The 225,932-nt window shown below is 37.3% G+C and overlaps 34 protein-coding genes and 3 non-coding genes across 58 annotated transcripts in view; 19 read left to right on the top strand and 18 right to left on the bottom strand.

Annotated features, from left to right (window-relative positions):
- The window catches only part of LOC113758941 (protein PTST, chloroplastic-like), a 12,504-nt gene extending 10,448 nt beyond the window's left edge, over positions 1 to 2,056 (bottom strand). Inside the window, exons 1-5 of the mRNA XM_027301615.1 lie at positions 1,731 to 2,056; positions 1,474 to 1,592; positions 1,174 to 1,209; positions 859 to 932; positions 647 to 687 (exon numbers count right to left, since the gene is read on the bottom strand). Of these exons, the coding sequence (XP_027157416.1) occupies positions 647 to 687; positions 859 to 932; positions 1,174 to 1,209; positions 1,474 to 1,592; positions 1,731 to 1,858 (398 nt within the window). The 5' untranslated portion in view covers positions 1,859 to 2,056. The remainder of the gene's footprint in view (positions 1 to 646; positions 688 to 858; positions 933 to 1,173; positions 1,210 to 1,473; positions 1,593 to 1,730) is intronic.
- A 1,505-nt stretch (positions 2,057 to 3,561) lies between these two features.
- Positions 3,562 to 6,165, bottom strand: LOC113762467 (mitogen-activated protein kinase homolog NTF6-like). 3 transcript variants are annotated; one of them, XM_027305928.1, is made up of 6 exons: positions 5,893 to 6,165; positions 5,631 to 5,760; positions 5,292 to 5,429; positions 4,567 to 4,899; positions 4,214 to 4,409; positions 3,562 to 4,116 (listed from the first exon to the last, which is right to left on the bottom strand). In XM_027305928.1, the coding sequence occupies exons 1-6, from the start codon at positions 6,063 to 6,065 to the stop codon at positions 3,941 to 3,943; spliced, it is 1,146 nt and encodes a 381-aa protein (XP_027161729.1). In that variant the 5' UTR covers positions 6,066 to 6,165; the 3' UTR covers positions 3,562 to 3,940. The 3 variants fall into 3 exon arrangements, with proteins under 3 accessions (XP_027161729.1, XP_027161728.1, XP_027161730.1); XM_027305927.1 differs by having other exon boundaries at positions 3,562 to 4,140; positions 4,226 to 4,409; XM_027305929.1 differs by having other exon boundaries at positions 4,226 to 4,409.
- An 18,236-nt stretch (positions 6,166 to 24,401) lies between these two features.
- Positions 24,402 to 25,733, bottom strand: LOC113761356. Its single transcript, XM_027304312.1, has 2 exons — positions 25,015 to 25,733; positions 24,402 to 24,806 (listed from the first exon to the last, which is right to left on the bottom strand). Exons 1-2 carry the CDS (start codon positions 25,358 to 25,360, stop codon positions 24,628 to 24,630), a joined length of 525 nt encoding a protein of 174 aa, XP_027160113.1. The 5' UTR covers positions 25,361 to 25,733; the 3' UTR covers positions 24,402 to 24,627.
- A 2,207-nt stretch (positions 25,734 to 27,940) lies between these two features.
- LOC113761354 (protein PTST, chloroplastic) lies at positions 27,941 to 32,612 on the bottom strand. Of its 5 annotated transcripts, none has more exons than XM_027304310.1 (10): positions 32,383 to 32,612; positions 32,211 to 32,240; positions 32,026 to 32,091; positions 31,573 to 31,792; positions 30,923 to 31,012; positions 30,764 to 30,832; positions 30,354 to 30,459; positions 29,772 to 29,860; positions 28,467 to 28,579; positions 27,941 to 28,388 (listed from the first exon to the last, which is right to left on the bottom strand). In XM_027304310.1, exons 3-10 carry the CDS (start codon positions 32,073 to 32,075, stop codon positions 28,286 to 28,288), a joined length of 840 nt encoding a protein of 279 aa, XP_027160111.1. In that variant the 5' UTR covers positions 32,076 to 32,091; positions 32,211 to 32,240; positions 32,383 to 32,612; the 3' UTR covers positions 27,941 to 28,285. The 5 variants fall into 5 exon arrangements, with proteins under 5 accessions (XP_027160111.1, XP_027160108.1, XP_027160110.1 ...); XM_027304307.1 differs by having other exon boundaries at positions 32,211 to 32,332; positions 32,421 to 32,612; XM_027304309.1 differs by having other exon boundaries at positions 32,211 to 32,301; positions 32,421 to 32,612.
- A 4,946-nt stretch (positions 32,613 to 37,558) lies between these two features.
- Positions 37,559 to 39,687, top strand: LOC113762276 (protein C2-DOMAIN ABA-RELATED 2-like). The gene is made up of 3 exons (XM_027305657.1): positions 37,559 to 37,859; positions 38,642 to 38,737; positions 39,218 to 39,687. The coding sequence occupies exons 1-3, from the start codon at positions 37,749 to 37,751 to the stop codon at positions 39,506 to 39,508; spliced, it is 498 nt and encodes a 165-aa protein (XP_027161458.1). The 5' UTR covers positions 37,559 to 37,748; the 3' UTR covers positions 39,509 to 39,687.
- An 8,476-nt stretch (positions 39,688 to 48,163) lies between these two features.
- Positions 48,164 to 51,455, top strand: LOC113763040 (transcription factor MYB113-like). The gene is made up of 3 exons (XM_027306724.1): positions 48,164 to 48,329; positions 48,537 to 48,666; positions 50,574 to 51,455. The coding sequence occupies exons 1-3, from the start codon at positions 48,212 to 48,214 to the stop codon at positions 51,157 to 51,159; spliced, it is 834 nt and encodes a 277-aa protein (XP_027162525.1). The 5' UTR covers positions 48,164 to 48,211; the 3' UTR covers positions 51,160 to 51,455.
- A 1,860-nt stretch (positions 51,456 to 53,315) lies between these two features.
- Positions 53,316 to 56,707, top strand: LOC113762678 (GDP-L-galactose phosphorylase 1-like). The gene is made up of 5 exons (XM_027306234.1): positions 53,316 to 53,924; positions 54,426 to 54,853; positions 54,934 to 55,119; positions 55,210 to 55,470; positions 56,130 to 56,707. Exons 1-5 carry the CDS (start codon positions 53,771 to 53,773, stop codon positions 56,457 to 56,459), a joined length of 1,359 nt encoding a protein of 452 aa, XP_027162035.1. The 5' UTR covers positions 53,316 to 53,770; the 3' UTR covers positions 56,460 to 56,707.
- A 2,494-nt stretch (positions 56,708 to 59,201) lies between these two features.
- On the bottom strand, positions 59,202 to 60,474 carry LOC113761613 (probable calcium-binding protein CML18). Its single transcript, XM_027304682.1, has one exon. It carries the CDS (start codon positions 60,314 to 60,316, stop codon positions 59,828 to 59,830), a length of 489 nt encoding a protein of 162 aa, XP_027160483.1. The 5' UTR covers positions 60,317 to 60,474; the 3' UTR covers positions 59,202 to 59,827.
- A 2,037-nt stretch (positions 60,475 to 62,511) lies between these two features.
- On the bottom strand, positions 62,512 to 63,877 carry LOC113763482 (proteasome subunit beta type-5-B-like). 2 transcript variants are annotated; one of them, XM_027307310.1, is made up of 4 exons: positions 63,756 to 63,877; positions 63,351 to 63,660; positions 63,034 to 63,134; positions 62,512 to 62,945 (listed from the first exon to the last, which is right to left on the bottom strand). In XM_027307310.1, exons 2-4 carry the CDS (start codon positions 63,413 to 63,415, stop codon positions 62,860 to 62,862), a joined length of 252 nt encoding a protein of 83 aa, XP_027163111.1. In that variant the 5' UTR covers positions 63,416 to 63,660; positions 63,756 to 63,877; the 3' UTR covers positions 62,512 to 62,859. The 2 variants fall into 2 exon arrangements, with proteins under 2 accessions (XP_027163111.1, XP_027163110.1); XM_027307309.1 differs by having other exon boundaries at positions 63,351 to 63,877.
- A 3,005-nt stretch (positions 63,878 to 66,882) lies between these two features.
- On the top strand, positions 66,883 to 71,088 carry LOC113761379 (probable fructokinase-6, chloroplastic). Of its 2 annotated transcripts, none has more exons than XM_027304340.1 (7): positions 66,883 to 67,420; positions 67,987 to 68,213; positions 68,380 to 68,592; positions 68,983 to 69,180; positions 69,313 to 69,450; positions 69,985 to 70,101; positions 70,607 to 71,088. In XM_027304340.1, exons 1-7 carry the CDS (start codon positions 67,252 to 67,254, stop codon positions 70,739 to 70,741), a joined length of 1,197 nt encoding a protein of 398 aa, XP_027160141.1. In that variant the 5' UTR covers positions 66,883 to 67,251; the 3' UTR covers positions 70,742 to 71,088. The 2 variants fall into 2 exon arrangements, with proteins under 2 accessions (XP_027160141.1, XP_027160142.1); XM_027304341.1 differs by having other exon boundaries at positions 66,884 to 67,420; positions 68,002 to 68,213.
- A 1,581-nt stretch (positions 71,089 to 72,669) lies between these two features.
- LOC113753962 (polcalcin Bet v 4) lies at positions 72,670 to 73,022 on the top strand. The gene has a single exon (XM_027298245.1). It carries the CDS (start codon positions 72,731 to 72,733, stop codon positions 72,983 to 72,985), a length of 255 nt encoding a protein of 84 aa, XP_027154046.1. The 5' UTR covers positions 72,670 to 72,730; the 3' UTR covers positions 72,986 to 73,022.
- Positions 73,023 to 74,310: 1,288 nt separating this feature from the next.
- On the bottom strand, positions 74,311 to 77,744 carry LOC113762809 (probable serine/threonine-protein kinase PBL23). Its single transcript, XM_027306411.1, has 6 exons — positions 76,743 to 77,744; positions 76,379 to 76,636; positions 76,122 to 76,294; positions 75,867 to 75,946; positions 75,626 to 75,773; positions 74,311 to 74,944 (listed from the first exon to the last, which is right to left on the bottom strand). The coding sequence occupies exons 1-6, from the start codon at positions 77,314 to 77,316 to the stop codon at positions 74,600 to 74,602; spliced, it is 1,578 nt and encodes a 525-aa protein (XP_027162212.1). The 5' UTR covers positions 77,317 to 77,744; the 3' UTR covers positions 74,311 to 74,599.
- Positions 77,745 to 85,516: 7,772 nt separating this feature from the next.
- Positions 85,517 to 85,598, top strand: TRNAS-AGA. Its single transcript has one exon. It is a non-coding gene; the product is annotated as a tRNA-Ser (tRNA).
- A 68-nt stretch (positions 85,599 to 85,666) lies between these two features.
- TRNAN-GUU lies at positions 85,667 to 85,740 on the bottom strand. Its single transcript has one exon. It is a non-coding gene; the product is annotated as a tRNA-Asn (tRNA).
- Positions 85,741 to 87,481: 1,741 nt separating this feature from the next.
- Positions 87,482 to 87,555, bottom strand: TRNAN-GUU. The gene has a single exon. It is a non-coding gene; the product is annotated as a tRNA-Asn (tRNA).
- Positions 87,556 to 87,896: 341 nt separating this feature from the next.
- Positions 87,897 to 89,384, bottom strand: LOC113760059. Its single transcript, XM_027302632.1, has 2 exons — positions 89,096 to 89,384; positions 87,897 to 88,141 (listed from the first exon to the last, which is right to left on the bottom strand). The coding sequence occupies exons 1-2, from the start codon at positions 89,280 to 89,282 to the stop codon at positions 87,960 to 87,962; spliced, it is 369 nt and encodes a 122-aa protein (XP_027158433.1). The 5' UTR covers positions 89,283 to 89,384; the 3' UTR covers positions 87,897 to 87,959.
- Positions 89,385 to 92,991: 3,607 nt separating this feature from the next.
- LOC113761859 (double-stranded RNA-binding protein 3-like) lies at positions 92,992 to 98,381 on the top strand. The gene is made up of 6 exons (XM_027305018.1): positions 92,992 to 93,390; positions 94,357 to 94,619; positions 96,244 to 96,454; positions 96,540 to 96,951; positions 97,908 to 97,989; positions 98,077 to 98,381. Exons 1-5 carry the CDS (start codon positions 93,261 to 93,263, stop codon positions 97,963 to 97,965), a joined length of 1,074 nt encoding a protein of 357 aa, XP_027160819.1. The 5' UTR covers positions 92,992 to 93,260; the 3' UTR covers positions 97,966 to 97,989; positions 98,077 to 98,381.
- Positions 98,382 to 100,313: 1,932 nt separating this feature from the next.
- Positions 100,314 to 101,880, top strand: LOC113758915 (putative transcription factor bHLH086). Its single transcript, XM_027301591.1, has 5 exons — positions 100,314 to 100,952; positions 101,083 to 101,190; positions 101,283 to 101,348; positions 101,489 to 101,554; positions 101,679 to 101,880. The coding sequence occupies exons 1-5, from the start codon at positions 100,314 to 100,316 to the stop codon at positions 101,802 to 101,804; spliced, it is 1,005 nt and encodes a 334-aa protein (XP_027157392.1). The 3' UTR covers positions 101,805 to 101,880.
- A 2,615-nt stretch (positions 101,881 to 104,495) lies between these two features.
- On the top strand, positions 104,496 to 109,760 carry LOC113764065 (proteasome subunit beta type-1-like). 4 transcript variants are annotated; one of them, XR_003467453.1, is made up of 8 exons: positions 104,496 to 106,148; positions 106,843 to 107,034; positions 107,636 to 107,770; positions 107,839 to 107,934; positions 108,166 to 108,294; positions 108,384 to 108,526; positions 108,611 to 108,672; positions 109,322 to 109,760. XR_003467453.1 is itself a non-coding variant. In XM_027308108.1 (6 exons), the coding sequence occupies exons 3-6, from the start codon at positions 107,700 to 107,702 to the stop codon at positions 109,394 to 109,396; spliced, it is 333 nt and encodes a 110-aa protein (XP_027163909.1). In that variant the 5' UTR covers positions 104,496 to 106,148; positions 106,843 to 107,034; positions 107,636 to 107,699; the 3' UTR covers positions 109,397 to 109,760. The 4 variants fall into 4 exon arrangements, 1 of the variants encoding a protein (XP_027163909.1); XR_003467452.1 differs by having other exon boundaries at positions 107,833 to 107,934; XR_003467451.1 differs by having other exon boundaries at positions 107,636 to 107,934.
- Positions 109,761 to 110,018: 258 nt separating this feature from the next.
- On the top strand, positions 110,019 to 110,660 carry LOC113758906 (probable long-chain-alcohol O-fatty-acyltransferase 4). The gene has a single exon (XM_027301584.1). The coding sequence runs from the start codon at positions 110,019 to 110,021 to the stop codon at positions 110,658 to 110,660; it is 642 nt and encodes a 213-aa protein (XP_027157385.1).
- Positions 110,661 to 116,562: 5,902 nt separating this feature from the next.
- On the top strand, positions 116,563 to 119,833 carry LOC113761550 (U-box domain-containing protein 4). Its single transcript, XM_027304597.1, has 2 exons — positions 116,563 to 117,063; positions 118,733 to 119,833. The coding sequence occupies exons 1-2, from the start codon at positions 116,723 to 116,725 to the stop codon at positions 119,580 to 119,582; spliced, it is 1,191 nt and encodes a 396-aa protein (XP_027160398.1). The 5' UTR covers positions 116,563 to 116,722; the 3' UTR covers positions 119,583 to 119,833.
- Positions 119,834 to 122,911: 3,078 nt separating this feature from the next.
- On the top strand, positions 122,912 to 124,495 carry LOC113758899 (probable aquaporin NIP-type). The gene is made up of 5 exons (XM_027301578.1): positions 122,912 to 123,046; positions 123,160 to 123,381; positions 123,492 to 123,689; positions 124,098 to 124,159; positions 124,267 to 124,495. The coding sequence occupies exons 1-5, from the start codon at positions 122,912 to 122,914 to the stop codon at positions 124,493 to 124,495; spliced, it is 846 nt and encodes a 281-aa protein (XP_027157379.1).
- A 2,537-nt stretch (positions 124,496 to 127,032) lies between these two features.
- LOC113761064 (protease Do-like 7) lies at positions 127,033 to 140,433 on the top strand. Its single transcript, XM_027303882.1, has 24 exons — positions 127,033 to 127,590; positions 127,694 to 127,764; positions 128,145 to 128,279; positions 129,269 to 129,327; positions 130,274 to 130,310; positions 131,236 to 131,361; positions 131,698 to 131,787; positions 133,039 to 133,104; positions 133,195 to 133,251; positions 133,340 to 133,405; positions 133,856 to 133,963; positions 134,429 to 134,509; positions 135,058 to 135,107; positions 135,321 to 135,486; positions 135,798 to 136,313; positions 137,014 to 137,196; positions 137,270 to 137,375; positions 137,944 to 138,114; positions 138,240 to 138,319; positions 138,395 to 138,622; positions 138,709 to 138,924; positions 139,057 to 139,214; positions 139,710 to 139,821; positions 139,968 to 140,433. The coding sequence occupies exons 1-24, from the start codon at positions 127,314 to 127,316 to the stop codon at positions 140,163 to 140,165; spliced, it is 3,357 nt and encodes a 1,118-aa protein (XP_027159683.1). The 5' UTR covers positions 127,033 to 127,313; the 3' UTR covers positions 140,166 to 140,433.
- Positions 140,434 to 142,963: 2,530 nt separating this feature from the next.
- On the bottom strand, positions 142,964 to 143,712 carry LOC113758886 (leucine-rich repeat extensin-like protein 3). The gene is made up of 2 exons (XM_027301570.1): positions 143,329 to 143,712; positions 142,964 to 143,223 (listed from the first exon to the last, which is right to left on the bottom strand). The coding sequence occupies exons 1-2, from the start codon at positions 143,710 to 143,712 to the stop codon at positions 143,146 to 143,148; spliced, it is 462 nt and encodes a 153-aa protein (XP_027157371.1). The 3' UTR covers positions 142,964 to 143,145.
- A 2,720-nt stretch (positions 143,713 to 146,432) lies between these two features.
- Positions 146,433 to 147,276, bottom strand: LOC113761634 (leucine-rich repeat extensin-like protein 3). Its single transcript, XM_027304705.1, has 2 exons — positions 146,861 to 147,276; positions 146,433 to 146,830 (listed from the first exon to the last, which is right to left on the bottom strand). Exons 1-2 carry the CDS (start codon positions 147,047 to 147,049, stop codon positions 146,555 to 146,557), a joined length of 465 nt encoding a protein of 154 aa, XP_027160506.1. The 5' UTR covers positions 147,050 to 147,276; the 3' UTR covers positions 146,433 to 146,554.
- Positions 147,277 to 149,328: 2,052 nt separating this feature from the next.
- Positions 149,329 to 150,080, top strand: LOC113763566. The gene has a single exon (XM_027307402.1). The coding sequence runs from the start codon at positions 149,585 to 149,587 to the stop codon at positions 149,816 to 149,818; it is 234 nt and encodes a 77-aa protein (XP_027163203.1). The 5' UTR covers positions 149,329 to 149,584; the 3' UTR covers positions 149,819 to 150,080.
- A 3,687-nt stretch (positions 150,081 to 153,767) lies between these two features.
- LOC113763176 (uncharacterized protein At1g66480-like) lies at positions 153,768 to 154,622 on the bottom strand. Its single transcript, XM_027306915.1, has one exon. It carries the CDS (start codon positions 154,567 to 154,569, stop codon positions 154,087 to 154,089), a length of 483 nt encoding a protein of 160 aa, XP_027162716.1. The 5' UTR covers positions 154,570 to 154,622; the 3' UTR covers positions 153,768 to 154,086.
- Positions 154,623 to 164,368: 9,746 nt separating this feature from the next.
- On the top strand, positions 164,369 to 170,325 carry LOC113761548 (pyridoxal kinase). 2 transcript variants are annotated; one of them, XM_027304592.1, is made up of 13 exons: positions 164,369 to 164,579; positions 164,677 to 164,779; positions 165,367 to 165,460; positions 165,602 to 165,706; positions 166,042 to 166,125; positions 166,367 to 166,440; positions 166,910 to 166,974; positions 167,084 to 167,147; positions 168,198 to 168,263; positions 168,563 to 168,619; positions 169,264 to 169,308; positions 169,397 to 169,450; positions 169,672 to 170,323. In XM_027304592.1, the coding sequence occupies exons 1-13, from the start codon at positions 164,515 to 164,517 to the stop codon at positions 169,810 to 169,812; spliced, it is 1,017 nt and encodes a 338-aa protein (XP_027160393.1). In that variant the 5' UTR covers positions 164,369 to 164,514; the 3' UTR covers positions 169,813 to 170,323. The 2 variants fall into 2 exon arrangements, with proteins under 2 accessions (XP_027160393.1, XP_027160395.1); XM_027304594.1 differs by lacking the exon at positions 168,198 to 168,263 and having other exon boundaries at positions 169,672 to 170,325.
- Positions 170,326 to 171,796: 1,471 nt separating this feature from the next.
- LOC113761996 (protein AAR2 homolog) lies at positions 171,797 to 177,396 on the top strand. Of its 4 annotated transcripts, none has more exons than XR_003467170.1 (14): positions 171,802 to 172,137; positions 172,258 to 172,340; positions 172,470 to 172,527; positions 172,719 to 172,778; positions 173,043 to 173,172; positions 173,887 to 174,110; positions 174,209 to 174,301; positions 174,402 to 174,473; positions 174,871 to 174,903; positions 175,208 to 175,348; positions 175,920 to 175,976; positions 176,781 to 176,876; positions 176,993 to 177,131; positions 177,256 to 177,396. XR_003467170.1 is itself a non-coding variant. In XM_027305223.1 (13 exons), exons 1-13 carry the CDS (start codon positions 172,042 to 172,044, stop codon positions 177,050 to 177,052), a joined length of 1,203 nt encoding a protein of 400 aa, XP_027161024.1. In that variant the 5' UTR covers positions 171,803 to 172,041; the 3' UTR covers positions 177,053 to 177,396. The 4 variants fall into 4 exon arrangements, 2 of the variants coding, with proteins under 2 accessions (XP_027161025.1, XP_027161024.1); XR_003467169.1 differs by having other exon boundaries at positions 177,252 to 177,396; XM_027305223.1 differs by having other exon boundaries at positions 171,803 to 172,137; positions 176,993 to 177,396.
- Positions 177,397 to 178,132: 736 nt separating this feature from the next.
- On the top strand, positions 178,133 to 179,604 carry LOC113762920 (nucleolin). Of its 3 annotated transcripts, XM_027306559.1 has the most exons (3): positions 178,133 to 178,251; positions 178,361 to 178,444; positions 178,581 to 179,604. In XM_027306559.1, the coding sequence occupies exons 2-3, from the start codon at positions 178,423 to 178,425 to the stop codon at positions 179,375 to 179,377; spliced, it is 819 nt and encodes a 272-aa protein (XP_027162360.1). In that variant the 5' UTR covers positions 178,133 to 178,251; positions 178,361 to 178,422; the 3' UTR covers positions 179,378 to 179,604. The 3 variants fall into 3 exon arrangements, with proteins under 3 accessions (XP_027162360.1, XP_027162359.1, XP_027162357.1); XM_027306558.1 differs by having other exon boundaries at positions 178,133 to 178,444; positions 178,584 to 179,604; XM_027306556.1 differs by having other exon boundaries at positions 178,133 to 178,444.
- A 7,633-nt stretch (positions 179,605 to 187,237) lies between these two features.
- Positions 187,238 to 189,194, bottom strand: LOC113763702 (heavy metal-associated isoprenylated plant protein 21). Its single transcript, XM_027307601.1, has 3 exons — positions 189,015 to 189,194; positions 188,772 to 188,847; positions 187,238 to 187,774 (listed from the first exon to the last, which is right to left on the bottom strand). Exons 1-3 carry the CDS (start codon positions 189,087 to 189,089, stop codon positions 187,482 to 187,484), a joined length of 444 nt encoding a protein of 147 aa, XP_027163402.1. The 5' UTR covers positions 189,090 to 189,194; the 3' UTR covers positions 187,238 to 187,481.
- A 1,371-nt stretch (positions 189,195 to 190,565) lies between these two features.
- Positions 190,566 to 196,436, bottom strand: LOC113760375 (methionyl-tRNA formyltransferase). 2 transcript variants are annotated; one of them, XM_027302926.1, is made up of 12 exons: positions 196,142 to 196,436; positions 195,984 to 196,046; positions 195,168 to 195,302; positions 193,883 to 193,985; positions 193,089 to 193,159; positions 192,901 to 193,005; positions 192,645 to 192,678; positions 192,271 to 192,371; positions 191,652 to 191,711; positions 191,390 to 191,593; positions 191,205 to 191,319; positions 190,566 to 190,995 (listed from the first exon to the last, which is right to left on the bottom strand). In XM_027302926.1, exons 1-11 carry the CDS (start codon positions 196,280 to 196,282, stop codon positions 191,230 to 191,232), a joined length of 1,107 nt encoding a protein of 368 aa, XP_027158727.1. In that variant the 5' UTR covers positions 196,283 to 196,436; the 3' UTR covers positions 190,566 to 190,995; positions 191,205 to 191,229. The 2 variants fall into 2 exon arrangements, with proteins under 2 accessions (XP_027158727.1, XP_027158726.1); XM_027302925.1 differs by having other exon boundaries at positions 190,566 to 191,319; positions 196,142 to 196,435.
- A 1,583-nt stretch (positions 196,437 to 198,019) lies between these two features.
- On the bottom strand, positions 198,020 to 203,382 carry LOC113763984 (protein MAIN-LIKE 1-like). Of its 3 annotated transcripts, XM_027307995.1 has the most exons (9): positions 203,135 to 203,382; positions 202,150 to 202,282; positions 201,317 to 201,450; positions 201,169 to 201,226; positions 200,946 to 201,080; positions 200,261 to 200,863; positions 200,033 to 200,176; positions 199,794 to 199,922; positions 198,020 to 199,020 (listed from the first exon to the last, which is right to left on the bottom strand). In XM_027307995.1, exons 3-9 carry the CDS (start codon positions 201,424 to 201,426, stop codon positions 198,406 to 198,408), a joined length of 1,794 nt encoding a protein of 597 aa, XP_027163796.1. In that variant the 5' UTR covers positions 201,427 to 201,450; positions 202,150 to 202,282; positions 203,135 to 203,382; the 3' UTR covers positions 198,020 to 198,405. The 3 variants fall into 3 exon arrangements, with proteins under 3 accessions (XP_027163796.1, XP_027163795.1, XP_027163797.1); XM_027307994.1 differs by lacking the exon at positions 202,150 to 202,282; XM_027307996.1 differs by lacking the exon at positions 202,150 to 202,282 and having other exon boundaries at positions 198,941 to 199,679.
- Positions 203,383 to 207,565: 4,183 nt separating this feature from the next.
- LOC113754145 (E3 ubiquitin-protein ligase SINA-like 10) lies at positions 207,566 to 211,013 on the bottom strand. The gene is made up of 2 exons (XM_027298500.1): positions 210,510 to 211,013; positions 207,566 to 208,413 (listed from the first exon to the last, which is right to left on the bottom strand). The coding sequence occupies exons 1-2, from the start codon at positions 210,948 to 210,950 to the stop codon at positions 207,706 to 207,708; spliced, it is 1,149 nt and encodes a 382-aa protein (XP_027154301.1). The 5' UTR covers positions 210,951 to 211,013; the 3' UTR covers positions 207,566 to 207,705.
- Positions 211,014 to 211,827: 814 nt separating this feature from the next.
- LOC113760401 (ATP-dependent Clp protease proteolytic subunit 3, chloroplastic) lies at positions 211,828 to 215,692 on the top strand. Its single transcript, XM_027302959.1, is given in 6 exon segments — positions 211,828 to 212,330; positions 212,671 to 212,785; positions 213,916 to 214,091; positions 214,833 to 214,928; positions 215,036 to 215,224; positions 215,226 to 215,692. Coding segments are annotated over 6 exon segments (1,038 nt in total). The 5' UTR covers positions 211,828 to 211,970; the 3' UTR covers positions 215,328 to 215,692.
- A 130-nt stretch (positions 215,693 to 215,822) lies between these two features.
- On the bottom strand, positions 215,823 to 219,933 carry LOC113760402 (ELL-associated factor 2-like). 2 transcript variants are annotated; one of them, XM_027302960.1, is made up of 4 exons: positions 219,592 to 219,933; positions 219,128 to 219,510; positions 218,133 to 218,175; positions 215,823 to 216,715 (listed from the first exon to the last, which is right to left on the bottom strand). In XM_027302960.1, the coding sequence occupies exons 1-4, from the start codon at positions 219,710 to 219,712 to the stop codon at positions 216,264 to 216,266; spliced, it is 999 nt and encodes a 332-aa protein (XP_027158761.1). In that variant the 5' UTR covers positions 219,713 to 219,933; the 3' UTR covers positions 215,823 to 216,263. The 2 variants fall into 2 exon arrangements, with proteins under 2 accessions (XP_027158761.1, XP_027158762.1); XM_027302961.1 differs by having other exon boundaries at positions 215,823 to 216,709.
- Positions 219,934 to 220,668: 735 nt separating this feature from the next.
- Positions 220,669 to 222,001, top strand: LOC113761105. Its single transcript, XM_027303947.1, has 2 exons — positions 220,669 to 221,057; positions 221,556 to 222,001. The coding sequence occupies exons 1-2, from the start codon at positions 220,769 to 220,771 to the stop codon at positions 221,708 to 221,710; spliced, it is 444 nt and encodes a 147-aa protein (XP_027159748.1). The 5' UTR covers positions 220,669 to 220,768; the 3' UTR covers positions 221,711 to 222,001.
- Positions 222,002 to 225,932: the final 3,931 nt, after the last annotated feature.

The raw sequence follows: 225,932 nt of genomic DNA, 5'->3' as shown, positions 1-225,932 counted from the left end.
AAAAAATAGTTGGGGTAATGTAACTGTTTTAAGAAACAAGTTGGACATACTCTAACCATACATGAAGGAATAAGCCCAGGCCTCTTCCAGATTTAAACAAATCAACCTACATCAATTTGTTAGGAGAAAGCTTCATGTTTTATACAATTAAATGCATCCTGACATTTTAAACTTCTGTAAACAAATGTATTGGGCTTGCAAGCGAAATAATTAAAACACTGCATTTGAAATAGTATTGAGTAAAAGCAGTTACAGCAGCAAAACAAAAGCTAATCAAGCTAAGTTGTTTTTTTGGCTTCGTTTCCTTTCAGGGTAGCATATCTTTCAAATGATTTAACACAACAATATTATTTTAAATGCATACATCTGAACAATAGGCAGCAAATGCAACCACAATATGGACATATTATTTTAAATGCATACGCCTTCATGTGCTAATAGAGTAATCAACGAAATCATTTATCCACAAAAGTTAGTTGACATTAACAGGCCCAATTGTTAACACATATACCACATAGCACAAGTATCATACGAATATCAGAATTCTGATACAACTCCTTCCTCTGCTAAAAAATCACACATATTCACCTATGCTATCAAATGAATTTCCGGTGACATGGATAGCTGTTTAGTTGTAAACAAGCACCTTTTAACAAGTTCTCTGAATGGAGTATGGCCCTGTATAACCTGCAGCATGATTCAGTTGAAAAATTGTTATGACCAAAAGGCCTCTTTGACAGCAGGATGCAAACAATACGTGTAGAACTGAAAAAAATTCTAAGCTCCTGATACTGATATATACCTCAAGATAGACTAAGTTCTACATTCTAAAAGCCACGAGCCAACTAATAACAGTACCTGCAAGGGCAAAATATCAACACCCAACTGTTTGCTTAACTCCTTGGCTCTTTCAGATTCAGGAACTCCACCTCCTATTACAATGCTGAAACAATAAATCTTCAGCAGCACAATTATCCATTTCATTAGCCAACGTAATGTATAACATACTGAGCCAAAGTAGTCCAATGTAAAGGTGAGGAAATAATAAACCAATCACCAAAATCTCTAATTACGGAATATAATTGTTACTTTAACTAGCCAATAAGCATCTCATTGCTTCACGAAGACTTTATGCAAGAAGAAATTAATAATATGAGACATGCATAAACATACCATTTGTCAGAAAAACATAAGGAACCTTCAAAGCACCTGGACACAAAGCACATTTAAAAAAAAAAAGCAAATGAGATGAAGGATTTTTTTTAATATACATAATTGTTAACACAATGAAATGCCGAAGGACAATAGATTGCAGATAGCCATTGAAATATCATTCTAGGCTATGTAAAAAAGTTCGTGTGAAATGGTAAAATAAAATGAAAGGTAATCAAGAGAAAAATATGCTCTATGAAACCGAACTCGAAGCAATTTAAAAAAAAAAAAAAGTCGATGTAGTGTTCTCTAACTCTCAACTGATTGAGCAGGAATTTGCAGAGTGGTAGTAGAGACGCCTGAGAGCTTGAGGAGAGCCGCCGGTGGAAGTTTCGCCCCGGAGAAGGACGCCGTCAATGTCGAAGGCAATGCCAAACGATCTGCACAATAACAAGAATAACAACAATAACAATAATAAACAGAAAAAAATCAGCGTGGAAATTCTATTAGCATAATATTTACACAGAAATGCGAGGAGCTATGCATAGAGCAATAAGAGTGGAGGAGATTGAAAATACGGTGGTTGTGTGGGAGCGTGAAGCCAGCGAGAAAAGAGTTTGGGAAGTGCCGAAGCTTTTGTGCCACCATTCAGTTCACTCTTCAGTGAAGAATTGTTCCTTAGGATTTGGAGAAGCAGCCTCATCATCTGCTTCTTCTATTCACATTCAATGAATCAGAAGAAAATAGAAAGATTCATGAGCAGACTCTCGCTAGGTTTTCTTTTCTTCTTCTTCTAATTTCTATTATTAGTAGTATATAAATTTTTGGTGTTCATCCCGTCGAGTGTTCAATTCAGGTCCGTCCTCCGGGAAAGGGGAAGCGCATACCTGTTCCGAGGACTAAAACCGGCTGGTGCAAATGTTTTAACGGAAGGAAAATTGGTAGATTTTGTATTTAATAAAAATTAAATATTTGAGTCGTAGAAATATTTGAGAGTATTAATTTTTGTTAAATATAAAACCAATCAGTTTCCCTTTCGTAAAACTATTAATGTAACACTTTTTTCAATTTTAGTTACAAATATTTATGTATTTAACATAAATTAAATGATTCAGAATAAAATGCCCATAAAGAGTCAATACTTTACTTAACTAATGGATGAAAGTCATAAAGAATTAATATTTTATGGGCCATTTATTTTTTAAAAATATTTAATTTATATTAAATAGATAACCTACCAATTTCCTTTTTGTAAGAATATTACTATAACACTTTTTGAATTTTACTTACAAACATTGATATATTTATCATAAATTAAATGTTTGAAAGTAAAATATCCATAAAGAGTTGGTACTTTAAATGGGTAATGCGTATTTGCCCATAAACTACGCCCCCTTAAAGTTTATTAATTATTAATTGATTTGTAGTACTTTGTCATTCATTGGACATATAGTACAAAAGGCAAATCTAGTACAAAATTCTAATTTCACTCCCTTAAACAATATTTTAATCGTTTTGGACTAAATTTGCAAAAATTAGTAAGTTCAGGGAGGTTAGTGCAATTTTTCAAACCACAGGGGAGGTCAGTGCAAGTGTCAGAAATTTCAAGGGAGGTTTCTGCAATTATCCCATTTCTTAAAGAAGATGAAAAATGGCCTTGTTTGATAATCAAGTTTTTTGCCATCGGGGTGCAACTCACCTGGTCGTGTCGTTTGTTTTTATAGCATCGACCACGGTTCGACTCTCCCTGAATTAACGCCTTGGGCATCCTAAGGGGTGGGTTCTGTTCAGCCGTAGGGGATTAGTTTGGGTGATTCCAAGATATCCCTGTGTCGACAAAAAAAAAAAAAAAAAAAAGGTAATCAAGTTTTTGGCCAAGTTTATCTGCTATAAGTTTTTTAATAATTTTAGTTACAATAGTTTCAAAAAAAATTTCAAAATTTTTAACGATACACTTTAAAATATTCAAAAATTTACACACTTTAAAAAAAATTTTACAACTTTTACAGTAAACTACAATAAAAGTTTAGACAAATATCCAAAACATTCACTTGCAAAACAGGGATGTATCACTAAGAATTTGACTGTTCAACCATCTCAACTATAATATATTCAGTTGGGGATATAAGCATCTAAATTCATACTATAAAATTGCACCTTGATTTTGTCTTTGCTATCATAGTGGCATGACGAATTGGCCAAGGATTAGTTTATAATGCCAAGACTCACTCCCCACTAGATTTGACCTGCGGTGCTTTGTTATCATCTGGAAATTTCTGCTTCTCATTGCTTGTTTCTCCTTGCCTTCTTCATACATAGTAGATGATATTCGAAATCCACTTAATTGTTGTTCTATATTTTTGCCATTAAGGTGAGGGCGAGGGGAGTTAACACAACTTGAAACAGGTATTGGCACTTCTTAATTATTCTACAGCAGTATTTTGTGTTCCAACAAAAATGGATGGTTTACGGGGAGAACTCTTGGGTACAAGCGTAAGAGCATTGGTTCCCCAATGACAGACATCACCACCATTTGCTTTGTACATATACAAACAGCGCAGATTACAACACAAGTAAAAGTTAAAAGGCAAAAGATTTCACATCACAACCGGCTTCATACATACATACAAGGTATTGAGTATTCAGTTTGAACTCTGTATAACTCTTGATTTATGTAAACTGCCTTTCAATCCACTGCATATTGCCTAACCTGCCAACCAAAACTCGCAAATCCATGAAAATTTTGTGAAGGAAGCCAACAGACCAATGCCTAAACGGCTTCTGTCTTCTAGGACTCCGTTTTATCCGGGTTGAACTTTGCAGACTCCGTCCAGATGAGCTCGCTTATCTCTTCCTCACTCAATGACGTCTGTTCAAAGTCGAAGATGAAAGGGGATGGACATGTAGGCTCCTCATTTATCTCATGTAGACTTGATAGAAACGGATGATTCAATGCTCCCTCAACTTCATCAAACAGAAACAGTAATGCTAAGAGAAGTACCAATAGCTAGTTTACTTAGTCGTAATAATATGTGAAAGCATCGTAACAATCGTCAAGTACCAGGAGGTGTACCAGTTATGCGTTTAGATGGATCAAATACCAGCATTCTCTCTGCAAGATCAATAGCAACAGGGGACACGTCTGGAAATTTGTGGGAGAAAGGTTTCTTTGGAAAGATGGGAAGCTTCTTCACATACTTCCTCGCATTCTCACTCCGCAGGAATCCAAGATCTTCATCATCTGGGGACCCCAATAGCTGCCCTTCCCACCAACGCATTAGTACAAAGATTAAGCAAAATTACAAGTCACTTTGTTAGCAATTCCAGAGTCATGTAAAAATCATACTAAATTAAACACCATAATAGGAACCCTAGTTTAAGGTCCCAAAAAATTGAAGAATGAAGAAAATGTACCTCCACTATAAGCCCCAGTTGCTGAGCGTAGTCTCTACCTGGAAAGATAGGTTCCCTTTTAAAAATCTCCAGCAAAATGCAGCCAACTGACCAAATATCAATTGCCGTAGTATATTCTGAACAATTCAACAGTAGCTCAGGAGCGCGATACCACCGAGTTACAACGTACTCGGTCATATAGTCCGTTTCTGTGGTGGTTCTTGCAAGGCCAAAGTCACAAATTTTGAGGTCACAATTGGCATTCAGAAGCAAATTACTGGGTTTTAGATCTCGATGCAGAACATTGGCAGAGTGTATGTACTTCAGTCCCCTTAATAACTGATATAGAAAATACTGCCAAAATCAAGACAAAGATAGTTTAAGATTCAGCATTCACCAAAACCACAGTAAAAGGGGAGCATCGGACACATGAAGGCCAACTACTGCAGAAATTGTTTTTCAAGTACAAGGAGCAATAACGCAAAGATGACAACCATCAGAGGGATAAATAATACAAACACGGCCTGAACTATGTCATTTATATACCAGAAGGAATTCCATCATATATCAGAACGAATATCATCGCATACCAGTACCTCAGAAAGTCAATATCATGGTGGGAATCCTAGTAAAGAACAAGGAGGACCGCGTAAGAGAGGTAGATAAAAACGAAATCTTCCTTATAGCCACTTAGTCGCATGACAGAATCAAATAAACACAAATAATTACAATGTGACCAAACTCACTTGGCAGTGATCCTCTGTGAGTGCTTGGGGAGAACATATTATCTGATGCAGATCAGTATCCATTAACTCATAAACAATGTAAACCTCATTGAACTTTTCCTTCTCCGGAGGCCTTATTATATCCTTAATCTTGATAATCTGCAGAAAGAAGAATCAGCTAAAACAACTTATAGGTTCCTCCTATAGCCAGACAATAGATCAAAGAATTATCAACGAGAAGGAAGCTTAATGCCATAAATAACCCATTGATACCAAATCAAACAAGATAAATTGAATCAAAATGACCACTGATTATTTATATCACTTCAAATAAGCAAAGAAATCCAGTTTGAAAAGTACATTTTCATGATCCATATGGGTAAGAAGCTTGATCTCGCGAAGGGTCCGTTTGGCATCAATCCTATTATCAAATGCATTCCCAATTTTCTTGATTGCGACTTCTTCCTTTGTCTCAGAATTAGTTGCGCAACTGCAATCACAACACAAAAATCGGGAGTTTCAGGGACAAGATAATACCATTGATTGTCAATTTTCTCAAATCCCCATTTGCCAGATGATAGAATTTTGACGCATCAGCAGCGAAGAGGGAAAAGGAAATTACCAAACGATGCCATAAGCGCCACGGCCAACGGGTTGAATAGGGGGAATGTACTTGGAGGTGACCTCAAAGAGGTTTCCCAGCACACTGTACTGGACATATTTTCCGCCGTGAGTTGGGATGCCTTTTAACTGTACGATGGTTTTGTTGTTTTCGTTTTCCTTGTCATTTTCCATTCCCTTTTTCGATTTGATTCTGGGAATTGGATTCGGAGGAAATACTAGTGGTTGTAACTTGTTTGTTGCAAGTTCTAAGCTGTAACGCTCGCTCCTCTGAGCTTTCTTTTCGTGAACACTGAACACTGAACTAAGTCTAAGTGGGCAGAGCTAAGCTAATTAAAAAGTAAAAAGAAAAAAGAAAGAGAGTGGGAAAGCGAGGGAGGGAAAAGAGCGTGCTTTCGAGGGATTTGAGTCGGGAAAAGGGGGCCGTGGGGGCCATTTTCACATTGTCTGGCCTTAGCAATTGCCAATTAGCATCTTTTCAACCTTTCGGGCTTGTCCGGTTCTGCACTTTGAAATTCGAACAGGTTTTCCTTCTTTCTTTTTTCTATTACATCCATGGCCTCTTTTTCTTTTTCTTTTCTTTTTTTTGATAATGACATCTGTGGTCTCTTAGGGCCCTAAAAAAACTGGGGACCCTTTTGGTGTCATCCATTCGAACATTAATTCATTTTTGAAAGTGCTTTTTGACTCCCAGGTTATAATAAAAATTGAGAAATGAAAATGAAAGGAATGATTCTCTAGACGGATTATAGAATTTTTCAAGGAGCTAATTCATATTGAGCTTATTCGAGATTCGTTTGTCAACTAATGAAAAGAATATCATGTTCATTTTTCAGCTTAATTTGTAGTCGGACTCAATAATAAGAGACAAACTTGCAACTTACATATAAGAAAGATCAGATTTCCTAGAGCAGTACAGCTCGACTATACGAAAGACTTGAACCATTTGAGCTTGGCTGAAATCATATAACCAGGAATAATCAAATCTAACTCAAGAATAACCTTTGAACTTGTTTAAAATATTACTAGTAATTGAGCTTGGCTGAAACTACAAATGGTTGTAGATATGGTTCCAAGTTGTTGACCAATTTGGCTTCAACCGGAGCTTTGTGCCTGCATCAAACATGAGTTTTAGTTTGCAAAGTGACATTTTCACTGTGAGTATAAATTTATACTCTCTTCGTCCCATATATTTAATCATGTTTGAGCATATATGCTTTTTATGCATGGTACAATCTATCAAATAGTTTTTGCTTTTGTTCGATTTTTACCCTTAATCATGTGCTGGTAAAAAAAAAAAAAAAAAAGTTGACAGCAATCCCATCATATTTGTCTTTATGTATCATTAATGAAGGATATAAGAAAAATTTCAGAGTATAATAAAGTAATTAGAAATGTCAAACATGACAAACACTTTTGGACAGTCAAAAAGGGAAAGTATAAGGTCTTGTTTGGATTGCTTGTTTCCGTCGGAAAATATTATCGTTTTCCGTGATCACATTTCCCTATTACCTTTTTCCCTCACATATATCAAATCGCTACAGTAATTTTTTCATGAAAAATGATGGAAAATGCAATCCAAACACAACCTTAACACTTCCAATGTGACAAAGGGAGTGGAAAATTTGTAAACATTTTTCTTGTAAGTTTACCATTTTGAGTAGTTGTTGAATGGTTGTTAAAAATGGAGTTCATTTGTTTGAATACTAGAAGGAAACCAACAGAATTAGTAATAACTCTTGACAAGGGGGGCTTGAATTTATAGTTGTTTCTTTTTTATGAATTCTTCAAAGTTCAGAATGAATTCTTCAAAGTTCAGAAGAGGAGGAGGCGGCGGGGGTTTGGGAGACGGAGTTCGTAGTGTGCAGCAGATGGCAAGAAGGCGTTTGCCGACGAAGCGCTCTTGTCTGAAAACCGTGTTATGTGGTTCCTCACGACTCTGGCACGCTTCTAGATGCGCCAAGCCATCATCTTCCAATATTCAAGATGGGATTTTTCGCTTTTATTGAAGCAGTAAAATTTCTTTCTGCTGGGTTAGAGAGACGGGCGTCAATAGAATTCACATCACAGGCAAGTTTAAGCCAGGTACAACTAGACTCGAATAATGCAATAGCAAGTCAATGCAGAAAAATAAAATTAGAAAAACATAATTGAAGGATCGAGGAAATTCTAGAAGCCTAATCAAAGCTGCCAGTGTGCAGAATTTGGTTATGCATCGTTTGGCCGTGGCGCTTATGGCATCGTTTGGTAATTTCCTTTTCCCTCTTCGCTGCTGATGCGTCAAAATTCTATCATCTGGCAAATGGGGATTTGAGAAAATTGACAATCAATGGTATTATCTTGTGCAGAATTGTTTTGGAATGGGACCCCTCCCCCATCCCCCGCCCCGCTGCCTACAAACTCCCCCCTCTCCCGCCCCATCCCCCGTCCCCCGCCCCGTCCCGCTTCCCCGCAGGGCTAATTAAATTAAGGCAGTGGAAATCTAACGTAGTACAAGTAATTCTTTACTACTATCATAAGGAGTACCAAGCACTCTACCACCTTAGGCAACACTTAATTATTCATTTTTTTTTTTTGTAAAAAAAATAAAATAAAATCTGAAGAGTACTTGAATTCCGAATTTTCGGATCCCAAACCAAAACTATAAAAGCGATTGATGGCACAAAATCGCAAATAACAAAACGGCTTTAGGCCTTGAATTCTGAAGAGTACTCTGGAATTCTGAGAATTCACTGATTAATGTTTGAAAGATACAGCAGGGTAGGCATTCTGATACAACGGCTTTAGGCCTTGAAAGCAGGAAAAGGATATTCTTAGTGTTGATTAGGAGTACAGCTTATACAATAATCCCAGAGAAGGCAATGAACGAACATGACCTTTACAGACGTACCATCAGCTTTAGCTTTTTACAGACACAGATAGTACTAGCACATGATCAGAATATCCAGTTGAAAAAGAAAGAACCAATAAATAATTATTATTATTGCTACTCCTCGCAGCATGGGACCTGGGTGAAGCTGAGTTGAGGAACGAGTACCAATTGGCGGCCAGCCAAAAAAGACTCGAGCTAATTACCAAGGGATCATTCATCAGACTCGGAATCTGAGTTGAACCCAGAAGGAGTTTCATGTGGGGTGGTCGAAACTGAGTCGAGGGAGTCTAGATTCTTGTTACTTCTCGGCTGTTTAGCCAAAGACACAATATCAGCAGCTGATCTTGCAATTGACTTGAATATCTTCACCTTGATTAACCCCCTTCTTAGAGGAGGATTTTGGTGCGACATGTTCTTCAATTGGGACAACGTAAGCTGCATTCTTGACGGCAGTGATCAGGAATCCAATCGGTCCTAATATTTTTGGTGAAAACAGGGGAAAGAGCAGAGTTCCGTTTGTTTCTTTCTGTTCTCGAGACGACGTCTCAATGATACTAGAGCGGTTACAAAATGATTCTATTGCTCTAGCGTGGTTTGTGAGTGCCTAGGGGAGTTGAAAAAGATGAGTATATATAGGAGATTCTGGGGGCAGTTTGGGAATGTACTTATAGATCCTTTGTTTTGTTTTAGGGATAATTTCAGAAACTTCCCCTGAGGTTTCCAATAATTTCACTAGTCTCCCCTAAAGTTTACAAAATTGTACAAACCTCTCCTGAGTTTAAGATTTTGATAACAAAATTAGTCCAATTAGAAAAAATAACATTAAAAAAAGTAAAATGAAACTTTTATTACATAAATTCCCTTTATACATGTATATAAATTGTATTAGTAAAAGACTAAAAATAATTAAAAATTAAAAACAATTAATACACACATTTCATCATTCAAAAAATTCACATTTTATAAATTATAAAATACAAATAAACAATAAAAGTACACTAATGATCACAAGATTCAAAACAGACTAGTCATCTCTTTTGACATGATGTTTTGTTATTATTTTTGTGATTTTGAACAGAAAAACAAAATTTGAATTTTGTACTTCTTTTTACTCCATTCTATGTAATTTTGTAAATTTCAAGGGAGGCCAGTAAAATTATTAAAAACTTTAGGGGAGGTTTCTGAAATCATCCCTTTATTTTATTTGATTTGTTCTTAAATTATTTTTGTTGTACCAAGTCAAGGTTCCTGCTGCAGTTCTAGATCACAGCTGCTTTTTCTTGTCTGGCAAGATTGAGGAGTACTGGCACTACTGTGGAGCATCTAGTATTGAATCGGTCAGTGATGGTGGTGTGGCTGTTGGACCGTCAATGTGTCCCAGTCCTGTTGGTCTGAGCACGTGCTCCTCTTCTTTTGCTTAATCATGTTGGTTTTCAGGTTTTGTTACGTATCTTTCTCATAGTTCTTTTCTTCAAATCTTTGGCTTTTTCTTTCAAAATACCTTCTTCTTAATCTATTTATTATGAATTAATTTGATATACATAAAAAATATAAATATATATATAAGTTTCAATTCCAATTTAATTTGAAATTAAGTGATAGGCATCCGTGTTTATTACTGTATGTACTATTTATGTACACAAAATTAATCATTTATTTATATATTATTATAATAATAGAGCAAATAATAAATACAATCATTAAATGATCATTTTGGTGAAATAAAAATATTTAGTGCTTGAATTAGGGAATCCTATATAGTTTAGTGACAATTTGTGACATTTACTATTAACAGGACAGCCAACTAGACGCATAAATAAAACAACCAAGAAATACATATTTGAGCGTTTCACTACAATAATAAATCGACATATATTTTCTTCAATTACGGAAGAGATTAAAATTTACCATGGAAAGAAAATTCAGAAAAATTGACAACTAATTCCTCGTACTTAATTAACGTCTCCGTCAGCTCGACTGGAGTTCGGGCACTACAATAAATACTTGGCAAACGTTTTTATCTTGATTCATGAACCAATCAATTAGGGGAGTTGATACATGTGCGGAATGAGTCATTCGAACCTTGATCGAAGGCCAATTCAATTGGTGTGGCAATGATCAAATGACTTTTTTTGGCCCCTATTTCAGTGAGTTTTACACTTTTACCCACCACCGTAGAACACAAACCTCCCCCTCTGGCTCTGGAGATTAGCCACCACCGCGCTCCCTCCCTGAAACTGCAGAGGTGGCTCAAAGCTCATTGCCCGCCGAAGCTCAAGAGCCCAAGAAAAGGGATATCCTCAGAACATGTTTGGAATATTGGAGCAGAGAAATTTCACGGGTCAAAGAATATGAAAAAGTTTTGATTAGAGTGATCCAAAAGTCCAAATCTGCAATAATATATGCAGAAAACTTTGTAGATGTTACAAAATTCTATTTACATCGTCATAACTTACACCAGCATCAAAATTGAAGTACCAGAAAATGAGACGGTTTCAGCCATCAAATTGGCCTCATTATTTACAAACACAACTATGATATTAGGCAGTATTACAAACCGACGAGAACAAAAATTGGTCAAATCTCAGCTCCGGGGCGCGAAAGAGAAACAAAAAAGGAAAGAGCTTATTCCTACGCAGCCGGACCTAAAAAACCCCAGACTGAAGGCTTGCCGAAGCCGAGGGAACAACATTCGGAAACCTCTGACACCTCCAAAAAAAACCTGTACATACAACATTAGAACCCAGCTAGTTCCGCAGCAGAGATCATGGATCAGAATCAGCATCCGAATTGAACCCACTTGGGGTTGCATGCGGGGTAGTCGAAGTTGAGCTGAGGGAACCCGCATTCTTCCTTTTGGACCCATTGGCCTTGGTCACAATTCCTGCAATAGACTTGAATATCTTCATCTTAATCTGCCCTCTCCTGGGAGGAAGGGTTTGATTGGTTTTCTTTGTGCTTTGGGAGGTTTGGGACTCCATTTTTTCAGAATTGGATCAAGAAACAGAGAGGGTTCTTGCGGAGCTCAGAACAGAGAGGAGAGAGTAGTGTATTTGGGAGAAGTTGGTGAAGCCACTAAGCAGGAATAGTCAGTGAGAGAGATGAAATAAATACTATGGGATTTGAGAGTTTACGGGAAAAAAAAAAAAAAAAGAAGGGATTTTGTAACGTAGCTTGGGCCTTGGAGGGATTAATTTGCAATTACCAATACTTGCTTGGCAAGTTTGGCTTGGGCTCAGTGTGAACATGATATATTGGTAATAATTAATGAAACTCAATCCAAAATATTTTGGAAAATTTCTCCAGAAGTTTAGGCCACTCAAGACTGACATCAGATTATGTGTACATGAATACATAATCATGGACGTCATCGTCCTTTGTCGCTTTTTGCAGCTTCTTGATTTCTTTCTCTTTTTTTTTTCTAGTACCCTTCGTTGAGAAGATTTTGATTTCCTTTCTTCTCGTCTTCCCTTGGTCACAGACTCACATTGAACATGGAATTTGTGGGGCTACTAAAGGCAAAAACAGGTGTGAAATGAATTTGTGTGGTGGGCTGAAATCTACAATTTAGCAAAAGGTAGAAAATTTTGCTTTATGGGTAATTTATAGATTTAGTTATAATTGGTAAATTGTTACTTAGGTTGCTTTTGGATTGTCATTTTCTGAAGTTTCTATAGAAAAATATACTACAACAACGATTTAACGTATATAAAATAAAAAAGGTGATTGAAAAATATGATCACGAAAAAGTGATTGATGGTTATTTTGGTGGACTAATATATATTCTCTGCTTGATGGTTGTTTTGAGTTTTCGTTTAGTATTTGATTTACCAAATATGTATTGCAGATTTTACGATGCTTATTGTTGACATGTAAGATTTGTTTGAGGCTACAAACTTCAAATGAAGCTATCCTTGCAAATTACACTAATTGATACTACAAGTATTTCCTCTCCAACCCTACCAGCAAGCCCTATTGGTGAAGGGTCACGCCGTCAAAGAAAATTCGGACTTGTTTTCTTCTCACCTTCGTTGGTCATAATATGGACCACCAAGTAGGGAGTAGTATGTGGGGAAAACAAATATGAAAAGAATGAATTCTATCTGTTAGGAAACAAAAGCTAAATAATTCTGGCAAGTGAATGTTAGATTCAGTGCCCACTGAATTTTAACAACCTCCATATATTCTTCTTCTTCTGCTTCTTCTTCTTCTTTTTTCTAATTTTGGCAACTGAGGAGGGTATTTCCAGCTCGGCTAGAGCTGTTCCGACTGCTTCGGCCTCCCACCATCGAGCCTTGACTTCGGCCCAGTTATTGCTTCGGCCAAGGCCTTCACTTAGAAAGCCGAGGTCAAGTATAATGACCTGGCAACCGGAGTCGACCCCTGACACGTCTGACACGTCTGACACTTCTGTTAAAGCTGCTCTGACATGCGCCGCCTGACACAACTGTTCCGGCGCACCTTTCCGCAGAGTCCATTATGTCACCTCGATACACTGGCCCTGCCAGATCTCTAGGGACCTGTGCAAGCAGTCCCTCTCTCCTATCTGACTCCTATAAATACTCAACACCTCCACTGAAGAAGAGGAGGACAAAAATTCTGGTAAAGGCATATTAGTCTTCTCTACTCATTACTCTTTTATTCCCGAACTAACTTAAGCTTCGGAGTTACACCGGGGACTCTAGTCCCTCCTACAATCTAAGCAGGTGACCTCGTCTGAGATAACCACCCAGGATAAGAGGCCTTCTCCAGCTCGGGTGACCCACTCCAGCGGGACAAAAATGACCTCTTCAATTGGCGCCGTCTGTGGGAAGCGCGAGAATACCAAAATATGAAGCCTACGCGTTCTAAGAGCAGGAAGGCTCTCACCATTGGTGCTGAGCAAAGCAATGCAGCCCAACCGGAAGATATTTCAGAAGGACAGGAGCCCCCAAGGACTCAGCCCGCAAACGAAGAGGCCATAACACGTATGGCCGAGTTTGTAACCGAGAACCCCAACATCTTTGAGGAGTTGGGGAGATATTTAAAGAGGCAAGGCAAGCAGAAGGCTGAGTCCTCTAAAAGAAAATCGGATGGGTCTCCCGAAGGTTCATCTGACGAAGAATCTGATGGAAGGCGCCTAAGCCGAAGTGCCTCAAAGCGGGCATTTTCTAAGGCCACTTCTAAGGTAGCTTCCATGACCAAGGCATTTTCCCGGGGACTCCTAGGGCGACGACCTGAGGAGGAACCTCGGCCCCTGGGAATACCCGGGGTGAATTATATGAGGGCCCCGCCCTTCACTGATGACATTAACGAGGAAAGGCTTCCTCCAAACTTCAAGCTTCCCTCTATTACCATCTTATGACGGCCGAGGTGATCCCAAGGATCACATCCACGCCTTCATCTCGGCTTTCCGTTTATACTGCATCCCTGACCCAGTCATATGCCGAGCTTTTCCAGTGTTCCTCCAGGGCACTGCTCGAAAATGGTTCTGGGGATTAGAACCTAGGAGCATCTCCACCCTGGGGAACTGGTGGAAAGATTCCTCCATCGATTCATCTCCTCCCGACCTACGACCAGGACCTCGGCTTACCTGCTGAATATGCAGCAGAACCCGGGGGAGTCACTTCGGTCGTACGTCCAAAGGTTCCATGAGGAAAGCGTACAAATACCTAACTCCAATGAGCAAGTCACTATTGCTGCATTCACTCATGGGCTTGTATCTGGAGTGTTCAACAAGGGGATCCACAAGAAGTATCCCCGCACACTCCACGAACTGTGGTTGAAGGTCGAGAAGGGCATACAGGCCGAGGACCTCAATCGCATGAAGAAAGAAGTCCAAGCTGCTCGCCAGAGGGCCGACCCCCGAAAAGGGAAGGAGCTTCGCTGAGGTGAAGCTGGGACCGGAAGCGGCTTCCAGAGTCCCGGCCGAGATCGTCGTAGTGTGTTCGACAGGATCTCTAAGGGGAAGTCGCTCATCCCAGAGTCCGAACTGACTCCCCTTAACACCTCCCGATCCCGCGTGCTGTCTGTAATGGAACAAAACAACCTCGGAAAGGCCCCTCCCAAGATGTGGGGCAGCAAAGACAAGAGGAACTCGAATCTCTACTGTCTGTATCACCGGGACATCGGACATGAAACAGAGGACTGCAACGATCTCAAAAAGGAGATTGAGAACCTCATCCGACAAGGCCACCTCAAGCAGTTCATCCGCCGAAGTGGAGGTCATTCGCGTGATGAGAATCGACGTGATAAGCGGGGTGACCAACGCCGTGATGAGAGGCGGACGTCAAGAAGCAGTTGCCGACCTCCCGAGGATCCTAGGGAGCCGAAAAGGCCACCCGGAGACGGATCCTCAGGTCAAAGATTGGGATATGGGCCAAATATTGTTGGAGTCATTAACACCATTGCCGGCGGTCCGACGGGAGGAGATAGCCAGAACTCCCGGAAGAGGACCTACAGACAAGCCAACCCGGATCAGGCCGAGCTAAATTCTCGCCTGTCCGAGGTGATCACTTACGGGCCCAGTGACCCCGTCCCAGCTGCCTCCAGCAATCATGAAGCCTTGGTGATCGAAGTTCTCACCAACAACTATATTGTGAAAAAGGTCTACATTGATCCGGGGAGTTCGGTGGATGTCATGTATCTCCGTACCTTCGAGAGCCTCAAGCTGGCCAGAGAGTGCATGACCCCGGTAAGAACTACTCTTGTGGGCTTCGGGGGACACATTGTGCACCCCGAAGGGATGGTGGCTCTGACGGTAATTGTGGGACATCACCCCCGCTGCAGAACCATCCCCGTCAACTTCGTAGTGGTTAAGGCTGATTCGCCATACAACCTACTCCTAGGTCGACCTACACTTAATGCCCTACGGGCCGTGTACTCCACTTACCATTTAAGCTTCAAATTTCCCACTCCTGCTGGGGTGGCCGAGGTCAGCAGCGACGTCTGCGCTGCCCGAGAGTGTTATCTCGCCACCTTACAAGCAGCCTCTCCATCAATCTCCGGAGCAAGGCCCGAGAAGAGGTCAAATTTCCTCTCGATAGATAGCATTGATCCTCAGCGAGCTGAGAAGATCCCAAGGCTGGAGACGGGGGATGAGGTGGAAGAACTCCCTCTGGACCCCACCAAGCCTGATCAGACAGTTCGCGTTGGTACCCGACTGCCCGATCCTGTTAAAAGAGGCATGGTAGACCTCCTCAGAAAGTACCGGGACGTCTTCGCGTGGGCCGCGGAGGAGGTTCAAGGAGTTCCGCATCACCTCATGATACATGAGCTGAATGTTGACCCCCAAGTCCGCCCGGTCAAACAAAAACGAAGGCACCTCGGCCCTGAGCGTAGCCGAGCTGTGGGCGAAGAAGTGGATAAGCTCCTCCCTGCAAAGATCATCCGGGAGGTCCAATATCCGACCTGGTTGTCCAACCCGGTCATGGTGATGAAGGACACCGGGGCCTGGAGAATGTGCGTCGACTTCACCGACCTTAACAAGGCTTGCCCCAAGGATTGCTACCCATTGCCTAAGGTCGACACCTTGGTGGACTCAGCAATGGGATATGAAGTCCTCTGCTTTTTTGACGCTTTTAAAGGGTACCACCAGATCGGGATGAGCTCAGGGGATCAGGAAAAGACCGCCTTCTATACTGACAAAGGCACATATTGTTACACCACCATGCCTTTCGGACTAAAGAACGCCGGGGCCACGTATCAACGCTTGGTTAACCAAGTCTTTAAATCCCAAATCGGCCGGACTGTCGAGGCCTACGTAGATTATGTCCTCTTGAAGAGCCAGACAACCTCCACATTCCTTGCCGACCTGAAAGAAGTCCTGGAAGTCCTTCGGGAGACACGAATGATGCTGAACCCCAAGAAATGTGTTCTCGGGGTCACTTCGGGAAAGTTCCTGGGCAACCTCGTCTCTAGGCGGGGTATTGAAGCAAATCCGGACAAGGTGAAGGCCATCCAAGAAATGTCCCCACCAAGGTGCGTCCGTGACGTCCAGAGACTGACAGGGCGGCTGGCCGCCCTGAACCGGTTCTTATCGCAGTCAGCCTCCAAGGCACTACCATTCTTCAAAGTCCTCAAGAAAGCTGACAAATTCACCTGGACGGAAGAGTGCCAACAGGCGTTTGAGCAACTAAAGGACTACCTCAACCACCTCCCAACACTCACTTCACCTCGCCCGGGGGACAGGTTATTCTTGTACCTATCTGCTGCAGCCGAAGCTGTCAGTGCCGTGCTCATCAGAGAGGAGGGTGTCCAAACACCTGTTTATTACGTCAGTCGAGTCCTCCGAGGTCCGGAGACCAGGTACACTCAGGCGGAGAAGCTCGTGCTGGCCTTAATCCATGCCGCACGTAGGCTCAAGCCCTACTTCTTGGCTCACCACGTCTGCCTGAGGACAGACCAACCACTTCAACAGGTCCTATCGCGACCGGAGGCCTCTGGACGCCTCACCAAGTGGGCCATTGAGTTGGGAGAATACGACTTATCTTATGAGCCCCGCATGGCAATCAAAGCCCAGGCTCTCGCAGACTTTCTTGCCGAGCTCACCTTTGAGGAAGTAAATGAGGCCACCCATGCTACTACCCAGGCTGTCACTTCGTCCATCACCGAGCCCCAACGTTAGACCTTGCATGTGGACGGCTCATCCAATAGTGAGGGTAGTGGAGCCGGCTTGCTCCTCGAAGATCCCCAAGGAGAAACTTGCTCATATGCCCTGAGATTTGACTTCGCTGCTTCCAACAATGAAGCCGAATACGAAGCAGTCATCGCCGGCCTGCAGTTAGCTCGTCAGCTCGGGGCCGCGCATATCATGGTCTATAGCGACTCTCAACTCGTCATGTGCCAAATACTAGGCGAATACGAGGCCCGGGAAGATGTGATGCATCGATACCTCTCCAAGGTCCTCCAGCTAGTCGCACACTTCGAGTCTTTCGAAATCCAGAGGATACCGCGGTCACAAAATAGGAGAGCTGATGCTCTCTCCCGGCTCGCTTCTACCTCTTTTTCTGACCTGAACAAGACGGTCCTCGTAGAAGTCTTAGCCGAACCGGGGTACCAAGGAGAAGAGGTGTACCCCATCTACCCTGGGGATACCTGGATGGGACCATTAGTCCGATTCCTTAACCGAGGTGAACTCCCGGACGACCGAGTTGAGTCACGGAAACTCCAACGTAAAGCAGCTCGGTACGCCCTTCGACAAGGCTTCCTATACAAGAGGTCCTACCTCGGCCCATGGCTACGATGTATCACCCCGGAAGAAGGCGACCGAATTCTTCAGGACATTCATGAGGGACTCTGTGGTTCCCACGTCGGCTTCCGGATGCTCGTGAAAAAGACCTTGCTGCTCGGGTACTTCTGGCCCACCATGAGGGTAGATGCCCAGGTCATGGTTCTTTGCTACCCTTTTTGTCAGCATCATGCCCCTGAGCACCACCAACCAACCAATCTTATGATTCCCATCACCTCGCCATGGCTCTTCGAGCAATGGGGAACCGACATAATCGGCCCATTTCCAAGGGCTCCAGGTGGTTATGCCTATGTGGTGGTGGCTGTGGACTACTTCACCAAATGGGTCGAAGCGGAGCCATTGAGAAGCATCACTGGAACGGCTGTTCAAAAATTTTTCTGGAAAAACGTGGTCTGTCGCTTCGGACTACCTCGAGTTGTGATCTCGGATAATGGAAAGCAGTTCGCTGATAATCCCTTCAAAGCGTGGTGCGAGAACTTGGGAATTAAGCAACATTTCACTTCGGTTGGACACCCTCAAGCAAATGGCCAAGCTGAAAACTTCAACCGAACTCTTCTCCATGGTCTCAAGACCAGACTTCACCGGGCTGGATCGTCATGGATGGAAGAGCTCCCCAGCGTACTGTGGTCCTACCGAACTACGCCGAGGTCAGCAACTCAAGAAACTCCATTCTCTCTAACTTATGGATCCGAGGCTGTCGTTCCAGCCGAGTTCATCACCCCCAGCCCGCGAATGGCCGCGTACGTTGCCGAAGTTAACGAGGAAGAGCGGCGAGTTGACCTCGACCTCGCCGAAGAGAAGCGTGATATTTGCTATTTACAAAAATATCCTAGCTGGCTATTACAATGCTCGGGTCAAACGTTTAAGATTCAATCCGGGAGACCTTGTGCTCCGGAAGAACTCGGTTAGCCGAGCTGAGCCTCAGGGAAAACTCAACCCAAAGTGGGAAGGACCCTACCGTGTCGTTGAGTCCAGCCAAAATGGATATTGTAAATTAGCTTACCGGGATGGTTCGCGGGTGCCCCGAACCTGGCATGCTGAGAATCTTAAGTTGTATTACCCTTAAGGGGTACGTACTCTTAAATCTTCCTTTGAGTTATTTCTTACTTATTCTCATTTTATCGTAAGTGACAAATAAGGGGACAAAGCAGTAGTGACAAAAGGAGAAAAGAAAATTGAACTCAATTAAAAAGAAGGCAAAAATATGTAAGACTAAAAAAGACCAACTTTATTGAAGTTCGAAAAAGCATGAAGCCGAGGTCATGGCTCCCAATTACAAGAGCTAGTGGCCGAGGTTATCTACGACCTCGGCCCATCTATTGCAAAAATAGATGCTTCTAAGCATCTCCTCCTCCGGGGTTCTGGTCCCCCATAGTCTCACCCCCTGCTTCGGTTCCCTGCTGTCCATCTCCTCCGCCGGCCTGGTTCCCCTCACTGCCCTCATCATCTAAATCAAACTCTTGGAGCCATTTGTTGAACTCAGCACGGATCTCGGCTAAGTCTTTCCCCTGTTGGATGCCCTCAGCCATACGGTCGTACAGTTCCTTGGCGTCCTCATTGTAATGTTGAGCATCTTGAAGGGACTCCAACTGTTCAGAAGTAAGGAAGGGCGCTGCCTCTTTAATGGCCGAGGTATAGCCGAACATGAACCTTGGCCTAGTGAGCTCGCCGAGTTCGTGAGTGAATGATTCTGACTTCCGGAAGGCCACCACGGCAGTAACCCCGGCTTGGTCGATCGCCTCCTTGTTTGATTTTTCCTCCTGAACCCTCCTGTTCTTCTCCTCATCAAGGGCAGTCAAGAGGGAGTTATTGGCGACCTCGAACTTCTTCTTCGCCGCTGTGGCCTTGTCCCGTTCCAGCTCGGTGGCCTTTAGCTTCTCTTCCAGATCGGTGATCCTCTTCTGGAACTCGGCTGGTGACTCGTAAGTTTCTATAAAGTCCCCGAAGCGCTGATGCATCTCTGCAAAGAACGCCGTGGTGGAGGCCCAGGAAACCGCGGCGCCCTGCATCAGCTCGGCTGGATTGAGCTTCCTGGTGTAAGTATTGTCCCTTGGCAGAATCGAATTCGCCAGGAGCTCGTGTGCAACTCGGGGGTCCTTGCAGCGGTCATTGACGTTGACATCCCACTCCGGGCAAAATTGTGCCCCGGAGTGCCTTTTGTCCTCCCCAGCTGCAAGAGAGGGCACGTGGTGGAGGTTGAACAACGAGTTCCCCGAGATGGAGTCACCCTGGACCACGGTCGCACCTCGACCTCGGCCCCGAGGTTGAGAGGCCATGGTTACTCCATGGGATGGAACTCCCACCGAGATAGATGAAGCCCTGGACCTCCCCGGCGTGCCCGAGGTGTGCGACCCCCCTTCGCCCCTATGACTCGCTCCTTTATCGGTCAGGCTTTTGCGATGTTGACTGCGCTTGCCGCGTGTGGGTCTTTTCTTGACCGGCCTGGAAGAGGACTCACCAGCGTCCTTGCGCTTTTTTGCTGGCCTCTTCGCCACCTCGACCTCTCCCGAGGTAATCAGGTAGGAAACCTTCACCACTGCAAAGAATGAAATAAAGTCAGTTAGAATTCAAGAAGAATAAACAAAGGAGGGGAATGGAAAATTACAAGGTATTTTTAGCCTAGTAGAAATGAGGATGGTGTGATCCGAGCTGATCAATGCTCGGCTGAGGCCGCCGTCCACAAGCACCACTTCTGGAAAGTCCCAACAGTTAATCTTCAGGCCCGACCCCGTCAACTTTTGGAAGTTGCGTTCTTCCAATTTACCCGGGGAGGTCTCTTTGACCGAAGTGGGAGGTCTCCACCAGAATCCCCTGGGGAAGTCCTCAGCCGGGACGAAGAAGAAGTTATTCTTCCACTCCTTTATTGAGCTCGGGGAGTCATATACCAACTTGGGAACCTTGTTCCCGAAGTAGAGCCACCCCTTCTCGCTCCCACTGTTCTTGAGTGAATAACAGCGGCGGAAGAGGTTGACGTTCGGCTCTATTTCTTGATGTCGGCAGAGTAACTGAAAGCCAACGAGGATACGAATTGCATTTGGGGTGAGCTAAGTAATCCTCACCCCCCAGTACCTGAGGCAGTCCCGAAGGAACCTCGTAGTGGGCACCCTGAACCCGGCCTCCAGCTGTTCTATGTAGATAGCTACCCTACCCTTTGGAGGCAGGGCGGCGGATTGATGTGGGCGCGGCAAGTAAATACTGTACTCTCTCCTCCACGGATACTTACGGATCACCTCGGCTATGGAAGCTTGATCCACCGCACTGGCGAAGGCCGGCATCTGGCCATAGTTTAGCGTGCCCACGTTTGGAGGAGTGGAGGGCTCCTGTACACCTTCATCCCTAGGAACTTCATTCCCGAGGTCATCATTGTACAAGACCTCGGGCTCGACCTCAATCTCTTCGGCCTGTTCATCCGGAGACTCAGCTCGGCGAGATGCCTCCGCACCTTCTCCCCGGGCTCGGTAAGAAGCCTCCGCACCTCCTTCCTCGACGTCGGGTGCAGTTCTCTCCTCGGAAGGGCGGGGCCTCTCTGCCTCGCTGAAGTCAGGCCTCACCGTCTCTTTGTGTGTGCGAGCTGTTCTAGCCATTAATAGAGAAAGAAGAAGTGAACTTACTTAGAAGATGCGAAGTGAAGAAGTTGCTGAGGAAGATGTAGGTTGGAGAGATTGCCGAAGTGAAAAAGCAAATGGACAGAGCTCTGAGGTGATTTCAAATTTTGGTAAAGAATGGAACGGTGAAAAGAAACTCCTATTTATAGGCAACAGGGGGGGAACCGAAGAGACGCGATCTTTGGGATTCCCTGAAGTTTTCTCTCCCCTCATTAATGAAGGTGATGTTCACCTGACAATCGATCGTGTTGATCCGACGTTAAAGCTACCAGCCCCCGTTTCATCTTCCCCCAGTCACATCCACACAGTCGTGACGTGTCCTTGCCATGTTCCGTGTTTCACACGCGCGTCAGCCTCGGGAAGGGATGACTTCGGGTGACTACGACCTCGCCCTTCCCAAGGCTGGGGGGCTTAGTGAGGAGGGTATTTCCAGCTCGGCTAGAGCCGTTCCGACTGCTTCGATCTCCCACCATCGAGCCTTGACTTCGGCCCAGTTATTGCCTCGGCCAAGGCTCTCACTCAGCAAGCCGAGGTCAAGTATAATGACCTGGCAACCGGAGTTGGCCTCTGACACCTCTGACACCTCTGACACTTCTGATAAAGCTGCTCTGACATGCGCCGCCTGACAACTGTTCCGGCGCACCTTTCCGCAGAGTCCATTAAGTCACCTTGATACACTGACCCTGCCGGATCTCTAGGGACCTGTGCAAGCAGTCCCTCTCTCCTATCTGACTCCTATAAATACTCAACGCCTCCACTGAGAAAGGGGACGACCAAAATTCTGGTAAAGGCATATTAGTCTTCTCTATACTTATTACTTTTTTAATTCCGAATTGACTTAAGTTTCGGAGTCACACCGGGGACTCTAGTCCCTCCTACAATTCAAGCAGGTGACCTCATCTGAGTTAACCACCCAGGATAAGAGGCCTTCTCCAGCTCGGGTGACCCACTCCAGCAGGACAAAAACGACCTCTTCAGTAAGTAAGTTGCAATTATAACATAAGATCAACCTAGCACAAAATATGATAGCTTTGGTCTTACGTTTGGTAACGAATATAATTTCACTTCAGCAATAACAACTTCTTTTTTTTTTTCTTTTTTGCCTCTTCTAGTTCATGTGCGTGCCATGGCTTTCCCACTTACTCCCAACACAGGGGTATAGTTGTCCCTTCACTAACAATTCATGGCTATTTAAGCCTTTTCAGCCCCCTTTTTTTTTTTTTCCTCTTGTGACGGTGTTAAGCTTTATAACGTTGGTCAAGTAGTGGGGGATAAAGTGTATACAACAGAAGTTGGGTGTGATAGAATGTGACTACTCTACCCTTTTGGGGCAAAGAGTGATTAACCGTTTCTTTTTAGCCCAAAATGCCAAACGAGAATAGTCCACACGAGTCTAGTTGGCAAGGTTGCAAACGAGTCGAGACGAGTCGAATTTTGACTTTTAAACCGAGTCTTGACTTAATTTTATTGAACTTGAACTCGAACTCGAGATCGACGAGCTGACAATTTAAAACTCGAGCTCAAGATCGAAAAAAATAAAAAATAATTTATTTTATTTTTTAAAAAATAAATAATATAATTTTTTTCTTAATAAATAATAAAATATTAAGGATATATATATAATTTTACTATTAAAATAAAAAATAAAAAAAAATATATACTTTAAATAAAAAAATAAAATATATATACTTCAATTTATATATATATATATATATATATATATATATACGAGCTTAATATTTTGCGCTTGATTTCGACTCGAGCCAGCTCGAGCTCGAGTCGAGCTTGACTCGAGCTGCTCGGTTCGTTTGCAGTCCTAAGTTGGCTCCATAGTCATTGCAAAAGTCTCTAATATAGGTAGCAAATAAATTCATTTAACTGAATTTATCCGTACCCGTGCATAAATAGATGGATATAGGTATCTTAAATTTTTGCATATGGGTATAAATGGATTACCTAATTAACCCATCAAATCCAATTAATTCATTTAAAATTGTCTTCCCTCAAGTCTCCTCTCTTCCCCCACCTTTTTTTTTTCAAATTCTTCATTTTGTCATGATGTTAACTACTTTTGTTTTATTATTATTATTATTATTTGTTATTTTGTCTTATCATTTTATTTTCTCTTAGTTTGTTAACTTACTCATTTTTCAGCATTACCACTTTATGACAAGTTTTAGAATCTTTTCCTACCTCTTCAAAATGAAATTTTAAATTTACACATGAAAAAATTCTAGGGGTTCAAAATTTTTGAATTAAATTTTTATATTAACTATTATAGTATTTAGTTCAAATTTTATATTCTTATTGTTTAATTATTAAATAATATATAATTTTGCGAAATAGAGTATGGATGAAAAAAAATTGGTAATTAAGTTTAATAAGCATTATAAGTAAATATTTAAAACTAATGATGGGAGTTTATAAAAAGTTAAAATAAATGGTTTATAAATGGGTAATTGGGTTACCCAATTCATTTTTTGACTTATCTATTTATACTCATCTAATTAAATGAATATAAATGGGTTGACTCACTTATACTCATTATCTATTTTAACCAACTCAAACCCGCTCAAGTCACCCATTTTGACACCTTTAGTCTCTAGTTTACTCACTACTCGCAAGACTTCGAAATTGTGCGGAGCTAGAGCATCAACATTCAACACATGGTGGCATTTGGATCTCTATCACAAGCTAATTAAAATAGAATGCAGATCTGGTCAGTGATAATCCTCATGAAATTATTCAGATGCGTGTGCAAGACTGCCGGGTTGATGAAACTTCTGACCTCAAGTGATTGGGCCAGCCAAATTCTGTTTGCAAATATTTTATGATGATTTACAAAATCTGCAATTGGAAATAGAACACACATGATCATACGTGTGTATACAACTACACAACCCAACAAGAAAGCGATCATGAAACACAAGCATATACATGGCATTATGAAATGTCAACACACAACCACAGTTCATTGTAACGAGTGTATTTGGGGATGCCCATTTATTTCCAATTCTGAAAGCATGAATATCAGTGCGATAACGTCTTGGAGCTCAGGGACTTGTTAAACCACGCCTTCACCCAACTGCCACTCCTCTTACGAGAAATCATCTCCGACCTTGCCTCTGTCATCTGTGGCCGCCTCTGCTTCTTGCAGAGGACAAAGTTCCTCACTCCCTGCAATCCTATTGACTCTGATAGGATGAGAGCTGCAACAATTGGCACGTGCATTAGTCTGTCTTCGAAGGTTGAGGACTAAGTTCAGTGCCGATTTGCTAAAGCTTGATTAAAATTTTTTTTTTTTTGAAGATACTAGAAAGAGTATGCCAAAATTTAGCAGTATTACAAATAAGGACCAAGGGTCAAAACAAGAATTTGAACATAAAATCTTGAAAACTGGATTGACAAGATCCCTACCGTCCAATCCTGCATTGGCTGGATAGAGAAGGAAACTGTTGACATCAGAACCAAGAACGGGAAGGCGATCCTGGCGGGCATAAAGTTTTAGGGCTGCATCTATCACTTCTGAGACACTGTCATTCTCGTTCACCACAAACCTTACGGGTCCAGCGCTACCAAGGACGTTTATTGTAATCAAGAACTTATTGTTACTATTATTCTTTCCATTCTTCTTCTCGTCATTCTTTTTCTTGGGCTTTGGCAGCAACATCTTGTCAGATATACTTTTCTTCAACACCCTGACATCCATAGGTTTGTGGTTTGTTTCACTCATAAAATCAGGAGATGGTTTGATCTGTCCCATTGGAAATGTGTAAAACCGTCTCGAATAAACAAACTCAAATATGTATCTATTGACCGACCGAGATAAATGAAAGAGGGTTGGATAAGAGCTTCAAGGATCAAGTCCTAGGCAGCGATAATACCAGGCTTCTTTGCTGGACCGGAAGGATGGAAAAAGAAATGGGAAAAGAGGAGAGAAAAAGAGAAGAGAACAGGAAGAGGAAGAGAGCCGCGCTTTGTGTGAATGCGCAGAACATGGGAGAGAGGAAAAGAGGGAGAGCATCAAAACTCTGAGTGTGGTTATGCAAAGCAGAGAACAGGGGAGCAAAAGATGATCAAGAGGAAAATTTACTCCTAAGTTTTGAGAGAGAGAGAAAGGGTTTGTTCTTGTTATGGAGTTGATTCTTCTGCGGTGTTGGAGGGACTGTTAGACTGCAGCGATATATATATTACTAGTAACTTTCAGGTACAGGGGTGACCTTATGCAGTTGGCTTCATGGTTTGTAGCGTCCGGGGCAGTTCTTCATGTTGGTTGCCTCAGCTAACCATTAACTCATTGGACGAAATTAATAATAATACTAATAAAATGTTTTTTTTGGGTTCTACCGATGTCACAGTTCACAAATCGAGTGTTCAAATCATCGTGTCAGCATGTGCAAGTTCCTGTTTGGTAAAAGTCCATGAAGCAAAAGTTGTTTGCCCTCTTGAAACTTTCTAACACATGCTTCTTCCAAAGCAAAGACTCCACCACTCAACCTTCCGAGGTACTATTTGCAGTTTGCCTCGTGTAGAATTTCCTCAGCTAAAACGTAAGCAAACATGCTAATATTAACTTTGTTTGGACAACAATTTATTTGGTCAAATATATTTGCTTACATCATCATTACAATTTTCAATACATCTTTTTACCTTTTCAATTATCTTTTTATCTCACATACATCACATCACAAAAAGTGTTACAGTAAAAATATCTCAAATAATTTACAATCCAAACACTGTTAGACCCGACTATAGCTCACAGGGAACCAACTATTCTATAGAGTAGTTGGTTACCGGATAGAATTTTAAAATTTTTTTCGAGTGTAGATCAAAATATTAAGGTCCTTAACCTCCATTATTATTATTCAAGATTTTCTAAAAATTTCACCGCCGATTGCAGTGCCTATGCACCCCATTTGATCCGGTGACAATTCGATCAAATATGTGAAAAGGAAAAAAAAACTATAGCTCACAGTGGACGTCTCAAAATCTCTGGAATACATGTTAATAGAATACACCCAACCAAAGCGGTTGCCAGTATAGCTATTTACAATAACAATCGGGGGGAAAAAATGGCCTACAGCCAGTAGGGAATAACAGTCGAGAGAAAAGATTGCCTCAATAATGACCAGATGAAGTGGGTAAGAACATATGCTACTTCCCCAGAAATAGTTCACACAAATCAAAGGTTTACGTGCGCAGTATCTTCGGGGGTACATTGATAGAGAACAAAATCTTGAAATGTAAGCTAGGTAAGTTAATACTCACGAGCGTGCGTTTATAAACCACAGAATTCATTGAACCAAAAAAAAAAAGAATCAGATTCGGAGAATTTAATGATTGGTCACCCGGAGGACCCTGTTCCCAACGTAAATGATGAGTCGAATCGAAGTAACAGATCCTCCCTCTGTCGTAAACCAGTCCTTACTTGAGGTGAAACGTGCTGGGTGCAGGTGACAAGCTCCACTGACTTCCCAAGATGGAATTACAAAAATTTCAAAATTCAATTTTCCCAAGACAGCAATTTTTCAAATAAAAATTTACGTTTTCTGTGAATACATTTCTCAATTACCTTTTTATCTCATATATATCAAATCGTTACAGTAATTTTTCTAAAAAAAATCCAAAAGAATGCAATCCAATCAAGTTAACCCAAAAAAAGGGTTTACCACAAGCTTCCAAGGAATTCAAATGGAAGGAACCAACGTATGAGCAAGCCCTCGCACATACGCATCCAAATACTCCTTGGAGCTTGATGGGGCACCAGTTCGGAAGACAATGACAGTGAACTCTTGGCTTCACCAAAAGCGAACGTCAAACAGCCACTCAAATAAACCTAAATGCGCCAATCAACCCTTGAATTCATGAGTTTAAAGAGTATATAATTAACTATATCTGTTCCACATATAATGGTTATCGTCTTAATAAATACAAGAACTGTAGGATCCATAGAATCAGCTGCTCCACTTTTTTCCAACGTCTTTACAAGATTTTTAACTGGGCAGGAGATGATAAGGTCTTATTAACTGTGCAACTAACATTAATCAACTAGAATTCTATATTGCAAGATGTTCTTCCCCATGTAAAATTAGTTACTAGCTTGACACCGTCTTGAGTTGACCAACATAATTACACTTGTTTGTTTGGACGCCAAAGCCAAAAGCCTCTACCTCAAGTTTAGTTAGTTACCCAGGGGAGTTCAGTTAATCTACCTAGAGCAGCTGAAAACATAGGGCAGACATGGAGAAGCGAATAAAAATGCGAAGGCAAATACAGTAATCTCAGGCAGTTAAGGAAAATGGGAATACAGGACTGGACGGTCATTGACCAGAATATTGATATGTATACTACAAATTAAAGAAATAGCGTCGTCTTTATTACTATTCCCAAGATAGGGAAATCACAGTTCTGAAAAACAACTTCAGAGTTATTTTTCTAAAAATGGCCTTCTTCCTATTTTTCTTTTGCCGTTGTTCCTTAGTTTGCCAGTATTATTATTCTTCTTTTCCTGAGCTAAGCCAAAAGGAAACATATGACACCAAGCAAATGGAGTCCAGAGGCATTTTGCATCCGCAGTTTGGTGAAGCAAATAGAGTAAGATTTCTAAGAAGATCATTTGATTACAATTTTCTAGGCAAAAGAGTTTCGCACTTAACACATCTAATACGGCCAAGTCGGCAAATTGAAGCTATTCCACGATTAACAAGTTGTTTTGCATCAACCCTTCACCAATAGTAGGGAATTCTGGCGACAAGTTCCATTCTCCATCAACCAAGAATTTAATTTCATACCTTCATGATATAAGAGATGGATCAGAGGAGGACAACATGGATTAAGATCGAGAATGCAAGCAACATACGAGAGCATACCTTCCAGGTCTCAGCATCAATGTCGTGGAGAATTTCGTGTAAGAACCAGTGTACTCTGGTGATAGGTGCTCACCTTGACTCCATCCATCAAAGGAACCCATTACTTGTACACTCTGACACAAATGAAATGTTAGTGGGTCATTTGATCGTTACATTTTTAAGTAATATCAAATCAAAGCCAAGTGAGGCCTTATACCCGTGAGGAAAATTGTTCAATGACATTACTAAAATTCCCCCCAAAACACTGGAAAAAGGTATTTACAATGGTGTATTAGAGTTCAAACCCATAAATTGATGATGCAGGAGTAGTTTATATCAGCATGTCTAAAGTACCCTAAATGCAGATTCACGAAAATCGACTCAACTTGCAATTTTTGAGTTATTCAGAAAGTCGTAAATCTTCTTTCTCAAGCTAAACCTTAATTAAGGGCGCTTAGTATTGTAGGGCAAATGAATTGAGCGGCTTGTGAGCTACTTGAACTAAACTTGGCTCGATGTTTCTCAAGCTCAAACTCAAGTTTGAGCTCGATGATGCACTGGAGTCAAGCGCACGCATTATTTTATTTTTCTCAAAGGCTAGTCAAGATTTGGTGAGCTTTATATATTATACATCCATATCATATACATACATACATAGAAAACCCATGGTTGTAGATGTGTGTCTGTATCTGGATAACCACTCAATATTTCTGGCTCTGCTTTGGCTTTTTGGATGTTGAGGATTTTGAATTTGAAGTTTTTTAAGGTTTAGATTAAGGAATTGTGTTTTAGGTTGAGGTTTTAAGATTGTTCTTTCAGTTGGGAGTTGAGTTTGGGGGCTAGTTGTGCTTTCAGCAATTATCTCTTCTAATATTCTCAACAAAAGGCAGAACGTTTTCAATAATAGTATTCCTTTAAAGGAACTAACCTAACCATTCCTCTTTCTCAATTTACCGTACAGTTTTTCAATGCAATTTATCTACCGAGAAAAAATTGGAAGGGAAAAGCAAAGAAGACAGAAGTTTTTCAACAAAGTGTTTGTGGCAACATTCAGACAGAATGGTGTTTCATGCAATTGGTTATATAATAGATAAACTGTTTAGTCTTTCTACACAAAAGAGGAAAACATGTAGAAACAAACAATTGCAACTAGCAGGTCCATGAAACCTCTTGATGGTATGAAATTTATGGTAAGTTCTCTCAATGATTAGGTGTGTAGCCAGATTATACAGTCCAAACAGCATAAGAGAAACTAAATAAGCGAAAATCCTTACTGGCAAAAGTCATGATTCAATCAGAGAATAACACGGTTTTTTGCTAACTCACCTCTGCCACTCCATACCAATATAAAGGAACCTCTTTGGATTGAGCAGCATCCACATCCTTTGTCTGTTCCCTCAATTTTTCTTGTACAGCTTTTGCAACAGCGAAAAGATCCATCAGCGCCACCAAAAAGAGAAAAGAAAAAAGTTTTCAAGTACAAATAAGGAAGATTTGCCAAGGCTTTGTCAGACTCACAGAATACTATTGTATTACATAATAGGTGAACCACTCTAACAGGCCAGAAATCAGCTTAATAAACAACTTAAAGCATCTAGACACCATTTTGCTTCCTCCATGCTAAAGCCACATCTTGTACAAATCTCAGTATTGATAGCACAAGTGATTCATGCGCAAAAAGTTTGGGTTCGAGTGAAGGGGCATCATTCAGCCTTCACCCTTGATAAACACAAGTCCTTTTAATACTCAAGATACATCTTGTACTTCAGAAGATCCTGATATTTGTTCCATTTAAGCCTGAGCACAGGCCTGATGACCTCCACCAAATACTACGAGACCAGACGCGAAAAACTAGAAGGCTCCACACAAGAAAGAAAGTATTTAGTTTCAGACAGTATGGGGATATACCTTCTAGCCTTGAAAGGAGGTGAGACTGAATGTACCTCCCACGTATCTTCCTCGAACCTTCTGGAATTTCATAATTAGCAATTTCTTCAGCTAAACTGACCAATGCCTGCAAATCAATAGAGATGTATGGTGAATGCCAATTATGCAGCCAGGAAGACCAGAATCCAATTTCTTGGTTGATATCAAGCTAATTGAGAAAAGTAACTAGCTCCCAAATGGTCATGTTCTAGAGAGGAAATTGGGTTATAAACAGAATACCAGTTGTGAATGTTTTAACGATTATTGGAATATATTACCACTTTGCAACATAGAACTCCAATAAGGTTCCTCCTAGTGTAAGGGAACTACTTGTTAAGAAAATTGGAATTGTCATATGATACACTAGGAGAGCAGTTATACTAGAGGCAAACCTGAATCTCCAGCTCCAGAACAGCAAGTTCACTTTTAAAATTAACCAACGAATCCTCCTTGCTTTGCAACTGCAAGCATTAACGCAACTATGCCTTTACATGATAAAACAATTCGGACTACTCAAAAAAAAAAAAAAAAATGGGGACTACACAACAAACCTGTCGTTTCAGAACTCGATTGTACTGATTAGCATCACTAAGTTTCTTGATGATCTTTGATCTTTCAGAATCAAGAAGCAATGCCTTCAACTGATACAGGAATACATAAACCTTAGCACTGTCAGAAGAAGTTCTAACTTCCAATCAACTGCTTTCGGAGGCATAATTGCATATAAAGTGGCTTGTATGATGCTCAAACATAAATTGAGAAAAAAATTAGCAAGTACCTTTCAAAGAAGAAAATGCCTTGACTTGAGAATGAAGATTACACAACTAACATCATTCAAATGGAAAAATAGAAGGAGAAAAAAAAAGGAAATATCTTGTATAATAACGTCAAAACTTCTTTTACAAGTAGCCGAAAAATAGATAGAATCTAGCCAAATCAATTAGAGATGTAATTCCGACAATAAACAAATGATGAGCCCAGTGGAGTTTAATGCACTATTAAGGAGTTTAAATAATAAACCTTTTATGTATTTTTAAATAATAAAGAGAAATTTTCAGTAACGAATATTAATTTGCATTTACAAGGCCATACTTTACAAGCATGTCTTTCATGGAATAACGGCGAAGCATGTAAGAGAGACTGAAAAGGACAGGTTATATTCACAGGAGGATTTTTAAAATCAATTTAAAATCAAGCTCACCTCCTCACTACTCAAAGGTTTTGAAGAAGCTTCATCAGACAAGTCTTCCACGTCAGTCTCATCATCCTCTGTAAACTCCTGTGACTGCAATGCTGAAAATTCCTCTTCCAAACTAGCTGGCGTACAACGTAATTTCCAGGATATTTTATTTGCTGCGTTTTCCCGAATAGAAGCTTGATTCAGCCTCACCAACTTCTTGAGACCTTTGTTTGAGTTCCATCTAGGCCAAATTACCATGAACTCTATCAATACTCATCTTAAATCTCTGATTTGGCAGGCTCAAATAGGCTAATGCGGTTTAAAATGTGTCCTAAAAGCGAGTAGACCTCATATAAACACCTTCCAACAAAAATTTAAATATGAATGCTTGAGGTAGGTTACAAAAGGTGGTGCCTACGTAGAAGAATTTATAAGCATATTTGTGGTGCTGAGCAAAATATATCTGGCATTCACCTTGCTAAGAATGGTCGCACTCCAGTACTTAATAGTATCTGGCATTCCATACTTCAAGATTTTGAACTGCAAAACAGGAATGATTATGGGTAGTGATCAGAATCAGAGTTCAACGTATTATCTTGGCAGCAGCAGCAGCAAAATGAGTTGTTACGAATTGCAAAAACAACAAGATAACTACTTACTCCACAGTCTCGGCACCTAAAATTGCCCAGCTTCAGAGCAAAATATCCAGAATTAGACTTTACCCAACTCTACACAGCTAATATCGGGTTTCTCAAAAATACACCAAGCCCACATGCATTTTCTTTGTCAGCAACAAAATTTGACATTAAAACAATCAATCACATGACCAACCTGGAACAATCTTGTGCAAGGCGAATAAGAAGTTTTACCGGATAAAGACGTGTTTCAGCTGTGGAGTTAAATATCCGCTCAAATGAAGGCAATCAGAGACGAACTATGAGCAGGGTTCGCCATCAAACTAGCAGTAGAAAAGCCTCCTTGTCGAAAACTAGCAGGACAGATAGAGACCCGTAAATCAGGCCATTTATCAAGAAGAAGATGGAGAGAATTCAAGATTTCAATTTTTGACAAAAAAAAAAAAAAGAATTCAAGATTTCAATCAATGAAAAACCCATAATTAAAATGACTTGCTGGGATACGACACGACAAGCGAGTAGAGCTGGAATCCATAATCAAACCGAAGCCGCACACAGAACTAGGCACAATCATCCCTGTATACGTGGTTGGACAGCTCATTGCCACGTGTTAAAGTAACTGGGCTAGGATTTTTTTTTTTTTTTTGCTTGTAGTTTTCACTTTCTTGGAAGCCCAGCTTCTTTGCGCTGTTGAAAGGAAGCCCAGCTTGACGCAGGCTGATCTTTTAAACAACTTGGCAGTTTCAAGGTGGTGGTGGTGAGTTCGACGAGTCCAACCCAACTGGGTATGTCAATTTGTTTTGTGGCATCATCAGTCGTCCGGCTTCAAATCCTCTCCTTAAACTTTTTAACTAGGCTAGAAATAGTTAATCAATTTTGCCTGACCCATGCATTTAAATAGATACACATTTTGGTGAAATTAATCTTTTCTTTCACGTTGCTGCACTCCCAATAATCGAAGGTTTTGTAAGCATTCCCCAGTATCAATAGTGATGACATGAGTGCCAAATGAACAATTATTTATTAAGTACCAGTTCAAAATATATACAATTGTTTCAAAGAAATTAACAACACAATTAAGTTCGGTCCATGTTTTCTTGTTTCAACGTAACCTGCTGGTTTGCCGAATCAACATGAATTTTTCAACCAAATCTGTTGGACTCTGTCGTGCCAAACTTCCATTAAATTACAAGTTGGACTCTGGGTAGATCAACCATAAGTCAGGACAACCATAAACAGTCTAGTTATATGTCAAATTACTCCAGTGCTCATTCAGACCAATCTTGCCGAGCCCTAATTCAACCAATATAAGGGACATGTACATATGACTGTGTAGCACTAAAAGTCATAAATACTTCCTATAGTTTGTCTTCTTTACTTGAAGTTAAGATGTAGTTGATCAACCATACATAAGTCAGGACACCGTTAAATTCTGTAGGAAACAGTTATGTGGAAAACTCCGGTGCTCATTCAGATCAACCTTGCTGACCCCTAAATTCAACCATGGATCAACTTCCAACTAAAACGTTATTCTCTTTTTTTTTTTTTTTTTCCTTTTCCTTGAGCAACAGGAAAACTTTTATAAGTGTGTTTGTAGCAAAGAAAAATTGCAACATTTTTTATGAACAAATTTTTCAATCGCCTTTTTATCTCACACATGTCAAATTACTACAGTGATTTTTCTAAAAAAAAAAATTCCAGAAAAATACAATCCAAACAATAACTAATGCTAAAGCAAATGTGAAACAAACCAAGCTAACATCGCCTTGCCTTAAGCTCACCACCATCATCTAGTGCTATTTCAGTAAACATCTACCCGGACTGACGTCATTGTCCAATACATGTCAATAATGGGTTCTGTAGTTCTCCTTTTTTAAAAATCAAAATGAGGACCCCAGAAGTATATTTATTCTTGATTGATTGCCTGAAACAAATTCAAAGAATTGAAGATGAAGGGCGGGGACGGAGATTTTCCTGCAAAGTAGGCGGAATGAACGTCTAGAGTTGCTTGCTTCTTAATTCTTCTTTACTCAGTGCTCAATTTCAAAATCAAATAATCACTCCTCCGTCATTCTTGCATTTAAAAAAGGTCCAGCAGAAAGTCGACAAGATCATCCGCTAGTCTGGAACTTTTTGTCAATGGATGACGTCATCGGAAACCAACTTCTGAATGGTCAACTTTTTATTTTATACTCCCTCCCTTTTTTTTTTATAACTGACGTTTAAGATTTTACACACCAATTAAGAAAAGTTTTTCATTGCTTAAATCTATACACTACTTTCCTTTTGTACCCTCATTAATTGTCCAATTCACCCATATTTTCTCTCACTAGAGTACTAAATGGTGCTGTTTTACTAGGACAAAAGCAATGCAATTACTAGGGTTGTTACAAAAAAAGAAGCAATAATTACTAGGAGTAGTAATTAAGAACCCTGTATTGGAAAAGAGAGATAAATGGGTAAAATTGTGAAAAAATAATTAATATTGTATGGGGATAATAAAACGACAGATAAAAGTACACTAGAGCAAATATCTTAAACGTCAGTTATAAAAAAAGGGATGGAGTAGTATATACAAACCTATTCAAGGCTCGTTCCATCAAATATCAACTGAACTGAAAGAGGCCTCTAATTAGTTGTCGTTTTTAAGTGAATTTCTTTAGAGTGCGCGCCTGATATCAGAAGCTAATTAGGTCCCTCAGGATTTTAAAATCAATTTACTAGCAATTGGAATTAGACGGTTGAAGTGTGTACACACATGCTCCTTACAGATTGACGCAGTTTAAAGTTTTAAAACTTCAGAGTCTTTGCTTTGTAGTTTGACTTCCACAATGGTGCATATATCGTTTAGACAGATGGTTATTTTTAGTCGCTTTTTTATAAGTGAATTCATTTGATTATTAATTTTTTTTTTTTTTTAGTAAACTAAATAGTTTCATGGCCGCTACGCGAAACTCTTATACAAACCTTTGATTTAGAGGTGGGTTTTTTCACTCTCTCTTCCATGGCTTTGGAGTCTAGCTTTGTTAATATTGGATCACTTTACGAGATGTAAGCTGGTAATAATAAAATAATGTATCACTAGACAGTGGTTCTTTTTTACACTCCATTATTCAATCTAGTAGGATAGGAGGATTTCATTGGTGGGTGCATTCTTTTTGTTGGTTTCTTTTCTTTTATAAACGTGTAACTCAGCCACCTCTTCGATTCCAGAAAGTTGTCTGACCCTCTGAGGACGTTAAAGAACGTCGTCATAGATAGGCCTGTTATTAACTGTTTTTTTTGTAGTAGTAGTGTATTTTTCCGAATACGACGATTATTCAAAAGTTGCCGTCTGGTGTTTTAGCTTCTCTCCCACTAAATTACTAAAATGACGCACATTTATTTATCCCTTGACTGACTACATAAAGACATTTCTTTACTGGTATTAATTGACTATGCCTTGAGGAGATCCAATCTTCTGTCGAAGCTCGCCAACCCCTTTTTTTTTTTTAACGATAACTATTGTTTAGCTTCTTCTCGTACAGAAACTAACAAAACCATAGCTTATGAGCCCACGTCACGAAACGGCACAGTAGACTGGAAATACGTAGTAATTTAATCACAAATTACTGTATAAAAATATGTTTCGTGTACAACTTCTTTGGGGAAATTCCGGTTGATTTTTGCTATTGGTGCAAATTAATAATTGATGTTCTTTCATTTATGTTACATGATTGGATTTATTATTGACATTATTAGTACAGAGTCTCTCTCTTATTATGATGGAACCCACTAATTGACTCGGTTATCTTTTCAATAATAAAAAAAAAACTGTATTATTATTGGAAAGCATTAAGCTTAAACTCGTTAGATTAACAGTCAACGAGTTGCAAGGTAGCTTTATAGTTAGACAGATATTTGTTTGGTGGAGGAAAACCCATCATCCAAGCCGAAGAGGAAGAATAACTAACTGTGAACAAGAAAAGCCACGTGCCAACAGTAGGCAAGGAATAATAAAGAAAAAATAAATAAATCCAGATCCCGGAAAGATGCCCGAGGCATTATGTGGTGAGGGCAACATAGAATGGAACCTGACTAAGGACTCTCAAGAGTGGGATGAGGGGTCAGCCAACCGTTCTCAAGCCTGGTCAAAGGTTGAAAGGACCGCCCCCTACCAGAACTTATTTGCACCTCGGAGATCGCCGCCGGCCGGTTTTTCTTCTCCCTTCTTTTCTGTTGTCTTTGTCTCTCCAAAATCGATACAGAAACCCAACATAAATTATTTAACAAAAATCATGTGTTTGAGTTATATTGTTGATGTGAGAACCGCATTAGTGAATGATTTTTAAAATCGTTGCTAGAGAGATCTATGATTCTGATTTGTAATATTAATCGGAGCAAAACTCACTCAAACTATTTTCATTATCGATTGGTTTAGCTACATCTGATTTAATCATCCCATGTATAAAATTGGTGCAAGACAAATTGATCTGCAATTTCAGAAATTTCAATTTGCACTCATCTTTAAATTTACCAGGTTTTCAAAGAATTACCCATACAGCGCGATTTAACTCAGTAATATTAACAAGTCAAGAAATATTATTGATGTCATCTCCTAGTAATTCATAAATACATCACATCTTTCCAAGAATAAACACCATACATGTTAATAATAATACTTTTCTTATTATATTTTATAATCATTATTTGTATACTATTCCAGCATTTATAGATCCTTTTTTACCCTTGGCTAGACAAGATCCATATAGATGAAAGTAGAAATTTTCTAACAATGATTAAGATATACTAGAATCACAGTTAACCTATTTTATGGATGTACATATTAATGATGTTTTATTTTAAAAAATACTAATAATTAATTATTACTTTATTTTTCATTTATAAATTTTCTTTACTCAACTTTATAATTTTGCTTGAATTAAATTTTAATGAATGACTAATGGACAGATAGACAGACTCGTGAAAGTAATTTGACCCAAGACAATTTCTCACACAATTTTTCCGAAAAATGGACGTCAAGAGGGGCAACAAATATCATCAATTACTACTCCCAACATTAATCATGCAACAAAAGTCGACGCAAAATTTTCTTTGGATCCTCAATTTTCTACTACCCCACTGTTCAGTGTCCAGTCAACGCTACAGTGCATTGTAGAATTGGCTTCCCCAAGTCCAGCCCATAGTGCGAAGATGTCATGAATGCGAGACTAGGAACGAGTCTAATCCGATGGAGCGCGTGATGCTCATTCCTCATTGAAACAGAGCAATTAATTATTCATTAAATGCCGTTACCAGAATATTCAGACCTTAACAAAAATAAAAAGATCTTGATTTTGTATTGGTCCCTGCGGCCTACTAAAGTTCCTCTCGATAACACATTAGCCCTGCGAATCAATTATCCCATCTCTCTTTTTCTCAGTACTCTCTCTCTCTCTCTCTCCCTTCAATTTCAAGCTGACCCCGATTTTCCCTTGTCTTCCACGATCAATCAAGTCTGATAATCTTTTTCCCCTATTGATTCATTTTAGTAGTAGTTTCCTGGCTTATGCAACGGAAAAGATGGAGAACTTACTGGGACTTTTGAGAATTCATGTCATCCGAGGTGTTAACCTTGCCATAAGAGACGTTAGAAGCAGTGATCCTTATATTATCGTCAGGATGGGCAAACAGGTCAGTAGTATTGACTATTAATCTCTCCGTTACAACTTATATTTCATTGACTTTGCCTTGCTTAACATGCTTTCCAATGTTTCTAGTGTTTTCTAGTCATATCATTCCTAGGATATCTCGAACTCTTCTCCGATTACTTCCTTCAAGTGTGAGATTAGCATTGTATTCGATTTTTAAAATGAAAAAATCCCTGTACTTCTTGAGGTTCAGCTTTTGAAATTTTAGCAATATTTCAACTCCTTAATAAACTCACTCGTAATTGAGAGACGTTCACCGGGGGTGTTGACTTCTGGTTTGTATATGCTTGCCTAACTCTTAGCAATTGGAAAATGGCCCAGAAAGATCGGTTGTTCAAACATCAAATATTGGTGTTAGTTACCTAGCCAGCTAGTTGTACGATTCGTCTCTGTTGTTGGAATTAGAGTTGCCAAAACGCCGAAATCATATCTAAAAGAGAAGGAAAAAGTCGAAATCTTGTAATGGGCTTGTCTGTAGTGTAACGGAGGTGACAAATTAATTGTAAATTCAAGAGGTTGACTGCCATTTTTTGTGTTTTTTTTTTTTTTTGCCCCCGGCGGGGTGGGGGTGGGGGTGTTACAACTACTTCTGGTCCTGCTTGAGCACTGAGGGTGTTTAATTTCTTGACAAAAGGAAGCAGACCAGCTGTATATGAGGACTAAATTTCTGGATATGACTTTCAGTCTATATAATAGATTATTATTTCAACTTACACGTAGTTCGAACTTTCTACTGATTTTTTCTGAACTGTACATGTGAAGCAGAAATTGAAGACGCGTGTGGTGAGGAAAAATGTAAATCCTGAGTGGAATGAAGACCTTACACTATCAATTGCAGATCCAAGCATCCCAATCAAGCTAGTAAGTATCATACTTTTTTATAAGTATGTTATAGTGGTGCTTTTTGAGTAAGGTGCAGTTATGAACTGTAAAGTTTTTTGCCTTTTAGGGAATTGAGAAACATTAGGTTCGTTCGCAATACAAAATGAATTGTATGAGGAGAGTTGTTGCACCACTGATGCTCAAGTAGGAACAAAGTCTTCTGTTTGAAAATAACTTACGTTGGATTAGTGTTTGCAGTCGTCGAAAAGTTTAGTTTCTTGTTGCGAAGGCTGAAAAGTAAAATCTACATTTATGTTCTGTGAAGGATCAAGGCATATTGATCATTGATTGATTCTATCCCCGTATGCATAGCTCCAATTAGATAATTGGGTTCCTGTCATCTAGGTGGTCAAGGTTCAAATTCATGCTGATGCATTATTTGCTTAATTTTCTTACCATGTTGAAGCTAATTCAATGAGCTTAGATACTAAGCCTCGCTCTTAATGGCGTGCGATGCAGCAAGTTTTTGACAAGGATACATTCAGTCTTGATGACAAAATGGGAGATGCAGAGTTTGACATTGGACCGTTCATTGAGGCTGTAAGGATGCGGTTAGAGAACATCCCCAGTGGAACTGTTATCACCAATGTAAAACCAAGTAGGCAAAATTGCCTTGCTGAAGACAGCAGTATTGTTTGGGAAAATGGAAAAGTTAAGCAACATATGTTTCTTAGACTGCGAAATGTTGAGCGGGGTGAAGTGGAGCTTCAGTTGGAGTGGATAGATGTTCCTGGCTCCAGAGGTCTGTAATTGCCTGGCTGTGTCACATCCCGTGGTGTACAGTCAAGAGTTGTGGTGTCGTAAAATGATGCAAAAATAAGGTCCTCATTTTACTCCTGTTGTTCATTCGCTTTTGTAAAATGGAGCCAGAAAATTTTGTGATATATACCTGGTATTTTATGATTTTAATGAAGTATGTGAGAAAGCAATATCATTGAAAGCTTGTATGCGAATTACAACCTATTTATGAATTAATCCATCCGTATTACTAGAAACTTTGCATTCACCACGTACGTGGTGAGGCCTTGTTTGGAAAGCAATTAAATTGTTACATTTTTAGTGAATATATTTTTCAATGACTTTTTTATCTCACATATATCAAATTGTTACAGTAATTTTTCTACAAAAAATCTAGAAAAATGCAATCCAAACATAACCTAAGAAACTGGGAATCAATTGGTTCGAATTTACAAGGCTGTGTTGTGTTGTTGCCTTCACTTGTTTGTTTATTAAATTAACTTTTGTATATATTGGGCTTCTCTTCTTACCTGCATTTCTGCTTTCTAGGGGCTTTAGTTTTGTGCTGGGGCCTCTAATTTTAGTCTAATGGTATGTACCTATATGGGCAGCCGAATAAAAGGATGCTAGTTTCGTTGCTAGTCGGATTAGGGCCCTCTTTGACCAGAAAAAAGATGCTACAAAGCATATGTCATAGTCAGTCGGGTAGCTTAATTTATTTGAAAGTAAAACTGAAGGCGTGCAGTCAGCTCAGGGGAACATATTGATGTCGTGATCAATAGTTCACGTTTTAAGGTCCACCTGCGTTGCGTGGCGCCGGGCATCTGGGGGCTCAGAAAGGACACTTGGCGGAGTTTTATTAGTTCATGCCATCACCATCCCCTCCTCCATCGTCACTTTTACAGACAAGACATCGTACATTTGTTTTATAGGTCGCTTGGACAACGAAATGGTGCTTTTAACTGGTTCTCTGAACTGACCAATTAATATGATGAGATTTTTACAGAATCAATCGCAATATAAATGGCAAACTAGGAGAGGATCACCGCACGATGCGCGGTGGTTAATTGTAGAGTTTGCTCGATGGTTCCTAGTAGCATATAATGAAAGATAAAACAATAAAATAAATAAAATGACATAAAAATGTTACATTAAAATTGGCTCTATGAATGTCAATTTCAATCTTTTTCAAAGGAAATAAGACATAGAACTAAAGTTAACATTGATCCAAAAGTACATTAATAATGTAAATTTCAGTAATGTCTGGAGGAAACAAGACATACATTAAGCATTACATTGATCCAAAAGTACTCTGAAAAATTTTACTATAAAAATTATTTGAAATATTTGATAAATTATATGGATGAAATGTTTTTTGAATTATTGTGTATTACTGTAGCATTATATTTGAAAAACTTGTTTTTGAATGAATATTTGATTATTGATTTTACGGGAAAAGAGATATACAAAGGACAAATCATTGCTGATAATGACAAGAAAATAAGGAGCTGAACAGGGGAAAGAATCCCATAACAATAAACTTAAAAATAAACATACGGAAAAAATATCATGATAGCATCCATGGAAATGCATAATTGAGTTTTCTCTTCATCGTTTTACTTTATTCACCTCTTATTGATTCTAACGATAAGAGTTTTGAGAGAATTATCGGTGGAGAATGGAAGAGGAGCAATTTTGATCGGAAAAGAGAAAAGAAAGGAAGTGGTTCCTCGAGCCACTCGAGTAGACAGGTGAGCTGTCGATTTCTAATGGAAGCAGAAGGACAACAGATGACATAAGCACCAGCAACTCTTTTGTTAGTTTCCAAAATAGTCCTCAAAGAATTATGTTGGAGCAAGAAATAGAACAAACATAGCAGAAGCATTTGAATTTTAGCAAGGGTGCATGAGTCATTTAAAAAATTTATGAGTAAAAATAATTTTTTTCCTAAGGCTAACCTAGAGCTACATGCCCATTTCTTTCCTTTCATTTTTTCCTGCCAAGTCAAAAGAAAAGAAACAGAGGCTCTGGACAAAAAGGGCGAGTGAGAAGACCACCATCACCTCACATGCAAGGGAGGTGGTGTGGGAGGACGTCCAAACAATGTGGGAAATCCACAAGCCACTTTTACTATAAGCACTTAATTGCAAAGAAAGGTAATTAAAGCTAGTTGCTGAGCAACCGCATGCCAAAAAAACCCAAAAAAAATTAACAATTGATTGCAAAAGTTGGTAATCAGATGTGGTTCATTTGGCAACCCAAAAAAAAGTGTTAATAATTGCAAAAAGCTAGTAATTAAATGTGATTTATTAGGCAATAGAAACTGAAATTGTTAATTAATTGCAAAAAATTTGATAATTAAGCGTAATTTGTTAGACAACCCAAAATAAAAGAGGACACTTTTTGATAACATTTGAAAAAAATTGATAATTAAATGTATTTTTTGTGCAACCACAAAAAAGAAGCCAATTTTTTAATAATTGTAAAAAATTGTTAATTAAACATGATTTGTTAGACGACCAAAACATGACATTATTAATTAGTTATTAACAATTAATTGTGAACAACTGATAATTAGATATGATTTGTTGGACAACAAGAAAAAAATTGATAATTACATACGATTTTCTGGGCAACCACAAAAAAGAAGTCAATTTTTTTAATAATTAAAAAATTGTTAATTAAAGATGATTTGTTGGATGACCAAAAACATGATATTATTAATTAGTTATTAACAATTAATTGCAGAGAATTGGTAATTAGAGGTGATTTGGTGGACAACAAAAAAAAAAGAGGCCAAATTTTTGTTAATATGATTTGTTGGGTAAAAAAAATAATAAAAAAGAGGCCAAATTTTAGCACAATCCAATTACCACCTCTCATCCAATCAAAACTCGCCACATCACTGTTTTCTTATGCAATTGGGAGGACTATCACCAATTGACCAATCACAAGGCGACACCTCTTCAACTTGGAATCAATTGGACTACCACCAATTAGCCAATGAAGCAACGCCACCTCAGTAATTGAACTCAATTGGGAAGTCTTGCATTCCCAATAGACTAGATATGTTAAAGAGCAAATACCACCTAATTCCTATTCTAATTATTTTATATCATTATTATTTTATCATCATTCTCCTCAAAAGATTCCAAGCGCAGCTAATGGGCTCATCAAAGTAATCAGAGTGTTACATTTATCGCGATCGATATGCTGAAGAATTGGAACATTTAGAGCGTAAAATTGGATATCCTAGTCAAGTAGTTAAGCGACTACCCCTTTTCTGTTTGGATATCCTAGTCAAGTTTAAATTTTATTGGCTAAAATTTTCTTAATTGATGGGCGGATGATAATGTTTGAAATTTATAATGAACCTACCTCTTATATTTTGTATGCTTCAATCTTTTTAAAACTGCTTCAAATACCTCAGTTGAGGTAGAGATTTTAGTATTCATTTCCCTTTTGCCTTTATACCAAACAGATTGATAGGTGTTAAACCAACAAAATTAAAATTCCTACTCTAAAAACTTAGATTCGAGTATTGCGACCAGTAGGGTCGTTTCCTCAGACAATGAATGATTTATTTCCTTTTAAACAATAATTAAATGGGGGTTTTGAAAAATTAAAATAAAAAATCAATTTAACTAAAAGCAATCAAACGAAAGAAAATTTAAATTAATTCAATAATAAGCAAACTCCACCCAAAGAGAAAACTTTAAAAGTGGTTTATACAACTGTTCATTAATGCAATAATAATCTTATTTATTTGTTAATAAATAGGTTATAATTACCAAACACGCAATAATAATAAGCTTTTCCTTACCGTATGATAGTTAAAGTATATCTGTTAACTATTTCTCTAATCAAAAAACAACTCTAAGTACGCCCGTAAAATTTTATTTCTTGATTGCATTAAAAATTAGAAAAATACACTATTAAGATTTATTAAATACATTATTAGAAAAATACACTATTAGAAAAATGCTATTCTAATCAATAAATACACTATTAAGATTTATTTAAATTAGACCATATGTCTCCTTAATATGAAACCAATCATACTAGTCGTCACTAATTTAAAACAATTAAACAAGTACAAATTTAACTGTCATAACTGGCATTAGATTGTTAGGTTGAATTAAATATCAGGAGTCCATCATAATATTCAAACAACAAAATAACCACGAGAAATTAAACAAAAAAACATAAAAATGTTAACGAATAAAAGAAATTAATAAAAACAATTAGATTTCACAGTTGTAGTTACAACTGAATCAAATTCTTTGTTTTTCCTTGATTAGAAAATAAAATTTAGCTACTCCCCATTGAAAGTAAACCACAAAATTTCATTGATTAATATAACCTCCATGGTCGACAATAGGCAAACAAAAGAAAAAGACAAGTGATGAGACGGCCGCCTCCCGTTTACTTCTCCTGGTGCCGAGACTGTCCGTTAGCCAAAAACTCTCGGACAAAACAAAAGTCATTGCCCTTCCAAAATACTAATGGTCAACTGTGCCCCCCTTCTATTTTGTAGCTTTCTAAGTAAAATATACTTCCTAATTTATCTCAGAAAAAGAAATCCCCAGATTGATAACAGATAATTTAAATCGTTTCCCAATATAATTTGAAAACATGTTTCGTAGGTCTTTAATTTGAACTGAAAAATCGTCACGCGTGTAAATCTCAGTGTTTTCAGACTTGCAAGCTAACTTTAGACGTGAACATACGGAACGGGTTAAAAATGTTTTTTAAATCACTTTGTACTTCTTTTCTTGTCAAATTCTTACAATCAGTATCAATTGCCAAATATGAATAGAATCCGTTCAATAATGCAATATTTGACAAATATTGAGGGAAAATATTCACAAATTTAACCCATTTGTGCATCTGATCAATTTTTCTCACATTTAAGTCATGTTTGTTCTCAAGTATGAAAACAACTAATCAAAATTGAATTGAAACAACGGCTATCGTCCCAAATCACTTATCGTCAAAATATAATTAAACACACGGCAAGTATTAGTGGCTAATTTCTAAGAAATATCTCTTCGATTGACTTTTAAAATCAATGACTCTTTCAATTTTTGATTAACTAATCTAAAAATATAAAATATTCAATCAGTATTCGTCAGCAAGTAGTTCGACTATTAAACAAAATCTCAATATTAAAATTCATAGATCATCAAGTTAACATAATCATTCACACACTTCCACAATTTTCACTATTAGCATACCTTTTTCTTTTCTTTTGTTTTTAAATGCTCCCCACATTTGAGTCTTTTTTTCAAATTTTAAATATTCACCAGTGAGACACGTTTAGATCTTACCATATCATACTTAACATATTAGCACATAAAAATTTAACAATAGTCAAATTTGAGAATCTAACTCTCATTTGTCAAGAATAATCACAAAAATGCACAAGAAGTGGTAAAAATTGAATAAAATTTAAAATATTAAATAAAAATTTTCAACAAAAATGCCTACACTTACACTTTTTTTAATATACTATCCTCCATATCTAAATCTTACTTTGTTCTCAATATAAGAAATAAAGAACAAAATAAAAAAAAGGGACAACGAAACTTTTTTGAACATGGAGGAGGATATCGCACTGCTAAGAATGTGGAGCACAAGTGGGGGTGAAACCAATAGAATAAAAGTAGTCACCAAATTCTTAAATCATTTTAGACGCGGACATACCTAAAACATCACACGGGATCCTCAGTGCCACTTTTCCAGTGACAATTCAGTGCCACTTCTATATTTATGCCAAGTGTCCTATTTATTTAATTTGTCATGTATTGTTTATTTAAATTTCTTCTACCATCACGTGATAAGTGGGATTGACACTGGATTTGGTACCGAGTAGTGGCATAGAGGATCCCAACTGCTAAAACATATGGAGTCTTCTAGTCAAAAATTTTTAACTCGCCAATTTCAGCGTGACTCATAGACGTAAGCATGCCTTATCAATTAGTAGTCTTATGAAATTTTTAAACTTGTCAGCTAGGGCTGTCAACGGGCCGGGTCCGGGCCGGAATTCATTTTTTCGGACCTGGATCCGACCCGTTTACCCGACGGATCTTTTATTCTATGTTCCGGATCCGGATCCGGGTCGGGTCTACCCGAACAAATTTAGCAAAATTTATAATTTTTAATAAAAATGAGAAAAAAATATATTTGTAAACTAATTTCTAACTAATGCAAAGAAAAAATCAAATAAGAAAAGAAATCAAATTGACTTTACTCAAATACATCACCCTAATCAAATTATATTGATAAATATATATTTTTTAAATTATTAATTCATTTATATCCGGATCCGGGTCTAATACGGGTCGGAATACTATATTCCGTATCCGACTCGTTTTTTTGTTTCACAAAACGGATCCGGGAAACGGAATTAAATCCCTACCCATACCCGCAATAATTTCACGGATCCGGGTCTAGACCCGACCCGTTGACAGGCCTATTGTCAGCTACTTAAATTAAAATTTGATGGGCGTTATAAAAACAATGCCAAAATTTGATGGGTGTCAAACCATTAAAAATAAAATTTCTATTCTAAAAACTTAAATTCAAGTAAAGCAGTGAGTAGTGTTATCTTCTCAAGAACTAGATGATTTATTTCTTTTCAAACAAGAATTAAGTAGGAATTTTGAAAAATTAAAATAAAAAATCAATTTAACTAAAAGCAATCAAATGAAAAAAAATTAAATTAATTCAATAATAATCAAACTCTAGCCAAGGAAAAAACTCTGGACGTGGTTCATACAACTGCTCATTAATACAATAATAATATTATTTATTTGTTAATATATAGGTTATAACTACCAACCATGCGATGACAATCACTTTTCCTTATCGCATTGATAGTTAAGGTACACTTATAGAATTTAATTTCTTGATTGTATTAAAAATTAGAAAAATTCTGTTCTAATCAATAAACACACTATTAAGATTTATTTAAATTAGACCATATGTCTCCTTAACATGAAATCAATTGTGCTTGTCACTGCTAATTTAAAACAATTAAATAAGTACGGATTTAACTGTTTTAACTGGCATTAGATTGTTAGATTGAATTAATTATTGAGCGCCCATGATATTCAAATAATAAAACAATCATAAGAAATTAAACCAATAAACATACAAATACTAACAAATAAAAGAAATTAATAAAAATAATTAGATCTCACAGTTGTACCTAAATCAAATTCTTCGTTATTCCTTGACTAGAAAAGAAAATTTAGTTACTGTCCGTTGAGAGCAAACCAAAAAATTTCACTGATTAAGATAACCTCCACATTCAACAATAGGCAAACAAAAGAAGAAAACAAGTGAAGAGACGGCCACCTCCCGTTTTCTTCTCCTAGTGTCGAGACTAGTAGTTAGCCAAAAACTCCTAGACAAAACAAAGTTGTTGCCTTTCTGAAGTAGTAATAGTCAGCCGCGTCTCCCTCCTATTCGGCAGTATACTTCCTAATTTCCCTCGGAAAAGGATATCCCAAATTGACAAAAGATAATTTAAATCGTTTCTCAATTCAATTTGGAAACAAGTTTCGTAGGTCTTCAAATTGAAGTGGAAAACCGCCACGCACATAGATCTCGACTTTTTCAACTTGCAGACTAGCTTTAGACGCGACCACACGAACGGGCTAATACCATCTCTAAACTCCTTTGTTTTTCCTTTCAAATTCATCCCAAAAAGGTATCATATTTGAAAATCTAGCTGAACTTTATGAGAAAAGTTGAAGAGGAAAAAATTTCTATGTTGATTATTTAACGTGAAAGAGTAAATGCCCATATTTATAGGTATTTAGGTACAAGGAATTTAAACAGTGGAATGAATTAGACAATGTAATGAACTAAATACTGCATCACAGGAACTAATAGAGGTATAGTACATCTAGGCAATCCAATGAATTTAGACACTACAATATAGAAGATTAGATAATTGAGATACAAAAAAACTTGGGCAATTCAAAGAATTTAGACACTATTAACTAAGTACTAATCAAGAAGAAAAGTCAATAAATGGAAATCGAGAGAGTTCTAAAACTTGGTGCAAACGTGGGTGAGCACGCAAGGCCTTTACAAATTACAAAACAAACAATTTAGAAGTCCAGCTTTTAAGATGGTACTTGAGCTGCACCGTATCATGCCAATGGTCTAATTCAAGTATAATGTAAGCAACTGACGTTAATATCCCCAAAAGGAATGAACCAAAGCAACAAAATTGCAGAAGTTGAATTGAGTTGGAGTTCTTTGTAGGGTTTTCTTTTACGACAACCAGGAACATGGACATGTCTGAAAACGCAGTTAAGAGGGAGGTGATATTTTCTCACAGCGTAGTTTGATTAAGGGGAATTTGGTTTTCCAAGATACAGATTTTGACGGTTTGTAATTGACTAATTGTTGTTGGACAAATACGTAGTTAATACATGCATGCGGTTGATAAGGACTGCTCCTACGTACATCTATGGAACTTCTATCGGGGAAATTAAATGGTTGTGGATGGCAAATCTGCACGTCAGGAAGCCAAGATATAACGCTTTACCCTTGCCCTGAGTGCGACTGAAGTTACATATATGGTAAAAAGATGGTCCTATAAAAGCAAGAGGGGTGGCGTGGGACAAATGTGAAGCATAGAAAGTTCATCCATTTCAAGTGCTTATTCTAGTGTGGTACGTGTAGCAGTACTATAGTATGCGTAACACTGACGGACTAAGAAAAGGTGCATGGACTGAAGAAGAAGACATCCTTTTAAGAAAGTGCATGGAGAAGTATGGTGAAGGAAAGTGGCATCAAGTTCCACTTCGGGCAGGTAATTCAACACTCCCTACAACCTTGTAGTATTCGAATCTATTTGTTTCCATCTCTGCTGCATTAGAGATACAGAGGCGGATATACACATGCATCCTCAGGGATACAGTAAAACCTATTTACTAGGGCGAAGGAGTAAAGTATGGTGAGAATCGAACTCGTGAAAAAAAGGTTTTAACATCTGAAATTTATCGTTTTGTTTCGACAGGGTTAAATAGGTGCCGCAAAAGTTGCAGACTACGGTGGCTCAACTATCTCAGGCCAGATATAAAGCGAGGAGACTTCGCTTCTGATGAAGTCGATCTTCTCATCAGGCTTCAAAAGCTGTTGGGCAACAGGCCAGTTCTTTTTTCTTTTTCTTTTTTTTTTGGTATTTTAAGCAGTAGTGTTTCACTTTTTTTTCCCCTTTTCTATAATTAGAATAATGAAGTTGAAGGATTCGCTCGTCCCAGAAAGCTATACAAATCTTCAAAAGAATTGCCATACGTACCTAGTATTTTGATATACATGATTTTAAAAAGATTTTATGAAACAAGTAGACTTTGCATGCAAATTTTGGTCAACATGGTACGTTGGTTAGAACAGAAGCACTTTTTTTTTTTGGATAGAGTATTATTTGAAAAAATTATTGTAATATTTTTGTGATGTAAAATATGTAAGATAAAAAATGATTAGAATTATAAAAAGATGAATTCGAAAATATATTTATGATGCAACAAGGTATGTTAGTCAGAACTGAAGCACTATTACTTATTAAATTTTTAAAATGATATATTCTTGACTAGTCAACCTTGAACACTATAAAATTTTGCCACTCAACTCGCAAACGTATATATTTCCGGTCATTTCGTTTGTTTTTACCGTCAAATCTACTACATCTAAAGACTTGTATCAATCAGCAAACATAATTGAGAGGTATTTGACAGTAAAAATGAATAGAATAACCTAATATATATGAGTTTTTTGCTAAAATAATACTCTTTCTAACAAATATTCTCAATATGATTCACTTTCAAACTTTATTCCCATAATGATGTTATTATTGCCACCTTATTATCCTGATTGCCACGTAGGATAACAAGAAAGGAAAGTTTTGATTAGTTTATAGTTTCCAATATGAGTTAAAATTTTTAATTTTTTTTAATCATAGAGACACAATAAGATTGCATAACTTTGATAATTTTCTTATAATTATTTAAAATAAATTCTACCATTATTGACCTTACTATGATTGGTCTCTACATTTTTCTTGAAATGAATCAAACCTATTGCATATATTTTTTCAAAAATTAAATTTGAAAAATTCAAAAATTGCAACAAAAATTGTAAGCAATAACAAGAAAAAGTTACAAAAACTTCAAGGTTATCATATTTGTTTATATTATCCTTCTTACTCTTTGAAAAAAGCTTTTACAAGATGTAATAAAACTGAAATTTTCAAGTTTTCAATTGCAAACTAAAAACTGCTATATTATTTTCTCCTAGACATTTTATCAAACACACGGTGTGAGAAATCATTTGTTATACAATTAATATTAAAATTTTTTTGAACGCCATAACAATGTTTCAAAAATTGCACAATAGAAAAGATAAGAGAATAATCTTTGTTTACCTTGATATTATCAAGGATGATAATGAATTTTTATATACTGTTAATATAAATATTGACTTCTCAAAATTACATTTGACAAGGAAAAGACAATGAAAGGAAAAAATACACGAGAGAGAGAATCAGGAAAGATATTAAATGAAAAAAAGAAATAAAGTGTGCCTCTATCTCTGTCCAGACACATGTGCAACCTATATGGCAAAAAAAAGATTATAAAGGTAATAAATTTTAAAATTAGGTTACTTTGGGTATATTTTTTAGAAGGAGAGTTATTTTGGCAATAAACTCTAATATATATACACGTTTGGGAGTTGAATGGTTAATTTCTAGCCTTAAAATAGTTGAGTAAATAAAACTATACCATTTCAAAAGTACAGTGGATAACTGGTAATGTGCTCTAATTTCTTTGTGTGTTTATTGAGTAACTCTTGTTTAAGGGAAACGACGATCAGTGCTTTTTGATCGTTGCATCCAGTAGTTGTTTTCAAGTATTGATCTTTTAAGTAACTAGGCACCTCAGTTCGCTAATTGCAAGAATGATTGAGGTTAGAAGAATTAATAGCAGCAGTTACCTTTATTACGACTTCGACTTTGCTTTGACTTTTATCGGCCGTATGCTTCTTATAATTTCTATAGATGGTCACTAATTGCCGGTAGACTTCCTGGAAGAACTGCAAATGATGTGAAAAATTACTGGAACACCCATTTAATAAAGAAGATGGCTTTCAGAAGACAACCAGATGAAAAGGGCCAGGCCGGTAACACAAACTACACCACAAAACCTAGGGCAAGCAACATAGTGAAGCCTCGTCCTTGGACCTTCTCCAAAAATGCATCTTGGTTGAGGGGAAAAGCAACAACAACGACGACAACGACAGCATCAAGCAGCACAGAAATTCCTACTATACGGACAACAACGAATGCTCAGGGTCTCAAGGATTCACCTCCGACTTCACACCCAACAATAGAGAAGGATGATGACAACAACATGCAGTGGTGGGACAACTTGTTTCTTGACGAAGAGGGAGGTGAAGGAACCCCGTTGGGATTTGATGCCTCGGGGGAGGACAACGTAACTAGTTTATGGTTCGAAGAATTGTCCCAGATGGTATTTAAGGAGGGTGATATTTGGACGCAGGAAAATCAAAATGGCTCGGGTTACAGCTCTACTGATGCAGACTTGTGGGATTTTCAAATTTCTGATCACCAAACCATGCAATAGATTATTGCAGTACTGATCTTTTGCTGTCGAATGTGTTTTATACCATTTATTGGATGCATGATTACGTAGCTACGAATAATGTTAGATCTAAGGTTTGTATTAGTATATGTACCGATGCCAATGATTCAGTGTTGTGTACTGCTTCCTGCTGGGAACTAGATATCTTTCTCATTTATTTTGACAAAAAAATTAGTGGAAAATTACCAAAATGTGAATGCTTAATTCTCATCATTTGCACTGAATCATTGGTAATTACTCGTGTCCGACTACTAAACTAGAATACGGTGTTCCTGCTTTATAGCAACGATATGAATTTTTTGTAGGCTGAATTTATAAACGGAAAAGAACTATTCGATCCCGCTTCTTCAAGAGGATAAAACAACGAAACAGATACGAGGACACGGGTAAATGTGTAGGAATGTGATAACTCTTTTAATAGGTAATTTAATAGTGAAGGAAGTGTTTGTGAAATTAAATGTTTGGTGGAAGCTTAAAGTCACTTTCTTTTTTCAATAAATAAGAATATTTTATTGTGATTAGATTAGATTAGTAAGAAATTTAAATTCCTCCTATTGATACATGCCAAAAATTGAATTTGAATACATGCCAAAATTTGTTACAAGGATAAAAAATGACGAAAATGACAATTTTATTATTTATTGTCATGACTTTTTGCTTGCTAAATTTTACATTTTTTTTAACACTTTTAGTTAATAAATTAGGGATGTCCAGCAAGGTAGTATCATCTGTCTTTAACCTAAAAGGGACTCTTATTTTATTAGCATGATGAGAGAGGCAAGAGAAATTTTTGAAACTATAATAAGAATGGTAGGTATATATTGCAACGTGATATCAAGGCAAATCTTAGAAAGGCACTAAAAAAGGTTGACCGCTTTCAGGAACCGTTAATTATATATTCATTGGAAGGCGCAAAGAAAATTGACCGCACTCCATATCTGCAACTTCATCCACAGCCAAAAGTGACCTCCTATTATAATTTAGAGTTATTATCGCTCTACCCCTTAAACTATATTAATACTATCAATTTATCCTTTAACATTATCTTTTAGTCACTTCATTCCTATAAGTAATTCAACTCAACATATTAAAAAATTTTGGACAAAAATACCCTTTTATTCTATAGCATTACTACACTGTTATTATTACTTTATTTCTTTAAATTATAGTGATATAATTTATTTAATACCTAACATTATTTTCTTGATATTTTACTTCATCGTTAATCTAACTACTATGGTAAAATATGTTTAAATATATTTACCCTTATATATATATAATTAAAAATAAAAAATTTAGAATGATTATTCTTCTTCTTTTTTCACTTTAAGAGATCCAAAAATATAAAAATTAAAGAATTTTCTCAAATTTCTTTTGTCACACTTATTAATACTATAAAAAGAAAGAGAGATAGGAAAGAAGGAGACAGAAAATTAAATTTTTCAAAGAAAAAAAAAGTCTAACATTGTCGTATTAATTTAAGGTTGTTGGAATTAGAATTGAAATTTGGTGATAAATAGTAAAGTGAAATAATTTTAAAATAATAATAGTATTTAATTCTTCTTATTTGTATTTTCTAAAAAAAGAATTGAACTCTCTCTCTCTCTCTATCTCTCTCTCCTCCTCTCCTTCCCCTTCTGATCTTTTTATTTTTTTAATATTAATAAGATTGCCAAGAAGAAAGAAATTAATACTTTGACTTTTTTTCTTAATACTAAAGAGGAGAAGAGCCACTCTAAGTGTTTTATTATTTTTATTATACAAACAGAAGGGTACTTTCTTCTAAAGTTTTCTAACTTGCTAAATTGGTTTAACGGTGGGATAAATTACCTAAAAAATAACTCTATAGGGTAAATTGATAACGAGAATATAGTTTATGGGGGTAAAATGATAATAAGTTTAAGGGCTAAACTTGTTTTTTTACTTTAATTAACAAACTCTGTTAAGTTTGGCCGTTAGTTTTGAGGTAAAGTGACAAAAGATAACGTTAAGGGGAAATTAATAGTGACACCGGACGTTAAGGTGATACAGTGATAATAACCCTTGCGAGCCGTCGTTGCTTGCATATAAATTCACCACCCAACCAACCAACCAACCAAAATCATAAATTTGCATGTAAATTCAGCTACGGAGAGAAATCGGCGAAACCGGACACGAAACTGATCTTCCTCTCCTTTCTTCTTCCTAACCTCCTAAATCTAACCATTTGCCAACAACGGCAACAACTACTTGTGCTATCTTTTCATTGATTTTGGGTGGTCGTATCGTATTTAGGACGAAGCGTTGTTAATACCAAAACTTTCAGTCACGGCTTTTATCGAACACCTCGGCTACAGTCTTCTTCGCCATCTAAAGCAGCGTCGGATTGAGAATAATAAGAAGTCAACGGTGGAGGGGGACAAGTGCAGGATCCCGTCCCCTCACGGTGGAAGGGGTGCTTTACCTTCTGAAGGCGGTTGCCCCTCTGATCTCCTCTTTCTAGCTGGCGGCGGCGGCGCTGGTTACCACCTTTTCTAATTTTCCTCGTTAACCCAACCCAACATTTTCCCCCCTCCCCGCTTAATTGTCAAATACTGCACTAAAACAAGAAAATATGCTGACCATAAAGAAGGTTCCCACGGTGGTTTCCAACTACCAAGAAGATGGCGATGATAACAACAATGCGGCTGGCATTAGGACCGAAGACGCCACCCAAAGCCAAGCCAGAGGCTGTGCTCGTAATTGTCTTGGCAAATGCTGCTTACCTGGTATATATGCGTTTCTTTATCATTTCATTTTCATTTTTCTACTTACCTTTTTTTAATAATGTCATTTTTCCCTGATTACGGTTTGTGCATGTTGTTTTCAAACGGATGTAATGGATTTGGTTCAATATTCTGTAAAGCCTGTATTACTTTCATACTTTGAAAGTCAAGCCTTTCTTTTGTTTTATTTTATGTCTGTTCTTTTATATTTGGAATCGCATATTCTTTCTTCTTCCCTTTCCTTCTACGACATTTGATTACTTGGCTAGGTGGATTTGACATTTAGCTCTCCAAAGCTTAAAATGGTTATAATCGTGTTATATTTTCCTGTTTTTTACTTTTAAAGTTACCAACAAATATGTTATCTTTACAATTGCATACCATATATTCAAGGTAACTTTGACATTTAGCCACACTTTACCTTTGGGATTAAAGAAAATAAGTGAATTTGGGGCCAAAAGCTCTATTTGATGATATCATACGTCGGTTTTCTTTGTTTTTCAGTTTCCAAGTTACCTTTGTATGCATTCAAGAAAAATGACTATCCTTCAAAGAACAATGCTGTCTTTCCTTCTGATGATGGCGTATCACCAATCTCGTTCTTGAACAACTTGTTGCTGGCCCAATGGGAAGATCGAATGAGGAGAGGGTTATTCCGGTATGATGTGACCTCATGTGAGACAAAGGTTATTCCTGGAAGATATGGTTTTATAGCCCAGCTGAATGAGGGGCGCCACCTGAAGAAACGGCCAACAGAATTTCGTATTGACCAGGTTCTTCAGCCTTTTGATGAGAACAAATTTAACTTTACCAAGGTGGGCCAGGAAGAAGTACTATTCAGATTTGAATCAAATGACGATGACAAGTCCCGTTTCTTTTCCAGCTATGCAGTTGATATTTGTTCGATTTCACCTAGTGTAGTTGCTATTAATGTAAGCACTGGCCTCTTGCATATGATTTGCTGAAATATAATGAGATGTATATCATTGACATTAAACAAATTTTCTTTCAGGTGAGTCCAATTGAATATGGGCATGTACTTCTCATACCTCGGGTGCTTGATTGCTTGCCTCAGAGGATTGACCATGAGAGCTTCTTGCTTGCTCTTTATTTTGCGAAAGAAGCTGCAGATCCTTTCTTAAGAGTTGGTTATAACAGTTTGGGTGCCTTTGCCACCATTAATCATCTTCACTTCCAGGTAAATGGTTGAAACCATTTTCAATGATAGTGATGCTGTAGATAGCTCCAAGGAGGCTTTTTTGGCTGATTAATTCCTAATCTTTAACAGGCATATTATCTGTCCGTGACTTTCCCAATTGAGAAAGCACCAACTCGCAGAATAATGGCCAGGAAGGGATTGCAGGGTGCTGATTTGGTGGTCTCTGAGCTATTGGATTATCCTGTTCGAGGTCTTGTATTTGAGGGTGGATGTGTACTGCGTGACTTATCTGATGCTGTTGCAAGTTCATGCATTTACCTCCAACAGAATAACGTTCCTTTTAATGTTCTAATTGCTGATTGTGGGAGGAAAATCTTTTTGCTCCCTCAGGTAAATTTGTCTACTCTCTAATGATTCGGTTGGCCATTTGACATAAATTGGCTTAATGTATTTGGCAGTTGTCATGGTTTTTATTTTTATGATTTATATTCTGTCTATATCACAGTACAAGGGTGTCTTTTAATAAATGCAGACTGAGTAAGTGAAAAAATTAGTATGCCTGTCCATTGCACTTAGGCCAATGTAAAGCCTTACTTAAACATTAACTTTGGGTATGTTTAAGAGAATTGATTTGGTACCTTACGTTGTAATACATGTGTACATTTGTTTTGAAAGAACTTTAGGCACAACCAAAATTTGTTGCCTTTCCAATTTTACCTCAAATGAAAAGTCTCTATGCCTAGAAGGAGACCCCTCTTGGAACAGTCTTAGGTAATAATTGACTCTGGTTTTTTGATGGGTTTGAAATTTTGTTAAAACTCATTTTGGAAGAATCTTCTCTGCACTTATGAATAGTTCTTGGATATTGTGACACAAAATAGTGATTGTGGCTAGTCTTTGTTCTAATTTGAGTAGTAAATACATGGGAGTTCTGCGGGAGGTGAATCTTCAATAAGTTCTTTGCCTAGAGTTGTTATTATTGTTTGAAATACTAGTCTCTGCTTGGAGCCTAACTTGAGCTTTGTCTTTCCCTGGATGAATATGTACAGTGTTATGCAGAGAAACAAGCACTTGGAGAAGTAAGCCTCGAGGTCCTGGAAACTCAAGTCAATCCTGCTGTTTGGGAAATAAGTGGACATATGGTACTCAAGAGGAGAAAGGATTACGATGATGCCTCAGAGGACTATGCATGGAAACTTCTTTCTGAAGTGTCCCTGTCAGGGGTGAGGTTTGAAAGTGTGAAGGCATGTGTTTCCGAAGCAGCTGGCTTGCAGGTGGAAGTGGATACATACAACATCGACCAGAAAGAATGTATCTATGACTCTGAAGCACCTCAAGTTGCCTCACATATGCAACGAGATTGCCCGGCAATCCATTGAAGGATTAGGCTATTCTTCTGAGAATTTAGGTTTTTTTTAATGTTTATCTCCATTCTTTAGCGTTTATGGGTTGTAGTATGAGATTCAGCAGGTCATTGTGAAGAACAGTTACATATAGTCATAGACAAAAATCTTGTTCCTCTAGAGGATGGATGTTATTATATGATCTGCATATCCCTTGTTTTGATATCTCTACTCTATAGCTTGCTGATTGACGCTCATTCAGGCTTAGAGATTGCCCGAGTTGATACCATGGCTTCCATTAGCTGTTTAGCAGGTTAATGAGATGTATATATATATATATATATATATATATATATATATATTTGTGAATTGTACAGTGCTTCGAGTTTAAGCAGGCTATACTGTACAGGTATATTGTCTAATTACAGCCTTCTAGATTTAGCAGATGAACTCTAGGAAGCAAACATGAATTGAACGAACACTACAAAGTGGCATGTATCCAGAGAGCTCCATCAAACGTCTCGAGTAGTCAGTCCACATCAAACTTTTGTCGGTCAGAGTAAGCCACATTGGGAAGTGGGTGATGAGAAACATTAGAATGCAGGACAGCAGGACCCTGAAGGTTTTACGAGGCTTGCAAATGGTGGATGCCAACAGTGGAGTGGAGATGGTTAAATTTGGTTGGACTTAAAATGTAGCCACTAGAGCTCAAAACCAAAAGCGGATCGCAGAACTAAGAGGAGGAAGGTGTCAACTAGTAGTGCTTTTGCTAAGAGACGAAAGACAACAACTTGACACTTTTGACCGGGAAGAAATGGTCCAGGCCACTTGGTAAGAGTGATGTGAGGACGAGACTCGAAAGCGCAATTGAATCAGCCAACCCAGATTCCTGCATGTTTCTATAGGTTAACCGACATCGTCACCCGCAATTTTGGCACACTTTAGCTAAGACCATGATGAGGAGTAGGGTCGTTACTCCTTCGGCCTTCTTTTGTGTATATCATTATCCTCTTGCGTTGCTGTACAAGTGTGGAGATTTGTTAATAGGGTAAAATTAGACCTAAACTGTGAGAAAAACACACATTCTCAACCATGCACAGATTTTTACCTATCGTTTCGACAAAAAAAAAAAAACCATTCACAGATTTTTACAGCGCAAACACTTGATTAGCAGCTTTTTCAGAAAGCTCAGGTTCACTCACTCGATTATTGATTTGTTACTTGTTAGTATGCGGATAACTTTGCAAACTTTTCATTTGTCTAATCCTAGTTCCACCAAACTGAAATGGTTTGGTAAAATTTGGCTGATAATGGATTTCCATTTAGGTTGTGCGTGCGTTGCCGCATGATGAGGTTTGCAGTTTGCACCATAAAGTCGCGAACGAGAAACTGTTCACGCGACTTCATTTGCACTCTCTTTGAACTTGGATGCGCATTGAGTAGCGTTTCCGGCAGGGCATACTTTCTGTTCTTTACTGCCTCTCGTGGGTCTATTGTTCTAGAAGACTAGGACTCCGCCCTCCTGAAGGATGACAGCAGCCACAGGCTCGCAAAAATCCAATTCCAAGATCGAGAAATGGCACGATTACCATTCAGATTTCTTGAAGGCTAATCTCAGCGATGACCAAGAGGGATCAGAATGCTACCGCAAGAAGTGGAAGGCTGTCTCGGAGTTATTTGGTCACGCTATTGGAACTTGGAAGCTTTCAGTCTTCCTTTGTTGTCATCGTTCAAGTTTGAAAATTCGTGATGGGGAAATTAATCTTTATTTTATCAATATCTCAAAACCACCAAAACAGAAATGATTAGCATGTACTTGAATTTAAGAGCATTGTCAGACTCATTTTCCAAAAAAAAAAAAAGAGCATTGGTAAATTTGATTATATGTTACAATAGTTATCATGCTCAACGCTGACATGATAATCTTGGGTACAATTATATGATATAGATAGAGCACATAATAATATCATTTGAAATAATTCTTGATGGTTAGAAAGATAAAAAACTGTGATTGAAAAATTGCGTTGGTAATTAAAAAGTAATATTTGAAAAAAAATGTTAGGCACTTTTGTTTTACTGGTAGGAGAAATTTAATACCACATGCGATATGCATCACCATCTTGTTTTCCCACCAGGAGCATATTAGTCAATATCCAATTCTCACGCAACATAAACACATCTCGCATCGGGATTTATAGACCCACACACGCAAAGATAAGCCCGGAAAAGAAAAAAAAGAAGATCAACATGCGGATTCTCATCAAGTATAAAGGAAGGCTAGCTAAGAGCATTCCTCACCACGAAACGCAATATCAGGTTCAAGCGTGATCAACTTAAAAAAGGCAACATCATCATGTGATGGGAAGATGAATGCCCAGAAAACTTTTCAATTGATCCAGCACTCACTCCTTAGTTGCAAATAGCACAATATGCATTTCAATTCTGGTTGCAAAGGGGCCAGATATGAATCAGTTCACTTGTAAGTTTGTATGTAACCGGCTGCATACTGCAATCATGAGGACTTTGTAGGCTGAGTAACGAAATGTCGAAGGACTTTGATCCTTCCGCAAGTGAAAAAATCTAATTACAGGCGAGTTTGAATTATAAGAATTGATCTCTTAACCTAATATCGAATAATTCTAAATGCAACTAAAAATCAATTAAGATCATAAACGAAGCACAATTAGCAGCTTAACAAAATTATATATTATTACTGCAGGCAGGATTTGTTTTATGCGAGAGCAACGAGTACACGTAGCTTGAAATCCAAAACAAGTATTGGAGTAATTCACAAGTTGAATTTTCAATTTTAAAATATTTTTCTATCCTCAAATCACAAGTTGAAGATTTATCGATGTTGAAGTTGAAAGCTGCAAGTGAAAAGGAAGAAAAACGCGTGTATGGATTAATACACTCGCACACAACACAACCTCCTCCTCCTCCTCCGTGTGGAGCATGGCATCGATTGGTACTGCTCTACATGAAGTCTTCGTGAAGTGAACCACACACACACTTTTCTTGTGCTCTACACTTTTGGCCTCCACACCACTCGACAATAATTAAATCAACAACAGCACAACTTATCGCAAGCCAACCAAATATTTGCAGTAATTGTCAAAGATGATAATAATTCCACCGCCATTATTGCTGCTTCCACGTTCAAATACTAACTACAAACCATTACTCTACCTATATTGCTTCAGTGGTCAAACAGCAATCAACAGCACCGGCTTTCTCAATTTTCCCTCCCAAAATAACAACAAAAAAGAAAAAAAAAACGAAAACGAAAGCAATATTAAAAGGAGAATCTACGGGAGAGAAGATCAAAGGATAAAAATGATTAGGGCGAAGTGATTTAAGATCCTAAATCTGCAGTTAATCATGAAGATGCTAGTATTAGTTAATCAAGTACTCCCTCCCATCATCTTCTTAAACTCGTCAAAGTTAACGCAGCCGTCGCCGTCCACATCAACGGATCTGATCATCTTACGGCAATCACTGAGCGAGCACTTCTCACCGATACTTTTGAGGACCGAATGCAACTCGTTCGCCGAGATCTTCCCGTTCTTGTCCTTATCGTACAAGTCGAAGGCGTCGCGAAGTTCCTTGTTGTTTGCGGTCTGGTTCACGCCAGCGAAGTACACCTCGAACTCCTTCAAGTCGATGAAACCGTCGCCGTCGGTATCGATCTCCTCCATTATTCGTTTAACTTCGTCAGGCGACGTTTTCGAACCTAGCATGTTCAAAATGTTGCCTAAATCGGACGCCGAGATTTTGCCATCGCCATTAGTGTCGAACTTGTTGAACATCTCCTTAACTTCGTTCATCTGTTCTCTCCCCATGCTTTTTTCGTTTTCCTTGGTGGAACCGCTCAACTTTTCCGGTTCCGCCATTAACGACTTCTTCTCTCTCAAATAAAACAGCAGTAGCAGCTATAAAGCGCAAATAACAGCAGTAGTAGTAGTAGTAACAAGTAAGCCGACACTTTTTCCCTCCCAGGAACAGGTTCCCCGGGGAGCATTTATAGGGAGGGAAAAGGGGTTAACGCGCTAAAAGGACAAAGACGCGTGATTAGCTGCGCTGCGCTGCGCCCTTTTGTTGTGGTTGCCTGTCGTACGACTTTCCTTTGCCACTACTGTCCCTTAAGATGAAAATAGAATTCTAATTTTCGAGCAGAATAAATTTTTTATTGACAAATCAACCAGCAAAATACGTAAATTTACTAGTTTAGGAAAGATATTTCGAAGGAAAAGGAAAACTTTGTCCTGCCTATTTTTAATTGATGCCCATAAAGTTTTTGGGCTTCGATTTTGTGGTTTTCTAAAAACCCTATTTTCTCCACCAAGTTGCGTTGATCAAAAGGGCAGTAAATTAGTAACTAGTAATGCAATGGGGAAGAAATGGATTGACTGGTACGGGAGTCAGGAAAGATAAATAAGATGTTCTGAATTTAACATGTTCCACTTATGCTAAAATAAAAAAAAATAGTAACGCAATAAGTTCAAAGATATATAGAAGCAACAAGTTCCTTTGATTATGGAAGAAATTAACATGCTAAGTAAGTATATGTGCTCAAAGATTGGCTTAATTATTATATGAAACTGAGCTCCTGTAGACATTTTTTTTAAGGCTCTCCTGCATGATTTGATTTCTATCCCCAATATTTTTGCAATTTCAAACATAACTTCATAAGAAATTTAAGAAAGTTTTCAAAAAAAGTAATGTAAGAAAGTTGCAAGCTTGATTCAATTAGTTTAAAAACTAAATTAAGTTAATGGGGTTGTTTCTTTTTTTAATTTATAGTAACTTTAACATCTGCACACAAATTACATTTATTATATTCTTACATTTACAGTCACGCTGGTTGTTTATTCAACCTTTACTATAGGAAAAACAAATGAAGAAAGGAAACGTGGAAGTAAATCACGGAGTTCTTATAGCATGTTTTTGGCTATTCTAAGGGGCAGAAGTGGAAGCAAGGCGGAAAGGCGGAAAGGCGGTGATGTTGTGGCCGTTGATGATTGCGATTGATACCTGTCGTGGCGTGAATACGGTTAATGACCTTTGGGCTTTAGAAAGCAGCACAAATAAAAGAAATATCAGCGAGTCAGGAACATGCCTTCTTGCAGAATGGACTTCACATGGATGCAAATTATTACCATTAGCATTTAATTAGCTAGAGGACATACTCCCAGCTTCGCATGATGACCAGTTTCATATGTCAGATATAGACAGAAAGGTTCGAGAATATTTAATTCCTGTTTGGATCTTCATTATTCTATGATCCTATACCATTAATTATTTTAAATTCAATGATCATTAGCTTCGATTATGTGCCAACTACAATATTTTTGACCCGTCCAATGTTATTATCTGTAATTCCTACCCAATTCCTACACGGAGCTGCGCTACTTTTGCAATAATTTAATGAGCTTATCTGATAAGATCATTTAGATTATATACAATTTTTTAAAGTTCTATACAGAACGGTTAATGGGATTGAATCAGTTCGACCCAAAAAAAACCCGATGAGTCTAACCTTTTATTGAACCGGATTAGGTTTGAATCTAAATATTAGTTCCGAATTAAATGTAAGTCGAATTTGAGCCTTATTAGATTTAAATCCAATATAGGTCCAACCTTTTAATTTGCATGTATATATATAATTATATCTAATAGATTCATATATTTGGTATATATGATTATATATCTAAATATATAATACTAATACTTTATACTTATGAGTTATGTATCAAAATATATTAATATATATGAGAAATATTAAATATAAAAAAATTATGTCAAAAGATTTAAAAGGACAAATCTTACTATGAGCAAATTGAGGATATTTGATCGTGTTTTTTGATTACTATTTTTCATATGCTTTCAACTAATTGGATATATCATTATTGAAAAATTCTTAACTTACGTAAAGTTACTGATTCTAAATTAGCTTTAGAACTTAATAGTCATAATAATTATATTAAAAAATTTAAAAATAATAAATAAATTTGAATTAAACCCGATTTAGATCCACAGTATTTTATAAGTTACATTTATCAATCTAAAACTCGTAACCTGAAACCTAAAAGCGGTGATAACTACTGTATGAATTTGAAGATGACCCGATTCTTCCTTGACTCGGATTTAGGCCTCCGCGAGACAGCTACTCTATCTTTTCTGTCGTTTGGCAAGCTGATACTCTTTTTAACTTATTTGTCGATTTGCCAAAAAGAAGGGTGGTATTTCAAGAGAATAATGATGCGGTCACTACAGCGGGAACCACTCCTGTAACCGAAGTCAATTCGCGAGGAAGAATGTAGTGGCGACTTTGGCTGTTCTTTCGACCGTTTTGTGAATAATTAAATTACATACGTAAATCTTCTTCCCTTTTCAGTATCTGAAGACGTTAAATCCTCATCCATTTCCCGCTCCACTAACGTTTGCTCGACAGGATAATATGTGCGGTGAAGTTCTCCAACATCATCGCCTCGCCAGAAAGCTTCTTCCATTCATTAGGTCCTACACAATAAACCAACGAGAGCAGAAACCCTGTTCTCAAACCAGACCAACTAACAAGCAGAAAAATGGAGCGAAGATACAAACATACCACCGACACCATCACCACCGGCGCCATCTCTGAATGTGGCATGGTAAACGGCGGGTCTGGCCAGCCCAGCTGCTGCTTCAAGAGACATATCAAACCGGTACCTGAAATGTGATCACAGAGAAGCATGCATGAGAATGCAAAGAGGGTACAACAAATTAACAGCAGAGATTGAAGCATTCATCCAAACAGGCACAAAATTCCTTGGAACAAAACACAATAAGACAGTACTGCTCTTTTCACATTGCAATCACTAATGAATGGTCAGCTAATCCAACAATGCTAGAGGAATTAGGATGATTGGAGCAGAACAGACCCACCATCCAAAACACCGTAAGCACATGGTGATCCCGATCCAACTGAAAATATAGTTCCTATTAGCCATCCACCTTCACTGTCCACACAGTATAGGCCTGGACCTTGCAAGGAACGACCAATTACTTACAATAAGACGTAGAATTCAGGATAAAACTATGCAAAGAGTCCTTATGACAGTGCCTTTGTGTACCGTCCAGCGATCATTGTTCCAACAGACGATCCCTTGCCATGGCAGGAATACAACTGGCTAGCAACTTCAATGCCCCGGCGACAGATATCGTTCTCCTATTTGCAGGCTCATGCAGACAGGCACTGAAATTTGCAAGTCTAGTCAATGATCTTCCAACGGCTAGATTGTCCATGACAATACAAGAACGAAAGTCAAACTAGTACAAACCGGGGAGCACCTTAATTCCCAGGTTCCTGTGCCACAACTGGCAGTCAGCATCACCTCCAGCCATAGTGTCAACCATGTATGGATTGATTTCAATGATTTTCCCGACAGATTGTGATGGTCTAAACCAGTATGTCACTGAGATGTATTTCGTGATTCAGTAACCATAAGAGACAGGATAATTAAAATACAACATTAAGAATCATGTCATCGAACGTCTTTGATTTCGGTAAAGTAATCTGATTCTTATCTCAGCCTCTCTTTTGTGGTATAGGCAAGTGGATATGCCAATTAACAAGTTGTAGAAATAAAATGAGCAACTACACAGCTACGGTATGAGTTGACTTGAGAAAAACAACGCGAAGACCAATGCAAGCTGTTCGACAGAAATTGATGCTGCGTAACTATCGTCTGATTTTAGCAGGGTAAACAAGGCAGAAACAGCACGAGTCACGTTAGGCAGAAACAGCTACTTCAAATAGATATATGGTAAACATGCATGTGACCGGATGATAAGAGACCTTCAAGTTGGAGTTTATAACCATGCTAATATGGTCTCAGGACACAAGTTTGGCCCCAAAACATACATACTTCATATTTCCCCGTTTCTTCCTTCGCACCCCATCCCCAACCATTTCTGGGGTGGGATCTCTTTTTCCTTTAGTTAAGCCGCCAACAACAGCCGAAGGAGCCAAATTTCTAGAACATTGAATGTTTACAGAACACTAAGGGTATGTAGTAATTCTATAAGTAACTACTACAAACATTGGGTCAGCCGAGATACTACATGGAGAAACACAGTAAGCATAAAACTCAAGACTACTAACGTATGAAAGTTCACAAAATTCTGGTTTTAAAACAAAAATCAACTGGATGTCATCTCAAACAAGTAGCAATATTAAGTCGCATCTGCATTGAAGACGTACAGTTGCACATTGGCATCAGGTAGACTAATCAATAACTTGTAACGTTAATTCAACGCAACAAATTCATTTACTGCATCTGCATTGATGCCGCTGGCCAACCACCCCTAACCAACACCGGCGGGGGGAGAAAAATTAGAAAAAAAAAATGATCAATGACTGGTGCGTGGCAACTACTGGCTTGGCTCAATGGCCATTAGGGAGGGACTCAAGTCCCTTCTTGGAATGTGGGTGGCGGTTCAAATTCCACCTGCAGCAAAAAAAAATTCAAGGGTGATGCTATAACATCCTCTTGATCTAATCAGATCTACATATCTACTAGTTCCTAACACACATGCCTCCTTAAACTCCTCCTCCTCTGTAAATTAGGATAAAATAGGTTATACAATTATAATTGTTATCATTGCCCGAAAAAAAAAAAAAAAAGACTGGTGCGTGGCTATTTGGAAGCATTATTCAACAATTGCTTAATTCCCATTCATACAATACAGACATAACGGAACAGAGAAAAAAACATAAACCTTTCTCTAATATTTGAAAAGGTAACATTTAATGTGCACAAATCAATCATAATTACGATCATAACTCAGCATGGAAATACTAGTACAAGCATACATAGACAGATATCTACCCATGCTAGCACCTGAACATGAAAGCCAGAGTGGTAGTTCCCTTTGCAGGCTTTACCAGTTGTATTGTTTCCTTTTGAAACCCATTAAATTCCAATGCATTTAACAAGAAAATCTCTAACTTTCAATGAAAATAAAGAGGTAGTAATTCGTCAAACATGAAGTAGAATAAAAGTTCAAACTCACATCGTCAGAGCTAGGAATTTAGGAATTCTGGAGCGGTAGAAAGCCCAGGGAGAAATCCACCAGTATTACCCCGCAACGTAGCAATCTTCATTGTCTTATTGTTACCTTTGACAGGATAAATCGATCAACATAATCTTAAGGCCAATTTTTTCTTCTTTTTTTTTTTTTAAGTGCCTTAGCTTGTATATATATATATTAAATATCCAACTGCTTTGGTTATACGTGAAGGAGCTGGAGAAGATTGGTTCCACGCTATGGACCTGCGGGACGACGATTGGAAGATGACCGGTACCGGAGAAGAAACGGGAGCTGGAGGTTGGGCTTATCAGAAGTTTAGAACCAGGCTTGTATTAGAGGCGTGATAGAATAGACAGTAAAGAGGTGACCTTCAGGCTTCGGCCTATCACCAATGGTGGACCAAACCTGAAGAATTGGACTTGGGCTAACTCTAAGTCTCCTTTGTAAAGATCTCAATCTGGGATCCTACTTTCAGTGTGACCCGCTAGAAGAAATGTCGGTGATGGTTGTTTTTTTTTTTTTAGGATACATTCGTAGTACAGTTTATGATTAATTCTGTTTGAATTGAGTCGAACCCTTACAGGGAAGATGCTGGTTACATATCAAGCTAATTTGGTCTGAAATAGGGGTTAGGGCTTAAATAGGAATCTCACGTTGTAATTAATTAAATTGGATATGGGGACAACATCATGTTATAATTTGAAAATATGTGATATTTTAGCTATTAATCAAATTTTAACTACACCATAAACTTTTTTATATTAACAAAAGAAACAATTTGCTATTGTGAGCTTATTCTCATTTACTATAGATTTTGCAAAAAAATGCTTATAAGAAGCTATTAGAGTAAGGTGATCAGCTAAAGTTACTTTACGGTAGTTTTAGACATTAACAATTTTTTACTACTAAAAAAATCTAAAATTTAGACATAAAACCCAAAATAAGGACTTTCAAATAAAGAAATAGTTTGTTCAAAAAAAATGTTTCATGCTTCACACGATCTACGGCTTAGAGTACATTAAGTTTGCCTTTGACGTATTTGACTTTATACAATTTTTTTTTTTATCTATTATCACCGTCTACCCCCGCTTTCGCTCCTATTCCTAATTTTATTTTAACCTATATAGTTCATTGTCTTACGTTGGTTATTGGGCCCGAGGGAGGAGGAGGGGATGGGTGGTGGGGACCGCCGGGCAGATGGAGGCATTACAGGGCGCAGAAGGACTTAGAGCTGACTGGTTGTCCATTGGAAAAGGCCCCACCATAGCAGCCACTTGGCAATCGGACAGACAACCAAAACCTGTTGCCACTTTCTATGTTAACGGTTAAATTGAATAACAGCTAGTAGACCGTCGTATTAGTCCTAACTCCTTCCAACTTATCATCGTTTCGAACAAAAAAAAAAAAAGTATTGGTACTAACTCCTAACTCCTAAGCGATCTTCGCTTTCTCCGATCTTCCCTCCCTCATTATTCACTCCTCTGTCACTCTTCTTATGTTCAGAAAACTAGCTCCAAATTGCACCTACTCAATCCGACAGCTCCGAGATTCAAAACAATTATCCTATTAGCTAGTATTTAATTTACAACAATTTCACATCGATTAATCCAAAGCCTAAACCACCATATTCCCTCAGGGGCCATCAATTTTAACGCTTACAGTAATTTAATTTGTTGCAGCTCAGCTCAAGTTCTTGAGATCAACTCAAAATTTTGCCTTGCGCCCTCTTTTCTTTTCTCCGTTATTTGAATATATGGCTCTTCATTCTGCTGCTCTATGCTTCAACAACATTTCTTGCAATCCTCAAACTTCTGGGGCCTTTCGGCAGCTCTCTGCTCCCTCATTTTTCCGCCCATTTACTGTTAAGGCTTCAGGTTTTTCTTCACCATCACCGGTTGCCCTTCCGCGATTTAAGCTTCAAGGTATTGCTTTGTTTTCCCCACTGGAATCGATTACTTAATTTGCTATGCAGGATCAACTCAATTAAGTGTTTTTTTTCCTCCTCGATTTTGCTCTCCATATTTTGCAGAACACCTTCACTAGACTTGTGCTTTGATACTATCGTTATGGAAGGCAATCAATAGGGCAAAACTAAGAAAAAGTCACATGAATTATGTGAATCACAGTTCTAGTGTGGTGCCCTGCATGCTGCTACACCTGATTAAATAGGGAGAGATTGATTAATCAATAATAATACCTTACGTAGCTGTTGATAACTTGGATTCAGCATTTAGCCGGTGGTTTAGGTTGGTAGTAGAAACAAGTTGTGTGATGATTAAACCTCTTCTCATTGCCTTTACAATGTCCAATTTTTAAACTAATTGGGACAATATATAGTCATTTACTAGGAACTAGAATCATCTAGTCTTTTAATTAATCAGATCAACCGTTCGAATGCCCTTCTTGGATTGAGTAGTTATTTTTAACTAACTTTGGTTAATGCTATTGAATATAGAATTAGTAGTTCTTATTTTTTGAATCCCCTAAGTTGCAACTCCATTAGGTAAAGCATTGCCAATTGATAATGGAGCACCCGAAAAGGATGAGTCGTCCCTTGTGGTTTGCTTTGGGGAATTGTTAATTGATTTTGTCCCGACTGCAAGTGGTCTCTCATTAGCTGAAGCACCTGCATTCAAAAAGGCTCCTGGTGGTGCACCTGCTAATGTTGCTGTTGGCATTGCTCGCCTTGGTGGTTCATCAGCTTTCATTGGGAAGGTGTGACATCTCTGTACTCTGTTAGTCGTTGTTGATTATCATATACCTTCAAAATTATGAACTTATAATGTTACTACTGACGTATTGAAGGAATCTTCCAAAAAATTTACATGTTCTCATGAAAAATTCTGTTTTTCTGGTCAATGTTTTAATGACCCATCCACAGGTTGGGGAAGATGAATTTGGATACATGCTTGCTGATATTTTGAAGGAGAACAATGTCAATAATGAAGGGATGCGCTTTGATCCTGGTGCTCGAACTGCTTTGGCATTTGTAACCCTAAGAAAGGATGGGGAGCGTGAATTCATGTTTTACCGCAATCCTAGTGCTGATATGCTGCTTCAAGAGACTGAGCTCGATCTTGACTTAATTAGGAAGGTATACATTACTATCTATGTAGAGATGTTGAAGCAAACTAATTATGGCCAAAAAGATGATCTCCACAATACATGATACTGGTGTATGTAGTATCTGACTTATGATTATGACCTAAGGCTTGGTGGTTTGTTGACTTTTAAAAGTAAGTAGCACCAAAAGTTTAGCTAGTCCATCATCTCTATTTTCACGCTTTTGCATCTGTTACTGTATAGTTTCTGCCATGTCATGATTGTAGAGATCCTTTCTTATTTAAGTCTTTTGCAGGCTTGCAGCCCTTTTTGTTGTAGCATTTGCAGTTTCTGGAAAATAGTTACCTCCTACAGCTTTGATTTACCGATATTTATTTTGATAGGTAACTTAAATCATGACATTGCTTGTTATCTATGACAGGCAAAAATATTTCATTATGGTTCTATAAGCTTGATTACAGAACCATGCAGATCAGCGCACCTTGCAGCTGCAAAAGCTGCAAAGGATGCTGGGGCAATTTTGTCTTATGACCCAAATCTAAGGCTACCACTGTGGCCATCTGCAGAAAGTGCAAGAGAAGGGATCTTAAGCATATGGGAGACTGCTGATGTGATTAAGGTATACCTCCTTCTAATTTTATTATCTTCAAGAGTCTGTGTTATCTGTTGGTGTACATGCTGAAACAACAGTCTTTTTGCAATTTCAAAATGTCGATATCTATTTCATTTTTGGGTTGACATTGATCACCAGATAAATGAGAATGAGATTTCATTTCTGACCCAAGGGGAAGATCCATATGATGATTCTGTAGTTCGTAAATTGTATCATCCTGACCTCAAGTTACTCCTTGTCACTGAAGGCTCAGAAGGATGCAGATATTACACTAAGGTAAGCTTGTAAATTTTTCAATCCCTCCCTACTTGTTTCTGTGTTTCCAGCTGCGCATGTAGTAGGTCTGAAAAACATTCTATGCTAGTTTAAAAGAAAAATATTAGGCATTTGTGGAGTATCATTTATTATTCTCAAATTCTTAAAACCGCTAGACTCCAGGAGTTAAAGATCTTAAACTTGCTGAACTTTTTAGATTGTAGTTCAAGATTTGAACCATAAATGTCTATTTCACAGGACAATAAAATCCTTTGTGTTTTCTTTGTATGATGTTTCATAGACCATTATCCTGTGGATGCTTTTATTCTTCCTAAATGTTATCAGGGGCACTTGATGCATAGCTATTACATATTTGAGGATATGGTTTCTTCTTTGAACTACAAATTTAGAAGCTGCTAACACAAAAAGTGCATGTTAAAAAAATGTTCAGAATTTTCTGAATTTCGATGCCAATGTTGGCTTACAAGTCATGATATTGTTTATTGTTAAAGAATAGGTGTAAATCAAACACTTCTTGGTGATTGACTTCTACAGGAGTTCAATGGAAGAGTTAAAGGTTTGAAAGTGGAAGCTGTGGACACAACAGGTGCTGGAGATGCCTTTGTGGCTGGAACTTTATCACAACTAGCAACTGACATATCACTGCTTGAGGTATTATCTTTCAGGAACGGCACTTCTCCTGCTGATAGTCTTAAAATTGTTTTTCTTTACATTGTCTATGATTTTCAGTTTCCATCTTTTCTCGCTTCAACATTTTTCTTGATGACATACCTTAAATGATAATTAAATTGATGTTAAATGTCAACAGTTAAGAAGGCTTGAAAACGTCTTTTTGAAGTGAACAAAGCTGCAATTTTGAGGAAAAAAGTTACAAAATCCCAAGTCTGTTTGGTTTTAGCCTTGTCCCATACATAAGGGGATTTCATCTTTTATAGGGTGGAAATAATGGTTGAGGACCTAAATTCTTTAAGCTGTTTTTGTTGTTTCTCTCATAAATTTCAATTGAAATTAAGCATTTCTAGAGCTCGATGCTTGACCTTGATTTGACAGCAGTTCTGATTCAGATGATCTTGTATCTTTATCTCTTATATATACTTCAATTACCTTATCTCTATCTGCTTTGGAAAGCGATGATAAACTATGAAACCTTTTACAGGATGAGGCCCGACTTAGAGATGCTCTCAGGTTTGCTAATGCATGTGGTGCCTTGACTGTCACAGAGAGAGGTGCAATCCCTGCTTTGCCAAGCAGAGAAGCTGTGCTGGATGTCCTCCTTAAAGCTGTAGTGTAGCTGGTCATTTAATGTTATCTGCAACTGTTTAACCACATTCAGCAGTCTTTGTCTTTTTGTAAGGGCTCATCACCATTTGCTTTCACACACATAATTGTGAACGAGCACATTTGTTGAGTCCAGGTAGGCCAGAATTCTCAAGTATAGATGAACTCTGTTTTTTCTATCTAGTAGTTATGGAAGTGGAGGTTCAGATCAGCTCCAATTTGATAGAAAATTTTGTACAATGTATTGCTGCCAGTTTGGCAGGTTTCGACAATAACAGGGCCTGGTGTATTAGTCTTATTACAAGTCTTGATTGGCAATAAAAGGTTCCATGTTCTTGCTGAATATTATTCTCAGTTGAACTCTTGAGTAGTGTTATATCAGTTACAACATTTGAGAATGGACTGTTATACCTTTGATCTTTTTGAGTCTTGACATTTTACTTGTACTTGGTTCTGATTGACTACACAGGGCTGTGTCATGGGAAGTGAAAAGTGGCATTAGCTTCATTAAAAGATTTCTTCAATTTTAACCAAGAACAGGAAAAGTCAACCCGTTGTTTGACCCCAGCCTGAGATGGACAAAAGATAAAGAGCTTTTATACGCTTTCAGCACAAATCTTCAGAACTTCAAAAATTGTCGAAGACGTAGCCAAGTAGGCATTAGAAGTCCAATAAAACCTCTATAAATTAATAAGGTTAGGACCATACAAATTGGTACTTACAATTCAAAGAAACATTTATTTAATTAACTAAAGTTTTATTTTATTTTACAAAAATATGAATTATTCTATTATTAATAAAAGGAGGCAAAAAGTTTAAGAAATACAAATAATCTTTATCTACTTGATTTGCAAGTATAATTTAACTCTATTAATGTTTTCAATATAATTTAACTGACACGTAATTGATGTCATTTTTTTTGAGGTCAGGTTAAAAAAGATTTAGAAATACAAAATGATGGATGCCTACATTTATTTCATTAAATGCATACAATGAATCAAATTAACAATATTACATATATAAATGATAAAAACGTTTTCTTATAATAAGCAAACACAAAACCTTCTTACATATCTCACTATGGTTTCTGTATCGAAAGTGTTCATAAATCAACTATGACTGATCAAATGCTAAACCACATAAATCCATCAAATACTAAATCATGCTAAATTATTATGCGAGTATAGTAAAGAGCATCACATCACATACACTATAAATAATTCTAATAATGGGTTTCAAAAAAAATAAATAACAATAGGCTCATATTAAGATATGATATGTAATTTTAGCGAATTATTAATTTATGATATGAATGGGATCAAAGGTTATGTAAGGCTTTCAAAAAAATTATTATCTTACTAGTTTAATAAAATTATTAATTTAGCTCATTAGCCCAAATTGGGATTGAGAAAAGTATTATTTAAATGTCTACAATTCAAGTTTACAAAGATTTTTCTGCAAATTTATCGAGTATAAATTTATAGGGATTTTTTTTTTGTAAATGCTGACAATTAATTTTTATTATTATAATTCAACAATATCATTTCTATTATTTAAATGTCTACAATTGAAGTTTATAAAGATTTTTCTGTAAATTTATCGAGTATAAATTTATAGAGATTTTCCGTAAACGTCTACAAATTAAAGTTTATTATTCTAATTCAACAATATCATTTCTGTAGATGACACATCGCATACGAATTGTACTCTTCCGTGTCAAGAAGCAGCAGCAAAACCAAAAAAATTATGTTAATAACAAATTTGAGGCAGCAAATCCCGTCTCCCCGAGAGCTGAAGAAAAATTTTCGGTAAGACCGCTGAAACAGAGCGCTTTTAGTGGTGAAGCCGATTGGAAAGCTTCTTCCCAAACCGATACTAACCCGAAAGACAAGGATGGCCATATCCTTCCCGTACAATATCCACTCTATAAATGTCCGCATTCTGGTATTTTTCTAGATGCCAAACAACTTGTCATTCTAATCTAATCACCCTCGCAACCAAAATGGCTGATGATGCACAGGACCAGGCTGACCGAGAGAAAATTTTCAAGCGTTTTGATGCTAATGGTGATGGACAAATTTCTGCGGCGGAGCTTGGGGATGCCCTGAAGGCTCTGGGCTGTGTCACAGGAGACGAAGTCAAGCGTATGATGGATGAAATTGATACTGATGGCGATGGCTTCATTTCCAAAGAGGAGTTCACAAGTTTCGCGTTGGCCAATAGGGGTTTAATCAAAGATGTTGCCAAGATATTCTAGTCTCCCTTCTTCTTTTTCGTTCTGCCATCTCATGCAGATTTCAGTAAATTTTTTTCTCTTCATAGTTTTCTGACTTGGCTCAATTCGTCCATGTCATAGACTTGGTATTTACAAGTGCATTTCCCAGTAGTTAAGCTGTAACGTGAATTTTGTGTCATCTATATATGTAACTACCTGCTCAATACAAAATTCATAACTATCAGTTTTGCCAAGTTTTTCAGAGCAAGAACTAAAAGAATATGGGGCAGCTTGCGAGCTGCGATCCCAGTTGCATATATTAATTCAAACCACGTGGTTAGCAACTTGGCATAATATATTTTGTGAAATCTGTTTCTTTCCCATGTGGAAGTCTTTCTTAAATGGTAAACCAATTGCTGGGCAGTTGACCATATTTTGGCCTTTGTAACTACCATTCTAATTGTTAATTGTCTCTCCTCTCAACATACCAAAACCTGAAATTGATTGATCAACGTGCTCTGACCATGCAGCTGGAGCTTAGGCGACTATTGCGAAAATGCAGAACTTAAGAGATGGAATTTGAGCGGATTAGGCGAACAAGTTAATATCAGTAAACATTAATTCAGCCTTGTTAGGTGGTATAGAAAACCAAATGTTGTTAAGCTGTTGACATCTCTAAGTATGCCCGCGATGTTGACGGTTCAGAACAATTTATAGATCCAAGGGAAGGACTCGCATTGCTGGTGTCCTACTAAGAGAATGAAAAGTAAAAGGAAATTAGGGCTGTTCTTTTTCTTTTTTTATGCCAAAGAAAGTTTGAGTAGATTCGACTCCTATCATCCCTATGATCAAAGCATGTCCCGGAAATTAGGGCATTTCTTTTTCAAGGGATAATTTCATAAACCTCTCATGAGGTTTGTAATGATTGCAGTCACCGCTCTTGAGGTAAGTAAGAAATTTAATTTAGTTCTTTGCAGAAAAATTAAAGTCATTTTTCAAGGCATCATCATTTTTAAATGTCTGAACCTTTTTAACCTTTGCTAAGTAAGTTGAGAAGAAATTATTTTTAACAAATGCATTCGTACTAATAGGTTATTTATAAATCTAAGCAAGAAGTCCATTTAAATGACCCAAGAATTGAATATAATGTATTAGGTAAGATGATGTTAGAATTTTTGAATAAAATAATATTTGCAAAATACAGTTTTCTTTTATCTTTATGCCTACTTTTCACTTAAGATTGGTAGAGTCGTCAAGCTGTTATAGTCTTTTCATAACACCAAGGGCGGTAAATGTAATTTTTCAAACTTTAAGGGAAGTGACTGCAATTGTTAGAAACCTTAGGGGAGATTTATGAAATTACCCCCTTTTAAAATTGAATGACCTTGTTGCATAGAACAGACCAGGCATGAGCACCTTGCAAAAGCTAGGTCTCCGGTCTCACACAAAAGTTGCAGTCTACGCGTGCAAAGAAACATCATCTATCCCTTTGAAAGCAATATATATACACAGACACACTGACACTCATAGCTCATCAGACGGTGCCATTTCTATACACAATGTTAAGATAACTAATCAGTTCTAGCCTAAAAAGTCTCTTTAAGCAATCCATCAAATCAAATCCTATACTAGATGTTATCACTGCTGCGCTGCATATCACCTGCAGTACAGATGATCATCTTCCTCAAACTCTGAAACTCCAAGCATAGCTAAAGCTAAATGACTCTTCATTTCACTTTTTGTCTGCTGCAATTGAGAGTAACAGTCACCGACAAAATTGTTAGCCGCCGAAGTAGCTTTCTTTCTGTTTAAGCTATTGGACTTTGCTCCTCTTAATATTGCAACAATCTCATCAATGCTGGGCCTGCGGGATTCTTCGCTGTTTACACACGCATTCGCTGCTTGAACCATCTGGGATATCCGATTCGAGTACTTGTGAGTGAACTTGAGTCGTGGATCCAGCAACTTTTCTAGGGGCCCTTGTTGCACTAATGGTTTTGCCTGGAAGAAGGGCGAAAGGGAATCTTCAGTTTTCCATTTCTACTTGAATAAGAAATAGGGGCGAAAAATATCTAAGAAAATAGGAACAACAAAGAGTTGAAACTTATTTGCTTTCTCCCCTCGTCCAAATTCACTGCGTTTGTTGACCTTGCACCTAACATTCCTTGGCATACACGCCCAACAGACATGCTGATCCAATCTTGACAATACCCAATAGTTATTACAGAGGGACCAATTACCTATTTAGCAAGGTTTCACTTAGTTTGAAAGATTAAAATCAAGGCAAACTATTATGATATCATATTATGTTTGTCGCCATGAGCAATCACTGTAGATGTAGATAAGAATATGATTTGGAGTTGTTTTCAAAGAATCTCGTGACCGAAACTGCTAAGATGCAAGAATGCTGTTTATCAGCACAATAAACACATCCATTCGAACCTAGGGAAGAAACGAACAAGACTAGGCATTTGTGATGTAAATCTAACCATTAGCAAGAATACTTGCGATCATATCCCCAGAAAATGATTGATTGACCGAACCAGACATTATGGTGCACCATCAACAATCTACTTAAAAATGTGGTGAAATATGTGCTATCTTCAGTGCATCTATAATTATTAGACAAAGAGAATAGCAGGCTGTGTAGCAGATTAGGTGGTAAATGAATTGATGGCCTACCCATAAAACCAAATTTTCTTCTCCGGGTCCTCTTTTTGCCTCGATAGGTTTCCTGCCGGTGATGAGTTCCAAAAGGACAACCCCAAAGGCATATACATCGGTCTTATCAGAGACCTTGCCGTGCTGAAAATACTCGGGTGCTAAATATCTGTCATTAGTCCGTCCATGAAAAAAGTCAGTCCGAGTCACATATTCCTATTTGTCAACACTTACTTATCAGTTTTTCTGATATAATTCATACCCGAATGTTCCTTTCACAGTCTTGCAGAGGAAGGGCAAGGAGGGTGCAGGAGTCCACGTAGCTAATCCAAAGTCACACAACTGCATACATCACAGTAGAGGATTAGAATAGCACAGCATTATTGAATAGAAATAGTAATAAAACCCATTAGGTCCAACTAAATGGCTAAACAGACAATTTATAAAAAAAAAAAAAAAAGTTACAGTTGGAAGGTGACCAAAGATCAGCAAAATGAAATTTCTTCCTAGTTCCTACCTTTGGTGTCTTCCTGGAAGTAAGAAGGATGTTTGAGGGCTTGATGTCCCTATGAACAATACATCTTTCTGTCCCATTATGTAAATAACTAATTGCCTCTGCAATACCAACAGCAACCCTGTATCTAGCAGACCATGGAAGTGCCGGACCACCCCTCACTCCCCTTTTCTTTTCTGCAAACAAATTTCTCCAAATCAGACAAGAAACTTCACCATAAATTGAGCCCGCGTTTGAGATAAAAGGACAAGAAATCATACCATGTAAATATCGCTCCAAGCTTCCTCCAGACACATATTTGTAGACCAAAAACAGACCCTCCTCAGGATCAATGCAAAAACCCACAAGAGGAACAATGTAAGGGTTGTGGAGAGAACTAGCAATCATCAATTCCCTGCAAAATGCCTTTGAAGATTCCTTGTCTTCCTTATCCAACCGCTTAATTGCCACAGCAGTCCTCAAAAGTCCAACTCTTCCTCTAAAAACACAGCTCAATGCACCTCTACCCAAAACTCTACCTAAACAAAAAACAAACGCAACAAGATCAGTCAAAATCACAAGCACATCAATCAAAACAAAAACTGACAAAAGGCATTCGATTAAAAGTTCACCACTTTTAAGTACCTGTAGAAAAATTGCAAGTTGCATAAACGATTTCGGCATAGCTGAACCTAATCAAATAATGTGCCACAGGAGAAATGCTCCTTTCAAGGGACTCAATTCTCTTCCACTTTAACTCTCTAGACTTGGAATCAATCACCCCATTATCCAAATTCACCATCAAAACAGTAGCAGAAGAAGACTTGTTCATCACATTCATTGATTCAAGCTCAACTTGAGAACAAAAACTGAACCTGAAAGAGGAGTGCACTGACTGAGGCTCAGCACTATTCAACTCTGCCCCACAGCCACCAGACTCTGCAAGCAACCAAGCCTTATTATGCTCCAAACTGTTCCCACCCTTATCTTTCTCCTCCTCATCCTTGCCGGAACCTCGCCGCCGGTGATGTGGAATAAAGCAACCCAAACCAAAATCCCAGATCATCTTATACAATAAAGATTTGATTTTTATCTCATCATCATCATAGTAATCACAATATTTATCATCATCAGGGGCGGCCAAAGTTGAAGTCTTTGATGAAAATGAGTTGCGCAGAGGGACTATAGAGTTAGTGCAATTACTTCTTGAAAACACCATTTTGAGAGCGGATCTCAAAAAGTGCACAAAAACCCAGAAACCAAAAAGTTAGAAAGAATAAAGGTGGAGAGAGATGAGTGACGGACGTAGAAAAAAGTTGAAGCAACTTTGCTTCAAGGGTAGGAGAGAATTAAAACTCAACAAATGCAAAAACAAATTGTCTTGGGCAACTGGATTTACTAATACTATTTAAGCATTAAAAAAAAGGGGGATTCCTTAATTTATCATGTTAGTAACGGGAGATGGTGAGAGATGGTCCCAATAGGCTCAAAAGTTAATGGCATTATACTAAAGAGCAAGAGATGTATGAATGAATGAATGAATTGTCCAACCGAATAATGCAGCTGCTAGTAGGAGCAAAGAGAGAGAGGAGAGATTCTCGGTGTTAATGCTTAACAAGACAAACAGAACCCACGAAAGAGGGGGAGGTACGTTGCATAGCAAATATTAAAACAGGGGAGGCAGAGGAATGAGCACATGAGTAGATGGGACTAACCCACCATGGAGAATGGGATTATATCTAAATCCAAGAATTAATGTTAAGGGTGAACAAATTATTACCTACCTTTTCTAGAGAAAGAGATGCGTATCATTGTCATATTCATAGTAGTCATTATTACTAATCTTGACGGGAAGGGGGAAGTTTGGATTGGGTGTCAATGTGGGTTGAGATAATTGACAATAATTACTTGGAATATGGTAACATCAGATTATTTGATTCAATATCAGACCGAAGATGGCACCTGTAGTTTGGTGACCATCCATTTCAGTACTTATGCATCCCTCAAACGACCGCCATTGACATCCAAAGCTGGGCTCTCTTTGTCACTAGTTTGTTTAAGATGCTTGATTTTATTTTCATTAATTTGGCAAAAGGTCGATTGTGGATTTGGCAGGGATTTGATCCTCTGATCAGAGTGAGATTTGTCATTCTCCTTGGAGACAAATTAAATTGGTACAAATCTTTTACATTTTGCCAAGAGCGCGCATTGTAGAAATTCCAAGTTGGACTTTTGTTAATTGTTAATATAGTGCAGAGGAGTTGTTCGGTAGATGATCAAACTTTGTCCTGCCTAGTTAGAAACTCAAACTCAAATTTGGCTGCGCTCTTCATGTAAATTCTTGACATTGGAACTCTTCTATGGTTAATCTTGTAGGCTGTAGCAGTAGCAAAAACTTCCGTGAAGCATTGTGCCTTTTAATTATCCACTGATCTACATTTCCATTATTTTTTTTCCTTGATCTTTTGTGTAATAATAAATATATTGTTTTAGCAAGATCAACACAATGCTTGGAGAAAAGCTAAAGGGCAACAGATCAGGTACACAAATCTTTGTAATTTGGCTTGGATTAAGTTAAAACAAGGATTTAATGCTAGAGCAAATTCAACCTCAAATCACAGGTTTCCACAGCGAATTAATTTGGTGGGTGGGGGCCCCGGGGAGGAGTAACTGCTAGTTTCACAACTGCTTTTGTTTCCTACATCGGCAGATTTTTGTTGCAAAATTTATTGTTTGGGCAATTGAATTTCAAATTTTCAGCTTCAGTCCAAATATAGCTTTAAATTGATGCATGTCATTTTCTTCCCGTCTCACTCGTGGGGACTCTTGAAAGGATTGGCGTCTTGGACTTCAACGTAAAATTTTTCTAGACGGACTACTAATGGAGCAAAGAGTTAAAATTTCTGTTTTTTTTTTCCGTACTAACCTTTTATTTTTTTTAATTGGCGAGTACAACAGCAGTCAAAATTGAACAATAGAAAATCAAAACAAAATGATGTTTTTATCCCAACAGTTTTTTTTTTTTTTTCCAATGGTAACATTTCAAATTTTGGTGTACCGCAAATCAAGTGTGGAGATTCACGCATTAACAAATTGAAGGGGTCATAAAACGTGCCAAATGAGCCCCTCAAGAGTCAAGACGACCAGGTTTTTGGCATGTAGAGAACATATTATGTCTAGCTTTTGGCTAATGGTTTGGACGTAAATAATCCACGTAACGCCATTTTTGGTATTGTGGGAAGAAGAAGGGAGTTTTACAATTATTTCTTGCAGAGAATACAATCACACGTCTTGAATGCATCAAATCCATCGCAATAAGAAACAAGCTTGTGGTCTATTTGTGCTCTCCCTAATGGTTTTCATGCGTACGGTGCATTGCATTCATGTCGATCAATGCATTAAGCATGATTTTCTTTCGTGACGTTAAATTTCTATACTAGTTCGAATTTTAACTCGAGTACCACTATCAGTGATTGAGTTCGAGTTCAAGTACAACGTCATTCAAATTCAATTCGACTCGATAACACCCCTAAACATTCGTACCATGTCCCGCTAGGCAATTTGAAGGAGGATGAGGATCAAGAAATTAGTTCAATAGATTCTGGAAAAAGGCGAATTTTGTAGGCCTATTGTTGCTATTTGGGCCATGGAAAGAGCTGGCCAGTTTGTTGGTAAGGTTTTTGGTACGGTAGGTTTACTTGAATTTGTCAGGATAATTCGAGGAAAATCGAATCATTCTGAATCTGGTTTTTCCACGTGTAGACAAACAAAAATGGCTGCTACTCAATATTGGGACCTACAAAGATTATGGATGATTAATTATTTGAGTACGGTACGAAATTATGGTTTTGTTTAGAGACACGTATGATTGAACGAGGGGATAATTTTGGAGTATTAAAGTTTCCACCATTAGTTGGCTTGTCGTGTCATGATTAGGTGACTAATGCGTATTAAAGAAGACCATAAATCACGAATAATTGTTTTTAAGTATGTTCCAGAACCATTGAGCTAATTAACTATTACTGCTAAGGTGTTAGCAGCACTCGAGTAAATAATTATTGCAAAAGGCCATCAAAACAAAAAGAACAATTAAAAATCCTTGAAGGCAAATTAGTGAATTTTAAGAATAGGATGAGAGCTCCATTTAGATTTTAATTTGTAAAGAATCAGCACCATTTGCCTTGTTATTAAAAATGTTACTAACAATAATATTATGATGCTCTTAAAGGGGAAAAAAAATTGAAATGAAAGGCAATTAAATATTTGTTGAAATTACTTGCTGCAAACGGAAATGGATCACAGTTTTACTACTAATAAAGATAAGAAAATTTTGAAGTTGAAAACAAGGTCAACATTGACAAATGAAGAAAATAAATCCTCATGCAACGTTGACAAGAGGGAGATATGCATCAGTTGCCAACATGCGCCTACTCTTGGTGTTTAGTTTACTGATTTATCAATCATCGTGGCTTTGATTTATTGAAAAAAAATGAAATGATGAATTAAAAAGGAAAAGAAAAAAGAAATGTCTGGTTTCCCTTTTTTTTTTGGCTGGGGACAATAAAGACGTGTTGATCTTTGTTTCGATTGAGTGCTTGGTCACCTAATGACATAATAGTTGTGCCAATGTCTGAGGGGAGGTGCAAGGCTTCCACGTCACATTTACTTTTTGAAATCTAATTATTATGTTCTCATGCATCTTAATTATACAGTACTGTTTTTATTACTAAATGATAGGGCTCCTTACCCCCGCGCCCCCCCCTCCCCTCTAATTATTAAGATCCTTACAGTCAAACAAAAAATTATTAAGATCCTTTTTGTCCCTTTCATTAGTAGTTGGAAAACAAGTGATGGTACAATGTAAGCTATTCTTTGCAAGCAAAAAACCATTAAAACCTGTTTGGATTGCTAGTTTAGGAATTTCTATAAAATAAAATGTATTGTAACGATTTAATGTATGTAAAATCAAACAATGTGTTGGTGAAAAGATTAAAATTTTTCCTATAAAAAAACAATATTCCAAACAAAACCTTACATTTTGTGAAAGAGGTCGATAACCACATCTCAGAGATAAATTCCAGCTGAACCCCCAAACATCATATATTGAGATAACGCTGAGCTTACATGTAGTAGTAGTTAAACATGAAGGTTTATACAATAACAATCTTATAGTTATGCAATCACATCATAAAGAGAGCATCACACACACAACTACACTTCATATTTCCCGAGAAAAAAAAATAAAGTCACTTTTTTTTCTTTTTTAGGGGTGTCCCGCAGGGAGTGGATCTCGCAGACTATTCCCCACCCTCCACAACAATTTGCTGGCAGCAAGGTTCTAACTAGGGACCAAAGGCTCCATCTTCAACAACCTCAACCACCAGGTGATAACAATCTTATAGTTATAGATTATTGGGCTGATAACGCATCGAAAACATTTTTAGTTTATCTAGGACCATTCGAAGTATTATGGTGCAAAAAAAAAACGAAGGAAGAAAGAAAAAATTAACTTACAAGCCTGAAAATGAGATGGGGAATTTGCAGGCGTGGTTAATGGTTAGTGGTGTGATTCGCGCGAATTGTCAAAAAATGTGCATTTCTTTCATTATCCAATTGCAAATTGTCAATATATTCTTTTTGCTCATGATGCGTGAAGTCATCAAGAATGTGGGCCATGTGACGACCGGTTCGTGAAACATGGGCCATGGCTAATTCAATCTTGGTCCCAAGCTGCTTCATCTTCTCGGAGTCGCCAGTTGATAATACTCCGTCGCCTGTTTCTCCAAAGCTACTTCTGAGTTTTGAATTTTGACAAAAACTACATGTAGCCGTTGCGTTCCACATTTTACTGTTTTGGGACGAATCATAACCATAAAAGAGTAGTGTGCCTTGAGTAATAGACTGAAATATTATTTAGAATACTTAGTGTAACATCTTTTATGACATGATATTTCATGTGTGCGATATAAAAAGATAGTTAAGAATTTAAAATATAGTTGAAAAACTTGTTCAATACTGCATGGTAAAAGCAAAATAATGGGCCTGTTTGGAAGCTTGGTTTTTTACCAAGTTTGTATAATACTAGTTTTTTAACAACTTTTGCTACAGGAATCCCAAAAAACTTATCAAAGTTTTTAACCTACACACTTAAAAAATACACAAAAAAACTTTCTCTTCAACTTTTCTTATTTTTCCTCCCTCACCCAACCCACCACATCCTCCGCCGTCGGCCACCACCTCCACCACCGCTTCCGGCGCCGGTCACTATTCCGGCCTTCCTCTTTTTTTTCTCTCTCTCCCTCACCCCCTCTCCTCCTCTCCCCTCCCCCTTTGACCGATCTGTTGGCGTCCTTCTGAAAATTTTTTCCTTTTTTTTCTCCCTCCCCCCTCCCCTCTTCGCCTTTGCCTCCCCCTTTGACCGATCTGGTCGCGCGACCAGATCGCAAAGGGGGAGAGGGGAAGGGGAGGGGCCCGACCAGATCGCGTCACGAAGGGGGAGAGGGAGGGTGGCGGGGAAAGGGGAGGAGAGGGGAAGGGGACGGGTAGCGGGGAAGGGAGGGCGCGACCAGATCACATCGCGAAGGGGGAGAGGGAGGGTGGCGGGGAAGGGGAGATGGAGAAGAGGGATGGCGGGGAAGTGAGAGGGAGGGGTGGCGGGGGAGGGAGAGGGTAGAGAAAAAAGCAAAAAAAAAAAAAAGGGTAGCTGGGGAAGGAATGGGAAAGGAGAAGAGAGATGGCGGGGGGGAGAGGGAGGGGTGGCTGCCATGGAAGAGAAAAAAAGCTAAAAAAAAAAAAGACAGACTAGAAAGTTGCTGCCATGGAAGTCTCGGGAGAGGGAACAGTGGAGGGAAGGGGGAGGGAGAAGAAGCGGGAAGGGAGGAAGGAAAAGAAAAAAGAAAGAGAGAAAAAAAAAAGAAAAAAGAAAATGAAAGAAAGAAAATGAAAAGGAAAAAAAACTTGTTATCTTACAAAAGTTTTTCTACAACTTCTACAGTGATCTACAGTAAAGTTTTATACAAACATCTAAAAAACTCACCTTCGAAACAGGTTTAAAAAATTTTTTGTTTCCAAACGCACCCACTAGTATACTTGCAATTCTTGATCACCTTTGCCGGAATCTTGATTAATTGTGTCGACTCTTCTCACATTTTATTTGTTATAAACTTGATGAATTCAACTATATATAGACGCTAAATGCACAAATAAGCAAAAATGAAGCAACAATTCAACTTTGTTAAATCTGCATTAACCAAAAAGAAAAAAAGAGATAGATATGATGGTAATATGTTCTGAGCCCTGTCACAATTAAATGTGGCATTGCTTAAAAAATTCAGGCAGGTGCGTAGTGCACCCGTCTGATCCGGTGGTGGTTCAGTCCCTTCCGAGTTATCCCAAAATCTCTTCGGACCCTTCCCTCCCCATAACGTATGAAGTTATATGGAAAAAAAAAAGAAAAAATATTCTGAGCCCAAAATTTATGAACCACTCAGCGCCTGTAGTAATACTCCCCTATTTTTTAAGTGCACGCGCATGAGGCGCATGGCATGACGTAAACTTCTTCTGAAACAAAATACGTCCTGCATCTGCATGATGCCATAGTCAATACGACCACTCACACTGCTAAAGTAAAGAGTATTCTATAAACAAAGGAGGGATTAGAGAGTTTTAGGTGTGTTTGGATTTCAACGTTATTCGTAGACATATTTTTTAAATACTTTTTTATTTTATATATATTAAATTGTTACAGTAATTTTTCTAAAAAAAAGTCAGAAAAATACAATCTAAACAACCATTTAGGCTATTTATTGGTTGGTGAAGCCCTCATAAATGATGATGAAGCTTTCGTAAACGGGTGTGCTTGCTCTACTACACGTTATTTATGTATGCATGGCTGCAAGGTGTTATACTAATTTGTGGTTGCGTTTGTATTTGTTAATCTACCAACGCAATTCTCATTGTATTGTCAAACATGATCTTCCAAAGCTTGATAGTTATTGCACTAAGTCTGCAGATTTTTACGGACAATTTAAAGGTCTAATTCTACTTTGCACCTTCTAACTTGTATCCGTTTCTTATTTCGCACCCTAAATTTCAATTTGAAGCGCATCACACTGTACATCCTAAAACTCTTGGAACTAAGGAACGTATGAGTGATGTGCGAGTGTAGCGATTGCATATGGGTAGACGGATTGATTTAATTTTGCAATTTTTGCACTCGTGTATATGCTCCTTAGTTTGATTTATAGTTTATAATACAATGTGTCTAAAATTAAAAGTTTAGAATGTAAAATATAAATTAAAAAGCGCAAAGTAAAATTAATCATAATCTTCACATAAAAAGCATTCATCCAGACAGACATCATCCAAATTAGTGGCCACGGTACCGTACGTATAGAGAGTGTACACAGTGGACACCTTGACCTCAAAAATTTACCAATCATTTTTGCAGAATAAGTGAGGGTAAAATTAATCAGAATGAAATCTGACAATGCAACCAGATATACAATTTAATTAATTAATTAAATTTTTTTTTGTTGACAAGAGAATTCGCAACCGCTATCCGGGAGCATACAACTAGGTAAACACCGTTCGGTGCAATAGCCCACCAATCACACGAAGGAGTAAGACGCACTAGATAAACCCTGTGTAATGGACGGATGTCCCAGAAGAGGTTCGAAGTTGGGTTGGCAGAGAGACATAACACCAACTCCACCATATCGACCAAATCAAGGGACTAATTAATTAATTTTTTACACTTTGGTAATGAAACAGTAGATGCATATGCAACAGAGGCACAGGAAGTACTTGGGCAACGAGGGAGCACATGCACTCGTACTGGTTGAGATTTCTTGTCCCCATAATCCATGATTTAGACTAGTATTTGTCGTGGACAAAGGCATTCAGGCTTCAGCTAAAAATATTTGGAGACAGCAACTCCAGTTTGCCTTTGCTATTTTAGCAAAAAAAAAAAAAATCTATCTCAAAAGCATGCAAATCTTTAGAGTATGTAATACAGACAAGAAGCATAAAATTAAGGAAACTATTCGTCAATAATTATACTTTTTTTTTTTTGGTCGAAATGATAGGACGTCAATAACCATAGGGTATGGAAGTGATAATTTTGTGTAAATTAATCATGTATGATTGCTTCCGGCTTCCTGGTGCGTGTTTATATAGCACAAGCCGGCAGATCTTGTTGAAACGGGAAAAGGAGTCAACGTGGTTGTGACTTGTGAGGCCGAGGAATAATGGCAATTTGATCTTGAGCGAATTGGGCCACCGGTTCTTTTATGGCCCCTGTTTATTGATATGGGCCACCAGATCTATTCTTGGCAAAGCTCCAAAGGATCCAAGTTGGCTCCATTTTGTGATCTGAGGATATTATGCCTTTTATCACAATCCAGGAAGGATAACAACACGTGGGCGTGCCGGAGTGGTTATCGGGCATGACTAGAAATCATGTGGGCTCTGCCCGCGCAGGTTCGAATCCTGCCGCTCACGTCTCTTTCCTTTTGTAGTTTGTACCCCTGGCTCTCTGAGGGAGGGCAAAAAAATGCAAAGGCAAAGTTCGCTAGAAGGAGGGCTTGAACCTCCGACCTTGTGGTTAACAGCCACACGCTCTAACCAACTGAGCTATTCCAGCTTCTTGTTGAACTTTGGCACTCCAACAAACTGAGGCTGCGTTTGGATTGAGTGTTTTTGCACCTGTTTTTGAAAAACTGTTTTTCACATTCCAAATGCTACAGTAATGTGTATTTCAAAAACAACTTCAAAAACACCCATATCCAAACAATATATCAAAAACAACTCCAAATATATTTCAATTATGTATATTTAATTTGTATATTTTAATAAGTATATTTCAATTTGTATATTTTAATTATGTATTTTAATATGTATATTTCAATTATATTTTAATATATTTTAATATGTATATTTCAATTATGTATATTATATATATATTATATTAATATAAATATATTTATTTCAATTATGTATAATATTATATATATTATATCAATTGAAATAAATATTATATATTTATATAAATACATTTATTTATATATAAATTTATAAATATATTTATTCAATTTTGTTTTATAATATATATTAATATGTATATTTCAATTATGTATATTATACATAAATTATATTAATAATAATGTATATTATATATATTATACATTTCTAATATTATATATTTATAAATACATATTATAAATATTTTATTTTATTTATAATATATTTTTATATATTTATAATATATTTACATAAATATTATATGTTATATAAATTATATATAATATAATGTATAATATATTATACATTTATACATAATATATAAATATTTATGTTTATTTATAATATACATTTATATTATGTATAATATATAATATAATACATTTATACATTTATATTAATATACATAATATTAATTTTACATTTATACATAATATTAATACATGTATACATTTATATTAATTATATTAATACATTTCTACATAATATTAATATATATTTATAATTTATTAATTTATACATTTATATAATATTCATTTATAATTTATACATTTTTAATAATATACACTTATACATTTAAATATACATTTATATTATGTATTATATATATTAATACATTTATACATTTATATTAATATACATAATATTAATTTTACATTTATACATAATATCAATACATATATACATTTATATTAGTTATATAAATACATTTCTACATAATATTAATATATATTTATAATATATTAATTTATACATTTATAATAATATACACTTATAATTTATAATATATTTATAATATTCATTTATACATTTATAATAATATACAGTTATACATTTATAAATATATTTATATTATGTATTATATATAATATAATACATTTATATATTTTTATATGAATATATAAATATATTTATTTATAAATATCTATAAATGTATTATAAATGCATAAATGCATATTTATATAAAAATATAAAATTTATACATTTATAATTTATACATTTATATAATATTCATTTATAATTTATTCATTTATAATAATATACATCTATACATTTGTAAATATAAATGGATTATAAATGCATAAATGTATATTTATATAAAAATATAAAAATTATAATATTCTAAAAATACTCAAAAATATGTTTCCAAAATACCTCTAAAAATAATCTAAAAAAATCTACAGTAAAAGTTTTTCATATAGTTTTTGAAAAACAACCCAAAAACAACTAATCCAAACGGACTTGTTTTTCAGATTCAAAATGCTACAGTGGTGTTTTTGAAAAACAAACCCAAAAACAGCTAATCCAAACGGAGCCTTAGATATTTGAGCTTCTTCCTGGTTCGTTACCTATTATTGGAGTTTCGCTAGAAGGAGGGCTTGAACCTCCGACCTTGTGGTTAACAGCCACACGCTCTAACCAACTGAGCTATTCCAGCTTCTTGTTGGCTCGTAATATATTATTGAACTTTGGCACTTCAATAAACTGAGATATTCCACCTTCTTCATGGTTCGTAATCTATTATTGAGCTTTGGCAAGTTTAATTGTTTTTTCCGAAGTAATCTATAATTTTTTAAAGTTCCAATGCAGAGTCGTCGGCTTGCTGCAAAGATAAGTGAAAAGGTGATCAAGTCCCATAAAATCTATCCATTTTGATGACATTTATAAGGGTTAGTGTTGGACTTCATTACCAGGCCAAAGTTCCACCCTCTATCAGTCAATGTAATTTGCACCAAGTCAGTCAATGTAATAGACAATTAATTAATTAAGCCCGGAAACCAGAAACTTTACCAGAGCACCATCCGATATGACATTTCATTAATCTTCGAACAATGCTGTGTACTAGCACATCATCCCCTTGAAATCTTGGTTATCTTGTAACTGAGCTACAGCTTCTGGATTGCCCTGAAACAGCTGAAATTCCAGAACCAGTACCGTGCCTGCCACATCAAGTTCTATCGAGAGAACCTCTTGCTCTTGATCCTGTAATCGTTTACTCATCAAGAGCCATTCTGCACTGCATCCTGTATGAGTCACAAAGAAGAACACGATTGGCTAAGATTTCAGCTTGTTAAACTTCCTTGGATGTGATGCAAGCCCTTAACCGACATAAAGTTGGGGCAACATGTGTCTTTTCATAATCTCTCATAAACAAGAATTTACAAGCTAGCAATTCTAAACTAGGATGAACGCATTATTGATTCAATCACAAGAAACAGAATATGTAGGAAAAGTTTTCTAAATTAAGCAATAAAGTTTTTGCTCAGAAAGCTCTTTATCAATTTCATGATAGGCAGAGCTAAGATCACAACAACTGAGTATGCTTTTAAATCGGAAATTTAGACAACAATTTTGGTGTCCCATAAAACGTGTTGAAAAGGAACAAGACATGGAGGAGTTATAAACCAGATAGCGCAGAAGGTTAGCTTTTGATGTCTCACAGTTGCAACTAACATCTTCTGAATCTTGAGATGTCTTTGGATGCAAATTCCATTCATTCCTAGAGTCTTTCCAGACGAACAATTAAACAAACTTTTCATACAGATAAGCAGGCACTTGCAGAAGCAAATCTTATGGAGAATATAAACCTTTGGGTGCTCAAACTATACATACTACATCATGCTGGACTTATGATCTGACATCTCTCAGGGCTCAATACTCAAGGATATTAAGGAGATCTTCTGCTTGGCTGCTTATGATAAACTATTTAGTACATTGAGATTGATAAGTTATACAAGTGCATCCACATTTATGCTCTAAACATCATTTGCTGACCGCAGCATCCTATTAAAAACTAAACGATATAGCTAGTCGCATGGTATAGAAAGAGCACAACCATGAATAGAAAGGAGCATATACATTGATAACCAGAAACTACTTCATCAGCCTATACAGTGTAATTCTTTTCTTTGCAAACACTCGCCTAGCATATAGTCAAGGCAAAAGGCGACAATACGATACAATAAACATATACCTACCTAATGTTTTTCCTGTTTTTGACAGGCTCTGCTTTAACTTGGACACTGTCAAAGAATTTAATTTGATCCCCCGTTCAATCATATCCTCAGCATATTTGATTGCTTCTGCAAGTTTATTGCCATCACGAAGACCAGCAACCAACAAATTCCCTGTTTCCTCCAAATCATAGTGGTAATTCTGAATCATAAATGAACAGGATAAAAGACATCAAAGGATATCTTCCCAATCGTTCTTCTACTGGAGTAGAGTAGAGTAGAGCTGGGGAGAGGAGAGTCAGGTGCAAACCTCTTTTATTTTTCAGTTTCCCACTTATTCGTTTTTCCTCAAGAAAATCCCCTCTCTCTCCCCTTTTCAGTTCTGTTTATAGCTATTGGATTTGGAGACCCAGTTCGACAAAAAAAAGTGGTAAGTGCACCCTCTGGCCTAGTCCGACTACTTGTGGCTGTCGGGGACACCGTCACTGACTGAAGATTTATTAAGAAGCCAAAATGGATTTTCCCATCCAGGTGCATCAAAGAAAATATTTTTTCCTTTTTTTTTCCCCCTACGCTTTCCAAACCATTAGAAATTTTTTAGCAATATTTAATTTCATTTATACCATTTCACATAATAAAGTTTTAAGGTCTCATTGTTGATCTTTATTACATTAAAGATTGAATACCAAAAAAGTGGTAATTGCAATGAAGCTATTATGGATTGAAATAGTTGATTGTTACCATGATTTTAATTGATCCAAACTGAGTTAATGGAAATACTTTGTTTCTCTTAGCCTGAAGAATATGTTAGAATCAAAATATGAATGTGATTGAATACTTGCCATTAGCCAATCTAGTTGTTAATAACAACTTCTTTCAATCCAATACGAAAAACAGTTTCGAAATCTAATGATGCATATGACTCTTTGCCAAACAGTTTCTTTAAAAGGATAAAAAAAAATTGAGGACTTCATTGCTAATTTTCTTGATGACGCGAATGTTTTGCACTGAATTTTCGTATTGGTTATGACTTTTGTTGGATATTGTGCCGGCGAAGTCTGATAGGCCAAGCTGAGTGGTTGAAGTGGTACCTGAATGTCACGGGCAACAAGAAAACACTTTTGTAAAAGAATGTATGTTACCTGAAATTTGAAGTTTGAATTCATTAAATTATTCAGTATTAAATTAAATATATTTGAGCGTATATCACATCACATTCAGTGATAAGTGAATAGATTATCACTTATTTTTTGGAGCAAATTTTGTCTGAAAAATTCAGTGACACTTAATTAATTCAATTGTTTAATTTTTTATTATCAAAAGCATCTGAATATATTAATATTTGAATACATTAAATTTAAATGTTAGATTGCATTATCAAATAGGGTCTCAGACTAAAGTGTTAAAGTGGTGAAAATTATCCTTTGTAACGAAACACATGAAAAATGTCAAGACTACCATTGTTTAAAATTAAAATGGTTGAAACGACTAAAATATATAAATATATTATGCATTACGTTATAATCCCTTATAGTTTTATGTTTTATCACATAATTTCCTTATAATTTAGTATTTTACCATATAATTTTCTTTTGATTTTTAAAATATATACATAACCCCCTATGGTTAATAAATAATTTTCAACTTTACAAATTTGGTACTTTTGACATTTTAATTGATTTCGTTAGTTTTAATTGATTCCCTTTTCATCACTTTAACACTTTATCTCAAATTGCGAAGGAATTATGTATAGTTTTTGACATTAGAGGAGGGTTATGTGAAAAATGTGCTAAACTACAAAGTACATAAGGGTAGGCATGTCAAAGGGTAGGGTCTGAGTTGGATTCCTTTGATCCAGATCCAAACCTATTTAATTTAGTTATACCTAGATCCAGATCCTTTTAGGTCTGAAAAAGTAAGTTCATACCCAAACCCTTATGGATTTGGGTATCTAATGGGTATCCATGGGTATTTTCTGAACATACTAAATTAAAAATGTAATTAAAATATATAGAGTTCATAAATAATATAAATACCATCCAATATTTGTTTTCAAATAATAAAATTAACATTCAACAAGTTGAATGCAATATTGTGAACTCAAAAAAAGAGTTATTATTGACTACTTTTATATATTTTCAAAGATTCAATTGCATCCATATCCAATATTTCATTTGTTTGCATTTATCTTTTTTTATTTTCTTGAAAAAGTTTGTACCAATTACAATGACAACTAAAAGATTATTTTTAAAAAAAGAAAAACAACCATAACATATATAAATATTTAGTCTTATTAAAGAAATAAAATTTTGTACATCTTTTCTTATTTAAACCTCAATGTTGGTAAATGTCTCACAATCCAGCACTAAAATAGTGAATGAAATAAAAGTCATTTGACTAAGGACCGATGGCAAATAAATAATAGAATAAGAAAATTTATAAGCACTTACTCATTTTTTTGATTCAATTCAATCATCAATAATCATTAATATTTCAACCATATCTAGAAGCAATTTGGCACGAGTTTCATCAATCACCTAATTATCAATAGTAAATACAAATTTTGATGCCAAAAAATCTTATTGTATTCGATCCAATAGCCATAAAATATTATATTATTTATAAATTTACTAATATATATTATTTAATTAAATATACATGACTCTGGGTAAAATCTGGTATGGATTTGGATTTGAATATGGATTCTAGAAAACCAGACCCTGCCTAAACCCACGACTCTCTCACAGGGTCTGGATTTGGGTAGGGTCTGAATTTGAGAAATTAAATCCAAACCGTATCCAAAAATATTAGGTTTAGGTTGGATATGTGTAAGATCCGACCCATTGACATGCTTACATAAGGGTAAACAAGTTTGAATTCCCCATTTTTTGAATAAATAATTTTTTCATATACAATGATACAGTAATACATAAACAAAACAATTCAAAAAATACAACATTCATACAATATATCAAAAAGAATTCCAAATATACAAAAAAAATCTACACCATCTTTTTCTCTAAAAGATCACCACTACCAACCATCCCCTTATTCCTCCTATTTCCTCTCCCTCCTTCCCTCTATTTCCTCTCATCTCTTATTCCTCCTTCCCCTTTTCTACCACGCCCATCGAGACCAGATAGGAGGAGGAGAGGAGAGGGGCGGGGTGTTGCGTGAAAGGGGAAGGGAGGAGAGGAGGGAAAGAAAAAGGAAGGAGAGGAAAGAGATAAAGGAGGAAGAGAGAGGAGGAAGAGATGGGAGGGGGTGGTGGTGATGGTGGGAGTATTGTTAATTTTTAGAATATACCTTAAAAAATTTTAAACTTTTAAAATACCTCAAAATATATCTCAAAAATACCTCCAAAACATCTATAATAAAAATTTTTCATATACATTGTTATAATAAAATATTTCAAAAACACTCTTAAAAATAGCTAATCCAAATGGAGCTATAATTTACCTTTTCGTTTTGTCCTTTGAGGTAATTAGTAGAACTTGATGAAAGATGCTCCTCCAAGAGTCTGATTATTTCTTTCCAAAAAAAAAAAAAAGAGAGAGAGTCTGACTATTAGTATCTTAATACTAATAGTCAAAACTTGGTATAATCGTTTATATTAATATTAATATATATATATGGGTATAAAAATGTGCAAAGGACATGTACATTTATAGGGTAAGTGCCCTTTAATCATCCTGCGCTTTCCTACTAAGCCACAGGGGGAAATTACATGAGTAAAGAGATATACATAAGACAAGGAAGGTAAATCTGCATATTTCATAGCTTGCTTCAATAATCATAAAACACCTGCCCCAAAATCCATTTCGGCCTTTTCCGCGAGAAAGGAAAATCCAAATAGTCTGCACCACAAATCTTTTTAAGGCGAGACGTGTACTAAAATGGGTTGGCTGTTGGAAAAAATTAAATCGCAAGACGCCTGCAAATTAGATGAGATCAAGACCTCAGTAACAACAATCGATAGCCCCTTGGTTTTTATTTGGCAATTATCGGATGACATCGAGTCCTCAGTAACCACACCCGATAGCCTATTGTTTAATCAGATGACATAGGTAATAAATACTTCAGTTCGACACCCGGTGGCATGGGACTGGGACTCGCAGAGTTGCATCCATAAATTCAAGAATTGAGGAAAGCAGAACCTTGTTGGCTGCTTGTTATCATCTCTGGACCCATGTCTGAACAGCTCCCTCTTCCAGTTGCTGACCCTTCCTCTCAACTTCCTCCCCAACAACCACAACCAATTCTGCTACCACTACCGCCGGCAAACAACACACTTGAGCCCGCAGCTCAGTCGTCCAACAGTAATTTTTTTTTTTTTTTTTTGGTTTTTTAGGTTTTTTTTTTTGTTCATGTGGGATAATGTAGCCTTGTTCTTGAGATGGTTTATTTGGGGCAAACAGAAGTGTAAAATTAAAATGCAACCTGAAAACAGTCAGGGTGCTGGGGAAAAGGGAAGAAAGAAAAAAAGATCTGAACTGTTTCTGACCTTGACTGGTTTTTCTCTGCAAAATGATGATTTGTTGGAGGTTTTGCATTTCGGCTCCTTCATAACGGCAATGATAAACAGCAGTTCCTTTAAAAAAAATTTTTTGTCGGCTATATTAAGTGATAAGTGGGGTTTTTTCTTTATCGTCCACTTGGAGGGAAACCTCAAAATATTGAAGCTTGATGTCCATTAGTGTTTCCTTATGGAAATTTGATTAATTTTGTTCTCTTTGCCAGGTATCGTATGTTGTAATATGTGTACTTATCTTGAAGAGCTATAAGCTTTTTTTGAATCTTTAGAATGCTAGACCATGCTACATGAAGATCTTGGATTTCGAAAATTTGTTGAAATTAACCTTCAGTCAAGGCTTATTAGGAAAGCAAGACAAGCTTACTAGGAAGCATTTGCGGGTGAAGTTAAGATTATCCGAATTTTCCAAATAATTTTTAACTTTTGTTGGAGAGTTGTATGCAATGCTTGCCCCTGATTAATTCAGCGTGCTTTCCTCAATGGTTTAATGCAAAGTATGATATTCTTTAATAATTAATTCATTATTTCCATCAGTTGAGTTTGAGATTGACCTGTTGTGTATCTTGCTGAATTAAGCCTTCTTTTCTGATGCTCGAGATTTAATTTGAATATTTTGGTTATGATAAAACTTGGCTTATGGGTTAATGCCAGACTACCTTCACGATTAAGTATTAAAGCAAAATATAAGTTAATGATGGATCTTATTTGAGCAACTTTATAATGGTGTATTTTTTTATTTTGAATATTGTAGGTGGTGCAGAGCGGCTCATGTATAAAAACCGACTGCAAGAATACACACAAAAGTCTTCCTTACAGCTCCCTGTTTATACAACTATTAACGAAGGAGTTCAACATGCACCAAGGTTTAGAGCTACAGTTTTAGTAGATGGAATGTATTATACATCTCAAGGAAATTATCCAACTCGAAAGAGTGCAGAACAAGAAGCTGCTAAGATTGCTCTTGAAAATATTCAGCAAAAGATGAGGGATGATGGGTGTCCAATCATTCGTGAGGTGTGTTTTAGCATCCCTTGTACATTATTTCTCTATCATTTAGTTTAGGAATATTGATTAAAGCATGATGTCTTAGCCAATGAGTTATTTCCTGCTCATCTTGCATGAACTATCATGCAACTGTTACAAGTATAAAATGATTGATCAATTTCCACTAAAGCTCTAATAGTGACATAAGAGAATTTGATCTAGTCCAGCTGTTGTCTTGTCTATTTTCGTCATAGATACCTTAAAAAAGTGCAACTCTAATCTGTACAAGCTGGCCATTACCACAAGCTGTCAAAAGCATAGGATGCAACATTTCGTAGTCTCACGAGCCTGGGGCCTGGTTTGTTATAAAAGATATATGCCAGCTTCCTAAGGATTAAAGGCCTCTGTTAGCATACGATGTGCTCCATATTTTGTTTCAAGGAAACTTGACATCACCAGTTCTGCGTTGCTTAAGAAGATCTTATTTTAATGTGATTGTTACCGCTCCTCTGCCCAACCATCTTGCTCTATCCATTTATTTTAAACTGTTGGCCTCTTGGGATGGAACAAAAAATATTTTTGCAGTAAATTCAGGACGTTCTACATTTGTTAAGTTAATGATTGAAGCAAATCCTGATTCATTTGATTTTTATGAAGGGTAAACAACAAAGAAGCCCCCTGTGATAAACTTAATATACAGAAAAGCCTCTGGTGATTTCAAAACATACAAAACGACACCTCATGTTTTGAACTAAATTGTAAAGGTGACGGAATCCGTTAAACTTAACATGGACGGACGAAATGACAAAAATACCCTGATATAACTAAGCAAAAGACAGCTCAACAAAATTATTTGTTTCATTTTCTAGAGAGAGAGAATTGGGGGCTAAAAGGTAGAATAGGTATATTTGTTAAAAATTAGGTATAAAATTTTTTTTTTAGGTTCCAATAAGTCATTTCCGTTAATTTTAACGGATTCCATTACCTTTACAATTTGGTTCAAAGCATGAGGTGTTGTTTTGTACATTTTGAAACTACGAGGGGGTTTTTCTGTATATTAGGTTTACCACAAGGGGCTTTTTTGTTATTTACCCTTTTATGAATGATATTGAGCTTACCATTTCAGATATCCTTTTAAATGTGCTTGTGTTAGTTGACTTACCTTGGAAGATGAGCAGATCATGCTTTTTTATAGATTTAATCTGTAGGGGATTTTAGTTTGTCACGTACTGTAGATTATTCATGTACATTGTTTAGTCGAGTAAAATTATTAGCTTTTTTGGGATATTTCATGGTTTTTGAAAATCCTTAGAAGAAAGCAATAATGATGGCATGACTCATATTTATGGTGTAGTAAGAGAATTCTCTTGAATTTATTCATGAGCTGATACACATTTGGTTTCATCATATATTTCTTGCTAAGTCAATGTGTTAATTAGTGCTTGCAGAGTTTTGCCTTGCTTAAATTGCCGAAGCATGTCTCATCTACACGTTTGATCTAATGGTTGTTGTGATGGATGTAACCTGGCCTTCTTTTGTTGGTTGAAAGAATAAACAAATGATGTCCATTATATTTGAATTCTTTTTGTTGTGAATGATCTAGTATATTGCTCATGATGTCAGTTTGATTGCTTTCCCTCTTTCTTTTTTTCAGGATACTACTTTTTGCAAGTCCATCCTGAATGAGTATGCTGTTAAGATGCATCTAGAGAAACCAGCGTATAATACAATTCAACCAGGAGGCTTGATTCCAGTTTTTGTATCTACATTAGTTTTCAATGGTGTTAGTTATACTGGAGATAAAGGTAGAAACAAGAAAGAGGCTGAACAATTGGCAGCACGAGCCATCATTCTTTCAATTTTAGGTACTTCTTTACTTTAGTCTGAAATTATAAATTCTTCTGGTAATGTGTTTCTTATGCACATTGTTTGACTTCTTGGCCTATTCAGACTCTGCAGATTCTGCATCCGCCACAGTGATGTCTGAGATAATCAAATCGAAGTCCAAGCTTTATGCAGCAGTAAACAAAATTAGGGATGCTAACAGCATTCACAGTGCAGTGAACTCTGTAAACACATGGGAGGACCCTGGTGTCCTGTTGAATAAAGGAAAAGTTGCTCAAGTTGGTAAAACTACTGCCAGCTTTCCTAGCTTGGCTGAATCTGCCAAGACACATGCCACACATGTACCGTTTCATCCATTCAAAAAGCCAAAACTTGAAACCAGCACTGAGGTAGTTGCTCCTCCCATTGTATTTGTACCTCCAGTGTTAGGACAGCCTCTGCATTCTTCAACTTCTGGGGTAAAACGGAATCGTAAAAACAAAAAGAAGGCTAAAGTAGGAGTGCAAATTGGTCCTCAGTAAGTAATACTGCCCAGTTAATCCTTCGCACTTTATCTCTTATAACCTTTGTATGTGGCGACACTGTCCTCTAAGAAATATACATTTATGCTTGGCATGTTCTTCTTTTGCATGTAATGAACTAAGTAGCTCCATCTGGTGCTTAAAATTTTTATGTTGCCCGAGACTTCTCTGTTGCTCTACTTAATCTACTTCGTTGACAATCAGAAGTTGCTAAGTGTCAGGTTTAAGTTACTTGTTGATCCTTTATTAGATGGGCATATGTCTACTTTTTGCTCCTGTGGAATGTCTTTCATGAGAGAATATATGTTTCGCCTTGAAGCACTGCAGCCTGCTCACATGCATATGGAAGTCTTTTTGTCCCTTTAAAAGAGGAAATGAAGAAAAATTGTTCAATTCAGCATGCTTTTCTTCTATTCATTTTCTCAGGCATGGCGGAGGGTCATAATATTTTTAGAGATCTTTGATAAATACTTATGCAGCGTAAGATTCAAAAGTTCAAGGCCTGTCAATTCACTTAATAGGTTTATAACTTAATGACTGAATCATTTTTCTGTCGCTGAATGTCAGAGTTCCTTCAACAGCTAGTATGAAGGAAGTATGAAGGAAAAGAAATGAATGGTATTCAATTCTGGACTATTGAAGGCAACCTTATGACTCGAGATATTGAAAAGTTAGAAAATGAAAGTGGCAATAGTTGCTTCGAGTGGCTTGTAATCCAGTATTTTGCGGCGCAATGCCCGCATGGATAACTTACTCTCTTTATGTGTTTGATATTCTTAATATATGTGAAGGTATGATGATCCAAATATCTCATGATTGTCTTATTGCATGGGTAGACCTGTTTCTTCAGTTATGCTCGTGGATCTCTGATGGAGTCAGATCTCTTTTTTTTTGTCTTCAAGTTCATGATAAAGTTTTGTTTGTTTAATCAGCACATTCTTTATGAATACAGGATACCTGTTGCTGTAGGACCTCTGAATCAGATTCCTTCTTGTTCAGTGGCCCAATGAGAGGCTGGCTGTACTTCTATTTAGGTGAGCCAAGATTTAAGGTCTCTCATGGAGTTGGATAATTCATTCATCACGCTCCTCCAATTAACTTTTTCTTGATCTTAACTGCAGGTTTTGTTGATGTATGGCGCCAAAACTAGGCTTTCTCCAGTTCAACATCGCTTGGAAGAGCTTTTTTCCTTTTCTTTACTTCGTAGTGATAGATCTACCTTAGTTCTCTTTCATGTTGGGACATGGAACTGTGTCATGTTAGACAAACATAATCTGTAGATTTGATATGTTAAACTGGTTTGCAGGGAAGTGGGGATATCAGTTATCTCTGTGTGTATAGGTCCTTGCATTAAATGGTATGCTTTTATGGATTTTCTGGTTGTGTTTAAATGGTCCAAATGCCTATACTCTCCTCTTATTGTTCCCCTCTTATTCCCAGTTTAAAAACAGCTCGAAATTTTCCTGTGCTGATTTTTACATCCTGTGTTCGTTTCTTTGTAATTTAACCTTTTTACTGGCCCTTTTATGCGTTCCTGCTGCGATCAGAATCTTAAATAGTTAGCTGAGATCATATCAGAAAGGTATCTGATGAACCTGTCCACACACGCTGCGGCATGCACAAGGATGTCATTATATGTTGAACCCGATTGGCAAAACTTTATCATTTTTCTTATTCTTTGTAGTAATTATTTTTACCTATTTTTGAGAATGTAGTCGAGAAGCGCTCTCCATCTTAAAATGTGAAAAAAAAAGGCCATATTCGGTCATGATCGATGCATGCATGTGGCTTTGACTATTAAGATGTTTTACACAAATTTCGAGTCCCTCCGAAAACAATCCGGCATATGAAAAGATATTTTCTGAAAGTATGAGAATTTCCCATTTCCTCTATGACCATCTTCATGTTTCTCCTGACCAATGTCTAGAAAAAAAAGATGACGTGACCACTTCTAAAATATCCAATGGGAATTCTTGACCTCAGAATTTGAGGTTCTATTAATGCAACAAGTTCTTAGCTGTTGTTAATAATCAATCACTGATGTATATTGTCCTTTGGATAAAAGCGAATGTGGGTGTTGAATGAACATGGGCCTGTGACCTGTGGGATTATGATATCAGTAACTGTTTGCCTGTCGCGTATGGCTTGTGATTGTGAGTACAAGAAAGAAGGAACAACGAACCTCCTTGAGACAAGGAATTACTCTTACTCCCACGCCAGCTTTGATTATTCTAGTTCCCCATGGGAAAACAAACATTACTCATGTGGTTGGCAATCTTCATCGGGTTTGCAGAAGATATAATACTGTACTTCCTTCCTTGCCGACTGTTAACGATGAGTTAAGCTAAGCAATCCAGAACCATTAATGCTCCATCCGGGTGTTCATGATATTGTTCCAATTAGATCAATCGATCTCATCTATTTATCTCCTTACCAGTGTCCAACTGAGGAAAAATTAATTTTCTTCTGAAGGCTTCCACAACTAATCTTAACTATTAGTTGGGCAGTTGTAACCGGCGAATTCTTGATATATGCAAATCAAGAACAACAAAAGTTTAATTCCGCATGGAATGTCAAATGATGGTAGCTTTTGATGTCTGATCAGAAAACTCCAAGAAGCCATACACCTTAGGGGATATACAGATACTACTAATATACTGAAGTGTGTTGTTTATTTGAAGTACAACTGTTACCCTTTGTCAAAAGAGAAGCGTTGGACTGGTGCGATGCCAATCAGGAGGTGGTGCCTAAAATTTAACAAGAAAGTAAGCAATCCATGGCCAGCTTAACACCTATACAGAATGTAACAAGTAATATAAAATGACCAAGATCCACGTGCTTATGGCTCTCTGAAGTGAAGAGGAAAGCAGGAAGGAAAGCCCCCTCAAGAAAATTGGTAAGAGTCCAGGTTCTTGAAGGTGAGATATAGCTAAGTAAGAATGGCGAGGGAATCTTAGACGTGGGATGGCGAAAGATCCGCCGATGGTTTTGCTGATTTGCCCCTTTTATCTTCAGTACACTTTTAATTCTTTCTCCATCTGGCTAGGGAGTCTTCACCTCTGCCAGCTAACAATCCCCATACACTGATTGAATAAAAAATATTGCAAGTTTTATTGCATCTATGTACACTTAATCCAAAGGTTTCTTGCTCCCATGACAATTAATTGGACTTCTTGAGCTTCATTCAACTAGTATCATTTGTTTAGGAATTTCTGCTGATAAAAATATCAGAAAAATCACTGCTATATAATAGAAGTAAGAACAAGTTTGAATTCCCACACCTAGCATCAGTAGTCTTCGCTGAAGCCGAGCTAGCAAGGGTACTAGCTCTTTCTGCTCATTTCATTTCCCTCTACCTATGGAACTTGTCAAAGACCATGCACCTAAAAAGTCTACTTTGTGCTTAATTCGGCCCCATCCACATTATGAAAATGATCAGTTTAGAGAAGTTTCACAGAATGCTTTCCCAGGGCTTTACAAGATTGAAGAGGGCAGCAACTCAGATAAATCCACAGGAATCCCCAGGAACTTTGGTGTGACTAGCCCTTCTTCACTTTCCAGTCCAAGCAGCACGAATTCTGATGGATTAGGATATCAACAAGGCATAAAAACTCTACCTGAGGATGGGAATTCTGTGATCAACTTCAGAGGTGTTTATGGTGACTTCGCAAATGCGGGTGGATCTTTGCTCAGTTTTGATCATTCTCAGAACTCTTTTCCCAGAATAATTACTACCCAAGATGATTACTCAGTTTGGGAAGACAATTTGCACTTCAATTACCAGAACCAGCTGAATAATGCAAGGTGCAGTACCCCGAATCCCCGGCTGTTGGAGAATTCCAACAATAACCAATCCTCCAGCAGCTATGCATCCACAAGTAATGGGGTCCCATTTGGATGGCATAGCACAGAAGTCAATGCAAATGCCAGCAAGAATAATAGCATCCAGGATCTTGGAAGACAAGAGGCTTGCACGAGTGCTAAACGTCCCTATACGGTAGTTTCTCATGATCCCATCTATTTAGTACATCAATTTTTCCTTGAGACTGATCTCAATTATACTATTGGTTAATTAATTACAACTCAAGTTCTAAACTTAATTATACAACTGATGTTATATATTGCAGGAAGAGAGCACACAAGCATTGAAGAAGCAGTGCGCATCTGTTACAAAGACTACGGCCCTCAAATCAAAGTCAACCCCATCAAAGGACCCACAAAGCGTTGCAGCCAAGGTTTGCTTCTTTGTAAAGTAGATCTAAATTTTAATCGATCCAAAGGAAATCTGCTTTTGAGTATAAAGTTGGAAAGAATGTTTGCGTTGCAGAATCGGAGAGAACGTATTAGCGAGAGGCTCAAGATACTACAAGATCTTGTCCCAAATGGCTCCAAGGTAAAAGCTTTTTGCATATTCTCTTGTTTTAAGTAATACCATCCGAATCATTTTCTCAAGTGCATGCGCCAATAGAAACAAAGCCCATGCAGGAGTGAGCTTAGGAACTGTCCTTTGTTGTTTCTTTAATGTTTTTGCAGGTTGATTTAGTAACCATGTTAGAAAAGGCAATCAGTTATGTCAAGTTTCTTCAGTTGCAAGTGAAGGTCAGTTCTGATGATTTGCAATATATCTGTTCAACACGTCCCATATTCCCCCAGCTCTGACAAAACTAGATGGACAATGTATTTTTAATTGACAAAATTATTTTACTGCCATGGTTTTTTCCAGGTTTTGGCTACAGATGAGTTTTGGCCAGCTCAAGGTGCAAAAGCTCCCGACCTTTCTCAAGTAAAAGAAGCCATAGACGCCATCCTTGCATCTCAAAGAGACAGGAACTCGAGCTCATCAAAGTGATATATAGTAGAATCTTCAAATTGATTGAGGAGAAGAAGATGAAGAAGAAAAAGCAACTATAGATTTGAAGAATAACTCGTAAATCAACTGCAAGTTTTTCTCTTCCCTGATTCTGGAAGTAAATCAAATGACGTGGGGAAGAAATAAACATTTGTCTTTTAAACCCATGACCATGAGCTTCTTTTTCTAAATTCATCTTCTTTTCATTAGCTAATTCGCAATATATATCCTGCAACCCAGTCGTAACATATAAAACTGGACTGTAATTTGCGTCCAGTTATATATACCAAGGACTAATGAATCTTCTTCTAGCTTCTTCTTCTTCTTTTTTTTTTTGCGGGGTGTTTTGTTTTTGTGGGGGGGTAAATTCTTTTTTGTAATTTCTTGTTCACAGTAACGGATCCTCAAAATTGTGATTGGATAGTAGTACTGTATCTGAATACTGCATTGCTTTCTTTCCAATTTGGAGATTGTGGATAAATTCTGGTAATTGTTCTACAACATTGACCTGTGAAGGAAGGAAAATAGAAATGCGGGCTTTCCTGAGCATGCCTCCAAATTCAAGCCTCGTACTGTAAAATTCTACTATAAAATTCTTTGGAACAAAAATTTCTTAATTTGTGTTTAGTCCTTTGAAAAAAAAAAAACATTAAAGTAACTTCACTTGAATAGGAAAGGCAGAAAGTTGGATGTGCTGCTAGCTTCATGCAATCGTAGAACCCTCCTCGTTTCTCATTTCGCACACATGGTACCTGCTGGTTCAAATTTGATTTTCATTCGTATATATATGTAATAGAAAAATCAAAATACAAATAAAAAACACGATAACAAGGGTTTATTTTGCTGGATTGAATTTGTTTTTTCTTTTTCCTTTTGGGGAAAAAGAAAACCTCCAAATATGTCCAAGTCAAGTGAGCTATTATTGGTTTTGGTTAATTTGGCTGCTTTTGCAAAAGGGTATTTTCTTCCGGGAATCTCCGGGGTCGCTGGGACTATAGAAATGGGGACCACGGGGCACGTGTGAATTTATTTATTTATTATTTATTGGTAGGACGTGTGAATTTTAATTAATGCTCACATGGCTGATCACATGTCCATGCCAGATAAAGTGGCGATGCATTCCCCAAATTACCACGCAATCAATTATGAGAGATGGAGAAAATTATGTGCTAAATTGTTTTTTTTTTTTTTGACGTCTAAATTATTATTCTTAGGTCTTTCGTTTGCTTTTTCTTCAGATTGATTCAGTTTCCTCTTGTAATCCGTTCCATGCAGGCGAGTTATTAAGAAATAGTTGTAACAACTATATATATGCCATGGATGAGATATGAGATGATGTGTCTCCAGAGCAGCATTCCCGAATTATCTGGATGAGTATTTTATTATTTATTATTCCCATTATTGTATGGCCGATGATTGAGTGAGTGCATGTCTTGTCTACTTGTATCGAGTGACTGCTTCGTACGAAACTACAATCTCTGAATATGTAATTATATTATTCTTGATTCATGTTGTCCGAACTAATTTCAATCCTTTTACGGGAAACAGCACATATTATTTAAATGCAAAATTACTTAACGTGAAGGAAAGGGAAAAATTGATCATATCTTCTTGAAAAAGTATTATATTACTAGTATTATTCAAATGATTGAGCCTAGCAAGCCACTAAAAAAAAAAACAATTACTTCCTATCTTAGTTTGGTATTCTGCAAGGCAAATTGGACTGATTCCACGTTTATTTTAAGTTGGTCACTGGATCAGACGGAGTGGATGGCTTACAAATTTATTAATGTCGGCCGCTATTTTACGGGCTTTTATTCCATTTGGTGTAAATTGGCCCATACAAATATCAGAAGTTGACCCACAAGCCTGACCCACTGGTTAAAGGAACCCAATTTCATCAATTTTCCCGTGCTTCCATTCTTGAAGTAGGATTTTTGAACTTGGTAACTTTTCACGGTTAAAATTTAAAATGCTGAGTGAAATCTCCGTAAGAATAAAACTGGGCAGGTACTTTTTCATCTTGTGTAATTAACAGGGTTTGACTAATATTCGTTATGATGAATTGACTGTATGTATACAACGAATAAATTCTTTGCTATAATAGAATGTCTTCGTCGCTAGTCAATTTGTTATAATCCTAGCAAAAATACACGAGGTTCTAATTGGAAATTCATCAAGAATTTTTTGAAAGAAATGAAGAAAATAAAAGAGAAATTCACTACGTCCAAGCTATTTGTATGAATTAATAAAAGTTTTTTGGAATTCAATATGGACCACACTATTTTTTTTTTTTTTTTTTTGACGTTGCCATTATTGACATTTTCCTTCCTAATACGGTAGATATATGTATATATACACATAGGTTGGCGGCTTTGTTGCAGTATAAAACCAAAGAAACCGTCATTTCTTCCATTGTGAACTAAAATATTTCAATTTCTCTCAAGAGAAGTGGCAGTAAAGACTTTTGGCCAAAACCCACAATAGAAAAAGTGGTTGAGACTCAATAAATCTTTTCTAAATATTAATATTTCATTTTGTTGTGTGTGTTAAAGACAATTGAATAATAGTACCATTTTGGAGAGTGCAATGCTCAATATTTACGACTGTCCTACAGAGAGAGGAGTATGCCTTTTCCCTGTGGTGTGCTAACATTTTGCTTGTTAACATAACACTCTAAGAGCCAAAGGCGTTACTGTTCATTTGCTTTTTCGTCGTCGTCGTCGTCGGTATCACGTGCCAAAAGCGTGTCTTATTCTACATTGGTTTTCACGTGACTTTCGTCGTGTTCACTTGATCCTTTTTTCCCGTTCGTTTAGCGCATCGTGCGATTTCAGATTGTTAGGCCTGTTCTCTAACCCTAGGTCAGACTCAAGCATTGAGCCGCCGCTTCTCATCTTCTTCTCTTCCTTTTCTTCTCTATTCTCTCTGTCCATTCCTCTAGGGTTAGATACACCTCTTCTTCTCAAACTCTCTCCGTTCCGTTTCTCTTCCTCTCTTTCTCTCCCCAGCTCTTACTCGTATTTATTCTGCATTTCTTGACCTGGCTCTTGCATTCTTTATCTGGGCCTCTCAGCAGCCGAGCTTTTCGCACACTTCCGCTACTTTTCAATCCGTCCTCAAATTTCTCTCCATGGCCCATCAATCACTTATTTGCTCCTTGCAGGCAAGAAAACTCATATTGCTTTCTCGATTTTCCAACAACTTCTCCATTCTGCAGCTTTCAAAATCCAATCTGAAATCTGCAATTCACTTCTCGCTACTCTGTCTTCCGAGGGGGGAACCTAAAGGATGCCCGCAAGGTGTTGGATGAAATGCTTCATAGAGGCTTCGCTTTGACTACAGTTGGTTTCGGTGTGTTCGTATGGCGGTTTTGCAGAAATGCTCAAGTGGGACAGATGTTGAAGTTGTTGGATGAGGTTATTCTCCTTCTCTCCTGCTTTGAGTTTTTTTTTTCTTTTCTCTTTTTTTTTTCCTTTTCTTTCACCAACACCGTCTTCTTCATATTGCGACGCCCATTGCTCTCTCTCCCTCAGTGGGTGGTGGTGGAATGGTGGCCGGCGGTGGGCGAATGTTGACCACTAATTATTAACATAACACTCTAAGAGCCAAAGGCGTTACTGTTCATTTGCTTTTTCGTCGTCGTCGTCGTCGGTATCACGTGCCAAAAGCGTGTCTTATTCTACATTGGTTTTCACGTGACTTTCGTCGTGTTCACTTGATCCTTTTTTCCCGTTCGTTTAGCGCATCGTGCGATTTCAGATTGTTAGGCCTGTTCTCTAACCCTAGGTCAGACTCAAGCATTGAGCCGCCGCTTCTCATCTTCTTCTCTTCCTTTTCTTCTCTATTCTCTCTGTCCATTCCTCTAGGGTTAGATACACCTCTTCTTCTCAAACTCTCTCCGTTCCGTTTCTCTTCCTCTCTTTCTCTCCCCAGCTCTTACTCGTATTTATTCTGCATTTCTTGACCTGGCTCTTGCATTCTTTATCTGGGCCTCTCAGCAGCCGAGCTTTTCGCACACTTCCGCTACTTTTCAATCCGTCCTCAAATTTCTCTCCATGGCCCATCAATCACTTATTTGCTCCTTGCAGGCAAGAAAACTCATATTGCTTTCTCGATTTTCCAACAACTTCTCCATTCTGCAGCTTTCAAAATCCAATCTGAAATCTGCAATTCACTTCTCGCTACTCTGTCTTCCGAGGGGGGAACCTAAAGGATGCCCGCAAGGTGTTGGATGAAATGCTTCATAGAGGCTTCGCTTTGACTACAGTTGGTTTCGGTGTGTTCGTATGGCGGTTTTGCAGAAATGCTCAAGTGGGACAGATGTTGAAGTTGTTGGATGAGGTTATTCTCCTTCTCTCCTGCTTTGAGTTTTTTTTTTCTTTTCTCTTTTTTTTTTCCTTTTCTTTCACCAACACCGTCTTCTTCATATTGCGACGCCCATTGCTCTCTCTCCCTCAGTGGGTGGTGGTGGAATGGTGGCCGGCGGTGGGCGAATGTTGACCACTAATTATACGGTGAAAACCTTTAAAGCAGGGCATCCGGTGAAATGTTGAAGATCCGCACAAGTTTAGATTAGTAGTTTGGTTTGGAATCTCATTACTTGATTCAATGCCACCCCTGATTTTGTTTCTCTTAACTTTTGCCGATGCTTTTCCTTTTTCCCTTTGATTTTACTTTTCTTGCTGGCTTGTGAAGGCTACCAAATTTCTCATTTTCTCTTAAATGTGTTTTGGTTGAGGTTTTCAGTGAAACATATAGGTCTAAGTAGAATAGAAATGTTAACGTTATGATTTTCTCATGGCTATAACAGATCCTGAAATCTCTTGCAATGGAAGGTCATTGGTTTTGTTAATGACTGCTTTGATCATTTCAACAATATCTGCTGTAAAATTGAAACAAATCCGCTATTTCCTTTTTATCAGAGCAGGATTCTATAGTTGAATTTCCTACTTTTCTTTTTATTTTTTTATTTTTTAAGAATATAAAGGACTTAAAATGACTGGTTGATTGAGTTTCTCGGTGCTTTGATTTTCAGGAAAGAAAATAGGAAGAAGATGAGAATATTACTAAGAGAATCAATAGGAGGAGCAGTGGTTCTCCTCTTGCACACGAAGAAGCTAGAGTATTGGGATGGTGTAATACTGGTGGCTCCAATGTGTTTGTTTATCCATATTGGCAGCAAAGAAGTTTTCTTGCTGCAGTATCCTTGGAGTTGATATTGATCGTGGTGAGTTTTACCAGTTTAATCTTTGTGCCCCTCTATTGACTTTTGCATGCATTTTTTCTTCTGAATGTGAATGAGAAAGAGTTTACCATAATGCATGAAAGTAGCCTTCCCCGTGTAGTGGCTTATCATGATGTATTTGTCATTTCCTTATTTGATTAAGCTTTTCTTTTTGTAGAATCTTCCGGCAATTTAGTAAGAAATATAATTGCGGTTGTTCTTTTAGTTTTTTTGAGGGAAAGACTTCTGAAATATCTTTTATGTGTTGATCCAAAATGTGTCATTTAATTACTTTAGCTGATGGTGAAGTCTAAATTCCGATTGGGATTTTTCTGGGTTGATTTATGTTATTTTTCTTGCCTCTAAGACTTCTGGCCTATGACTAGATTCTTTTCTCATGGCTATGGGAAAGTCTGCCATTTTACCCATACTTGATTTATGTTATGGGTTGATTTAGAGCAGAATGATTGAGTATCACAATAGAATTCCTAAGGCAGACTGGGATGCAATCTGATTTCTCTATTTAGTCGAACCATTTATCTTTGAAACTTTAATTCTACATTATTATTGATATTAGTTTTGGGGATATCGATCTTGATTTCAGACTATCTAATCCCCTACATCTCCACAACATTCTTGAAGACAAATGATTCAGCAAGTCTCAGCTCATGCTTTTACATGCATCTTATCGTTTTACAAATGAAGCATCATATCTAGCTCTAGCTCTGTGTATCCTCAGGTAAGACCTGTTCTGGCTTGTTTCTTTGATTTGTGAGTCCTTTTATGGTAAGGAATCTACAGTTACAGGTCTGTCTTGATTTTGGGTTGGCAATTCCAAAACTTAGTTCCCATGGGATGATATCTTCAGTAAAAGAACTCTTGGATCTTGCTCCAGCATGGAAGGTAAATATTCTGGGTCTTTCAAGATGTATTTAGAGATCAGATTTTGGTTTTTCCTAGGATTAAAATTTTTTTTTGAAAAGAGGGTTCTGTTTAAATCATTGGAAAATCTGTAGATATGATCACAATATACTGTGCTTCAATGACTCATTATAACCAAAATTTTCCTTCTGCAAGTGAGAGTGAACTATTGTGCTATAACTGATGTTTTAATGCTTTCTTTCTCAAATGTAGATATATCAGCATCAGCACAATAAACAAATGAGCACTCCTGCGATGGCTCAGTTGCTGTTGAACACCTTTTACTACAAGCGCTTCTTTGCTTACTATGCTTTTATGTTCTGGGGGAGCTTGATGGTCAAGGTATGCTTTCATTGATAGATGTATATTTTATTCACTTTAATCATCTCCAATTTTCATCTAGCCCTTTCTGCATTGTTAAACAACACTAGGGAAGGGGTGTGTCTTCACATGTGACGCCGTTGGATTCTATGAAATGGTTGGATATAGTTAACAAGGTTTTGGTTCTACCTTGACGATGCCTTTCTTGGATAACCAGCTAAAGTCTCCTAGCCCTCACTTATTACTTGCCAAGGTCTAGCTTCTCTCTAAATTTTAACAATATAGTTTGGTAATTATTTTGTTTATTCTGACTAAGTTGCAAATCATGCGTTGTCAGTATGTTGTTACGACCTGGTAAAGACATGTTTTACTTCTGCAACAGAAAGAGATATCTACACCGTAAGTTGATTCTGCCTATTCCCTTTCCCATGTTATTCTTAATTGAGAACGTTCAAGAAACCTGAGAACAATTTCTATAAGTTTCCAGTGTAGATCCCATATGTCTGCAAGGCAAAAAGAATGTGAAACTTCTAATTTGATTTAGCCCAATGAAGTTAATTGCAAACTTTGTAAGATGGTTCCTTAACAAGATAAATGATACCTTGTAGTGGGATCTGCTTATTGGTGTTTACTTAATGAATTTTATAAGTAAACCATATCTATTGGATATGTGTAAAAAGCTCATGTTTTGTCATCTAGAAGTATGTATGCACAAAAAAAAAGCCTATTCCCTGCTTGCTCCCTTTTTCTGCCAGATAAAATAGTTTTGGTCTTAAGGTGCATTTGCAGGCTTCACTTAGGCTATGTAGTGGTGTTTGATGTCTCAGTTGTAAGTGACATTGTGTTGAAATTTTCTGTTGCAACATCAACTCTTAGATGGCCTGGTTTACTTGAAAGTTGTTTTTGAATGGTGGTGTAGAGTTCCTTATAAATTGTCAGACTGCTTGATCGAGGCATTTGTGTGGACTATGGTTAACTTGTTTCTTCCCTTTCATGTTGTATAGTCTTGCCTATTATTTTTGTTTTACCATATTTATGGTGCTTGTAGGGTGACAAGCTGGAAATTTTTGTCTTGAATGCTGAGGGAACTCGATGTGAATGTATGGAACTGAGGAAGGATTGACGTGTTGTTGTAGTATGCTGGATCTATGGGTTGCCACAAGTGTGGAATGCTCCTAGCATAATTCGAGAGCTTTAATTTGGATGTTGGCTTGGGCTGTGTTCCATGGTTCTTAGTTATCAACCCTTGGATTTGGATTCTATGAAGATAGACGCGGAGCATGAAGCTGATATTTTGTTACCCATTTCCGAGTTTTATTTTCTTTGTTAAATTTTTATACATCTATGTTTGTCTTTAAACTATGGCATACCGAATACCCACTTTGCTATTCAGTTGCAAAAAGCACATGGCTAATGATAACTTTATAAGCCTTCTTGAATTATGATTATATATGAATTAGACTCCTCTTGACATTTATACATTTAAAGCACTGATACACTATCCAAACTTGTGAAAATCCTATGCTAAAAGTGTACTTTTTTCTGAATAAATTATTATTTTTTATTGTTTGAAAATTGGGCAGGGCATTTTATATTTCCGCGCGAAGCGCGGTTATGCCTCCTAGTAAATGACTAAGCACATACTTGTATAAGAAAATCTGCACTGCGATAACAACATTATCAAATACTGCCGTATTTGCTACCACCAGAGACACAGAGAGAGAGAGAGAGAGTCCGTGAGAGAGATGGGATTGGAAGTTGTAGAAGTAATCAGTGGATGGATGGAAGGAGAAATCAAGAGCTTCATCAAGGTATGGCTCCTAGTCATTGCATCACTAAGCTACTGTTACTCTGTCTCCAGAAATGTCCCAAAGGGACCATCCAGGCTCTTAACAACACTTCCTGTTGTATTTCTCAACCTTCTCCTCCCTCTCAACCTTCACACCTTGCATCTTGGAGTTTCAAGTGCTTTCTTCTTAGCTTGGCTTTGCAACTTCAAGCTCCTCATGTTTGCATTTGGCAAAGGCCCCTTATCAGATTCCTCTTTATCTCTTTCCCATTTTCTTGCCCTTGCTTGCCTCCCCATCAAAGCCCATCATCAAAACAACCCTTCTACCAAAACCACCCAAAAAGGCCTAAAATCACTATGGAATTATGGGATCAAGCTTTTACTCATCCCTTTGTTCCTTAAAGCTTATGATTACGAGGACCGTATTCACCCTAAGCTCACCTTGGTCGTATACACTATCCACATCTACGTTGGTTTGGAAACTTTGCTTGCCATAGTTGGAGGTCTGGCTCGAGCCAGTCTGGGCATAGAACTTGAGCCACAATTCGACGAGCCATACTTGTCCACCTCGCTTCAAGACTTCTGGGGAAGGAGATAGAATATTATGGTGACACGTGTACTCCGTCCATCAGTCTACCTGCCGGCACTTAATATTACACAACGGCTCACGGGCCGAAAATGGGCCCCTCTACCAGCAATTTTGGCCACTTTTATTGCTTCTGCTATGATGCACGAGTTGATTTTCTTTTACATGGGCCGAAGGAGGCCGACTTGGGAGATTTCCTGTTTTTTCCTGCTCCATGGGGTGTGCTTGGTGGTTGAGGTTGCACTGAAAAAGTACCACGGCCTATCGGGCGAAAGAGGGTTGCCGCGGATAATTGCGGCACCGTTGACCGTTGGATTCGTAATGGTTACAGGCTTTTGGCTATTTTTTCCGGAATTCTTACGGTCCAATGCGATGGTTAGAGCAAGTAAAGAGTACGAAGCGATGGGTGCCTTCTTTAGGGATTTTTATAGAGCTTTGTAGTGGCGCAAGTATCATATACACAAAAAGTTCAATAACATGATGAATGCTTGTTGTGATAATAAACCTCAAAAGTTTCAATTATATATTCCTGGGTATGAAATGTGATTCCTGGCTTGTAGGTTGTAGTATAATTAATATTCCTGGTATGATGAGGAACGAGAGAGGCTTAAACTGGAATTTAAAAAAGCAACTGATATATGCAGATGCAGCAGCTAGGGTTGTCTTGTCTGACTCATAATTCATAAAGGTAAAAGTTTGATGTAATTGAGTTACACGTTGGATTAGTTACTGGTCTCGGGCTGTCAAAAGTAGATATTTAGGGTGTGTCGTGTAAGTTGATTGACATGATTTATCCTGAGCCTTACCAAAAAAAAAAAGTAGCTACTGTCAAATCAGGAACATAAAAGTAGCTACAATTATTAAGATTGTGCTTACCTTCAGTCCACGGTTAATAATTTCTCAGCCAGTCACTAACTTGTTTGGACTAGAGTTTTCTGTAGACAAATTTTTAGATTTTTGTAACCACATTTCTCAAACTTTTTTTTTTACTTTACATATATTTAGGGTGTGTTTGGATTGCAATTTTTTTTTTTAAAAAAAATTAATACATTTTTCATGAAGACATTTTTCAATCACCTTTTTATCTCATATATATTAAATCGTTACAGTAATTTTTATACAAAAAGTCCAGAAAAATGCAATCCAAACAAATCGTATACAGTGTATTTTTTTCCCTGAAAGTTCAAAAAATAACAATTCAAATGAGAGCTGACTACGATAAACACAGATCAACTTTCGAAATGCTTTTCAACACAAATTCCAATACACTTTTCAAATTATTTAGTTTTCACAATCGCTTAATTAATTTAAATGGAAGAGCAATTGAAATATGAAGGCTGGGCAAAATCTACAATCCTTGGTGCCTTATTTGGTCCTAGCTGTTGAGTGAAGTGCATTGAGCCCAATATACAGAGCCCAGTTGCTATGAGGCTGCCAATGCTCTACATTTAATTGAACTGATAATGCTGAAATTTTTAAATTTTAGAAATCAGAAGTCTTTCCTACACGGCCTCAATGCAAATTTTATTTATTGTCGAACTTTAATTACAATTCAGGAGTCTCCCATGCATGGCCTCAATACAGAGTTGGCTTTGTATTTGATTTTGCATGGGCTTTGCTGTTTTCTTCATTATTATTTTTTTACTCTGCTCTTGAACCTCTACAGAGTGTGCAAAGACAACCCATATCTATCTAATCTCCAATGACAAAAGCAATCGAGATTTGAATGCTATTGCATGGACCAGGGTGTTACAGAAAATCCCAACAAAAAAGATTAAAAGTTAAATTAAAAAAGAGAGACAGTTAAAAAGTGGTATGTCTATTGAAAGGGAAATTTCCTCCCAAATGGAAGAAAGGTTGGCAAAAAAAATCACTTGAAACTCAAGAAATGAATATTTTGTTCATACATCTTTAATTCCCCAAAAAATATATATATATATATTTTTTTGAGGGCTCTTCTCTTTTTTTTTTTTTCCTTTTCCATTGTCATCATTTACACGTATTCTAATCTATTTTAGAGAGGGATGACCCTCCACAACAGGGTCACGAGAAATTTACATGAACTGAACTACCAACGTACTCATATGGATCTAAGTAAAATTACGTTAAGTGACAACTTTGGGTGAGAAAAAATGTTTGAATCATTGACCTCTCGTTCCACAGAACAAGATATGTGATGGTCAATTATTCTATAGGTATAGACGAAACTTGTACTCTACACCGTGACACGTAGGAAGAAACCAAAATCATACTCCATAGGGCCCGCCTTCTTACAATTACCTTCCACCGTTATTCTTGTTTGCGATTATCTGATCAACATTAATCAGGTGCTAATAATTGTAGCTCCAAATGATAGGTAACCTCGAAATCTTTATGAAGAGGTCCCACTGGCCATGTCTAATTAATCAAGACCCACTTTGCTTTGGCCAAAGCCTAAAGCATGTAAAAACGAAAAGAACAGGGCATTCATTTCAGCATTTATAAATCTGTACCTTGTTAGATTTCTGTCAACCAATAGATCAATTCATGACTTAATTTTTCTCTTCTCTGAAAAGTATGTTTGTGGATTAAGGCTTCAAGCTCATTATTAGATTAGTAAAAATCATCCTCGCACAAGAAGTTAAAGACAGCAAGTACAACCGCACGTGTTACGAACTTTCATAGAGGAGAAAGGCCAACCTAAATATCTCAGCCAACAGGAAAGAAGGCCACGCAACGACAACGTGTTTTGCTACCTGAGTACACAGAGTACCATTTCTAGTCTTCAAATTTACCCTACGAAATTGGCAGATTGCCATTTTTTTCTCTGAACTCATTTCTTAATCATATTTCTACCATATAAATATATCATATCGTTATAGTAATTTTGCTACAAAATTTTCAAAGAAATGGCAATCCAAACAGGCTCAGGTATGAAAATCAAAAGCTAAATAACCAAAATTTTGTGCCCTGAATTTCAAGGAAAATGCCTCAATTGGCCAATTACGCCGGTCCTCAATTAGCCTTAGAAAGCATACGCATGGCGTTTTCCATCGCCGTCATGTTAAATGCCAGCAAAGACTGCGTTCTTCCCAATCAAAAGGAGAAAAAGGAATACAAAAATGGAAAGACTACGTCGACCGACGGCAGCAATGAATGTCGGTCCAGATTCCAGAGTACGTATACGGTATCCTCCTTCAGCATTCATTTTTTTTTTTGTCAGCGACGATACATTTGTATAACCTACTCTATCCTAATCTAGGGGGAGGGGGAGCCTAAGGAGGCTGTTGTAGGGGCTAGTGGGTATACAGACCCAACTAGATCAAGGAAGTGTTATAGCACAACCCTTAGATTTTTTTTCGCTGCTGGTGAGGTTTGAACCCTCACCAACAGCTCAAGGAGGGACTTAAGTCCCTCCCTGGTGGCCACTGAGCCATTGGCCCAGTGGTTCCTTCCTTCAGCATTCAAACTTGACACTTTTTTCTAACATACTTGTTTTGGTACATTTTGAACTTTGAATGCCCTCACCACTCCTCAACATAAATTATGGCCACGGACTAACACTCATGAAAAGATATTTAGAATGTTTACGTAGACAAACATGACCCCGTTGGAGGAGAAGGAATTCACGGTTTATGGCTTCATGCCTAAATGAAAATTTGTACGCTAACGTATAATTTATCCTATTTCAATTCCAGAAAGGAAATAGTGTATTGTTTGGTTTGCACCTTATATACACATATTGATTTGTTGGCATCATCAACACATGTTTTAATCATCTTTTTATCTCACATATATTACATCAAAAAAGTGCTACGGTATTTTTTTAAACAAAAAATTATCCCAAATAATCCCCTATCACTAGAAAATTTAGATTAATCAACATTAAGAAATTTAATTTAAACTATCCTCGTTAAGACAATATTGTCTCATAAAATTGTTCAGAAACAATAAAAAAGGAGATTGATTGAAATAATGACAGAGCAACTTATGAAATGTTTTTTGTTAATGCCGGAGGTTATTTGTTATATCTTAAAATCCAATGAATAGGTTGAACTTTATAATTCGTACAAATTCTAAAAGCTTTGAAGAATAGCGCACGCACAGACACAATACAACGAAGCTCTCTCTCTTTTTTCTTTTTTCATGTTCGTCGGTAAGAGGGTGCTTTCCTTGGGAAATAAAAACTAGTCGTCCGCTTTATGAATGAAAAGTTGGAATACTCGGGATTGTATGGTACAAGCAAACCATAAATTTGTGTATTACGCATTATAATTGGCAAATACTAAAGCCCTCGTCTCATAAGTCAATTCATCACTTAAACTTAATGGATTCAAATCTTAATATGTTCAGATGCGTTTGATAAAAAAAATTAAATATCTAAATTAATTAAGTGATATTGCATTTCTTAGGCAAAACTTATTTTCAAAAATAAGTAATAAACTATTAATTTATCAATGAATATGATATACACTCAAATATATTTGATTTAATATTTAATAATTCAATAATTTAATGAATTCAGACTTTAGATTTCAGTTTTATCAAACGGAGCATAAGTTGAACTTGATTTACTGATTCATTTGTAGAGTATGCAGTATAAAGAACAATAGTCGTGTGAATCTCAAGATTAGTTTTCTTACATCGTTATCGACTATATGTCACTACACCATGTGGCTATAAAATATACTGCATAGAATAGAAGTCCATGTGGCTATAAAATATACTGCATAGAATAGAAGTGGTAATCGATGTAACTATATGATACATAGAGTACGAGTATTTTTCTATCATAATTTGGGTGCAATATATATTTTGTTAGAGCTTTCAAATTGTGCTTTGCATTTGTGCACATGCAATGGGAGAAAATGGATCAACACAAACTAGTATGAGCACATAAGTTGTTGGAGATCATAAGTTAGAGTTGTTAAAGTGGGTAATTCAAACTTATTCGGGCTAGTCATAAATAAATAATGAGTACCGTTGGATCAATTTATGTGTACTCATTTAATAAAATGGGTGAAAATGGATCAATTCATTTATACTCAATTAATAAATGAGTATGGATATACTTAATTACTTACTTATGACCCGCTTGAAATTTTTGTTTGCTTTTTTTTTTTTAATATTATTTAACAAGGAATGACGACATGTTATTGTTATTGAATTAGTTAGAGATTTAAATTTATCCGCTTAACATCCATACGAAATTGAGTTTAGATGTCCAATTGTTTGTGAATGGTGCATAGATGGGTGCTACGAATTAACCTAATATCTACGAATTAAATAAGTTCACACGATTTATCCATCTAAATCCATTCAAATTTTATTACATATCTAAATCTACTTTTGGCTGAACAGCATATTTCAACGGATAAATATAAATGAGTTGGGTTATGATTGACACTTTGATTATAACTACGCCTACGCAACTAACACTTTTGAGTTAGCAAGCAAGAAAAAGTACGGAGTACCACCTGTTTCTTGGGTGATGGTATCTGAGAACACATAAAAGAGAAAGCAAACAAGCAAGAAAAAGTAGGATTATACTGTACTAATTCACCAGGACGCTTCCTGATCCACTTTAATAAAGGCGGGATCAATTTAAAACCGATCCCTGCCCCAAGGCAGAATAGCACACGAGGCCACAACCTTCCTAGCTGCCAATTGAAGCAAGGGCAAAGGCAAGCAGTTGAAACACGAAAATCTCCCTACCCCTGCCATAGGGTACCCCACCTAACGCCGGCCCCCACTCCACAGGCCCTAGCCCTTTTTTATCCCTGCTAGGAGCAAATTTTCTTTTTGTTGGTGACGACACTGCCCCTATAACTGTTGCTTAACGCCACGGCACCCGTCCTCACAATTTCTCTCGGCCTTACGTTTTTTTTTTTTTTTTTGGGTATTTACCAACTAATAACAACGCCCCTCCCATTCATTCATTCATTCCCCCAAGTCCCAGCCCTTCTACCTCAGATTTTTTTCTCTCACCAATCCATTTTATTCTTTCATCCTACTAGCCAGTACTGGCCTTGCGTACAAATAATTATCTCCCAAAGTCCCAAATAACGGGCGAATAAAAAGAACACAGTAGTAAAATGGACTTGCCGAACCACCACGGTGTCGCTGCTACAGCTCCTACCGAAGCAGCAGTAGCAACGACAACCGCCGGCGCAAGTCCCGATACAGATGTGCCTCTTCGCAGTCCGAGCCCATCTAAAGTCAGTGAAATACTCCATCTCATTCAATCCGACGACGTACAACAAAAAGTTGAAGCCGCCAGGGAGATCCGCCGGCTTGCCAAGACTTCCCAGAGGTACCGTCGTCATTTCTCTGACGCCGTTAACCCCCTCGTGCAGATGCTCCTTTATGCTAACTCCGTTGAGGCCAACGAAGCCGCCCTTCTCGCCCTCCTCAACCTCGCCGTCAAAAACGAAACGTGAGCATCTCTGATAACTACGTCCAACTACCTTTTTGCGCTTATACTGCGACTGGTCTACTACTACTGCTACCATTCATCTTAGTTTATATTGGGTGGATGTAATTTTTAATAAGCTGAATTTGTTGGGGGGCTTTCTGAAATTTTTACCTTTTAAGGTTGTTTTACCGTCGCTTTCTAGCTTTTTTCCATGGGATTCAGTAATCTACATAAAGTAAATATTGGTGTGCTACTACCTTTTTTCATCTTCTGTGCTTCTTTTTTGCTTTAATTTTTTTTTCCACTTGGTATTGGATTGGTTGCCCAAAAAAAGGTATGAAGCAGTAGTGATAAAGCTTAACTTGCCTTAGGTAATGATACTCAGCTTTCATGGTCCTCTTTTTTTTTTTTTAACTGGATATTGTGATGTTTTTCTTGCTCTGAAAATTAATGTAAATTCCAAATTAGGGAAACTTAGCTACGATTAGTAGAGACAACTATGATAAATTGCCTCGAATTTGGAAAAGGAAAAAATTGAAAAATTGTTAAAGCATATTCAAGCAAGAAGCTTTCCTAAGGATGACTTGGATCTAATGCTTCAAATATCAGATTGGTTAGGTTTAAAGGTGAGATTGTTCTTTTTGTTCACATGTTACGCTTTCTTTTTTAAATGTTTCCTCCCTCTTTACTTTATTTCCTCTCTGATGATCTCCTTTTTTACCTTTTCTCTTTTTTCTCGTGGCCACTGCCTTGTTTGTGAAGCCTCTGCCTTGCCTTGATTCTCTGCCAGAAAGGGAAACTTTATTGTCTTCATCAGACTGCAAAATAGCGTATTAACTGAAATTTGTCGATAAACTGGATTAGTGCTTCTAATAAAAAATTGATTGCATCTTTTTAAGCTTGGCCTTTGAGAATTTTACCAATTCTATTCCAAAGCAATATGAACAATTTATTTATCTAAGTTTGTCAGTCAAAAGTGAACCTCTTTCTTCGATATTGGGAGGGACTAGTACAGTTTTGTTATTTGATTTTTTTTTTTTTTAAGGATGTTAGCGTAGTGTCGATCGGTGAGCTACACTCTGCTTTTCCTAACTTGATCAGATTATAGTTGGCTTGCATATGCAAAAAGAGTTCATAGCTCTAGGAGCCTATTTTAATTACTAATCAACTGGCAGTCAACTTGATTGTAACGATGCGTCTAGCTGACGCCATTTCAGCTCTGGGTCTAACTCAATATCACGCAAAGTGGTTAATTTGCTTCCTTCGTGTATCTCAGAAAGATGTTACTGCTGTGACCAGAGGAAGAACCTATACTTGTTTGTGACATTGAGTGCATCTGGGAATGCAAAACTTCAACTTACAGAAGTTTTCCCATTCCTTCTACAGGGTTTTTGATGGGCTGCAATGCACAAAGGATATATCGTGCTTCACATTTGCAATTTGATTATTTGAACCTTGTTAGATTTGTAGGAATTTGATAATCAAGGAAATGCTGATCAGCGAATACGTCGTGTAGTCACCAGTTAATTAAATGACCTCGGTTTGCATCTGAATATATTCAGCCGTGCCTGTTGCTTATTTGCTGTCAGTTTAGCCATGTACTGAGGGGTGCCAATTTCAGGGCATATGTGCCTTGTTGGCTCCTTCTCTTTAACAGCATCTAATTGATTTATTTTATATTTCTTGGCAGGAATAAGATAAGTATAATTGATGCTGGTGCTCTTGGGGCCATCGTAGGTTTTCTTCAGTCGGAACATCCATTGCAGGAGCATGCAACTGCAGCCTTGCTAACATTATCTGCTTCATCTGTAAATAAGCCAATTATTAGTGCTGCTGGGACCATCCCTCTCCTCGTGGAAATCCTAAGAGATGGATGCATGCAAATGAAGGTTGATGCTGTTATGGCTCTTTATAATCTCTCGACTCATCCGGGCAATTTAAACCTAATTCTTCAAACAGAACCAGTTCCTTGTATAGTTGATTTGATAAAATCTTCTAAGAAGTCTTCAAAAACAGCTGAAAAATGTACAGCTCTCGTGGAATCTTTGGTAGGCTTTGAAGAGGGCAGAATTGCATTGACATCTGAAGAAGGTGGAGTACTTGCAGTTGTAGAAGTGCTTGAAAGTGGTTCTCTTCAAAGCCGGGAACATGCTGTAGGAACACTTTTGACAATGTGTCAGAGTGATCGGAGTAAGTATAGGGAACCAATTCTACGGGAAGGCGTAATACCTGGTCTTCTTGAGCTTACCATTCAAGGATCACCGAAGTCCCAGTCAAAAGCGCAAATGCTTCTGCGGTTGCTAAGAGACTCTCCTTATCCAAGGTCTGAGCTTCAACCAGACACCCTAGAGAACATAGTTTCCAGCCTAATATCTCAGATAGACGGCGAGGATCAAGCAGGGAAGGCCAAGCAGATGTTAGCCGAGATGGTACAAGTTAGTATGGAGCAGAGTTTAAGACATTTACAGCAGAGGGCCCTGGTATACACTCCAGCTGATTTGCCAGTGGCTAGTTGTGCATCTGAGGTTTCATCTAAGTGAATTTTGATGGGTCAGCTTTTACTTTTTCTTATGATTACAGGTTTCCCATGTAAACTTTTGTGTGATAGGTAAAAATATCATAAAACCATGCCAGTCCTGGCCCATTCTGACGGGTTCCAAGAGACTGGTAAGTGTCAATAAGCTGGAAAGTTTTGAAAGGCTGGTATCGTAGGTATTGTGTGCTACCAGTGTTGTACCATACGACGTGTACTGAAAGCTTGTATGATATGTGAATGATTTCTTTGCACCTATTCTTCAAATGTTCCGGGGCTCCGAAAGTTGCATTTTCTAATTTTCCTGCTGCCAGTCTCATCAAGGTCCATGACAACCAGAAACATTCAATAATGGCTATAGGCAACTCTCGTGGTGCCTAGTCTCCGTACATGCGCTGCGTTAATAGTGTGGCAATAGCCAACGATGCATCGCACCAAACAACAAATTCTGGTAGGCACAAGAATATTAGGTGCAGCAACCTTCTTAGGCAGTAACTAAAGGCTATGCGGTGCGAGCAAAGTCTTTAACATAATAGTAATCTTATCCAAAATATCAAAGGAGGTGAGTCACTAACATGAGATAGAGATTCATTTTTTTTTTGAAAAAAGATGAATTACTTTTTATTCTCCTATGGTTTGATGTTTTATCACATAAACCCTCTATGATTTAAAAATTCATATATAATCTTCTCATGATTTGAGTTAAAATATCACCATTAGTTTTTCCATTAAAACTAACAATCAATGGTAAAAAATCAAAATGAAACTACTAATTGACAAATTCACCATTTCATTACATTTTTTTTTCTTTTTTCCTTCTCTCTCTCTCTCTCTCTCTCTCTCTCTCTCTCTCTCTCTAGGGAAGAGAATGAGATGATTTCCTTATCCAAACAACCGCAAATAACACACACACACACACCCACTACCTAAGGGAAACCCACAGCCCAACCCAAAAGGCATGCTGACTTTCAAGCTACACTGAGGACCTTAAGAGAATGAGATGATTTTGAAAACCTATATTTAGCCTACAAAATCTTAATTTTCTCCAAGTACAAAAGAGATGGGTGGGAAATAAAAAAATAAATAAGAAACAAAAAGGATGGAGGGGAAATATAAAACAAATAAATAAGAAACAAAAATACCCAAATCTTTTTTGACTACAAATATCATTATAGGTTTTTAAACCAAATCTTTAATGGTATTTTCTAATTCTTATTTATCTACTTTTATATTAATTTCTTCTATTTTATGTTTGGAGGAAAAAAAGAAGTAATGAAAAGGTAAATTTGTTAATTTATTATTTTAACTTTGACTTTTTACTTTTGACTATCAATTTTAATTGAAAAAACTAACTGTGACACATTAGTCCAAATCATGAGGGGATTATATATAGATTTTTAAATCATAGACGAGTTATATGATAAAACACTAATTTACACGAACGTAAAAGATAATTTATCCCTTTTTTTAATGAATAAATCTTATATACATTGACAGTGCATACACTATCATTGTTGGATCCATGCCACATGTGTAAAAATTAAATTTTAAATTCAAATTGTGCATAATTGTCATTCATCCAACGCTGACTGTGTATATACTATTAGTGTAAGAAATATTAATTTTTTTTTAATTTAGAGATATGTGTTAGTTATGGAACTTATCCACTTGTACATATTGCCTTCATTAAAATTTTAAACGATTTTTTTCCTTTTTTTGCCTAAATCATCTCAATTTATATCCAAAATGGAAACTCCATCAATCAAAATCAAGTTACCCAGTTCTTCAAAGAGTTGCAAGACTATAAACAGTCTCAAGTATGGCGACCAGTTTTGATAAACTTTAAGGGGAACTAATAATCTCAAAAATGGATGGCGTTGAAAAGCAAAACACAAGGAATCTGAAAAGCGATGAGAACAATTTCAAAATCAATCAGCTCTAATTACCTAATTTCCTAAGTTTGCAGTCAGGTAATCACCTCAACCATTTCATCTTTTATTAGGAGACGGATCAGTCGATTAGTTCACACAATTTGGACACACGTATAGGGCTGTCAACGGGTCGGGTCCGGGCCGGAATTATTATTCCGGACCCGGACCTGAATTACTATACCCGACCCGGATCTGACCCGTTTACCCGACGGGTCTTTTATTCTATGTTCCGGATCCGGATCCGGCGGGTCCCGGATCCGAGTCGGGTCTACCCGAACAAATTTAGCAAAATTTATAATTTCTAATAAAAATGAGAAAAAAATATATTTGTAAACTAATTTCTAACTAATGCAAAGAAAAAACCAAATAAGAAAAGAAATCAAATTGACTTTACTCAAAAACATCACCCTAATCAAATTATATTGATAAATATATATATTTTAAATTATTAATTCATTTATATCCGGATCCGGGTCTAATACGGGTCGGAATACTATATTCCGTATCCGACTCGTTTTTTTGTTTGACAAAACGGATCCGGATCCGGATCCGAGAAATGGAATTAAATTTCTACCCATACCCGCAATAATTTCACGGATCCGGTCCGGATTCGGGTCTAGACCCGACCCGTTGACAGGCCTACACACGTAGCTCAAGAAACTAGTTCATTTACTTAAGAGCCCAGTTTTGGAAACCTAACAATGTAGTTTCACCATTGACATGTATGTAAAGAAGAAGGATGGGTTGGATTCGAATTCTCCCACTTATGCTAGCAAAAAAAACATGTAATGTATACTCCTACTGAGCAAAAGAGATGAGCATTATATTTTTGTAAAAATTGTTATCAGTGTATAATGACATTTATCCGAACATTTATATGTTAGAGCATGGGCTTTTTTCCTTACCTTGTTTTAATTTTTATTTTGAAAAAAGGAAAATAGTGCCTTAATTTGTGGAGGATTTGGTCAAACTACGACTAATCTTATGTAAGACGGAATTGTTATTTGCAATCCCACTTTTTGTTAATCACACCCTTACCATCGTTTTAATTTATATAGTTTTGTATGTAATGAAACAAATAGTGAGAGTGCAAATAGCAAAAAATGGAGTGTAAATAGCACCTCTCTATTTAAAAATAGTAAGTAATATAAGCTGTATAGTACTCAGTTTTTAACGGATATTTGTTGGTTATAATTAGATGCAACTTATCTCCTAAAAACCTTATCCAACTGTACACCTCATCTTGAATAGGATTTTAAACGAAAATCTTTTGCCTAAACATCTATATTTATCCCGCAAAATTCTCAGTTACATAATCCTTCAAAACTGCATGATTTCTTCCGGCCTTTACAACTTGTACTGATCGCGGATTGCAAGGTTATAAACAATACATACAATCCCACGTATGGCTGCCGGTATTGATAGAGTTGAAGAGGAGGAAATCTCAAGAATGGAAGAAGGCGTTGAAAGCAACAAGCGGGAATACGATTATCACAAGGGTTTTTTCTCATCAAAAGATATCATTATCATCCTGCAGAAGGTCAATTATATTTGTTAACGTACCTTATTTTCCTGTGCGTGACATCGTAAAATCAATAATAATATGTTCGCTTCCCCTGCTTACAATTACATGATGGTTTTTGCAATTCTCAGATTGTAGCAGAGGTGGTTGGGACCTACTTTGTAATATTTGCCGGGTGTGGCTCAGTTGTTGTGAATAAAATCTATGGCAATGTCACATTTCCAGGCGTTTGCGTGACGTGGGGACTGATAGTGATGGTCATGGTTTACACCGTGGGTCATGTTTCTGGGGCTCATTTTAATCCTGCTGTCACAGTTGCATTTGCCATCTTTCGTGGGTTTCCCTGGAGAGAGGTTAGACCATTCAATCTTCAAATTTGTGGGATATGATTGAAACCTACTTTTAACGCAACTCCCTCTAAACATTTTTATTTATTTGATCGTGAATAATCCACAATGTTCAGGTGCCTCTGTACATTCTGGCTCAATTGATGGGCTCGACTCTGGCCAGTTGCACATTGGCTTTGATGTTTGATGTGGCTTCCGACGATTATTTTGGTACCGTACCAGCTGGGTCCGATGGACAGTCTCTTGCCATAGAAATTATCATCTCCTTCCTATTAATGTTCGTCATCTCCGGCGTCGCCACGGACAGTAGAGCGGTAATCCTCCCTATATGTATACATACATATATATTCTTCGTGCGCTGAGGCTCGTTTTGCATTAGACATTGATCTCATCTACTGACTCCGTGGCGGAGGACTTGGGGCGCATTCAGAACTTGTAAAAGAGTTGGAAAAGAAAAATTGCTATGTTTTTCGTGAACACATTTTCCAATCACCGTTTTACCTCACGTATATCAAATTGTTACAGTAATTTTTCTACAAAAAATCCAGAAAAATACAATTCAAACATGACCTCAGAATCCAAAATCTCATTCTAAAAAAAAGGGAAAAAAAAAGAAGGCAAGACTTAAGTATGGTTTTGAAAAGCATTTGAAAAAGTTCAATACTCTCAATATGTCCATGCAAACTCCTGAGTGATTTTTCTTGAATTTTTGAAATGTGTAGATAGGAAACCTGGCAGGAATCACAGTGGGAATGACCATCATGCTAAACGTGTTCGTGGCAGGGTATGTAATCTGTACTATTTGGATTTGAACAGTATAAAAATCTTCCTATCTTGACGAAGAAAACTGTTCAACCGACCGAGTTTAACGGGATAATATTTCGAGTGCAGGCCAGTTTCGGGTGCATCGATGAATCCAGCAAGGAGCTTTGGTCCAGCCATAGTTAAGCATGTTTATAAAGGCTTATGGGTTTATATAGTTGGACCAATTATCGGAACCATACTCGGAGCATTTGTCTATAACTTGATCAGGTACACTGACAAGCCGCTCGAAGAGCATTTGAAAGGCGGATCATTTCGCAAGAGTCTTTCCAGAAAATATTTTGATAATTCTAGCTAGGGATGAAGGCTTGTTTGCCCTGGAGGCTTGGACATGTAAATATTTGAAAAGTATTTAGTGTCTGTTGCTTTATGTGCTTCAACTGTTTTGGTTATGATTTGTGGATCTTCTTGTGAAACATTTGTTTATTACTCAATATGAGGTTTTTTACCCAGTATCTTCCAATTTCTGCTTCCCAGTCTACTCACCTTTGTCGTCTCTTAGTTTGGATTGTTATTTTCTACGTATCACAGAATTTTTCTGCAAACAACTTGTCATTTCTTGAGTCATATTTTGTCTTCTTTACCTTTGTCGTCTCTTAGTCGCGAGCATGGGCGACGCGACGGACAGAAAGAGGACATGAGCATTGGGGCTTTAAACGATGAAAGGTCTCAAAACATGCAATCCTATTTCAAGAATGACTACTAAGATTGTCTTTAAAATTAGGTAAATGGACCGGATCTTTGGGATTATTTAGTTTGTTACATTCAAATATGACGAGATACCGAGTTGAGTCGACGGGACATTGGTCAAATGGTTAAGGTTGAAATCTCAAATATTAGTTGGGATTCAAATTTCCAGTTTTTTGGAAAACAAAAAGGACAATAAGTACATTAACAAGTGCCCATATGCAATTGTTAAAAAACTCCTTCATACTTTTAGGTCAAAGAAAGATGCATTATACTCGTATAATTAAAGGAAAATATTATAGTAAACATAAATTTCAATGAGCGACCAAAACATTAAATGGAAGATGGAAGGAAAATCTCAATAAAGGAACAAATTGTAATAGCAAGAAATTTGTTGGTGACTTGTGATACACCTCATCTAAATGTGAGAAATTGAGTCATGAAAACATGCTATGTACCTGTGCATGATTCTGAACAATGTTAAGTTAGGGAGGACAATGTACATGGTTACACACTTCATATATGTTCACAATTTGAGTGACTTATCATCACCAGCAGGATCAAGCAAGGTGATCCAATATGTAGATTGTGTGGAGAGGAAAATGAGACAATAGAACATGCATTGCTTAACTGCGGCTATGTCAAAGAAGTATGGAGGATAGCCCCAATCCAATGGGAAGGAATTATGAACCAGTAGGGATGCTTCAGAAGATGGTGGACCACAGTTGCAGAAGCAAAATCAAGAAGAAAGGGCAATGAACACCTTTCCTTAACTGCCAATATTCTTTGGCAGATCTGGAAAAGTAGAAATGAGAAAGAATTCAATGCAAAACAACCCCTCAATGAGAACAATACAAAAAGCTCAGGAGGAATGGCTGGAATTCAAGGAAGCCACGGTAAAGGCATCAAGAATGAGCACAGAAGAAACAGGAACTCAGGAAACATTCCCACAGCAACATGAAGAGAATGAAGGCACATTGAGATTGAGGCTTGCTACAAAAAAGATGAAAAACAACCCTCAAATAGGAATAGGGGTCACAGTGTCTTTGGACAACCAAGAACCTGTAGGAGGCTAGGCAATGCACGAGAGAAGCATAGGAAACCAGGTCATTGATGAAATAGCAGCTGTCAAACTTCTAATGAGCAAAGCTGCATTGTAGAATTGGAGTGAAATTGAGGTCCAGACGGATAAGAAACAAGCTCTCAATCTCATTCTGCACAGCAAAACTCAGGACATGCGCTTGGCTATCTTGTTGGAGGATATCCATAGTTTGAAGTTTTTGTTTCGCATGTGCTCCTTTTGTTTAGTTAGTAAAGATTATAATCATATTAGTAATAGGGTTAGCGCTTATGCGTTAGGCATCATTCAAGATGAGGAACTTTGGTTTGCTCGATGACATAGTGCACTGATTGTATAGTGCTATTTCGAGTCTTTGTTTGAAACTGTAAAATTTAGTTAATCTATAAAATCACTTATCATTTCAGAAAAAAAAAATCTATGGTCTACAATAATTCGATTTCATTTCTAACCTCCCCTCCCAAAAAAACAAAGAGTATAAATTGACGGCTCTTTATGATTCCAATCCAAACGCTGATGTCATGGTGATGGAGGCGCCAAGTTTAAGAATTAAGATCCAGCTGCAGAAATAACTTATAAGAACTTTTTACATCTTTAATTTTTTGGCTTCACCAATCACTGTAGCGTCGAATAGTTAGCCACTAGAGAAAGCTTTAGGTGCAGGTCAAGTGATTCAATCATTTAACTTATATTTTGTTCAGAATGTCTTAAAAATTTCAATCACAGGTGTAAAGGCACCCATTTGATTCGAGCATGATTTAGTCCCCTTTGAGATTTTCATTGACAACTTTTCATCCACCCCTCCCTTCCCCTTTAATTTAGAATAGGAGCAAACGTAGGATATAATTTATCGGAAAAAAGAATCACCATAGCGTCCTTGCCTTCTTATCGCTGTGGAAATTGGTCACATATTTTGACCAATGGGAGATAAAGGAAATACCCAAGAAAGAAAAAAAAGCAAAATTAACAAAATCTTGTCCAGGGACTTTTCAGTCATTCGACGTGCCTACCTCTATAAAAGCCCCCATAAAAGGACAGTAATCAATCAATCAAACCGATGAGTTATTTATTTCTCTCCCCAGTCATTACTGAATAATCCTGTCGTCACTCAAGTCAGCTCCGATCAGCCAACTCTCGCTTCAGCCTCCCCTCTCCCCGCCGGTGATCGGCTGATTATTCTTTCTTCATTCGCCGGACTCCATTATTGGTTGGAATACGCACTTATTGGGTGATAACTTATGCGTGTAATTTATTGTACCAGGATAATTTGGTTGAATTAGTAGTTAGAATTAATTTGTCCAGACCTGTATGCAGCGTTGAGAGAAGTTAGGGTTTTTATTCTTGGGGAATAATGGGGGATTCAATGGAGAGATTGGGATCGGAGGAAGCGGCAAGTTTGATGAAGGAGGAGCTGTGTATGGAGATCGATCCGCCGTTTAAAGAGAACCTCGCCACTGCAGAGGACTGGCGTAAGGCGCTTAATAAGGTGGTTCCGGCCGTAGTCGTGCTTCGTACTAATGCTTGTCGAGCATTTGATACTGAGTCCGCTGGCGCCAGCTATGCAACCGGCTTCATTGTTGATAAACGCCGCGGCATTATACTCACCAATCGACATGTTGTTAAACCAGGTAATGCTAAGCTTTCTTTCGGCAGCCTGAAGTTATTTATTTATTTATTCAGTGAACTTAATAAAGTTAAACAAATTTAGAAGAACTGTGCTATTGTTTGTAGGGCCTGTGGTAGCAGAAGCAATGTTTGTGAATCGTGAAGAGATACCTGTTCATCCCATATACAGGGACCCGGTGAGTTGTTAATGACTTGTGCCAGCCTTTTATTGTTCAACGGGTGCTTTGGGATATCGCTAAATGCTATAGTTCATACTATCTGCTATATTTGCTTGCCTGTGCCTTATTTAGTTATGGTTGCATCGTCTTTATCAGCTTTATTGTATACTATTTTGATCGTCTTTACTTTTGGTTGTGCTATATATTGTATGCTTTATTTATCCAAGGACATGATTTTCCTGATCCTATTTTGCCGCTAAAATTTAATATGCTTGATGCAAAGTATTTTTGAAAGTTCATTTATTATAAAATCTCATCTCGCGGCTGCTATGACTGCCTGAAATTTATTGACTTACATCCCTTAATGGCTTGTATTGACATTGATCCATCATCTTTAGGTACATGACTTTGGCTTCTTTCAATATGACCCTGGGGCAATTCAATTTCTGAGCTATGAGGAGATCCCTCTTGCACCGGAAGCTGCTTGTGTTGGACTGGAGATAAGGGTTGTTGGGAATGATAGTGGAGAAAAGGTTGGTTAATGAGTTTTGTACTCCGCTCTTTCTATGTACTGATTGGATTTATAGTACTCCAAGACTGACAAAATTGGACCTGAAAATAGATATTAATATTTGTTTGCTTATTTATTTTCCTAGCCAAGTTTCCATAAGTTTTCTAAGTGTATGCCATTTCTAGAATAGGAGGATGAGTATGAATCTAGTCCAGCTTAAGTATCAAAGTAACATGTAAGTGGCACTATTTAATCATGTCACTCTGACGAGTAAAACTGATGTACGAATTACTTCTCCACCAATGTTTAAACTTATACTTATGAGGACTATCACTGCATCACGCTATAATATTAAGCATGAAAATTTGGCAACATAGATTCTTTTCCTTGTGATTTTGAAGAGCTAGGTTGCCATGAACACTTTGTCTTTTTAGGGTACTCAACAACACTCAAGCATGTCTTGAAGAAGGAACACTGATTGTCCTCATCTATGTTATATTTAAGTCAGAAAAAGTTTGATTTCCCATGTCTGCAGCATTTTGCAGCTGGTCAAGGGAAATTAAAAGAAAAACAAAAAGACACGGTCCTTCTTTTTCAGAGATGGTGTATTAAAGCATCAATAAATAGTATTCACTCCCTGCTAATTCTCTGCAAATGCATCTTCCTGCTACTATTGGTAGATGAACTGCTAGTTTGCCACGTTGATTAACAAGACCTATGATTTAGAAACATCAAGGCTGATGGCTTAGATATTAGTGCATTAGCAATTTCAGTTGATTTTTTAGTGTAAACCGTCAATTGTGGAACTCAACACAAACTTGCTATTATGGTTTCCTATCATATTGACTATCTTTCTGCTATCTGTTCATGTAATATGAAAAAATCGTTTCTGGCTTGAAAAATCCATGTCTATCCTATTTCTCTTTCTATTACCCCTTACTTTTGCTTACAGGTGTATAACTGAGTGTGTTCTATTTCCTCCCCCCGCCCCGCCCCGCGGGTGAACTGCAGGTGTCCATTTTAGCTGGTACTCTTGCTCGCTTGGATAGAGATGCTCCTCATTACAAGAAGTATGCGTTCATTTTACTTGTGTTTTCTCTTCAAACATCTTAAATAACATCATAAGCTAGTATCTCCTGTTATGTGTTCCCTGTTTTGATGATTGAATTTGAATGGTTAAGGTCTGCCTTTAATGTAGGAGAATTTCTGAGACACTTTTTTTTTTTTTTTTATTTGGATGATTATTTGAGCTTCTGAACTGGTATAACATGTTTTTCTGTTATAACACTTTTTTTGGTTGCAATCCTTTTTAAGATGCTCTTTCTTTCACTTTGTGGAACCTTCTGTTACACGTCCAAAACTTTTCCTCAGCTGAGTCTTGTTTTCCCATGTCAAACACTCTTCCTCTTTTATAGTAAATAATAAACTTGACACTTACATTATAATTCGGGACTTATGTGGTTTATACTAGGGCGTTTTCTGTTGTAGCATTTTTCCTATTGTTGCACTTCCTAGTCAAGGTAGTGACCTCTAGTGTGGTTGAACGAAAATGCTTCTTTTGTATGCCTTATATATTATTTAATCAAATCACAGGAGTATATCCATTCTTCTTTACAGATTGAAATATGGGGAATAGCTTTGTTACTCGCAAAAATGTTTCAGAATAGTGATTGATCTCTGTCTTTAGATATCTCCAGTGCTATTGCTAGGTTGGAAGTCACGAGCTTAGCTATCCCTATCTATTACAGTTTTTAATCTATTATTATTATAAATTTTTGGGGGGTTTTCCTTTAGCTAACAAGAAAGAAGAATGTTTTTATTGTTGTCAAATTCTCATTTTTTATTCTCTCAGTTGCTGATTAAATTTGTATCTGGTGTATATATCCTTATTTGGTGTAATTCTTATTTTCTTTCTTGACGTGAACTGGTTTGATTTAGGGTGGCTGTCTATAGTACCATAAAGCTAATGTTTTGCATGATTATCTTTTACTAATGATAGCTGTTATTTTGTTGCAGAGATGGCTACAATGACTTCAACACATTCTACATGCAAGTAAGTATAGTCATATTGAATGCAAGCAATCATGCACGAGGAATTATCTGTTCTTAATCTAATTGCATTGGATGCTAAAGATGCTTTCACTTTGAATGGGGCCTTGTCAATGCTTGTCGATTTTGAAATTGCTCTAATACTTGGAGAGATGCAGAAGCATCATATGCTAGAAACTCTGGTGATCAAATTTAGATTTTCTGCTGTAATCTTGTCATACTTTTCAACAAATGCTATTGGTGCTAATTAGTAAGAGCATAAAGGGAGCCAGTTCTATTAAAGAGGTAAGCTTCAGAAAAGATGCAAAATTCATGAATCTTAACTTTGGAATGCATTGAATATCTGATATCAAACAAAGATAGATGAAGCAATGGAACTATGCGGAGAAACATTTATCATCAATGTTCCATCAAAGATGTAGGATATTTGCCAACGTGGGAACTTAAAATGTTGTAATTGAGATGATGTCAGTGATAAACCTAAATTGTTGTAGCAAAATGTGAACTTTGTATATTGTACGTAAGTTGTGGTTTCAAACCACTAGGCTGAAAGTCTATATGGAAACCATGCCCAGTACGTATGATAAAAATTGTTGCCACTTTTCAATATGCTGTCCCGCATTTATATCATGGTTTAGCATATGAGTGAAAGAGCTTGTTCAAAAAAATAATCTTGTTTCTTCATTAGGTAAGTTTTTGGAACTCATCCATGGGATAAGGTTTCCATGTAAAACTTGTCTGTGATTGACTTTATAATGTCATTTAATGATTGACTTTTTTGGTTTGTGCTCAATGAAGTGTATGAAATTTGGTTAATGTCTTGGAATCTTTTTGCCTGAACCCTCTCTCTCTCTCTTTTTCTAACCTTTGGTTTTGTTAACTTGTCAAATGATGGTGTTATATTTTGTGCTTTCTGCTCTTTACCATAGGCTGCTTCAGGGACCAAAGGTGGTTCAAGTGGTTCGCCCGTGATTGATTGGCAAGGCAGAGCAGTTGCCTTAAATGCAGGGAGCAAGTCATCAAGTGCTTCGGCATTTTTCTTTCCGTTAGAACGAGTGAGTACATTCAAAGTCATTCTACTTCTTGGATTGTTTGTTGATGGCTTGTAATCCTAGGTCTAGGGCATCCTCTGTTTTTCTTCCTTAAAGGAGAAACAAATATTCCTCAATTTTGTGTTAGGGACAAACAGAATGTTAGTCCTTTGGTTAATCGACTGGGATACATTTGTACATGTCATGAAATCATCTTAGATCACTATTGCTCGTAAATTCATGTAGCCTCTTTAATCCTTTTGCCTTGTCTCAAAGTCGATGCATATGCATCAAACCTTTTGATGGAATAGTGTGTAGGAATGGTTCACCTGATGACATACTCTTGCTCTTCATGGACAGGTGGTAAGGGCATTGAAATTTTTACAAAAAGGAAGAGATTCATTTTCAGAAAAATGGGAAGCAGTTTCAATTCCTCGTGGTACGCTTCAGGTTTGTTGGTTCTTTTTCTTTAGGCCTTTGATCCCACTAATTTCATGGACAAAAACAAGTATACTTTCACATGTGCTGGATCATGAAACGTCTTTGTTTTTCCTAAATCTGTTTATTGCATTAGGATTGACGTAAAAACATTTCTGTTGACTTTTCGTATTTGAGCATAACTAGCATCTGCATAAATAAAGAAATTTAATATTCTTTTGAAGACTATATTATCTTCAAGGTATATGTTTATTCAGAGATTGTATATCTTTCTCCAAGAAGAGAGATTGTATAACTAGCATAACTAGCATAATAAAGTCAACATTTCTGCTGACTTTTCCTATTTGAGCATAACTAGCATCTGCTTAAATAAAGAAATTTAATATTCTTTTGAAGACTATATTATCTTCAAGGTATATGTTTATTCAGAGATTGTATATCTTTTTCCAAGAAGAGAGGTAATTCAAGTTTAAGTCTTCATGTTCCAATTCTTATATGGCCAATTCTTTTGCCGGAACTTGTGTGACTGACACAGGCATATTTTTTCGTGAATAAGTAAGATGACGGTTGGAACATTCCTTCAAGGAACTCTTGGAACATTCCTTCAAGGAACTCTTGAGATATATTTAGTTGATGGATAAATTTGTTATTGGTCTCATGAAAAGGTACTTGTGTACGGGAGAGATTAAAAAGGATGTTACGTTGCTTTTTACTAATCACTAAGAGTAAAGTAAGCCCAGAAAATTGAAATGGCTTTTCTATCCGCTTGTTTTTATGGTTATGGATATATTGCATCTTCACATGCTAAATGGCAACTACAAATTGTGGCCTGTAGGATGAACTTTTGTTTGTTTTAAGATAGATGTCTCCTTTCCACTGGGTCATGCTAAAAGTAATGCCCTGTACTCTGAATGAAATTCTTTGACGATAACATTCCACTTCCTTTTGCTTAGGATTCTATAGAAAAGATAGTTGGCTAACATTTTCTGCTTTGTCTACACTTATACTGGCTAATATTAACAAACCAAACCACTGTTTTCTACTTCTCTACTTGAAGCTTGGTCTCTTCTTTCAAACTTTGTAACATTTATAATTAGAATAATGGTTTAGTGTTGCACCTATTATCAGGTTGAGCTAGTGGTGCTATGAGTATGTTGAACACTGAGTGTGGTGATTTTCTGTCTCATTGTCTCTCTTCCTATCGGGGAATGTTATGCTGTCTACTTTCTGGGAATGATGTGGGTTAAATTGCTATACTTCTAGGTCACATTTTCACATAAAGGATTTGATGAGACACGTCGACTTGGTCTTCAAAGTGAAACAGAACAGGTATATTTGGAGTGCATTATTGGGTTTTTGCAAACAACTGAACGCAGATCTAGATTAAGCAATGCTTAACTGTTCCTTTTACTGGATTAGCTGGTGCGCAGTGCATCTCCTCCGGGGGAAACTGGAATGCTAGTCCTGGATTCTGTTGTAAGTATATATCTTTCTTCCTTTGGCATTTTAAGATCCTGTGGATCTCTTTGTATATCTACCTTTGAGCATCCGCTGTCTGTTGCAGGTACCAGGCGGTCCAGCTCATAATTTTTTGGAGCCAGGTGATGTACTTGTTCGTATGAATGGGGAGGTACGTGTTCCTCTGATCTCGTGGTTGTTGATGCACTATCTTTAAGTGCTTTGAATCCAGCTGGGCTTGTTAGTCTTTGGTGCTCTAGATTATGTTTCTGGGAAAGCTTAAGATTTATCTCCTAGAAGTGATTAATAGCTTTTTGGTTTTTGCTCTTGATCAAATTCATAGAGAATACGGCTAAAGTTGCAAGATATTTGCTATTGTCTCTATTAGCTTAGGATGATTCTTGCTCGAGCCTTGTGGAAGTAATGAGCTTTGGGAGCTAAAATTGGATATCTTGATACCTGAGTATCTGTAATGGTTGTGTAACCTTGATTGAAAACTTGGACGCATTTTATGGATCTTGGACTTTAGATCTAAAAGCAGTGGCTTAGTGCCTTTTTTGATGAGTGAAGCCTAAGTTGATCATCTATTGAATTATTTGTTGACATTGGAAACATATTGTAGGTAATTACCCAGTTCCTGAGGATGGAGACTTTATTTGACGACAGTGTCAACGAGAAAGTTGAACTTCAAATTGAAAGGGGCGGCAAATCAGTCGTCGTGAACTTGGTGGTAAGTTTTATATTGTTGTCTAATTTCATGGTTTAGATTTTCCTGTCATGATCTCTATATTTTTAGATTGTCGCAGAAACAAATCTTCAGTTGGTGCTCAGTTCACAAATTTGTTCTTGGCTTTACATTTCAATGATCCTGAGAAGTTTAACCTTGATGAAGTTTCTCTGTTGCCTTTGCTTTTGTGCATCTACAATGAGCATGGCAGTGAAAATATTTCATCTTGAATGGTTGGAAGTATTTAGTTCAAACAGATCTGGTTAAATTCCTCAATGTGATGGATTCCAATTTTTTTTTTTTTTGGGTTCTTGGGTTTTATGTTTCGTGCATGGCAGAATAATAATAGGATTAAGTTATTGATTATTACAGTCTTAATATGATTCTGTACTGGCTCTTCTAGGCACTTCTAAAGTGGCTTGCTTGATCCTTTATCTTGTATGTCTCATTGTTATATTAATATCTCAGGTTCAAGATCTTCACTCCATAACCCCAGATTACTTCTTGGAAGTCAGTGGTGCTGTGATACACCCTCTTTCTTATCAACAGGTTTCCTAGATGACCTCTTACAATGCACTCTTAGTCATTAATTATCCTGACAGAAATGTGCTCGGTCTAATTATTTTCATGTATGATGCATGAATACGCAGACATGCTATTCGCAAATTGTAAGATTTGTTAGTGGAGTAAATTTGATACCTGCTGTCAACCTTTTGCTTGCTCCACAAGCTTGTATGAGAAGAGTTTGAGCATCCTGATCACAATTACTCATGACATCTGAAATTAATCTTCTGAACTGTTCTTTAAATACTGGATATGTGAAACCTGAAATTTCCATGTATTTTCCAAATTGTTTAATGGTTTTATTAGTTTCATAATTTATACACAATCGAACTTTTGTATGCGAATGATATCAGAATTTATATGCAAAAGCAAAAAACTTGAGATGTATCAGGCTCCCTTGTAATTCAAAATCCACCAAAGTGACCAATTTATTTCAACCATGTAGTCACCCTGTCTACTTTTTCTGGTTGCTAGGACTTGGTATTCTTCAATACTGTGAATTCATGCCATACAATTTCTTTTTCTTTATGCAGGCTAGAAATTTTCGTTTTCACTGTGGCATTGTCTATGTTGCAGAACCAGGGTATGCAATTTTATTTTTTTGCATATATGGAGCTTGATAACCTGAATTTAAGCAGCTAATATGTAGTCTGTCTAATATTAGCAAATCTGGATTTTAGCAGCTAATACGGAATCTGTCTGATAGTCCGTATGGAGAGTCTAGACATGTCACTTGTGACAATTGAGACAGTAATTTCTCATGGCAAAGAATTACTTTTGCTGTTTTTAATTGCAGATACATGCTCTTCAGAGCTGGAGTTCCAAGACATGCTATCATTAAGAAGTTTGCAGGTGAAGATATATCAAGGCTTGAGGACTTCATTACTATTCTTTCAAAGTTGTCTAGGGGTGCACGAGTGCCACTGGAATATATAACCTATGGGGATCGTCATCGTAGAAAGGTGATAATGGTGGTTTTTGAAGTCTCTTTGGTAGTTAAAATGTTTTAGTGTAACTAATTCTAGGCATATTAAATTTCTCTGGAAAAATAGTTATTCTACAAATCCCGCTATTGCATGGCAAACTGCTTGGCATAGGCATGTCTTCAAACTATATTAAAATGCATTCCTTTTTCGTGTAAGATGTGCATAATTGACGGAATTCCTCTCTCTATTCCATGAAAACAGTTCAATGCATGTGTGCTCCCATCAACCATGTGTAGCTGTCTCTTATCTACTTGATCAGTAACTTAATTACACTTCTTTGTCTGCAGTCTGTCCTTGTCACAATTGACCGCCATGAGTGGTATGCCCCACCTCAGCTATACAAGCGTGATGACAGCTCAGGTCTATGGATAGCAAAGTCAGCTTTGCATTCTGACGCTCCAATTTCATCATCTGTCTCCAATCGTGTGCAAGAAATAGAAAACCATACATTATCTCCAAGCACAGGCGAAATTTGTCCAATGGAGCAGATACATCAGTCTGTAGGACTGGAATCAACTGATGGCATTACCAGCATGGAAACTAGTTATGAACAGGTTGCCGAGGAAAGACATTCTCAGGATGAATCTGATGCTGGGACAAAGAAAAGGAGAGTGGAGGAGGAAAGATCTGCTGATGGAAATGTAATAGTGGATTATTCTTTACATGAGCCTAGAGAGGAAAGGTTGGAGGACTCTGGAAATGTTGATAATGCAGTTTCAAGAGGTTATCGAGGTTCCACTGCTGTAGCAGCTAATGCTTCAGTTGCTGAACGTGTGATAGAGCCCACACTTGTAATGTTTGAGGTAACTTGTCAAAGAATAATATGTGAAAAAAGTGCACAGGTTCTTTAATGATCTTCTGAATAGCTCATGTGGTACATCTGAGTGGTCGCAGCAAATCATAGAGGGAGAAGTTGTCACAAAGGAAGGATGTCTATACTTTTCCAAAAAAAGTGTATCACTTAGAGAAAACCATCCCTTGACATTCTATAAAGCTCAGTTATGCTAGTAACTGCTGCTGCCTGTTTGTGTTTTGCTATTGTATGCAGTTAACAATGGTATGTTGTTAATTTGCTACAAAATGGGAGTCTCCATAAACTTCATGTCTTCCTAATCTTTTAAGTACTGCAATTCCTCTCGTGTACGTGTGTATTGGCTGGGTTTGGTAACACAAATCTCTGTGTTTAGTCATTTCAAAAAGTTAAATGGATCTCCTTTGTTTTAGAATTGGATCATGGTGTGAAGACAACATTGTAACCGTCGGCTAATGTAGGATCCCAGGATATTCTTCTAGGCATTGTGGTTGACTTCTGCTTTTCATTTGATGCAGTTCTTACAATTGCTTGCTGGCACTGTTTCTTTTATTGATCTTGCCCCAGTAATAGAAATGTAGTTGAGTTATTGCAGATTGATAACACTTTACGAGAGAGTTTCAAAAATTGGTTTTTTTTTTTTTTTTAAGTTTTCCTTCTTCAAACCATTATTTTTGGTTATAAAATAACAGGTTCATGTGCCATCCGCCTGTATGATAGATGGAGTCCACTCACAACATTTCTTTGGAACTGGTGTTATTATATATCATTCAGAAACGATGGGATTAGTTGCAGTTGACAAAAATACAGTTGCAGTATCTGTTTCTGATGTGATGCTGTCTTTTGCTGCTTTTCCAATGGAAATACCTGGAGAGGTATATCTCTAATTGGTAGGAAACAGAAAAATGATAGACGTATTCTTATTTAACTGCTTAATGCCCTTTATAGGTGGTTTTTCTCCATCCTGTCCATAATTTTGCTCTTGTTGCGTACGACCCTTCTGCATTGGGAGCTGTTGGTATCTCAATGGTTCGTGCTGCTGAGCTCCATCCAGGTAAACTTTTTCTTTCAGTCCTACTGTGATTATGTCTGTCTTTATCTCTCCACATCCTCCAGGATATGCTGTTATATTTCAAAGATACTTTGATTCTAGGAAGACAAGAACATTTAAGCTACAGATAAAATTCCTGCCTTGTTGTTTTATTCATAGAAGGGGAAATTGGGGATTCTTACATCATTGCTGGGATTTGTTAAGAGTGGTTTAAACAAGGGGAATGTCCCTATATGTACACAAGCAGGAGTTTGGTGATGATTTTGAAGGAGAAACGACATTCCCAACAACGGAAACATTAATCCTTCGTCACCCATAATAAGTTTAAAGAGCTCAAAACCAAGCTTAACTTGTAAATCTTGGATTTAGTGAATCATGTTTTTGGCGGATGTCCTAATTGATCTTTGTATGCCGCTCGGCATCAAAGCAAATATTTAAAATATTTGGAGAATATGACTTGGTAAGTAAAATTGTCATGTCTTTGGAGAACCTGTTTTTTTTGCATGCAAATTGTATTGGAAAGTTAAGACCTGAAAATGAATAACTTTTCTTAATTATAAATTGACTGCAGAACCTGCGCTTCGCCGTGGAGATCCTGTCTATCTCGTGGGTTTGAGTAGAAGCCTACAGGCAACTTCAAGAAAATCCTTTGTCACCAATCCATGTGCTGCTTTAAATATTGGCTCAGCTGATTGTCCACGTTACAGAGCAACCAATATGGAAGTCACTGAACTTGATACTGGTACATGCAATAAGCATTGTATATAGTGCTTTGAGCAACAAAGAGATTTTGATGTGCATTTGTTGCAGTTCTCTTTAGTCTTCATATGGAGCTGCTGTGGCATAATATTTTTGACGTTATTACAGATTTTGGGAGTACATTTTCTGGTGTACTGACTGATGAGCTTGGGAGAGTGCAGGCTGTATGGGGAAGCTTTTCAACTCAGGTTCATACTCTTCAGTTATTCCCTGCTAAGTCTTTGTTATACATATTCTTATCCTTCTTATGTTACTATTTCTAGCTCAAATATGGATGCAATTCATCTGAAGATCATCAATTTGTCCGGGGCCTTTCCATATATACTATCAGTCAGGTCCTTGATAAGATAATATCTGGTGGTGATGGTCCTCGCCTTTTGATAAATGGTGTGAAGAGACCAATGCCACTTGTAAGGATATTGGAAGTTGAACTGTACCCTACTTTACTTTCTAAAGCTCGGAGTTTTGGATTGAGTGATGCTTGGATCCAGGTATGCTGTTCATCTGAGAGGTTTTCCTTGTTTCATGTTATGATCTTTGTTTAGACTTGTGTTGAATTCTGGAACTTTGACTTTAGGCTCTTGTGAAAAAAGATCCTATTAGACGTCAAGTATTGAGGGTTAAAGGGTGCCTAGCTGGGTCAAGGGCTGAAAGTCTATTAGAACAAGGTGACATGGTTTTGGCAATCAATAAAGTACCTGTTACATGCTTTCATGACATTGAAGATGCTTGCCAAGCGCTAGACCAGTGTGATAATAGTGATGGGAGACTTAGCATGACTATATTCCGTCAGGTGGGTGACAGGAGCTAACTTAAGCTCTCTTATGCTTTTGTGGACAAGTTTTCATGATAATCTCCCTTTCCCAATATTTAGGCAACAGAACGATGTATAAATTAACTGAGAGAGTGTTGTAATGTCTTGCAGGGCCATGAGCTTGAACTACTTGTGGGAACAGACATAAGAGATGGGAATGGAACCGCTCGTGTGATAAACTGGTGTGGATGTATAGTCCAAGATCCCCACCCTGCGGTGCGTGCTCTTGGATTTCTTCCTGAAGAAGGCCATGGTGTTTATGTGGCCAGGTGAGGGCTTTAGGGATTAGTTTGAAAGGACTAGGATTAATTGCTGGCTCCGTCATGATGGGATTTTCTTCAGCATTCTTAGAACTTTACTCCATGACAAAGTTGAATGTGCTTTTGATGGACATTATTGTAGAGAACACACTGTAGTTCACAACACAAAGGCACTTTTGTTTGTTTGGAACTTAGGCTGCACTCGTTGGTGTCTAAATCATGAGTGACGTGAATGGGTGTTGTCTAAGCAAATTGTATTTGCTGCTTTCAATAGAGTTTTGTTACGGACCCTTGGCCAAATCTTGTTTAACAACCTTTGTTTGTCAAAGATTGGGACAGCATGTCATGTTGCTTTTTCTTTTTTGAGAATCACCACCACCTAGTAGCAGTGGGCCAAATTCTTGTAAATTATGAAGATCGACTAACAGAAGTAGGGATTGCCATTTATTTTTTTCCAGTTACATTCTAACGTGGAAGGTTACAACGTGTTGATAAAATTTTCAGGTGGTGTCATGGGAGTCCTGTACATCGATATGGTCTGTATGCTCTCCAATGGATTGTCGAGGTCAACGGGAAACGAACTCCTGATTTGGATGCTTTTGTTGACGCAACGAAGGTATGTCTATCTTATATTTCCAACTGTCATGTAACATTTTAGCTCGATTTTACTGTGGTCATCCAATTATTATTACCTTTTGAATCTTTTCTACCTTTGGTTCCTAAAGTAGTAGTTGTAGCCAATCTAATAAACCAATTGAACAGGAGTTGGAACATGGTGAGTTTGTCCGTGTCAGAACAGTACACTTAAATGGGAAGCCTCGAGTACTTACCCTGAAGCAGGATTTACATTACTGGCCTACATGGGAGCTGAGATTTGACCCTGAAACTGCAATTTGGCGAAGAAAGACGATCAAATCTTTAGATTGCTGCACTACTTGCGTTATAACGGTGGACAAATAGGATAACCTTCCAACCAGTGATATGTTGAATAACTCGGTGGTTTACTAGCCATGGAAAGGCAGCTATTATAAAATTACGCTCCTCTTATAGACAGTTAGCTATATTATATTTATACACAGCAGGATTATAAAATTACGCTCCTCTTTGCTTCTTGCAATCGATAGTTAGCTATTAAGAACCTCAGCCGCCAATATGTGCGTGGTTTACACTCTGTTACAGCTTGACTTTGATAAGTTTAGTGAAAAACTATCTTCATTTTTTCCGTGCATGCTTAGTCAAGCCCTTTAATCTTCTCTCCTTGCGTATGGCGGGTGTCTTAAACTTCAGGCATCGAGGACAGGGATACGGTTTATCCAGGTTCTGGATTTCGGCCTTATGAATTTTTTGAATGGCTGAGCTTTTTGACCTTCGGTTGGTCATTTTTTATACTATGTTAATTTAAGCTTTACAATGGCGAGCCTTTGTATCATTCTGTCCTAAACTTAGGAGAAAGATAGAAGCTGCATCATTTGTCTGAGAAGGAAACCTATCAGTCGAAAGAAGCCCTCCTTCCCAAAGGAAAAGAACAACTAAACTGAAATTTTTATTTAAAATAAGAAAAGCAAAAATATCTGTCTATTAGGAAAACAAAATGCCAACCCTTGACATCTTTTGTTTGTCATTTTAGTGGTTAGTTGAAGTTCTCTCATTAAATGGGAGTGGATTGCCACTAGCCCCATATTATTGAATTGCGTTAACCAGAATAGTTGAAATCACGAAAAGGAGGAACAAATGACTTAGGTAGCTACTATGCTTTTTAAATATTTGAGTTTTGTTTACTCAACTTTTAAGAGTACCTCCTAATCTATCAAAAGTTTGTCGGATCTAGTTATGTCCTGTGATTCATGCGATCCTTAGATCTGATAGAATTAATAGTGAAAATGGATAGAATAGTTCACAATTTATACTTTTAATAGTTTAGTGGGTAAATACATTACTCTTAATTCATTTTTAATGTCTTCTAATTCTCCATACAGTTTGACCAATACGGTTGAGACAAGAGTAACCAGTGCTGACCCACTGTAATACCGAATCACAATGCAAAATTCATTTTTAATGGTTTTTTTTTTTTCTAACAAAGACGCAATACAGCAGATTGCAGCGTTTACTTTTGATCCGACTCTCAAACCCCTCTCCTTTCTCATTCCAATCTTGTTTTAGTGACATTTTGAAGATTTTCAAACACCGTGGAAGAATAGGCGGCCGTTGCTTTGCTTGACTTTTCACTATTATACTTGCCCCGTGTCAGCTCAATTCTTGACAATTTGAGTTATTAAGAACCAAGAAGCTTACACCGATTAAGCTATAAATGGCAATTTTTTTTAAAATTTTCGTGAAGAGTCATTTTTGTTGATATTAAAGGGGACAAATCTTTTAAAAATTAGTGCTGATTGCTGAAACCCAAAAAAATGTTGACCAGAAAAGTCTTCCCGAAACATTAAAACTGTTCAGAATAAAATGCTGCCTCTGTCAGTCTATTCTGCCAGAAGACTATTATATGCATAGTTATTAAACCCAACCCGGGAAGGAACCCGGCGAAGGAGGTAGGTCAACGGGTTACTGGTTGAACCGGTGGGTGAGTGGTTGAACCGGTGGGTCACTACATATATTTAAATATTATATTTCATAATTATTTATATAAGATATATGATATAAATTGTAATAAATAATGCCATAACAAAATCTCATTTAATTTAATTTGTTATAAAATAATTAATTCATATAGAATCGTTAATTACAATAAGTGTAAAATTTTATCTGTTAATTATCTAGAATGAAAATGCTGAATCCTCTGTCCAGTCTATTCTGCCCGAAGACTATTATATGATTTGTGAATGTTCTTTCTCCCTTGGCTTTCCTATGAAAGATTAATAAATGTTCTTTCTCCCTTGGCTTTCCTATAAAGATTAATAAACAGAAAGAAAGACTGCTAGGACAAAAATATATCGTAATGTAATGTGCAAATTATTGATCACAAATGATGAGCAGCAAACAGGCAAAGACCCAATTGGCCCAGAGATTTGGCAACAAAAAAATAATAGCTTTGGCCACCTTTCAGTCCGTTGTAGTAATCCAAGTCCAAATTGCACTAATGACCATTGTAGTAATGACTAGTCTTAAATCACAATCATTTGTGATGGCAACCGTTTTGGTTCCATAAATCTGAATGATTTTTGTGATGGCAACGGTTTTGGATTGAAGCATATGGTCCATAGTAGGCTTCCCAAATTGTTGCTTCATTAGTTTACTCGTAATTCTCAATCAATTAACATATTAGCATATCATAGTATCAACTCTCATGGACACAAATGACAGGTAGGTATTGTTAACAAATGCTGGTGTTTTGTGACGCTAATAGGATAATTACATTTCAATACGTCATTAATTTGGTAAGATAATAAGTATCATTAGCCCCACAGAAATTAAACGCACCTAATCACTTTCTGGCTACGTTAGCCGAATATGAAGTGTGACCAGAAAGAGAAGAATATATCTTGTAATTGGGTCATTTACCATAAACTATAAAGTAGTGAAAGGGAAAAAAAAAAAAAAATCAATGATACAAGTAAAAATGGGTGTTGATGTTTGAAAGTTACACAGATAACTATAGAAATACATCCCAATAACACAAGAAATAATGCGACGAAGGAGATGAGATTTCTCTTCTTCTTTTTCTTTAAACAGAAGATATGAACTTTCTGTCATGACTGTGTAGTGCCAGAATTCAACGTTTGCACGTTGCAACCGATGGCTAGAAAAGTTGTCATAAAAGGAGAAAATTAATGATATGGTTCAAATGCCTAATTAATCATCCACATAAATTTCAACCGTTACTATGACTAGTAATATCACATTTTAAACATAATCAATCTTAATCTGCATAGTTAAACTGAATTACATCCAAGAATGATGTTCGAGAGTAGATAATAATTCTACCTATTCATTGACGTCTGTGTAACTTGTGCTGCATTGTTGTCCTGGATATTTGATCTCTGCCGGATTGATGTTGTAGACTCCTCTTTGTGCAAAAAAAAAAAAAATATTAGAGCAAGCTGAACCACCTTTGTTGTCATGCAGGGTTCAGTTAAATCTGTAAATATTGTAAAATGATGCTCAGAATCACCCAGGTCAACGGTGGAAAAGCATTGAGCATAGTTGCTGAAGAAGAGTAATACGGTGGAGGAGGATTGAGATAGTAATACGGGAAATAAGGCAAGATAGGATTAGGTGGGGGAGGAGAATTGTAGTCTATAGAGGGTGAAGGGTTGTACGGCCAGTAGCCACCTGGTGGAGGTGGATAATAGTAGGATGGAGGGTAGTAATTTGACCCCGGAGGAGGAGGCGGTGGAGAAGTCGTTGGCACAGGTGGTGAAGGAGGCGGTGGACAATTTGTAGTAGGAGATGGAGGTGGTGGTGGTGGTGGTGGAGTAAGACAGGAGCAGTCGGAAGCTGGCGGAGGAGGAGAAGCATAGAGTCCTTGACCAGCCACTCTAGACGATGAATTCATGAGTAAAATCAAGAATGTGATCAAAGGGAGAATTGTGCAGAATTTTTTGGCCATGGCCAATGGGTGCATTTTGGAAACAGAGAGGGCTCCTCACTCCGGTAGTAAAACTGGCATAATTGTGTGCATAAAGAAAGTGAGTGATGACTCGGGACAGTGAGGAGTGAGGAATACAAATGTGGAATGAAGTTTTAGAAAGCTGTAAGCTTTTGTCACGACAGTTAGTTGGAATAATTGAGTTACTTAATTGGAGACTTTGGAAGCAACGTCTGGCCGTGGATTCCTTGATTTCTAAGTGTCATCCATGTACATATATATATATATACATATATACACACACATATATATATACACGCACACAGAAGGAGTTCCCAGTCCAAAATTTTAACCTTCTTTTTTTGCGACTGTGTGTGAGAGGAAGTCCCATTGGAAATAAGGAGATCCAGGGAGGGTATACCTGCCCAATTGATGTTGATGTGCTGACTATGGAATAAATTTTATATCCATCTTCTGATAACGGTCATGACATGATCAAACTCTTGGTGATTCTTGGGTTGTAGTTGAAGGGGCTTTGAAGCATTCAAACACTTGGGGCAAATCAGATTTTGGTCTACCATCCCACAAAAAAAGAAAGAAAAAAATTTGATTTTGGCTAATTAGATAGACGAGCTTTAGAATTTGATTTTGGATGGTATCTCATGTAAAATTGATGGGCTCTACAATACTATTATTATTTGATACATTGTGGTATCTTATCTTAGTTTGAACCAAGGTAAAATTTCTCCATAATACTCAAATTTAGTAAAACCTTATTACTTTAGTGAACAAAATATGCTAACTAAAGATACCTCCGTATTACTTTAGTCCAACAAGTCTTGTAAACATCTTTCAACGAATTTTATCAACGTTGCCATAAGCTTTTGATGAAGTCCTAATTCCTACATAAGTACTAATAAGATATTATATACAAGTTAAGATTCAGAGCGAGCAACAGTCATTAATTTAATTCTATCATTTTGATTTTATTCCTTCTTGGATCTCTCATAGACCCGGCCAACCAAGAAACTGATGGTGTGTGTTAGTATTAGTTTCTTTTTTTTTCGTTTCTGCTATGCGGTGAAAGAAGGAAAATAGAATAATCTAAGTCACAATGTTCCACTTATAAACTCGTAAGATGCCTTGGAGCTATTGATTTTTTTTTTCCCCTTTCCCTTATGATCACTACTTTTTCGCTGTCCTTTTATCGGCCTGATGCTGCATTTGTTTATTGTTTTCACTGTCATATTTCTTGATTATGGGGGGGTCAGATGCTGTTTGGAGTGAGAAAGAGCAAGAAAAGTTGATTGATTCCTCGGGATTTTACATTCAGGCTTCTGGACTACTCCCCACATTTCATTTCCACCAGAAGATCACTCCGTCAGTGGCATCTAAAGTTGACAATTGCTTAACTGGGTTTCAAGGGCGCTACCAAAACGAACTAGTATGAACTGATTAAGGCAGCAAACCCACGATTTTCTAGTAGTATTTTTCCTGTGACGTTTCCCAGAAAGGAATTTTGGTGAATTATTTGATTGTTTGACCAACTATGCAACTTCCATGAAGCACACAAGCACAGCTTACTATTAATATACTGATTAGCATTGAAAGGTTCAGAAGTTGCCAGTCTGTCAGAGCAGCCATGGCAGCACTAGTTCCTTCATTGCCCGTATTAAATAAGGAGAGCTTCCCTGCAACCTATGATTGTTGCAATAATTGGTAATGTCAGACCATTTTGGCTGACCTGACCTGTCGCTGATGATGATCGGTGTTCCTACATTCCCGTGGCGTGAATGTGAACCAAATTAATCAAAATTTTAGTTTGTAAAACAATCTTGATTAGTGGGATTCGTTAGTTAATCTTATACGGCCATGTTATAAACAAGTTTGGTGACATTTAAAAAGGAATCAACCCACTCATGAAATCATCAAGGCCTTTAATTGACTTTACATGCATTATTTAATTATCATCAGATTCCCCAATCCCTCCTTTCCGGCCCCATTTTCATAAACCACCTGCATGCGGACTAAATACTTTTAGGAGCCGGATTTTTCACTTTTATAAATCAATAATGTACTATTAGATATGGACTCAGCCTCTGATTCTAGAGCAGCAGCCCATGGCATCTCACCAGATTAAGTTAGGGAAATACTACACTTCATTGGAAACAAAAGATTAAGTAGCAGGTAGGCTGTATGTGCCTGATGAAATCGTACGTGATTGAGATTTTGTAACGTGCACAATCTGTTCAGTAGGGACGTGATTTCTTCTTGAGTTAGTGTGAGACTAGTTTCTGTTAACAAAAGAGTTCGATGGAAATATAGGAACACCGGCCTGTTGTCGTCGGCCGAGGAGACCTTGATCTATTTGGTTAAAGTTGAGACTCAAAAACTTACAAATTATGGGTTCAAATCCCCCGCATTACTCCATGCTTCTAAATTAACACCCCTCCCATGTCATATTTATTTAAATCAGAAAAAAAAAAAGGGAACTCCTGAGCTTCATGGATAAATTGGAACTTTACCAGTCGAGCTAGATCAGATGACTGACAGATTGAGAGTAGTAAACTCCATGGTTAAGTATAATTTATTTAATGCTACCTCGCAGCTGTTCGAATCTTAATTTGGCCTTTTTATCCATCTTGACCACAAGTATGTAGTGTGACTAAGTTTAATGGAGCCGAAAGTATTAAAAAAATAAAATAAAATTGTACAGCATACTTGTGATACAAAAAGTACCTTTGCCACAGTTTTCAGAAGACAGTAAACGATCACATTTAGAAACTTACTAGAAAAAATTCTAGTACTTCTATGCTCCTAGAAAGGCCAATATCTGTAGCAATCCGAAAATTATGGGAAGAAGCAGTCCTAGGATGACACCACAATCACGCGTGGCACGGTTGTAGATCTCCAGATTAAAGGGATCAGTTGGATACAAGCTGTCTTGGGGGTCGCCTATCACGTATGTGAATCTTGGAGAGGGTGGTGTTATTTGTGTTGGTTCTGGAGGGCCTGAAAAGTAGTAGAACCTTGGCGGTGGCGGAACTTGTGGAGGACAATACTGAGTGATCTGTGGCGGCGGAGGTGGCTGCTGCTGAGTGCATGGATTTACACACGGCGGAGGTGGCTGCTGCTGAGTGCATGGATTTACACACGGGCACTCCCCACATTTTATGCTCGTCTCAGGCATGGGTTGCACCGTGGATTCATCGAACTTCTCATGACGAATAGCACTTGTTGGAACCAATGTTAAAAGGAGGATAATGAACTTCATATGATTTAATATTCGATTCCCTTGACACATTGAAAAGACCCCTTTTAATTTTGGAGATGATGATGAAGAGAGGAGAGAAGCTTTAGCTAGTAGTGGAAGCTATATGACACACCAGTACGAAAGAAGCAGAAAGGTGAGAGCTAGGTGTTTGAATATGAAGAAATACTCTAGCTAGCGATCGAGGGGTGATTTCTGCATGTGATGTGGGGGGCTTGCGTTTAAGTGTGCGTTGGCAGCTTTGGTTGCTGCATGGACAAGAGAGGCGGCAATCAAACACCCTTGTTAGAGTAATTATGAGCCTCTTTCTATGGTATGGTATGGTTATGGTAGTAGAATAGAAGGCGTGCATGAAAGCGAATTGCATGTGGCTGCTGTAAATACGTAGGACCTTTCTAGACTTGATCATCTCCTCTTTACGACATGATAAACTAAAGTTGTCCCCCTCAGAATAAGTTCCATTTTCTCAAATGGAATGGAATGGAATGGCATGGAGAATCATTTGCCCTTTCGGGGTACGTAATACAATTCGCATCTAATAATGTGTGGCATATCAGGCTATTGGCTGTGTTTTTGCTCGTCTTAAAACGGAATGTTCAATTCTCAAGGACCACAAAATTTTGCTGTTAAACTTTTAGTATCACAATCGTGGTGCTTCATACATCCTACTAGATCGATGAAAAGTGTGCCGTTGGCATTATTATCACTATTAGCTCAACTTTCTTTCAATTATACGTACTAATTGTTTGAGGAAACTCAAAAACATATGTCTCTTTTTCTCCCTTAATGGATTCGATGATGGCCAATTACAGTTTTGTTGGCATCATCTCACTGTGCTGGAAAGTGGAAAGGGCATCTCACGTATCTTGGCATTTTAGAAATCAATCAGCTACTGCAGGTACGAGCAGGTAAATATGCACGTACTTCCTCTAGCAGCTAGCTGATCAAAGCCTCTAATAAAATGTGTGGTGTGAAGTTTTGGAGGAGGCCAAAAGCAAACCACCTGACCCGTCAAACTCGTGGATCCCATTCCCATAGCTTAGCTATTGGCTGATTTAATGCTCATGAATGAGGTATCGTAATTTATGGAGTTGGGAAGAACTTTCTTGGCTTGGCTTTTACAGATTGGAATGGTTGGATCGATTCCAAAAACGAGTTGTTGAAAACAGAATGAATACTTGTACATGACGCAACGGGGTCGAATCTAATACGCACCCCAAATTGTGCACTTTCATTTGTTCTTTAACAACTGGGAACCTGCTGCATTCCTTTACAGTGTATTGCTTTACAACTTTTACAATAATATTGTTTAGGTTTTATTCAGTTTTTATGTGGAATCTAATGTAATTTTTTTTAGTAACGTACGTATTACTCGCACTCTCTAAACTCACCTATCTCAATTTATCTTTCAACTATCTTCAATGCGAGCTTCTTTCTTCTCAAGTAAACCTTACACAACTAGCACAACTCGATGTTTCTTTGAACTCGATTGAAAGCTTAATTCCACCGAGTATCGGAAACTTGACAAATTTAGTTGCTTTAGATTTGAGCCACAATTCTTTCGAGGGTCTCATCCCTCCAACACGTGGTAAATTAACTAGTTTTTGTTCCTTGACAGCTAATTTCGGAAGAAAATTTAAAGCTTCCTCTTTATTACAGAGTACTCTTTATTCAGCCATTATTATTATTAAAAAAAAGTGTGGAGTAATCTTTGTTTTGAGGGCAGCATGGAGTAATATTAAGACAGAATAATGTAAAAAAAAAAAAAATTAATCTTCGTGTAAGGAGTGGTTACAACTAATTAAATGATGGTAAAATGTAGTAATCAATAGTGTCATTGATCAGCACTTGATGGGAATAGTTATATTCCAGGCTCAACTCCCATCAACTCATTTGCTTTTAAAAGGGGTAAAAGGAAACCGGAAAAGACGCCTTCCTGCCCTCCAAGCTCCACACACATACACACACACACAGGCTTATGCCTTTGGAACAGGGCCAGTCAGGAGAAAGGGCTGGGAGTAAGAAAGGGCCATCTTTGCAGGCTCATGCCTTTAGGGCAGCCTAAAAGCCGGTCTTATTCATTTCTCCCTGCCTGTTGTCTTAGCCCAAATTGAAGCCCAGGTTTAAATTCGTGGAATCACGTTTTCTGTTCCTGGAAACCAGTTTGAGTGAGCTGCATTACTTACCTAACAAACAGTTGAAGTTTACAAGATAAAAGAAGCAATGGCGTCGTGTCAACTTCCCACGGGAAACAAACACGTGTAAACAGACGCACTCAACAAGCCACACGTAGAACCCCTGCTGGCCTGTTCTGTTCCTGTTCCCGATGCCACCGCCAAGGTATTTACCCATGATGTCTCTCTTATTCAAGCCAAGTTGCCAAAATCCTATAAAAATGGTGCAAAATTCGCACGAATTCATGATTCGATTCGCCAGTACCATACGCACTGTCGCAGAGGTCATCCGTTTCTATTACTACTTGGTTTTACTAGTTGGTGCTCTCCAATCCAATCAGTAAATTTCACTATTCACTCCTAAATACTTAAAAAGGTACTCTAGAAAACAGTCATGGCAGTTGGAGCTCCAATTCCAATATGTGTGCAGTGTGGCACGGCCGGCAACCCCTGTAGGTGCAAGGTGGTGGGTCCGACGGTCGGGTTCTTGGCATTTGCGGCCGCTGCGCTGGTGGAGTGGCCTGTCGGTGCTCTGGTTTATTGCTTTCGCCACATGAAGGGCCGCCGCATCATGGCTCATCCGGCCACCGTCGTTTTTCCTTCCGTCTCAAATTCCATCCCTATTTGAGATTTCGCGTCACGACGGTAGTGAGATATACTTAGTACATTGATCTTGTCACATACATGATACATGTGGGTGTTGTTGTTGACTTGTTGTCTTGTTCTGTTCTTATTTTTTTCACTAGTCTATTAGTTTCTTCACCAATGTTGTCTGTCTAACTCTTTCGTTTTCTTTTGTGATTGATCTACTGAGTAGTGTTTGTCTTGTCCTCGTTGCCCTGACCTGATCAATCATTTCTGTGTCGCTATATATATATATAATTGCATGAGGTGTGGTGCTTCTTACTAATATTTTTAATAATACCACCAAGCCAAGCCAACTTGGCTTGGAAGATGCTCCAGTGGATTTCTTGGGGCTTAAAACAAGCAAATATGAGTCGTGGAATTGAAAATGCTGCGGCTGGTGATCAGGATGCATAACCATTAATCCGTAGCTGGTGTATTAATATATCGGAATTTATCCAAAACAAAAGGTCGTCTGATAAGTTGTCCTTTCAGCAGAAATTTGAAGGCATCGAGTTACCAGACTAATATTCTGCATCCTGTCTATTTATCACAAGGAAACCTGCTTCAGCCAGAAAACCGTCGTGTCATTCTGTGTTGGTAAAAGTTTTCGTGTAAACTATTCTACTATGAATTTTCCTTGTTTGACTAGTATTAAAAAAATAAAGTGAAGGGAAAAAAAAGAAAGCAAAATGAGCTTGCCATTTGTTGAAATTTTACCTGAGCCTACATAACCGCATGGTATCATGGAATAATCTCTCAACTCATGCCCTATCTTCCCTTTACCGTCCCACAAATTGACAAACCAAAGTCTGTCTCACAAATTGACAAACAAAAGTCTGTCTCAATCTTTGGCGTGATTGAATTCTGGTCACTTATACCCGCAAGTTTGAACGAGCTTCAACTTTGAAACGGATCTTGATTCATGATCTGATCTAAGACTGCAAATGAGTCGAGTTGAATCGAATTTTATCCTAATCGAGTCGAATCTTGAATTAGTTTTATTAAACTCGAATTTTATCCTAATCGAGTCGAATCTTGAATTAGTTTTATTAAACTCGAACTCGACGAACTGATAATTTAAATCTCAAACTCAAAAAAATAAAAAATAATTATTTTATTTTTAAAAAAATAAATAAAATAATATTTTTTTAAATAAATAATAAAATATTAAAGATATATATATAATTTTGCTATTAAAATAAAAAATAATATATATATACTCGGCTCGCGAGCTAACGAGCTTTATATTTTGAATTCGAGTTGCTCGCTTTATATTTTGAATTCGAGTTTAACTCGAGTTACTCACGAACAGTTCGATTCGTTTACAGCCTTACTCTGACCTTTGGCGATGCGATGAAACGGAGAAAGGAGAATCTGAATGAGGTCCTTGTTGTTTTGGACTTGGAGGATTAATCACTCACATTAAAAATCGTATTATTTATACCCTTTTTTTTTCTTCTCGCACTCCTTAAATGGAACTCATCATTAAACATATTGATCAGATCTCCCCAAAGTTACTCCACCTAAACATCCGAATTGCAGCAATTTTGTGTGGGGTTCGATCACAGAGTGATAGCTAGCCTATGTTGCTAATCTATATATATATATATATATCTTCCCTTGCAATTGCAAGTGCCTCTAGGAGTGATCAGTAAATTGATTTTCCAGACTGTGGCTGTAAATTGTAATGCATATCCTGCAATGACCGGTGCCTAAATGGTAAGCGGGAGTTGACGCTGACTAGAGGTCCACTTTTGGACTCCACTAGAGGTGAGGTGACTCGGTCAATTAATCAATCTTTTTACCCAAAGAGCAATCACTGTTTTATTGAAGGACGAGATTGCCAAATCGCATCTCGTCAACACATAGTCAATCAAACGGGTAAAACACGGTATTATTAATGTTTATTTGACGCTTTAAAACTGTAGGATAATTAAAATCCCAAAATAAATATTCCATAAATAAATACAATAATAATTTAGACAGTTTGTTTGTTGTCGTGTAAAAAATACCTAGCTGTTCTGTAGTACCACTACTTCGTCAGCAGGTCCTCCTCAGTCCTCACCGATAACTACCTCACTTTTCTTGGATTACAATTCAGAGTTATCCTCTCTACACTTTTTTTTTTTTGGTTCGGTTCAAATTTTCAAAAGAAAAATATTACAGTGACATCTCATTTTGGAAGTCATTCAACTTCAAAGTCTACCACGTCATTATACGAGGCTTAGTGGTGTGGTGTCGCCTAGTAGAACCAATAGCTAGTGTTCAGGCCTACTCTCTCCCTTTCTTGATCGATCACCCCTTTCTCAATCTTTCATTCTCTCTTCATTTATTTATATTTTCTACGTCTCGATTGATCATCCTTTGTCAGTCGGTTCTGCTGCAGCCATGGTCAGGACTATGCCCGGAATATTCCCCTTCCATAAACCGGCTTTTTTACCGCCATCAATCACCTTTCTCATCATGCCAATAGCAGTCTTGTCCATACTTTCTGTTGTTGCGCTGTTATGCGGCTCTGAGGCCAGAAAATCACGATGGCGCCGGGGTGAGAAAACGGTCCGATTGGGTGATAATAAGAGGCGAGTTGCGAGGCTCCAAAGCAACCTAAGCAGTAAAGCTCTTCTCTTGGCTAAGATGATTTCTTGGAGGAAAGTTCAGGACGAAGGACAAGAGGATGAAGATGGTGATGACGATGAAGAAGCTGTTTGGAGGAAGACCATCATTAAAGGAGAAAAGTGTCGTCCGTTGGATTTCTCGGGGAAGATTTTGTACGACTCCGATGGGAATTTGATTCCGGATTCTCCTCAGCCATCCAAATGATCACCGTCACCTTTTGTCTTGCCACCGCGCCTTTGATCAATCAATCTAACAATTTTGATTGGAACTTGGATTTGCATGTAGTCTTGTTTCATGAACGGGGGGCTTCGCCTGTCTTCTTTTTTTTCACCTTTTTTTTCCCCTTCTTGGTGGTGGTTGTATTGGCGCAAACATGCGGGTTGTAAAGAGAAATATGTGTTAGAAATAAAATGGCTAGTTGATCTTGGCAACCTTGTAACTCTAATAGTTTCTTCTGCTAAAAAGTAAAAGTTGCGCCTAATCCTTTCTACTGGAGAATAAAAGATTGTCATGACCCATGAGGGACGAAGCCGGGTTAACTGTGCTAAAGAAATTTTCAAAAGTTCGCAGTTGTTATTTGCAGGCTTAGCTGTGTGTAGATTTGATCACTTGCATATGTTGCGTTTATTTATTCCGTGAAACCTATTGGAACTTGGAAGCAACACGTTTCTAGTCTTGGGTCAAGGTTTACTTTTCGGGTTTTAGCCCAAAGGTCGAGCCCAAGTCCCACATCTGTAGTCTTTCGAGTCCAACATCTAGAAGATGTCTGTGAATTAGGCACAATTTGGGACTTGGGAAGGTGGCCTCTTCTCATTTTTTGATTCGGGGGTGGCAATTTTCAGCTCCAGTAATTTTTTTGAAAGAAAAAACAAAAAAAAAAAAAGACAAAGATTGATTAATTGAGAATTGGTTTTGCGCATAGCCAAAGGAAAAAGATTCGGCGAACGTTGACCGATTTTGATTTTCCTTTTCCTGTGAATCTAACTGAAGTTGTTGTGCTTGGACAGAGATGGAGCTTTTCTCTGCTGACTAACAAGGCTCTTACTGCCTACCAATATTTTGTCCTGCCCTGAAATCATTTTTCCGCTGTACCAAAAACGGAAATCACTTTCTGTGCCTTCTTTGACCAATTTCGAGGCCAAAATTCAGTGATTACACAATACATCCGCTTTTCTTTTTTGTATGAATTTGGTCATTTTTCACCTTTTCAGTGGCAGCTACCAAGCAAAAACTAGCTTGGTTCATTCAATGATTAAATCTCAAAATGTCAAAGAGAAAAGAGGAGGGGAAAAACAAAAAAACCGTAGGATATAGGCCTGCAAAATTGTAGGATGTAATATGAAATCTGCCAAGCCGTAATTTGTCAAGACAATAGGTGGTAAATCTTCGAAGACTACAGTCCTTTTGCAATAGGAAGGCTCGAAGGTTTTTATCAAAACTACTATCAAACAAGCTAACATATGTCTGAGCAAAACCAATCAAGAAGTAAACACAAATTTAAAGGATTTGCTTAAAACTTACCCAAAAACAAATGAACAACTTAATCCTTCATGTCTCGTGAATCTCTCTGTACACCAAGGCAACCAAACTTTGGGGTTTCTTCCATTAAACGGGGTAATGGAATTAGGACTACTTATTTCCTGATCAGAAGAATTAATTCTTCATGCAAAGATCCACAATTCTTTCAGCAAGCTCTGTTTCATCTCTGCTTTCTCCTACCAACTTCTCTACTTGGGTTCTGGGCAACCTCATCTTAACCTGAACAGGCCCTGCTGGATTTTGTCTCTGAACCGAAACATCAGAGCCTGATCTTCTTGACAACATCAGGCACTCGAGCCGGTCCTTAGCGCTCATGTGAACAGCAGACCTTGCTCTCCTTGGCGCTCTTTCTTCGGGCAGCTTTGGCAATTCCACAAGAAAATATATCTTCTTGGGCTTCAACTCTTCTTGAGGCTCCAATGGCTTTGCTCTGATCCCATGTCGCTTTACTGCTTCTGATTCCAACAAAACATGACCCGGGTAGTCCTTAACCACATCGAAAGCTAATACAGGTGTTTTCAGTTTGAAGGTTTCACCGGAAATCTTCATTACCTTTGCCTTCTTTCTTCCTCCTGCTCCTGTAATATTGTTGCCCATTTCTCTTAAAATTTATGAACCAATGAATCTCACTAAATAATTATCCCACTCAGAGTTAAGTTCCCTCCGGGGGGTAGTTACATTACATATATGGTGATGATGGATTAAGAAGATGTGAATATGTGCAACTTTATTAAAGATTCCGTCCCACTTAACCGTAATGATTTTGATTATGAAGTGGGAAACAAAAATTCCATTTGGACCAAAGCAAACTACTTGTCTGCTGTCACTTTTGATATGTTTCCCTTATCTAACGAATTAGTGGCCGCCTATACTCGGGAGGCGTGATCAATTCTCCTTTGGAAATTGGATGTAAAGTGCTAAAAATTGGGGGCCTGTGGGGCCTGTCTATCCTTCAAAAAGTATAACCAAAAGGTGCAGTTAACTATAAATAAATTAATGAAGGGAAATGTACGATGAATCCTCTTGTAGGTCGTTGTTTGGGTCATTTCCTCGAGCTTTTTATACTCTTTTTTCGAAACTAATTATCAATCCAGATATTAGAGCATACAAGTAGATATTATTGAATTACTCATCTTTCGATCATGAATGAAATCAAATCAGATCAAAGATGGTTGACAACTTGAGATTTGGTTGTAATATTCTTGGGAAAACTCGAGAATTACATTTCATTCTATTTGGTTGTAGTAAAATTTTTTGGCATTCATCCAGTGCTTGAATTTCCTTCTAAGCCTTTTGCGTTTCGGTTTAAACAAAAGTGGAGATTTTCAAGAAGAAACCTCGATGGACTTGTCCTTAGTTTTCCTATACTTCTATACATCATTCTTGCTAATTTTAACTAAAAAGGCAGATATCGTGGCCAAATTGGATCACGAGAAATTGCTACAAAAACTTCTTAAAAGTATACAAGAGGTGACAGCAGCATTTACCTAATTAGTCCCAATTGGATCCAAATTTCTAGATGGTAATGCAAATGAACGCGTCCACTAGCTCAGAATCGTAAAATGACTTTCAACCACCATACTAATGACTCAGTCCCAATCACACAATTGCAGTCCTGAATGCAATCATCTAGTAAATGCAAAGATAAAGTTATATCCTGCCTGCCTCCCTTCCCATTTTATTTCAACAGCCAAGGGCAACTGCATCGTTTTGCAAGAGAAAAAAAAAAAGACCATATCATGCTGTGACCAAAAGAAGTTCCATTCACAAAGAGAAAAGACCAATACTTTCAGCAGTATCATCCCAAAGAAGTGATTGACGCGAACGAATTGACCAATGCAGCATCTCATTCGAGCAACAGCAACAAGAACATGGAGGCAAATTTTCTACAGAAATTCAGAGGGTGAATTAGCATCTGGTTTCACGCCTTCACCCAAGCCCCCAGGATGCTGCAAATTCTGCAAAACTTGAGGGTGCAAAGTTCCCAAACCACCACCCAATGCATCGCTGGCAGACCCAAGAAACTGGCACATGAGCCTCGCAGTGACTCCTAACATTTGCAATTGATTCTGGCAAGAATCAGCATGCATTTGAATCATCTGCTTCTCGTGTTCAAGCTGCATTCCCACCATCTTCTCCTTCCACTCCATTTTCTCTTCCTCCCACCTCTCCTCCAACCTCATCCTCCTCCGCCTCTCCTCATCAATTTCTCTTTCCAACCTGACCCTTCTTTCCAATTCGCGCCTTTCCCACATCATTTGCCTCTCTTCCAACTCCAATTCCCTCATCTCCATATCTTCATCCCTTTTTAAATTCCTCCTCTCCCACACCAATTCCTTCTCCTTTTTGTTTTGCTCCCGCTCAATCAATTCCTCCTCTCTGGTCCACTCCCTCTCCCTCCTCTTCTCTTCCCTTCTCAACACCACATCCCTCAACTCCACCACCTGAGCACCCACCATCCTAAACCTTTTTCCATCAAAACCCTTCTTCCATTTCCTCCGATGGTCGAAACCCGAATCCTCGATTTCCTTTCTCTCCCCTCTCTCAGCCCCCAATTCGCCATCGCTAATCCCAACCCCCACCACATCTTCCCCAAACTCCCCATCCTCCTCTTCTTCCTCCTCATCCATCTCCTCACTGTCAATCCCAAAATTCAATCCCATTCCACCCTCTTCCTCGAAAAACTCCGCTACGCCTCCAGCAGATGAAGCTTCCTGCATTGGATCACTCCTGTTATTGCAATTATTATGACTATTACCGTTACCCTTTACTTCTAATTCAACATCCCCGAAAACTTCCTTATACTTCAAGAAGTTTTCCCAGTGATTTTCGCCGTCGTCCCAATTGAACTCGCTGTCCGATATCCTAATCTTCTGTTTGACGCCCAAGTACTGGTGCCGCATGTTCTGGACCTTAATGGAGACATCACGCCAAGTCCACTTGAATCGGAAGTTGTTGGGGTCCCGGAGATGGTGGATGGAGTTGACGTGGTCTGCAATGGGCTTGAACTTCTTTTCTCTGGTCTTGAGCTTGGCTAAGGTGCCGGAATTGAGCAGGTCAGAGTATTTGGTAAGGAGGGTTTGCTCTTCCAGCTCCGACCACTTCTTCCGCTTCATCATGGGAAGGATTCGGGGTTTGCCCTAAAAACAAAATCCGGGATTGGAATAATATCCGATGTCGGAATTGAGGTGACGTGGGTTTCGGGTGGTGGGAGACTTGCACAACCTCAGCCTTTCGACAAGTGCACTGTGGTCCTAGATTTAGGGTAAAGAATCCGAAACAGATGTCGGATGTGCCTTTTTTTTTTTTCCTTCTCTCTCTCTCTCCTTATGTGGCCCCTTGTAGATGCTCATTCGTTCAACAGTACACTCATAAGATAAGACCAGGCTTTTTGCCTCAGGCCCTTGCTTAAGTTGCCCTGAGCATGGAAGAGCCCAAGCGTGCGGTTTGTGCATTTTGCATTTGATACTAAAAATTTGATAATAATCTCGCATTCATTCCAACCTTGTTTAGGCAGCCATCCATGTACATTGCTATCGGTGACTTTCTTTTGTATTTTTAAGCTTAAGAAAAACTTTCATATTTCTCTTATTTCTTTTTTTCAAAGTCTATATGCATTTTAAAGAAACCATAATATCAATATGACAATTAGTGTTTCAAGTATGAATTTTAAGATGTTAATTATTTTTTTAACTTGGTTATGTCATAGTCAGTTAAGCGTATTATATCCTGAAAATTTAAAATTTCTTTTTAATTTAGCAAATTTATAAGGTTTTTTTTACACTATAATGATAAGCAGCTTTAACTTTAGTTGAAAAAGTGAAGAATGATAATCTCTGTGGGTTCAAGTTATGAAAAAAGAAAATATTATGCAATGAATATTAAAGTTTAGCATGTTTTGCAAAGTATCATGGGGTGAGCAAATACGTTCCATGTGTATAAAACTGTAAAATATTTTATATAAGCATGTTTACAAACGCTAAAAAAACCTTGATTTAGTGGTTAAGATAGAGGCTTTAAAATCATCCAATAGAGTGACCTAGGCATTAGTCAAAGTTTTCAACCGTCAACATGTTGAGTTAGCATAATATGTTGTTATCATGATTATTTGGATTAATATTATATATACTGTCAGTGTATACACTATCATCATTAGATATATGATATATGTGCAAAATTTGAATTTAAAATTTAAAATTTGTTTATGTATCATTCATGCAATTGTGATAGTGTATATACTGACAGTGTATATAAAATTTACTTTATAATTTTTATGTACATATTTGAAGTGAAAGAAATTCCAACTCAATGTTTGAATTTTGAAGGCGATTTTTCACCTAATTTGACCAATTTTTCGGTTTTCATTTGGTAATATAACATAGAATCAGATTGAATGGGTGTCTAATTTCGGGTCGATTTGCTAAACATCGATAATGCATCATTTGGGTATTTAGTGGGTCATTTTGCTTATTACTAATGCAATTAAACCTATGAAATTTTGCTTATTACTTTTATTTTCCATAAGTTTAATTGCAATTTTAGTTGTTCTATGCAATTAAAGTTGTTACTATTTTTAAGCTCATGTTCAACCTTTATCTGAAATATTGAACATTTGAACTTTACTGCAGAAAAGAAAAGGTAAAAAAGAAAACAAAGAAGCAAGAGAGGGAGTTAGATACAGTACAATACCCAAGGTACAGATAGGGAGTTAGATACAGTACCATACCCAAGGTACAGACGTTAAATGTAGAAATCTATATCTATATGTATTCAAGAAGGGGTTTTTAACAGAAACTCTCTCAATGGCTTCTAAACTTCTCATTCTTTTTTCTAAACCCTCTCAATTTAAAACTTTTCCATAATCTACTTCATAAACCGTTTATAATTTATTGTTTATACTTTAAATTCTTTTTACTCCTTAATTAAAGACAAATGCTTATTCACATGCTATTTTAATACAATTTTAATTCGGAAGCATACGACATGATCAAGAAACAGCAGAACCAATTAGGATTAGATTTTGGCAAAAACAAAATTAGGTCTAGATGCCACTGGCACGTTGCCCTAACTTGCGATGCCAATTAGGACTATTTAGCGCTTTTTTCTTTTGCAATGAGTTAGGACACTGTAAAACTTATTTAGACAAACTTTACCTCATCAGTGATTTGAGTATCAAGTTATTGAATATACTACAAACCCTATAATATCAGTCTGCTACAAAAAATAATATTTTACTAACATGTGGTATTTGCGTACAAAATTTCATAGGTAAATCAAATGCTTTTACTTATATTCTATATAATTTGAATAGTTTTTTAGCGAATATAACCGTACTATGCAGGACCATCACTTTGTACAATTGGAGCTAGCAAATTGTATATCAATCACAATTTATATTTTGCTCGATACCTGCACAGTTGGTGAGTTCCATCAGTAACATTACATCAAACTTTTAATTAGGTTTGTTTGGATACCTCAATTATCCCAAATAATATTTCGCTTGCATCATAGACACATTTTTCAACCCATCTTTTTATATTTTCAACCACCTTTTTATCTCACATACATCACATCATAAAAAGTGCTACAGTAATTATTCCAAATAATATTTCAAATAATACACTATCCAAACACTCCCAAATATTGTTTCATACTCTTATCAACATGTGTTTCAAAAAATTGTAGGTTTGAAAAAGATACATGTGCTCGAAAGTTAGTTACGTGGTTGAGATTAAGCAATTTTATAATATCACAAGCATTGTCGATAGCAAATTCAAAGAGAATATGGATATCCGAATATACAATAATGCATACGGTAAACTTACTATATTTAATTTAATTACTGCACAAATTTTTTAAAGTTATAATTATAACTTATACTTTCTTTCATTTTTACTAGGTTAAATATTTTCTAATACTTGCTTACATTCAGAGCATTAACATAGAAAACATGTTCTATGAGTTATACAAAAATTATGGACAACTATGTGAAGGTCATTTTTCAAAAACAGTGTGTATGCATTGTAATGACGTGGTCGATACTGTTGTTAGGTAATTAATTTCATGTACCTTTAATTTCAACAAATTTTTTGTATTTTATATAACATTTTATTTGTGAAACAGGTACAATATTAACATACAAATCAGAGATTCCAGTAGTAACATGCATCTTAATCTACATGACAGACATGCACGATTCGTATTTAGTTGTGATACTTCTTATCTCATAGAATTACAAAAAAAGTAGAATTTCTTGATATATGTTTATTTTTTATAATGCTATTTATAAACTATGTAAAAAAAATACACTAATTTTGAATTTCGCACGTACTTAATTCTCAGGACAATGGTGATAGGTTATTCAACCAACGAATCAATTCATGCAAAGATCGTGCATTTTCATTTGTAATATGCATTCCACAAAATTTAACAGAATTAATTAAATCACCAATTTTGACTTTCGTACTAAAAGTTGATTGGTGTGAAAAATATTCGCACCTTCATACAAGATTATCAAATCGAATGCATAATATTTGTAAGTATTTCATTTTAACAACATTTAATTACATTCATTTTTATTCATATATCATTCATTTTCTAATATAAATTTTTATTATTTTTTCAGGATCTATCTTCCGAAAAAAGGTAAATTTTGAATAATATACACATTCTATCATATTTCAAACTATTGTTAGACAGATACTATATTTTAATTGTGTTGGTACAATTTTTTAACCTTTTTTAATTCACCTTTTTATTTTTATTTTTTTAATAATATCAGCACGTGCGTAGCACGGGTATTCACACGAGTATATTTATATATATTCAAGAAGAGGTTTTTAGCAGAAACTCTCTCAATGACTTCTAAATTTCTCATTCTTTTTTCTAAATTTTTGTATTTATTTTAATACACAAAAATTAGTGGGTCATAACTCTCCTTATCACCAATCAAATTTAAATTTAAAATATTCCCACTATCTCTTAATTCTTCCTACAACCACTCCTACAAATTCTCTAATCATCATCCCACGTTTCTCCTTACATTTCCTCCCACGTTTCCCACTTCAATTAAGAGTCCACTCCAACTATTTCTTAACTCATCCTACAACCACTCCTACAAATTCTCTAATCATCATTCCACGTTTTCCCCTTCATTTTCTCCCATGTTTCCCACTCCAATTAAGAGTTCACTCCAACTAAAAGTCCTCCAATTTAAGAATTCCACCCCAATTAAAACTCCTCCAAAGAATTCCACCCCCAATTCCCTCACCCTCTCTCTCAGTTTCTTATTTGTTTTTTGTTCTCTATTGATTTTGTAAATGTATTGATTTTGTTTCTTTTGTGAGCAGTTATGGAAGAGATTATGTGCACCGACTTCAGCGAAAATCTACCTTCTTGCGGAGAACTGAAGTATATTCTTGCTAGCTTAATTTTTCAGGTCAGTCCCCTCTGCCTTTTAAGTATGTTTTGCTGTTGATTTGCTTTTTGTCATGAATGATATTACATTGATTTTCCGATCATTCATTATTTCTGAAATTTTTTTACAAAATCCTATGAACGGTCGTTTGCTTATTGTTACACCGTAAAGCAAAGATACTCAACAGTGGGATAAAGTATAAACACAAAATCACAAGCACATGCTCCAAAAGACCCATTAAAGGCATGATTTATGCATCGACCATGCTGTTGCTACTCAAACAGCAGCAATTCAGCAAAAATGAAAAGTGGAAACGATGTGTGTGAAAAACAAAATTGTAAAGTTTAGTTGCACTTATTGTTCATGATAAGACACAAACTCGAACCATCAGAGCAGGGCCTGTTTAACCTTTAATAATTAACCAACGTGATATTCTGGAATCTCAATTTTTAGGCCTGCAATAGTCTCGCTCATTAAAGCTACTTGGCAATGTACTTGAAGGCCCTGTTTTTTCAATCATATTTAAACTTCACTTGAAAGGATTAGAGATTACCTTGACCCAAAAGAAATAAAGAAAAACGGAATAGAAACACTATGGCGGTAGCTTTTAAATTCTAATAACCACATCATCTATCCTATTCATAATCGGTAAAACCACAAGGGTCATTAGATGGGAAATTGAAGACGGTGACTAAAAAAAAATATGATTTCTCTTGGTATTTGAAAAATTCTGAATTCTAACTAAACTTAAACCAAAAGAATAAATTAAAAATTATAGAGGTTACCAAATTAAAAGACTATATTGAATTGGATATTAAAAGATGGTTTAAACATAGTAGGGACTAAGAACCAAAATATTTGAAAAACAATTCTATATCCAAAAAAAAAACCTACAAGAACAAACTCATTTTCCCCCAAAAAAGAAAAGAAAAAAAGCCTATAAGAACATATGCCCTTTTCCAAATTTAATAATTTATCTACATTATGAACATATTATAAACTAATGGATTCCTTTTTATTTAATATTAAAAATTGATTTTAAATATACAAGTGATAGCAAAGAGAATGAAGCAGTTAGCGACATGTGAAAAAATCGAAAAAGACAAAAGCAATTAGAGGGATAATTTCGCACAAAAAAATAACAATAAGCGGTCAAAGTACCTAAAATAAAAATTTGTGGGTTAAAGTGCAATTTGAGGTATAGATGGGAGGCATTTTAGTGCATTTATTGGTTTGTTTTCAATTAGTGGTGCTTGGTTTTGCTGGGTTTTTGGGATGGGGGGTTGTGATTGCAAATATGTGTGGCTGGCGCTAGTGGGCTACTTGCTGGAAGTTGGAAAAAAGTGAGTTACTCTACAGTCTACTCGCCTCGGTGCTCATAATCGGACGTGTGGGATGGGGAGGTCCAATAACGGGAAATTTTCAGTAGTTTCGTTGGACTAAAAATTTTCAAGTGCAATCGAAGTACAAGTCATTATTACAAAAATGTAAAGATCATGCATTTTCATTTGTAGTACGCACTCCATAAAATTTAACAAAGTTAATTAAATCACCAATTTTGGCATTCGTACTAAAAGTGGATTGGTGTGAAGAGTGTTCGCACATTCAAACAAGATTATCAAATCGAATGCTTAGTATTTGTAAGTATTTCATTTTAACAACATTCAATTACATTCATTTGTAGAAATATGTCATTCCCTTTTTTAATATAAATTTTTATTTTTTTTTATGATCCATCTTAAAAAAAAAGACAATTCTTGAATGATATACACATTTATTATATTTCAAACTATTGTTAAACATATATTACATTTTAATTTTGTTGGTATAATTTTTTCACCTTTATTTGTTCACCATTTTATTTTTATTTTTTTTAATAATGTCAGCACCGTGCGTAGCACGGGTATTCACACTAGTACACTCCTATTCTACATACATTCGATTAGTGGTGGCAATTCGGGTCCAATCAGGTTGACCCGACCCGCCAAAAAATCTGTTGACCCGAACCCGACACGTCAACCCGTGACGGGTCAGTATATCTGACACGAACCCGAAAATTTTGGGTTGGCGGGTCGACCCGAAATGACCCAGAAATTAATTTTAATTTATTAATTTATCACTGTAAATTCTAATAAAATCAATTTCTCACAAAATTAATTACATCATCAAGTAATAAAAATTTAAATAAATAATTTCAAATCAAATCCAAAATAAATTAAACACCGTAAAAGTGTTTTATCCCAAACCAAATATAAAATAAATTAAAATGAATTATATTATTTGTCCAAATATAATAATTTTAACTTCACACAAGGTAAATAAATTCATTTAGGATTAAGTAATTAATGCCTTTGAAAAAAAAGAATGATTTAGTTTAGTTAGATAAAATAATTTTTATGTTTATTAAATTATTTTTAATTTGTAAACGGGTCATATCGGGTCATATCAGGTCACCACGGGTTGACCCGAAATCGACATGTTTTCTTTTCGGGTTCATCGGGTTCGACCCGATTCTGACCCGAACCTCCAAAACTTCAACCCAAACCCATTAATTTCATATTAGATTCGTGTCGTATTTTCGGGTCGTGTCAGAAATTGCCACCCCTACATTCGATCAGTACAAAGCTGGTAGAAAATCCTTACTTCTTTTCTTTCATTTATCTGGTCAATAAGAATTTCCTTTTTTAGCAAAAAACAAAAATAAAGTCCCCTTCAGCTCGATATCTTATCGGACGGCAGATATGAAACTCGAGTCCAGGAGCACTTTTCGTGGCGCCTCGTGAATGGCTCCAATTAAAACTTCCAAACTTGTGGCGGCATCGGCGAAACTTCACCCTAATTACAGCGGAACCCCGTTTCCAACCGACGTCGTAAGCAATTGCGTAGATTGTAATCAGGCTGTCCCCATGTTCCCACCTCAAATGACCAAATTGCCCTCGTTCACGTTTTACCAACCACTACGGGTCTCTCAGACGACAGCTTACCCAACAATTTCCGCAAATCCTAGTTCAAAGCTCAATAATCAACATTTTGCTGATCTGCTAGATATAAATATTACCTGAAAGAGTTGGAAAAGTAGATTGATCAATGCATTATCTAGACGAGAAGCTAAGTTTCAGTGGCATATGATAAAGGCAAATACCTTTTATCTCCCTGGATCGGAGCCATTTCCAAGCTTCTTTAGTTGCAGGTGAACTTTTGTTTCCCGAAGAAATTGACTTTTTTTTTTCTTCCCCTTCTGAATTCAAGCTTTTGTATCTTTGATGGTTTTGGGATTAAATTTGTAGGTTAAGGAGCTTCAGGATTTCGGCAATGGCGCCGCCGGTGCTTGCATTGGCTCTACCGTCTGAAACTGGCAGAGTCCTTAGTATACAGTCTCACACGGTTCAGGTATATTATCATCATTGCTTTGACTCTGATTATTCATGCTCAAAATTAGATTAATCTTCCCAAATTATATATGTTCTTTGTACAAATTTTGCATGTCAGAGGCATGAAATCCTTGTTCCTGTTTTTTTCCGTTAGAATAGAAAGGTTTTGGAAATTCTATCTGGGTTCTGCATTAACTGGTCATTCTACTCATGACATATATGTAAACGACGATGGTGATACTACAGAGACCAAGTTAAAGGGAAAAAAAAAAAATCTGAACTCCAAATTTATGCATCGGGTGTAACATAATTGAAAGTGCAGCAAGCCAACTGGGTGTACTGGTTGCATAATCTGACGTGGAACAGCCGTTACTCCCTATATTTCATTAGTAAAACTGTTGAAGTCCTTGGAATATTTTTACTTCAAACTTTCTAAAGCAATTGTTTTGTACCTCGTGAGCTTGTCATGATTCAGCAAAGATATGTACATTAAAGCAGTAGTTGTGGCCCATGAGATTGTACCTCTTTTCATCTTGGTATTAGTTTGTGCTGCTCATATAATGTGAGACTGGTGCGTGGGTGATGTTTAGTACTTTTTTGGCTCAGGGGTATGTAGGCAACAAATCAGCCGTATTTCCTCTCCAACTATTGGGCTATGATGTGGACCCCATCAATTCCGTGCAGTTCTCGAATCACACAGGCAAGCTGCTTATATCCACTTCATTGTCAGTCTGACCCCTGAATTATGGTGAAAGGTCATTTCTGAATCTGTAAAAGTTCAGGCATAAATGATCTAGAGCTGCATTTAGATTTTTGTTTGATGAACTTGAGGATTATGCAGGATACCCAACTTTTAAGGGGCAGGTATTAAATGGAGATCAACTATGGGACTTAATAGAAGGTCTTGAAGCCAATGATTTGTTATACTATACACATTTATTGACAGGTATATAAGAGCACCAAAATTTGTTGCTGATCTGTTGTGTTGCTAAACTTTCAGGATTCTGATCCATTTCGTTAGCTACATTGATGTCTTTTCTGCTGAAACCTATGAACCTTTAAATCTGCTCTTTTAATTAGTTTGATTGCGTACTTTCAATCACAAAGAAAGTTTGTGGTAAGAGTTAACATATTAATGTTAATTGACCGTTTAAGAAAATGCTATTTTATTACTGTTTTGTGGATAGTAGACAAAAAACATTCGTCCATGTTTGTGCTTCTCTTTGCTATAAGAATTCACTTTTAATCTGTTTGTGTGCTGATTTTGGCTGTATATCGTAGGTTATATTGGTTCTGTCTCCTTCCTGAACACTGTGCTTAAAGTTGTTGATAAGCTCCGGGCAATCAACCCCGGACTTACATATGGTAAGTCAAATGCTGCTTCTTCTTCTTCTTCTTTTCACTCTGTTCATATACTGGTTATGCTATTATATTCTCCTGGTTTGAGCCCAGCCCAGACAATTGGGTTATTTTAGCCTTTAAAAAGCAGTATAACTGATATGTCATGCTTGCTCTTGTGATGGGGTGGGTGAAGAGGGTGGCTTCTTTAGATTATCAATTCTTTCACTAGCGTATACAATTTGCTATAAGTGGAATCTTCTGTCAGTCTGTGATCCAGTGATGGGTGATGAAGGAAAGCTTTATGTCCCTCAAGAGCTGGTTTCAGTGTATCGTGAGAAGGTAGCTTTATATTCTCTTCATTCAAAATTATATATGACGTTACATTCAAGGGCTATAGCAGGTTATATATAGTAAATGTTGTCTTCACTACTGACTGCCCAAACTTCTGCTAACGTGCCAACCACAGCTTTTGGTCAGAAATAAATAAGCAGTTTGATGTAGAAAACAAGAAAGCCTTGAAAATTTCAGGTTGTATTGCGCAATTATATGTATGATAGTCTAGTTACAAATCAAAATTTTGTATCAACATGGAGTTGAAGTTTAACTACTCTTAAGACAAGATGATTTTAGGAGTCTTTTACATTTGTGACTGACAGAAAAAACCTAGTATAGTTCCCAATTTAGCTTCCCTGGAATATTTCATCTAAAATAGTTGCCTACTGGTCTCACTTTCTCACATTATTTTTGCGACTTTAGTTAGTGAAATCTTTCATTGGGCTTTAATATTTTGTAAGCTCCATTTGCTTAGGTTGTTCCTGTTGCTTCAATGTTGACACCTAATCAGTTTGAAGCAGAACTTTTGACTGGCATCAGGTAATCATCGCATCTAATTGATACTTAAGGCATGCAGTCTGATTTAATTTTCTACTTGTAATTGTTGCAATATCCCTTACACTCCCTAAGCACACTTCGCTTATCACAGGATTGTATCCGAACAAGATGGACGTGAAGCTTGTAATAGACTACACACTGCTGGACCCCCAAAGGTTTACATAGCTTTAACTTAGAGAATTAAATCTAGATCTTTGTTAAAACTTGTGTACACATGCTACATAGTTGTGTTGCTTTTTATTAACATGCAATTTAGTAGCTTTGTTTCGGAGAATGCTCGAAGGATAAAGAATATATTTTACAGCTTGCTACTTTCCTGAGATGATAATTTGGAGAAGAAACTTCTTCCATTATTTGCTTTATAGAGACTGAAAAAAAGCTTTTTTTTTTTAAAAAAAAAATCTTTCCATCTAAATGGATTAGTTGGAGCAGGTAAGCACTTTCTTTTTGAATTGTTCAATCCTAGTAATGCCTGAGCAGTACTTCATATTCTGTTGTAATGCATATTTCTTTCTCCTGATTTTTCTCTTTTCAACAAACATTGGGTGTGTTTGGATTGCAAGAGTTTCAAATAAAAATTTCAAATTTCGTTTTGCTTGCATCATACACACAATTTCCAACCATCTTTTTATCTCACATACATCATATCACAAAAATGCTACAGTAATTATTTCAAATAGCTTCCTATCTAAACAAACTCATTATCTTTTACAAAATTTGATAAGAGTTAGCGACACACACTCTTTTCTCCGCTTTATTGTATGTCTATTTGAAATTGTGTGAATTTATCAGTTTATAGAAATTCATCAAGAGTGTTGTATGTCTCTATGCATGTATACAACCACCCATAGGGACACATTTATTGATGCATATGTAGTCAGTTACCCACTGTAGGGCTTTTGTCTAATGCCTTTCATATGCTACCCTTTCCTTTGACCATTTCTTCCTGCTTTTATTGTGTTTGGGAGGGGTAATTTTTTGTAATTGGAAATCACTAGCTATGCTTTGTGGAAACTCATAAGAAATAATTGACTTTTTGATCAGTTAAAACACAATTCACATACAAAGAAGTTACAAATCAATCTGACATGCATGTATTTTCGTGTTAAAAAAAATATATATTTTACCACTCAAGATCTATATAAGATTATGTCATAATCTTTTGTGCAAAATTCTATAACATTCAAGCTCTTGGCCTGTATCAGGTTGTGATAACAAGCATGAACATGGACGGGAATCTTATTCTTATTGGCAGTCATAGAAAAGAGAAGGTGAGGACGGACTTTTTTATGATGATATGTACAAGGTCTATAGCTCTGTGCCAGTCGATGCTATAGTGATTTAGGATGAGAACCTGGTTAATTTCTCTTGTTATTCGATTTGCTAGTTCTCATTCATTATGGACCTTGATGGAAAATATGAATGTAGAGAGCTGGAAGTTTATCTTTTCTCCATATTTCTTGGTGTCATTCTTTGGATGAATTTTTCCTTCACTAGGAATTTTATGTGGCGGTTCAGAGTAAGATCACTATGCACTTATTCGTATTTGCTTGGCACTTGATTGTGATAGGCCCTGCCTCCTGAGCAGTTCAAGATTGCGATACCCAAAATTCCTGCATATTTCACGGTATGCATCAGTTTCTTGTTAATCTATCTTTTGACAGGTTTATCCATGAAGTACTTGAGTTGCTCAAAAAGTTGTTATGGATGAGGCTACAACCCATAATTTCTTGATGAATATGAATACTAAAACTGAGAATAAAGTGTAACTGAATATGATTTTTGATCTAATTGATCTATGTAAAGGAATAAGGAAATAACAGTACTCATCTGATCACAACAGAGTTGTTTCATCGCAGAAAGAACTCAAACTCATGGTAACCATTCACACTTGGAAAGCCAGTTTGCGAAGTTGCTAGAAGATTTAACTATAAGACATTGGAAACTGTAGGTAGACGGGTCTGAGAAAGACCATAAATTCAAAGTTGGTTCGAGAAACCTTAATATCCCCATTTTCAATGAATGGGATACAAATCTTTAGACATGGTCTGTGCTAGATTGTGCTGGAACTATATTCTGAACCATAATGCTAATTTGTTCATGTTTGTTTGTTTGGTCTGAACTCTGTGTTAATAAACACATTTAATGTTTTTGAGCTGCTGGGTGATGTGGACAAATTTGAGATGTCACGGCATTTGTGAATTTGTTTTCTTCGACCTTAAGTTGGATTTAGAGCTCTCTCGTTTTCATTATGTAATCACTTTCTTGCAGGGAACTGGAGATCTAATGACTGCATTGTTACTTGGATGGAGCAATGTAATATTTAGTTACCTAAATCGAATCCTTTACCGTATTTCTTCCATAATTGTTTGTTTCTGATTTTAACTTGTTTTTATATTATTAGAGATACCCTGACAATCTTGAGAAAGCAGCAGAGTTGGCTGTATCAAGCTTACAGGTATCAATCTAGGTGCTGCTACCTTTTGCATTTTAATAATTTGGTGGTATATGAACTGCTGATGCTCCGTAACACAAGCGAAAACACCCAAAGCTGGATAAATAAATAAATAATTATGTTAGCCTTGTACAATACTTATCTGGATTGTAAAAAGGCATTTTTCCTTGGATACTTTATTTTTTGCAACTTGATTATTAGGTTATTGTTTTATCTTTCTACAGGCACTTCTTGTGAGAACATTAAATGATTATCGAAGGGCTGGATATGATTGCCAATCAAGCAGTTTGGAGATTCGGTTAATTCAGAGTCAAGATGACATTCGAAACCCAGAAGCCAAATACAAGGCAGAAAGATACAATTGAATGGATGTAAGAATGGAGATTTATTCTGGGACCATTCTGATGGATACAGGAGCCGTTAACGGTACCAAGTCATTGCAGTAAAAAAGAAAAAATTGTAAGCTTGATATATCACAGAAGGAAGGCTTGCCAAACTTGAATGGCTTATGCCAGCACAAAAATAAATGAAGTGTCTAAAAGATCTTCTGGAAATAAACAAGATGGAACACTACCTGCCAATGTGAACAAGTCGAGAACATGATGGAATCTTCCTCTTTTGATTGTCTCAATGAGTATCCAGTGGAATCTCTGACTGGGTTTTGTGGCTAACCTACCACACGTTATACGAACATGAATATGAGGAAAAACCGAAAGATGAACAAGTCGAAATGATTGGTGATGAAGAAAATCATAGGTAGGGTAGCTTTCAGGAGATTAATGAATGACCTTCTCTCCTTTCACTTTGAAAGCAACTCTTCAATACTACATTCCAAACAATGTGCATGTTATGATTCTATTTTAAAACTAAAAGAAAGTTGAGATTGCGAGCCCATTTTTGTCTATGGAATAGCTAAATTCTAATCTAAAGTCGTGATCACATTCGCCTGAAAAACTGTCTAACAATGCAGTTGCAGGCAGGATTATGTGGGACTCTGAATCAGTTGCTGAAGTAACACGTCCGCGGAGCATGCTAAAATTGCTTCATGGGTGAGAACGGGCCTGAAACATGTTTTCCTAAGAACTAAGAAGGCCGTCAATTTCGGTCTGGTCCCATAGTCGGTGCAAACTTTTTTATCTGCCAGCCGGATGATTGATCATAGTTTTGATATCATATTAATTGCCCTTTTTATTTTTTAATTTTGTTGGTCAAGTAATATGTAACTTTTGGACATATTACACTAATCATTTACTTTCTTAACCTATAGAAAAGGAGAAGTTCTATCATGCCTTTTGAGTACCATACTGATAAATATATATATATTTTTAAGAACATATTGATAAATATCAATTCTCTGTTAGATGTGTAAAAAGAGATATCAACTCTAAAAACAATTTCAAGAGTTTGAACTGTAGCAAAACATAATATTCAAAAGAGATCGTAAAATCCTTATACTATATAAGAATGAGTTGTGGTTAACGGGAAGTTTGAATTTCAACTGCATGGATAGGGATATTTTGGAAATGTGAAATGTTGTGTAAGTTTTTTAAAACTTTTGTTATAATTGAAGGCACCATGTATTTAGGTATATTTACCAAAATACCCTCATTTTTGTACATTTAAAACTTTGATTTATGAAGACATTTGGGTATTTTTGGAATATGAAATTATTTTGCAACCCTTTTTACATCGAATATAACTCATATAAGCTTATGTATTGGTGTAATTATTGAAATGGTGTTATAGACACATTTAATTGAAGTGTGATTTTTATTGTGCAATTAACACAAAGACATATAAACATGTTGTGCAATAACTAGTTGGAGGGTATTCCTTTGTTTAAAACAACTTATGTCTCCTCTTTGGTAATTTTCAACTGACATCTGTAGAGGTCTTTTGGATATAGTAAAATTATAAAAGCATTAATAAAGCAAAATATACAAGTATGTGCTACAATTAGAATGTACTATTATTAGATTTGTCATATTTGATGACTACTTTTTTTAAATGTATTATTATTTGTTCAATGAAAAATTCTCTTTAACCACGTACACCAAACACTCGCCCGATGCATGGTACTTCTCACCTAGTTTTCCGTAGAAAAAGAACATATCTCAAGGACATAAATAGCAATATAGGAGCAAAAGTTTTGTAGAGTCAGAACATGAACTATTTTGCTTTACTGTTTTGACCAAGGCAAATAAATCAAGTCGACTCACGAGTTACATTACAACTCGACTCGTCAAGCTCGATTAAATTCTGATTCTCTAGACTCAACCGATAACCAGAAGGCGCAACATTAAAACAGGAGCGCCTAACATTGTGCGCACGCCTTTACCTGAAACGATGATACAGAAAATAGACGAAAAAAGTGTGAATTAAAAATTGGCGGCAGTATATAAACTGGGGGTTGCATGAGAATTAGAAATTTCTGGACTCGTGCCGGAGTAATAGTACCTCAGTACCATCTCGAACTTCCCCGAGCAGATGATAAAAATCATGTTCCCAGTACCACTGTACCAGAAGTAACAGAACCCTAAAAATCTTCCTTTACGAGCAACGAAATCAGCACCCTTTTATAATCGGAGACAAAAATGGATCCACAGACAGCGTTGGAGTTGGTTAAGCACGGAGCTACTCTTCTACTGCTGGACGTTCCCCAGTATACACTTATCGGCATTGATACTCAGGCACTACTCTGATGCTATTTTAACTCTTTAATTGTTTTTATTTTTGTTCTTAATTTTTTTGGTAAATTGATGAGGAGTTCTTTAGCTTTGAGACTCCAGTTGCTTGAATATGTTTTGCAGATGTTTTCTTCGGGTCCGAATTTCAAGGGCATTAAAATGATTCCTCCTGGTGTTCATTTTGTGTACTGTAGCTCATCCAATAGGTGATTTTGTACTTGCCCTTCTTCTTTTAAACAGTTCTCATTTTTTCACTTCTTCGATTGACCTGAAGGATGAAGTTGATGTTCTTTTCCCACTTTGCAGAAGCTGATATTCTTTTCCCCTGTTTGCAGAGAAGGCAATCAGTTCTCGCCGATTATTGGATTTTTTGTGGATGCTCAGCCCTCTCAGGTTTCGAGATAACTTGCTGTCTTTCATTCTTGTATCTTGTATGAATTATTGCTGGAGTATTCGGTTTTTAAAGTGCTGATAGGTTCGAGATATTGTTCTGGAATGTTGGTTTACCATAGTCTGTCTTCTTTTGGTGTTAAAGTGAACTGAATAGGGCTAATCTGTGTCATGTCCAAATAACATAATAACAGGTGATTGTTCGGAAATGGGACAAAAATGAAGAACGGCTCACCAAACTCTCAGAAGAAGAGGTATGTTGTTGAACCAAATGGATCGTTTCCTTCTTGGTGATTTATATGCATGGAAGTTGCCTGTCAGTGTGTTGTGACGTCTCGTAAATGTCCTCTACATTTGATTTACTAGTTAAAGCCTGTCGAAATTTTTAGGGGTACTCTTGCCTGCTACTCATCTAGGGAAGAGGACAATGTTCATGGGGTACCATAAGTAGCTAATCTTATTGAAACCGATGAACTCTTTAGGCTCATTGTCTGTTAATTAACCGTATCCTGCTACAGGAAGAGAGATATGGTGATTCAGTGAAAAGAATGGAGTTTGACAGACAACTGGGACCTTATACCTTAAGCGCATATGGGGATTGGAAGCGATTATCTAACTACATCACAAAGGACACTATTGAACGCATTGGTAAGCATTGCAGCTTATTTGTACCTTCATCTGTCTATTTATGTGAATGCTGGTCTATTTAGAATGAAGGATATCACCAAGTAATGCATAGCGAGACATACTTGTTTGGTTATATAAGGTAGCTTGGTAGATGGTTCAGACACTTTGCATGTTTAAAGAGTTTAATCTTTACACTGGTCCATTGTTGTGCCCATTGTAGGGGTAATTCTGTGGCTCTTTTCTTCTTGTTAGGACCCTATGTTTGCTGAAACTATGTGCTCACATCTCACTTAATATGAGATCTTTCCTGCCTATGACACTTTCCCACCATCTTGCCTCCTTGGGCCACTCCTCCAGCCAAAGGTGGGGAAAAAATGGTGTAAGTGCAGTATCAAGATGTCATATTATCCTAGCACAAATTAATTACATGGAGGAAGAAGACTGGAAATTTTGGATCCCATAGTTAATCTTTATTCCCAGTGTTATTGGATATACAGATATTTGGGTAGGATCCGATTCATTTCATATAATACATATATGTAGATGATTGATGTTGGGTAGTCATAAGGCAAATTTAATTTAGAATTTCACTGATGTCATTTGCCTTCACTTACTGAAGACAATTCTACTCTCATACCAGGCATAGAGATTTCTTCATAAAGAAACTGTTATCTATAGTGTTTTTCTGCATTCAATTTGTTGTTACTGTCTTTAATTGTTTTTCTAAATTCACAGAACCAATTGGAGGGGAAATTACAGTTGCATGTGAAGTTGACATGATTGGAAACAGTCCCAAGACAGCAATGGAAAAAGCTTTAGCTGAGCAATTAAAGACCCGTAAGTTTTCAGAGCCAGGAGAAAATTCTCAAAGGAAGGGTTGTTACTACACACCAATTCCGCGCCTTATCAAGCACAAAGGAATTTGTGCGGAGGAGCTAACCAGTTTGAATCTTGACAAGGTGTTTCTTGAATCATTCTAGCATGAAACTTGCTGAATATCTTGATTCTTGAATATGCTATTAGGCTTACCGAGAAAATGGCTACTCTGTCTAAATAGACCCAGCTACTGGAGAGCTTATTGGTGCAAGATTATGGTGGTACAGAAGACTTGCTTCTAGCAGAGCTGCAATTTGCATTTATTGCATTTCTGGTATGATTAAATCAATCTTCGTCACTTTTCATTTGTTTATATCTTTTTAGATAATTGTAATGGCTAATGTAACCTATCAAGTTGACTTGTGAATATGCAGATGGGGCAGTCACTGGAAGCATTTATGCAATGGAAGCTCTTAGTTAGCCTCTTACTTGGTTGTACAGAAGCTGTAAGTGTTATGATGTGATAAATAAAAAACTAATACTTCTCTTGCTGGTGATAAGTACCCTTCTTTTTTTTTTTAAATCATATAATGAATTATCGAAGATCACAAGTGAATCATGTGCTAGAATAACTTTATTGTCCTTCAATTATGACAATGAAGTTCACCTTTGTCATTATGGGATCTTTTTACTTTAATTTGTATATTCTTGATATAAGGACATAATTCTCTCTGCATTTAAAATTTTCTCACTCCATCAGAACATTTTTTTGTTGCCATTATCTCTTGGTTGTTGTAGAATTATGCTGATTATTATCAATTTCTTTGCTACAAGACTATGAAAAATGATTTTGAACTTCAATCTTGCTAGAGTTTCTAATCATTTTGGATTTATTTGCTGCAGCCTCTACGGACGAGGAGTCAGCTTTTCACAACGGTAATGCTGTTAGTCATTTGATCCTCTTCATATATTATACTTGATTATTTGGTGGTTAAGGATGCATCACGAAACAGCTTGCTAAATCCTTGTCATAATGTTTGGGGTTTGACTACATGCCAAGGGAAATTTTGTTGAGAATATTAGTACTTTCAGCTATTGTTATATTGGTTTTCAATAATATATACTATGATATTTGTCAGTCAGACCACTTGTCGAGTGCATTCTTGTATATGCATGTTTTTCTTCATAGTTGTTATCCTTTTTCTTGCACACTGACGTGTTGCATGCTGTATAATTGCAGTTCATTAGAATCATCTATTATCAGTTGAAATATGGATTCCTAAAGGATCATCAGAATACTGCTATTGCAGAAAAAGGGGCTCTAGCCTTGTTGGATGAATCTTGGTTATCTGCTGATAGCTTTCTACACCACCTTTGCAAGGTTTGCTATCCATAGGCATAATTATTTAGGTCCAAGATAATGTGCAATGATCCTACTTCATATTTTGTTCCAAATCTATGCTTTTCAATATAGTTACTTGTTCTCCCATTGGCCAATTAAGAATTATGGTTTTCTAATCGTTTTCTTCAATTAAGAATTACTTCATTTCTTTTTTGGACTAGATGGTAATAATGCTTTGTAAGAATGAGTTTTAGAATGTTCAGGTTATAAGCATAATCTGTCTGGATATTCATGTTTAAGATAGCAAGTTTGAGCAAGTTGGCTGTCTAATTGCTTGTTTAGTGGTTGACTGCAATAATTTTCTCAACCTTGTGACTTATAATACGCTGACAAACTTTAGTGCTATAGTCAGTTTACCTGAATACTTGTCAGAATGTACATGATATGATAGAATGGGATTTCCTATCATAACTCCATCACCACACACCGAAGACTAACTGCACTGTGACCATTATGCATGTATTACTGATTATTAGCTAGACTGCTCCAAAATAGTGAACTTGGTCGTCACTGGATGATTATTTGTATTCACAGTCTGAATTTGATGCAGGATTTCTTTTCATTAGTCCTAGAAGCTCAGGTGGTGGATGGAGAACTTTTGTCTTGGGTACGTGTTTTAGACCATAGTTACTGCTACCTACGCATTAACAAATAATTCCTGTATGCTCTTTTCGTTGTAGAAACTGCTTTTTTTCATTTCCACTGGGAATATGAATAAATATACATGATGAATCTGCACCATAGTGGTTTTCAAGTGAATGGCTTGCTGAAAACTGAGAAATAACAGAGAGTTAAAATGAGCGGTTGAATAGCTGCTGAATAAAAAAATTAGTGTACTAAAGTATGGATTTGAAGACCAAAAGGGAAGGAAAATGCAGTGCTAAGTAACCTTATCTTGATGACGCTAGTAAAGAAAAAACAGACTTGTTCTTAGAGCCATTGGTTAATGCATGGTTAAAGGTAGATATGCCCTATAGTACGAGAACTATTGAGTCTAAGGTATTATGTGCTAACCGATTGATTTTGTTAACAACAAAGACCGTGTTTTGCAGTCTCAATTATTCTTATGTATAAGTAATGGGGCCAATATGCAATATATGGATGAAGGATTATTAGTAACGTAAATTGTTTGTAGAAATATATGCATGGTCTCCTTAGTGCTTATCACCTCTTGAATATTAGAAAGAACATATTGGCTTTTTGTAGTGTAAGATGTTGAAAGTTTCAGATGTGAGCTTTATTCTCATGCCTTTCAGTAATTGCTGGAGTTCTTTTTGGTGTAGTGCTATTACATTTCACCCTATATGGACATATATTTAATCTGTCACCATTTTGGAAACAATGAAAAAGTTGTTTGTTTGCAAACTCAAGCCAAGTTGATACTTAGTTCTGCCTTTTTGTGAATTCTTAGACTAGAAAACTGAAAGAGCTGCTGGAGGATTCTCTGGGGTGGAACTTCCGGCAAAATAGTGCTGTTGATGGGATGTACTTTGAGGATGATGACGAGGTTTGCATGATAGGACTACAGCATACTACTAGTAGTTATGTTCTATTACGAAAGAAACAGAGACAGACAATTTATTCTTTCATAATCTTTACTGAACATGTTTTTCAACTTCACAGTTTGCTCCGGTGGTTGAGATGTTAGATGAGTCATTTAATGATGGTGCCCCGGTTTCATAGAAGCGAGCCGAAACGTGCATCACTTTAGCATCTGGAATCACTCAAAAAGACTTTAAGCTTGCTTGCAGGAAAGCATCGAGTGAGCCCTTGTTTCAGTTTGTGCCTTTAGTTTTCACTGACAAAATGTGGTTTTGAAACGCTTTAACATCATGCTATACTTTTGCACATAACCATCTCAATGTACATTCTTCTTTTGTAGCTAGACTCTCCAAATCTGCCTAGGCTGGTACTCCGAAGCGTTGATCTGATTTTTGAGTTTCAGCGATGTTTTCATGTCAAGTCTTTTCTGTACTACTCATATTTATCATGCTTAACTTACACTGCGTGTACAGTAATTTCATGAATCGTCCAGTGCTGTAATTTTTCTCGATTATTCCCATCTCAGTTTCTTTAGCTAGCTGCGGGACATGTCAGGTTCTAAGAAGCCAAAATGTCTCAAGATCAAGTCTGAAAATTTCTCTAGTAATAGGAAACTAAAGAGGAACCTTGACTTCGGATGTTTTCCTGGTAACTCGTTTGTATGTAAACAAATATTTACAGACTTGGCTCCCTCAGAAATTGGACTACTCTCGATAAACAGGGAGTAATAGGCAGAAATTGTTTTTATCATGCTTTGAACTATGAAATAAAAAAGGGAGATAACTAGTTCAACAAAAATTAAGGACAGGATACAATCTACAGGTATATGCTTTAGAGACTTTCCCAAAACTTTTGCTCCACAGTAATTGAAAATGTTTGAAAATTACTTTCACTTTCTTGGTTGGGGCTTCACGGTATCCAAACCGGAATGCAGTTAAAATTCCATGCCACTCCTTGCAGGTATATGATTTATGCTTGTGCCAGTTGGAACTTGTAATTGCGAGAAATGACAGTTTTAAAGAGCTATGAGACTTGACCGATTAAACTAGGAATAACTATTAGATTCGAAGTTCGATTTGGTTACATCCGTTTATGCGATCTTCGACTAATTATCATCTAACAAATGTTCATAAGAAAATCGAGAGAGTAAATTTGCAATAAGCCAACATACAAGAGATAGCTCAAAAAAAAAAAAAAAGGGATCAGCAAGCAATAAAACGACAAAAAGGCAAAAAAGGTCCGAAAGACCTCCGTCGCCGCGTCGCGGCAGAATGCTAAGGACACTCTGGGGAATGAGTGTACGCATCTGATTTGGCAGCGCCGGTCGGAATTCCGAAATGGTATTAGCCCAAATAAAAATGGCCCGGCGTCCCTATTCCCGCCTTTTATTTCTTCCTTGCCACTTCAATATCACACCGCAAGCGCCCTTACGGTCGCCATTTCTCGCAGCCTTGCAGTCTATTCCTGCCAACTCCGGTTCACTTGTCGTTAACTTTGGCTGTCGTTGCCCCATGCCGCACTTCCAGAAGCAAGGTCACCTTATACCTACCCCCTATTTGTGAAAATTTCCCACAGAAAGCTACCACTAGTAGTGCCTCTCAGGATGACCAATTTCTAAGTTGAACTTTTTTTTTTTGTTGGCCCTAAATTTTCTTGTTTTTCCTGGCAGCAGCAAGATCGTATGCTCGTGGGAGGCGTTCAGATTACGATTTATTTGGCGGTAAAGTTCCGGGGTCCAAGGAATTTCGAAAAACTTGGGCAAAACAAATGAACGACGAAGAGGATTGCCTGTGGACAGCAAGCGAAGATGACGAAAGCGATAAGGAAGATGATCATAGCCGTCTGAAAAAAGACATCAAGAAGGCTAAGCAACGAGCGAAGGAGCATTCTGATCGTATTGATGCTGATGACAGTGATGAACTGTGGAGCGTGTGGTCCGGAAGTGATGAGGAGAAGACACTTTGGACTGGTAGTGAAGAGGACGATGACGATGATATTCCGACAGAGCCTTACCCGAATGAGAGGAGTGATCAGTATATAGATAGGTTGTTTGAGTTCGAGGAGAAACCGAAATATCGTACACTGTCCGAGGCATTGAAAGATGAGGAAGGACCTGAAGAGTTATCACCTGGAAAACAAGCCAGGAAACTTGCTCTTCAGAATGCATTGAAGAAGCTGAAGAAAGGGCCAGATGGGAGGTACACTAATGTTTGGGAGGTGATGAGTGATTTGGACGTTTTGATAGCAGCATTCGAGAACATTGTTTCAGGACCAGAATACGAGGAACTTAGGCAAGGGGGGCCGAAGAAATTGAATATGGAGTTTTTCAAGGATATTCAAGCTAAAATGAGGGATCCAAACTACAAGTTTTCGCCGGAGTTGAAGTTGAAACCAAAGAGCAAGTTTGTTCCGAGAAAGAGATGGCAGAAGGCGCAATCTAGACGTAGGAAAGCACAGAAGCGCTAGTCAATCGTTGCCTTCATTTTACCACCACATTATGTAAATTCTTTTTTTCATGCATCTTAGTGCCTTTACCTATCTTGATCTACATACTGTTCCATATCCAGGGATGCTCATTGTTGTCCCGAGTCATATTAACAAACTTTTAATATTTGCACTACTCAACTGCACTATTTATGTTTGCAAAAAAATTTTTCCCTATTAATTCAGGACAAGATAGATTATTTAGTTCATCAGTGTTAAAGTTCGAATTGTGAATAATGTACTATCGTGCCTTATAGATGACTTTGGTTCTCAATTCTTACTAGTTTACCGGGATAAATATAAATGTAAATGACGTAACATCTGAAACATTTTCTGCCTCGCTCTCTCTCTTAGGTTAGAATAGAATAGGATTGTATAAATAAGGTGAGGATAAAAAAAAAAAAACTAAAGATGCTAAATGACACAACTTTCAGTGACATAATAGATGTTTTGCTCAATCGCAAAGTCACTTCTTCCAACAGTAGTGAGTGATGAGCGCACTTAAACAACAAAAGTTCATAAAATGATATTTATCCTAGAACTAGTAATAATTCCAGGAATATGGAGTAAGAGTGGGTGATACAGGATTCAAAGTTCCCTGAGTCTGATGCAGGTAAGTGATATCATTCATCATTGGATTGTAGTTGGCATGCATATCTGGGATGGCATTGTTCATTATCACTGGAGTTGGAAGCTTGTAGTGGTACTGCTGCATGTTATTTCTCATCATGAATGGTGAATAATAATGGTCATAAGCGGGGAGTGATTGCAAGTGTTGGAGTCCAGGGTATCCTCTATCTTCATAGCCAGCAAAAGCACCTGCATACTTGCTAGAATCTGGAAAATCCGTGGGCCTCGGTTTTCCTCCTAGGCTCTGTACATCAGGTACTACATCTCCGTTCCAAGCAAGAGGTGCATTATTCCCCACTGCCAGTGCCCTATTGTTGTTCTCACCCATTAAAGATTTGATTCCAGCATTCTCGTCTAAATACCTCTCAAGAGCCCAATCATCAATTCCCCTGTCATACACAGAGGCCAACTTGGGCTGGATATTGGAGGCACTAACACCATCTGGAAGGTACTGCAGTGAGTTCTCGTACTTATCACTGGGAGGCCAATTGGATAATTCTTGGAGACTTTGGAACTGCCTAGTCCTTGGTCTCCAAAGCTCAGCATGTTTTCCAGCTTTCATCAACTTCCTGATTAATGTTGCACAATCCACAGTTCCTGATACCTTGACCTTCTGCTCTTCACAATCTATGCTCACTACGTAAACTCCTGAATTTAAGACCCAAAACAACAATAAACAAGAAGTTGAAATACCCACAGAACTATTAGCATAAGCATTGTCACATAGGAGGAGTGTTAGTTGCCTAGAACTTGAAACAGGGTAGGAAGAGATTCTGGAAAAATACAATATAAATTTTTGTGTAGTGCAGTATAGTTACAGGAATAGGAGACTTATATTCATGAAGAGCCAAAGAATTGGGAGCTAAAACTAACAGATCAGCGATGAAGAAACTGGTATCAGATCAGAAATACAGGGTCCTGTCAACCATATTTTGCAAATGACGAAGTTCTAAAACATTTTCCAACACTCAGTAACTAGATATAAACTCTGATTAGTACGGTTGATGCTCTAGCCTTGTGGTACAACCTGGAATAAGTAAAAGGAGAAGGCAGGATCCAATCCATTCATATAGAAGAAAGCTTACAGACAAGAAAACAGCAATCTTTAAAAGAATAGTAGTCTAATGCAGTTCTGATTTTGGATAGAGGATTATGGACTACACATAACATAAGATTCCACTGATAGCACCAACTACTCGAAATAGCCATGGGTTGTAAAGTTCATCGTTACAGGAAACAGAGGAGAAAAAAAAAACAGTTTCTTTTTTCACTTTTTTGTCTTTTTTAACAGGTGGTTGTTCTTCCTCCTGTTATTTTTTTACTTAGTTATTTATTCTTACCCCAAATAAAAAAAAAAAAAAGGAACTGGAACAAGAAAACGGGCAATCTTCTACTGCTCCAATAATCTTTCCCATTTTTACGTTTCGGCATTTGAGCAGGTAGGTGTTCTTCTATTTTCTTTTATTTATTTATCAATTGTTACAAAGAAAATTTCAGTAGATGCATAGATGAAGAGGGAAATGTGTAATGCAGTTAATAACCTAGGAGTGGAAGTTGATACCTTCAATCCTCTTGAGAAGTTTCTTCACCTTCCGGGCGCAACCATCGCAGTGAATCTGAACTTTAAGAACATGCGTCTGCAAAACAACAAATATGAAAGAATTTACTTAGTAACCAAAAAGAAGACTGCAGACGATAAGTTCTAGTTAGCAAGAGAAATCCGAAGGGGAAAGAAAGCAATGATCAAGTGAAGAAGCCGTTTTGAAAGTATAGTCACCATTATTTTAACCAGCTGAAATTCCTCATTCCTAGACATATTGATCATTAGTTGTAGGTAGTCTGTTTGTCTTGATATGGAAAAAGAAGTTGGAAGTTATAAAGCCTGATGCTTCCTGCTTTTGGGATTCTTGCTTGAAAAGCTAGACCTCAGACCATATGTATGATACAAAGGGATGTTTCTGGTTTCCAGTTCCAGCCAGTACCTACCATGCAAAACCATCAAGTCATCATGTAGACTTTAAATACAACCACAGCTAGCTTCCTTTCTTTTCGAGTGCCAGTGTGTGTGTGTGTGTGTGAAAGAGAGAACCAAAGACTGGTTAAAAAGTTGTGATTTGACCGGCTGTAGCCTCTCTGCGTACGTACTTATATGGTCATGACTCCTATCCTGTAGACAGTTCAGTGTCTAGCAGGCACAGGCGTATCTCATGTTTCAGTTCACCTCTGCTGCAATTTTGTTGAGGCAGCAGCACGGTGAGGACTGAGCCACTTGGTTCCATCTTTAGGGTATATTGGTTCTTCTCAGAAGTATCATCAGATCACAACAATATGCAATTTCTATTCAGCCTAAATAAATACTAAATGTTCTTTACATTACATTAGCTTTTAGGGTATAGGAGCAGAGGTAGAAAATCATCAAGAATTTTTGAACCTTGTTTGGATTGCAATTTTTCATCCAAAAACTTTTGCGTTTTTGTGAATACATTTTTCAAACGTTTTTCTGTTTCACATATATCAAATAGTTATAGTCTATTTTGCTATTAAAACTCCAAAAATTAGCAATTTAAATGGGTTATTGTCATGCCGACCATACAAAATTTGTTAATGATTTACGTCAAAAAGGTTCTATGCTCAATAAAAAGAGGAGAAAAAGTGAAACGTTGATAAAATCATCTCTATGCAAGTAATGAACAAAGTAAATTATTTATTAGTAACAAAGTACAACTTTACAGTTGATTTCTTCCTTGGACCTGGCGCCACGCCATTGATGCGTTTCCCTGGTCCAGCATTTTTATCCCCTGATAGTTTTATACGGGTTGTATAATCAATGCTCAAGTACCCACAGAAGAGAGAAAAAATTCAGTTTGGATAAAACCATTTTTATATGGGCCCCTAGGTTTGGACTTTTACTAGGCAGAAAATCGATCGATGAAAAATCAAGCCTGTAAATCAGAGGAAAGTAGGCTTAACTTCTCTTTTGAGCCGTCATTCCAAGAATAGGAGCTGATGTGGATAGTTGAACGAGAAGCCCAAAAGGAAATTTTGGAAAACACTTTTGGAATCATTCAGACCCAACCCAAAATTTCGTTTGACAAATGACACATCCATCCACTTTCTTTCATTTTATCGAAAACCAGTCATGTGAGCCGAACTCATTATAGAGTAAAACGTTGTGTTTGGATTGCTTGTTTCCGTCGGAAAATATTGTCGTTTTTCGTGATCACATTTCCCTATCACATTTTTCCCTTACATATATCAAATCGCTATAGTAATTTTTTTCATGAAAAATGACGAAAAATGCAATCCAAACACAATAATTTTGTGAATCAGGATCGTTCATGTGGATATACAGAGCCATAATATATGAATCACTAGTCCTGCAAGACTTGGAACATTACTAATTTTGTGTAGTTAGTCCCAAGTATTCAATTTAGGGATACAAATTAACCTTACAAACTTCATGGCATTGAAGCACTTATCTCCTTTGAAACTCACATCCCTTAAATTACAAGGATAAGGAAAAGAAAATGGCGGACCCTCTTCTCCCTTCAAACATGTACTCTTGGGAAGTTCACATGATTTGAGAACTTGCGTAGCATTTTTTTTTTTTTTTTTGCATACATTGTCTGATATTGAAAAAAGAGAACAACGAAGAAGACGAACCCCCCAAAAAAAAAAAAACAAAAGAAAGATGATGAACTCTTGTTCCATGACATTGGGAAAATTTTGTTACAGTCAAAGTGTAGTTCATTCTTGATGATAGGCTTAACTTCACGCTAACAGCAGAATAGGATAACCCTCTTTTCCCCCGTCCACTTTCCCACTTCTACAGTAGTAACTCATAGCATATAAATGTTTCTTCTACCAACATCCCCATTTCTCACGTATTGGTGTGTGCGTGGTACATTATCATTGAGCAAGTTTTTTCTTGTTGGAAAGGTATAGATGCTTTCCTCTTTAATTTGATGCCCAGCACTGTTTGAATAAAAATAAAAATGTTTAGGCTGCAAAAATATCTGCCTTGACATCCATCCGTTGGCAAACTTGGCCTAATTGTAGGACACAAATACTTTGTCAGTAAGCATATTATCAAGTAGTATTAAAGAAAACGCATTGTTAATATGTGCATTTGACTTTAAGCGGCGCAAATGATGTAAAATAGAGAAAGATACACACAAAATCTTCTGAAGACGTCTCCAAATCCTCTATCTATGCATGTTTGAGACGGATCCCAGATTGTTCGTTCATTTCTTGTCTCTTTTTGAGGTGACCTCTGACCATTACTGTTGCTCGTGGAAGGCATTTTCACAGTGATAAATTATTGCAGGTATTAACATCAAATTATACTAATCACACTAGGATAAGTCGGTTAGCAAGTTGATTAACTTTTTTCGCTTTTTTGGAAGCTGTAGGTCCAAAAAGTGGTTATGAAAAATGGCCACTTTGATTTAATTAAGTTGGTAGTGCAAAAGTAAAACAAGAGGATGCGGCGGTGCTTTAGATTTATGGATTGTTGGTTACGAAAGTGGAGACCCTGTTAGACGTTTGCTAATACGTACCATTAATTAGTAATTTGGACAAAGGTAGTCAGGTTGATAAACATCACCGGTTTATGGGTAGTTTGAAGCCAAGAAATATCAAATACTTAGGACTTGTTTCATATTCCAATTCAGCACTTAAATTTAACGAATTCATAGATTTCAAACTTCAGACGCATCCCTAATCATATCTGTCAGAGGTAGTAGCAGGTCTATTTTGAAGTTTGAGCTGTAAAGAAAAATATTTCTTTGTTGGATCCGAACTCAAACAACAAGAAAGAGAGATGTCTTTCAAATAAGTGAAAAGTGAAACCAAAAACTTACCAAAGATTTGAGATAAGATTTTGGGGCGTAATCAGTTTGCATATCTATATCACCAACACAGTTCAATCTTCGTAGTCACATTAAAGCCAAGCCAGAGATTAGGGAAACACACTCTCAATATTTTTGGTTGAAAAGGAAGGATGCCAAGCAGAGGAAGCAGGTATAACTTTACCAAGAACCCCAAATTATTACTTATTAGTAGTAGTACGCCATTAGGGAATCTAGCTAGTGATGAGTACCAAGTTGAAAACTCAGGCACACTTCTGATTGGAAATCTGTCAAAACTGTAAAATTCCTCCGACAGGCCTTGACTAATATGGGTCGTCAAAATTCCATTTTGGAGAATTTTTTTCTTTATAGCCTTCAAAGTTTTAAAAAGGAGGTTTGGTTAGATAAACCTTGGATTTTGCTAGAAGCTAACACCTTTCTTCACAAAGGCATTGAATGAGGTTGCGTTTCAAGCTTGTTTTTGTATGGTTGTTTCAGATACTGATGCCTGTGTCTTTTTTGTAATAAATTGATTAATTCAAGCTGTATACTACATTCTTCTCTGATTCTGATGCCTTGATCGTTTCACATCATCCTGTTACTAGGGAAAACGACTATGGTATTATGCGGTCTTAGTTTTGGCCAAAATTCATTGATAGCTGAAGCAACACGAGGAACTTAGACATTCCGCGACATAAAAAGGTAATAAATAATTAGATTACAGTTTTGTGCCGTAACGTTAATTGCAACCACCTTTTGTTGCCCTCCTCTTTTTTTTTTTCTTATTCGATGGAACTTTATGTTACCCTGTGGCTGATGTGATGATTCAGGAGCACATCGGGCTAGCTGAGGGCAAGCGGGCTGGTCAAACATTCACTCCTCCATATTTCACTCTACGTTCGGAAGTCGAAACTTCCTTTAACCAGGGAAAATTGCATCTTGAACTATTTTTCCAGCGCAAATGCGGAACGCCAAAAGTTGGGCTGAACTCGATTCGTTTACGGCTCTATTTGGAGAAGTAACTTTAGGTCCTGATTATCTGTTTACATGACAACTTAATGAAAATTGATGGAAAACAAATTTTGGGATCCAATTCCATGCATTTGATAGTTATTTTTTTCCCATTTTTACTTGAATTATGCCGCAAACTTGCTCAATAAATCACTATTTTCTTGTCATCTCAATCATTGAGATAACTTACTATCGCACCTCTCATTTCTTTTTCGTAACTTGGACCCAATTCTTGAAATCTAAGATCGACAGTCTCGGCGCGATGCTACTATTCCGCCCAAAAAAAAGTGCATAGCTTCCTTGTTGTGCGAGGGGAAAAATCAAGAGGTGCAATAAGATCCTCAAGTGATATGCCCAAAAAACTGGCAAACCAAACTATGAAACATTTTGGAATGGTGCTCACAAAGTGAGATTTATTTAGACACCCTAGTAATGTTTATTAGCGAGTACCAATTTTTAAGTAACTCAAAATGGGAGCAGTCTGAAAAAGGATCTTAGAGTTGCGAGAAGCATGAAACCTGTTCTTAATGGAGGCAAAGCCATGTTAGACGTCGCACCAATCTTTCTTTACGCAATCGTTAATTAATCACTCCTTTTTAAGCAAGAAATCATGGATCCCGTTTAGTTTTGTTTTTGGAGGGGCTGAGGGCGGCGAGAATCTTATTCCTCCACTTGAAAGCCAGCTACCCATCTAAAGCAATGTCTTGGATTCACTCTTTCCTTTGCTCCAAGTATAAATTTTTTTTTGATTTGACATTCTCCACGTTTCGCCACTGCTTTTATTTGCCACAAGAATTGATTTGCGCTTTTAACATCACAATTAGCGTTGATTTGCCACAAACATATTCCACTTAGAATAAGTTCAACCCTTTCCTAAAATTAGATACTCGTGTGGTTCAACACATGATAGACAAAGGACTTTATCGACATTGGATTCGTGTAAAGAGTTTAAACGATTAAGGAGAGAAACCCTCGTACAGAAGGCCACCATGAGTTATCTCTTTTTCAAATTTTGTTTTAAGGAGAGGGTGTCAAGTTCGTATAGATACAATTATCATACTGGTTCTTGACAGTGTAATTAAATGAGCAGGTTTAACCTGCAAAATAGATTTTGACTTATGGTCATCATATCATCTGTTGATATGGAGGTCAATTTCAGTTCAGTTCGGTTTATCTACTGATGTTGTAGGACAAATTCAATTAACTTGACACAAGAAAATATTAGCTGGTTGATATGATAATCATCATCTCATCTGCTGTTATGCATTTCTTTATTAATTTGAACTTTATCTCGTGCTTAAACCAAGTAACATCTTCATCCTGTACAAACTATATGGCGACCGGAGAACCGAAAATATATGATAATTGATCCACGATGAATTATTTGGGGAGTTGAAATTATGTGGTACTAGCTAATACTGCATGCTTTGTGTCACAGATTTGTGACACAAAGTACATATATTTGATCAGGTACTGTAATATGCAAAGCCTCTTCGTTGGAAAAAAAAAAAACGACTCAGAAACAGTTCAAAATGAAGGGAAGGAAACTGAGGTCTACGGGGCACTTTATACTAGCTAGTAACTGTTGATAATAATCACATAATGGAGCAGGCATTGGGGTTGTCATCACTGAAAAGGTAGGTGATTCTCTCTTCAGTTGCGTTTGGGGGAGGAGCAGCTTGTACCACATTCCTCACAAATCCCGCAGGTGCTCTCTTGTCGTAGGCTCCAGTTACATATGGGTAAAACACCAGGTTATGAGGGACATATGGCCAGAACTCTGCTCTTTTTCCAGTGTCTTTTATTCTCTTTAATACTTTATTTGGATCAACGTAGCCACTCACCTTTACTCGGCTTTGCTTTCGATCTACTTCCAGTGTTTTCAGACCTAAAAAACCATCTGAAATTAGTTGATATATATCAAACAAGTACAAGCTTACGAAGTAAAGTGTGTTTTCGGCTTGACGAAAAAAATATAAATATATTGTTTTCGGTTGACAAGCTTTTTAGGAGTATGTGTTCTGTAACAAGAAAATTATAATCTTTAGTGGAGGTGTAATTAATGAAAACATTGATCAACTTGCTAAAAAGGTTAGTCTATATATTGGTCCGAATTTTCATATTAAAAAAAGGGTTCTCCTCCACCATTAATACGGGATGCACTTTTTGGTATAAAGGGCAGATGAAAGGCATAAATAAGTGGCAATGGATTGAACATAAAAAAGTGGTTGGATTGCATTCTATCCGTAGTTATCCAGATCGATCTTCGCCCTTCATCTTCTTCCGATGAAAAGAGCCCAGCATATTTGGATTTGAGCATTTTCTAATAATGAAAGGTTTTTGCAGGGTTTTTACTTGATACACTCGAATCTGACTGACTTGCAAGAAAACATGCGAAACGCATCCTGATGAAAGTTTCGATCGCCTTGTATTACACTCGAAACTCATCAAGAGTGATCCAAGAGATCCGTCAATACTTTATAGGAAATCAAATAGCTACGACTAGCAGTCATTCCACAAAAAGGAAACAGAGAAAATAGATGTTGGTTGCATGTGTGAATCTGAAACTGACAATGTACCAAAAAAGTTGAAAAGAAAATCAACCAGAAAAAGTAAAAAGGAAGAAAAAGAATAAAGCACCCCAGCAAACTAATGACATCTCTTAAATGACAAGAATTATACACTATTCATTAATCTATGTGCAAAATAATTCAAATGCATTAATTGAAGATAAGAGAGAGGAAGTTTTCGTATTGGTTTCTTCTGACTGAGGTTTTGACTTGCATCAATGCGATGCATCATAACTCAGAAGCAGCAGAAGCTAAACATGTTTTCCTTGGATACACTGAAATAAAAAAAAAAGAGTGCAATGCAAGTAGTTTTACCTTTCATGTCTTTTACAGCATTCTTCACCCTTCTTTCGCATCCATCACAGTCCATCTTAACCTTAATCTCAACGGTCTGGTTAAGTAAAAATGACAAAAGCAAACATCCCTCATCATTCAGTCCGTTAAGTGAAACAGAAGAGCACCAAAACAACAGACGTAAATGTTAAAACCCTGAGAAGCGATTAAGAAGTTAACTATGCGCGCGACGCGCAGGTGCTCCCTAGAAAATTAAGCAGTTACCTGCATTGGTTTCCTCTTGCTTCTTCTTGTGCTGGTGACAGTACAAAAGTTCGAGAGGTAGTCGAGAGCCCCCATTTGTTCTCCACTGAATATGGAAGAAAGCAAAGCTACCCCAGAGAGAATCGAGAAGAAATGGTCAGATATATGAGTGGGCTGGTCTGCGAGTCTTTGATACCTATTTGCAAGAGGTGGTATTTATGCAAGAAGCTCCTAGCCAAGAGCTTTTGGGATTTAGGCGAAAGGAAATGATATTCTTTTCAAACTCTCAGCTCTGACACTTTCGGGTGTGGAGAGCCTTTTTGAAACTTTTATTTACCTAATTATTTATTTATTTATTTATTTTTGCAAATTTGCCACTAGAGATGTAAAATTACTTAACTATGTAGTAGTATGTACTTCTTTTATTTTTTTTGCGAACGCTCGAGAACAAGCAGATACATCTAATGCCTCTTGAGATGAATAATATCTTAGGCGAGAAATTCATGAAAAATTATATAGATATCTTACTTAGACTGCACCTCAAGCGTGAAAATCTTCCACCAATTAAGGCCTTTGAGGCTTGAAATTTGTTTATGAGAGAGCAGACGAAGGAGGAGTACGGTTTATTTGAGTCCAAAAAAAAAAAAACAGATAGAGTGTTAAGTACTAGTAGAGTATATTTTAGAAAAAGCAAATGCCAACAAGTGCCGGGGAATGATGAGTGGGCAAGAATGCTTTTGGATTTTGCTCATTTGTTTATGTTGATGTGTTAGCGAGAAAATGGTGTAAAGTGCGTCTGTGTTTGCTTTCATTTTCGTTCAATGGGTGTGAGTGACTTTGCTTTTTCCCATTATTTATTTATATAAGTGAAGGAAGACCACCAATGATTGCTTAGTCCCCAGATTTTTGTGATGATTCCATTTCCATCCACAGTCCCAAGATTTTTGTGAGCAATATTAATGGTCATTTCAGTTTCACCTTCCTGATGTTAGAGACTGTGTATCACCTCTCTTCTCTTTCGAATTTGCGGCTTGATGGAGTTATAAAAAGAAGATATGTATTATATCACTCACTCACAGATGACTTCATTGCCTAATCAGATGAAGCCTTCTTCAATTGATTGATATAAGCAGGCACTCTTCCAATCACCCACTAGCTACAAGAAAATTTTCAGCTTTCTGATCATCTCATCATTACAAAGTACGGAACTGAAGGGCGTTTTTACGTTTAGAATACAAAATTATCAGTAACAAATTAAGGGCAAAGTGTAGCTAGCCTGATGCACAAAACACTTGCTTAACTGGTCGCTTGTTTAAAGTACACCCAAGGACAACTTTTACCAGCCGCCCGTTCAGCCACAATCATGATGATGCGGGCGGGGGCCATTGGAAGAAAAGGAACGATCATTTGTGTCCGACCAACTAGCCTTCATCAATCCCATCAAGATCAATAGTTTTATGGTGTGCTTGCACCCCAAACCAAAACAACAACGCGTCTACTCAATACTCACGCTTTTGTAGGTTGTACATGGCCAACCCCGCAATAGGCATTGCTGGGGAAGGCACGACTCAATTCGTAAGAAGTGCTCGTTTCCTCTTTTCACCTTGTTTACATGCAAAATTAAAGGATTCGAGGGACCAAACAGAACAAGAGAAGAGAGAATTTGGTAGGAAGCAGAATGTGACATAAACAACAAAATTCAAATGACATTCTTACTCCCCTTTTAGGACAAAGAGGAGCCTGAAGGGTTCTTCTGAGTACCCCGTGAGAGTCAGTCCTCGAAGAAATTCCAATGATATTATCTCAAGGATAAACTACAAGTAGAGCTCTACTCGGGGACTTTTAGATCCATTTTTCGTAGCCCAGAAGAACAACCAATCTAAAAGGTGAATGTTAAGAAATGGGAAGAAAACGAACTCTTCTTCAATCTTTCCCTCCATTGGTGCAGCAGGTCCAGTCCTTCATATCACAATACGGTAATCTTTTTTAGAAGGGGCTGTACCTGACCAACGCACAAACCAACTAATAGCGATGCTCTGTTCTCGGTGCACAACAATAATACAAGAATGATCCCTTTGGTACGGAAACACCAGAATCCTCCGTTCCACATGTATTAAGAAAAATTAAAGACATTAAAACTAACAATATTTTCATTTTTGAGAGGAAGGATGATAGAACTCAATGTGTTTCCTTGTCTACTTCACAACTTACATGGACTGCTGCTCAGCAACTGTAGTCATATCCGCTTCAATTTCTGACCTCTCAATCCATTCCAAAATGCTGACGCATTTACCACCTTTTTACCTGGAAGTTGCACTTCTAGCACCTGCAATGATACAAGATGCTAATCACTGTGATGGCTGCAAGAAGTAGACCAAATTAACGACAATTCCCACCTCCAGTGCCGTCTGTCTGCCACATGGGAATATCAGTGAACCTTTGTTGAAAACCACATCATCAGCATCCCCACTCTGAGCTTTGGCACCATTATAAACTCTTGTTGTGATAATCTTAAGCTCGGTAGTATTAGACTGACCGTTTTGGGGATCCACAATCATGACTTTAGCTCTGGTACCAGGCCAACCTGCAAATGCACGAACCTAGAAGACTATGTGTCATGATTATACAGTAGGAGCAACATGAGGATCAAACCAATACCTTGTTATGAAGGGTTATAGCTTCTTGATCAAAGGATAGCCATGACTCCTTGGGTGTTATCTGTATCGAGCAATCAAAGTAACCCAATATTCATATGTAGGTAAGATATGTCCCAAGAATCGACCAGAAGAAAAACAAGTATATAATCTCAAATGCAAATTTAATCAACAGGCTACTCATACAAAAATTTAAGCAGCGTAATCCTCATTAACAAATGAAGGGGATAAAAATTGCAGGATATGACCTGCACCATTTTTAGACAAGATCATAAGAAAATTTTGTTGCGAGTTTTGGATCAAATTCAATCCAAAAATCTAATAATCAAGTAGCAGCATCAAATTGGGCTTTATTGAAATTCATTTTGTTCATCAGTTGGCAAAGAGAGAAATCAGGTCAGTTACTCCAAGATGAGAGAGAATAGATGAATATCAAGATCGATGTCTCTAAAGAAATCAATTCAACAACTACTTTCCTTAACTTCTTTGAATGGCTGCAAGTATCAGATGCACATCTTACGGGTATCAACTCCAAAACAATTTGTAAATAATCTGATATTCTTGTGATTATTCCTCAGTTACTTCATACTTATTTCAACTAAGGGATGTTAAACAAACTTCACCTTTGGAGCCAGAGTTGCTTTAGATTCATCCTGCTCTTCTGCTTTTCTTTTAGCTGATCCATCAAAAATAAAGGGAAGCTCACGGAGCAGAAGTTCAGATCCTGAATGTTCCAAGAACTAATGAGTCACCAATACCTTTTACAGTAGGCTAGAAAAATAAAAGCCCCATTTCTCTAAAAGAACAAAAGCCAATTTCTCTAAGCATTCCACTCACTGCTAAACTAACAGAGTCCAGATTGCACTAAAGTCCTGAGAAATATTAATTGATATGCCAAAGATCTCAAAGTGGCATAAATCTATTAAGTATTATATCAGATGAATACTTAAAATATTAATGCAAAGCAGTAGTAGGAGAAGGAATGCACAACACCTACCTTGTGCAAATAATAACTCAAGTAGCTCTGCTGCCTGCAAACGAATCAGTACAAAGTTAGCTGACTTTAAGAAAGCAGTATATGCTAGCCTTATAGAATTACTTCAATTCAGATATAACATACACTCAAGATCTTTTTCAGTCGTGGACGACACATTAATGATTTTCAGTGGTTTGGGAAAGAGTATAGATTCATAAGACACTAGAATGAGGAGCTTATATGACATAAATCGAAGGAAGAAGAAAGACTTTAGTACCTTTATTTGATCATCTACATCTATTCTTTGACAAGAAATAACAGGTCCAGCATCCAGTTGACGTACAGTAAATGCTAGTGACACTCCTGTTTCCTTTACGCCATCCTGTTACAAAATTCATTTCATGATTAATAAATGTCTAAATATTAAACAAGTCAGAGTCAAAGTCTAAGTCTAAGAAACTTAACCTCCAATGCTCGCTGAACAGGGGCTGCACCACGGTAGAGAGGCAGCAAGCTTGGGTGAATGTTTACGGTCCCTACAAGAATGCATTTGAATAAGAAAAAGCTTAAATCAAATTCCCCAATTTACAGATTTGATGCAATAAATGAACTGGAAAAATATTTTGTGCCAAACTATCGTGGGACAGCACTAAAACATTTCTCCTTGCTTCTGGACTATCACTGTAATAACTTACAAATAGTGAACATGTTTCTTCATTTTACTAGTTAAACTTCTGACCATTTCAGTCTATTTTCTCTGCTTCTATTATATGTAGTTGCAACTTTTTACCATTTCACAATCTCATGATTTATTACTCCACCATTTGTTGTTTTGCCCTAAATCTAGCTTGACATACTCTCTTCTCTACTTGTCTTCTTTTCCTTTATACTCTTTTCTTGTTATCATTCAACAATCAGACATTCATCTTATCAAAATTTTGATTTCAACCATGCTCACATACCCATCATCTGTTCGACTTATTCTCCAGGTTCTTATTTTTGTCAGATGTAAATACCAGAAAGGGGACTTTTCTGAAAGTTGTGATAGACAGTTAAATGATAAAATAAGTATTAATTTCTCTTACTTTTGACATCAACATTCCACCAAAGGTCAAAGTACACATCTTTTGCCACTTTCAAGGAATTATTGGTATACATCTCTCCATGGCGTTCACAATTTAGATGTTTAAACTTCTAAAAAACCTGAGATAACAACTAATACAAACGGGATTTCTGACAGAAAAATCACGATTACTAACCCAATGATGGAATCTTCAGAAACTTGCTTGGTAAAATATTCCCATATGCAGCAGTAACACAAAGTTCAGGCTCCAGAGACTTGAAATTCTCAAGAAATGATTCCTAAACAAAATAAAGTTGATGGTAAGTTCTCTTATCAAGGAGGGCATTCCTTCAGAAGTGTTAAGCTCAACAGCATCAATAGCAAAGGGAAATCGGGAAATCAACTGAAGGTCTTCATGGCAATGCAACATATTTGTTTGGATTGTAAGTTATTTGGGATTATTTGGGATATTTTTACTGTAGCACTTTTTGTGATGTGATGTATTTTAGATAAAAAGGTAATTGGAAAGATAAAAAGGTGTATTGGAAATTGTAATGATGATGTAAACAAATAAAACTGGGTAAATAATGCTCAATCCAAACAAACCCTATAGATGTTGAATATGCCAAATATATTCATCAAAAAGTATGCATCTTTTTATGATCTACAGTTGTATAACATCACAGCTCCTCAATTGTTTTTCTAACCAGCCAGAATTGCTAATACCACTGTCCAAGCTACAAAATTTTCTAACTTTCTACATGAAAATCTCCCAGTAACAAGTAGGTGCTTCTTGTACAAGTCATGGATCGCATTAAAGTACAAAAGCATCAAGCATTCGCCAATTGGTTGGTAGGCTATCTACATGAAACAGTACAAGCCCTGGTGCACCTGGTAACAGGCCCTGTCCATGGAAACGGGTGACCACCCCTAATAAACCTTTTTAGCCACCAAAAAAAAAAAGGATCTGACTGACAAAGTTCATTGTTAAATATTAACCTGAGGATGTCTGTTACTGCAAAAAGTTTTCTATTCCCTTTCATTCACTCATTCGTAAATGGGCATTCCCCTCTGGGCATGTTTTGAAAGAGCAGAATGCCATTCTAAATTTTTGTATGCTAGTGAATCTAGAATGGAGTACAAGCAGCAATCACCAAGAAATGGCGATCTATGTATAATAATTTAGTTGTCAGTGTCGGGCAGCTTGATCCATCAGTGCTTTTAATCGGCTTCCCAGAGCAAAAAATCTCAAATGCGACAGTATACTATCTCCTAATACTTTGGCAGTGGCTTAAAAATTATGCTGCGAAGTGACCATTCACACCCTCAATACAGAATCGTCAGAAAAAAAAGGCTGCAACCTGGATGGTTATCATTTGCCCCCAATTTACCTATGTGCGCAAAAAAGTACAAATGTGATGCACTTGTTGCAAACTGCTATAAGATAATTAAATTTCTGCATAACTGTATTAAGATGTTACCTCACCAGCTTTTACAGGTGTGAATATCAAATCAGAGGGGAAGCCTTTGTCAAGAGCATGCTGTGCTACAGGAGAAGGCGTGATCTTTCTTCCTCTATCTCTCCCAGAGGGTGGCTGAGTAACAATTGCCGCAACCTAGAGCATTGCAAATACCAAAAAAGAAAAAAAAGTGGAAGAATCAATATTGATTAGCGAATTCCAATTGCCATGAATGCCTCAAAGCCTATCAGACCATCATTAAAAATATATACACAATGCTAACAAGAGCAAGGAAATATAGAAAAACTAGGATGAGAAGTACGAATCCTAAGGCCAGATACAGCAGTAAATTTCCCATTGATTATAATTATGAACGACCCAGCAAACCATATTTCCACTTGACAAACTGGGAAATTAAATATGAACTTCTACAAGCAGAAGCTAAAATAATCAGTAAGAGAACTTCAACAAAAGCAACATCAACAAAGAAGACGAAGCTTGCTATATCATCTGCTGCATTGTGCAAATTGTAATTTTTTAAAACTCTATCGCTTCAAATACTCTACTGTGAAACAACAACCAAACACTGTAAAAGAATGATTCATGATTAAGGGTCATGGAATATAGCTGATGCTACAAACCATTAACATTCATGACTGGTGAAAAAATGTCTACAAGTCGTACCTTTACTGTAAATGTTCAGCAGGTCACATAAATTTCAAGGAAAACAAGATTACAACAAAAAATTCTGTATGTTTTTTGAGCAGAATTTACTGTACAAAATGACTTAAGCACAAGCATTACACTACAGAATAATGAAAGATAAAGCAGTAATACCTCAAATAGGGAATCAGGAGCAGAAGATGCAGAGAATAAAGCATCAAGAACCGAAGCAGATACCTAGAGAACAAATAACTAATTTACAAAACGTAGGCATTGTAAGTTGTATTAACTATAAAAGCAGGCAGCGAAGAGAAGAGAGAAGGGTATTGAACCTGAGGGGATCCCAAGAAGACCAGACGCCTTTTCTTGTTAAGGGAAGAAAAAGGAGCAGATGCAAGAGAAGAAGAAGCACTAGTGCTGAAGCAGCAAAAGCGTCGAAGCATCATCGCAGAGGACCATATCAATACCATCATCTTCTTCTTTTCCTCCTCTTTCTTGCTCTTCCAGGTTCCGATTGCAGCTGCTTGATGTTCTCAGAACTGGGCAATGGGGCTAAGTTCCTCGTGGGATTTTACGGACCATATTGCAAATGGGACTCATTGGGCTTTCCAGGATTAATCTACAAAGAATAGAACCAACAGTCCTGCACCCAATATCGCAGACCGGTAACCGATGTTTCGGGGAGGCAAGTAAAGTGAACCCGCCCTGGTCCTTCCCGTAACTTTTTTTTTTTTTTTTCTTGGCAGTCTTTTTTAGTTTGTAAATTAGTATTCTTTTTTTTTTTTTTGTCAATACAGAGTGTATCCCAGTTTTACCGGACTAATCACCCTGCACCTGAAGTACCCCGCCCCAGTTTGTAAATTAGTATTCCGGTCGAACAATTTCACAACTGAAATTGTGACTTCGCAATTCATGCACATGGTTCAATTGAATCGGCGATTTGTCACCTTAAACCATATGGAACGTTGTTTTGCTTTATACAAGAGCTCATAATATTATCTACTACTAACAAAAAAAAAAACTTATAAATCTACCATAAAAACTAGGGATACTTGAAGAAACCTCCCATGAGATTTCTAACAATTTCACTAGCCTCCCCTAAATTTTACAAAATCAAGGTTAAGGTTTTGATAATAAAATTGGTCCAATTAGAAAAAGTAACATTAAAAAAATACTTTAAGGAGAGAGATGAAACTTTTGTTCCATTAATACCCCTTATGTATATATATAAGTTGTATCAGTAAAAGAATGAAAATAATTAAAAGTTAGAAACAATTAATAAACACATTTTACAACTCAAAAAGTTCACATTCAATAAATTTGATAATACAAATAAGCAACAAAACTATATTAATGATAATAGGATTCAGCAAAACAGACTAGTCATCTCTTTTGACATGATGTTTGCTACAATTCTTGTGATTTTGAAAAGAAAAATTTTTAAATTTTGCATTTCTTTTCCCTCCTTTCTCCTTTGCTAATATCTAACGATTAAACAATTAGAAACTCTTTAAGTTATGACAGTTGTAAGTAATTTCATGAAAGTAAAGGAAAAAAGAGGGAAAATAAAAACAAAATTCAAAATTCAAAATTTTTGCTATTTAAAATCACAAGAATCATAACAAACATCATATTAAAAGATAAGACTAGTCTGTTTTGCTAAATCTTGTGATCATTAGTATAGTTTTGTTGCTTATTTGTATTGTCTAATTTATTTGAATTTGAACTTTTTCAGTGGTAAAATGTGTTTATTAATTATTTCTAACTTTTAATTATTTTTATTCTTTTACTGGAATAAAAGTTTCATCTCTATTTTTAAAGTGCTTTTTTTAATTGAACTAATTTTGTTTTTAAAAGTTTAAAACCTTAACCTCAAGGGAGGTTTTTATAATTTTGCAAACTTCATGAGAGACTGGTAAAATTGTTAGAAATCTCAAGGGAGGTTTCTGAAATTATCCCTAAAAACTAACCTCGTTTGTTCCTATACCCTGATTCTATACACGGCCCATATCGTGTCAGGATACAAATTTACAAATTGCAAAGGTTAGCCACTCGCTCTCGCACAACTGCATTTCAATGCTGACGGCCAGAGCGATTCAGTTTTCTGAAGTTTCCAGTTTCTACTGTTCTTTATCATTATTGTCATTTTCAACGCTATTCATCCACGTACAGAGCTTGAATTGCTGGAAAAAATGTACAAGGGAGAAGAGTAGTAAGAAAAATCTAGGAGATTTCAATGTCAAATGGCTTCTTTACTCTTTGCTTTGATTTTTTCTTTCAAGCTGAACAAAAGCATGTACCATACACTAACTATGGCTGCTCAATTCTGTGAAGCTGTGCCTACAAATCGCAATCAAACTGCCGCCTTTACTGTCTCTAATCGTCAACCAACAAAAACCAAGCCAAGACCCCACCAGCGCTACCAAGTTAGATGACTCGCTTTTGAGTTCTCGCCGAGTACTAAACTATATGTCCGCCGGTAAGTGTTACACGGTTTTTACAAATTCTGGGAGTACAATTTCCCACTACTAACATTCCTAGACCGAGTGGTCCGACGAGCACTGACAGCTGGCTTGATTTATAACGTCTACATTGGTCAATCAGCACTTGGACCGTTTGAACTCCATATGCAAACTTCTACATCTAGCTGCCCAGATGAGCTGAGATAAGCAAAGGGAACTAGAAGAAAGTCCACAGGAGGTGAACCTTCCACCCTGCCTGGGTAATTTTGTGTGTATGACTTCAATCTCAGAGAGCTGCTTCCTCTTTCTGATGCAAGATCATAAAAATATCGTTCCTTAGATGAGCTTGGGCAAATGCAAGTTATCACGAGGTTATGCCCAATGCTTTCTGTCCCCTTATTCAGGAGAAAGAGAACACCATCTTTTTCTGCTTGCAAAACAAGGTGTGTCTCATTCTTGCCCAGTGAAACACAAAGAGGGCAGTCATACTGAAAGCGTCTTCCCGAGTCCCAGTGTTTGCTGCTGAAATGCAGTGACAACTGCCCAGAGGACCCAACAAAGTCACAGTTCTTAAGGGGGCAGGCACATGGAGTGTATATGCAGGCCTCTTCATGGTCATTCCGCGTTTCATAATCCACAAGTTCTGTGCATCCGTACTCCACATTTCGACATGCTCTTCCGACTGAATCAGCGACAGCAGTCTCTCCACTGACTGCAGTACCTTCTCTGTCATTAATTGGCACATTTTCCTGATGTAAATAAGAAGTCAATCAGAAACCATCTATACATTGCTGGAAATCATATACCAGATATGTCAGTTGTCTAAAAATTAAACTAGAGGTAAGCAGAACTTGGGGCACTTGTCGAGAAAGTTAAAACAATAATGACAGCAATTCAGGTAAGTGCATAGACAATATAGCATAAAAGATAGCATCCATATCTGCAAATACATTAAGGAAGCCATGATTGTAACTCCCCAGTTATAGCTGCACTCCTCACATTACACCTGCGCCAATAAACTAGAGGGGAAAAAAATTTTGACATTCAGGTTCTGAAACTACAATAAGATTTGAGAGTTGAACAAAAAAAGATAAAATGGTCCTATATTGTCTGCTTCTTACAATGTTTTCCATGTTTAACCAAAAGATAAAAAGTTATGCTCAAGAAGTCATACTGCTACAGTAGAGAAAGGTAGTCAATGCTGAGTGTTATGCTAAAAAGAAGTTCACTCAGGAATAAGACAAAATATGAAAGGTACACCAAGGTCGCAGAGAGTAGCCTATTCTTTCAAATTAATTATCAAATAAAGAGTTGTATGCATACATCTAGGAAAAGATGAGATAAGCACAGCCCAAAAGAATCATCCTAGACTCAGTAGTTCAACCGCAAGGGAAAAAATGGGAAATACCTGCCATTTTTGATGACACAAATATCATATAAGTTAATTTACCATTTGTAGAAATGGAAGAATACACTGGACAACTGGACACAATATAGTAAAAATAACATATCATCCAAATACCAAGTGTCCGTCCTGCTCCTGTGCAGGAAAATGATCAAACTCAGGTGCCATAATCCTGGTCGGCATGATCTCAGCTTGGCGCTTGTACCCAAGTAGTCCCATCCCAAGGCCTCTCTCCTTACAGACCACCTGCATGTGAATAATAGACTTACAATCTGCAACATAATGTCGAGACTTATAACAATTAAGCATTGTACCACCCCCTTCAACGAAAAAAATTAACACCAAATGTCATGTACCTCCCCTGCACCATAACCACCAAGCTCTTTTTCTTGCTTTTCTCTTTCACTAATTTCTTCCTCACCCCAAGAGTATAAGCAAGGAAAAGAAACAGGGGCCAGTTCATGCAATCCTCTAACAGCGACACATTCATAGTAGAAAAGCTGCAAAAGGCTAAATAGTTAAGCTAAGCACTTGAGTATAAGAGGCCAAAGTGATGTTCTATTTTAATTGTCAAACATCCTCACCTGGAGAAACAACAAACAACCACCAACGGCACGTTGCTTCCCTTGACGATAGCGAGCTACCTCGCGAACTAGCCGGTCAAGCAAGAACTTTCCCCAATTATACTGATGGATAACTTCCACATTTGTCAAAAAGTGGAGGAATGTTGGGCTAACATCCAATCTTGCAGTAGGACACAAAAGAGTGCCTAATACATAAAGAACAAATGATCTTTTGAAATCCTCTCCCGCTTCTGGAGCTGCCAATCGCTCTTCTAAAAGGCGCACAGAAATCCCACGATTGGTGGCATTGTACTTTTGACGCAATTCCAAAATTACATCATCAGGACCTGAATTCACCACATCCTTTCCACTAGCTGCTAATCCCATGACAAGTTCCACATCTTGTGGAGTTAGAGGTATGCGCTCACCGCAAATCTCCAAGCTACGTCTCATGGTGTTAAATCTCTCCAATAGCCAAAGGCACAAACTACGCCTAAGAGTTCGGCATCTTAAACCAAGGATGCTACCAAATCCCATGCTTTTCACAGAAGCCTTCTGTTCTGGCGTTAGCCGCTGTATTACATTCAATAAACGACCAGGGGAGCACCTTGTAACCAGTTTGGTCTGCATGAAACGGACAAAATTTTTCTTCCTCAATTGAAAGAGTCCAAGAAAAGTGTACTTCACAAAAAAAAAAGGGAGTAACCTGCCGTCTTGGTTTAGGAGCCCGGGCAGGACTTGCACTCAAATACTTATCCCACACTTCACGGGCACGAGTAGTGTATTTTTCTTTTTCTTCAGGGCTCATCAGCTTCCAGGCATCTGAGGCAGCTTTTGTGGCCTGAAATGAGCCACACATCATGAATTAACATAACATTCCTAATTTAAATAAAGAAAACTATGATGACATAATATAGCCAGATTCTCACTGTTTTCAGACCCGACGATCCAGGATGTGAAGCACTATACTCCTTAATAAATTCGCGGCTAACAAGTTCCATGTAAATGTTAGTACACCAGTAGAAACAATATAAGGAGACAATGAAACATTGAAGGCCAAAGTTGTGAAAACTTTACCTAAAATGCACCCAAGAGCAGGCAGGGCGGGGCGTGCTAACTTGCCTCTTCTTCTTCTTTTTCCTACTCCCTTCAGAACCTCCATTCTCTGGTTCCTTTCTCTTTTCCATAAGAAGATCTGCTTCACTTGGTACCTTAGAGTTGTATTAGGATACAAAGCGTATCATTCATGAAGAACACCCACTAGTGCTTAAAAGAATAAAGTAAAGTAAAAGTACAACATGAAAAACAATACTGTACTCCTCACAAGAAAATAAGTACATGAAGAAGATGAAACAGAAGCTGTTGCCTAAAAGGCTAAAAATGTCAACTCAATGGCAATAAAATGCACTACAAAATTACGATCCCAATTCTAACCCAAAAAGAGCCCATGTATTGTATACATGTTTTTCCCAAACGTGTATTAAATCTTTGTATACTGAAGCCTAATCAAATTGTTTGGGATTCAGAAGTAAAAGAAATCATTTTACCTACTAATAGTGGTCAAATTTGCGTATTACCCAACCATGCCCCTATTGCCACAGCTGTAGATATAGAGAATACGCCTTAATGGCCAATGGTTAACGATGGCTCTTATGGGTGGTTTTGCTAAAATAGGCAATAATGAAATCGTTGTTTTAGTAAATGATGCAGAGAAGGGTAATGACATTGATCCACAAGAAGCTCAGCAAACTCTTGAAATAGCAGAAGCTAATTTGAAAAAAGCTGAAAGAAAATTTATGACTTTCCAAAATATATAGATTCAATGTCACATTCAGTGAAGATTTATGATACGTGTATAGGGTGTACTCAATGTGTCCAAGCTTGCCCGACCGATGTATTAGAAATGATACCTTGGGACGGATGTAAAGCTAAACAAATTGCTTCGGCTCCAAGAACCGAAGACTGCGTTGGTCATAAAAGATGTGAATCCGCCTGCCCAACGGATTTCTTGAGTGTTCGAGTTTATTTATGGCATGAAACAACCTGCAGTATGGGTCTCACTTATTGATACGTTCGAGTATATTTTACTTGAATCCATTTGATTTCCAATAATTACATACCCGATTTGACCTATGGACGAATATGCAAGCATACGTTTCATGCTTGTTTGAGTAATAGTAATGAGATTTCCCAATATCATGCTAAGAATAGCTAGGATTCCAGAAGAAGATGCCATCCATTTGATGAGAAATAAAAAGGAATAAAAAAAATTCGAGTGGTTGAAGCTGAAGCAGCTACTTTCGAAGTAACAGAAAGAAAAGCATATAACCACCTAAAACATAGTCGAAAATTGTCCAAATTTTTCAAAAACTAATACTGGAAACCAATCAGTGGCTATTAAAAGGGGCCATAGCTCCCTGACATTTTTCAACACTCAGAAACACATAAAGCTACAACCAGCATAAATTGTCATATCCCATATGAGAAGCAAATAACTACATTTCTGGGAGTTGCCGTGCATGATCTATCAGAAGAGCAATATAGATGAAACTAAGATGACAAAAAAAGTACAACCCAGCCAATTTCATGACTCTCTAAACAAAGCCTCCACAAAAGATCCCCATAAAAGCACAACAGAATTACTCGTTTGCAAATTTCTTACCAATGCAAGCATCACCTTGATATTCAAATTCACAAGATTAAGCAAGAAACAAAAACACATTAACGGGAAAAAGTACCCAGTGAAACACTCACAGGCACAAAAGAAGCAGTGTGGGTGAATTCTAGGGGACTAGGAGCTTTGATCAGGTACACACATGCGACAAAATCCAAATTTCATTAACAAAAAATACGAACAACTCAAAAAAGAAATTCCATGGAAATCATACTACCCACCAAAGTGGTCATGAGTGCGGAGTTGGCGGGTGAAATCAAGTGCAGCCGCGTAGCAGCAGACTTCTCCTCGGAAATAACAAAACAACAGATTCCGGAGTGGATTCAGACAGAAGTGTTGATATAATTATGGTGGGTTTCAGAAAGCTAGGTTTCATCGAACTCGACAAATGAAGATGGCCGTTGATGTCTAGGATGGTTGGTTCGCCCGGCGCTGGGTTCCTCTAATGGCCGTTTGGTAGTAACTAGCAAGTAAGTACCATCCATAGCCGCACTAGTTGGCCATTTTCAGTTTATGTGCCTTATAGGGTTGTACCTTTGGCTTTTATCTTTGTTTAAGTATTTCCGTCCTGGCTCGTGAACATTTCGCCCAAGCCACCGGTTTGACCGGTTTGCTATTCCACACGTGTCAAGGAAGATGTACATTTCTTCTTCTTCTTCTTCTTCTTTTTTTTTTAGGGATAATTTCAGAAACCTCCCCTGAGGTTTTTGTCAGTTGCACTTGCCTCCCCTCAACTTCTGAAAATATCACTTACCTCCCTTATTTGAGAAACTTGAGTAACTTGTCAGCCCAAATCAGAAAAAGGTGGATTAAAATACTAGTATCAAGAAAGAGAAAGAAATTTAATCCCACAAATGCCCTTTTTATTTCCTACAACATGTTATTTTAATAAATGTTTTAAGTAATTGGGTGGTAGGGATAAAAAATCGAAAAGTGTGGGGGGTGTTCGTGAAAATGAAGAAGTATGTGAAAGTTGTCATCCAAAAATTCGTACGGCTCCAAGAGTGGTGATTCAATGCAGCTATTATCATTGTCATCCAAGAATGTGATTCAATGCAAAATGATTAATGCATGAAGAATTTAAATACCAACAAAACCAAAAGTAGATAAGAAGCCACATAATATATTGTGCAAAATCCAGAATCCAACATCATATGATAAGTACTAGCTATTGCAATCCAAACCTGCACAAAACACCATCTAAGTGTCCTATTGCAATTAGATGGTGTCCTATTGCAATTAGATGGTGAGGATTGCATACTGCTAACATAGTTCCAAGTGCATGTCCAAAAGTAATGAGTGGGCAGCAAATTTGTGATGGCATCCACGAAGCACAACCCAACAAAAGTTACATTGAGTTTTAGTAAGTAATATAATAAGAGTTAATAGTGCTCTCATATGTAATAATTCCATCAGTTGGAAGAGGTAACTTTCAAGATTACTCAGAATCTCATGCTGAAACTATTTGGTAAGACTTTGACAGTCCATATTGGCAATAGCTTCAATGCTTACAGAGGCTTGAGTTTGGGAATTCTGATTGGTATTAGCTGCAGAGGCTGATTGTGCATTAGCAGAAGCATTTCCCTTTCCTATTTTGAAACTTTTTACCGGTAGTTTTTACCGGTAGAAGGACCAACCATTTGAGAAGTTCTTCCTCTCTGGAAAACACAAAAGAAACTTATATGTAGAAACTTCATGACTTCTTTTATAGGATCAGGAATTTTCTCAGATTCAGAATCAGAATCTGGAACAATATCATCATCTTCATTTTCCTCAAAATCAGAAAAGTTTAAGTCACTGCTGTCACTGGATGCAAGGGACACTCGATCATCATCTGAGCCATCTTCTTATCACTGCTGAAGAGGTGATTTTTGGTGGGTAACTAGACTGACCTGATTCAGTCCTCTCTCAAATGAGGTGAGGTGACTTTACTTGTCCGAAGTGGATGGCGGGGCTTCTCCCCTGGGATCACTCCGACGATCAAGTTAGTATGAGAACGAGAGAAAAGCAATTGTAGGTGTGAATGAACAGTATGCTTACTTGTTGAGAGTATGTGAGGGATACTTATAGAGTGGGAGTGGATGGTAGGACGGAGGTCTCATGCCGGTAGGACCCACACCCTGTCATTACGGCTCTGTTCCTTGTCAGGAGGTCTGACTCTGACACTGTAGCCGCCTGGGCAGGATGACGGGGAACCTTTCCCAGTAGCCATTAAGAGCATCAGTGCTTTTCAGATAAAGCACTGGTCCCGGATGATGTCAGGTGGCTTGACATCATCAGCGTGCAGCCGAGGTGGAAGTCTGAGGTGCAGAGGTTATCTAGACAGTAGACCAGGGGCCATATTCAGCACGAGACCGTGCTCGTTTGAGGAAGGAGGTGAGATCACCTCGGCATTCCTATGATGGCCGAGGTGAGCACCCTCAACTGCCCAAATGATGTTTCCATGACTCATCAGAACTAGAATGATAATACTCATCATCATCCCCAGAATTTTGAAAGTACTCAATCTGTGTTCCAGCATTATTATTAATTCCCAAGTTCTCTTGGAAAGATTGATCATTTAAATTGTTACCAACCTCATTAGGTATAATATCCATGTCAAGGACAAACAAATTGATTACAAGTTCACTCTTATGAACTTTGAACATTTCCTTCACAGATTGATCATCAATGATATCCATGCTACCTATAGCTTTTGGAATTCCATATCTCATGTGCAGCAATAGATTCACATTCTCAGGCATGTCACTCAATGCCTGCTCAGCAACATCATTCAATGGTTGCATGTAAGAATATCTTTGAGGATCTACATTGGGAATTCTAGTTTTCTTCCCCATGTAGTGGACTACAACAATATCATGAGCAGCAAGAGTTCCATCCTGTAATTTCAACATTAAGATATTGGTAATCAAAGACTAATACAGCATGAACACACTTAATAAGAGATTTCAGTAAATGAGAGATTTTAGAAAGATCATTCTCAAAAACTCAGATTTTGTCAATATCAAATGAATTACTTAATAAGGCTTCATTCTTAAACTGGTGTACACCTAGTACTACACTTGGTAACTTGAACAAACATGACACACATGAAGAGCATCTGAACATACATGAAATACACAAAGAAATATCACCTGATAAGCATTATCGAAGCAACACATAAGCTTAGCAATCTTAGAAATCATGTAACTACTATACGTAGAGTAGAACAACATGCCTCTTCCAAGCTATAGTAGTTTCATCCTTGTCACTTTATTGCTGCAAAACTACTTATATCACTTAAAAGAGCCACTTATTCACATGAAAACTACAAAACTCCATTCATTAGTTCTATAATGTCACAACATTATTTTGCTTTTACTACCGACTAGAGAAAATCTGTCATGATCTGCACAAATCAGTTGCTCTGTAGTTTATTTGTTAAAGAATAACTTATTTGATGTAGATGATATTTATTGACATAACAAACATTATATTTTCATCATCACAACCAAAAACTCAAAACTTTCATGCATAACTAAATCTAAACAAGCATAACGTTATCATCATCAAAATCTAAAACTCAAAGTTTTCATGGTAAACTAACCTAAACAACATGAACTAAGTATGATCATAAAAATAGTTTATGCAAAATGCCTTGTAAAAGCATAGTAATCGAAATTTCTAACCTCTGTTGCTGTGAAGATTAGCAGTGATTCAAGGAAAAATTGATTGTCTCACAACTTTATGCCTCAAACCTTCCTTCCAGAAATCTTTCTTTCTCTCAACTCTCAACACAATAGTAAAGATGTGAGTAATATAAAGGAGATATATGACAAGACTACATAATTGTCAGATTATGGCGCGATTGGAAGTATTGCTTTGGCGCCAATTCCTCTCTTCTCGTTCAAGACTCTGGTTTTCTTCTTTTATTTTAGTCCTAAAAATATTTTATCTAAATTACGTATGTTATTCAGTGCAAATATTAAGGGTATAAGAGTCATTATGCAGCAACTTATGTCAGCAATGGGTCCCAGTTCCCAGCCAAGGAAGGTAGGTGATATTTTTAGAAGTTGAGGGGAGGCAAGTGCAACTGACAAAAACCTCAGGGGAGGTTTCTGAAATTATCCCTTTTTTTTATCCCCCCTTCTCTCTGCTGGGTGACAAGTAGATCAACTTTTAAAAGCCTTAGGCGCAGTTGGATATTTTATTCTCCTTAATCGAGTTTTATGGATTGGATGGCTAAATTGTTGCGGGTTAGTCTCCGGCATATATAAGAATGTTATACACCAGCAGCATTGTTAGATGTGGGTGCAATGCAAAATTGGCTTGCTTGCGCCATCCTGTCTATAAAAAGTCGATCATCCAAATTTTGAAGCTCCCATGCAGAGCATCTCATCCTGGGACAGTAACAGCGGAAACCACCTAGAAGGTCACAAATAAAATAAAGGGAAGGTGTAATTTCCATATTGCCGAGTATATTGGCTCATTTATTTACCGCCCGGGCTGCAGAATTACCGGGTTGATGGTCCAAAGCTATATTTTGCTTTTTCTTGCAGAGAGTAAACTATTATTCAACGATGAAAATATGAATAGTTCAACGATGAAATATTATCCAACCGTTTGGAGGATAGGTCAACGATGAAAATGAATGGAAATGCCCATAAAAAAAATATGAAAAGGATAAACAGCCTCCCTACCATTCCAATGCACAAAAACTACACATAACGTTAATAATATAGTACAGCATCACAATGGAATTTCTTTTCTTTTCTTTTCTTTTCCTAAACTAGAAAGTTTTAACAAAGTGAAGTCAATCAGCCCTGGTAAACAAGAACTTCATGTTATTACCACTTGAGCGAGAACAAGATTGTTCGGCCCGTATGCATACGTCCAACTCAAGCTGTCCACAATTCCTGGTATAATAGCATGGAACCAGAAGAAACTTCTTTGCAGGAGCGCAATCAACCCACTTTCGGATGCTTTCTACGGAAGATTGCAGTCTAATAGATGTATCCCCGTCTCTTACAGTAAGATCATAAGAAAACCGAGTACCTGATTCTAACGGTGCAATACGAACAATATTTATTGCACTTCCATGTCGTTCGTTGAAGTGATTCAGGATAAAGATAATATTTCCATCACCCTCTCGAAGAATTATAGACCTTTGGCTTTTCTCCAAAGAAATAGAGAAGGGCTTGGCCAAAAGGAAAGTGTTGCCAGAAGCTGGATGTCTTAGCTTAAAATGTGAATATAATTGCCAGGCAGAGCCAACAAAGTTGCAGTCAAGAAGAGGACATGAACAAGGTGCAAGAATGCATGTATTCTCATGTTCATGCTTATTACAGTATCTCACCATCTGCGTGCACCCATACTTAATGTTTCTGCATGACACTTTCACCGATTCAAGCACTTTCTCAATGGCTCGGCATCGGTTGTACCCGATTGGCCAAGAGCAGGATGGACACTTGTTACGAATCTTTAAGCAGCAAGAGCTGCATGCTATATGCCCATTCTCGCACTGAATTGTAGTCCAGAAAAATAAAACGCATTAGTCCTTGTCCTTGTACATGCCTGCTAACAATTTAATAATTTGCATATATGTAGACTATATATATAAAAAATGGGGCTGCAGGACATGACAAGAATGACGAGTGAGATGCATAATCATTACACAATTACACAGAGATTAAATCTCAGCTTCAGCCAGGTAGTAAGACTACTTTCTGCATAATTCTTTTTGTTTGTAATACAAAATGTGAGTAGAAGTTTCTCGAAGGACCTTGGGTAAATACACAACAACAATTAACCATACTGACAACCTTAGATGTTATCTTACTATATGAAAAAAGAATGCATCCCATATTGCAGCTTAAGAATGAGACTTGACGCATGCAAACATTTTTAATTGAAAGATAATTTGCAGGCATTACGAGTCCACGAGAACAAAAATTATTACCCAAAAGATCCATAATGAAGTTCTACTAGTCACTACAAATGTCAAAACAATCCCAATCAATGCATTTGTAAATGCTTTTCTCAAGAGGAATCGGGAGAAATGAATTTTATCAGCTAGCTGGCAAAAGGTTTTTGACGTATTTTTAGTAAATCATACAGAAAATTCAAATAATGATGCAAACAGACAGAAGCTAAACCAATCACATGAAGCTGAAATATTTCCTTGCAGGCTGGCGCACAAGATGTAGTCATTGACAAAGCAATATAGCAGTTGCAATTCATCCACTTGGGAAGGGAATACAAATTAGGAAGAAGATCTAGGGAACCTAAGAACATAAACCCACAATCTAGAGACCACGTCCACACTCCTTTTACAATCTAAAGTAATAAATACAGACAAATGATTGAATTCTCATCCACACTCCTTGTCCACAATACGACAAAATATAACTAATGCTGTGTTTGTGAAAATCGAGTTGATAAACTAAATCAACAAACAACAAAACTACCTAAAGCACGTAAGTCAACATTTTGACCACCAATATCATCTTTGCCCCCACATAGACCTCCACTGCAACAGCCACTAAACATTATAAACAGCAATCCCACCCGATTGGGACTTAATCATAAGCAGATGCGACAATTCTGTCCAACTGGCCATAATAATTGAAGCACTTCAACCAATTTTTACCATGACTAACATAGTGCTACCAGCTAGCATCACAATCGCCAAAAACATCTAAATTAAACACTGTAGACAATATTACGGTGACCATTGCACCAGGGACATAACTAAAGCAACAGAATCAAAACACCTCAAGATCACCAACAGATAATATCCACTGCCACCCACAAATTTAATTCCATTTCGAATGCTGTCAAGGTAAGAAACTCAAAGTCCACAAGAATTTGAACATGAAACAAAGTACATGACCTTTTATGCATTCAATTGTTATGGCAAATAGGGAAACTCAGAAGATCATTGGCCACTATCCTGGCCAAGTAGAAAAATCATCAAAGAATTCTTGCATATTCAGTGTCCATAATACATACATCCAGGAAGCAAACTTGATACAGAACCTAGTAAAAGAGTGGAAGTGGGATTTTGAGTTTCTTTTGTTTCTTCCTGAGTTTTCTGCAAGCAACAGCCTCTCTATGCAAAACTAGATCCACAAAGAAACAAGGAGAGGATATACTCATATACAAGTTATGATTTTTTTTGGTCCAAACTAAAAACTTTATTACAATTGTAGTCGTTACCCATGGCATTCAATCAACACCATTCCAATGAGTTCGGCCCGAAACCACCCTCCAGATAACATACAGAGCCTACAATTCTATACAAAGCCCAAGGACCAATAGAACAGAAGTGACACAAAGAACACATTCAGCTCGAAATTGCTATTCCAACTCCAACCACTAAGTACGCCAAGAGTTAAAGTTCTCCTATCCACTCGTAATGTCAACTTCAAATACATTTAAATTGTAATACATCAACAGCAGCACACTTTCGCAACTACTGGTACCTCAAAGTTGATCCATTATCTTAGCTAGCCCTAATTGGGCTTTGATCAAAATGCATCAGCAACAACGATACTAAGCATGCCTGATAATTCGAAGTAATTCAATTTTTGAATTAGGGAAAAAATGGAAAATTACCTGAAAAACAGGGATGCTGAGGGGCTCAATGCAGATAGGGCAATCCAATACATCCGGGTCAGTAAGGGTAACGGAAATGGGCCCATCTCTATTGCCGTCCTCGTTTACCTCAGGCTGCGGCTGCAGAATCCGGTCGTCTTCCTCCTGATCATCGTCGTCGTCTTCGTCATCGTCTTCTTCTTCTTGGTCTTCGTACTCAGACCCTTCTTCCTCGGCTTCAATTTCATATTCAGACTCTTCTTCTTCCTCTTCCTCTGCGTCCCCTTCCACTACTTGAACTAAATCATTTGTTTGTATAGGTGCATCCACCGCTGGCTGGGATGGTTGGGGTTGCGGCGAGACTGTGAGTTTTTGCCTCTTAGGGGTGGGTCTGGAGCTGCTGCTGCTGGGATCGGACCTTTCTCGTTCATCCGCTTCATCTCCCAGAGAGAATCTCGCCATCTTCCCTTCTTTAACCTTACCAATCTTCTGTCTCGCCGGTCACTGGTTGAGGGGATGAGCGTGAAATTGAAATTATCGTTCTGTTTTTTCATTGGCTTTTTGAGGGAATTTCGATTTTGGTCCCTTGACACTTCATTTTTTACATAGTCAAGCATCCAGCACACAAGTACCCATTTGTGCCCAAAAACATTTCAAAATTCGAGGTTGATTTAGCCAACTTGTAATTTATCTGGTTATTACAAGTTTACATCTCAAGTGAAAATAGGCTTATGTCAAGCCAATTTGATATCAACTTTATATTTATTTATGTTTAACCCCTAATTTATATCTCGTTACCTTATAAATGAAATATAATACTTAAACAATAGAAATCATACAAAATTCAGATATATAATTTATTCAAACAGAAAAATTCCCGTCATATTAAATTATAGACATGCAAACAAGTACATGTTGCTTTAGGACCAAGTGCTATGATGAATTTATATAATTATTATATTAAATTATGTATTATGCATCATATCTTTTGTATTTTCATATGACTCGTCTCTCGCTTTAAGATAATTAAATGGTAACCATAAATTTAGTGTGTGGATAGACATATGATATGAAGGCCAATATGATTCGTTCCACTATTATAATTAGGAGTTTAATTCTTATTATTTTTTATAGGTATATAATTGTGTATTAGAACTTGTCAAATCTTATATAAAAATCTACAGAAGAAATAAAAATCAACGTTACTATAAATCATAGGCTGTCTAAGCAGGAGAATTTTTTTTTCTCACAAGCATGGCACTGTCTACTTTAGGGTTTGTTGTGTTTAATTGAAAATGGAGGTAACTCATACATAATTTTACATAATGCCAGGGACAACTTTTGTTAATCTGCTCAAGCGAGAGAAACGATATCGTGTTGGAGCTGAACCTGAGGACCTCGGCTAAAATTACCTCCCCAATCATCTTTGGTTTTGAGTTTTGAGAACAAAAGCAGCAGGCCAAGCAAGGGTATTGTGAAAGGATGGAAAGGGGTTGTCTTGGCTTCACAACAGCCCCGGCACATTCAATGCCAACAACTTTCCCCCATCCAAACAATTCTTTTTCAAAACAATTCCATCAATTAGTCCCTTCTCCATCGACAACTGTAAGCACAATAAAGCAGAATATTAGTTCCAAGAGCATAAGTAGTAGAAGAATAAGAAATGGGTTTTCTGTTAGAGCATCAAAGCAGGCCTTTTCTGCTGCTAGCTCCGGAAATAATTTATCCAGCAACTGGGATATCTCCAATTACTCTGCTGCACCTTCTTTGCTGCCCAGATTTGAAGAACTCGATACCACCAATATGCTTCTTCGCCAGAGGATTGTTTTCTTGGGTTCTCAGGTTTCAGTCTTTGACTCAATTTCTTTTTTGTCAGCATTTGGCCTTTCGACATGGGGTCGGGTATCAACAACTTTCGGTGTTTTTATCGTTTTTTGGGATTCATGGACTAATTTGCATTTATGTGAGCTTAAGTTGCAATTGTTCCTAAGTTCTTGCCAAAGATTGAATTTTTAAAACTTTCATGGCATTATTTTGGGTCGAGAAGTAAGAGATTTGGTTTATAATCAAATAATGTTGCTTGACTTGAAGTACAGTTTGAGTACATGGTCCTTTGGGGCGTGAGGATATAGTTCATACTGGAGTTTGATTAGTTTTAGTCCTAATTTTTTTCCATTTCCAGATTGACGATGCTACTGCAGATTTTGTCGTTAGCCAGCTATTGTTTCTTGATGCTGAAGACAATAAAAAGGACATTAAATTGTTCATCAATTCGCCTGGGGGCTCTGTTACTGCTGGTAGGTCTATGCTTATTCTTTATTCCCAACCGTTTACATTTGTACTCTTGTGTTGCACAACTGTCTTTAGCATCCATATATAATAGATGGTAATGTGTATATTGATCAGACTGTGCTCGATAATAAGCCTATTTTTATAACAATCTAAAGCAACTTAATAAATGTGGATAGGAAACTATAATGGACACTCTATGGAACAACAGTTCTCAATCTTGGAATCAACTGGTTTCCTTTTCTTACAGGAGAATTGATTTCAGAAAATTAGCAAAATTTTCATGTATAGAAACTTCTTCTGTAGCAATAACATCTGAACCACCATCTGCAAAGTGCATTACTGTTGCTGTTATTGTATGTTGTTGCAACTGACGCTATGGTACCATCTTTACCCTTGTTTTCAATTTAAGCTACAAAGCACAGGATTCGTTTCTTTGGTAAATACATTCAGGTATAATTTGCCTGGATATAGGTAGTTTGGAAGCTGTTTTCTTCTCATTCGATCAGAAGTTTATGAATTTAACTTAGCAGAACTATTGAGTTTCTGCTCAATACTCTAAAATGCTAGCAGTTATTGTATTGGTGCATATATTCTCTGGTCATACACTTGAAATTTGAATCTTTTCCTTTCAAATGTTTTTGAATCTTCAATATTACTGCTTCTGTTGTACATCACCGCAATAACTTTCTTGATGATCATTGTGGTTCAGTTGTTTGACAAATAAGCATACAGGGCCTGGGTCATAGAGGAACATCTTACTGAATATATATTCCTAGGATAAAGAAAGATGCCTGCATTTAGAGTCGCACGAATCATCTGGCATGTGGTAAACAGTTGGCTCCATAATTTTCTAAATATCAGAAGTGTAATGTGTTCTTATAAGTTATATATGGTCCACATGAATGCTAGAAAATGAATTTAAATTTTGCCCACCTCCCTGTAAAAATTGCTGAGTAATCATCTCCTCTTGGAGGTCGATCCAAAGTAACGTGCACTATGAGATTACATGTGGTCTAATGTGGCTGGCAATTGTGTAGATTCTAAGCAAAACGCATACCTTTCAGTGAATGGATTTTCTCTTATCTTCTCTATAAACAGGGCTAGTTCTTGTGACAGTGATAACCATTGTATGTAGGTATGGGAATATATGATGCTATGAAATTGTGCAAGGCTGATGTTTCTACAATCTGCATGGGGCTTGCTGCTTCCATGGGTGCATTTCTCCTTGCATGTGGTAGTAAAGGGAAGAGATTCTGCATGCCAAATGCAAGGGTGATGATCCACCAGCCTCTTGGAACTGCAGGAGGCAAAGTAAGTGCTCTCAACTTGTTGCTGTTGCTAGTAATGTCTTTTCAATGTCTCCATCCCTAATATATATCCACAATATGAAGCTTACTCTTGTACATACAGTAAACTTTTGTTGAAAGTCGGGATATATGAGTGAATAGAACGTCAAACACATTCGTTCATTTTTAATAGCCTAACAGGATTCATAAACTCTTGTTCTTTTTCCTTCTTTTCATGATATATACTGCTTATTTCTCATTCACTTCTATGTGACTTTGTATTTTCCTACTTGTGTCTCACAAATTGCTAGTAGAAATCAATTAAAGCCTTAATCCATAATACTTCAGTATGATCTGTATTTATTGGCTTGATGTTCCCCCACAGCATCTACTTATTTAATCATTTGCGCTTCTTTACCACTAAAGTGTGCTATTTTATAGGGTAAAAGAAAAGATCCGCAGGATTACACTTTATTATGCATGAAGATTGTGATTTTCATTTGATATGCAGGAGGATGAAACTGTGGGGAGTTGCGTGGGTTGGCTAAGGGTGGGGAATATAAGTTTTAGAATTGATAGCAGTTGACTATTTAGCATATTGGGGAAATGGTCAGGAGGGTTTCTTCATGGCATTTATTGAATATTTCACTTTTGAAAGTAACATTGTAGTCATGTCATTGAAAATTATGGCTTGCTAGCACGAAAGGAATTAAGACCAACTACATTATTGTCACTGATTGGTCATGTACACATGATATTTATTCAGGCAACAGAGATGAGCATAAGGATACGAGAAATGGCGTACCACAAAATCAAATTGAACAAAATACTATCAAGAGTCAGTGGAAAGCCTGAAGAGCAGGTTGGATATCCAACATAATGTTGCATTGATTCATTCGCTACCTAGAAATAGGCTCTAATAAAGCTACTAGAATTAATGAATTATTTTATTGTAAATGTTTCTTCCAGATTGAAGTGGATACTGATCGGGATTACTTCATGAATCCTTGGGAGGCAAAGGAGTATGGTTTAGTTGATGCAGTGATTGATGATGGCAAGCCAGGATTAGTTGCACCGATTATCGATGCCACACCTCCACCCAAAACCCGGGTGTGGGATTTATGGAAAATTGAAGGTAGTAGGAAAGCCAGGAAGAATTTTGCCCTCAGAAGAGAAAATTTTCCAGAATGGATATGTTGGTGGTGAAAATGAGGAGGGCCGAGGCACAGAACAGAGAGAAGAAGCGCCAACTCAGTCATGAGGCATGCCGGTGCATCTCGTGTATACTCCGAAGTACGGAGTTTTGGCCATTGATGGATGCCTGCGTACGAATTTGCACTTTGGGAAATAGAAGTTGTACAAATTGCAAATCTTACTCAGGAGGCTACAACTGTAACTATCTTATTTCCAGATGTGTTATGGAAGACACCATATAAGATTTAAAGTTGCTCATCCAAATCAAGATTCTGCTTTTAAGGGCTTTATAAGTAGAATTTTGGTTTTGATTCTTCTTGTCTTGTACAATTTCAAATTCTGCCCGTTTCATTCATAACTGGAGATGTAATAACATTTTCTGGGTGCACCAAGATGGCCGGGGTAGGGCAGTGATGAATTTGTCCGAACGCATCTTCTCTTTTGTGTGTGTGTGTGTGTGTGTGTGCAGGGTAGGGCAAATTTGTTGAACACATTGGGTAGGGCAATGCTACGAGACCCCATATATGTATGGATATATGATGCTTACGCTGAAAAATGAACATGACTCGTAAGACTGGGGATGTATCCATCTTTTGTGGAGCTTAATTGATTGTAGCTATACATGAACCAAAGGCACAAATATAAAGTCCCATCCATACACCCCATTGAATTCTAAAACCATTGGGATTACATATAATAATCACATTCTCCTCCACTGCTTTTGACAGAGCACCGAGCGTAACTCGTCCGACAGCACATAATTTGGATCAAGCTCAACACTCCGAAAATAATTAACGAAATTAAAACTATGAGACAAAATTTTACCACCCCAAATCCTAGTGGTTAAGATGCCTCCTCTCGAAACTCTGAAGATGCCATTCAGCATAGTACCCGTCATACAGTTTTACAGAACACCTACCCAACAAGCAACCTTGCTAATGTCTGCAGTGGTTCCTACGTTTGCAGCGACTAGCGTTCATTATCAATAGCCAACTTTCAATCATCAAATAGAATTAACTGAGTCATCGTCACTGCTGTCACTATCACTACTGCTGCTCCCACTCCCACTGCCACTTCCACTCCCACTTCCGCTTCTACTGCTCTCGCTCCCACTACTACCGCTAGAGCTTGAAGTTTGCTCCTCCCTTTCCTCTGCATTCACCTGTGCTCGAAGGGCTTCTGCAGCATTACGTCCCTTATCAGCTTCATCATCACTAGCATCCACATCAGCTATCTCATCATCTGTATCATTTTGATGCGGTATATTAATATCGATTCCTGTATGATACTCTTTCACGTCATTATTTCCTCCATTTGCTACATCATCATCATCGTCATTCAATATATCCAATTGTTCCACCAGATCATCCATCTTGTCAGGTGATGCATTTGATTCATTTTCTTGAACAGGAGGATGGTCATCAACTTTCTCATTCCTGGGTTTTGCATCTGCACCTAGGGAGAAATTAATTAGTGACTACAACATAAGCAGATTACAACCAAAAAGAAAAATTGCACAGACTCAAAATAAGAAAATAACTTACACCACACTACAAACAACATAGCCTGGCATGTTCTACCATCAATATGAATAAATTTTAAGTGGCTAAAACAAAAATACAAGGGTCTGATTAACAGATGGATTTATCACATGACTCACTAGCATTGATCATAAAATATGCTGCAACTACCAAGGATTCTAGTAGAAGCATGGGGCTCAAACAAACATGGTCTGCAAAACCATTAAAGCTAAATTTGCTAATAAAACAATATACATCTTTCAACTCATGTTCTTCACAAGCACCACGAATGATTGGCTCAACAGCTAGATCATTACTATAAAAACAAACATCCATCTGCTTCAACATCAGAGGGGGCATTGACAAAAAGGGAAAAAAAAAGGATCGGAGGGGGTAATTTTACTGATCCAGTGGTACAAGGTGACAAAAGCACTCTAAAAGTAGTATAACCTAAGTTTCAATACGATATGCAGCATTCTCACATAGTTCAACAATTATTCAAGTGCTTTGTGACTTGAAGCCTTTATTATCTAAAACCAGGGCTTTTTACTGGCTCAGCCCATTTATGAAGACGATGCAACAAGAAAAGGATGCATATCAGTTTTAATACAATTATCTCAGGTCTTTTGTAAGGTGGGATCAAGTTCATTAGATGAGTTCATATACTCCAAAATTGATTTTGTTTTGACTAGCCTTTTCCTCTTCCCCTCCCTTTCCATTTTTTTCCACTTTTTACCCTCTTCCCATCCTTAGTCTTATGGAGCAAAATTTCCAGTATATGCATGGTTGCTAAAACTTTCATTAAAAAAATATATAGACCTTGCGATTAAGGTGCCAATAAGAAAGAAAAGATCTAGATCTCTCTATTGCTGGAACATCGTCAAAATTTGCAGGACAATTTGACCACATGTACATGGTGAGTTGGCAGATCTTAAAAGCCAAAGAGAAAGATCATTCTGAATCCTAAGAATGATTCATCAATGATCTCAGTGTATAGAGATAATGGACCTGAACTAGTAAATGAACACAATATCTGTTAGATACATATGATCTAGGCAGTTAAACTGTCGGGAAGCTAATTCTCAATACATACAACAACCTCTCACATGCTGAAAAGCAACATCATAGACAAGCATATTACAGCAAAAAAAGTTACATCCCTTTCCACCATCCTTAGGCCATATCCCAAGTTAGACACTTCTTCATCGAACACATACTATAAACTCACTAGAGTTTCACACAGGCACTTTAAACTTGCTCTGATAATTTTACATGCACTCATTCTGATTCACGCTCAACACCTTGGTTACTCAGAATCAAAGCTAGTAAGGGTGTAATATGAAAACATATACCTGAGCTTTTGAACCCTCCAATTTCAATCCTTTCCACCTCAACCTGTACAAGCATGCGAAACAACAGCATTAGCTTTATGAAGCAGTATTCGAGCAAAACTAAGAGCACATTCCACTGACCATCTCCTTCTATCCCAGAAAGTTTGTGTATGGAGAAGGTGTTGCATAAAAATTGTTGAATCAGCTTTATTACAGGCAACCATTCAGAGGTCACATGTGACTCTCGTAGCAAGATGAAAGCAGACCAAAGCAAATTGATATACTCTCTTGCCAAGACATGAGTGATTATACGGTATTAGCATTAGTTCACCGGTGTTTAAAAGCATTTCCAATCAGCACAGTCAGTAAGCTTTTTTATCCTCCTATTCAAATTCTGCACATGTTTACTTTTACTAGAGACACGCACATATAGTTTCCGGTGCAAAATGTAGAGGAAAGTATTTCAAAAAGGCACATACTGGTTGACAATCAGAAAGAGAGTGAGATATTCAGTTGCAATGACAAGAAGGTTCATTCCATAAATAAAGTTTTATATGGCAAGAAGAACATCCTTATATTGACACATTCTCCACAAAATCAACTCAATCAAACGCCCAAAGCGACAAGTACAAGCAAAAATCTGCTCCCAAGTAGAGTTCAAGACTTATTATTCTCATTCCCAATGTCTAATTCCAGATGAGCTCATAAACAAAAGAAAAGATAGGTGCAATAAAAAAAAACAAAATTATTCACCCGGTAAACTAAGATCACTGCTGAGTTCAATAGTTATTTTTCCGGACAAATTGAAGATAGCAAAACTAATAGAGAAAAATAGGACAACAAGACTCAGCTGTCCTTACCACTACCAGAAAGAAGAAATAAACAATAATCAATTTAGCCTCCTCATCAAAATTCAATTTCGATACTATCCAAAGAAAAGTAAAAGTCGAGCTCAAAGAAATCATCTTTCGTCTGATTCTAATCTCAGTATCCCCTATCAAAATAAATAGACTCACCGGGACAGCCGGAATTGTGGTTTTGTTGAAAGGCAATTTATTCCCCTTTGCAACAGGCGGCGAGCCAGCCTCAACAGCTGGTCCACCTGAAGCCGACGAACTACCAGCAGCCGCTGCCGCCGCCACAGCAGCAGACGCAGATTCGCCAGGCAGCCTTACATGCCTCAGCCGCTTGACCGCCCGGTGGAGGCGCTCAAGCCGAAAAGACTCACCGTCGAAGAACAAAACGGCGTCGTTCTCCTTGTAATCCTCACTGCTGCCCTCAAACGTGACCTTGGGCTTCCCTGCTTGATTGTTTTGAAATTCAACCGTAATTCTATTGTCCTTGTTCTTGTGCAATGTTCCCGGTTGATTCTTATCAATTGATGCGGGTTTAAATTCATCTGCCACATGAAAAAAAAAATTAGAACCCAGATATACCTTTTGTGGCTAATTAGAAATATAGATTTAAATGGTGGGATTACATCGTAAAGTGCAGAACTTGGAAGAAGGCTGGTGGTCTTTGAATGAGGAGCCTAGGGTTAAATTGTACCATCGATCGGGCAGTGGGGCCGTGCTGGGCTCGTTTTTATTGATGTTTGCCATCTTCTTCTTTTTTTTTTTATCAAAGAAATGATACGTTAATGATGAAAAGTTGATTAATAGAGAGGCTCATAACAAAAATTCGGGGGCTCTGTAATTTTTGAGAACTGAAGTATGATTGGGGAGAAGAAGAAGATGGTGATAGACCGTGGGTTTCTTCCTGGGTCCATGGTCCATGAAGCGTTGGAGGCTCGGTTTGGTGTCTCCGGACTATGCGCCGGCGAGAACAAAATGATCTGTCGTTTTAGGTTCTATTTTAACAAGACTACGTCGTTAAATCTGTAGCCGTGGGGTGGGTGCTAAGGAGGTTAATCAAGCCCAAACTTCTGCAAATCCAAAAGCGAATCGAGTATTGATCTAATTAAGTCCAGTTTCACTTAAATTTGTCAAACTTGATTTTGATGCGATTGAGCCTAGCTAAATTTGTTAGAGTTAATTTTGACTTAATTGACTCGAGCTTCACTTGAATTTGTGAAACTTAATTTTTGAGCTCAATGGAGCACTTAAATCATGCTAACCAATTTGTTTTCGAGAGCTAGATTAATACTAACTTAAAAGTAAATCAAAATTGTGCCAGCCTAATTGTATGCATTAATAATAACCATGATAAAATTTTAAAAGGGCATAATGTTGATTTCACCATTTTATTTTTTTTTGTTTGACTAGATGCTTTTAAAGCCATTAAAGTTATTGTCGAATTTGGTTTCATTATTAGTTCAATCGAATTCAAGCTACTTAATTCATAAAGTTATAAATAATGAGTCTAGATTAAAAGGGTCAACCTCTGTTCAGATTTGATTTAGTAAGTTCATGAACCAAAATTTACATAAGCTCAATTCGAGTATTCTGTCTTTTATCCCTATGCAAAATCTTGAGTTCAAATAAATAAATAAAATAAATGATACTTTTCCCAAGTGGTCATAAATTGTTAAGCGTTGGCCTCTTGGATGTTTGTGAACTGAGTCAAAGAATAATCTGTCGACTGTCCCAATTCCTTCGATCCCTAATTACCTTAAAGCTAACAGTCCACTGCTCTTCTTTCGAAATTGAGCAAACGAAATGAGAACCCGAATAGGAGGAGGATCCTGTTACAGTTTATCAATAGGAATTGCACCAACATGCTTTTCTCTTTTTCGTGGAAACCAAAGAAATATCCATCAGACTCTTGTTTTCCTGAGGTCAGACCGAGATTTTACTTCAGAGAAGCCATTGCCCGGAAAATACTCTATCCAATGCTCAGAAAAGCAATCCCAGAATGTACTTAGAACCTGCAAAAATTGCAAGACCCAATTCGACCCTTTACTCAATCACCCCCGTGCTTGCCGTTTTCACACTGCTCATTTCGGAGGTACGCTTTCCATACTCATTTTCGAATTTAGTATTATTCTTCTTTTTTTTTTACTTTTCCCCTCTTAAAGTTTACTTACATGCACTGGTGTTGGAATGTGACAATCTCCATTGTTGTGTTCTGCTTAGCTGAGGCTGCTCTTTTCTCTGTGTGACGAGTCATCTTGTTTGATAAGGTTGATAGCAACTTGGTTAATGCTAGTAATGACAATCCGGTTTTCTAAGATGTTGAAGAATGTGTTGCAATGACGCAATGCCATTAGGTTCTCCACAGTCTGATATCAATACTTGGGGAGCCTTGACCTTATGTTTACTGATACATATCCCCAAAGCAAAGTTTAATATGCTGAGCTGAACAATCCCCCAAAAAAGGCTCTTTTTTTTTCTGCTTCTGCTTAGTCATGATATTCGTTTTATTCGTTCAACAGAGTGTCTTTGCTGGATCCTCATCAATGGCTATTTGCCGAATAGAACCAGTCTTATTACTGCTTTTATGCAGGAGAAACAAAGAGGAAGTTTGAGAGTGTATATACTGGGGGAACTATGGACACCCCAGACTCTGGGATGGTCTTTCAATACTGGCATTGCTGTGGTTCTGAAGACCCCTTTGACCCCGGTTGTACTGCTGCACCACATGCTTCATATGATGATTAAAGCCTTGATCTTTTGATGGTATGCATCTTGGAGTAACTCAAACTATTGTTAGCTTTTAGATGATTATTTGGTCTGGGACAGTGTACAGATAACAAATACAAATTATTTCCTTTCACCGTAGTGAAGAAGAGTTCTATTCATCCTTCGTTGTCTGGTGTCTTGTCTACTAATGTTTTTGTTTACGAAAATTACATAATGCTTGGCTGGTTATAGAAAACAAATTAATATATTTACCTCAGAAGTTCATTGATTAAGCTTTGAAGACCATAGCACCATGAGGCTGTAATAGAACTGCTGTAGGCAACTTTATTGATTGAAATGTTTATTCATGGCATGCATCATATCTTCCATTGCAAAACCTCACAACACTGACCCACCCCCGATCGAAATAAATTTTTCATCATATAGAATATCACCCCTGCCAAGAAATCATTGTTGAGGGGATGTAGGAGAAAAAGAAGGAACAAGGAATTTGAGCAAACAGGATAAGCAATGAGGATTAATTGTATCTTAAACTGCAGGGATTGAGAGTTATCTTTTATTTCATTTTGAAGCCAAAGATTTAATATTTGAATTCATAGTTCATTGTCTCTAACCATGCTGCTGAGAACCAGCAGTCAATCAAGCTGGTTGTTATCAGGTTGGTACTGATCAAATACATACTCTGAAAGTTGGTTCAGCAGGGTAGTGGTTTAGCTTATATTTTCCAACAGTTTCTGGAAGTAGCATAATTTGACTTATCAGTCCAAATTCTGAGCAATAGCATTCTTGGATATTTGCTTGTGACTGCACAATTTCCACCTAGTAAGCTGATGCTAAGGCTACTCATCAATTGTTGAAGCAGTTACTTTGTGTACGGCTTGACTTTAAAAAACATGATCATAATCTAGATTTGAATAAAAGCCCATTGCCAGACATGAATTTAGTCTTGGAGCAGATAATGCCTGTGCTTGTCCCAAATAAGAAACTGATATCATGTCGGCACAAAATTCTCCAATAGTTCATTCTTGAGGAGTTGATGATTGTGCAATAAATTAAGTAGAAGTTGTTTGAATAAGGACGATTAGCTTTGCAAGGAAAGTCAAATATCATTCATGATTAATTGAATAACATGGCACCACGGAACTTTGGCTCTTTTGGAAGCAAGCCTCAATTAAGGCCCACAAGTTTATGTTTCACGCATGTAATGTAATGTAATATTCAGAGTTTAGGCTTGGGATTCTTTATGTTCTTATTAGCTTGGTAAACACCAATTGCATGATTTGAGATCTGCGTCGCCGGGACAGCACTTATATATATATACATATATATATTCTATAACGGTTTCTAGACGTAGCATTGTATCAATTCCAGTCCAAATTCCGAGCAAGTAGCCTTGGTTGTTTGGCTTGAATGGTAGTATGATTACTAGTAATTTGATATTATATTCTCCTTGCATCGAAGGTTTTTGCGTGACTGGTTATCTTTCCATCTAATATGCTACTGCTATTAGTCAAGACACAGGAGAACTTATAAACTGTTAAAGCAGCTAAGTAGCAAGGCAGAGTCCGTGTCCCTTGTTGCTTGCGAATTTCTGAAGGCTTGATTCGGCTTCAAAATGATGCCTCCTGGAAGAAGTGAATTTCTCATTGGAGCAGATAGTGACTTTCCTTTGTCCCAGACAAAGGCCTGATATATTATGATGGGACAAATTTCACACCTTCGAATGTCCTTCCTATTCTTGAAGGGCTGATGATGTTAAATGAATCAGGTGAAATTCACACAAAAAGGGACTAGCATTCTCGAAAGCAAACTCATAATTTGGCACCACGCGAGCCTTGATTCGCTCGTCATATTCGACTGCATGTCCTTTCTTGTGTTCGTGTGCTTTTTTCCTTATCTTTGGCTCTTTTTGAAGCAACTTCAACGAAGGCCATCAACTGTAGATTTTACGCATGTAATGTAGCAGTCTATCAAATTATTGCCCAAATGCTTGTCGTAGAAGCAGCACAGCAGCACAGGGAAATTCCTGAAGAATTGCTGTCGAAGCAATTTGTTCGTGTCACGGCACCTATCTCATCTAGTACCATATTTATGCCAATATCTTGCGACTTGCGGCTACACGGTCAGACGTCCCACACGGCCACGATGTTGACGCAACCATTCATGTCCAAGACAAAACAAGTTACTCCTCCACAACCCCTTTTTAACAAGAAGAAACCTCTTCTAGCTCCTCAACCTTTATAAACATCACTTGATCGCTTGATCCTTCCCAAGTTCTCACATTCTCTGATAAAGATTCTGATAATTTACTCAGAGAATGGCAGTAGCGGCCTCCTCTTCTAATTACCTTAAGCTTCCTCCTAGGCCATCTTTGACGAAAAACCATTTTAGCTGTACAATTCATGGGGGCTTAACAAGAAATGTTGTCGTCAAAGCAAGAAAGGATGACCACCATGCTCATTATGGAGGCAAGCTCGTGGATGAGAACATGATCGTTCTACGAATGAGAATCAAGAAAATGAAGACGTTAGAGTCGGGCCATGATCAACCACCTTCAAATTGGATGGGGTGGGAAAAGAAATACTTTGCGAGTCATTACAATGAAGATGTTCTTGAAGCAGTAGGAGTGCTACAGTCGTGTTTAATGAACGCGAGACCAAGTATGGCATTAGGGATGTTGGCTATTCTTGCTTTAAGTTTGCCAATTTCAACATACGTTCTACTGGTAAATTTTGTAGAGCTGGCCAAGGGATTATTAGATTCTGGTTTCCATCCTCCCTGATGTTGTTGCATCTAGTCTGTAATTATCCAGATGCTTTGGAACCAGTAGAATGGTTTTAACTTTGATTTCTTCATAGGCTGAGAATATATAGATCCATGTTTTAGGTGGCTTTTCAATAATATAATGCTCCAGAGTTCATATTCTTCTAGTCTATGTTACTATAACTTAGTATAGTTTTTTTTTTTTTTTGGAAGCAGTATATATTGCTTATTCATGTGGCATTTATTTAACTTCAGACTCCTCCAACATATTTAGATTTGCCAATTACGTTTTTATAAAGTCTGAACCACCCGTAAGCGTAAAGAAACAAATATCTTTCATCAGCAGAACTTGCTTCATACGATTATTTAATTAAATATGCAAAACCTGTTTATGTTACTAATAAACAAGCACAAATCAAGCTTGTTTTGCTAATTAAAATTGTAGTACGTGTGACTGGGGCAATTGGAATTGGGTTAGGAAATATACACCGACGTCTTGTTATGTATACGTTAATACAAAGCAGTATTATTAATATATATATATTAGATGTATGCTAAACACATATAATTTTCATTGATCTGCATTAATACAAAACAGCATAATCGATTTTTATATATTGATTAGATACACATAGAATTTTTATTCGTTTGTATGTATTAGATGTACATAGGATTTTTATCGACCTACATATTTTTTTGATATTTAATATGTTTGTGTATATAGTGACCTGCATATTTTTTTGATATTTAATATGTTTGTTAATATACACATTTTAGAGAAAGTTAATAAGTAAGCGAATAAATATAAAAAAAGTGGGAAAATTATAAACATAAAAATACTTTGGTCTTTATATATATTAGATACACGGTAAACATATATGATTTTCATTGATCTGCATTAATAAAAAAAATAGCATAATCGATTTATATACATTAATTAGATACACATAGAATTTTTATTCGTTTGTATGTATTAGACGTACATAGGATTTTTAGCGACCTGCATATTTTTTTGATATATAATATGTTTGTGTATATACACATTTTAGAGAAAGTTAATAAGTAAGCGAATAAATATAAAAAAAGTGGAAAAATTATAAACATAAAAATACTTTGGTCAATATACACGGCTTGAAGATAGCAAAATGACGGGAGCAAAAGATCGAAGAAACAAAAGGACAAAATTGATTGGCAAATAACAAACGAACCAAGAGAAAGGGCGCGATGAGAACAAAGCAACAAAAAAAGAAATGAGGACAAGCGCAACAGGAAGCAAAGCCGCTGCATGGAGCCTGAGAAAAGACCAAAAAGGACGAAATCAGCTACGAAATCACAGCGAAACCGGCACAATCAACTGTAGCTACACCTTCGGCGCTTTATGTAGTTTAGAGTTTAGATAGATAGATATACTTATTTCGGGTAATATATATTTCATTATTAGCTTTTTGCACTTTCAACGTTTTAACTTAAGGCACGA

This window comes from Coffea eugenioides, chromosome 2, assembly GCF_003713205.1.
Source record: "Coffea eugenioides isolate CCC68of chromosome 2, Ceug_1.0, whole genome shotgun sequence".
NCBI lineage: Eukaryota > Viridiplantae > Streptophyta > Magnoliopsida > Gentianales > Rubiaceae > Coffea > Coffea eugenioides.
This window is presented reverse-complemented; position numbering and strand designations above follow the sequence as displayed.

What these genes read in the sequence shown, in the direction of transcription:
- LOC113762467 (XM_027305927.1), bottom strand. Translation starts at nt 6,065, where the DNA reads ATGGAAAATGACAAGGAAAACGAAAACAACAAAACCATCGTACAGTTA. An exon ending in TCACAGAGGATCACTGCCAA is followed by an intron (nt 4,900 to 5,291) that starts GTGAGTTTGGTC and finishes TGATTTTGGCAG; the next exon opens with TATTTTCTATATCAGTTATT. An exon ending in AACTGGGGCTTATAGTGGAG is followed by an intron (nt 4,410 to 4,566) that starts GTACATTTTCTT and finishes TGGGAAGGGCAG; the next exon opens with CTATTGGGGTCCCCAGATGA.
- LOC113761356 (XM_027304312.1), bottom strand. Translation starts at nt 25,360, where the DNA reads ATGGGACAGATCAAACCATCTCCTGATTTTATGAGTGAAACAAACCAC. An exon ending in AGCCAATGCAGGATTGGACG is followed by an intron (nt 24,807 to 25,014) that starts GTAGGGATCTTG and finishes CAATTGTTGCAG; the next exon opens with CTCTCATCCTATCAGAGTCA.
- LOC113761354 (XM_027304310.1), bottom strand. Translation starts at nt 32,075, where the DNA reads ATGGAATGCCAGATACTATTAAGTACTGGAGTGCGACCATTCTTAGCA. An exon ending in AACCTTTGAGTAGTGAGGAG is followed by an intron (nt 31,013 to 31,572) that starts GTGAGCTTGATT and finishes TTCCTGTATCAG; the next exon opens with TTGAAGGCATTGCTTCTTGA. An exon ending in TTGATGCTGAGACCTGGAAG is followed by an intron (nt 28,389 to 28,466) that starts GTATGCTCTCGT and finishes TATATCATGAAG; the next exon opens with GTATGAAATTAAATTCTTGG.
- LOC113762276 (XM_027305657.1), top strand. Translation starts at nt 37,749, where the DNA reads ATGGAGAACTTACTGGGACTTTTGAGAATTCATGTCATCCGAGGTGTT. An exon ending in TCGTCAGGATGGGCAAACAG is followed by an intron (nt 37,860 to 38,641) that starts GTCAGTAGTATT and finishes CATGTGAAGCAG; the next exon opens with AAATTGAAGACGCGTGTGGT. An exon ending in CAAGCATCCCAATCAAGCTA is followed by an intron (nt 38,738 to 39,217) that starts GTAAGTATCATA and finishes CGTGCGATGCAG; the next exon opens with CAAGTTTTTGACAAGGATAC.
- LOC113763040 (XM_027306724.1), top strand. Translation starts at nt 48,212, where the DNA reads ATGCGTAACACTGACGGACTAAGAAAAGGTGCATGGACTGAAGAAGAA. An exon ending in TCAAGTTCCACTTCGGGCAG is followed by an intron (nt 48,330 to 48,536) that starts GTAATTCAACAC and finishes TTGTTTCGACAG; the next exon opens with GGTTAAATAGGTGCCGCAAA. An exon ending in CAAAAGCTGTTGGGCAACAG is followed by an intron (nt 48,667 to 50,573) that starts GCCAGTTCTTTT and finishes TAATTTCTATAG; the next exon opens with ATGGTCACTAATTGCCGGTA.
- LOC113762678 (XM_027306234.1), top strand. Translation starts at nt 53,771, where the DNA reads ATGCTGACCATAAAGAAGGTTCCCACGGTGGTTTCCAACTACCAAGAA. An exon ending in CTAGTGTAGTTGCTATTAAT is followed by an intron (nt 54,854 to 54,933) that starts GTAAGCACTGGC and finishes ATTTTCTTTCAG; the next exon opens with GTGAGTCCAATTGAATATGG. An exon ending in AAATCTTTTTGCTCCCTCAG is followed by an intron (nt 55,471 to 56,129) that starts GTAAATTTGTCT and finishes GAATATGTACAG; the next exon opens with TGTTATGCAGAGAAACAAGC.
- LOC113761613 (XM_027304682.1), bottom strand. Translation starts at nt 60,316, where the DNA reads ATGGCGGAACCGGAAAAGTTGAGCGGTTCCACCAAGGAAAACGAAAAA.
- LOC113763482 (XM_027307309.1), bottom strand. Translation starts at nt 63,415, where the DNA reads ATGGCTAATAGGAACTATATTTTCAGTTGGATCGGGATCACCATGTGC. An exon ending in TGCTTACGGTGTTTTGGATG is followed by an intron (nt 63,135 to 63,350) that starts GTGGGTCTGTTC and finishes ATCACATTTCAG; the next exon opens with GTACCGGTTTGATATGTCTC. An exon ending in CGGTGGTGATGGTGTCGGTG is followed by an intron (nt 62,946 to 63,033) that starts GTATGTTTGTAT and finishes TTTATTGTGTAG; the next exon opens with GACCTAATGAATGGAAGAAG.
- LOC113761379 (XM_027304340.1), top strand. Translation starts at nt 67,252, where the DNA reads ATGGCTCTTCATTCTGCTGCTCTATGCTTCAACAACATTTCTTGCAAT. An exon ending in TCCGCGATTTAAGCTTCAAG is followed by an intron (nt 67,421 to 67,986) that starts GTATTGCTTTGT and finishes GAATCCCCTAAG; the next exon opens with TTGCAACTCCATTAGGTAAA. An exon ending in ATCTTGACTTAATTAGGAAG is followed by an intron (nt 68,593 to 68,982) that starts GTATACATTACT and finishes TATCTATGACAG; the next exon opens with GCAAAAATATTTCATTATGG.
- LOC113753962 (XM_027298245.1), top strand. Translation starts at nt 72,731, where the DNA reads ATGGCTGATGATGCACAGGACCAGGCTGACCGAGAGAAAATTTTCAAG.
- LOC113762809 (XM_027306411.1), bottom strand. Translation starts at nt 77,316, where the DNA reads ATGGTGTTTTCAAGAAGTAATTGCACTAACTCTATAGTCCCTCTGCGC. An exon ending in CTTGGAGCGATATTTACATG is followed by an intron (nt 76,295 to 76,378) that starts GTATGATTTCTT and finishes ATTTGTTTGCAG; the next exon opens with AAAAGAAAAGGGGAGTGAGG. An exon ending in CTTCCAGGAAGACACCAAAG is followed by an intron (nt 75,947 to 76,121) that starts GTAGGAACTAGG and finishes TGATGTATGCAG; the next exon opens with TTGTGTGACTTTGGATTAGC.
- LOC113760059 (XM_027302632.1), bottom strand. Translation starts at nt 89,282, where the DNA reads ATGATTCAGAATTACCACTATGATTTGGAGGAAACAGGGAATTTGTTG. An exon ending in AAAAACAGGAAAAACATTAG is followed by an intron (nt 88,142 to 89,095) that starts GTAGGTATATGT and finishes TGACTCATACAG; the next exon opens with GATGCAGTGCAGAATGGCTC.
- LOC113761859 (XM_027305018.1), top strand. Translation starts at nt 93,261, where the DNA reads ATGTCTGAACAGCTCCCTCTTCCAGTTGCTGACCCTTCCTCTCAACTT. An exon ending in GGTGTCCAATCATTCGTGAG is followed by an intron (nt 94,620 to 96,243) that starts GTGTGTTTTAGC and finishes TCTTTTTTTCAG; the next exon opens with GATACTACTTTTTGCAAGTC. An exon ending in GGAGTGCAAATTGGTCCTCA is followed by an intron (nt 96,952 to 97,907) that starts GTAAGTAATACT and finishes TTATGAATACAG; the next exon opens with GATACCTGTTGCTGTAGGAC.
- LOC113758915 (XM_027301591.1), top strand. Translation starts at nt 100,314, where the DNA reads ATGGAACTTGTCAAAGACCATGCACCTAAAAAGTCTACTTTGTGCTTA. An exon ending in GTGCTAAACGTCCCTATACG is followed by an intron (nt 100,953 to 101,082) that starts GTAGTTTCTCAT and finishes TATATATTGCAG; the next exon opens with GAAGAGAGCACACAAGCATT. An exon ending in TTCTTCAGTTGCAAGTGAAG is followed by an intron (nt 101,555 to 101,678) that starts GTCAGTTCTGAT and finishes GGTTTTTTCCAG; the next exon opens with GTTTTGGCTACAGATGAGTT.
- LOC113764065 (XM_027308108.1), top strand. Translation starts at nt 107,700, where the DNA reads ATGCTTTTACATGCATCTTATCGTTTTACAAATGAAGCATCATATCTA. An exon ending in ATCTTGCTCCAGCATGGAAG is followed by an intron (nt 107,935 to 108,165) that starts GTAAATATTCTG and finishes TCTCAAATGTAG; the next exon opens with ATATATCAGCATCAGCACAA. An exon ending in GGGGGAGCTTGATGGTCAAG is followed by an intron (nt 108,295 to 109,321) that starts GTATGCTTTCAT and finishes TGGTGCTTGTAG; the next exon opens with GGTGACAAGCTGGAAATTTT.
- LOC113758906 (XM_027301584.1), top strand. Translation starts at nt 110,019, where the DNA reads ATGGGATTGGAAGTTGTAGAAGTAATCAGTGGATGGATGGAAGGAGAA.
- LOC113761550 (XM_027304597.1), top strand. Translation starts at nt 116,723, where the DNA reads ATGGACTTGCCGAACCACCACGGTGTCGCTGCTACAGCTCCTACCGAA. An exon ending in CTCGCCGTCAAAAACGAAAC is followed by an intron (nt 117,064 to 118,732) that starts GTGAGCATCTCT and finishes ATTTCTTGGCAG; the next exon opens with GAATAAGATAAGTATAATTG.
- LOC113758899 (XM_027301578.1), top strand. Translation starts at nt 122,912, where the DNA reads ATGGCTGCCGGTATTGATAGAGTTGAAGAGGAGGAAATCTCAAGAATG. An exon ending in TCATTATCATCCTGCAGAAG is followed by an intron (nt 123,047 to 123,159) that starts GTCAATTATATT and finishes TGCAATTCTCAG; the next exon opens with ATTGTAGCAGAGGTGGTTGG. An exon ending in GTGGGTTTCCCTGGAGAGAG is followed by an intron (nt 123,382 to 123,491) that starts GTTAGACCATTC and finishes CACAATGTTCAG; the next exon opens with GTGCCTCTGTACATTCTGGC.
- LOC113761064 (XM_027303882.1), top strand. Translation starts at nt 127,314, where the DNA reads ATGGGGGATTCAATGGAGAGATTGGGATCGGAGGAAGCGGCAAGTTTG. An exon ending in CCACACTTGTAATGTTTGAG is followed by an intron (nt 136,314 to 137,013) that starts GTAACTTGTCAA and finishes ATAAAATAACAG; the next exon opens with GTTCATGTGCCATCCGCCTG. An exon ending in GGGGAAGCTTTTCAACTCAG is followed by an intron (nt 138,320 to 138,394) that starts GTTCATACTCTT and finishes TACTATTTCTAG; the next exon opens with CTCAAATATGGATGCAATTC.
- LOC113758886 (XM_027301570.1), bottom strand. Translation starts at nt 143,712, where the DNA reads ATGAATTCATCGTCTAGAGTGGCTGGTCAAGGACTCTATGCTTCTCCT. An exon ending in CTTTTCCACCGTTGACCTGG is followed by an intron (nt 143,224 to 143,328) that starts GTGATTCTGAGC and finishes TTTTGCACAAAG; the next exon opens with AGGAGTCTACAACATCAATC.
- LOC113761634 (XM_027304705.1), bottom strand. Translation starts at nt 147,049, where the DNA reads ATGTGTCAAGGGAATCGAATATTAAATCATATGAAGTTCATTATCCTC. An exon ending in AGCAGCAGCCACCTCCGCCG is followed by an intron (nt 146,831 to 146,860) that starts TGTGTAAATCCA and finishes CAGCAGCAGCCA; the next exon opens with CCTCCGCCGCCACAGATCAC.
- LOC113763566 (XM_027307402.1), top strand. Translation starts at nt 149,585, where the DNA reads ATGGCAGTTGGAGCTCCAATTCCAATATGTGTGCAGTGTGGCACGGCC.
- LOC113763176 (XM_027306915.1), bottom strand. Translation starts at nt 154,569, where the DNA reads ATGGGCAACAATATTACAGGAGCAGGAGGAAGAAAGAAGGCAAAGGTA.
- LOC113761548 (XM_027304592.1), top strand. Translation starts at nt 164,515, where the DNA reads ATGATAAAGGCAAATACCTTTTATCTCCCTGGATCGGAGCCATTTCCA. An exon ending in CCAAGCTTCTTTAGTTGCAG is followed by an intron (nt 164,580 to 164,676) that starts GTGAACTTTTGT and finishes TTAAATTTGTAG; the next exon opens with GTTAAGGAGCTTCAGGATTT. An exon ending in CTATACACATTTATTGACAG is followed by an intron (nt 165,707 to 166,041) that starts GTATATAAGAGC and finishes TGTATATCGTAG; the next exon opens with GTTATATTGGTTCTGTCTCC.
- LOC113761996 (XM_027305223.1), top strand. Translation starts at nt 172,042, where the DNA reads ATGGATCCACAGACAGCGTTGGAGTTGGTTAAGCACGGAGCTACTCTT. An exon ending in TTATCGGCATTGATACTCAG is followed by an intron (nt 172,138 to 172,257) that starts GCACTACTCTGA and finishes TATGTTTTGCAG; the next exon opens with ATGTTTTCTTCGGGTCCGAA. An exon ending in TTGCATTTATTGCATTTCTG is followed by an intron (nt 174,302 to 174,401) that starts GTATGATTAAAT and finishes GTGAATATGCAG; the next exon opens with ATGGGGCAGTCACTGGAAGC.
- LOC113762920 (XM_027306556.1), top strand. Translation starts at nt 178,249, where the DNA reads ATGGTATTAGCCCAAATAAAAATGGCCCGGCGTCCCTATTCCCGCCTT. An exon ending in GCCGCACTTCCAGAAGCAAG is followed by an intron (nt 178,445 to 178,580) that starts GTCACCTTATAC and finishes TTTTCCTGGCAG; the next exon opens with CAGCAAGATCGTATGCTCGT.
- LOC113763702 (XM_027307601.1), bottom strand. Translation starts at nt 189,089, where the DNA reads ATGGGGGCTCTCGACTACCTCTCGAACTTTTGTACTGTCACCAGCACA. An exon ending in GCAAGAGGAAACCAATGCAG is followed by an intron (nt 188,848 to 189,014) that starts GTAACTGCTTAA and finishes TTACTTAACCAG; the next exon opens with ACCGTTGAGATTAAGGTTAA. An exon ending in TGCTGTAAAAGACATGAAAG is followed by an intron (nt 187,775 to 188,771) that starts GTAAAACTACTT and finishes ATGGTTTTTTAG; the next exon opens with GTCTGAAAACACTGGAAGTA.
- LOC113760375 (XM_027302926.1), bottom strand. Translation starts at nt 196,282, where the DNA reads ATGATGGTATTGATATGGTCCTCTGCGATGATGCTTCGACGCTTTTGC. An exon ending in CTCCTGATTCCCTATTTGAG is followed by an intron (nt 195,303 to 195,983) that starts GTATTACTGCTT and finishes GCAATGCTCTAG; the next exon opens with GTTGCGGCAATTGTTACTCA. An exon ending in ATGTAGATGATCAAATAAAG is followed by an intron (nt 192,679 to 192,900) that starts GTACTAAAGTCT and finishes ATTCGTTTGCAG; the next exon opens with GCAGCAGAGCTACTTGAGTT.
- LOC113763984 (XM_027307994.1), bottom strand. An exon ending in TGCTCTTGGGTGCATTTTAG is followed by an intron (nt 201,227 to 201,316) that starts GTAAAGTTTTCA and finishes GGAACTTGTTAG; the next exon opens with CCGCGAATTTATTAAGGAGT. An exon ending in GTTGTTTGTTGTTTCTCCAG is followed by an intron (nt 200,177 to 200,260) that starts GTGAGGATGTTT and finishes AGCCTTTTGCAG; the next exon opens with CTTTTCTACTATGAATGTGT.
- LOC113754145 (XM_027298500.1), bottom strand. Translation starts at nt 210,950, where the DNA reads ATGGCGAGATTCTCTCTGGGAGATGAAGCGGATGAACGAGAAAGGTCC. An exon ending in TCAGCATCCCTGTTTTTCAG is followed by an intron (nt 208,414 to 210,509) that starts GTAATTTTCCAT and finishes ACTACAATTCAG; the next exon opens with TGCGAGAATGGGCATATAGC.
- LOC113760402 (XM_027302960.1), bottom strand. Translation starts at nt 219,712, where the DNA reads ATGGCAAACATCAATAAAAACGAGCCCAGCACGGCCCCACTGCCCGAT. An exon ending in CAAGTTCTGCACTTTACGAT is followed by an intron (nt 219,511 to 219,591) that starts GTAATCCCACCA and finishes TTCATGTGGCAG; the next exon opens with ATGAATTTAAACCCGCATCA. An exon ending in TGGAGGGTTCAAAAGCTCAG is followed by an intron (nt 216,716 to 218,132) that starts GTATATGTTTTC and finishes ATTTCTCCCTAG; the next exon opens with GTGCAGATGCAAAACCCAGG.
- LOC113761105 (XM_027303947.1), top strand. Translation starts at nt 220,769, where the DNA reads ATGAGAACCCGAATAGGAGGAGGATCCTGTTACAGTTTATCAATAGGA. An exon ending in TCACACTGCTCATTTCGGAG is followed by an intron (nt 221,058 to 221,555) that starts GTACGCTTTCCA and finishes GCTTTTATGCAG; the next exon opens with GAGAAACAAAGAGGAAGTTT.